The sequence below is a fragment of the Carcharhinus amblyrhynchos genome, chromosome 28, assembly GCF_965287045.1.
Source record: "Carcharhinus amblyrhynchos chromosome 28, sCarAmb.v2.hapA, whole genome shotgun sequence".
Classification (NCBI taxonomy): domain Eukaryota; kingdom Metazoa; phylum Chordata; class Chondrichthyes; order Carcharhiniformes; family Carcharhinidae; genus Carcharhinus; species Carcharhinus amblyrhynchos.
This window is the reverse complement of record NC_137351.1, coordinates 14,652,671-14,941,028: the sequence shown is the minus strand read 5'-3', so window position 1 is coordinate 14,941,028 and position 288,358 is coordinate 14,652,671. Positions and strand designations below refer to the sequence as shown.

Sequence of the window (288,358 nt, the reverse complement as noted above, 5' to 3'; positions counted from 1 at the left end):
TAGCATCAATTTACCATGGCCAATCCACCTAAACCAAACATCTTTGGACTACATGCAACTCCAGGTGGACAGCAATGACTCTCAAATGCCCTCTGAAATGGAGGGCAATTAGGGACGGACAATAAATGCTGGCCCAGCCCGCTATGCCCACATCCCTTGAGCAAATAAAACAAAATCTCCATATGGGACCTGCCATCACATGTTGTTTTGTACTGCCCCTGTGAAGCACCTTGGGGGCAGCTCATTAATTACAGAAGTATTAGTTGTTGTTGTTGGATACAGAAGCATTGGAGAAGATACAAGAAAGATTCACAAGACTGATAGCTGGAACTAACAGAAACTGCTAAACATGCTGTAACACAAAGGGCTGGTTGGTGGCCTGATAGAGGTCCTTAAAATTATGAGTTGTTTGTCAGAGTAGATGTAGAGAAGATGGGTGGGATTTTTTACAGCCTCGCTCGAGTGAGATCGGAAATTCTGCCCAAGGTTAACGGACATTTCTGTTGTCCACCCCTTGCCCAATCCAATTCCGTGGCAGGTGAGGTGGTAGAATTCCGGTGGATGCCTCCATTTGTGGGCAAGATTGGAAGTAGGATCCAAAAAGATAAAGTAATCTCAAATAAATCCAACAGGGCATTGAGGATAAAGTTCCACCACCCAGGAACTAAGGAGAAGGTGAAACTTCTTAACACACAGACTGCATTTGATTTGATTTGATTTATCATTGTCACGTGTATTGGGATACAGTGAAAAGTATTTCTTCTTGAACGCTGTACATGCAAGGCATACTGTACATGAAGTACATTGGGAGCAGGAAAGGAGACAGTGCAGAAAGTAGTGTTGTAGTTACTGATAGGGCAAAGAGAAAGATCAACTTAATATATAATAGGTCCAATGAAAAGTCTGATGGTAGCAGGGAGAATCTGTTTTTGAGTGGGTACAGTATTGGGATGAGTAACTTGGATACATTTAAGGGGAAGCTGGATATGGATATGAGTGGGTGAGGAATAGAAGGATATATTGATAGGGTGACATAAAGAGAGTGGAAGGAGGCTTAGATGGACCATAAACGAGTATGGATGGTCTGCATAGTGGCACAGTGGTTAGGACTGCTGCCTCACAGCTCCAGGCACCTGGGTTCGATTCCTCGCTTAGGTCACTGTCTGTACAGAGTCTGCATGTTCTCCCTGTATCTGTGTGGGTTTCCTCTGGGGCTATGATTTTCTCCCATAATCCGAAAGATGTGCTCGTTAGGTGCATTGGCCATGCTAAATTCTCCCTCAGTGTAACTGAATGGGGCTGGAGTGTGGCGACTAGGAGATTTTCACAGTAACTTCATTGCAGTGTTCATGAAAGCCTACTAATAAATAAATTTTTAAAATTTTAAGTGTTGGAGGACTCAATGTAACTCATCGTATATACAAATGCTTTCTTCCCCACTCCCGGCTAGTGGAGTCGGACTGCAGAATCTGTGCAGGAAGTGAGATTGCCTCTAGAGGGAACACTTGAGCTTTCTTCAGCCCAGAGAGAAAAATGGCCATCGCACCGTGCACATTTTGTGGAGGTTTTTTGTGTTAGAAATAAATTCGCAAATCTCAATGTCACCCCGGCAGGGAGCTTTCGGAGGTGGACAAGGTGCTTCTTTCTCAAGCTCAGAGTGAGCAGCTCTAACCATTCAGCAAAGTGTTGACAGCTTACACCTGACATGTGTCGTGTTGTGGAATTGACCTTGTTTATAGCTGGAGCAGATTTCATTAGCCGCAGAAAAATAAATGAGAAATTTTCACATGGTGGAACACCTCCACCTGAAATTTATTTTTTTTTTGGAAATTTATTTTTTTAATTTAAATCACTCTGTAAAAACCCCATAGTTTCAATTATTATTGACGTTTTAAGACTTACACTAAATATATCAACATTCAAATTGCTTTGACAGAAAAGACGGTGTGTGCGTACATCGCAATCTTGTTCTCAGGATATCTGGATGAAATTGCTGCCAATAAATTCATTTAAACTGCTGTTGCTTCCTGCTACAGAAGTGGATTCTTACAACTGTCTTAGAATTTACAGAACAGAGACAGGCCATTCAGCCCATCAGGTCCATGCTAGTCTTTACCTGCCACACGAGACTGCCTTTCTGTCCTTGGCAAAGGGGCAGGTTTCTTCTGAGGGTGATTATAGCCGAGGCCTGGACACTAGAATCACAGCATTTGAAATACAAAATAAACCCCAGTTTACATCCAGTTGTTGAGATCTGGGTGGTTTTTACCAACTCGGGATGAGAAATAACGGAGCAAGGGGCCTTGATCATCTACCTGGAGAGTTCTCAAATATTAAAGCAACTCAAGGGACTCTAAATAAATACTGATACAGAATGAGTCTGTCTCTAAACATTGACATATTCCTGGGCATCCCTCAAAATACACAACCCCAAGGATCCTTCGAAATGTTGACACAATCTGGGGATCTCTCTAAATATTGACAAAGTCTTGGGGATCCCTCTTAATATTGACATAATCCTTTGTATCCCTCTTAATATTGGCAATAATTCCAGGGATCCGTCGAAATATTGACATAGTGCTGGGAATCTGTCCAAATGTTAACACAATCCCTGGGATCCCTCTAAATATTGACACAATTCTCGTTATATTCCTAAACATTGTTACAATCCTGGGGATCTCTTTAAATATTGTTACAATCCTGGGAATCATGCTGAATATCGACAACATCTTGGGGTATAATTGGTGATACCACTATATGTGTTCTCAGAATCCTGAGGAATGAACTGTCCCAATTTCTACTGGATACTATTGGTAAAGTCGCCATAGTCCCAGATGACCGTAGGCTAGTGGTGTCACCTGATGAAGGGGCAGCACTCCGACAGCTCGTGCTACCAAATAAACCTGCTGGATTTTAACCTAATATTGTGAGACTTCTTACTGTACCTACCCCAGTCCAACACCGGCATCTCCACATCATGACTCCTTTAAGATGCTCCTTAAAACTTACCTTTTCATTCAAGCTTTTTGTTCACTTGTCCCAGTGTGGACACTCAGTGAAATCAGCAAAAACAAGCCTACTGCAGGCCAGAGAGTAGGAAGAGCTGGATTCCGATGTAGTCCTGGCCTGCATTACAAGTATATCTGGTCTAGCAATTTGTTTGTAACTCTCTCCATGGTCTCATTCCCTCCCTATCTCTGTCACCCCCTCCAGCCCTACAGTCCTCAAACATCTCTGTGTTCCTCAAATTCTGAGCTTTTCAACATTCCTTAATTTCCTTAATCCTAACATTGATGGCCAGGTCTCTAGTTGCCTATAAAGTTCGGGAAAACCTCTGTAAACCTCTGCCTCTCTGCCTCATATTCCTCCTTCAAGAATGCCCCTTCCAATTTACCTCTTTGACAAAGCTTTAGGTCATCTGACCTAATATTTCCTTCTCTGTCTTGCTAACATATCTTGCTTTGTAATGTTCCTGTGAAACGCTTCAGTATGTTTAAAAGTGTTGCTGTGAAATGGTGTTCTATTCTGGATAGCCAGGAAGTGAAAGATAGGACAGTAAATGGGTCTTTACACAGTTAGAAGCTTTTATTTACAGGGATAGACATTCTCCTTCAAAGTCAACAACCACCATTCCCCTCTGATCTATTTCTTGGAGCACAACTGAATTTCCAACTAATGACCACCATGTAAATACCATGAAATCCCCAATTAATATATAATTAACAGTGGAGCTTGTGCGTTTGCTCATGTAGGTAATATCTGTGCTGATCAATGGGTTTACAGGGTAGAGTCAAACTAAAGGAAGGTCCTGAAATTCTTTGAGATGTGCAGTGAAGATGTCCTCTTGAAATGAGAGCCCAACTACATAGTAAGCATCAAAACAGGCCATTTGGCCCAACTGATCCAGGCTAGTGTTTATGCATCACATGAACTTCCTGCCAATTTACCTCATCTCACCCTCTCAACATATCCTTTTATTTGTTTCTTCCTTATATACTTATTTATCCAGCTTCTCTTCCATCTGCCTCAACCATTCCTTGCAGTAGTGAGTTCCACATTCTCACCCTTCTCTGGGTAAAGAGGTTTCTCCTGAATTCTCGATTGGATTTACTCATGTCTGCCTCTTGTTTATGGCCCCCAGTTCTGGTTATTCGGAAACATTTTCTCTATATCCACCCTATCCAAGCCTCTCATACACCGGAAATTTACTGTTTGCCTGCCACAGAATCGGAGTAGGCGAGGGGCAGACAACAGAAATTGCCACTGACCTCAGGCGAGAATTTCTGGTTTTGTTCGAGCGGGGCAGTAAAATCCTGTCTATAATCTTAGAGATGATAACTGTACTTTACAGTTGCAAATGTGGATCTTAAAGATCCCATGGCATTTTATTACAAGATGTCTCACAATGATCTGTTCAATGTTCCTCCCTCAAGCATAAGCAGAAACACAGGTTCCAGTTTTTCTCAAGCGTTGTTAGTGGGATCATGCTGTGCTCAAACAGCTGTAGTTCTGGATCACCGAATAAAAGTCAATTAATTTAAAATAAGTCATTATTTGTTCATCTCTTTGAGACTTTTCTGAGAGTTGAGCAGCTTTGCATTAATTTTTTTTACTGATGCGTTGCAGATCAGCAAGTGGAGCTTTATGTAAATACAGGACTGTACAGAATGCGCCATTGTAACACTTTTAATCAGGCAATTGATGTTGGCCTGCTTAAATATTAGCTCCCTGATTAAGGGTCAAATTGATGATCCAATCAGGGAGCCCCATGCTCTGTAATTAAACAGGACTGTCAGTTCCTCTGGCCCCGGATGGAGACAGCATACCGAGAACACTGTGGATAGTGTTGTTGGAGCTTGTAAATAAAGGAATTTTGGTGAACGGACTTCTGCCTCCGGAGATTTATTACAACCATATCGACAGGAGCTGCTGCAATGGCTCCATTGTGGAAAACATTCACTTCTCTTGTGCATCTCAGGTTTGTTGGAATCAACTTAATTTATAAACTATTGGAACCAATTTCTCTTTTAATTGAGGCACCAAGATTTACAATTGAAATTTGGAAAACTCTTCATTCAGGAAATGTCTCTTTGAACAATAATAAACCAAAACACTTCTATTGTGTAGGTTAGTGACCACATTGTACTTTTCCTTAAATTACCATTTTTTTTAAGATAATTTGGGTTTCCACACAGAATGTGCCAATTTCTTAAATAAAAACCCCAAATGGCTTGGTTTCTGCATTCTAAGTGTTAAAAAAAAGACAGAATTTTCCGGATTTTGCTGAGTGTTGTCTCAGGCGGGAAAATGGTTTTGGAGCCTTCAGCTGGACTGCCAGGGTTTCCTGCTTCAATACAAAAGGTGCTGGAGGTGATGCCATGCCATCATGCTGACAGACCCTGCTCCGCTGGCAATGCCAGGCTTCCAAAGACCAGTCAATCGAACCAAACTAAATATATAAACAAATATCCACCTGAGGACATGGGAGCCCTTCCCCTGCCACTCCTCAACACAGCTAATTCCCCCTCACAGACACCCCTCCCCCCACTTCCCAACACAACTAATCCCCCCTTCACAGATAACTCTCCCCCACTCCCCAACATAGCTAATCCCCCCTTCACAGATGCCCTCCCCCATTCCCCAACACAGCTAATTCCCCTCACAGACATCCTTCCCCCCACTCCCCAACACAGCTAATCCCGCCTTCACAGCCATCCCTCCCCCACATTCCCCAACACAGCTAATCCCCCCTCACAGAGACACCCCTCCCCCCATTCCCTATCACAGCTAATCCTGCCTCACTTACATCCCTCCCCCACTCCCCAACACCGCTAATCCCCCCTCACAGACACTCCTCCCCCAGACTCCTGAACACAGCTAATCCCTCCTCACAGACACCCCCTCCCCCATACTCCCCAACGCAGCTAATCCCCCTTCACAGGCACCCCTCTTCCCACTCCCCAACCCAGCTAATCCTGCTTTCACAGAGATCCCTCACCCATACTCCCCAACACAGCTAATCCCCCTTTCACAGACACCCCTCCCCCACTTCCCAGTACAGCTGATTCCTCCCAGTGGACACAAGGAACTCCCTCCCCACTCCCCGACACAGCTAATCCCACCCTCACAGACACCACTTCCCCCTACTCCCTGACACAGCTAATCCCCCCCTTCAGAGACATAGCAACTAACTCCAAGAATACAGGAACCTCTCCACTCACTGATAAAGGGAATCCCCCACCACAGACACAGAGAAGCCCCCTTCCATGGACACAGGGAATCTCCTCCCCACACAGACACAGGGAAGCCCCCCACACGGACACAGGGAATACACACCCCACGGACAAGGGGCCCCTACCCTATGGACACAGGGAATGCCCCCCACCCCTTCCACAGACAGGGGGAACCTCCACATGCATTCTCCCAAAGAAAGCGTCCACTGGCACAGCACCATAGCAATCTGGTGGCATGTTCCTCTCCCCTCCATCCTCCCAGGGGGTCTATACCTACCTGTGAATCCCCGGCAGCCTCTCATTGCCAGGCTCATGTTGGTCCAGACCTATTGTAAACATCATTGATGTGGGGGAAATCCAAATTTGGAGACGCTCCAGTGAGGAATCCCACTAATGATATCGAAATGGATATAAATGGAGTTCCCATCGTTGCACAGCTGGAATCCCATGACACCACTGACGGGGTACGGCGGGAGGGACGTGGGTGATTACAGTGTGAGATCTCATCAGCACAAACCTCATTTTTGGGCTTTTGCCATTTTGCCCCATTGCCATTTATGCCCACGGAAAACAAGAGCGCAAAATCAGCATGTCTGGATAACACTCAGTGACTGGTGCCTGGAGATCAGTCAGGGTTGTACCTTCACAGGGTCAAGAAATGGGAATTCATCAGGAAATCCCAGTCCATCACTCACGGAGTTCTCTGCCCTCCTACCAGTGTCTCCCATTCATGTCTTTTACATCAGAGTATTGCTTTGTGTGGGCAGTGGCTGGGATGGTGAGCACCTCAATTATTGCACCAATTGTGGCAACACAGCCACAATTCTCACTTTTAACTCTGGCTGTTAGATCCTCCACCGTGACTGTCCCCAGTGCACTCCCATAAACATTCAACACCCTCCCACAAAGATGGCAGGAGGATGGAGTGATGCATAAATGACAGCATGGACTGGTTGTGTCGGGTGACCAGTTTCTGCACCATACATCCTCTGTAATCTTCTACATTCTTAGACACACACCTTTACAAACTCCTACACACATTCATTCATACAAACGGACCCATACTTATATACTCGCAGACTGTCACACTCTCTTGTTACACTTGGAGGAACGAGCATTCCCTTACCAAGAGCTGTTCATGTTCTTTAGTCATGGGTTTTAACTGGCCTTTTGATGAACTTTCAGTTCCTCCCTGATTCAGAGCACAAGTCCTCCCTATCTTGGCCAGATCTGGGAAAATAAAAGCATCAAAAGAGAAATCTTCAGATTGGACCCTGGACTCTTGTCTTCAGAATGTGAGCACAAATCCAGTCAGAACTAATGGGCAGGAGGTTTCTGATTTCTGATTGTTCTGAGTGTCTGACCTGAGGGATTGAAGCCACAACATGAAGCTACAGTCAGAACCCTCCAGGATAGGCCTGGAGTCTCCAGGAATCTCAGAACAATTTCCAAGACATTGCTAGGAGCAAAAACCTGGGGAGACAAAGCAAAGAGATGGCAAATAACTTGTGGATTTTCATGTTTTTTTGAATACTTTTGTCCATGTTTATAAATACACCATAAGCACTGGATAAATACTGAGAGTTCAGAATCATCCAATCATCTGATGGAGAATCTGTTCATTGGTTGGGGGAAGGCAGAATAATACATTGACGGACGTAGCCAATGGCACAAGAATAGAGGCGGGGCTGGCAGAGGTAGGAGGTCATGTGATGAAACCTCCAGGGGGAGACAGCCAATCAGAGTTGGGGAAGCTGCCCTGAAATGTGAGATGTATGAATGAGATGCTGGTGCAATTGGGCAATGACCCTGTGGATGAGTGGGTGAGCGGGTAGGGTGCCTGGGTGGGTGGTGGGTGAGGTGGCTGGATGGGTGGGTGAGGTAGCTGGGTGGGTGGGCATGTTTGTGGGTGGGTGATTGGGTGAGTGGGTGAGTGGGTGAGGTGTCTGGGTAGCTGGGTGGGTGTATGGGTGCGTGTGTGGGTGGGTGAGGTAGCTGGGTGAGTGTGTGGCTGGGTGGGTGGGGTGGCTGGCTGGGTTGGTAGCTGGTTGGGTGGATGGGTGAAGTAGCTGGATGGTTGGTGGACAAGTGTGTGGGTGGCTGGGTGGATGGGGGAGTTAGCTGGGTGGGTGGGTGTGTGCGTGGGTGGGTGGGTGAGGGGGTGGGTAGCTGGGTGGTGGATAAGTGGGTAGGTGGGTGAGGGGGGTGTGTAGCTGGGTGGGTGGATGTGTGCGTGGGTGGGTGGGTGAGGGGGGTGTGTAGCTGGGTGGGTGGATGTGTGGGTGGGTGAGGGGGTGGGTAGCTGAGTGGTGGATAAGTGGGTAGGTGGGTGAGGGGGGTGTGTAGCTGGGTGGGTGGATGTGTGCGTGGGTGGGTGGGTGAGGGGGGTGGGTAGCTGAGTGGTGGATAAGTGGGTAGGTGGGTGAGAGGGTGGGTAGCTGGGTGGGTGGGTGAGGTAGTTTAGTGTTTGAGGTTCAATGGGGTTGGGTAACTCCAGAGCAGCAATTAATTTCCATCTAAACAGGATGTACCTGAGCCAGGGATTTCTCGGTCTAGAAATAGAAAGCATTGGGTTTGCTCACAATCATCACACACAAAGCAGAAATGCTTATTTCAAACCTAGCCAATCCCTGACTTTTTTGTGCTTGTCTCCGTTAGAAAATGAATAATCATTTGTCATTAATTGCATCACAAAATCTATTTATTATCTGTTATATTAATGGAAAGAACTGTTACCATGGAGACCCTGAAACTGTGCAGCCTCCATTGTTCAAACTGCAATTGAATTTTACATTTTTGGCCATTTGGATCCACTTGTTATCGATCAAAGGGACTCTGTCATGTGACAGCGTTTGTGTGTACAGACTGAGATTGTAATGGGGGAAGGGGATTGTGTGGGATTTAACCTGGCACAGTAAAGGTCCATTCTCTTAGTGTTTTGGCACAGCCTCTGGTGAAATGTGGTGGCACGCCAGGTGAGAGGTGCAAGCTGTCGGTTCCTGGCCGATGATGAAGCTCTTCAAATAGAAGCTGGGAGAAAGGTAGGGAAATTAACAAGCCGTCTGGCGTGGGTCTACTGCCAGTTACACAACCTCACCTTCATCAGGACCGGTTTGAATTCCTGGAACTCTCTACATAACGCGCGTTGTGGCAACACCTTCACCAGGTGGACTGCGGCAGGTCAGGAAGAAAGCTTAGCTTTGCTTTCTCAATGGGGAATAAGGGAAGAACAATAAATGGTAACTTTGCCAACGACACCCACATCCCAAGAAGGTGTTCTTTCCATTTAAAATTAGAAAAAAAATCAGGGTTTATCTCATGGTGAGGGAGTGATGTAACTCGTCAGGAGACGGGATTCTGGAGGTGGGAGAAACAACGTTAAAAAGTATAATCGGGTGGGTGGCACAGGAGAAGATGAATATCAATAAGTTGCTTCTGAAGGATGATTTTCTTTATAGACAATGGCTGGAGGAGTTGTGAAGTGACGCAATAAGTTAAGGAGTTGGTCTTTTACCTCCTGCACAAGACTTTATTGAGGAACAAATATGTAAGGATATTACAGATAGCTTCAAAAAAAAAGGTAAGGATATTACAGATAGCTTCAAAAAAATAGGGTGGGTAATAGTAGGGGACTTTAACTTTCCTAACATTGACTGGGAACGCCATTGTTGAGTGTACTCGGAAGGAATTTGTTGAGTGTATTCAGGAAAAATTTCTCATTCAGTATGTGGATGGCCCGACTAAAGGGGGGACAAAACTTGACCTCCTCTTGGGTAATAAGGAAGGGCAGGTGACAGAAGCGTTAGTGAGGGATCACTTTGGGACCAGTGACTATAATTCCATTAGTTTTAAGATAGTTGTAGAGAATGATAGGTCTGGCCCAAAAATTAAAATTCTAAATTGGGGCAAGGCCAATTTTGATGGTATTAGACAGGAAATTTTAATAGTTAATTGGGGGAGTCTGTGGGAAGGCAAAGGGATGTCTGGTAAGTGACAGACTTTCGAAAGTCTGTTAACCAGAGTCCAGGGTAAGCACATTCCTTTTAGAGTGAAGGGCAAGATTGGTAGAAGTAGGTAACACTGAATGACTTGGGATATTGGCCCTGGCCAAGAAGAAGAAAGAGGCATATGACATGCATAGGCAGCTGGGATCAAATGGATCCCTTGAAGAGTATAGAGGTGTTGAAGTAGAGTTAAGAAAGCGATCACAAGGGCAGAAAGGGGATACAAGATTGCTTTGGCAGATAAGGCAAATGAGAATCCAAAGAGCTTCTACAAATACATAAAGGCAAAAGAGTAACTACGGAGAGAATAGGGTTTCTTAAGGATCAACAAGGTCATCTATGTGCGGATTCACAAGAGATGGGTGAAATCCTAAATGAATATTTCTCATCAATATTTACGGCTGAGAAAGACATGGATGTTAGAGAACTTGGGGAAATAAATAGTGATGTTTTGAGGAGTGTACATATTATAGAGAAGGAGGTGCTGAAAGTCTTAAAGTGCATCAAGATAAATAAATGCCTGGGACCTGATGAGATATATCACAAGATATTGTGGGAGGCTAGGGAGGAAATTGCGGGCCCCCTAGCAGAGATATTTAAATCATCGACAGCCACAGGTGAGTTGCCTAAAGATTGGAGGGTAGCAACAGTTGTGCCTTTGTTTAAGAATAGCTGCAAGGAAAAGCCTGGGAACTACAGGCTAGTGAGCCTAATGTCTGCAGTGGGTAAGTTGTTGGAAAGTATTTTGACAGACAGGATCTACAGGCATTTAGAGAGGCAAGGACTGATTAGGGACAGTCAGCATGGCTTTGTGAATGGAAAATCATGTCTCATGAATTTGATTGAGTTTTTTGAAGGGGTAACCAAGAAGGTAGATAAAGGCAGTGCAGTTGATATTGTCTACATGGACATTAGCAAGTCCTTTGACAAGGTACCACATCAGGACCCCTGATATGCTCCATCCCTACTCAACCTTCCCTTTCATAGCTCCCCCAATGACATAACACCCCCCCCTCCACAATGATAGCCCCCTCAACACAGACACCATTGACACAGCCCCCTCCGTCATAGCCCCCGCTCAGGCCCCACCCCTTTGGCATTGCCCCAGCACACTGGCAGAGTCCAACCAGCACTGCCCAGTTGGGCACTGTCCAGCCATGCCCCTTACCACCCAAAAGATTCAATGGCTTCTAAGCCCCTGGTGTGGTCATCACACCCGGTCTACATTTGTGGAGACCAGTCATTATTTGTGCCCATTTGACGTCCCTCTGGAGAGATGGGAACATTCCGGGAGTTGGGGGGAGGGAGTGATTGCATGCTGAATCCACTGATGAAACTGAAATCCAGTAAACCTTTTGCTAATCTGATTACTGGATATGGTTTGGTAGAAACGGGCCGGGAAGGTTGCAAACCATTTGGCACCGAGCTCAGAACCGCTTTTTAGGCCCACAGACTACTTACTGGGATTGACATGATCTGTACCAGGTTCGAGGAGGTCACAACATCGTCCCATTTAATGTCTCGAGTCGAATACTCAAATTGTCACAATGGGATTTAATCTCAAGTTTACCATTATTAACTTAGACCTCTGGATTACTAAAGCTCAAACGAAGGGTCATCCCAACTGGAAGCATTGGCTCTATTCTCCCTCCACAGATGCTGTCAGACCTGCTGAGATTTTCCAGCATTTTCTGTTTTTGTTTCAGATTCCTAGCTTCACGCCCATGACACAACTTATTCCTGGAAGATTGACCACCTGACCGGGCGAAAGTGGAGATCATAAAAGGCTGAAATTTAGAGAGAAAACACCTGTCAGTAATTAACCCCACAAGCCAGTGAATCTCTCTCTCCTTTTATGATGTCCAAGTGTTGGAGTCTCTGCCTCATTCCAACACCACCAAGAACAATATTCTGTCTAGGAGGTAAAAAGTCAATTCTGCTGTAATGAAATAACTATTGACAGATAACCTACACCTTGTGTTCTGTTTAATATTTCAGCAATCACCTAAACTGAAGCTCACTGTGACAAGAGACCTATGGGAGGTGGGTTTTTTCACAGAAAGATTTGACAAATGAAACGCTTTCTTACCTCATTCAGGTTGAGAGTAAAGATTAGTACTGCATGCAATAAGAGAAATATAAAGTATAGACAAAAGCAAAACATGTGGGGGGTATCGGAATTGATCAGAATAGGAGGCCTGAAGTTTCAGATGTTAACCTAGAGGACAGAAATCCTACAACTAACGCCCCAGTGAGTCTTACAGAACGGAAGGAGGCCATTTGGCTCATTGTGGGTGAAAAGAACAGCGTGTTTCTCTCCAAATCTTACCACACTCTGCCAAAACAAATCAATCAATTAGTGCGGTGATCGGGGCAGGGAATGTGTACACACAGTATACTGCGAGACCAGGCACCTGCGCAACGGCGCCCCTTAGTGCTCAGCATCCGGCTTCGCGGGCTAGCCAAGGCTCTACCCAACCCCTCCCCCACTGGTGAGCATCACATGATGGCTCCTGTTTTGTGCAGAATGCTGTAAATTCCCATTACTTACCTCTCTGAATGAACCAGCAGGCAAACCTATGTTTCTATGTTTTCTCAGCCGTTTGACACTGAATTGTTTTGAGAAAATTAAGGCCACTGTTGATCACAACTTCTCCTCAGGGGTGGGAAATGTGTTGTCATTTGCTGACCCTTCTGTGACCAAACCAGCTTCTCTTTATTTAATCTCATCAAAAACTTTTCTGATTTAAATTTATGAAGTGTATCCAGAACTTTCGCTACTGGAAGGAGAAGAATTGTCACCATCCCATGAATCCTTGTGGAAAGCCTAAGTTTGTGGACAGCAGAGTGTAATGGTATGTGTGGCTGCCCCAGTTCCTACATGTCTTCCACATGTCTCTCTGCCCAAGAGATGACCCCCACTCTCAATCCCAATTGGTCCCTCAAGCCAGGTGATCCTCTTCTGCTGCGTTGCCCTCAAAGGGACAATCACCGCACAAGGACTTGGTTCAGGTGTTGGCTTCTGTAGTCAAATAGCCTACTGCTGAGTGGATTCACACATGAAGAATGGTTACCTGGTGAGGAGAGCTAGCACACAACCCCTAAAATGTCTCTCCAGGGCTGTTATCATCCCTTTGGCATTGCCCTGGAAGACAAATATCTCCCCCATTGCTTGTTTTCCCATCTCCCATGGTGGAGTTCAGGTGAACTGAACCTAGTGGAAGGGAATAAGCTGACTCAGGCCTGGCAGGTATGATTCAACTCTCATTTCAAAGTCATACACTCTATCTTCTGTTAGAAATTCTTACATCAGGGTTTTGTGATAGAAATGGAAAGGCCTTCAGAGTTTTAATACGCCCTCCCACTAATACTGCACTGCCCCCACTGCCAGGAGGGTGCAATTACTGCATGACAAATTTGCGTTAACACATTCCAGTATAAATATTGATTTAGGAATTTATAACAGAGACTGACAGATTTTTTTGTGTATTATAGATTTTCCAGATTAATGCTAGATCTACAACTTATAATGTTTATGGTAAAATGTTTCTGTTTATCCCACTTTTGTCATTTGGAATTTGAAGCATTTAATGATTATTGTAGAGGCAGTTATAGAATCCTACAGTGCAGAAGGAAACCATTCAGCCCATCGAGTCTGCAACAACCACAATCCCTCCCAGATCCCTATTCCCATAACACCACACAATTACCCTGATAATCCCCCTGACACTAGGGTCAATTCAGCATGGCCTATCAATCTAACCCACACATCTTTGGACTGTGGGAGGAAACTGGAGCACCCGGAGGAAACCCATGCAGGCATGGGCAGAACGTGCTGACTCCACACAGACAGTGACCTGAGGCCGGAATTGAACACAGCTCCTTGGCGCTGTGAGGCAGCAGTGCTAACCACTGTGCCACCGTGCCACCCAAATGATATTGGGTGTGGCATCATTCAAACACCACATAAAGTAATTCATAGAAACTAGAAGCGGGAGTAGGCCATTCGGCCCTTCGAGCCTGCTCTGCAATTCATCTTGATCCTGGCTGATCATCGAATTTGATATCTTGATCTCTCCTATCCCCTGACTGTGATCAGTGATCTATTTCAATTCCAGCATCAAGCAGTAACATTTCTCTGCACAGGAGATCATTCTTTTGTTTCCGCACCAGACACCACACTCATATTTCCAGGTCGGGGTCATGGGTCACCGCGGACCTTCACAGCTGGTACAGCGAGGGAACATCAGCCCAGCAACCTCAGCTGGATCGAGTCTGAAACCCAGATCTCAGAACAAAACCAGTCACCCAACTTCACCCGTCAGCTTTGAGCAAACAATATGAACGGGCTTTCAGAGGATGGTTTTCTTTTAACATTGATACAATCCCCAGCTTACAGATGATGAGCTTCAAGCACCTCCTCCATCAACTTCATAGCTTGCGATGTCCTCATTGAATTCCTGTGCAGTGATCCTTGTAATTCACTGATAGATCTCAATCATTCGGATCATGTACAAAGGTTGAGAAAACATAGTATGTACTGACTAGAGATGTTTCCCACTTACCTGATGCGTGTATATAATGGCAGATTATATAACTGTATGATTTGTTTATGAATAAACCAACGTACACTTTTAATGCAAGCTGATTTAAAGGACAGCAGCATCAGATGCCCTGTGGTGTTCAAGGCTCCCCACGTGCCAGTCTTACTCAGTGTCATGATTATTGCTAAATATTGTAGTGTGCTGTAAAAAAAATGACATTCAGTTCGATTCCGTTTCAACAAATACAGTTCATTGTATTTACAGCACATCAATAGGCCATTCAGCCCAACTGGTCCATGTTGGTGTTAATGCTTCACACAGACTTCCCTTCACTCCTCCTTAATCTTATTCTATCGATATGTCCTTTTACTCCTTTGTTTCAGATTCCAGCAGTATTTTGCTTATTTTGTCCCCCTTTTTTGTTCATGTACTTATTCTCTTTTTTATTCGTTCAAGGGATGTGGGCATCGCTGGCTATGCTAAGCATTTATTTCCGATTCCTCGTTGTCTTTGAACTGAGGGGTTTTCTCAGCCCATTTCAGAGGGCAGCTGAGAGTCAACCACATTGCTGTGGCTCTGGAGTCACACGTAGGCCAGACCAGGTAGGTATAGCAGATTTCCTTCGCTAAAGGACATTAGTGAACCAGATGCATTTTTATGACAATCGACAATGGTTTCGTGGTCATCAGTAGACTTTTAATTTCAGATTTTTATTGAATTCAAATTTCTCAGTCTGCCATGGTGGGATTTGAACCCGGAGCCCCAGAACATCACCCTGGGTCTCTGGATTACTAGTCCAGCGACAATATCACTATGCCACGGCCTCCCCTAATTCGTGTAACATACAAAATTAGAGCACAAGTAGGCCATTCAGTCCCTCGAGTCTGCTGAACTGTTCAACACAATCATGGTTGATTTTCTAACTCCACCTTCCATCTCAATCCCCAAATCTCATGATTTTCTGAGTTTCCAAAAATCTATCAAATTCTGTTCTAAATCTACTCAATGACTGACTAGCCACAACTTTCTGATGTAGAGAATTGCAAAGATTTGCAGTCCTCTGAGTGAAGAAGAGTGAAACAGGTTGAAACAATGAACTTCTTGAGATGTTTATGGCAGGATAGATTCTGGGAGGATGTTTTCCAGTTGAGGAATCTAGAACACGGCATCACGGTCCAGGATAAGGTGTCAACCATTTAAGGACAGAGATGGGGAGTAATTGGGGGTGGGGGAATTCTGTGCATGGGAGAATTTCAATCTTTATTTTCTTATAAAGGGTGCTCAATCTTCACATACGCACGCACACATGTACACACACATGCACGCACATGCATGTATATAGATGTATGCATATAAGCACACAAACAAGCACATGCACACACATGTACATATACATGTGCGCACACATACATATGCGCACACACATGTACACATATGCAAGCACACACACAAATTCTCAGCTCATGGAAGTCTTTTTCACGTGGCCATGATAATTTTCAATTCTATTGAAGGCAGAAAACGCAGAATATTTTGCGTGTTGTATGGCATCAATAAAAAAAGTTCCTCCTACAACTGCCAATCAGTGTCAAATCAACTAAATGAAAACTCCGGCCAATCTGGGAGAGCAATGAGATGTTGGATGGTAAAAATACCAAGTTCCTCTGCTGTAACCATACAGAAGGACACAGATCAATGTCACAAGTACATGCTCTTTTGAAGCTCAGTTTGAAACTGCTTGATCTGTCATTTTAGAAAGGCCCTTTAACCAGTCCTAATTAACAGAGAGAATATCCAGCAGAGAAAAAGCATTTTATTATAGCTCTTAGAAACTTTGCACACTGTCTCATACCATGAATGATTTGGAGGTATGATGACTGTTATCATGTGATCAAATGTAGCAGCGATAAACACACAGCAAGATCCCATAAGTAGCAACGAAGTGATTGATTGGTTAACCTGTTCAAGTAGCTGGATGAGCAGTTTCACACAGACACATGTTTATTCTCAATATTGCATGGTACAATTTGAACATCTTGTAACCTCTCTGTGTATTACCAGAGCAAGATAGTTTTTGTTTTTTTAAAATGTATTTATTACTGGCACAGGTAGGCTGCAATGAAGTTACTATGAAAATACCCTAGTTGCCACACTCCAGCACCTGTTCGGATACACTGAGGGAGAATTTGGCATGGCCAAACCACCTTAACCAGCATGTCTTTTGGATTGTGGGAGGAAACTAGAGCACCCAAAGGAAACCCACGCAAACATGGGAAGAATGTGCAGGCTCCAGACAACCAGTGACCCAAGCCGGCAATCGAACTCTGGGCTATACACTATGCCACCGTGCTGCTCTGCAATGCTGGATATGAAGTTCAGGTGCTGGGTGTGAAGGAGATATAAATTTAAGAGAGGGCTGAGTTTCAGAGTCACTGACTCAACTGCCCAGTGCTGCAAAATTCAAATCCTTTATTGTCATTTAACTGAATATAGCTTCAGTTTCTCTGATACAGGTTCCAGCTTAAGAGAACCCAATGTAAGTGAAGCCAATTTCTACCTCAGAAGCAATGAGAACAATTTGGCCAGAGTCTTGTCATGTTGTTTGACTTTTGATCATAAATATGACATCCTCTGATGCCCACACTATCCAGCAAAGGCCAAAAGAGCAAATTAAGGTTGCTCCCCCTTGTTAACTCACAGGTAGAGAGAACGATGTTAGTGGCAATCCCATTGCCCCATTATGAGTTAATACTTCACTCCTGAGGCCCTCTATCAGCCATTTGGTAACATTTCACCACTAAAATTGTTTTGTCTGGTACACAGTTGGAAGGTCAATGTTCTTACAACCTACTGCTCAAAATAATCTAATCCCACACATTCAATGTCAGCTGTTCCAGATTCATTTAGAATGTTATATTGATTATCAATAATTTAATAAACACTTAGTAGTCACATTTTCAACAAAACTGTAATAAGTCCTCAGACGCAGAAATCCCTTCACCAAAATCCCTTTATTTACAAGATCCACTAACACCATCCACAGTGCTCTTGGTATGCTGTCTCCATTTGGGGTAAACACAGTAAGAAGTCTGACAACACCAGGTTTAAGTCCAACTGATTTAGTCTCCCAGGATGCATAGGTTGGAGGGATTAGTGGGGTAAATATACGGGGTTATCTGGATAGGGATTAAGTGGGGTAAATATGTGGGGTTATATGGATAGGGCCTAAGTGGCCTCAGTGGGTAACATGGTGGCACAGTGGTTAGCACTACTGCCCCACAGCATCAGGAACCTGGGTTCAATTCCCAGCCTGAGTCACTGTCAGTGTGGAGTTTGCATGTTCTCCCTGTGTCTGCATGGGTTTCCTCCGGGTGCTCTGGTTTCCTCCCACAGTCCAAAGATGTGCGGGTTGGGTGCATTGGTTATGCTAAATTGCCCCTTAGTGTCTCAGGATGCATTGGTTAGAGGGATTAGCAGGGTTAATATGTGGGATTATATGGATCGGACCTAAGCGGGTGGCATGGTGTCACAGTGGTTAGCACTGCTGCCCTCACAGTGCCAGGGATCTGGGTTCAATTCCAGGCTTGGGTCACTGTGTGGAGTTTGCATGTTCTCCCCATGTCTGCATGGGTTTCCTCTGGGCACTCCGGTTTCCTCCCACATTCTGAAGATGTGCTGATTAGGTGCATTGACCTGAATAGGCACTGGAGTGTGGCGACTAGGGGAATTTCTCAGTAACTTCATTGCAGTGTTAATGTAAGCCTTACTTGCGACTAATAAATAAATTTTAACCTTTGTTGTTGGTGCAGACACGATGGTCAAATTTCTGCAGTGTAGGGATTCTATGATTCTTGGAACATCCACTTTTTCCGACATTTCTTCCCAACCCTACAAATCACATTCTGCATTACCTGGTACAATTCCCACATCCCTTATCCCTGATCAATATGCTTTGTTTTTGCAGTTCTTTTTCCCATAGACTGCGACAACCCTCCCCACTCAGTTACACTCCCTTAATCAGGCATTTCTTTTTATCCTTAAGATCTTTCTTCTCATCTTGAGCAACGGGGGTTCTCTGTCGGTTCTGTGGCTGTGATAAATCCGTTTCATTTCATCCCAGTCTCCTGCTGCTCCGAGGGATGATGGGCTGCTGCTGTGAACCTTGTTTTCAACTAATTACTGGAAGGTCTTCTAATTAGATTTATTGTCCAAATTGATCATTGCTTCAAGGTCCATCATAAATTGACTGTTCAGTGCTCACTGCATCTAAATTGACTTGTAATTCCTCACTAAATCGGCAAGAGCTAAAAACCAACATTACTGCAGCATAGAGAGAAATAGCAATTAGCAGAGAGCAAGGCAGTCTGATTAACCCTCTCCGTAAAACACTGCAAATAATAAGTTGATGCGCATCTTAAATCCTATTGCTTGTGACAGCTGTCACAGTTAATATGAAGGATCTCCTTGATAATATTCGCGGCAGTGATTTCACATTGAGTGCCTACAGCTGTATGAAGAAAACATATATTGACCATGTCAGGTCAACATATTCTGGTATCAACGACTCTGATCAACAATGGTGGGCTCACAGCGCAGGCACGTACAGTGAGGGCGATCCCTGAGGAAAAAGACTGGTGGGAATCCCTACGAAATGAGCCAATAGGTAAGAACAACAAACACACTCTCTGGCTGTCAGTCATGCTTTATTCACCAGAACGGTTATTGTGGCATTTCATAGCATTCACACCTACCCCAACAATCACACCAAATACAATTCACTACCACATCACAGCTTCATCAGCAAGAACATCAGCAATGGGAAAATCATAGAATCCCTTCAATGCAGAAAGAGTCATGTGGCCCCTCAATTCTGCATTGACTCTCTGACAGACGTTATCATTCTTAATCCCCCTAACCTTCACATCTTTGGACACTAAGGGGCAATTTAGCATGGCCAACCCACCTAACCCACCCATCTTTGGACTGTGGGAGGAAAACGGAGCACCTGGAGGGAATCCATCCAGACACAGGGAGAACGTGCAAATTCCATAGTCATCCGAGGCCGGAATTGAACCCAAGTCCCTAGCATTGTGAGGCAACAGTGCCAACCAGTGTGTCTCAGAGACAGAAATCCCTTCATCAAAATCCCTTTATTTACAAGCTCCAACAACACTGTCCACAGTGCTCTTGGTATGCTGTCTCCATCCAGGGTGCTGGAGAAAGCCATTCAGCCCCTCAAGCCTGTTCAAGTATAGCATTGTCGATCTGCATCTCAATTCCATTTAGACACCTTTTCTTCACCCTTTGATGCTCTTACCAAATAGAAATATAGCATTCCAAGTAGCGAATTCTCCAATTTTTCTCCAGGTTCCACAGCTGTTGGGCAGTGATAGTTTCCATGTTCTACTGCCCAGAGACACCGACAACCCAGAGGATAAAATATAACACAATGGAACCAGCACTGCAACTGAGGATAGGGGTTTAAGAAAGAACCAGTTAAAAAGACCTTTCTGCCAGTTCAAGGCTTCAGGGCCGTATACAATATACTTCATCTCCTTGATCTCTCTGAGGAACTGAATCTGTTGGGAGAGAGAGAAAAACTAACCACCATTCTCGAGGCAAGAAAATGCTGTGAGATCTCTCCCTGAGCCCCAAAGGTAATCAATGAAAGCTCCAGGACATCAACCTAATCCTATCCATCTCTATCCCACAGAAAGCATCCATCTTGACAATACTAGAGCCACAGACACCTGGAGTTAATCATTTATCATGCAGCAGCTCCTTTTATAAAAGATACAGAATTTAAAAGTCAGATATATCAATGTCAGCAATTAGGATTTCCTGAATATATCCCCCTTGATTTTTAAAATGGGTAGTTGTTTGTTCCAGGCAAAAAGTGAGTTAGTTCACCACTAGCATTGCTTTGAAGGTACAGCAGAGAAACACACCTCTTACATCCCTGATGTTTATCCTCCTCACATGCCTCAATCTCCCACTTTACTTCATCTCACCCTATTAGCACATCTTTCTATTCCTTTCTCCTCCACGTGTTTATCTAGCTTCCCCTTAAATGTATCTGTGTTATTTGCCTCAACCACTTGCTGTGGAAACAAGTTCCACATTCCCATTACTCTCGAGGTGAAGAAGTTCCTCCTGAATTCCCTATTGGATTTATTTTGGACTATCTAATACTCAAATTCCCTTTTGAAAGTTCCTGTTGAAACTGCTTCCGCCGTCCTTCCAAACCATAACAATTCACTGGCTGAAAATACTTTATTTGATTTATTATTGTCATATGTATTAACATACAGTGAAAAATATTGTTTCTTGCACACTATACAGACAGAAGGAAAGGAGAGAGTGCAGAATATAGTGTTGCAATCATAGCTAGGGTGTGGAGAAAGATCAACTTAATGCAAGATAAGTCCATTCAAAAGCCTGACAGCAGCAGGGAAGAAGCTCTTCTTGAGTTGGTTGGTACATGACCTCAGACTTTTGTATCTTTTTCCAAACAGAAAAAGGTGGAAGAAAGAATGTCTGGGGTGCATGGGGTCCTTAATTATGCTGGCTGCTTTACTGAGGCAGTGGAAAATGTAGACAGGGTCAGTGGATTAGGATACATTCATGACCTTTTGTAGTTTCTTGCAGTCTTGCGTAGAGCAGGAGCCATACCAAGTTGTGATACAACCAGAAAGAATGCTTTCTATGGTGCATCTGTAAAAGTTGGTGAGAGTCATAGTTGACATGCCAAAGACGTTTTTGCTCTCTGCTTCCTTTTGCAGATTATCTAAGTCAGCGTTCTCTACTTACAGGCCCTCACTGGAAACAGTTTCTCTCTAATTTTGAACATTTTGATTGTTCACATTAACCTTCTCTGTTCTAAAGAGAACAATCCTAGCCTCTCTCATCTCACCATATGACTGAAGAGCCTCAGCCCTGGTACCAGTCTAGTACATCTCCCTTTAACATTGCCTGTCAGAGGGACTTCTTGCTCATGGAAAGAGATGTTTCAAAAAGGAGATTTTATTGTGCTTATTCCACGAAAAACAGATCATTCAAAAAAAAACCCATGGAGTGGTCGGAGTGCTCTCCGTACAGTGAATCACCCAGAAAACCGACTGAATAGTTCAGCACAGTGGGTGGTAATTAGCTTCAATGGTTTAAAGTTAGTTTTCTCTGCTCTGTGCTAATAGTTAGAGCCAGTATCATTCATTAAATTTCTGCCACTGTAAAATACACCAAGTTCTATTTTAATGCTGGAGGCTCTTTTTTTAATCAGCTAAATATTACGCAAGAGTTCAGCACTCTGAGTGAATGAGAGAATAACCAGCTGAGTGCCTCAAAAGTTAATTATAAGGCACTTGTCATTTCATTGTATCCTTCAAGAACTCTTCATTCCCCCAAAGCATAGATGTTTCAGATAAATCTGTGAATTATTCCTCTATTGGATTGATTTAATACCATTAATATGATCCACCCTAATACAGGGAGATGCTGGCCTGAGTTGCATGATATAGGCTGAGAAATTATTGTTAAAATTCTCACCCTTCTTTTCAAATTCCTCCACAGTCTTGCTCCCTCCCTTCTCTATAACCTCCTCCAACCCCAACGGCCCTTCAAGATAGTTGAGTTCCTCCAATACTGGTCTTCTACATGACCCCAATTTTAATCACTCCTCCATTGGAAACCATGCCTCTCAGGTTCTGAGATCCAGGACTTCCACCCTAACCCTCGCCAGATCGCATTGTCTCTCTCCCGCTTAAGAGACTTTGACCAAGATTTCGATCTCTTGTCCTAATGGTACCTCATGTGAAGCACTTTGGAATGTTTTACTGTGCTAAAGGTGCAATATGAATGAAATTCATTGTTGTTGGTTCCCATATTGAAGAAGGAATTCTTCCTATTCTTGTAGCACTACTATTTTTATTGGCAGAACTCTGAAAATAAACAAGCTAATCTCTGGTCTAAAGCAACAGAGAATATCCTGTAATATTGTTCCGACAGGGGCAGTTTAGCTCTGACCTACAGGTGACTCCAGCTGCACAATAAGTGGTTGATATTTAATGCCCTCTGAAATGCCCTCAATTGTTCAAGGACAAGGTTGGCATCTGCTTCTCGGGCAACCGGGCATGGACAATAAATCTATTAGAACGGAGCAACAGGACAAGGTCATTTCACCTTTAAAGTCTGCTCCTGAATTCGATTGGACGATGGCTGACCTCTGACCTTTGCCTCAAATCCATTCTCCTGCCTTTGATCCATTTCCTTTGATAAATTGATCTTCAAAAAAAATCTATTGCGCTAAGTAATGGAAGTTCCAATTAACACCCAGCGTGTATAGATATTTGGGGGAGAACATTTCAGATTTCCATGGCATGTTATGTGATAAAATCCTTCCTGATTCATTCCTGAGTGATCTAGATTATTCAAATATGACCTACTCTTCACAAATCCATGCCAACTTAATCTGAAAACTAATGATAAAAAAATCCAGACATCATAGAATACCTACAATGCAGAAGAAGGCCATTTGGCCCATCTAGTCTGCACTGACTCTTTGACAGAGCATCTTAGCCAGGCCCTATCCCCGTAACCCCACATATCTGCCCCAGAAATTCCCTTAACCTGCACACCTTTGGACAGGTCAATTTAGCATGGCCAATCCACCCAACCTGCTCATCTTTGGAGTATGGGAGGAAACCGGAGCACCCAGAGGAAACACACACAGACATGGGAAGAACATGCAGACTCCACACAGACAGTGACCTGAGGCTGGATTTGAACCCGGCTCCCTGGCGTTGTGAGGCAGCAGTGTCACATTCTGTATTCATTCACTAATTGTGTTGAATGTAATCCTTATTTTGGAACGGCTATGTCTTGCATGCATCATTTTTTTAATGTGCTAATGGTTGAGGGTGATATGTGAGTTGCCCTCTCTGAGTTTGTGAAAGACTCACATTAGGTCAGAATAATTCAGCGATTAAGAAAATTAATGTCATTCTGTACTGACTTTGCGCAGCTGTTTCAGCACAAATCCCATCAATTCAATCCGTGAAAACTACTTGATGACCTGCAACGCCTCTCCTCACTTTATCAATTGTAACAATAATTACAACGAGAAATCGCCACATCAATCAAACTATTTCTACTGTTCTCATCGGTTGACTGCCATATTGAGCTTCTAAAGTGAGGTGAAGCAGTCCATGGTGATTGAGGGGGCAGGGGGCTTGGGGGAGGAGGGGGGCTGGGGGTGGAATTACACACAGGATTACCAAAGGGGAGTTAAAACATAGATACAAAGGTTAACACACAGAGAACAGTAGCACACAGGGAGAAGAGGTTAACACAGGAAGCAGAGGGGGTTAACACAGGGGAGGAGAGGGTTAAGGCAGGGAGAGGTGGGTTAACATGGGGGAGGTAGGTTAATGCAGGGAAATAGAGGGTTAACACAGGGAGAGGACAAAAGGGCAGAGAGTTAATGGGGGGAAGAGAGGGTTAACACAGGTAGAGATGGGTTAACACAGGGAGAGGTGGCTTAACACAGGGGGATGTGGCTTAACACAGGGGAAAGTGGGTTAACACAGGGGAGGAGAGGGTTAACACAGGGGAGGAGGGGGTTAACACAAGGGAGGAGAGGGTTAACACAGGGGCAGGTGGGTTACCATGGGGAGGTGGGTTAACACAGTGGAGGAGGGTTAACTCAGGGAAAGAGAGGGTTAACACGGGGGGGGGGGGATTAATATAGGGAAGGAGAGGGTTAACATAGGGGAAGAGAGGGTTAACACAAGGGAGGAGACGGTTAACACAGGGGAGGAGAGAGTTAACACAGAGGGAGGTTGGTTAACACAGGAAGAGGAGGATTAACACGGAGGAGGTGTGTTAACACAGGGGAGGAGGATTAACACAAGGGGAGGAGGGTTAACAAAGGGAGACGGGAGGGTTAACATTGGGGAAGAGAGGGCCAACACAGGGGAAGGTGGGTTAACACAGGGGGAGGTGGGTTACCATGGGGAGGTGGGTTAACACAGGGGGAGGTGGGTTACCATGGGGAGGTGGGTTAACACAGTGGAGGAGGGTTAACTCAGGGGAAGGTGGGTTAACACAGGGGAGGAGAGGGTTAACACAGGGAAAGAGAGGGTTAACAGGGGGCGGGGGGTTTAACATAGGGAAGGAGAGGGTTAACACAGGGGAAGAGAGGGTTAACACAGGGAAGGAGAGGGTTAACAAAGGGAAAGAGAGGGTTAACGGGGGGAGGGGGGTTAACATAGGGAAGGAGAAGGTTAACACGGGGAAAAGAGGGTTAACACAAGGGAGGAGAGGGTTAACACGGGGAGGAGAGAGTTAACACAGGGGAGGAGAGAGTTAACACAGAGGGAGGTTGGTTAACACAGGAAGAGGAGGATTAATACGGAGGAAGTGTGTTAACACAAGGGGAGGAGGATTAACACGAGGGGAGGAGGGTTAACAAAGGGGGATGAGAGGGTTAACATGGGGGAAGAGAGGGCCAACACAGGGGGAGGTGAGTTAACACAGGGGGAGGTGGGTTAACACAAGAGGCAAAGGTTTATACATGGTTAGATTCACCTCAGTGGAAATGAAATGTTGTGGAGTGGTAAATGGGTTATCCACATGCTGTCACCTGTTAATGTGTTACTGTCTAAAGTGAATTTCAACCCCCTGAGGGCCTTTTGACTGTCACATGCTGATAAATATCAGATAGTTACTAATATATCCAGTGGGGAATTGAGGAGAAAATTCTCTCCCAAGAAAGTGTGAGAATGTGGAACTGGGAGTAAATAGCATAGATGTATTTAAAGCTGCTTAGACACATGTAGGAGCAAGGAACAGATGGATGTAGTGATGGAGTAAGATGAGATGGGAAGAGGTTCATGTGCAGCATGAGTGCAAGCACAGATTATGTGGGCTAAATGGCCTGTTTCTGTGTTGTAAATTCTATGTGTATCCAAGGGAGTAGGCAGTGATCAACGCTGACACCAGGAAAGTCAGGGTTTTTCTAAGTTATTGGTTTTTGAGTGGCATAATCAGTTAGATTGGTTTAACTCCCTGTCACCTCTGTGGATGAGATTTATAACCGTCTCAGTGTTCTGCCAGCTCTGAAGGTCATCAGAATAAATGTGTTTGAGGAATTCTCAATCTGGTGTCTAATGAGTGTCAGCTCAAGGTACAGACTATCCACAGTCCCATTCTGATTGGTGTCAAATTTTGATGCTACAATATTATTTATTGTATTTATACATTGCGGGGTTGTGGGCACCACTGCCATTGCCCAACACGTCCTGTCACTGAGGGATGTCTGAGTCCTGAGGGATGGCACTGAGGGATGGCACTGAGTCCTGGCACCGAGCGGGGCAGGCTCGAAGGGCTAGATGGCCTACTCCTGCTCCTATTTCTTATGATCTTATGTTCTTACGATGTCACTGAATTGAGTTTGTCTGCTTATTGGCTACAAGGTTTCCTGCATATGATATGAGCGTTACCCACTAAGTCACAGTTCACAGAAACTAGCCAGACCTTCCTGGCAACTAAGTACACATGTCAAGAGGCTATCCATTGAGAAGACAGACCTGAGGTGTCTGAAAGGATTTTGAGTGTGAAAATTGATCAAAGCCATGATCCCAGCTGTGTCGCTAATCCACTTCATGTCTGAGCTGTTGTCACAGGGAATGAGCAGTGGTGGCACGGTGGCACAGTGGTTAGCGCTGCTGCCTCACAGCGCCAGGGACCCGGGTTCGATTCCAGTCTTGGGTCACTGTCTGTGTGAAATCTGCGCATTCTCCTCGTGTCTGCATGGGTTTCCTCCGGTTTCGTCCCACAGTCCAAAAGATGTGCTGGTTAGGTGCAGTAGCCATCTAAATTCTCTCTGTGTACCTGAACAGGCGCTGGAGTGTGGCAACCAGGGGATTTTCATAGTAACTTCATTGCAGTGTTAATGTAAGCCTACTTGTGAAATTAATAAACAAATTTTAAATAGTTATTTTTCTAAAATTTATATTTACGGAGGATATTTAATGGATGGAACCATCCCAAGATGCTTCACGTCATGACAATGGTCCAAGCCTCACTCCAGAGCCCTCAGCACATCACTCCAGGGTATTACTAACTACGAGAGGAGTGCTGTACTCTCAGGCTGATGGCTTTCAGGTCATGTTAAACTGAGGCCCTGTCTGCCCTTTCAGGTAGATGTAAAAGATTCCATGAGATAATCCAAAGAAGAATAGGGAAGTCCTGGACAAAATATATTCCTCAATCAAAGTCACTGAAAAACAAATGATCTGGTCATTTTCACTTTGTAGCATTTGGGATCTTGCTGTGCATAGATTGACTGCCACATTTCCTACATTACAATAGTTAATGCACCTCAGAGACACTTTTGTTCATTTTGGGATACGCCGAGGCTGCAAAAGGCACTATATAAATGCAAGTTCATTCTTTCTTCTTTCTTTAATTATTTGATCAAATTGTCTTGTTTTTGGCTCAGATTCTTCACTGACTCAGCTCAATCTGGCCTGGCACAGCAGGCTTCAGAAGTCTCCATTGCAGAGGAGGGTGAAATTTGCTCGAGTTCCTGCTACTGGCCACAAAACCTGCGACCTCTGTGCAAGTGTGTACAGACTCTGAAAGATGAGAGGGCTAGGTCCTTTCCATGACTAAAAATCTGCTGACATTTTCTGTTAAACACAACCATAAGGCTGGAGGTGTGAGGTCCAGGATGGGAGGGGTACTAAAGGTTCAGGTCTTATTGGGCAAGGACATTAAAAGTAATGGAAGCTAGGCCGGTAGATGGAGTTAAGGTACATATCAACAATCGTATCATGGAATGGAGGAGTGGGCTTGAGGGGCTGAATAGCCTCCTCCCATTTCTATATTATTGTTATGTTTTTGCCCCAACTATGAATCACTGGATTAATGCCAATTAGGTTTAGAAGTTATTGAGAGTATGACTGGCAGCTTTTCGTCACACAATCCCTACAGTGCAAAAGGAGCTTGTACCATCAACAATCCCACCCAGGCCCTATCCCCAGAATCCCACATATTTACCCCACCAATCCCTCTAACCTACGCATCCCAGGTCACTAAGGGGAAATTTAGCATGACCAACCCGCACATCTTTGAACTGTGGGAGAAAACCGGGCCACCCGGAGGAAACCCATGCAGACACAGGCAGAATGTGCAGACTCTGCACAGACAGTGACCCAAGCCAGGAATTGAACCCAGGTCCCTGGAGCTGTGAGGCAGCAGGCCTAAGCACTGTGCCATCGTGCTGCCCAAATGATCTAATGATAGTAGCTGATCTGCTATCACCATTTCAACAATTGATCAAAGTTAAAAAAACCTGTATTCATCCTGAAACCCTAAAATCCCACCCGGGGTCAATGGGCCTTTCCGTGGTCTGCCCCACACCTGATCTGATTCCCATGGTAGGCAGGAGGGTAAAATTCTGGCCACTGTCTGAGCTTTAGACCAATAAGAGCAAGATTGCAGTGAGGGAAATAGCTTCATTCTTTCCAATGTTTACCCTCCAGTTCGGTGACAGGCAGGTCGTGACAATCCTCCAGAAGATAAAGCATTTGCAGATTACGATGGAGTTATCTCCTCTGATGAGGTCCAAAGTTCTTATGTCACAAAACATCGATAGACAGACCTGATATGATGGAGGTTTCATTGTGTGACAAGCAGTGGTTACAAATCCTGATCATTTGAAAGCTCACCCAATTATAACCCAGGGAAAGTAGGTGGGTAACAGGTTGCAGAGTCCAGCCAGGAAAATGGTTGAGTGTCTGGGATTTGCTGCTCTGACTGCTTCCAGGCAGCCTATCGCACCATAACTTATCACAAAGCAGAGTCTGATTCTGTCATCCAGTGTCATTCATTCATTCATTGTATTGTTATTAATATCAGCAATTGTCATATTAATTACAGATACCAAACTGATTTATTTACAAGTTCCAATATCACACTGGAGCAAAGCAAAGCAGCCACTCATCATCCTCTATTGTAACACCAACCTGCACAGCCTACCACTGCAACATCCACTTCTACAACACCGCCCTCCACAATACACACCTGAAGTACACATCTGTCCAATTCCCGCCTGTCCAATTCCCGCCTGTCCAATTCACCTGTGGAATTGCATTCCCGATGTCTTGGCATCCCCGCTTCTTGCTTCTTCTTTAAAACACCTCTTATCATCTACCTCTTTAGACAAGTTTTTGGTCACTGTTCTAACACCTCCCTAAATGGCTTAGTGTCAGATTTTGCTTGGTAGTGCACCTGTGTGATGCTTTGAGACACCTCCAGCAAATTTCTTTTCTGTCCCCTCTGCTCTAAGGAAAACAGCATCACTTTCTCCAGCCTCTCGAATCCCAGGGAACATTCTAGCAGAATTTAATTGTGAATCACTGACCAGTTCAACCCTATCATCAAACAGCAGTTTTCCTCTGAGATGAGCAGGCAATGAATTGGAGTGTGCCTGGTTGGCTTCCTGTCTCCCTGGTTCTAAGGTGCTGTGAGGTGTTGTTAATGTTTTCTACTGTTAGGGTCTGTAGCGTTTACTGGTCAAACCAGGGCCTGGTTGATCTGTTACGCCTTTACAAAAGAAATGTCCTAATGATTAATCTCCACATGCATCTTCTCATTGCTCTAAACAGATAGATTCAATCTGATCGCTATTAGTCTCAAATTTTGCCATGGTTACATCTCAATTAAAACATAAATTTGCAAGCAGGGTCCAGGAACTCTGAAATGCAAATGTCACCATGACTGCAACACACAGATATCTCCTTAACATCGAATCCGTTCCCTGTGGGAGGTTTGTGAAGAACGCAGAGTTACTTACAGGAGCTAAAAAGCACACAGTAATGATCTGAGATGAGAAAGGGGGGGAGAGAAAAGATTACAATATTGAATCTAATATTCAACCCACACCCCCCTCCCCAACCTCAGTGTCCTGCATACACACAGTATTCAGGAAGGATTTTTCTCTGCTATTTTCATTCTGACTTGCTGGAAGCTATCCAAAGCTTTATTAGAGGCAGCAGGGTATCAGGAAATATTCTGATTAAAGAATTGCTGGTGAAAGTCACGTCTGTGCATTTATTACCTCTAGACCTGACTATTCCAACAGCCACCTCCCACGATGCAACCAAATCCCATTTACTCAGCACTCACTCCTTCATTCACTTTTTTTAGTTCCCAGACCAACAACCTGATTTTAAAATTTTCACCCACCTTTTCAAATTCCTCCATGGCCTCAGCTCTCTGAAAGCTCCTCCAGTCTCACATCCCCCTGAAATTTCCCCATTCCTCTCATTCTGGCTACCAGCGTATGCCGTATTTTAAATACTTCACCACTGGTCGCCATGCTGTCAGCTGTATTGGACCTAACTCTGGAATTCCCTCCCTAAACCTCAGATTCTCTGTGCAACCTACATCTTTGATGAGGATTTTAATCATAAAATCCTGACAGGGCAGAAAGAGGCCATTTGGCCCATTGGGCCTGCCCAGACCACAATCACAGCCAGGCCCTATCTCCATAACGCCACATATTAACCCTGCTAATCCCCCTGACACTAAGGGGCAATTTAGCATGGCCAATCAACCTAACCCGCATATCTTTGGAGTGTGGGAGGAAACTGGAGCCCCAGAGGAAATCCATGCAGGCATGGGGAGAATGTGCAAACTCCACACAGACAGTGACCCAAGGCTGGAATTGAATCCGGGTCCTTGGCGCTGTGAAGCAGCAGTGCTAATCACTGTGCCACTGTGCCGCCCCATCCCTATCCTGTTGTTCAGGGTCAAACTCATATCTGGTAACACCTCTGTGAATCACCTTGGATATATCACTCTGAGAAAGGTGCTATATAAATGCCGTTTGGTGTTATTGAGGCTGGACTGATTGATTGCTCTGAATCTATTTTTGCATAAACCTTTACTCCTATCCTTTTCATTAAACTGTTTTATTAATCCATAATAACTCACTTCTCTTCAATAGCTCATTCAATATTTAGTATTGATCAGAGGCAGAATGTTTTTCTTTTCTCATTAGCAGGATGTGGGCGTCACTGGCTAGGCCTAGTTGCCCTTGATAAGGTGGTGGTGAGCTGCCTTCATAAACTACTGCAGTCCATGTGGTGTAGGTACACTCACAGTGCTGTTAGGGAGGCAGTTCCAAGATTTTAATCCAACGACAGCGAAGGAACAGCGATGGGAGGAGGCAATGGCCTAATGGCCATCACTAGACTATTAATCCAGAATCTCAGCTGTTAATATTCTGGGCACAGATTCCATCACATTCCTGACTTGCACCTTGTAGATAGTGGACAGGCTTTGGGAGTCAGGATGTGAATTACTCATCACAGGATTCCTAGCCTCTGACCTGCTCATGTAGCCACAGTATTTATATGGCTGGATTGGTTCAGTTTCTCGTCCACGGTAACACAAGGATATTGACAATGGGGGATTCAGTGATGTCAAGGGGCAGTGGTTAGATTCACTCTTGTTGGAAATGGTCATTGCCTGCCACCTCTGTGGTATGAATATTATTTGCCACTTGTCAGCCTAAGCCTGGATATTGTCCAGGTCTTGTTGCATTTGGACATGAACTGTTTCAGTATCTGAGGAGTTGCGAATGGTGCTGAACATTGTGCAGTCATCACTTCTGACCTTATGATGGAAGGAGAGTTATTGATGAAGCAGCTGAAGATGGTTGGGCCTTGGACACTACCCTGAGGAACTCCTGCAATGATGCCCTGGAGCTGAGATGGTTGAACTCCAACCACGAAAATTGTCTTCCTTTGTGCCGAGTGTGACTCCAACCAGTGGAGAGTTTTCCCTCTGATTTCCATTGACTCCAGTTTTGCTAGGGCTCCTAGTCATTCAATCAAATGCTGCATTGATGTCAAGAACAGTTACTCTCACCTCATCTCTGGCATTCAGCTCTTTTGTTCATGTTTGAACCAAAGTTGTAATGAGGTCAGGAGCTGAGTGACCCTAGTGAAACCCAAACTGGGCATCACTGAGCAGGTTATTGCTGAGCAGGTGCTGCTTGATAGGGCTGTTGATGTCCCCTTCCATCACTTTACTGATGATTGAGAGTATACCGATGGGGCGTTAATGGGCTGGGTTGGATTTGTCCTGTTTCTTGTGTACAGAACGTACCTGGGCAATTTTCCACATTGTCGGGTAAACGCCAGTGTTGTACTAGAACAGCTTGGCTAGGGGTGCATCAAGTTCTGGAACACAAGTCTTCAGTACTATTACTGAAGGCTTAAATCTGATCTGTTGGTTGTGTATTTAGCTCTGTCCATTACTTGCTGCTTATGCTGTTTGACCTGTGAGTAGTCCTGCATTGTAGCTTCAAGTGAAAGGTGATATTAATTGCCTATTATTATTCTGACTGTCAAATTTAAATAGAACTCCCATTGCCATCAGTCATTCGCTTGACATTCCAGCTCACAAAGGCTGAATATTGTTGGGTAAAGCTTAAGACTAGAGGCAGTGAATTCTTACAGCACAGATTCTGTGCATTAATTGAAATACTTATGCATGTTTTAGCCCCCTTGTTTCAATAATGATGTCAAATTCATACTCCATTCCTGAAACAATAAATTAGGTCATTTTGAACGCTGCTAACTTCTGGTTTCAGGAGGGTTACCACGCTGTTGCTATAGGATTGAATGAAGTGAGTTGTCTCCTAGGTGATTTCACTCAATATTAATAATAGAAACAAGTGTTTGATTGTAAGTTTAGCGATGGTTAAATTGGACACACTTGTGTAAACCCATCAAAAAGAGATTCCCTTTTCATTCACCTACCTGGATATTTGTTAAGTAGGTTGTGGAGATGTGGTGGAACGATAAGAGGTTTAACACTTTGTGTGTCCGAGAGCCAGCATAGGTCGGTGAACAATGGGTCATTCAGGCTTGGTGCAAGTTAGGAAATGGGCAGCAGAGTTTTGGATCTGTTCAGTTTATAAAGAATAGAAGATGGGAAGCCAGCCAGATACATCAGAATTCTTAAATCCAGTGGTAACAAAGGCATGAATGAGGGTTTCAGTCACAATTCTTTGATCGAAATATCTGCCAAGTGCCTCTATCTCCTTTCTTCTTTAACAACTCATTGGCTAGGTACCAGCAAGACAGAATGAACACAGCACAAAGAGAACCTTTATAGAACCATAAATAACCTGTGTCACCAGCACACAAAGATGAGGAGACACTTGATGCTAGATTTGATATTAGAATGTTTTCTGTCGCCAAATTCGCTGCCTTTGAGGGCAGTGGAAGTGGAGATGATTAATGATTTGAAGGATATTAGATGGGAAATTGTGAGAAATAAACTCACAGGGGAATGGGACTGACTGATTTACTGTACAAAGAGCTGACTAGACTCAACGGACCAAATGGCCACCTTTTGTGCTCTGATGGCTTTTTTTTTCATCTTAGATCAAATCCTTGCAGCAGGGTTTGAACCCACAACCACTGAACCTCGGGGGAGAGAGTGCTACCGGCTGAGCCACAACTGCTTCCTTGCCTGATACACGATGGATGGATTAGTCAGCGGGATGAACAACACCTGAGCAACTGCAGTTTGGTGCCTTCAACACGGTGGGGGAAGGAATTGGAACCTCAGAACTGGGGCTGGGGGTGGGGGGAGTGGAGAGCATTCAGTCCTCCAGCCTGTCCCACTATTCTATCAGATCATGATTGGTATTCATCTTCAATCTACCCACCCACATTGGGTCTGTAATCTTTAACATCTATGTCCAAAGAAGAGTGGAACCAGAAACAACATCAGAACCAAATCAGATAGAAACATTCAGATCTCTATATTAAAGCGGAAAATAACACAAGTCGGCTGAAACTGTGTTCACAATGGTGGTAACCACCTTGAAGCTGCAAAGCAGCCAGCGTAATCAAGGACCTCACGCACCCTGGGCATTCTCTCTTCCACCTTCTTCCGTCGGGAAAAAGATACAAGTCTGAGGTCACGCACCAACCTACTCAAGAACAGCTTCTTCCCCACTGCTGTCAGACTTTTGAATGGACCTACCTTGCATTAAGTTGATCTTTCTCTACACCCTAGCTATGATTGTAACACTAGATTCTGCATTCTCTCCTTTCCTTCTCCATGCTTTCTCTGTATAGTGCGCAAGAAACAATACTTTTCACCGTATGCTAATACATGTGACAATAATAAATCAAATCAAAAGACGCATGCTTTGCTTTCATTGTTGAGCTCAGTGCACCCATAAGTGAAAAATGTGACAAAGAAATTTATGAAAACAATTAAATTCTCCATGAAATTATATTAATGTAGGTGCTGCCATGGAGACAGAATGATCCATCCGGGCTGTCGACTACAACCAATGCTAGATTTCAAAAATGCAGTTTTGCAGAAAACAATATGTGACAAATTAGAAGGTTCCAATGGAAGTTAGTCTGCATTGCCCATGGTACAAGGTATCATTAATAACAGCCATTGCAGAATTATTTGGGTAGAATTTAAGGCAGGGATGCCTCTAGACTTTTATTCAATGCAAGAAAAGAGTAAATTAGCTTGATTTTAGGTTTCATTTATTTTTAGTTGAGAAAGATTATTGCTACAGGATGCAATACTTGACTGGTTTATTTTTAAACAAATAAATTCTGTTCTCTGTCATTAGTTAATTGTGACAAAATGCATAATTTTATATTCTTGAACCCAAAGCAAGTCATTATGGAATTGAAAGCTAAACAATGAAGGTGCAAAGCCTTTCCAATTCAGTGCCTTTGCTGTTTTGTCTCAGTTATGAATTGGGGCATGTTTCCCTGTAGATATGGGAGTGTTTGTTACTATCCTCAAACTGGAGAAACTACTGACTAAGCTTACTGTCCCAGCACCTGCGCTCCCAGAATGGCCTCAGCTCTATTATCGGCTAGGCACAGCGACTGAGGGGTAATTAACCTACTAAACCTCAACTAAACACTCAACGGCAAGAGCATTGTTTTCAGTTCAGGGCATCACACATTAGGAAGGATATCCAGGCTTCAAGAGAGGGGGGAGATTTACTGAAAGGTGCGGGGATTAGAGACGCAGGATGGAATTTTTCCATCCGAACCGCCACAGGAATCATAGCGGGCGGGATGGGGGGTGGGGGGGTAGACCACGTTGATCTCAGATGGGATTTTCTGATCTTGGGGCGATCATGACCAGAAAACCCCCTCAACAGTTAAACTGAAATACAGGAGAAGCTGAAATCCTTTTCTTTAGAATAACAGAAGTTTAAGGAGCGATTTGACAATGGTATTCAAAATCATTAAAGGCTTTGATAGAGTAAATAAAGAGCAACTGTTATCATTGACAGAAGGTTTCAGAATCAGAGGATATAGATTTAAGTTAATTGGCAAAAGAAGCACAGGCAATTTGAGGAAGCTTTTTTCTACACAGTGAGTTGGTGTGATCTGGAATGTGCTGCCTGAAAGGGCAACGGAAGAAGATTCAATAATAAACTTTCAAGGGAGAAATAGATAAATTCTATTTAGGGAGGACAACAAAAGATAAGCATTTGAGGGAATACTGGGCCATAGTGATTGCTTGGACTGGATTCCACTGCCTGGATGGATCGGGAAATCTCCCAAATGTTAAAGTAAACCTGGGACTTTTTAGCTCAAAGACTGTCAGACCATGAAACAATTGGAGCTTCCAACTTTGAGGTGGATCGATTCTGTTAGCGTGAGGGTATTAAGGAATGTGGAGCTAAGATGAGTAAATACGGATATAAAACATAGAACATGGAACAGTACAGCACAGTACAGGCCCTTCAGCCCTCGATGTTGTGCCAAGTTATGTCCAAATCCTAGATCAGTCTATCCCACTCTCTATCATTCTGGTGTGCTCCATGTGCCCATCCAATAACCGCTTGAAAGTTCCTAAAGTGTCCGACTCCACTATCACAGCAGGCAGTGCATTCCACACCCCAACGACTCTCAGAGTAAAGAATCTACCTCAGACATCCCTCCTACATCTCCCACCATGAACCTTATAGTTATGCCCCTCACCCTCCTCATTCATATCCTCCTCACTCATAGAATGGTAGAAGTGGCTTAAGGAGGTGAAAAGCCTCTTCCTCTTCCTGTGTTCCAGTGATATAGACTGTGACGTCACAAGGGGAGAGGTGCTAGCAGGACGGAATTTCCGATAATCACTCCTCCATTTTCTAGATCACGTCCATCCCACACTCAACATGGCTGCCAGCAATCCCAGAGGATTGGCAACTTTCAACCAGGGAAAACTTCCACGTTCAGCTGCAAACCCCTGGATAGATCATATATGTAGATCACCGAGCAATAGTGATGAGAGGAAACCTGAGGATGTGAGTGAGGAGGGTGTGAGTGAGGAGGGTGTTGGTGATGAGGGTGTTGGTGAGGAGGGTGTGAGGGAGGAGGGTGTGAGTGAGGAGGGTGTTAGTGAGGAGGATGTGGTGAGGAGGGTGTGAGGGAGGAGGGTGTGGCTGAGGAGGGTGTAAGGGAGGAGGGTGTGAGGGAGGAGGGTGTGAGGGAGGAAGGTGTGGGTGAGGAGGGTGTGCGTACTTAGGAGGAGGGTGTTGGTTCCCTGTGTGGATTACATGCTCTGTGCAATTTGCTCTGTACTTTGTGGATTACGAGCAGGATTGAACAAGAAATTTGTTTTGGAAGCTGGTTACGGATTGTATGGGAACCTGCCTCAGAAACCTGAGCCTTTTCCTATTTATATGACTAATGAACTTGTCTATCTGCCCTCACACGTGTAATGTAATATATTGTTTATTGAGTTGACTTGGTCTTCTGGCTGCCCACTTTGTTTTCTCTAAATCCCACCTACATCTTCACCTGATCCCTTGCAACATTAAAACACGCTCACACATGCACACGCACATGCAGGCACACACACATGTGCACATATCTACACACATATGCACGCATACGCGCGCACACACACACATGCACAAACTCACTGCACATGCACACATGCTCACATGCACACACACATACTCACACACCCATGTATGTACATTCACACATATGCATACACACACACCCACATATTCACATGCACATGCATGCACACTCACACACATGCATACACGCATGAGCACATGCATGCGCACACATACTCACACTCACATGCATACATGCACACTCGCACATACACACACAGATACTCTCACACAGAATAAAGTATTTCCGTTAAATTTATAGCATTCAAATTATTTCTTTACTGACACTCTCACAATTACATTTCCATGAATTATAATATGGAACAGATTTGTACAGAGGGTGCACTTGTTATGGTGACACACTCTTCATCCTTTTCCACACTGGCTCACCTACTCACATGAGCACAAAATACCCATTGTGTTTTATTTGTCAGTGGTGGAGTCAGGCTGGCTGTAACTGCAGGTAGTCTTCACAGTGTTGGCATCTTCCCATGCACAGCACTGCAGGTAAGGCTGAGAATGGAAGAATGAATGTGAGTAACAGAGAAACGGAACCACAGGGGAGCCTGAAAAGCAGCCACATTGCAATGTGACAGACCATCGTTAGATCATTCATGGCATCAAATGTTGTGCCAACATCACCAGTGTGTAGAGCAATATTGGCAACAAACAGTGACCCTCTACCTCTCCGTGACAGCTGACATACTCTTAGGAAACCTGAGGATGAGCCAATTAAAGGAATAATCCAGGAATGCAACCCAAGAGTCAGAGCTCTGAAGCATCTGTACGATTTCCTGCCGCTTTACTGCCTGGTTAGTAATTTACCCAGCGTTTAAACACAAAATCAACATTCAATATCCTCCCAAATGATTTCCAAAAATGTTGCAATCAGCCATTTTACAAAGAATCAGCTGGGGATTAGTGATATCAGTGACTAAAGCACTCATTTCACCCCTCTGCCCTCCTGTATAAAATACAATTTAACAAAACATGTGTAGTACAGTGCTTAGTACTGCTGCCTCACAGTGCCAGGGACCCGGTTTGATTCCTGGCTTGGATCACTGTCTGTGTGGGGTTTGCATGTTCTCTTCATGTCTGTGTGGGTTTCCTCCGGGTGCTCTGGTTTCCTCCCACAGTTCAAAGATGTGCAGGTGAGGTGAATTGGCCATGCTAAATTGACCCTTTGTGTTCCAAGATGTGTAGGTTAGGTTGATTAGCCATAGTAAATGTGCAAAGTTACAGGAATAGGACAGGAGATGGGGTGGGCCTGGATAAGATGCTCTTTTGGAGAGTTGGTGCAGACTTGATAGGCTGAATGGCCTCCATCTGCACTGTAAGATTCTATGATTCACTTCAGGTCCCCATGCTTAAAGAAGACTTATTTTAAAATATTTTAATTATTTTCTTTCCCTTTGTAACTTGGACTGAGATATAAGATTTGGATCTGATTGGAAGTTTAGGATGATCAATGTAGCAATGCTAACTTTGTTGAGTTGAGATACAGATAAATGTGAATGTTAGGTTGCAATTAACAGCAATAACAATGGCATTGTTGTTGGTGGCATCTTGCTGTGCATAGATTAGCTGCCATATTTCTTACATTATTCTTACAGGGTGGCATGGTGGCACAGTGGTTAGCGCTGCTGCCTCACAGTGCCAGGGACCTGGGTTCGATTCCTGGCTTGGATCACTGTGTGTGCAGAGTTTGCATGTTGTCTGCAGGGATTTCCTCGGATGCTCCAGTTTCCTCCCAAAGACATGCTGGTTAGGTGCATTGGCCATGCTAAATTGTCCCTCAGTGTACCGAACAGGTGCCAGAGTGTGGCGACTCGGGAATTTTCACAGTAACTTCAATACAAGTAAGCCTACTTGTAACACTAATAAATGAACTTTAAATTATAACGGCAGTAACACTCCAAAATTACTTCATTGGCTGTGAAATCTTATGGGAATTCTGAGATTGAGAAGGGTGCTATATAAATGCTATTCTTTCTTCCTTTGATCCCCACTGATTCCTTCCTGCACCCATTCCCTCGATGCCACCTGGCATTGAAAATGTGGTGTTCCTCTTTGGGTTCCTTCATCATCCCTTTCAAAACTGGGGGGTCATCACCTCAATCCTGCCTTGAACTCAGGTTGCTTGACAGAGATTAGAAACTATCGGAACACCAGTTCCAATCTCTGCAGCGCACAGTTACATCCCAACACCACTCAACAACAAGTTACACTTTATAGCACCTTAAATGCAATAAAACATTCCAAGGCGCTAAAAACTTAGAGGTAGGTTTTAAAGGACATCGTAAAGGATGAATGAGAAGTTGAGAGGGAATTCCAGAGCTTACGGCCTTGTCAGCTAATGGCACATCAGTGAACAATGGAGCAAAAAAACTCCCCAGAAATGGCAGAGCGCAAAGATTCCCTAACCACTGCTGGAATACCACAATCTCTGATTGTCCTTCTTTCATACAATATATTCAGTACAGAAGGAGGTCATTTGGTCCATCGAGTCTGTACTGAGCACAATCCCACCCAGGCCTTATTCCTGTAATCTCACATATTTACTCTGCTAGTCCTCCTGACACTAAGGTCAATTTAGCATAGTCAATCCACCTAACCCACACATCTTTGGACCATGAGAGGAAACCGGAGCACCTGGAGGAAACCCACACAGACACGGGGAGAACATGCAGACTCCACACAGACAGTCTCTGTCATGCACACTCTGTTTCTGTCTCTTTCTCTCTCTCTTTCACACACACTCTGTCTCTGCCTCTGTCTCTCTCACACACTCTCTGTCTCTGGGAATTTGAACCTGGGTCCCTGGTGCTGTGAAGCAGCAGTGCTAACCACTGTGCCACCGTGCCACCACATGGATAGGCTCTGTTTGCAGACTGTGTTACTGACCAAGAAATTCCTCCTTTTTGAGTTTAGCAGCTGTATTGCAGAAGTTCATCACACTTGTTAGCAACAGGAATTGGGCAGTAAATTGTGATCTTTAAAAACTGTTCGTTGTTTAAAATCGCCATTTGGTCTTTAATTCACCAAGAGTTGACCTGGCAGCTTGGGAGGCATTCTTTCTACATGTGTCCAGCAGTCAGCTAATTGCTTCAGATATGGTGATGGGTCATTTTTACAGCACTCTGTCAGCTTATCACTCCTGCTTAAAGAAAGCAAGGTACACTCTCAGGAATCTCACATTTCTGCACATTTTCCTGAGCTTTTTATCACTGAATTATTAATTATTTCTTTTCATGTTTTTCATTAGAAAGTCATAATCTATTCCTATATATATATCAAATCTACAGTACATATACTCTTCCTACCCCTCTATAATTGTTTCACCTTCTGGGCTGCTAATATTGATAATTCTCTCACTGGGTTCAGGATGTGTTCTGGTTGAAATTAACAATTATTTATATCTAGTAAGCAGTAACATTGTGATATTAAGGGAGCAGCGGGTTACAATATCCTGCCTAAATTATGTTGCAATTTAATATTGGTTACTAACAGGCCATTCTCTGATGTAGGGTTTGTGTCTGGTTTTGATCTTGGCATGTATATCACTGCCAACGCTGGCATTTACAGCTCATTCCTTGTTGCCCCTTGAGAAGGTGGGGGTGGATCTTCATCTTGAACTGTTGCACTCCATGTGCTGAAGGTGCCCTCACAGTGATGTTGGGTAGGAGTTCCAGGATTCTGACCCAATGACGATGAAGGGTCAGCAATACATGTCACAACCCCTCAGACACGGAGGCAGTCCATATCCAAATGCAACAGGACCTGAACACATTCAGGCTTGGGCTAATAAGTGGCAAGTAAGACTCACGCCAAGCAAGTGCCAGGCAAGGACCAACTCCAACAACAGAGAATCCAACTATGTTCCCTTGATAAAAACAAATGAATGCTGGAATCTGAAACCAGAAGAGAAAATGCTGGAAAGTCTCAGCAGGTCCGGCAGCATCCGTAAGGAGAGAAAAGAGCTGACATTCTGAGTCCAGCTGACCCTTTGTCAAAGCGGATGTTGATAAAAGATATTAAGGGATATAAAACTAAGGTGGGCAAATAGAATTGAGGTGCTTATCAACCATAATCTAATTGATTGGCAGCACAAGCTGAGGGGTCAAATGGCCTTTTCCTATTGTTCCTATTATATCATAAACAGCCAACATGCTCAAATGGCAAATGTCTGAATGGTTATTTAACAGGTGAACAATCCATGTAGATGGAATAGGAAAATGTTTATATTCCATTTAATAGCATCAATCATTTTTAGACTTGAAAGCTATAGGACTATAAGATACAGGAGCAGAATTAGGCCATTTGGCCCATCAAGTGGGCAGATGGTAGCACAGTGATTAGCTACTTCCCAGCTCCCTGGACCTGGGTTCGATTCCCAGCTTGGGTCACTGTCTGTGTGGAGTTTGCACATTCTCCTCTTGTCTGCGTGGGTTTCTTCTGGGTGCTCCAGTTTCCTCCCGCAGTCTAAAGATGTGTGGATTGGGTGGATTGGTCATGCTAAAAAATTGCCCCCTTAGTGTCCTGAGATGCATAGGTTAGAGGGATTAGCAGGTAAATATGTAAGGATGTGGGGGTAGGGCCTGGGTGGCATTGTGGTCAGTGCAGACTCGATGGACCTAATGGCCTCTCTCTGCACTGTAAGGTTTCTATGACTCTCTCTGTCACTCAATCAAGGCTGATAAGTTTCTCAAATCTATTTTCCTGCTTTTCCCCTCTGATCCCGTTACCAATCAATAACCTATCTATCTCTGTCTTAAATACACTCAGTGACCTGCCCCCCAAAGCCATCTGTGGCAATAAATTCCACAGATTCACCATTTGATTTACTATTGTCACATGTATTAACATGCAGCGAAAAGTATTGTTTCTTGCGCGCTTCACAGACAAAGCATACCGTTCATAGAGAAGGAAAGGAGAGAGTGCATAATGTAGTGTTACAGTCATAGCTAGGGTGTAGAGAAAGATCAACTTAATGCGAGGTAGGTCCACTCAAAAGTCTGACAACAGCAGGGAAGAAGCTGTTCTTGAGTCGGTTGGTACGTGACCTCAGACTTTTGTATCTTTTTCCCGACGGAAGAAGGTGGAAGAGAGAATGTCCGGGGTGCGTGGGGTCTTTAATTATGCTGGCTGCTTTGCAAAGGCAGTGGGAAGTGTAGACAGAGTCAAGCATGGGAGGCTGGTTTGTATGATGAATTGGGCTATATTCACGACCTTTTGTAGTTTCTTGCAGTCTTGGGCACAGCAGGAGACATACCAAGCTGTGATACAATCAGAAAGAATGCTTTCTATGGTGCATCTGTAAAATTGGTGAGAGTTGTAGCTGACATGCCAAATTTCCTTGGTCTTCTGAGAAAGTAGAGGCAATGGTGGGCTTTCTTCACCATAGTATTGGCGCGGAGGGAGCAGGACGGGTTGTTGGTGATCTGGATACCTAAAAACTTGAAACTCTTGATCATTTCTACTTCATCCCTGTTGATGTAGACAGGGGTATGTTCTCCACTACGCTTCCTGAAGTCGATGACAATCTCCTTTGTTTTGTTGACATTGAGGGAGAGATTATTGTCACCATGCCAGTTCACCAGATTCTCTATCTCATTCCTCAAGTCATTATTTGAGATCAGATCCACTACAGTGGTGTCATCAACAAACTTGAAAATCGATTTGGAGGAGAATTTGGCCACACAATTATAGGTATATAAGGTGTATAGTAGGGGGCTGAGAACACAGCCTTGTGAGGCACTGGTGTTGAGAGGATGATCATGGAGGAGGTGTTGTTGCCTATCCTTACTGATTGCAGTCTGTGAGTTAGAAAGTTCAGGATCCAGTCGCAGAGGGAGGAGCCGAGGCCCAGACCGCGGAATTTGGAGATGAGCTTTGCAGGAATAATGGTGTTGAAGGCTGAGCTGTAGTTGATATGATGTGGAGTAGCTGGTGTTGAACTGGGATAGGCACAGTAAGTAGTCTCACAACATCAGGTTAAAGTCCAATGGGTTTATTTGGTAGCACAAGGTTTAGGAGCACTGCCCCTTCATCAGGTGAATGCAAAGCACTCACTTGATGAAGGAGCAATGCTCCAAAAGCTTGTGCTCCCAAATAAACCTGTTGGAGTTTAATCTGGTGTTGTGAGGCTACTTTCTGTAGTTGATTAATAGGAGTATGACATAGGTGTCTTTGTTATCTAGGTATCCCACCCTCTGGCTGAAGAAATTCCTCATCTCGGTTCTAAAGATTCGTCCCTTAACTCTGAGGCTGTGCTCTCGGATCCTAGTTTCTCCTGCTAATGGAAACATCTTCCCTACATCCACTCTATCCAAGCCTTTCAGTACTCTGTAAGTTTCAATGAAGACCCGCCCCCCCTGCTCACCCTTCTAAATGCCATCGAGTTAAATGAGATAAATGAATATTAAATCATAAATTACTAAAGTTATTTAAATTTTTAGAGAATAGAATGGTTGCCTCATTTCAGACTGGCTTCTTAAAATATTGAAGTCACATCGAGTCCATATCAGAGTGAGGAGACACACCAGAAATCTGTCAAACTACCGAATTTCAAACAATAGGCTTACATTTCTGTTACCCATTCTCGGTATGTCCCAAAGTGCTCTATAGCCAATAAATTGCTTTTGTAATGTAAGAAACTCAGCAGCCAATCTGTGCACAGCAAGATCCCACACACAGTAATCTGATAGTGAACAGATGCTCTGTTTTAGTGGTGTTGTTTGAGAATACCTGTTGGTCAGGACACCAGGGGAGACCTCCCCTGTACCTCTTCAAAACGGTTGCATTGGATCTTTTACATTTAGATGACCAGTTAGGGCCTCAGTTTTTCTCATCCAAGAAGACAGCACCTCCAGTAATGCGACACTCCCTCCTGTACAGCACAGGAAGCGTCAGCCTAGATATTATGTCACCTCTGAAGCTGCATCCCTTTGACTCAGAGTGGAGTCTCTGGTACCACTGAGGCACATAGCCTGATGAGGGCCCTGCTGAGATTGGAGCCCATTGGGAGGGGAAATACTTGATGGTGTTCCTCATCACTGACAGCCCTTGCCTCAAAAAATGCAAAATTCACCAGAATCATAGAATCCCTACAGTACAGAAGGAGGCCATTAGGCCCATTGAAACTGCACTGACCACAATCCTACCCTATCGCCATGACCCCACATATTTGTCCTGCTAATCTCCCCAAAACTAGGGTCAATTTAACATGGCCAATCAACCTAACTCTAACCTAACCTAATCTTTGGACAGTGGGAGGAAACCGGTGCACCCAGAGGAAACCCATGTAGACATGGGGAGAATGTGCAAACTCCACACAGACAGTGACCCCAGCTGGGAATCAAACCCGGGTGCTTCACATTGTGAGGCAGCAGTGCTAACCACTGTGCCACCCATGTGCCACCGTGCTTGCCCAACAGAACAGGTTTCTTTTAAGTTAATGTATTGTTCAGGGCCTCTTTCCTGAGTCAGTTATTTATATTCAACTGAGGTGTTGGAGGATACATGATTATTTATAAAGGAGTTGTTGGTTGGACTGGCATAATGAATCATGAGACATAATTGATTAAAGGTTAAATAGTCTGTGCCGCTTGTTGATTGTATTATCTTAATTATTCATACTTCAGTGATCAGGTGATGCTGAAAACTGTTTCCCACTGTCTTTGGATTAACACTGAGATCTCATCTGAGGGCTGAGCAGACAGTGCTAAAAGTCAAGATATCTGTCAGGGAATTGTACTCCTCGCGAGGGAATGAGGAAGGTGATGGATTAGAAACAAGTCATGTCTTAAAAAGGAGCCATGAATTACTACAGGGATCATCAGATGTCAGTGAATCATTACGTTTCCATTACTATGGAGCTGGCTGAGTTAGCTTCATGATGAGAGGGTGAAATCTCCGTTCTTATTTAAAATAGATAGTGATAAAGATGGCAGAGAGTGGTGGTGAGGGTTGTTATCAGACTGGAGGGAGGTCTACGCTGGGGTCACTCAGGGATCACTATCCGGACCACAGCTCTTGTTGATACTTATTAATAGTCTGCAGTTGGACATATAGGCCTGAATTTGCATCCCTGAGGCCAAGTAGTGGGAGTTGGGGAGAAAGTGCCTGAAAATTAGTGCGTTGGAGTCTGAATCATTAAATGGCTTCAGGAAGGAGATAGGTAAATTTCTGATTAAAAAATGAGCTAAAGGGATACGGGGAACAGGTGGGGAGGTGGATTTGAGACCAGGGAGAGATCAGCCATGGTCTGATTGAATGGCAGAGCAGGCTCGAAGGGCTAAATTGCCTACTTCTGCTCCTAATTGCCATGTTTTTATGTTCTTCATTGGCTGCATGCCGGAGTCAGCCAGTCACTCCTGGAAAGTAAGGAGGCAGCCACAGGGGTTACCAGGTAGAGTCATAGAGGTTTACTGCACAGAAAAAGGCTCTTCAGCCCATCACGTCTGTGCTGGTCAAAAACAAACCACCTAACTAATTTACCATTTTCCGGCACTTGGTCCAAAGCCTTTGTGTGCCTCGGTATCGCAAGTGCCCATCTGAATACTTCTTAAATGTTCTGAGGTTCTCTACCTCCATCACCCTTTCAGGCAGTGAGTTCTAGATATGTTGAGGCAGCTTGTTCAAATGGTCCACCTCAGTGCTATGAAGCATCACCCTAGCTAAAATATGAACACAAAAACCCTCCTGCTGTCAGTCCCCACTCTCCCTCGCCTCCCAAACACTCCACATCTCCCATCCATGCCACATCATGCCCTTCACCCACCCCTCATATGCCAAGCTATGCCCCTCCAACCACCCCCATTCCTCAATGCCAAACTATAACACATCTATGCCCATTGATCCACTATACACTATGTAGAACTCCTGAGCCCTATAGTGACAGTAGGTGGTATTAAAAAAAAGCTTTAAAATGTAATTCATTCATAGCTTTCTGCTATGTTAAAATGAATCATTTCTCTAGAAGGTAATAATGTCAATCGTCTAGACCTTCAAAGTATCAATAACAGAAACAACAAACCCTTAAAATCACTTAACCTTGTGTAAGTAAACATTGTGAAGTTGATGTCAAGATTGGAGAGTCTGAGCTATTAATCAAGCTAAGTTTTGCAAAGCAGTTTCAATAAAAGTAATGGTTGCTTGGGCTCTCAGCTAAGTGTACATAATGAGGCTTGCCTCAATGGATTAATGGGATTGGAAAGGTTTATAGCTATGCACTGGGCATATGCGGAGCCTTGAGGTGGGTAGAAGAGGTCATGGCTTGGCATAAAGTGCATAAGGGTACATGGGGGTGGGTGGAGACATAGCTTTGCATGAGAGCTGGGTACGGGAGCATTCCTCGGCATGGGGAGGTCATGAGAGTGATATTTTGAACGTACTTTTGAAAGTCCGCTCATACAGACAATGGTTGACACCTCCTCTGAGGGGTTTTGAAAGCATGGCCTGCAGAGGAACATGACATGCCTATCTCAGTAACGGAGGCAGCCAGCTTGGGGGTGCTGGATGTGGAATATGACAGGAACCAACCCGCACCCATTAAAGGCACTCCTGAAAATCAAAAACCCTGGGAATGGGATCAGGAATCCACCATTCTTAAAAGATTCCTGAGTCACCCCAACTGAGTGAAAAATTTTTACAGATGCACCATAGAAAGCATTCTTTCTGCTCATTATCAGGGTGTCCCTTCACCAGATTCCCTTTATTTACAAACTTAATTCCACTCCTTAAGGGTGCTTCAGATACAAAGTCAGAATCTGGAGTGTCAGTAGCCCTGAAACTACTCAATATATACATAGATGAGACTCCCTGATTGGGCAGGCAATCAATACCTCAGTCAGGGAGCTCATACTCCAAGCCAACCTCATGGGCCTGATTGAGGTCACTATAAATTACCCCAGCTGGATTATCATGCAGGCAATCCACATAATTGCAATGACATGTTGCTTCCTCAGAGTAATTCCTAATGCTTTGGAGTCCATTGTTATTTGGTTGCACTACTGTGATGCACTTTGGGACAGTTTATCATTGTCAATGGTGTTCTATGAATGCAAGTTGTTGTTGTTGTAGGTGCTTTCTGGATGATTGCCTAAAATGGCCTGAATGGCCTCATCTGTTTAGGTGCCATGAATGTTGGCCAGGTCCTCAGGGAGAACCCATCTGCCCTTTTTCGAATAGTGGACATTGGAACTCTAACATCCACTGGGATTGGGCAGTCAGAGACTCAATTTAATATCCCACTCAAATTCGGTATCTCTGACTGAGCAGCACTCTGTCAGTACTGAACTAAAGCGGTAACCTGGATTTTGTGCTTAGAGTTTATTCTTAAAGTCATGCCCTTCTGACCTAGAGGCTAGATGTTACCCACTGAATGATGGCTGACAGAGAAAATTCCAAACAAATCCCTACACATCATTAAATAGTTTGCAGATGAATCTACCCGCTTGTTACAGTCAGACTAAGAACAGATTGTCCCTGTGTCTTTCCAAAAGCTACAAATTTAAATTCCCTCAGAGTCTTTTTGAAAATGATGGTAAATTCAAATAAACATTTCCATTCATTTTGTACAGAAATAAAATGTGTTGCTGCCTCTGCTAACCGTTCTTTATCAGATCAGTTCCATTCTAGTGAAAGCCTGCAATTTGCTATTCCTAGCTTCCTAATAGTGAGCTGCAATTCTGTGCAGTGTACAAATAATGACAAGAGAGAGGACAACACAGCATTCGATCATACTCACAAGGCAGCATTTCATTAACCAGGTCACAAAGAATTACTTAGAATTTTTATGACAGGAAGAGGTCACTCATCCCAATTGAATCATGTTTATTCTCGACACAAGCCTCCTTCTGCAGGACTTCATCTTGTCCCATCGACAGTCCCTTCTGTTCCTTTCTCCCTCCTATGTTTATCTAACTTCCCTCAAATAAATGAATTGATGTGAATTGCATCAGTGGAAGCGAGTTTCACATCCTCTCCGCTCAGTGGTAAAGAGGTTTTTCCTGAATTCCCTTTCTAAATTCATCAGTGCCTATGTTATACGGAGGGCCTTTGGTTTTGGAGTCCTGTCAACAGGTAGAATCATAGATTTATAGAATCCCTATTGTACAGAAGAAAGCCATTCAGCCCATCAAGTCGGTACCGACCACAATCCCGCCCAGGCCCTATTCCTGCAACCCTCATTTAGTCTGCTAATCTCCCTGACACTGGGGTCAATTTAGCGTGGCCAATCAACCTAACCCACATATCTTTGAACTGTGGGAGGAAACCGGAGCACCCGGAGGAATCCCAGGCAGACACGGGGAGAAAGTGCAAATTCCACACAGATAGGAGCTCGAGGGAAAAAGCAGGCTTAGGCTATTGAGTTGGACAATCAGCCGTGATTGTAATGAATGGGATCAGGCTCAAAGGGCCAAATGGCCTCCTCCTGCTTCCATCTTCTATGTCCCAAGGCTGGAAATTGAACCGGGTCCCTGGTGCTGTGAGGCAACACTGCTAACCACTGTTCCACCATGCCGCCCTAGCTTCCCTATGTCTGCACTACTCAAACCCTCTCATAATTTTGAAGACTTCTATCAGGCTATTGGATTTCACTTCTGCTGATTCTGGCAACTATGGGGGGAACATGTTGTTAGAGAGCTCCATTGTGAATGTCACGCCCCAGAAACTGGATTGTGCCTCAGTCAAGATGTGGCTTCAGTGTGCGCAGTATACACTGACAGGGAATAGCAACAAGGCATCAGGAAATTGTTATAGGCACGTCTCAGTCAGATCTCACTGGATTAGTTGGGAGGATAGGACATCTGAGATACTCGTCGAGGATATGAGGTGGGCTCAGGATGGGGAGGTAGTCAATTGGGAGAGGAGATTGAGGGGGTTGGCAATGGTCCAATACGGAATACACGGGCTGCCCTGCTCCTTCTGCCTCTACATAGTTTTATATATTATTTGAACACTGAAAGGGCTTGAAGCTTTTTTTAGCCAGCTGACAGAAATCTTATTGACAACCATAGAATCAAGATGACGTCAGACGTGGTCCTGACACAATTCTAGTCCGGGCAGGAGGTCCTCTTCATTGGGTACATTTTGCATCTGTTCCCTGGCTGGGAAACTGATGCAATGAGGTCCAATCCATAACACCACTTTGTCTTGGAAGATGATGATGTGGACTTGTTGGCGTTGGACTGGGGTAAGCACATTGAGGTGGGGTGAGTCACCTGATGAAGGGGCAACGCTCCAAAAGCTCGCGCTACCGAATAAACCGGTTGGACGTTAATCTGGTGTTGTGAGATTACTTACTGAAAGATGATACTTTGCCACCACAGTGGTCAATGTGTTAAGTAATCGCCTGGTGTGGCTCAGGACCCTTCTTCTGGCTTGCCACATTGATGTGGAAATGCCAGCGTTGGACTGGGGTAAACACAGTAAGAAGTCTCACAACACCAGGTTAAAGTCCAACAGGTTTATTTGATAGTAACCGCCACAAGCTTTCAGAACACTGTTCCTTCATCAGGTGAGTGGAAAGTTCTGATCAGAAACAGGTCATATAAAGGTACACGCAGTTTACAGAAAACTGATTAGAATGCGAGTCTTTACAGCTAATCTGCTATTCAAGTCTTAAAGATGCAGACAATGTGAATGGAGACAGCATTAAGCATAGGCTATAAAGATGTGTATTGTCACCAGACAGGACAATAAGTGAGACGTTGCAAGTTCAGGCAAGTCATGGGGGTTACAGATAGTATGACATGAACCCAAGATCCTGGTTGAGTCCGTCCTCATGTGTGCGAAACTTCACTATCAGTTTCTGCTTAGTGACTCTGTGCTGGCGTATGTTGTGAAGGCTGCCTCAGAGAACGTTTACCCGAAGATCAGAGGCCGAATGCCTGTGACTGCTGAAGTGGTCACCAACAGGAAGGGAACAGTCTTGCCTGGTGATTGTTGAGAGGTGTTTATTAATCTGTTGTCGCAGCGTCTGCATGGTCTCCCCAATGTACCATGCCTCAGGACATCCTAATACAGTGTATTAGGTAGACAACATTGGCTGAGTACCTGGTGGATGGTGTTCTCATGTGAGATGATGGCATCCATGCTACATTGCCACATTACAGCTCAGCATCAGCCGCTTTCCTGCATGGATTTGCCGAGTTAACAGGATGTTGGTGCTCGGAGTTCTGAGATAGTATGAGATGATGAATGGGATGGATAGGATAGAGGTGGAAAGACTCTTCCCGCTCAAAAAAGACAGTAGGACTAGGGGGCACAGCCTCAAGATAAAGGGGGGGCGGTTTAGAACGGAGTTGAGGAGGAACTTCTTCACTCAAAGGGTGGTGAATCTCTGGAATTCTCTGCCCGTTGAAGTGGTGGAGGCTGCCTCGCTAAATATTTTTAAGACGCGGGTTGATGGGTTTTTGATAGGAGAGGGGATTAAGGGTTATGGGGAGAGGGCGGGAAAGTGGAACTGAGCAGCAACAGATCAGCCATGATCTTATTGAATGGCGGGGCAGGCTCGAAGGGCTGGATGGCCTACTCCTGCTCCTATTTCTTATGTTCTTATGTTCTTATGATAGTGAAGAGCCAACATTGAGAACCTGAATACTGAAGGTTTCGATGTTGGCACAAGGGTTTTGAACACTGAAGTGATGTGATTGAGTTTGTGTCTATTGAATCGATGGATAATCAGATAAAGAAAAGCAAAGAAGGTCCTGTATTTACCTTGTGACTGCTTAATGTTCCCTGAGAGACTCCCGTTCACACCTAAGTGTGATAGGTAGAAACAATGATAGACCAGTCTTGCTAAGGGGGGGTGTGTAACACACAGTTATTGTGTGCCTCCATGCCCGAGGGTGAAAATAAGCACCAAATTCTAACACAACAACACCAATTTGCATTGATATAAAATGTCTAATGCAGTGAAATGCTCCAAGGCACCTCACAGGAGCAAAATCTGACACAATCTGATACTGAGACACAGAAGGGGATATTTGGACAAAGCTTTGGCAACGTATGTTTTAAGGAGAGGGAGTTTGAAAGAGAGGCAGAGAGGTTTAGGGAAGGAATTCCAGAGTTTAGGGCCCAGGTAGCTGAAGGCATGGCTGCCAATGAGGGAGTGATTAAACTCAGGGTTGTACACAATTGATAGAATGCAGAGATCTGGGAGGGTTGATTCTGATTGTATGATACTGCAAGACGGGTGGGAGCAAGTCAGCGTGACTGAATTTGCTGAAAATAACAATGGAAGGAGATGGGAATCAGGCTGTCAGCACATCAGCATCCACTCCACACTGTCTACACACAGTCACATCCATCTCACACTATCTCCACATAGTCAGCGCCATCCCCTCCTATCTACACACAGTCAGCGCCCATCCCCTATTATCTATACACAGTCAGCGCCCATCCCCTATTATCTATACACAGTCAGTGCCCATCCCACACTATCTACATACAGTCAGCGCTCATCCCACACGATCTACATACAGTCAGCGCTCATCCCACACTATCTACATATAGTCAGCGCTCATCCCACACTACCTACACACAGTCAGCGCCCATCCCCTATTATCTATACACAGTCAGCACCCATCTCACACTATCTACACAAAGTCAGCATCTTTCCCAAACATTGTCCAGCCAGCCCATCAGGGTAATGAGACTTTCATCATTATTTTTTCCCTAAGCATTTGTTCACTTATCCATTTGTGGGGGGAGGGGTAAGCAGACATTAATGTTAGAATTAGAGCTAGCCTGTTCAGGGTGATATTAGCAAAAACCTCTTCACACAAAGGGAGGTGGAAATCTGGAACACCCTCTGCTTCAAAATTTTATTGAGACTGAAGATGAATTATTGAAAATTTGGTGGATATTTTTTATACGTTAACAGGGACAGCAATAACAGATACCTCTTCTAGCACAGGCTGTTCATTGTGACTTGCTTCCACAGAGACACTAGTTATGTCTATAACAGGTCAATTAGCTACTTTGGTGCTTATAGGTTTGAAAATATTGCTCAGTGCTTACACCGACTACTGGACCATCTCTCTATTCCCCAGGTGACTCACACGTTTACAAGTAATATGTCTATTGGGTAAGATAGGAGCCCAGTCTCAGAAACAATGATTCCAGAGGTCTAACGTGATCCGCTATTGAAGTTTCACATTATAACACAATGTCATATTATGTCCTTAATCTGGGTTTTTTTTTACTGTTGAAGTGATGATGGCTCATTGATGAGATCTTGAGGCTCGTATTTTTAGACATAGACAGTTTTATTGGTAGGTTTTAATGATGTACAATTCCAAATATAGTCTTGCATGAAACTGCTTTTCCATTCCTGTTACCAATTCAGCAATCTTCTTCTGGTGCGTATTTTCAGTTTCTTCCTCTGTCTGCATCGCTGGTTATGCTGTTAATTTCAATGCTTTTACCTCTTCAGTTAATTTCTCATTGCCAAACTTCCCTTTTTCAAGCTCTTATTCTCCAGATTCAATTCTTCACTGGACTTGTTCTTATTTTCCAGTTGCTTTTCTCATGGCCTTTTCCACCTTATTCTCCACTGTCCTATCACGTTTTCCTTCTTAACTTTTCCAAGTTTGTTGTCAATTATTTCATCTGGCTATTTTAATGCCTTCTCCAGAGCTTTAATTTCTCTTTATGTTTAATAAGGCTTTTGAAGACTTTAATTTTTGCGTTTCCTTCAAGGTGAATCCATCACATTCTTACTGGGCATGTACATTCCACAGATGGAATCCTCATCTCTCCTTGTCTTAGCTTCAGCCAAACCCTTCTTGGTTTCACTGCTGGACGGGTCTGTCTCTGATGAAATGTTGAATTGTTTCCATTCTGCAATTCTCTCATTGCGTTTCATTTGGTTATTTAGTGTCTTTCATTGCTCTCCATCTGAGATCTTTCTGTGCCCTCTTCTATTTGCGAGGCTTATGGACTTATTTTGAGGGTTGCTCTCTACCTGGGGTCTTGTCCAAGTTTCTTGCCCATTGCTGTTTGTTCCTTCTTGTGATTGTTGCTTTAAATGCATTGCCAAATTAAACGTTATAACACATTTAATACAATTATCTCTTTAAATGCATTAATGCTTTAAGACTGCCATCCTTTTATTTTAGCAGTTTGTAGCTGCTGGTTCTAGAAAAATCAAAATAGAAACCCTACAGTGCAGAAAGAGGCCATTTGGCCCATCAAGCTTGCACCGACCACAATCCCACCCAGGCTCCATCCCCACACATTTACCTGCCAATCCCTCTAACCTACGCATCTCAGCACACTAAGGGGCAATTTTTAGCATGGCCGATCAACTTAACCCGCACATCTTTGGGCTGTGGGAGGCAGACACGAGGAGAATGTGCAAACTCAATACTTCTCTCTCTCTGTTTTTCCTTTGCTTTTGAAGTTTTGGCGGGAAGCTGATGCTTTTCTGCTGAACCCGTTTAAAATTTTTAAAACTTCACTTCTTCCTGCTGATGGAAAGCTCTCAGTGATCTCTGCAGCTTTCTTTGTCTTCTCCTGTCTGTTTGAAGAATCCGTTTACTCCCTGCTTTGTGATCGTATTTGTCGATTCAACTGGAGACTTGGTCCAAGCTTTTCTAAAACATTTTAACTTATTTTTAAACATATGGAGGTTTTTTTAACAAATGTCTGGATTTTGCTGCCCACAGTCCCTTAGTGCAGGGACCACTGCCTGGACTCCACCCCTTCTTAACCTCCCCTTCCGCCCCTGCCGCTGCCATCCCCTGTCCTCAGGCTTCACTTGGATTAGGAACACTGCAATCCCAGCTTCCTCATTTTCCCACTTTTCTGGGACAAGTCCTGTGGCCTCTCGAGGCAATTTTCCCTCTTCACTCAAAACACTGCTCTGTCTTCTCTTTGCTTTCTATCTCCAAAAAAAACTCTGCAGCAACTGACATTTTCTTTCTTAATTGAATTAAGTCTCCCATTTCTCCTCAGACACAAAATCACAAATCTTGCTTCTGTGAGTTATTTTATCTTCTTTTTTATATATATTTTTTAAACGCTCGACTATGCTGGCCAATCCAGGCTCGTTCCAAATCTGTCCTTCAGCGTCATCTCAACATCTCACTGGGTGCATTTGCCCAAAGGCAGCATTCAGGTGAGTATCTTTTCCCTTCAGACTTTAAGATTCCCTTCAGACTTCGATTAAATGTCAGTGCTTTGATTAGGTGTTGGGCCACAGGCAGTGTTCTCATAATCCATCCCATTCTCGTTGCCAATGTAATGATGCGCACTACAGACTTTATCAGCAACACAAAAGGTATTTATTAACAAGGAAAAATGGTACAGAGACCAGCACCTCCATCCCTTCCCCATCCGTACCTCCGGCCCCCCACCTACCTGCTGCACCAGTCCCTACATGTCTTCTACATGTCTTCAGAATCTCTTCGGCCCAAGAAAAGAATCCACCCCCTGGGAGGACTCCCCACTCTCAGTTCCAATTGGTCCTTCAAGCCAGTTGACTTTCTTCCGCTTTGTTGCCTTTAAAGGGACAATCACCACAGAATGAATGATGGAACAGGCTCGAGAAGCTGAATGGCCTCCACCTAATCCCATTCTCTTATCATTGCCCTGGTGTGAATTTGAACTGGATTATATCTTAACTTCACTATCCAGGCGCAAAAAACAATTGGATATATCTTAGATTGAGCTTCCTAGCAAGTGGAATTTATTCTGTTGCCTCTGTCACCAAATAATTGCTTTAAATAAGCTGTCTCTATCTCTTACAGCAATCATCTCATCATTTTAGGAAAACATATTACAAAAATGATGAACAACGTGTCAGTTTAAAAATGTTTAAAGGAGTGGTTGGTGTAATTTTGGTCCTGTCATTGTAAAATCTCTAATCCTGTGTTTCTCCCACTATCAATCTCCCAAACAGGACAAGCCATTTAAAAATGAAGCATCACTCACTCTCCCTCCTCTTCTTCCTCATTCTCCCCTCTTCCCTCTGCTATCCCCTTTCCTTCTGCTTTTCTACCCTTCTTCCATCAACCTCCCTGTCCTGTACTCACTCCTCCCTCCTCCAATGTCCTTTCTCCCTCTCCCCTTCCTCCCCCTCCATCATTCACTCTCCTCTCTCCAGCACTTTCTTCCTCTCCTCTTCTTGCTCCCTCACTCCTTCCACTTTACCACTGACTATGTCTGAGTCCATGAGTCTCGTACCCCTGTCTGTGACAACAGTCTTTATATCTTTTAACTTTACTACACTCATTCCTCACTCTGGGTGGATGTTTATCTCCAACTCTTATTTTGTAGGTTTTTCAACATGATTCTTTAAGTCTAGCCTCACCAATCAGTGCCCCCAAGGAAATGTAAAAGATCCCATGGCATTATTTCAGAGAAGGACAAGGGAGTTCTCCCTGGCGTCCTGACTGATATTTATCACGCAGAAAATGTTGTGGGATCTTGCTGGGTAAAATTTAGCTGACACCTTTCCCATATTGCAACCTTTAAAAAAAGTATTTTTCTGATTGGAAGGCACTTTGTGGGTTATCAGTTTATGAAGGGTGCTATACAAATCTAACCCTTTCTTTCTTTCATTTATCAAGAGGATTAACCACTGCTGCCTCACAGCGCCAGGGACGTGGTTTTGATTCCTGGGCTTGGGTCACTGTTTGTGTGGAGTTTGCACATTCCCCTTGAGTCTGTGTGGGCTTCCTCTGGGTACTCCAGTTTCATCCCGTAGTCCAAAGATGTGTGAATTAGGTTGATTGGCCGTGATAAATTGTCCCTTAGTGTCAGGGGGGTTAGTAGGGTAAATAAGTAGGGTTATGGGGATAGAGCCTCAGTGGGATTATTGTCGGCGCAGACTCGATGGGCCGAATGGCCTCCTTCTGCACTGTAGGGATTCCTTATATGACTGATTCTATGAGGATAATCATGGAACTGGCTCCAGATATTCCCTTCATCCTGATCTTCAATGGAGAATGTCTGATGATGAGAATTCAGATTCTTCATTCTAAAACAGCCTGGCATTCACCAATCACAGCGAAGGATACATTGTCAAATTAGGTGTACAATTCAAGAACAGCAAATGGGCAGAAGTGTTTCTTTTGTTCATTCTTGGGATATGGGCGTCACTGGCTGGCCAGCATTTATTGCCCATCCCTAGTTGTCCCTTGAGAAGGTGGTGGTGAGCTGCCTTCTTGAATCGCTGCAGTCCACGTGCTGTGGGTTGACCCACAATGCTGCTAAGGAGGGAGTTTCAGGATTTTGACCCAGTGACTGCGACAGAATGGCAATATATTTCCAAGTCAGAATGGTGAGTGGCTTGGAGGGGAACTTGCAGGTGGTAGTGTTCCCATTTATCTGCTGCCCCTGTCCCTCTAGATGGAAGTGGTTGTGGGTTTGGAAGGTGCTGTCTAAGAATCTTTAGTGAATTATTGCAGTGTGTCTCGTAGATAGTAAACACTGCTGCCACTGATGTCAGTAGTGGAGGAAATGGATGTTTGTCGATGTGGTGCCAATCAAGCAAACTGCTTTGTCCTGGATGGTGCCAAGTTTCTTGAGTGTTGTTGGAGCTGCACCCATTCAAGCAAGTGGGAGTATTCCATCACACTTGCAGATGGTGGATAGGCTTTGTGAAGTCAGGAAGTGAGTTATTTGCCACAGTATTCCTAACTTCTGACCTGCTGTTTTGTAGCCACTGTGTTTATGTAGTGAGTCCAGTTGAGTTTCTGGTCAATGGTAACCCCAAGAATGTTGACAATGGGGAAATTCAGTGATGGTAACACCACTGAATATCAAGGGGCTGGTGATGGGCATTGTCTGACATTTGTGTGGCGCGAATGTTACTTGCCACTTGTCAGCCCAACCTCAATACTGTCCTGATCTTGTTGCATTTGAACATGGGCTGCTTCAGTATCTGAGGAGTCGCAAATGGTGCTGATCATTGTGCAATCATCAGTGAACATCCCCACTACTGACCTGATGACAGAGAGAAGGTCATTGATGAAGCAGCAGAAGATGGTTGGTTCAAGTATACTACCCTGAGGGACTCCTGCAGTGATGTCCTGGAGCTGAGATGATGGACAGTCCATCTTCCTACAAAACAGGTATGACTCCACCCAGTGAAGAGTTTGTCCCTGATACCCATTAATTCCAGTTTTGCTAGGGCTCCTTGATGCCAGACTCAGTTGAAGGCAGCCTTGATGTTAAGGGCAGTCACTCTCACCTCACCTCTGGAATTCAGTTCTTTTTTGTTTGAACCAAGGCTGTAATGAGGTCAGGAGCTGAGTGACCCTGGCAAAACCTAAACTGAGCTTCCATGAGCAGGTTACTGCTGAGCAGGTGCTGCTTGATAGCACTGTTGATGACCCCTTCCATCACTTTACTGATGATTGAGAATAGACTGATTGGGCAGTAATTGGCCGGGTTGGATTTGTCCTGTTTTTTGCGTACAGGACACACCTGGGCAATTTTCCACATTGCCGGTTAGGTGCCAGTGTTGTAGCTGTACTGGAAGAGCTTGGCAAGGGGAGCAGCATGTTCTGGAGAACAAGTCCTCAGTATTAGTGCCAGGGCCCATTGCCTTTGCAGTATCCAGTGCCTCCAACTGTTTCTTTACATCACGTGGAGTGAATCAAATTGGCTGGAGACTGACATCTTAAGATGCTGGGGATCTCTAGAGGAAGCTGAGGTGGATAAACCACTCGGCAATTCTGGCTGCAGATTGTTGCGAATGCTTCAGTCTTATCTTTTGCACTGATGTGCTGGGCTCCTCCATCATTGAGGATGGGAATATTTGTGGAACCTCCTCCTCCTCCAGTGAGTTGTTTAATTGTTCACCACCATTCATGACTGAATGTAGAAAGACTGGCAGAGCTTAGATCTGATCCATTGGTTGTGAGATCGCTTAACTCTATCACTTTTGCCATTTGGAATGCAAGTAGTCCTGTTTAGTAGCTTCATCAGGTTGACACCTCATTTTTAGATATGCCTGGGCTACAACTGACATTACCTCCTACACTCTCCATTGAACAGGGTTGATCCCTTGGCTTGTTAGTAATGGTTGAGTGGGGACTATGCTGGGCCATGAGGTTGCAGATTGTGCTGGAGTACAGTTCTGTTGCTGTTGATGGCCCACAGTGTCTCATGGATGACCAGTCTTGAGTTGCTAGGTCTGTTCAAAGTCTGTCCCATTTAGCACGGTGATAGTGCCGCACAACATGAAGTTACTTGCAATGTGAAGGCGGGACTTTGTCTCCACAAGGACTGTGCGGTGGTCCCTCTTACCGATAATGTCAAGGACAGATACGTCTGCAGCTGGCAAATTGATAAGGATGAGGTCAATTATGTTTTTTCCTTTTGTTGGTTCCTTCGCCACCTGCTGCAGACCCAGTCTAGCAGTTATACCCTTTAGGGCCCGACCAGCTTGATCAGTGGTGTTGCTGCCCAGCCAGTCTTGAAATCCCCCACCCAGAGTACATTTTGCACCTTTGCCACCCTCAGTGCTTCCTCCAAGTGTTATTCAACCTGGAGGAATACTGATTCATCAGCCGAGGGAGGATGGTACGTGGTAACAAGTAAGAAGTTTCCTTGCCCACGTTTAACTAGAAGTAATGAGACTTCATGGGGTCCGGAGTTGATGTTAAGGGCTCCCACAGCAACTCCTTCCTGACTATGTATCCTGTGCCGCCACCTCTACTGGATCTGTCTTGCCAGTGGGCCAGGACATATCCAGGGATGATAATGGTGGCATTTGGGGTGTTATCTTTAAGGTATGATTCTGTGAGAATGACTATGTCAGGCTGTTGCTTGACTAGTCTGTGAGACAGCTCTCCCAATTTTAGCACTAGCCCCCCGATGTTAGTAAGGAGGAGTTTGCAGGTTCGACAGGGCTATTTATTTTGCCGTTGTCTCTTCCGGTGCTAAGGTCGATGCCAGGCGGTGCGTCTGGTTTCATTTCTTTGTTGAGACTTTGTAGCAATTGATACAACTGAGTGACTTGCTAAGCCATTTCAGAGGACAGTTGAGAATCAACCAGTACTGTGTCTTTTGAGTTACATGTAGGCCAGACCACGTGAGGATGGCAGATTTCCTTCCCTAAAGGACAGTAGTGATCCAGATGCATTTTTCCAACAATTGACAACAGTTTCACGGTCATCAGTGGACTCTTAATTCCAGATTGTTTTTGTATTAAATTTAAATTCCACCATCTGCCATGGTGGGATTCACAGAGTAAGAAGTCTCACAACACCAGGTTAAGGTCCAACAGATTTATTTGTAGCAAACGCCACTAGCTTTCGGAACTGGCTGTCCCTTTGTCATGGTGGGATTCGGACAGAGCTATGGACTGGGGCTAAGTGTGCAACTCTCCCAAAGAGCCAGCATAGACAGGATGGGCCAAATGGCGCCTTCCATGCTGCATGATTCAAATTCTGGTGAGGGGCTCGAACCCATAACCTTCTGCCCTTGAGCAAGATTTCGACTGAATGAGGTGAGTCACATAAGGCTGTCACTGGGAAATTGCTCAATTCTAGCCTTGGGCGCAGAATATAAATTAACACTAAATTATTTAGAATATAATTTATAAAATAAACATACTGAAAGGTGGTCGAGCAGAATCATTAACTCTGTTTGTATCTCCCAAATATACTGCTTGACCTGCTGAGTATTTCCAACATTTGCTGCTTTTATATCATATCTCCAGCATCTGGAGAGCGAATAAAGTCGTTCTCCGATCGTCACCACGATCAGCAACTGAGAAATCAATCACAATTTTTATACCCAACAGCATTCCGACCTCAAGCCCATAAATCCTGCAGGTGATTCTGAAAACCAATCTTATACCAGGGGTAGAAACCTGAGATTGGTGCCCACGCTGTTACTTTGGCAGCAAATAATTATTTTGTGTCGTTAAAAATGTTCGGGTTTGTATTTATCAAATGAGTTTGGAGAGTTAAGATATCAAACGATTTCACAGGCCAATCTTTACGTTTGATCTTTTGATTCAGCCTCAGATCTGCCTGTGGCCCTTTATCATGTTGTTTTGGCAAGATCCCCATTCACTGCCTTTTCTTATGTTAATTACCTTCAGCTAATCCAGGTAATTTTAACCATTCATTGCTATTCAAATTTGTAACTCAGTGAAAGCCTATCATTAGGATGGCGTATGCTCCAACTGAAACTCAATTTAATGATTATTACAGCAGCAATTGGAGAGTCCTTTGATAATATCGACTCACTGAATTGTGGGGCAGATTGTGTCAACTCCCAAATGAGGCAGACACTCAACGCAGTGGGAAAACCTCACCTCTGAGCTGGGGTCAATTCCTGCTCCAGATCACCTGGTGAGTGGGGATTCCAGCTCAGAATCTCGATTCTAGAGGAAAGCTGCTGGGGCTACTTTGTGTCAACATTGTGATCTTGTGTCTGTTAAATAATGGAAAGGAATCTTCCTGGTTCTAAATGTGTGGCACTTTAGTCACCTCAGCTGTTGCATCAGTACAGTACTGAGGGAGTGCCGCACTGTCAGAGGGCCAGTACTGAGGGAGAGCCACACTGTCAGAGGGTCAGTACTGAGGGAGCACCGCACTGTCAGAGGGTCAGTACTGAAGGAGAGCCGGACTGTCAGAGGGTCGGTACTGAGGGAGAGCCACACTGTCAGAGGGTCAGTACTAAGGGAGTGCTGCACTGTCAGAGGGTCAATACTGAAGAAGTGCTGCACAGTCAGAGGGTCAGTGCTGAGGGAGAGCCGGACTGTCAGAGGGTCAGTACTGAGGGAGAGCCGGACTGTCAGAGGGTCAGTACTGAGGGAGAGCCGGACTGTCAGAGGGTCAGTACTGAGGGAGAGCCGGACTGTCAGAGGGTCAGTGCTGAGGGAGTTTTGGTTTCCATCCACAGTCCACAAATGCACGTGTTAGGTGGATTGGCCATGGGTAATGAGTGGGGTTATGGGGATAGAGTGGGAGAAAGGGCCTGGGGAAGGTACGTTGTCAGAGACTCAGATGTGATGGGTTGAATGGCCTCCTTTTACACTGTGATGATTCTACTCTAATATTTTCTGCCACTGTGCACACTCAAGTAGGTGTGAACTCAGGAGTTACAGTTCTACAATGAGAGGTGTCTGAATAATAGCATTGGAGTTTCTGTATCGGAGTCCAGGACAGCTCAGTACCTGTCAGTCATGGGGGACAGTCGCTTGGCTCTGAGGATGCAATCCAGCTCAGCCTGCCAGAGAATTTATCTTCCTCTTGGGCACAGCAAGCAGACTATGGAATTGACTGGGGGCATTTCCTACCCTACCCCACCTGCCTGTCCATTTCACCAATCTATACTCTCCTGAGCCTGTTACTATCTTCTTTAATATTTACTACATTTCTGAGTTTCATATCATCTGCAAACTTTGAATTATGTGCTACATACCCAAGGCCAGATCTTGGTATTTATCAGATAGAGCAGTGCTTCCTAATACTGAACTCTTGGGGACACCACCCTCTCTAGTCTGAAAAACCGACTGTGCGCTTCCTTCTCTAATTTTGTATCCTTGTGGATTTATTCTTAAAGCAAAACTCCAACACGATCCAGCCACCTTCCTCGAAGGACTGAGCTCAAATTACAATCTATGGGAAGGCAATGGCTGTGGTGTCTTAATGTGGATGTGCCGGCGTTGGACTGGGGTAAACACAGTAAAAAGTCTGACAACACCAGGTTTTAGTCCAACCGATTTATTTGATAGTAAACTCACTAGCTTTCGAGGGGACTCCCTCTTCGTCAGGTGAATGGAGAGTTCTGGCCTCGGACAGAGCATATAAAGCACAGACAGTTTACAGATTACTGATTAGAATGCGAATCTTTACACCTAACCTGCTGTTCAAGTCTTAAAGTGGCCGACAATGTGTGTGGAAGGACACTTTAGGACTTGAACAGCAGGTTAGGTGTAAAGATTCGCATTCTAATCAGTAATCTGTAAACTGTCTGTGCTTTATATGCTCTGTCCGAGGCCAGAACTCTCCATTCACCTGACGAAGAGGGAGTCCCCTCGAAAGCTTGTGAGTTTACTATCAAATAAATCGGTTGGACTAAAACCTGGTGTTGTCAGACTTTTACTGTGGTGTCTTAACCAGTCACGCACCCAATTTCTGTCAGGCAGAAAATCAAAGAGCAACATCATATCTAGTCTATCAGACAGCAAGAATTAATTACCCCACCTTGTGTCAGTGTGGAGAATGCCCTCAACAGGTAGTGTTTAATCTTGGATTGTGAGGACACTTAAAAAAACCATAAACTGTATTAGCCACACATTATTGCATAAAATGGCTAACAAAATCCGATTATAATTATTACTCTATCTCCATTTGCATTGAATGTAGCCCTGAGAGTGTCATCCTGGCTGCAATACTTGCTCTGATTTAAGTTGTCCTTTAAGTGTTTATTTTTTCAATTTATGATTCACATTATGCCCTTGTTCAAAACAAGGTGTAAGGATAAACCCAGACTACTGACCAGTTTAACTTCAGTGATGGAGAAGCTTCTAGAAACAGTTGTTTGGGATAGAATTAGTAGTCACCTGAGTTGATTAGGAAGAGACACAGTAAGAAGTCTCACAACACCAGGTTAAAGTCCAACCAATTTATTTGACAGTAAACTCAGAAGCTTTCGGGGTTTGCCCCTTCATCAGAACTGAGGCCAGTACTCTCCATTCACCTGACGAAGGGGCAAACCCCGAAAGCTTGTGAGTTTACTGTCAAATAAATTGGTTGGACTTTAACCTGGTGTTGTGAGACTTCTCACTGTGTTTACCCCAGTCCAATGCCAGCATCTTCACGTCTTGATTAGGAAGAGCCAGCATGGATTTCTAAAGGAGAAATCGTGTTTGACTATCTTGCTGGAGTCTTGCTTTCCAATTGGTGTGGGACGCCGTGCGTCACAAGGATGGATGTGTTGGCCAACTAATGGCAAAAGTATGGGACAAGTCATGTGGTGAAACCTCCGGGAATATATTAAATTACAGTTGGCAACCCCAGTCAGAATAGTTTGTCTCAAAAAAGGAAATAAAGGTTATGGAGGTTTATTCATCCTGAAAGAATACAGGTTGGATAAACCTTCACCAGAGATAAAATTGACCAGGTTTTATCAAGATGTTTTACAAGTTCAAAAGCTTCTCGAAGAAACCTGCTAAAATCTCTAGGCAGCTTTTTCACAGATAAACAAGAACCACGAGACTGTGATGGACGTGGCTAAGTGGCCTCTGGTGATAAAATAGGTGCCGAAAGCAACAGCTCAGTCAATTGTGCCCAAAGATGTGTTAGGTCTTCCGGCTTAATTAAGAAATGCATTCTGGGATAAAATTGAAAAGTGAACATTTATTTTCAGTAGTTTTATAAGAAATTGAGAAAATAAATAACTGACGCAGTGGCAAATTTCAACAAGGAAGCCCTGAAAGTTAGTTTACAAAAATGTTTTCAACCACAGGGAATAGAAGGGAGAGCTGCCTGTAATATATTTAAAGGAATGTCAATTCAGCCGACTTAAGTGGTAGCGCAGCGCTTAAAGATTTAAGTTTATTTGAAAGCTGTAAGAGGTTGACACAAGCTGACATTGATTGATGATGACTGGCTTTGACTCCTTTTCAAAAGTAAAGAGATTAACTCTATAAAGAGCTGTTGTGTTTTCCTGCTCTTTCTCATGTCAGATTAACCCTTTTCTAAAATTCACGGCAATGGTCAAGGAGTCAGTGTTTTGAGGGACTCTTGTTTAATTATCTTGGTGGCCATGGATTTGTAACCCCGCAAGAAAGTGTTATGTATGTTCATGATAATGTCTAAAGACTCACCGATGGTGTAGGATGTTTAAGGAAATTTAAGGGAGGTGGACAACCTCAAAGCAAGCTTTAAACAAAAAATTCAACATACCTTTGGACATTGTAGCCTAAGGCAGATTTTGATAGGACAGTAAAGCCCTTGTCAATGGAACATCCATTCCCACCTTGGAAAGGAAAGAATAAAGATTGTTGTAAAGAGTAATTTGGCACTGCAGTCAGAATAGAGTGATTCAGTTAATCACCTGTTACTGAAAGTTCAACTCCTAAGTCACTTGACTTGGGCTGCTGTATAACTCTTAGCGAGACTCTTTGTGAGACTATTGGTGTAAATTCAAGGGTTTTGAATCTGCTTTGGTAAACTTAATACTTTAACTAGGTCCTGTGACTGAGTGTTTTATCAATATTCTTGGGTCCGACCTTAAACAAATGAGGGCTTAGGAGGGAGATCTTACATTCCTGGGGGTATTGTACTATTTCAATATTCTCTTACACTCTCACTTGAGATGAGACATATTTCCAGTTGTATCCAGCCCACTAATAATTCAGTTCTCTTAAAGAAAACATCTAATTGGGATATAGCTGAACATATGGTCCATTCAGGATGATCCCACTGCAGGTAAGAATTACCTTGATGTAACATCTTATCAGTTAGACATCTTTCCCATTTGATGAATTACCTTGAAGTCCAACCGCACACTGGTACATGTTAGGAACCACTGTGTGACCATGTAATGCAACAGATAACAATTGTTTCCATCCACTCTTGAACTCTCTTGTCTTTCCGCTGAATGGTAAGCCACTCTCATTTTCTTTATCTTTATTTAAGAAAACCGCAAATATACAAAGTAGGCAAATTCCTTTGGCATTGGACCTGATGCTGTAATGGGCAAAGCTTCCAAGGAATAAAAATGACAAATTTCCATTGGATATTATCACTCTGTCTGAAATTATTTCCTTTTCTGTGGCTGTTTTTGCAATTTAATTATCTGTTGGAGATTTGAAGGGAAAACCAGCCATCCCATCCCCAGCCAGATATTAATTCAAGTCATCTTTGAAAGTCTCTTCCCACACATCAACTAACTCTGAGAAAATATTGGATAAAAGTGAATTACTGCAGATGCTGGAATCTGAAACCAAAAGAGAAAATGCTGGAAAATCTCAGCAAGTCAGGCAGCATCTGTAAGGAGAGAAAAGAGCTGACGTTTTGAGTCCAGATGACCCTTCGTCAAAGCTTTAACAAAGGGTCATCGGGACTCGAAATGTCAGTTCTTTTCTTTCCTTACAGATGCTGTAAAAAGTCTGACAACACCAGGTTTAAGTCCAACCAATTTATTTGATAGTAAACTCACTAGCTTTCGAAGTTTCCCTCTTCGTCAGGTGAATGGAGAGTTCTGCCCTCAGACAGAAACCTCGAAAGCTCGTGAGTTTACTGTCAAATAATCGGTTGGACTTAAACCTGGTGTTGTCAGACTTTTTATTGTGTTTACCCCAGTCCAATGCCTTACAGATGCTACCAGGCCTACTGAGATTTTCCAGCATTTTCTCTTTTGATCTGAGAAAACATTGCTACTTATCTGTAAGCTGGTATGAAGCCCAATTGTTACAATGTCTTCAGCTTTCATTAAGGGCAGCACAGTGGCACAGTGGTTAGCACTGGTGCCTCACAGCGCCAGGCACCCAGATTCAATTCCCAGCTTGGGTCGCTGTCTGTGTGAGTCTGCACATTCTCCCCGTGTCTGCATGCATTTCCTCCAGCTGCTCCAGTTTCCTCCTACAGTCCAAAGATGTGCTGGTTAGGTTGATTGGCCATGCTAAATTGACCCTAGTGTCAGGGGATTAGCAGTGTAAATATGTGGGGATGAGACCTGGGTGGAATTGTGGTCGGTGCAGACTTGAAGGGCTGAATGGCCTCCCTTTGCACTGTAGGGATTCCATGATTCTAAGATTGCAGTTGAAATTAATATGTGCTTTATTATTAACAATTAGCTCAATTGTTAATTAACAGCAATTTTATAATTGTTGAAGCTCTATTTAAAGGAAAGAAAGCAATGGCATTTTCCAACTAAATAGGTAATTCAACATCAAACAGAGTTCATATCTTGTGATCAGCATGTGGGCAGGAAATGACCAGCTGCTCCATGTAACCCGCCCCACATCGCACAGAGCATTGCAATTAAATACTCTGTCCCTCCCTCCTCACACCCTTCCTTCCCTGTAATCTCCTGTGAGAAATTTATTTAAAACTGTGGATAACAAGGGAATAATAAGAAATAAGAAGAGGAAGTACCGGAAAAGCTCTGTCGGTCTGACAGCTTCTGTGGAGAAAGAAACTTTCCCCAGAGGCTGCCAGACTGACGGAACATTTGTGTTATAGTCGTGGGATGGCATGGTGGCACAGTGGTTAGCACTGCTGCCTCACAGTGTCACGTACCCGGTTCGATTCCCAGCTTGGGTCACTGTCTGCGCAGAGTTTGCACGTTCTCCCTGTGTTTGCATGGGTGCTCCGGCTTCCTCCCACATTCCAAAAGACATGCTAATTAGGTGCATCAGCCATGCTAAATTCTCTCTCTGTATACCTGAACTGGCCCGGAGTGTGGCAACTCGGGGATTTTTACAGTAATTTCATTGCAGTGTTAATGTAAGCCTACTTGTGACAGTAACAAATCAACTCAACAAGAAACAAGAGCTAATGTTTTGACTTGAATGTGATTCTTCCTCAGAGTCAGACCTGCCAAATTCCCTGGGTTTATCCAGCACTTTCTGCTTTTATTTCAGTTTTCTGCAGCATTCTGCTTTTATTTAAGGAAAAAATGTACTGAAACATTTATCAGGCAAGGAGATCACATCCAATCAGTGCAACCACTTGCCTTCTATGTTATGGTCAATTTTGTACCTTTAAGTATCTTTACCTATCAATCCCAATTTTGCAATTTCCATTTGACCTCCAGGTTTTGTTGTAGTCCATTCTACTGATAGAATACATGACAGTACACCACTGATGAAGTGTGTAGATGTTTAGTCCAGTGGATGAGGTGCTAATCAATTGGGCTCCTTTGACCTCGATAGTGTACACGTGTATAGCTGCAGCATCCAGGGATGTGAGTGCTCCATCACATCATACTTGTGTCTTCTTGGTGGAAGAGAGAATTTGGGAATGCCAGGAGGTGAATCACTCACTCTCTCGAATTCCCAGGCCCTGCCTTGTTCAAGTAGCTTCAGCATTTATGTGACTGATCCAGATGAGTTTCTGATCAATGCTATTCATCTGGCATCCTAAGGGTTGCCAAGGTACTGATTTCAGCGTTGGTAACAAGATTCAAAGAAAGCGGTCAGACTTTCTCTTATTGCAGGTGGACATTGCCTGCCACATGTGTGGATTGATGCTTAACAGCCCAAGCCTGAATGTTGCCCAGAGGCTAAGATGATTAGCCTCCAACCACAACCATCTCTTCCAGTGCCAACTGTGATTCCAAACATTGAAGATTTCTCCCTCTCTTTCCATTAATCTCAGTTTACTAGAGTTCCTTGCTGCCACATTCGATCATGTGCCGCTTTTATCATGACAACCCACATCTGGGGCATTGAATATTTATGACGAAGAAATTGAGAGCAGGAGCATGTGTCAAACAGAATATTACATAACTGAAGACACAACCATAGGAACAGAAGGAGTCCATTCAGCCAACTGGACCTGTTCCGCCATTTAATTAGATCATAGCTGATCTGCATTTTAACTTAATTTACCTGCTTTAGTTCCATAATCATTAACACACTCAGCCAACAAAAATCTACCAATCACAGTTTTTAAATTTTAAACGACCATTAACAGCCTCACCAGCTTTCTAGGGGAGAGAATTCCAGATTTCCAATATCTTTTGTGCGAGGAAGTGCTTCCTGATAACTGTCCGCAGTGTTCTGCCTCTAATTTTAAAGTTATGCCCCCCCGTTACAGATATAGCATCACCAGAAGTAATAGTTTCTCTCAGTCCACCCTATCAACTCATATAATAATCTTAAATACCTCAATTAGATCCCCATTTAATCTCCTACACTCGGGGGACACAGACTTCATCTCAACAAACACGTTTCATATCAACACCAATATTATTATGTAGTTTATTTTTCATCCATTTTTTCCGAGGTTGGTTTTTAGTTTTTCAGACTGGTTTAATTGATTTTTTTTAGTGAGCCAGAATACACTTCTGTCACATTTCATCGCCAATGTCATTTAGTTTTGTCCTTCCATCTCCATGTATTACATAGATGTTTTCTACCAAGATGCTCAGATGCCATGTGCTGTCGGACATTCCCTATCCACTTCATCTCCCCAATCAGCTGCAGGAAATGTCAATTTACTTCAAATGAACTTTAATCAGTTTGAGATTAGTTTCAGATGTTCAATTGGACATACGAACAAAAACAAAATGGTAACTTGGATTATTCCACAACATTGGAGCTTGGAAAGGAAATCAGTGACCTTAGAGAGTTCACCTGCTGTTTAGCCATCATCTTGTGCTCCATTGATTTACCATGATCTAATTTAATGCCGGAACAGGCCCAAGGGGCTGAATGGCCTCCTCCTCTTCCTGACACAAGATTTCTAATAAAACAATTTTACATTGGATTAGGGATTTCTACTGATGCCCTTCCCACTTGAATCCCCAGAGTGAAGTATGTTGTGGATTCAACATTTCTTAGGAATGGGATTTGATTTCCTAAATCCGAACAAAACCTGCATTTACATGACACTCTTAACATAGTAAAAATATCCCAAGGTATATTGCTACAGCATTATCAAACTGAATTTGACACTGAGCCACATAAGGAGATATCAAGACAAGAGGTGAAAAGCTTGGTCAGAGGTTGGTTTTAAAGGAAAGGAGCGAGACAGACAGGTTTAGGGAGGGAATTCCAGAGGGCAGGGTCCAGGCAACTTAAAGTTGGAGCAATCAAAATAGGGAATGTACAAGAGACTGGGATTGGATGAGGCAAATATCTGGGAGGAATAACCCTTCCCTCCAGGTAAGAATGCCGAATCTTCCACTGTGCTGAGTTCTGGCTTTTCTCTGTTCCTCTCTCTCAAACATTCTGTCTCTATGCAGCCCCCCCCCTCTCATTCCCATCTTCCCTCTTTCCCTCTCATCCTCTCTCTCTTGGTTCATCTCTCCCTGTCCCTCTCCTTTTATCCATCTCTCTGGCTCCTTCTTTCTCTCTGTAGCTCCCTGTCTCTCTCTGTCTGTCCCTCTCAATGTGTCTCTTTCATTCTCTATCACTTGATGCCTGCCTCTCTGTGTCTTCCTCTCCCTCCATCTGAATCCCTTCATCTCTATTCCCCTCCCTTTATATCTTTGCCCCTTCCTCTTTCTCTCCCTTTCTCTCATTGTCTCCCTCCCTCTCTCCCTCCCTTCCTCTTTCCCTTCCTCTTTCCTTCCCTTTCACTCTCCCTCTCCCCTTTCCTCTCACTGTCTCCCTCCTTCTCTCTGTCTTCCTCCCTCTCTCGGCCTCCCTCACTCTCTCTCCCTCTCTCTATCTATCCCTCCCTTTGTGTCTCTACCACTCTGTCTCTCTCTGCCCCCCTCCCTTTCTGCCTCTCTCTCTCCCTTTCTCTTCCCCTCATTCTCTCTCTCCCTCCCTCTTTCCTCTCTCTCCCTCCTTCCTTCCCTCCCCATCTTTCTCCCTCCCTCCCTCTCTCCCTCCCCTCTCTCTCTCCCTCCATTCATCCCCCTCTCTTTCTCCTTCCACTCCCCCCTCCTTCCCTTCATCCCCCTCCCTTCCTCCATTCCCCTTTCTCCCTCACTCCCTCTCCCTTCTCCATCCCTCCTTCCCCCGCTCTCTCAGTCCCTCCCTCTCCCTCTCTTTCCTTCCGTCCCCCCTCTCTTTCCCTCCCTCCCTCCTTCCCCCTCTCTCCCTCTCTCTCTTCCCCGTCTCACTCTGCCCCTTTCTCTATCGCTCCCCCTCTCTCCCCTTTTCTCCTTCTCTGTCCCCTCTCATCTCTATCTCTCTCTCCCTCTCTGTCCCTCTCTCTCCCCTTCTTTCTCTCCCTCTATCTCTCTATCTCCCCTTCCCTCTATCTCTCTCTCTCTCTCTCTATCTCTCCATCTCTCCTTCTCTCTGTCTTCCTCTCCCCTTTCCTCTCTCCCTCTCCCTCTGTCTCCCTCTCTCTTCCCCTTTCTCTCCCTTGCCCCTTCTCCCCCTCTCTTCTCTTCTTTATCTCTCTATCCCCCCTCTCCCCCACTTCCTCTCTCCCTCTCCAACACTCTATCTCCCCTTCCCTCTCCCTCTTCATCTCTGTCTCTCTCTCCCTCTATCTCAATCTCTCTCTCTCTCCCTCTACATCTCTTTCACCCTCTCCCTCTATTTCTCTCACTCCCTCTATCTCTTTGTCTCTCTCTCTCCCTCTATCTATCTATCTCTCTCCCTCTATCTCTATCTCTATCCCTTTACCTCTTGCTCCCTCTCTCTCTTCCCCCCTCCCTTTTCCTCTCTCTCTCCCTCTCCCTCTATTTCCTCCTCTCTCTCTCGCTTCCTCTCCCTCTCTCTCCCTTCATCTCTCTCCCTCTTTCTCCCTCCCTCTCTTTGTACCTCTCTTCTCTCTCTCCCACCCTCTATCTCTATATCTCTTTCTCTTCTCCCTCTATCTCTCTCTCCCTCTCTCTCTATCTCTCTCCCCCTCCCTCTATCTCTATCTCCCCTCCCTCCCTCTCTTTTTCCCCTCTATCTCTCCTTCCTTCTCACTCTACATCTCTATCTCTCTCCCTCTATCTTAATCTCTCTCTCTTCCTCTCTCTCTACCGCTATCTCTCTCTCTCCCTCTCCTTCTATTTCTCTCGCTCCATCTATCTCTAACTCTTTGACTCTCTCTATTTCTCTCCCTCTATCTATCTCTCCCTCTCTCCCCTCTCTCCCTCTCCTTCTCTCTCCCTCTCCTTGTATCTCTCTCTCCCTCTCTCTCTAACTCTCTCTCCCTCTATCTCCCCCTCTTTCCCTCTCTCCCTCTCTCTCTTTGTACCTCTCTTTCCCTCTCCCTCTCTCTCCTACTCACTCTATCTCTCTCTCTCTCCCTCTCTCTCTATCTCTCTCCCTCCCTCTATCTCTATCTCTCTCTCTCTCTCCCTATATTTCTCTCGCTCCCTCTATCTCTTTGTCTCTCTCTCTCTATCTCTTTCCCTCTATCTCTTTCTCTCTCGCTCCCTCCATCTACCGCTCTCTCTCTCTATCTCCCCTCTGTCTCTCCCTCTATCTCTCTCTCTCTTCCTCTTCCTCTATCTCTCTTTCTCTCTCCCTCTCTCTCTGTCTCTCTCCCTCTATCTCTCTCTTTGCCTCTCTCTCTAGCTCTCTCCCTCTATCTCCTCCTCCCTCTATCTCTCTCCATCTCCCTTTCCCTCCCTCTATCTCTATCTCACCCTCTCTCCCTCTCTTTCTCCCTCTCTCTCTTCTTCCCTCTATCTCTCACGCTCTCCATCTCTCTCTCCCTCCCTCCCTATCTCTGTCTCTCTCTCCCTCTCCCTCTCTATCTCTCTCCCTCTCTTTCTCCCTCTCCTCTTTCCTCTTCCCCACCTCTCTCTCCCTCCCTATATCTTTCTCCCTCTATCTCTCCCTTTCTCTCCTCTTCCCTCTCTCTCTTTCCCTATATATCTCTCTCTCTCCCTATCTCTCTCTCTCTCCCTCCCTATCTCTCTCTCCCCCTCCCTATCTGTCTCTCTTTCCCTCTCTCTCTCCCTCCTTCTCCCTCGCTCTCTCCCTCTTCCTTCTCTCTCTCCCTCTCTCTCTCTCCCTCCCTATCTCTCTCTCCCTCCTTCTCCCTCTCTCCCTCTCTCTCTCCCCCTCCCTCCCTCTCTCTCTCCCCCTCCCTATCTGTCTCTCTTTCCCTCTCTCGCTCCCTCTCTCTCTCTCCCTCTCTCTCTCCCTCCCTATCTCTCTCTCCCTCCTTCTCCCTCTCTCCCTCTCTCTCTCCCCCTCCCTCCCTCTCTCTCTCCCCCTCCCTATCTGTCTCTCTTTCCCTCTCTCTCTCCCTCCTCTCTCTCTCTCTCTCTCTCTCTGTCCATGGTGCTGAAATTAACTTGCCGGCTGCGCCACGTGATGCCGCTGCCCCGATTCTGGAGGCTGGCAATCCGGAGTTTGGAGCTGGCACGGTGAAGACAGATTATTTCCAGTTTCTCTTTAGAATTGCTCAGGGACAGGAGGTGGCACCGAGACGCTTGAAGAGAGAAGGAAGGAAATGATGTAAAGGCAGGATTTGGGGGAGCAGTGCTTGATTTGTTTGCAAGTGGCTGGGGATTTGATTGGAGTTTGGTGTCTGTAAGTTGCTGTTGCGGGTGGATCGAGCCTGGGGGAGATGTGAGGATTCTAGCTGCTGCTGCTGCGGTAAAAATGCAGAAAGGAATCCGCCTGAATGATGGGCACCTTTCACACCTGGGGGCTCTGGCCAGGAAGGATGGAACCAGGAAAGGTTACCTGAGCAAGAAGAGCTCGGACAACACCAAATGGCACAACAAGTGGTTTGCCCTGCTTCAGAATATGTTGTTTTATTTTGAGAACGATTCCACGACGAAAGCCTCCGGTCTCTACTTACTGGAGGGGTGCGTGTGCGAGAGGGCACCATCCCCAAAGCCATCGCTCTCAGCCAAGGAATCCCTGGAAAAGCAGGTAGGAGAGACAAAGTCCAGTGCTCAGGCTGCAGTGACTGATATCTAGTGTCCAGTTGCTGAAATTCAGTCTCCAGTAACTCATATTCAGTGTTCATTGACTAATATTCAGTGTCCAGTTACTGATACCCAGTGGTTAATATCCAGTGTCCAGTGACTAATACCCAGTTACTAATATCCAGTGCTCAGTGACTAATACCCAGTTACTCATATCCAGTGCTCAGTGACTAATATCCAGTGACTAATGCCCAGTATCCAGTGTGCAGTGACTGATATCAAGTGCCCAGTGACTGATATCCAGTGCTCAGCAACTGATATCCAGTGCCCAGTGATTGATATCCAGTGCCCAGTGATTGATATCCAGTGCCCAGTGACTGATTTCCAGTGCCCAGTGACTAATATCCAGTGCCTAGTGACTGATATCCAGTGCCCAGTGACTGATTTCCAGTTTCCAGTGACTGATATCCAGTGCCCAGTGATTAATCAGAGTTCAATCAGATCTCCACAGGCTGCAGGATTCTGTGTTATTCAGGAATGTGCTCAATCGCCACATGATAAATCCGAGAGCATTGTCTTTATCCATTTAGGGATTCACGCGGCTTTTTTTTTAATAATCCTAGTGCGAGAGACTGCAGAGAAATTTCGCCAAATAAACAGGAGGGGAAAATGCTGGAAAATGCAACATTGGAAATTGAGACTTAATCCATTTTGGTGCATTGGGATTGCAATGAAGTTGTTAATGTCGAATCTCAGAGCAAAACCAAGCGGTGATAAAATCGTCATTAATGTTAAAATTGGAATCAACTTTTCCTTTTTGCAAAAAAAAGAGGCATTTCTGCTGTTTTTGCTCGGATCCGCGATGTTTAAATTATTAATCGGTAGTTGGCTTTATCGAGGCGATGTGTGATTCTATTTTTAACAGTTAATCAGTCAGAACGCGAATCTTTACAAAGCAAAGCAATGTGGGGGGTGGGGGAGTGTGGGGGGGAGGTGGTGGAGAAACAGTTTTTTGCTGCTCTCTGATTTTTAACTCGTCCTGTAAAACAAAGTCCTTTCCTGCAGAGATGACTATGTTACCAATGCGCAGAACAATAAATGATGCAGCTTGCCAGATGCATTGGTTTATAAAATTAGTTAAAGTTAATTAAGCGTTACTTGAACAAAGTGCCGGGAACTAGACACAAGTGAAGCAGGAGAATCTGGGCGAGTTATTTTTGAAATATGGAAAAAGGCTGGAGGATTTTTTTTTCTGGGCTCAGTGTCTCCGCCCCACGCACCCAGAGGGAACTGCAGACACCCCCCCCCCCCAACCAGATATTTCTGGGGCATCTGTCGAATTCATTGCTTTAATTACCCACGAATCCCCAGTTGTTATCCACTCCCTCCCAATCATTTTCACAGACATCACGTAAACCAAAACCAATGGTTATTTTATTCAAGTGGGGGGGGGGGAGCAGGGGCTGAAGGGTCTGTTTATTTACACAGAGAAAAATATCTTAATGCCACAACAGCCACTGTATGGACATTGATCGACCCGCAGACATCCCTATATCCAGATCAATGTCTCTTTGTCATAGATTAAATATTAGTGATGTCCTTGCCCTGTACGAAGTGTGGAGATGATTTCCTGAAGGAACCAGCCTTTTCTCCCCGTTACCTATTCTTCTTCATTTATCCTTCTTATTTTATCCCGCAACGTTTCTGTCAATACCTGACACATTAATGTCCCGCAGTGTCAGTGCAATAGTCCAACTACCCCCTGCACCATCAGCGCTTGTTTTGGATCACTCTTCATTTCCCTACTCGTCAAAACATTTTTCTAATGGACTCAACACTTTTTGTGCTTTATTTATAAATCCAAATCGGTTTGAAGTTACGGGCATGTAAAGAGCTGTCAGCCTGAGAATTTCAGACAAATTAGAATGAGCGCAGGGACATTTCAGATCACTACAGTAATGGGCCAGTGAGCAAAACAGGGCAGGGGACATATAATACACATACACGCACACTCAGACATGTACACACACATAGACATACACACACACACACATCGGCACCTACACACATACATACACACATACACATACACACGCAGGCACCTATACACACATACATGCACACACAAATACCAACACACACATACATACACACGGATACACACATACAAACACATGCACACACACAAACATACACACAAACACATATAAACACACAGACACATCGGATTTGGACAATCCCGATCCTACAATGTGACCTGTTTTCAACCAATGAAGCTACAGATCCCAGTAGGGGATCTCTTCGGGGATCAGGGATACAGCACTGCAGGACCCTGCACCTGACTGGAGTGTTCCTGTCCTGGGAATGTCACTGGGTGTGAAAAGTAAGACATTCCCCAGTCCTAGTGATGGCAAAACGCAGCCGAGTTGTAAACATTTGGATTCCGCTGCAACAACCTGAAGGTTCAGGCACTAATCCCACCATCAGAATCTGCAAAGATTGCTGAGCTGGGAATGAGGGGACTGACAACTGGGTATGTGAAAATTAAGAGCTGGGATGGGACAGGAAGCTGGGACTGTGGGGAATGGGATCTGGGGTTGTGGGGAGTGTGGGGGCTGGGAGCTGGGATTGTGGGGAGTGTAAGGATTGGGAGCTGAGATTGTGGGGAGTGTGAGTATTGGGAGCTGGGATCGTGGGCACTGAGATTTGGGATTGTGAGGATTGTGGGGACTGAGATTTGGGATTGTGGGGATTGTGTTTAAATTGATTAAAGATGTTGACAGGGAGGATAGAGAGAAGCTGTCCCTCTGTTAGGCTAATGATGGCATAACCTCAAAATTAGAGCTAGATTGTTTAGGTTAATGCCAGGAGGCATTGCCTCACACAAAGAGCAGTGGAAATCAGGAACCCTGTCTCCAAATAGAGCTGTTGAGGCTGGGTATTAATTGAAATTTTCAGAAGAAAGTTGGATAATTTGTGTTGGGCAGAGACATTGAGGGTTATGGAACCCAGGCAGGTAAATGGAACAAACAGATAAATTAGCCATGAGTTAATGGAACAGTGTCAATGGACCGGGTGGCATCTTCTGGTTCCTGTGTTTGTTCTCTTCATTTACATTGTGGGCTAGAGTTCTGCAGAGCTCCTCCTACTCACTGTCCACCCTTCAGTCTGCTTACTATTAGCAGTCAAAAGTGAGAACCTCGGCACTTCAGTGCTTGACCTCTCACCAAGGGCATTGAAGTCAATTGCTGATGTTGGTTGACTCAGCTGAGGTCAAGAGGTCAGTCACATTTGCACCAACTGAGAGCCTGACCTGGTGATGCAATTCATCACTGAGCCAGCAGGGAGCACTCTTTCTCAGCCTTCAGGCTCTTCCACCAGGAGGAGGAGTTCTGGAGAAGTTCTCCCCAGTGTCCTGGCCATTATTTATCCCTCAACTAACTCCATGTTAACGTATCCATTAACATATTAATGTTTGTGAGATCTTGCTGTGCACATATTGATTGCTGTTCTTTCCACGTCAGTGACTAATTTCAAATAATAGGTTATTGGTTGCAAAGCATTTTAGGACATCCTGCAGTCAGGAAAGGTGCTATAGAAATACAACTTTTTCTTTGTTCTATGTAATTAAATGTGTTAAGATCATGGAGTAATAAACAACAACAAAAACTGGCATTTATATAGCAGCTTTAATACATCGCTATGCATTTACCTTACTGGGATATAGTGAGCAGAAAGTAGTGTTTGGGAAACAGGTCATGGATATGATACACTGATACACAGAGGAAGGCAATTTCTCACCACAAACCTCATATTCAATCGCAGACATTCCAAAGTAGTTGATAAAGAGATGAGCAACTATGGGCAGGATTTTCCAGCCTTGCTCACCCTGAAACCAGAAAATCCTGCCTGAGGTCAATGCACCTTTCCATGGTCTACCCCTCGCCCGCTCCAATTCCCATGGTGGGTAAGCGAGGCAGGAAAATTCCGACCTATAATACTGCCAGACACCTAGTTTCTACCCGCACTACCTATTGCTTGCAAGGCAGCAATGAGGGTTTTAATACATGTGATATGTTGGTAGATTAACTAAATTTCTAAAATAAATTGCAATGTGAAGGGTTTAGAAGGAATTTGTCCTGGATTACTAGTCAAAACATTCTGGCTTAATAAAGTTAATGAAGTATGTAGTATCTTTCTTAATGGAGGAATTGAGTCCAAGAATAAGGAAGTCATGTTGAACTTGTATAAGACACTAGTTAGGCCTCATCTGGAGACTGTACCAAATTCTGGACAGCGTGCTTGAAGAAGGATGTGAAGGTACTGGAGAGAGTACAGAGGAGAATCATAGAAACTCTACAGCACTCCTTGGAGAAAAAAAAGCTGAGAGGAGACCTGTTAGAAGTATTCAAGATCCTGAGAGGTATGGAAAGGATAAATAGTGATAAACTGTTTCCATTCAAGAGGGTCAAGAACTGGAGGGCACCGTTTCAAAAATAATTGACAAAAAGAATAAAAGTGATGGGGGAAAAGCTTTTTCACCCAGAGGGTATCTGAATGACCTTCTTGACAGGGTTACGGAGGTAGCTTTGATTGGGGCATTCAAAAAGGAATTAGATTGCTATCTGAAAAGAGAGATTGTGTAAGGATATGGGGAAAGGAAGGGGAGTGGGGACTGGGTAGAATGTGCCTTCCAGGGACCTGTTGCAAACTCTGATTCTAGTGATTATTCTCCAAGACAAAAAACAGCAGTATCTGTGGAGAGAGGAACAAGAGTTAACAGAGAGTTCAAATATGAATCTCCTTCAGAACTTCTCCAAAATACTTAGTCTTGGGGAGGAATAGATTTACTGGCAATATATGGAGAATAAGAGACTTCAGTTATCTGGAGGGACTGGAGAAATTGCCTTGTTTTCTTTCAGCAGGGAAGGCAAAGAAAAGGTTTGATAGAGATATTCAAAATCATGTAGGATGTTGATGGATTAAATAAAGAGAAACAGTTTCCAGCATCGGGAGGGTTGGTAACCAGAGGGACACAGATTTATGGTGATGAGCAAAAGACACAGAAAGGGCAGAGGAAGCAGATTCAGTTGTAATTTTCAAAGGGAATTTGGAGATACATGTTGGATTTAACCAGCAAAAGCCACACTGTGTATTCACACACTGATCGATGCAAAGGGGTATTGAGACAGGTGGAAAATATTGGATGGCTAACTTGATACCAACCATTCCATTTTATAACAAACATTTCAAATTTGTTGCCACATATTTTAATGATTTCCAGCAATGAATTAGTAAAATGTGTCTAATTCGTGAGAAAATAAATATAGGCTGAAGTTGTTTAATTTATATATATATATTGTAAATGATCAGTGGCCCTGATGTGAATTCTGTTGATGAAATTTAATGCATTAAAAATGACAGTGATTGGGTTTGGTGTGATTTTTCTGAGACAACAGGAAGTTTTTGCTCAGAATATTTCCTCTATCTGATTTCTTGTACAAAGCAATCAGAACACTAGCATCAAATGCACTGATGTTCCAGAGGATTATTTTGGCCAAGAGCTCACAGAAAGTGTTAAGGATGAAGAAGCCTCTTGAATGAAGCAATGTGGGTCTCAGACCGAGTCAAAACTCTCACAGTGAAGGAGAGACAATTACAATGTGGGACAATAGTATCTTTGATGAGAATGGAACTGGGAAGAGGTTTAAGCAGGCAGCTGATCCAATATCAAGAATCGCCCTTAGTAAACCTTTGTCATGTCCCTCCATACCTGAAGAAAATCAGCTTACATAACACCTACACAATGCATTTTTTTAATTCGTTCATGGGACACGGGCATTGCTGGCTGGCCAGCATTTATTGCCCATCCTTAGTTGCCCTTGAGAAGGTGGGGGTGAGCTGCCTTCTTGAATCGCTGCAGTTCATGTTCTGTGAGTTGACCCACAGTGCCGTTAGGGAGGGACTTCCAGGATTTTGACCCAGTGACAGGGATATAGTTCCAAGTCAGGATGGTGAGTGGCTTGGAGAGGAATTTGCAAGTGGTGCATTTAAATGCTGTCCTTGTCCTTCTAGATGGAAGTGATCGTAGGTTTGGAAGGCACTGTCTAAGGCTGTTTGGTGAATTGCTGCAGTGCATCTTGTAGATAGTACATACTGCTGTTACTGAGCCTCATACTTTCTTTATATCTGGTTCAGTCTCTCTCTCTCTCTCTCTCTGCCTGTCTATCTATATGTCAATCTGTTTTGCTCTTTCATGCTCTCTCGTACATAAAGGATATAAAATCTTCATGATCACCCTGCCTGGACTCTCCAGGATTTAAAGATTAATCTCCAGGACACAGCAGGAGGCAGTGCTGCAGCGATATTGTCACTGGACTGCTAAGAGAGCCAGGGTAATGCTTTGGGCAGCTGGGTTTGAATCCCACCACAGCAGATGGTTAAATTTGAATTTGATACAAATCTGGAATTAAAAGTCTAATGATGAAACAGTTGTTGATTGTCATAAAAGCCCATCTGGTTCACTAATGTCCTTTAGGAAGGAAATTTACCCTCACACATGAACAAATTTTTAAAAATCAGGCAATAAAAGTGCAAGGGCATGAAAATGAATTGAAATTGTGGAGGCATTCTTGTTTCATTTTCTTTGAACGATTATGTTTACGAGCTATGGAGATATTGGGGATGAGAAAGAAAAAGGCTGTTTGACCTACTGGTGTGTTGGGAAGTGGAATGTCTTATTAGAAAACCTTCAGAAATGCATCCAATAGGAGTCTGCAACCCTAATTGGTACTATCTCTTGTATATTCAAAAAACTGAAGTTTTTCTTATTAATTCCAGAACCTGAGGTTGTAATATCATTTTCATATATTAGTATAAACAACACAGCTTCCTTGTGAACTATAATTACATCTCGTATTATTTATTTGATTTATTCATTTTGATTTATTTGTTTTACTTATTGTTATTGTCACATGTGTTAGTATACCATGAGACGTATTGTTTCTTGCGTGCTATACAAAGCATATCGTTCATAGAGAAGGAAAGGAGGGTGTGCAGAATGTAGTGTTACAGTTATAGCTAAGGTATAGGGAAAGATCAACTTAATGCAAGATAAGTCTATTGAAAAGTCTGACGGCAGCAGGGAAGAAGCTGTTCTTGAGTCGGCTGGTACGTGATCTGAGACTTTTGTGTCTTTTTCCCAATGGAAGAAAGTGGAAGAGAGAATGTCTGGGGTGCCTAGGGTTCTTGATTATGCTAGCTGTTTTGCCGAGACAGTGGGAAGTGTTGACAGTGTCAATGGATGGGAGACTGGTTTGAGTGATGGGTTTAGCTGTGTAAATGACTAAATATTTATGACCATAAGACCATAAGACATAGGAGCTGAATTAGGCCACTCGACCCATCGAGTCTGTTCTGCCATTCAATCATGGCTGATATTTTTCACATCCTCATTCTCCTGCCGTTTCCCCATAACCCCTGATCCCCTCATTAATCAAGAACCTATCTATCTCTGTCTTAAAGACACTCAATGACCTGACCTCCACAGCCTTCTGCTGCAAAGAGTTCCACAGATTCACCACTCTCTGACTGAAGAAATTCCATCTCATTTCTGTTTTAAAAGATCTTCCCTTTAGTCTGGGATTTTCCTTTCTGTCTGCTTTTAGGTTGCGTCAGAGAGTGTTGTTTACAGCAATCTGGTTACAGGTTTATTTTGGAGGCTGCTGGGGGGAGGTCAATGTGATTGGCAAATCTGGAAAGAGACTCAACCAATGATGAACCACCAGTCAAAGGCATGTCACGATGGTCACTCAGCAACTAAACCTTCTAATGGGAGATATGGATACAATAGTGTGATAAACCCAGTAAGATTGCACTAATGGATACCCTGTGGACTGCTCTGCGGTAATCTGGATCATGTTCTGATGTTTTACTGCTAAGATGGACCCTGTTTAAACTGCTTAGTCCCTTAAAGGTCACTGCTGCAATATTTCCCATTGGAAAGTGACACAACTGGGCAAATCCACTCAATTTCAGTTGCTTGTGGGCTTCTGAGATCAACTAGGGTTAAGTGCAATTGCTTTGGAGAAAGGCCAACTTACAAGGGCAGAAAAGCTGAAGAAAATGACTACAGTGGTCATTTTGAAGCCTTAACATGATAGTGACTCACCCAACAGTAAAAAGCAGTTAATTTAGCGTAGAATAATATTTTTGTAATAGAAAAAGACCTTGTAAATGCATCATACTGCAATTAATATTCTCTCATCAGTGGTAGCACAGGAGCACCTCCACTGGGGTGGAAGATGTAATTACAGCATGGTAAGAAGTCTTTCAACACCAGGTTAAAGTCAACAGGTTTATCTGGTAGCAAACGCCACTCGCTCCAAAAGCTGGGAAACAGGTGGAAAAGGAGTCTCTCCAGATGTGCTAACTGTAACAAGCTTGGACTTAATAAGAATGTAAGAACACAAGAACAAGGAGCAGGAGTAGGCCATCTGGCCCCTTGAGCTTGCTCTGCCATTCAATAAGATCATGGCTGATCTTTTTGTGGACTCAGCTCCACTTACCTGCCTGCTCACCATAACCTTTAATTCCTTTACTGTTTAAAAATTTATCTATCCTTGCCTTAAAAACATTCAATGAGGTAGCCTCAACTGTTTCACTGGGCAGGGAATTCCACCGATTCACAACCCTTTGTGTGAAGAAGTTCCTCCTCAAATCAGTCCTAAAGCTGTTCCCTCTTATTTTGAGGCCATGCCCCCTAGTTCTAGTTTCACCCTCCAGTAAGGGAAAATAAGAAGAATTTGGCACCAGAAAGGAGTTCAAGCTCTGAGATTGCCTGACAAGTGAGGAGCTGTGATTATTCCATCTGAGGCCACAGGAGATAGTGAGACTGAGGTGAAGAAATGGTTGGGTTAAGTCTGGACTTGAAGTGCTTGTGAGTTGGACTTGTGAGTGTTACAACACTGACTGTGAAGAGGCAGAGGAAACAAAAGTCTAGAAAACATATCAGCGTAAGAATTTGTGGACACATCTTTATAAGAAAAGCCTGAGACTGATTTACAATCCTGTTAAAACGGCAGATGTACAAACCTCACACCAACACTTTCAGGGTTTCCGTGTTAATACTGCAATCAGTGACTGGAAAGGTGAGATTCTCAATTCTCAGAAAGGGGACCAAGAGAGAAACATAAGGGCCATCAAGAAAATGGACGTGAAACAGTGGGAATAAATAACTGATATATTAACATCCGAAAAGGAAAAAACAGTCAACATTCTAACTTAATCGGGAACTGAAACAGGTGAACCTTGCCTTGTCTCTGTTCCGATCCGGAAGTAGCTGATGTTTCTACTCAGTATTTCCCATTTGTCATTTGGTTTCTCTTTCTATTGAGTAGGAGGGTTGCTCAAAAACAAGCCACTGGAAACTAAGGAGCAGCTTGTGAAACGTGTGCTGATTATTGGTGTTTTTTTTTGCAGGTAGAGTTCCCTTTAACTGCAGGTATTGCCTGTAACTAGGTTTAATCCACAGTCTGTGCACTGTTACTCTGCTATAAATGATATGTTGTGTGATTTGCTCGCTGTGGGACCAGATGGTGTTCTCTTCAGTGCCGAATCTCACCCAATCTGTTTACTCCCCCTCCTGAAGAGGACTTGTTTTCAATTAACACATTCCTCCAACTTGTCACTGAACACAAATCTTGACTTGCTGCCTTTCTGTCCTCTGAACCTTTCCGCCCTCTGATCCTTTCCGCCCTCTGACCCTTTCCACCCTCTGACCCTTTCTGTCCTCTGACCCTTTCTGTCATCTGAACCTTTCTGTCCTCTGAACCTTTCTGTCCTCTGACACTTTCTCCCTTTCATAGTTCAAGGCTGCGATGTGGTTTCCAAGTGTTGACTGGTGTTGCCAAAGCCCTGGGAGTGCTGGAGCCCCCAGGAATTAAAGATTGACCTCCAGGGCATTGAGAAAATCACAGGGGTTTGTAGTGTCGTTTCTTTTTGAACAACTTTGTTTATTGGTTATAAAATATTGGAGATGAGTAAAAAAGACTGTTTGTCTGACAGTCAATAATTCTCTAATCAGTTAAGACAGCGTCCATTAGTTTTCTAATTGGTTGTGGGAAAGTAGATTATCACAAAGATGTGTGTGTTTGGAGGGAGGCTGTATGATAACGGCTCCAGGAATGTCCATCCTGGGTTAACAGTCAGAGTGCTAACTGTGTCCGCCTGAATATTCCTCATGGATGAATGGAGACAAAGCTCTCGGACAATGAACTCTTCAGGTGCTGACATCCAAGCGCAAACTCTCGCACATGAGTGGGAGATCCCTGTCTAACCAATCGGGAATATTTACATTAAGTATTCTCATGGTGTGGTACAAAGTGGAATTAAAACACAACTAACATCACAAAATAGATTCTCTCATCAGTATCACATGGGAGTTTCATCATTCTCAACTTGCACACTCACAAGCCCACTGCTCAATCATAAGGATCTCGCTCCGTGTCACCTTCAGGGACATGACCACTCACTCTCACACACATTTTCTCACCTCCTCATGGCCTCATCTGGCTGGAGAGGATGTGAAGCGTGGTGACAGTGAGGATCCTATTCATTTTTCACTCAACACTCCTGTGAGTGCACAGTTCTGTTTTTTATTTGGTTACCAAGTACCACTTATCTCGACTTTCTTTCATTGGCACTTTGACCAAGCACCTGAGGCCCTCAACCAGGCAAACCTTTAGCCCCAACCCCGAGGAGAGCTGAAACGTGGAAGCTGTGGATTGTATCTTTGAAGCCCTCCAGCCCCAGCACAGACCTCAGTGGCACCTAGTTCTAGAACAGCCTCTGGGTCACAGTCACCTGGTGAGCACAGTGCACAACACAATCCACAGCAGGCTGAGGAAGGGACATCCAAAGTTGCCAGAGGAATGCTGGAGGCCAGGATTCTGCTGAATCTGTGTCAGATGATGAGCCTGTGGACTTGGTCTTAAGTAAGTAGCTGGAACTGCAGCAGAAATCACAGGAACATCTGGAAGGGGCGTCTGCTCCATTCCTCAGATTGCAACGCATGATGGAGGAATCCTTTCACCTTCAGTCTGAGGTCAAAGCACAGACTTATTAGCGCTCCGAGCTCAACAGTGGCAGGATGTCAGCTTCTATGGAGACCTTGGTTCAGAACGTAAGTCCTGCACCGCTGCAGGAGCTGCTCTCCAATGCCATAGCCTTGGTGGTATCCATCAATGTCAATTCAAAAGGGATACGAGGCACCTCAATCTCACTCCAGCTGCCCCTGTCCTCAAGGCGTCAACCAGGAGTCTTTGGCACCCACAGGGAGGAGGATCAGCAGGAGGATACCCCAGAGACAGCCGCCCAGAGTCAGCCACCCAAGTGACTCTGGAAATCTCCGACCCAACCAGAATTTGTGATCCCATCACCTCCACGGCTGAGGAGGGTGCACAGCCACCACAGCAGAACACCCAAAGCAAGCCAGGTCAAATATTGCACTTCCAGATGTGTGCGCTTTTCGCATGTTATTCTCAACATCAATGACTCTCAATCTTATTGTTAAGTGCGTTTGTGGAATGAACCTCATTCACAGGCTTTGCAGTGGAAATGTGCAGTTCCTCCAGCTCACTTCATATCCATTTTATGAGATGTGGGTGTCACTGGAAGATCAGGATTTATTGCCCATCTTTAGTTGCCCTTCAGAAGGTAGTACTGAGCTGCCTTCTTGAACCACTGCAGTCCTTGAGGTGTAGGTACAACCACAGTGCTGTTAGGGACGGAATTCCAGTATTTTGACCCAGCGACAGTGAGGGGACAGTGATATATTTCCAAGTCAGGATGGTCAGGATCTGACAGTACCTGCTGCTCTTGTCCTTCTAGGTGGTAGTTGTGAGTTTGGAAGGTGTGTCTTGTAGATAATACAGACTGCTGCTACTGTTTGTCAGTGGTAGAGGAATTGAATGTTTGTGAATGGGGTGCCAATCAAGTGCACTGCGTTGTCCTGAATGGCGTTGAGTTTCTTCAGTGTTCTTGGAGCTGCATCCGTCCAGGCAAGTGAAGAATATTCTATCACAATTCTGACTTGTGCTATCTAGATGGTGGACAGACTTTGGAGGGGTGGGGTCAGCAGCTGAGTTACTCACCACAGGATTCCCAGCCTCTGATCTACTCTAGTAGCCACAGTATTTATATAGCTAATTAAGTTAAGTTTCTGATCAATGGTAACCCCCTCACAGGATGGTGATAGTGGAGGATTCAGCAACGATAATGGCATTGGATATTGGGGGGGATTAGATTATCTCTTGTCGGAGATGGTCATTGCCTGGCACTTTGTGGTGTGAACATTACTTCCCATTCATCACCTGACAAGTCTTCTCCTCTTTACAGCACCAGAACGTAGAGTGCAGTAAGTCATGATGATCCGTGAGATCCTTTGGGACTGTTTTGGGAGTGCCCCACCAGACATCAGAATCACATCTGAGGATATCAATAGCGCACTCCACCAATGCTTGGCCAGTGCCATGACCTTCTGTCTGTGGGTGTCTGAGTCTGAAGAATGGGTGTCATCAGCCATGTCCTATGCAGATACCCATTGTCACCAAGGAACCAGCCCTGCATCCTGTTTGGTTCCTCAACAATGTGTGGGATCTGGGATCTGCTCAGGATGTATGAGTCGTGGATGTTTCCTGGATATCTGCATGACCAGTTGTTCATTAAACAAGTAGTAAGTAGCCTTTCCACTTTATGTAGGCAGTGCCTGTTGCCAGGGAGCTTTAAAAGCCTCATGAATGCAGTCGATGACACTCTAAACCTGTGGGAATCCAGCAATCTCAGTAAAGCAGAGTGCTCTGGCGTGCTGGCTTGTTTGATCTCTGTTGAAGTTGACATAATTGTCGATCTTGGCAGAAACAACAGCTGTGACCTGAAAAATGTCATGTTGAGTCTTGGCTGTGTAAGATTGTGGCAGAGGTGTTCTCCAAAATCGATGGTATTCTTGAAAGGTGAAGGTGCAGTTTGGAAGGAGATGTATTCATATGTGGAGAAGGGCGATATATCGTGTCAACTCTACATCCTCTGTCTCTCAGAAGGATTTTCTTGCGATGAGCGTGTACTCGGAGCTCATGTATTCTGCTGTCAGCCAATCATTTCATCTTTCAGAGTGTACATCTGCTAAGCTTCCCAATAGGTGAAGGTAGTTACCACCTCGAGGTGATGAAGCTCAGTCCCTCTGAGCCAGATTACTGTCCTCGCTTTCAATCATTCAACCTTGTACATCTTTTGCTCTGCTGCTGTGTGTCTTGCAGGGACAAAGCTCCCATCACAAATTGGGGAATACACTGTGTGTCCCCTCACCTGCACACTCGCAGACATCCCTGAAGCTAATTCCACATAGTCATCTCTGGTGGCTAATAGAAGCTCTGAGCAGGCCCTGGAAATGATTTAGAAAATGTGTAGGGGAGCAATGGGACAGAAGTGAGGATATACTGAAGCTGAAATGTGATACTCCCGATAGGAAAAGTTCATTCAGGTCTGCACAGATTCTTCAAAACAACATTCCACCCAGGCCCTCCACTCTGCCAATCCCCGTAACTCTGCGTATTTACCAAGGCCAATCTGCCTAACCAACACATCTTTGGAGTACAGGAGGAAACCAGAGCACCCGGAGGAAACCCATGCAGACAATGGGAGAACTTGTAGATTCCACACAAACACCCAAGACTGGAATTGAACCCGGGTCCCTAGCATTGTGAAGCAGCAGTGCTAATCACTGTGCTGCCGTGCCAGCCACCCATCATGCTCCTTATTAACACTGATGCCCGGGTGCTTCCTGTTGTGTGTGTATTTTGGACCAGGGCTGGTCACAAGGGAACAATGTTTGTGTTAAAGATGAGGCATTTTAATGTCTGGTAGGCAAGTGTTTGATATTGTCATGCTCAGGTGGTCTATATTCATATCAAGCTGACGATAAATGCAGTCCAGGATCCCCAGCTGAGAGTGCTGGGTGCCAGGGTGATTTGGAAGAATGCAGCACAGCTGACTGAGTCATTTATAAATGGATTCACAGCAGTGGAACATTGTTGGCTGCCTTGTCCCAAGTGTGAATTATCTGGTTCACCATTGATGTTATACAGAGTACATAGTTCTGCTACTGTAGTGGATCTCCTTGAGGAACCCAGTCACATTGAAGACAAACAACAACAAGACCACCGAGGATCGACTGACAGCTCCTGGCTTTTGCTGGCTGTGTTATGACTGGGTTCTAGGGAGATACTTGAAGAGGCAGCACCTTCTGACATTTGATGTTGGGACTCCATCCCCAGTTAGCACATCCCCTCAGTGAGGACACATGCTCCTGAGGCTTCTTTTATGGTTCAGGGTTAGAAACTCCAATGTGTTTTATGGAACCCGCCTGAGTTAAAGTTCTGCATTTTGAATTTGGCTAGGATAAGCATAAGATGCTTCACTTCAGGTATAATTAGAGTGACCCACTAGGGAGCTTTTATCAAACAAAATTTAATTAAGAGTATAGTTACTCATTGGAATTCAGAAGAATGAGGGGAGATCTTAAAGAAACATATAAGATTATGAAGGGAATAGATAAGATAGAAGCAGGGAAGTTGTTTCCACTGGCGGGTGAAACTAGAACTAGAGGGTACGGCCTTAAAATAAAGTGGGCAGATTTAGGATTGAGTTGAGGAGGAACTTCTTCACACAAAGGGTTATGATTCTGTGGAATTCCCTGCCCAGTGAAGCAGTTGAGGCTACCTAATTGAATGTTTTTAAGGCAAGGATAGATCAATTTAACAGTAAAGGAATTAAGGGTTATGGTGAGTGGGCTGGTAATTTTTAGATGAATTAGAACATAGAACATTACAGCGCAGTACAGGCCCTTCGGCCCTCGATGTTGCACCGACCAGTGGAATTGCTGACAGTTTCTCTGGGCTCTTGATATGTGCTTGCCTTGGAAAGAAGCCTTGACTGTGCTAGGTACAGCAATCCCAAACGATCTGATCCCATGAGTCAAAGCCGTTATGACTTTGACTTCAGTGAGAGAACAGCCCAGATTCAATCTTTCCACAGAAGACACACTTTGGTAAGCGATGTCTGGCACTCTTTTAATTCCCTTTTTTATGGGATGTAGGTATTGTTGGCTATGCCAGCAGTTATTGCCCACCCCTAATTGCCCTTGAGAAGATGGTGCTGAGAAGCCTTCTTGAACTGCTGCTGTCCATGTGATGTAGGTAGATCCACTATGCTGTTAGGGAGGGAGTTCCAGGATTTTGACGCAATGACAGTGAAAGAGTGACAATATATTTCCAAGTCAAGATGGTGTGTGGCTTGGAAGGGGATATTCCCAGGTGGTGGTGTTTCCATGTTTCGACTTGACTTTGTCCTTGATGGCACTTGTCATGGGTTTGGAAGATGCTGTCTAAGGGATCTTGGTGAATTTCTGCAGTGTATCTTGTGGATGGTAAACTCAGTTGCCACTGTTTGTTGGTAGTGGAGAAATGTTTGTGAAAGCGGTGCCAATCAAGCGGGCTGTTTGTCCTGGGTGGTGTTGAGTTTCTTGAGTATTGTTGGAACTGCACCCATTCAGACAAGTGCGGAGTATTCCATCACACTCCTGACTTGTGCCTTGTAGATAGATGGTGCATAAGTTCTGGGAGGTCAGGAAGTGAATTAATTGCCTACAGTGTTCAGATGGCTTGTCCAGTTCAGTTTTTGGTCAATGGTAACCCCCAGGATGATGATAGTGGGGGATTCAGTAAAGGTAGTGCCACTGATTAGATTCTCTCTTGTTGGTGATGGTCATTGCCTGGCACTTACGTTGCGCAAATTTTATTTGTCACTTGCCAGCCCAAGTCTGGATATTGTCCAAGTCACACTGCATTTGGGCATGAACTGCTTCAGTATCTGAGGAATTATTACATTGCTACATGGCCAACCTAACTGAGTAGTGACTGTGTAAATATGCTATGGATGCTTGCCATGTCAGCATCTCAGTGTCTGGTATTCCATCCTGCCATCTGATTTTCAGGAGTTTTCGAAAGCAGATCCAGTGAAAGTGGTTGAGTTTTTTGACAGGCTACTGGAGCAGAGGCCATGTTTCACCTGTGAAGAACAGAATGGACTGAATTTTGCTTTAAAGGCTTCCAATTTGGTAGACAGACTTACTCCTCTTCTTTGCCAGACTGATGTTCAAAGTCTGCCAAAGGCTGCATTTACTTTGGCAATTCTTGCAATTGTTTCATATGGACAGCTATGGAGAATCTACTGGTGAGATACATGAACCTATCCACTGCTGACAGGTCCTGGTCATGGACTGAAATCCTGGGCTAGGGATAGGGAGATAGACTTTTTCTGGTTCATTGTTGCAGTTTTCTTTTGCTGATTGCAAGGCCAAAGCTGCCACGTGTGTTAGACCACGTTAGTCTCCATGTCCAGCTCTGAAGCAACAGCGCAGACATCAGCAAACGGAATCACAGGCATGTCTTTGGAGACTTTTGCCTGGAGTCATCTCACATTCAGCAGCAGCCCATCCATGTGATATCCGATCTTGACCAAAGGATCATCATCAGAGAAGACATTGGGATGAGAAGAAAAATGTGCTGAGGAGGGTTGGTTCTCGCACACAGCCCTGTTCAACTGCGTTAGTGACTTGGAATGGCTTGGAAGACTCACCGTGATCCAAAACATGTACACGCGTGCCTTCAGTGAATGGTCGAAGCATTGTGATTAACTTCCTGGAGAAGCCAAGTTTCCTCCTTACTTTCCAAAAGCCCCCACAGCAAAGTGTGTCAAAGGCCTTGGTCAGTCAGTAAACAAGGAGTAAAGGTCCACGTTCTGAACAATGGCATTTCTCCTGAACCCTGGTTCCTTGAGCTTTTCTGAAAGTGCACTGAATCCCTGGCAGCAGATCGTGGTCATGAGTCACTGCGATGACGTGCTGGCGAATGACTTGCCAGGCTGCTCCGAGGGGAAATTCAGGCCATTGTCGGGATTAGATCGAGCTCTGGAAGGGATCCTGGGGATGAGGGTGTTCCCATGACGTATGGTCTTCCTGAATATACAGCAGCTATAGGGGAAGGGGGGAGTGGGGTGCAGGGGGTAACCTCGCTGAGTCGCTGCAGAATAACATTGGATTGAATTAGACTGTTGCTGTGCAGGGTTCCGATACGTGTTTCACCATGGCAACCACAATGACATGGATTTCACTGCACTGGATGTAATTAAAATAAACTAGTCAGATTAACATTCTCACCACGGAGTGCTGGTTAATACTGATCTGTTAGCACAGTACTTACAAGATTTAAGTCACTGTGGGGGCAGGAATTCCAAAGTTTCTCTGTTTTTACACTGAAGCCTAATCTCAAAAATGAGAGTGAAGAGTAGAATGATACTCAGTAGAATGGAGGCCACCCAGCCCATTGTGCCTTTGCCAGCTTTCTGAAAGAGCTATCCAATGAGTCCCATTACCCTGCTCTTCACTCCATAGCCTTCTATCATAGTGGCAGCTTTTTGCAGTCCATAGGTTTATGCTCCAGTGTTACAACACAGCCTCTACCTTATTTTTTATTCATTTGTGGGACATGGGTGTCACTGGCTGGGCCAGCATTTATTGCCCATCCCTAGTTGCCCTTGAAACTGAGTGGGTAGCTAGGCCACTTCAGTAAGCACTTGAGAGTCAATCACATTCCTGGTAGCACGAGCGATTTGCTTGCTGCAGCACATGTGCAGTAATTTTACAGAATTGTGTGTGGCCTGAATGGGATTTTTTGAGTTACACAATGCCTACACAGCTTAGCGGGAACTCTGAAGGCCAGTTCACAATCCTTTCAAATAGTATTTTTTAATAATATACCACACGTCATTGAGAGAGGGTTTGGAATAATTACAATTTGACTCTGGGCTAGTTAAAGGTAAAATGATCCAGGGTTCCTGACAAACACTGCCACAAAGTGCAATTTCCAAATGAAGACAACAACAATTTGCATTTATAAAGCATCTCTAAGGTAATAAAAATGTCCCAAGGTATTTCAAAGGAGTGATTAGCTGTTTGCACTGGACCACATAGTGGGACAGGTGAACAAAAACTCAGTCAAAGATTTGCCGTTAAGGAACCCTTTAAAAGAAGAGTGAGTTGGAAAAAAGGAGGAGTTTAAAGAGGGAATTCCAGATCTTAGAGCAAAGGCAGCTGAAGCCACAGCCGCCTGTGGTGGAGTGATTAAAATCAGGGATGAGTTCAGAGATTGGATGAGCTCGGCATGTCATAGGGCTTGAGGATGTTACAGAGATAGGGAGAGGTAAGGTCACGTAGGGATTTAAACAAATGGGGAGGCGATGGCCTAGTGGTATAATCGCTAGACCATTAATCTAGAAACTCAGCTAATGTCCTGGGGATCTGGATTCAAATCTCACCAAGGCAAATGGTGGAATTTGAATTCCATAAAAATAATCGGAATTAAGAATCTACTGATGACCATGAAACCATTGTCAATTGTCAGAAAAAACCCATCTGGAAAAACCCATCTGGTTCACTAATAACCTTTAGGGAAGGAAACCTGCTGTCTAACTGGCCTATATGAGATTCCAGAGCCACAGCAATGTGGTTGGCCCTCATCTGCTCTCAAGCAATAGGGATGGGTAATAAATGCTGGCCAGCCAGTGACACCCATGTCCCACGAATGAATAAAAAAAATGACAGTTTATCAGTTGAGACATTGCTTAACTGGGAGCAAATGTAGTTCAGTGAGGTGATGTGTGAACAATAGAATTCACGTTTATGGGGAGTGGAAGATGGAAGATCAGTCAGGCGAGCATTGGAATAGTCCAATCTAGAGGGAACAAAAGCATGGAAGAGGTTTCAGCAGCAGATGATCTCAGGCAAGGTGGAGTCAGGTGATAAAATAAGCTGACAGCAGAGTGCGATGGCTGGGTGCGATGGCTCGGTGCGATGGTGCAATTCCTCCCAATTCCTCCAGCAGATGCTTGAAGTTGATGAAAAGTAATTCTAATAAATTTCCAAACACATGATGGACTTTTAAACCAAGGAAGGTACCGATTCCCCTTAGCTTATCCTAATCGGGGATAACTGTCTGTGGCGATATAAAACCAGGACTTAACTGGCAGGGATGAAATACTGATCACCAGGCAGGGGTGCACTTCTCGGCCCGTTGGTGAAGTCAAATGTCAGACCCAGTCCAAGATGGGTGCAATGCCTTATCTTGTCAGCCTGGATCTTGTTTGTCTTTCTTGAGGACGCCACAAATTGGGTTCAATTGGGATCTGGATTTTGGAGCAAGCAAGGAGGTGGATTCAGGTCTGCCCACTCCGCTCTGATCATTGGCTTTTCACTTTGAGAATTTAAAAATAAATCCAGGACAAATAAAGCATTCCGTTGAATAGAATCAAAGTAAGTGGCTAAGTTCTGGCCTCTGTGGAGATAATTGTATGAATTCAATTTCAATTGTCTGTGCATGGCTGTACAGATCAATGATTATTATCTGTGCAATATCCACACACTGCAAACTGGAAACTCTTTCACATATTGTTCTTGCGTTATTCCCTTTCTACGAAAATCAGTCATGCCTGCTCTGAATTTCACACTCTGGTTTATATGTAGCACAAGAGGCCATTCGGCCCATTGTTCTCATGCCGGTTCCATGAATAAGTCACACTCCCCTCCTCAGATCCATTCAGATTCAGATTGCAACCATTTCCAGGTAAAGTGAGTATTTGCATGAACATGGTACGGATTGCATTAATAGCCTCATGCCCGACTTTACCAAGTTTTCACGCCTGGAAATGGACGCGATGCAATGGTAAAATTGGGCCCTTAGTCTCATGATTTCAAATTTCTCTAAATCGTCTCTGCCCAGTTTGCCACTCTGTGTACATTCTCCGGTTGCTTTCCTCGTGACTGTTTACTACTTTACTGAGTTTTGGACTGCCTGTAACCTTTGACGTTATCTACTCAAGTCCAGGCCACCGGTTTATGTCAAAAAGAGCAGCAGTCCATATACTAACCCCTGGGGGGCAGCAGGGGGCGGGGGAACAGATACCTCCCTCCAGCGTGACTAAAAAATACTGCTCACCACAACTCCTTGATTTATAGAGAATTTTATTCTATTTATGAAGAATTAGCTTTGCATGATAGAACTTAAAAAAGACAGAACATTTTGTGTAAATGTCAGTTCAAATCCACAGTAATTATAGCATTTGGAATTTCTGTTGCACCGCCCCCCGCCCCCCCCACCCCCACCCCCCCACCCCCACCCCCCGCCCGACCCTGGTCCTGGCTTTGTTGCTCCTTATATAGATAAAGACAAAGAATAAAGCTTTGCATTGCAGAAGTGTATATCTAATCTTTAGAGATAGGCCTCTCAGGAGTATGTAAATCTGGAATATTCATCCCAAGAGGCTGGGGGTGGTGTCAGTCGAGGCGGAGAGGAATAGATTTCTGTTGTAAGAACATCAAGGAATATGAAGCAAAAGTGGATAAGTGGAGTTAAGATACAAATCAGCCATAATCCAATTGAATGCTGTGACCACAGGGCCCAATGGGATCTACCCCAGGCTATTGAGATTTTGATTTGACTTGATTTGCTTTGATTTATTATTGTATGGACATTCAGTGAAAAGTATTGTTTCTTGCGCACTGTACAAACAAAGCATACTGTGCATTGAGAAGGAAAGGAAAGAATGCAGAATGTAGTGTTATAGTCAAAGCTAGGGCAGAGAAAGTCCAACTTAATGCAAGGCAAGTCCATTCAAAAGTCTGACAGTAAGAGGGAAGAAGCTGTTCTTGAGTCAGTTGGTACATGACCTCAGACTTTTCTATCATTTTCCTGATGGAAGAAGGTGGAAGAGAGAATGCCCTGGGTGTGTGGGGTCCTTAATTATACTGGCTGCTTTGCCATGGCAGTAGGAAGTATAGACAGAGTCAATGGATGGGAGGCTGGTTTGACTGATGGATTGGGCTACATTCACAACCTTTTGTATTTCCTTGCGGTCTTGGGCACAGCAGGAGCCATACCAAGCTGTGGTACAATCAGAAAGAAAGCTTTCAATAGTGCACCTGTAAAAGTTGGTGAGAGTCATAGCTGACATGCCAAGGAGAGAGGCAAGAGAGAAGAGAGAAGCAAGAGAAGAGATTGCTGGGGCCTTAACAAAGATCTTTATACCCTCACTAGTCAATGGCGAGCCTCAGAGGACTGGCAAGTAGCTAATGTTGTTCCTCTGTTCAAGAAAGGAAGTAGGTATAATCCAGGAAATTTTAGACCGGTGAGTTTCACATCAGTGGTTGGGAAGCTAATGAAGAGGATTTTTAGGGATAGGTTTTACATGCATTTGGAAAAGCATGGCCTAATTAGGGAAAGTCAGCATGGTTTTGTGCAGGGCAGGTCATGTCTTACTAACTTGATTGATTTTTTTGAGGAGGTGACATTAATGATTGGTAAGGCTAAAGCAAAGGATGTTGTCTACATGACTTTTAGTAAGGCTTTCTACAAGGTCCCTCATGTAGGCTCATCTATAAGATTAAGATGCATGAGATCCAGGGTGACTTGGCCATTTGGCTTGCCCATAGAGATCAGAGGGTAGTGGTGGAAGGTTGTTTTTCTGGCTGGAGTGAGTATGGTGTTCTGCAGGAATCCATAAGGAACCAAATAATATAACTTCGGGCAGGAAGTGAGTTTGGAATCAAAGATCAGCCATGATTTTATTCATAGAATCATAGAATCCTACAGTGTAGAAGGAGGCCATTCAACCCATCAAGTCTGCACCAACCACAATTTCACCAGGCCGTTTCCCCACAACCCCATGCATTCACCCTAGGCCCTCTGACACTAGGGGGCAATTTAGCATGGCCAATCCACCTAACCTACACAGCTTTGAACACTAAGGGGCAATTTAACATGACAATCCACTTAACCTACACATCTTTGGACTGTGGGAGGAAATCAAAGCAGACACAGGTAGAGTGTGCAAACTCCGCACAGACAGTGACCCAAAGCCAGGAATCGAACCTGGGTCCCTGGCATAGTGAGGCAGCAGTGGTAACCACTGTGCCACCGTGCCACCTCTTCTTAAATGGTGGAGCAAGCTTGAAGGGCCAGATGAATTACTCCTGCTCCCACTTTTTTTATGTCCTTACGTTGATGCTGTTTTTCCCTATAATGACTTATCACAGAACTCAGCAATTCCAGTGTTCAGGAATGGAAATATTACCCACATCACCCGCTCCCTTATCATCCTGTGATAAGTCATTATAGGAAAAAACAGCATCAACATAAGGACGTTAAAAAATGGGAGCAGGAGTAGGTCATCTACCCTTCAAGCTTGCTCCACCATTCAGTAAGAGGAGGCACAGTGGCACAATAGTTAGCACTGCTGCCTCACAGTGCCAAAGGCCTCATCAGGTGAAGCATGGACTGGAATCAGAGGAAATCTCTCATGTGCCCCCAACACTTTATAACAGAAGTTCATTCTCAGGTCTTCCAGGTTCTATGACGGGTGCCAGCAGAAGTTGAACACACCTGGTCAGATGCCAGTGAACTTTGTACAGATTGATTGCATTTACAAATGAGTGAGCTGGGAAAAGTGATGGATGTTCCCAGTGTCCTAGATGGGCACATATACAGGAAGTGTCAGCAGCTGCTGAACCTGGTGCCTTGGTGTTCTGTGGCCATAGATGTGGCCCCAAGGAGGGTATGTTGCGTCTGTGGGTGTGATGGAGTGTCCGCAGGATGTTCTTCTGAGGGAGGGTGATCAGCCAGAGGTTGTGTCCACATTGCGTAAAAAGGTGGGGGTGTCACATTATTGTTTAAAGAATCATTCACAGCTGTGAGGGAGGATGATATGCTAAATAAAACATCAAATTAAGTTACAGGGGTTGAGCTCAGAAATAAAAAAGGGACAGCCACATTGCTGGGAGTGTACTATCGATTCCCAAATAGTGGAAGGGAAAATAACAGATATGAAGATAGGCAGTAATCACTGGGGGCTTCAACTATCCTAATATTAACTGGGATATAAACAACGTGAAGAGCAATGATAGAGCTAAATTCTTGAATGGCTTTCAAGAGAACTTCTTTAGTCAGCGCATAACAAACCCAATGAGAGAGGGCACAATTCCAGATTTAGTCATAGGAAATGAAGTTGGGCAAGTGGGTGAAGTAGCAGCGAAGGAGCATTGTGGCGAATTAACAAATGCTCTGAGGATCATTTTCCAATCCCCATGAGATATAGGCGAGGTACCAGAGGATTGGTAGTCGCAAATGCTGTACCATTATTTAAAAAGGGTGTGAGGGATAGGCCAGGGAACTATAGGCAGCCACTCTGACTTTGGTGGTGGGTAAACTACCGGAAACAATTCTAAGAGTCAGGATAAACTGTCACTGAGAAATGTGCAGATTGATCAGGGATAGTCAGCATGGTTTTACTGGGGGGAGATTGTGTTCTGCTACCTGAATAAAATGTTTTGAGGAAGTAAGAAGGAGGATTGATGAGGGTGGTGCAGTAGATGTTGTCTACATGGATTTTAAGGTATTTGACAAAATCCCACACGGCAGACTGGGCAGAACAGTGAGATCTCGTGGGATACAGGGGAAGGTGGCAGGGTGGATCCAAAACTGACTCACTGACAGAAAACAAAGGGTAACTGACAATAGGATGCTTTTGTGAATGGAAAACTTTGCAATGAAGCTCCCCAGGGCTCAGTGTTGGACCCTTTCCTACTTGTTGTCTATATTAATGAGTAAGACATAAATATGAAAGGCATCATTGGGAAATTTGCAGAAGGCACAAAAATTGTTGATGTAGTTGATAGTGAAGAGGATAGCTGTTGATTCCAGAATGATAGGGCGAATTTGAACCCCACTTTTCCCCAGTGGGAATGGCAGCATGGACTCAACATCTGGAGTGACTCAAAAAGCACGATTTGTGCTGGCAAGTTTCGGAGCTCTGACCTTCTAGCCCCCTCGTCAGCAGAGTGGTGTGAAACATGTCGCAGAACCCCAGAAAGCCCACTTTAATACATTAGCATGGTATTAGCATGCACTCTCTCTGGCATTTGCCCCCTCACCGGATATTCAGCGGCCACTGGTGTGATGCCACACCATGCCATTTACAACTGTGGCAAAGCCACAATTTATCAACTCATCTGAAAGACAGCACATTGAACATTGCGGCACTCCCTCAGTTCTGTCCCTTAGACAGTGCAGCACATTCTCAGTACTGACCCTCCGACTGTGCAGCACTCTCAGTGCTGACCTTCTGACAGTGCAGCACTCCCTCATACTGACCCTCTGACAGTGCAGCACTCCCTCATACTGGCTCTCTGACAGTGTAGCACTCCCCCAGTACTGACCCAGTGATAGTGCAGCACTCCCTCAGTATTGACCGGCTGACAGTGATGCACTCACTCATTACTGACCCTCTGACAGTGCAGCACTCCCTCAGTGCTGACCCTCTGACAGTGCATCACTCCCTTAGTACTGAGCCTCTGACAGTGCATCACTCCCTTAGTACTGAGCCTCTGACAGTGCAGCACTCCCTCATTCTGACCCTCTGACAGTGTGGCACTTTCTCAGTACTGACCTCTGGCAGTACAGCACTCTCTCAGTATTGACCCTCTGACAGTGCAGCACTCCCTCATCCTGACCCAGTGACAGTGCAGTGCTCCCTCAGTACTGACTCTCTGACAGTGCATCACTCCCTCAGTACTGACCTTTGGCAGTGCAGCACTCCCTCAGAACTGAGTCTCTGACAATGCGGCACTCCCTCAGAACTGACCTCTGACAGTGCAACACTCCCTCAGTACTGACCCTCTGACACTGTGGCACTCCCTCAGTACTGACCCTCTGACAGTGCAGTGCTCCCTCAGCACCGACCCTCTGACAGTGCAGTTCTCCCTCAATACTGACCCTCTGACAGAGCGGCACTTTCTTAGTACTGGCCCTCTGACAATGCAGCGCTCCCTCAGTCCTGACCCTCTGACAGTGCAGCGCTCCATCAGCATTGACCCTCTGACAGTGCGGCACTCCCTCAGTACTAACCCTCTGACAGTGCAGCACTCCCTCAGTCCTGACCCTCTGACAGTGCAGCACTCCCTCAGCACTGACCCTCTGACAGTGCAGCACTCCCTCAGCACTGACCCTCTGACAGTGCAGTTCTCCCTCAATACTGACCCTCTGACAGAGCGGCACTTTCTCAGTACTGGCCCTCTGACAATGCAGCGCTCCCTCAGTCCTGACCCTCTGACAGTGCAGCGCTCCGTCAGCATTGACCCTCTGACAGTGCGGCACTCCCTCAGTACTAACCCTCTGACAGTGCAGCACTCCCTCAGTCCTGACCCTCTGACAGTGCATCACTCCCTCAGTACTGTTCCTCTGACAGTGTAGCACTCCCTCAGTCCTGGACCTCTAACAGTGCGGCACTCCCTCAGTACAGACCCTCTGACAGTACGGCATTCCCTCAGTCCTGACCCCCTGACAGTGCAGCACTCCGTCAGTACTGACCCTCTGACAGTGCAGTGCTCCCTCAGTACTGTCTCTCTGACAGTGTGGCACTCCCTCAGTGCTGCTGAGAAGTGTCTGCCTGAATTACGCACTCAGTTCCAGCTTTGTTATCTACATTCTGATTTAGTGGCCAAGCAGACATTATAAATGAAACAAATCAAATTAAAGTTGAACTGTTGACAAGCAGATGCTTTTATTCAGCAAACACTAAATTTATAAATGCTAAATATAAATATTAGGCAAGGTGTGTCCAAAATAACTTCATGTATCTCCCTTACTGTCTGAAGCAAAGCCAAATGAATATGAAATTAGCTCAGGACGAGTCAGTTTAGTTAGGGAATTTGGTTCTAATCTATCCCATCCCCATCAGTGTAAACACACCAGTATTATCTGCTTTCCATGGAACATTCTATCAATATTATTCAATTAATAGGGCCCAGAAGAAAACACTCCATTACGAAAAAGTACATTTGAAATCTTTAATTGGTTACCTTGGAAACCAACCATCAGGCTCTATAATTAACTAGAACATCCTGTAACTGAAATAAATAACTTGTTTTTAACCAACTCACTCAATAATATTTCCTGAGTTACAGTAAATAATCTCCTAAATATTTAAAACAAAGTGAAATCATGCAAACTATTTGCAATTTGGGCTCACCAGTGTTTTCGTGTTTGACTCACAGCCATCTGATATTCATTTTATGGGCGGCACAGTGGCACAATGGTTAGCACTGCTGCCCCACTGTGCCAGGAACCCGGGTTCAATTCCCGGCCTGGGTCACTGTCTGTTCTCCCTGTGCCTGCGTGGATTTCCGCCGGGTGCTCTGGTTTCCTCTCACAGTCTGAAAGACATGCTGGTTCGATGCATTTGTCGTGCTAAATTCTCATTCAGTGTACGCAAACAGACGCCAGAGTGTGGTGACTAGGGGATTTTTACGGTAACTTCATTGCAGCATGAATGTAAGCCTCCTTGTGACTAATAATAAATAAACTTTAACTTTCTCTGTGCCTGTTTGGGGAATAGCAGGTTGGGGATGTCGAAATGCCAGTCCAGCTTGGTTCCTGGCACTTCCAGGAGCTGTGTGATTAAATGTCATATTGAGGGCATTTCTGGGGGAGAGCTGCATTGTCAAAGGTGCCAGTAGACCAATGTCTGGTCTACTTGTTCGGGTCAATGTTAAAAGTCTGTCTTGGAAAGTCAGGGACACTGATATCAAATAATACAGAATTATTCATCCAATCTCATAAGTTACATAGCGACCAAAGACAGCAGAGTTTGCACTGGGCTATATTAGACAAGTTAAATTCAGTGAGAACTGATACATTGCCTTTCTTCAATACTGACACTCAGATATTCACAGAACACACACACAAAATATCACACAATATGTGACAGGACAGTGTTAGAGACCCATCTGAAATGAAGATACAATTAACTTATTCTAATCCATTCAACTAAGCTCTGCCATCTTCATCAATGACCTTCCTTCCATCATAAGGTCAGAAGTGGGGATGTTCACCAATGATTATACAATGTTCAGCACCATTTCAGATACTAAACCAGTCCCTGTCCAAATGTAGCAAGACCTGGACAACATCCAGGCTTGGGTTGACAAATAACAAGTAACACTCATGGCAGGTAAGTGCCAGACAATGACTATTGCCAAAAGAGAGAATCTAACTCTAACTCCTTGGCATTACTTATGCTGAATGGCCTCCCTATCAACACCATGGGGGTCACCATTGACAAGAAACTGAACTGGACTAGCCATATAAATACTGTAGCTACAAGAGCAGATCAGAGGCTAGGAATCCTGTAAGGTGTAACTCACCTCCTGACTCCCCAGAGCCTCTCCACTATCTACAAGGCATAAGTAAGGAATGTGATGGAACACTCTTCACCTGCCTGGATGGGTGCAGCTCAACACCATCCAGGACAAAGCAACATGCTTGATTGGCACCCCGTCCACAAACAGTCACTGCCTCCACTATGATGCACAGTGGCAGTCGTGTGTACCATCTACAAGATGCAGCAACTCATCAATAATATCGAAAGCTTCTATGTGTAATTCAGCAACTTTTGATACTGAACTATGAAATCGGGTTACTTAAGGTAAAGACCACCCTTGGGAACAAATCCACTTTTCACTAATGTCCATTGTCTTTGTTTCTCTCTGTTGATTGGATGTTTTGGTTCACAGAACGATTAAAACTGGTACAGATCAGTCCGCATACCAAACCAGCCTATAGTAGTGTGAGCAAATGGATGGTGAATAAGATCAATGCTCTTAAGGAGAAGCTGGATTAACACATAAGGGAGATGGGAATAGAAGGATATTCCTGATAGGGTGAAATGAAGAGGTGTGGAGGAAGGCTAGTGTGAAGCATAAATACCAGCATTGATCAGTTGGGTTGAAAGGCCTGTTTCTGTGTTCTAATTACTTTATAATTTGTAAAACCAGTACTATTTATGAAGTGTAATCCCTGTTGTAATGTAGGGTTGACCTGACACACAATGTATGCACAGGAAGATCACAAACGGAATGATGAGGTTAAATGACCAGTTACTTTTGACAGTGATGGGTGAAGGGGGAACAATGCCCACGATCGGATTTGATTTGTGTCACAGGATCTCCTACATCCACCTGAATGGCAAACAGATCCCTCATTTAGTATCTCATTCAAAGGTTCATTCCCAGAGAACAATGGCAGGTGGCATTAGTGTACTTTCCAAATATTTTTGGACACTAAGGAATCAGGGATATCGCATTGTGCTGGGGAGCAAAGTTGAGGTTGAAGATCAGCTATGACCTTAAATGGTGAAGAAGGCCCAAGGATCATACTGCTTATTCCTGTTCTTACTTCTAATGTTCCTGTGTTGAATATTCAACAAGTGGCTATTGTCAAATTACAGTAATGGGTTGCAAAGGTGCAAGACTGATATCAGCTGCTCCTGATGAGAACATAGGAAATGGCAGCTCAGTGGCTAAAGCAGCAATCACTTCACCCAGTCATGATTTCCTTCCTTTGGTAGGTTTCTAGCTCACAAAGCATGCAGCCTTGTGCTATAAATATTATCTGCCCTGACTGAGATCTGTTATTATGCCTTTCTGTAAAAAAAACCCTTCAGCATTTTTAGTTCCACTCTGAATCAGTGCATATTCTATTGTCTAGAAAATAGCACACTTCAGAACAGAAGATCTGCATTTAACCCACATGTTTAATCCCAAATGTTCTTTTCCAGCTAACAACACCAGTCTCCTTCCTCATCGTTCTAATTTCCATTCCTCTCTGCTTCTCTGCCAACGTTCCTGGAGGAAAAATTCTTCTGGTGGAATTTTTTGCAGCCAAATTAAATCTACAAATTCCTGATGGTTGAGAGGAAAGAAATGATTTTACATTGCACAGGAAGGAGCTCTTTCAAGCTGTGCTATTTCCTAGGATAACTATTGGGAAACCTCAAACTCCAGAAGCAATTTTAAACCAGGAATGAAAAGAATCATAGAGTCACAGGGATTTACAGCATGGAATCAGGCCCTTCGGCCCAACTTGTCCACACCGCCATTTTTTTAAACCCTTAAGCGAGTCCCAATTGCCTGCATTTGGCCCATATCCCTCCATACCCATCGTACCCATGTAATTGTCTAAACGCTTTTTAAAAGATAAAATTGTACCCGCCTCTACTATTATCTCTGGCAGCTTGTTCCAGACACTCTGAACCCTCTGTGAAAAAATTGCCCCTCTGGATACTTCTGTACCTCTCCCCTCTCACCTTAAACCTATGCCCTCTAGTTTTAGACTCCCCTATCTTTGGGGAAAAGATATTGACTATCCAGCTGATCTGTGCCCCTCGTTATTTTATAGATCTCTATAAGATCACCCATCAGCCTTCTACGCTCCAGAGAAAAAAGTCCCAGTCCAGCTGCTCCCTATAACTCAAACCATCAAGTCCCGGTAGCATCCTAGTAAATCTTTTCTGCATTCTTTCTTGTTTAATAATATCATTTCTACCCTGGGTCATTTTTATCTCCCTATCATTGCAGCCTCCTCCAGCCACACAACTCTTTACAAACTTTCCATTCCTCCAAATTAACGTTCTCCCCTCCCCCCGTTGATCTCTTCACCATTGTCTTAAACGCTGGAATTCCCTCCCTAAGCCTTTCTACCTCTTGCTTCTCCTTTAAGACTTTCCTTAGAACCTGACTTTTTGACCAAGCTTATGGTCACCTATCTGAATATCTTCCGGGGTTCAGTGTTAGAACATAGAACATTACAGCGCAGAACAGGCCCTTCGGCCCACGATGTTGCGCCGACCAGCTTTTAAAAAAAAACAACACTAACCCACTAATCTAAACCAATCCCATTTCGTCCATAAACCTATCCACAGATCTCTTAAACACCCCCAAACTAGGCGCATTTACAACTGCAGCTGGCAGGGCATTCCAGTCCCTCACCACCCTCTGGGTAAAGAACCTACCCCTGACATCAGTCCTATAACTACCCCCCCTTAATTTAAAGTCGTGCCCCCTCGTGCTAGCTCTCTCCATCCTAGGAAAAAGGCTATCACTATCTACCCTGTCTAAACCTCTAATCATCTTATATGTTTCAATAAGGTCCCCTCTTAGCCGCCTTCTTTCCAGCGAAAACAACCCCAAATCTCTCAGTCTCTCCTCATAGGATCTCCCTTCCATACCAGGCAACATCCTGGTAAACCTCCTCTGCACCCTCTCCAAAGCCTCTACATCCTTCCTGTAATGTGGGGACCAGAACTGCACACAATACTCCAAGTGCGGCCGCACCAGAGTTGTGTACAGTTGCATCATGACGCTGCGACTCCTAAATTCAATCCCCCTACCAATAAACGCCAAGACACCGTATGCCTTCTTAACAACCTTATCTACTTGATTCCCAACTTTCAGGGATCTATGTACACATACACCTAGATCCCTCTGCTCCTCCACACTATTCAAAGTCCTCCCGTTAGCCCTATACTCAACACATCTGTTATTCCTACCGAAATGAATTACCTCACACTTCTCTTGAATTTGTTCCTGCAACTCTTGAGTTTTTTTTATGGAAAAGGTGCTGTATGAATGCAGGTGTTGTTGTTTTTCCCTTCCTTTGGATGATACAATTGCCAACAATGAAGGCGACATAATCTCATGGGTGGTGAGGTCAACATGTGACAGACACAGTCATCCACACAAACCCTCCCATAACTACCTTCCCGAGATGTAAAGATTCTCCTGTTGATTCCTCCAGGAACAGATTAATCTGAACTGATGTTGAATATAAAATAAACAAGCATGGACAACTCTGCTCCCATTGGCTCAAATTATAGAAAAATATTTCCTGTCAGACAGGGTAGATTCAGAAAGAACGTTCCCGATGGTTGGTGGGTGGGTTGGGGTGGGGTGGGGGGGGGGGGGGGGGGGGGGGAGATAAGGGGTAAACCTTTTAGAACTGAGGTGAGGAGAAATTTCTTCACCCAGAGGATGATGAATGTGTGGAATTCACTACCACAGAGTGTAGTTGAGGCCAAAACATTGCCTGATTTCAAAAACAAATTAGATATAGCTCTTGGGGGGGCTAAAGGGATCAAGGGATATGGGAGGAAGTGGGGATCAGGATATTGAATTCAATTAGCCATGTCAAAATGAATGGTGGAGCAGTCTCAAAGGGCCGAATGGCCTACTCCCGCTTCTAGTTTCTACATTTCTATGTCATGTGATGTCCCAAACAACATGTTCAAAATGACTGCCACTGTTTCCAGTTCTTTTGCTATACCACTGACTCCAGTAGGTGACCTCTAATCCTTGGTTTAATTTTATCATTAATTCAATAATACTTACAACACTGATGTTTTTCCTTCATACTTTGCAGGTAAACTAGAGTTGCTCTCTAAATGATTTAATACAGTCACTTTCTCCCTGTCTGAGTGATGTTATGTAGTTCTGCTAAGTACATTTGTAAGGGGATATTACTGCTATGGCCTTGCAGCTGTTATCCGTCTCTGGTGGGATTGAACGGGTTAATGAAAGTGGGAAATGGAACCCTTTATCCATGAACTGCCTTGTGTCAGGAAGAGAATATTTTGGTGTGGAATAGTCATTTCTGTGCACTGCTCCCACTGTTCACTTTCTCCTCAATATAGAAAAACCATCTGAACAAATCCAGCATCAACTTTCATTTCCCAGTTATCTTCCTTCCCTAGTTGGTGTTTTAATATAAAATTATATCTGGATTGTATATTGGTGATGTATATTCACACCTGTTGTCTGTGTCTGTTCAGAACTGTGATTACCCCCACGAGGTCCACGGAGAATCATTGATCAATCTTCCTGTGGGGCTTGTAGTATATGAGTTGCCTTGGTAACAGGCTGTGACCTGCCCCGCTGGAACTCATTACTTGAGACTTTTATAGGGCAGGCCCAGGACTGGTTTTACTTTGCATTCTGTAATAAACTATGTTCCTTTTCAATCAAACTTCCTGAGTCATTACATTGGCGATGAGGAACAAGAAAAGTTGTGGGGCCCTGACTTTCAGCATCACAAAAAGTTTAACCTGCCCGGCAGCCCTGGATACAAAATCTTTTGACAAATTGATAGATATGATATCAGGCCACTCCGACCCTAAACCACTCATTATGTTGCAATGTGACAGGTTTAACACGGCAAACAAACTCCCTGGGGACCAGTCACTGAATTCTTGACAAGACTGTAGAAATTGCTGGAACACTGTGAGTACAGATCAACACTTCTGGAAATGTTAAGAAATCATTTAGTATGTGGAATTAATAATATTTGTAACCCAAAGGAAAAGACTGACTGAACCCAACTCTGGACTTCAAGAAAGCTGTGGAACTGGCTCTTTCCCACAAAAACGTGGAAAAAAAGGGCCCAGGGACTTCCAGGGTCCATAGACGGTACTGTCCTCAGTCTTGCACGACCCCCACACCAAAGAACCAAGTCCCCAGTGGAAAACACTCGCGTCTCCCATTTGCTGCCTAGAAAGGGTGATTGGAGTCGGAGGCCAGGAGATTCCAGAACTGGATGGGAAATCTCTCCACAATATAGTGAGGAGTGATCACATCCGTGCTGCACTTATGGTCAATGTATCTGATCCAGGCTACCAAAACAGGCAAAATTCGCACCGCCCAGGCCGAAGCCAGATCAGGGCAGAGCTTTGTAAATAAACCAGCCCGACAGTGAGGAATGGATGCAGGTCAATTGCATCATTGCATCCAAAGTGTCTCCAATCCAGATTAAACTCCAGGTAAATGGCTGCCCCCTAACATGGAGGTAGACACAGGAGCTGCTGGATCTATTATTGGGGAGCAAACTTTTAGACGACTCCAATTGGGCATCTTGCATTTAAGCTGTGGGACACCAAGGCTCGACTGGCTACAAACACTGGGGAGACGTTACATTTTGTCAGAACCACTGTAACCTCAGTTACACAAGGCCAACAGACAATTCAACTCCCCCTAATAGTGATGCAAGGACCAGGGCCCGGTCTTCTGGAAAGGGACTGGCTGCAGACAATCTGCCTGGATTGGCAACAAATCTTCAAAATGGGCGCTGACAATTTATACAAAGGCATTGGGAAATATCCCAAAGTGTTCCAAGAAGGCCTCGGGAAGGTTAGAAGTGCCAGGGCCAAGATCTACATAGTCCCAGAGGCCCAATCTAAATATTTCACAGCACAACCTGTCCCCTATGCCCTGTGTGCCAAAGTAAAGGCCTAATTGGAACATCCAGAGGAACTTGACACTATATACCCAGTACAATTTGTGGAAGGGGCTGCCCCATTAATCCCAGTTTTAAAACCTGACAATTTGGTCCATTTCAGTGGAGATGATAGTTGATGGTTAAAAGAGCCTCCCGCTTAGATAGATAACCTATGCCATGCATCAAAGACCTATGTGCAAAGCTGAGTGGGGGTCACGTATTTTCCAAGGTAGGTATGAGCCACACCTCTAACTGGAGCTTGAAGTGTCATCCAGGAAGTATATCAGCATAAATACTCACAAAGGACTGTACGAGTATACTCACTAGCCTTTGGGATGTCTTCAGATCACACCTTTCTTCAAACGGTGATGGAGAACATCCTTTAAGGGGTGTCCAGTGTGGCAGTCTACCTGGATGGCCTCCTAATCTCAGTAGCTACTGCAATGGAGCATTTGGAGGAGGACTTCTGGCTTTTTTATGATTCTGGCGCCAATTAAAAAGGGAAAATGTGTGTTCCAGGTAAATGAGGTGATGTACCTTGGGTACAGAGTTGACAAGGATTGATTACATCCTGTTGAAGTGAAGGTGATGACTATAAAAGGGCTCCGACTCCAAGGGACACAACAGCATTGAAGTCTTTACTAGGTCTGATAAATGACGATGAAAATCTCATACTGAACTTGGTGACCCTGCTGGAACCCTGCCACGTACTGTTAAAAAATCAGAAATGGGCATGGCAAATGCCACGAGAGAAAGCCTGTGCAAACATCAAATAACAATTGCTGTCAGCAAATATACTAGCCCACTGTGACCCCCAAGACCCCCATTGTAACCTGCGATGCCTCCCTATGGGTTAGGAGCGGTAATATCGCACCGTTGTGATGAAAGGACAGACTGTCTAATCTTGTGCACATCATGAACTGTGGCGGATGCAAAGAGGAAGTATGCCCAGATTGAAAAAGAAGGTTTGTCCATGGTGTTTGTGCTGAAAATGTTCTACTAGTATGTCCACGGTTAACATTTCGCCACAGTAACAGACCACAAACCACTGTTGAGCCTCCTCAAGAAAGACAAGAGAATTCCTCCCATCATATCAGCCCAGATCCAACGTTGCTATTCGGTGCCTATGAATATATCATAAAACATTGCCCAGGGAGACATATAGCCAACATGAATGCCTTGAGCTGCCTACCACTATCCACCAGCCTACCTTCTTCTCCAAAGATGGATGAATTGTCATGACTCTGAACTTCATGGACACGCTGGAAGTATCTGCCAAGCCAATCCAGGCTTGGACCCCAAAGGACTTCACACTGACGAAACTCTGTCACATCATCCTAAGCAATGAACCACATAGGTGTCCTACAGAGGATTTGAATCTTTATCTCTCTAAATATCAGGAGTTGAGTATAGAAAATGGCATCATCTTGTGGGGAGCCCAGGTGGTTTTCCCACAGGCCAGTGACCAATACATCAAGAATTGCACATTGACCACCCAGGAATTTCTAAGATGGAAATTCTCACAAGGAGCTATGTCTGATAGCCTGGCACAGACAGTGATATCAAAAACCTGGCCAAGTGGTGCAAGGCATGCTGGGAAAGCCAGAAAGCCTCACTGCACCCTTGGAGAGGCCCTGGGTGCGAGTACACGCAGACTTTGTGGGGTTGTTTATGGGTTCCATATGGCTAATTCTCATCGATGCTCATTCAGAAAGGGTACCAGATGGTCTCTTCTGCCACTTACAATACCAGAGGGAAACCCCATCAATCTTTTCATACGCATTGTACATCTGAGGTTCTCATGACAGCCAATGGGATCCCATTTACCAGCAGGGAGTTTCAGACCTTCGTGAGTACAAATGGAGTAAGGCACCTCCGCCCGACACCTTACCACCCATCCTCAAACCGCCTGGCTGAGCAGGGGGTCTAGATATTCAGAAGTGGCATGAAGAAACAAAACTCACACGTTTCCTCTTTAACTATCGGATTGTGCTGCATATGACAGCTGAGATATTGATGGGCCGAAGCTTTCCGACTAGGTTTAGCCGGATGCCCCAAATTTGGCTGGTACTATCGAGTTAAAACAAGAAGCCCAGAAAAGGGACCATGATGGTCAGAGACCAGATAGAGGCATCAAACTGGGAGATACGGTCCACATGAGAACTTCGGCTCTCTGCAGATTCTGGGAGTTATTCCTGAGAAAACGGGACCAGTGCCTTAAATGGCAAAAACCAGGGAGAAGACCTTAAAGAAGCAGGTAGATCTCCCCGTTCACAAGGAACTTTTGGCAGAGGCAACTGTTTCCACTGACGCACCATCTTCAGAGTCCTTCACACTAGCCAGTAGACAGGAGACACTGTCCTCTAAAAACATAAGAGCCAGTAACCTGGATGAAGAGGATTTTGGCTCAGACATGGAGACAGAGGCATTGTACACCCAATCAGAGGTCACCACCAAGGATGAACCCCCTGTAGTGGGTTTTCATGGAAGAGCCTACAAGCGATGGAGATCAGGCCACAGACTAAGAGATGGAGAAGACCCCATCATCATGGGAGTGAGGAGGAACCCCCTGACTTGAGGGGGGAGGAGTGTGATAACCCCCATGAGGTACATGGGGAATCACTGATTGATCTCGTTGTGAGGCTCATTGAAAATGAGTTCCCCTGGTAACAGGCAGCGGCCTGCCCAGATGGAACTCATGACCTGATTCTTTTATAAAGCAGGCCCAGGACTGGGTGTGCTGAACTGTAGTGCCAGTCAGGGACTAATGTGTGTACACCACAGTAGTGGTTTTACTTTGCATTCTATAATAAACTATGTTCCTTTTGAGTCGGACTTCCTGAGTCATTACATCAACACATTTTACTCTGAGGATAGATCCAGGGGTGGGAGAGGGAGAAGGAGCAGAATAGATTTCACTCAATATCATTCAGCCAGTACAGCTTTTATCAGATTTTGCTTTCAAACTGGTTCAAAGTAGTACTTCCATTAAAGACGATGGAGCCATACTGGGATACAAGGTTAATTTAGCAATAGACTTTGTCTCTCACTATATCCAGAGGCTGCAATCGTTTCCTGAACCTATTTATACTGCACACTTCAATGGTTTTCTGTTGTAATTTATTTCGCAGTTCTACTTCTTTGTGAATGCCACAAAAATTCTCTTTTAATTCCTAACCTGCTTACTTTGATTTCCCCACTGATCCTTCCAGGGGGCACCACTCCTCGGGGATTGTCCTGGAGTTTCCAGAAGTTAAAGATTAATCTCCAGGACACTATTGCAAACAATAGCCCAGGGAGAGAAGTCACATGAGCATTTTTTAAAAATCGCAAGTGTTTTATTTTTCACTTTCAATGAACATTTTTGTGGGCGAATTGTAAAGATATTGGAGGTGAGGGAAGGAGAATCCCAGCCTTGTGCAGAATCTCTCCACTTTCTGATTGGTGGTGGGTAAGATTGAGGTATCAGGTGACAGGTGTTGGGAGTGCGGAGGTCGAATGATTTTGGTGGGAAGTCATAGGATGAAACTTCTTTGAACGTTTCCCACAAGAGTTCTAGATGATTGCCTGATTGAGATATTTTATGATGTTTTTTCTCTTTCCACAGTATTACTTCACAATTAACTTTGGCCATGATGCTCAGAAAACCCTGGAGCTGAGGACAGAGGATGTGAAGGATTGTGATGACTGGGTGGCAGCAATTAGTCATGCAAGGTAGGGCTAGGCTTGACTATTCCAATACAATGTGGCCAATCTCACACCTTTCACCCTCTGTAAATTTGAGTTTTTACTGTCCACATCCTAACTCACATTGAGTATTCTTCACTCTTCACTCTGTTGGCTCAATGACCCTCATAGGCTCCCAGTCCAGCAATGCTTCCATTTCAAATTACCATCCTTGCTTTCACATCATTCCATGGCTTTGCTTCTCCCTATCTGTTATCTCCTCCAGCCCTATGACCCTCTGAGATAATATACTCTCCTCCAATTTCACCTTTCTGCACATCTGATTCAGTCTACCATTGACCCCTGTGACTTCAGCTGCTTAGACTCCCTCCCTCAGCCTCTCCTCATCCCCCTTTAAGATGTTTCTTATAACCTACCACTTTGACCAAGCCTTTGGTTCCCCTATTTTGTTATTTCGTTGCAAAAGCAGAAGTAACAGTCATGTTAGATTTTGAGACAAGGGGTGGAATTTTCCCATCCCAGTCACCACAGGAATCGTAGTGGGCGGGCGCAAAGGTCCGTTAACCTTGGACGGGATCTTGGGGTGAACGCAGACGGAAAATCCCACCCAAGCAAATCATCGCTTTGATGGACAAATGTCTGTCAACTCTCACTTTCAAAAGGTTTCAGAGTGGCCTAGATGTGAAGCACAGGAGAGTTCTTCTAATAAAGAAGCAATGAGGTTGGCAGGAGTACAAATTGCCTTGAGGGGGCCAACTGTGGACATGGGACAGACCTGAAGAGGTTATTAGTGCATCTCTGCCCTGCACTTAACTAATCTGAAGGTGCTTGATATTCTCAAAAAAAATACAAAGAGGACTTAAAGTCGTTAGGCCCAAACACATCAATTAAACTTTTACCAAATTTACTTCAACAGTTCAACAACTCAACCCTGCCTCTCAAAAGATATTAAACACTCTAGAAAACTGTCACAACAATTGGCTCTCCAGCTGTGTTGGTTTAGACAAAAAGGCTCTTGACTTGTTTGTGAAACCATGTGGGCCTACCTTCCGGACCTGACCTCCATGCTCTTTGGTTTCTATGGCTACTAAAAGCGATTTTGGATATTGTTACTCATGTCTGTCAAATAATTGGCCACTTGATGAAACAGAGTACACTCCAGAAGGAGAAGCAGGCACTGACCGTAAGGAATGACTTTAACCCCATGTCTCAGTTGACCCTCTGAGTGATTTATCAGACTTTGCCTGAAGCTGCTGACCTCTCACTGGCCACCTGTGAGTAAACAAATTTCTTAAATGTTTGGAAAATGAAAGGTTGAGATAAACTGCTGGGATGTGGGCATCATTGGCAAGGCTGGCATTTAGTGCCCACCACCTAGTTAACCTGAGGAGATGGTGACGGCTGCTCCTTTGAACCAGTCGTGAGCATTCTGGGTCAACTCAGATGATCAGTTAAGAGTCAGCCACATATGTGTTGGACTAAAGTGACACATGGCCTTGGACCGTGTAAGGATGGCAGATTTCTTTCATTAGTGCTGTAGCTTTTAGGTCCCCAGGAGAGGTGTCGGTGTGGGGGAGGGAGACGGGGGAGCAGTGGTTATCCAGGCTGACTGAAGCTCCATCAGGAGGGGATAAAAATTCTAAAATAAATTTGGAGAATGGAGAGAGGAGAGTATTGAGAGTCAGTGAGAGCAATCGGCAGGTGGCGTGATGATTGCAACATATGGGTGGTTAATGTGCCAATACTGTCTGTATGAGGTTTATAATTAGCACGATTAATATTTGTGTGAATTTGATTACTAGCCTGAGAGCAGCTATGAATGCAGCTACCAGTAGGTGTAAATTAGATGAGAGTGTGAGGATGGCAGTGTTATAATGAGGTGATGTGTTGCTTTACACATCTCTGCCTGGTTGTTCGTACCCTGCCGTAGAAAGTAATTGCTGATTTAACACAACATAGGAATGGCTGTAAAAGAAAAGCCAAGGTCCATCAATCAGCTAATTGGACAGCTGTTTTACAGAGACAGCACAGGGGCAGCAAGTGGAATGGCCTCCTTCTCTGCTGCATCGTTCAATGATTCTATTCTGGTTGCCCCAACAATAATGGAGTCATTGACTAATTGCGGTGGTTAATCTCTTATCAATGAGTTTGCAGCAGACCACAGGCGAGGTTAGGGAAAACCCCCAGTTCTGGAGAGTTTTAGGTGCCACGGGCAGGAATTTCTGCGCAACCTGTCACATGTTTGTGATGGTGGGGATGGCCTGCAGTGAGAATTTCTGGTCCCACTGTTGTCCGTGGGGGTGGAACAGCCGGTCATGGTCCACGTTACTCAGTCCCTTTAAAATACTAAAAACAGCAATCAGATCACCTCCCAAGCTTCCTTTTATTTTGAACAAGAACGAGGGAGATATCCCTGATGCCGTTGCCAATATTTATTCTTCAATCATATTGCTGCTTGTGGGAACTTGCTATGCACAACTTGGCTGCTGTGTTTCCTACATTATACAGGGCAGCAGAGTGACACAGGGCAGCACGGTGACACAGGGGTTAGCACTGCCAGGGTCCCGGGTTTGATTTCCGGCTTGGGTCACTGTCTGTGTGGAGTTTGCATGTTCTCCCTGTGTCTGTGTGGGTTTCCTCCGGGTGCTCCGGTTTTCTCAAATAGTCAAAAGATGTGCAAGTTAGATGGATGGGCCATGTTAAGTTGTCCCTTAGTGTTGGGGGGGAGTGGTGGGAAGCTAACTAGGTTGAATGCATGGGATTATGGGGGCAAGGCCTGGATGGGATTGTAGTCGGTGTATAATTGATGGGCCGAATGGCCTCCTTCTACACTGTAAGAATACTATGATTACAACAGTGACTACACTTCAAAAGCATTTCATTAGCTGTAAAGTGCTTTGGAGCGTCCTGAGGTCATGAAATGCAATTCTTTCCAACTTCCATGCCATTTCCAGGATCATCAATGATAAACTAATTGGGTCTCGGATTCTTCCCATTTGGCAAAATCGCTTTGGTCCAAAGTATCCGTTCAGTTTGAGCTCAGAAACCCCAAGCTCTAGCCTCATTTTTATTCGATGTCTTAACGGTTGTATTCTTGGAACAGTTACAGGAACCTTGCGACGGAACATGAATCCCTGATGCAGAAATACCTGCACCTACTGCAGATCGTAGAGACTGAGAAAACAGTGGCGAAGCGACTCCGACACCAAATCGAAGACCAGGAAATTGAAGTGGAGCGATTAAAATCTGAGGTAGGGCAGCAAACTTCCCTCCTTTCGTGTTCATTTTTTAAGAGGATGTCACTTCTGGGAGGTGCAGTGTGGACATTTCCCAGGGCTGTTAAATGAGGTACTTAGTCGGATATGGAAATAGCTGCTTTATTTACCAAGATTCCTCCACAATCTCTGTAGGGAATGGTTTAAATCAAGAGTTAAATCAGGAATCTCCCTCTGGATTTCCAACCAGTGAACCCTGTTGGGGAACACGCTTGTGGGAATGTGCGATGGGACAGTATTGGTCTCAACTCTGATGCCCCCAAAGTCAATTAGTCCAACAACTCTTAACTCGCAAACAAAGGATCATTAGTTGGTGGAGGTGATGGAAGAAGATCCTTCGTAATGGATAAGGGGAATATAATAAATGATCTCACGCCACACTGGTGAAATCCATCTGGAGTGCAGATGACGCTAACTCACTCTGATGTTTATTCTCAATTCCTCTTTAACTGCGGCTCCCAACTGAGAGCCTGGGAGCAATGAATGGATCCCAGTGTTGTGATGTAAATCAACACAATGGCACAGTGGTTAGCACTGTTGCCTCACAGCGCCAGGGACCCGGGTTCGATTCCCAGCTTGGGTCACTGCCTGTGTGGAGTTTGCACGTTCTCCCTGTGTCTGCGTGGGTTTCTTCTGGGTGCTCCAGTTTCCTCTCACAGTCTGAAAGACATGCTGGTTAGGTTGATTGGCCATGCTAAATTCTCCCTCAGTGTACCTGAAAAGGCGCTGGAGTGTGCTAACTAAGGGATTTTCATAATAACTTCATTGCAATGTTAATGTAAGCCTACTTGTGACACTATTAAATAAACTTTCAAAAACATCTTCAGGCGAGGAGTGGAGACATTATAAAGGGATGTAAACTGCAAAGAAACATTCTAGTTTATCTTTACTCGTTAATATTGATAAGAAAACAGGAAAGTCTGGACCAGGAAATGCCATCTGGCTCCTCAAATCCATCCTGATGATAATTATTCTGGAATGGGTTTCTCCAAACCCCACCCATGGATTCCCCAGTTTGGGGAACACTGCGTTGTAAATGCCTCCACTATTGTGTGAATGCACATCCCCCCTCTGCATGATGTTCCTCAGGAGTGAAATGGTTATAGTTTTTGATGACTTTGTCGCCATCCTTCCTTACATGAGAGCTGATGGACTCACAGCAAAGAGTCCACTTAGATGGGATGTCTTCATTTAGTGAACCTTTGCCAATGGTGGCGAAGACCAACCCTTGAGAAAGGGGTTCTACCACAAATGCCATACATAAAGCTGCTGTAGGTTGTTTTCACTTTTGGTGCTTGCTACTAAGTTGCTGTAGTCACTGGCCAGCATGGTAATGCACGCCAGCCCATGGGAGGTGGAGCCATTTCCCTCTTTCACTAGCTAGTGACTCCCAGGTACCACAGTCAATGTTTACAGCTTTCATATCACACTTGTACACATCCTTGAAGGGGAGCATTGTGCCCCTTCCCTCCCCCCACATTGGTCACCTGGCGCTGGCTACCTCACCCCAGACAGATGGTACTTGGCCATGTGACCATTTTCCATACTGTGGACATGTCCAACTCACCAAAGTCACCTCTGTTTGATTTGCACCAGCACACTTGGGAGTTCTCTGCCTTTGAGAGGAATGAGACACCCACGTGGTCCGACCTGGATGAACCCATCCTGTGCCACAGACAGCGATTATGGAAACTGATCAGCTTTTTTTCTTGATCGCTGTAAGTCAACCATGTATCACAGCTCTATAACAAAATGATGAGAGCACAGGCCTCATAAACCAGCAGCTTGGCCTAAGATTCAGCTTGGTGTTATCTCAAGCGAGTCAGCCAAAGGTGTTTCGGATGAGCAACTCAAAGGCTGTGAATTCACATCCTAACATTTCACGATGTGAAATTGAAAGCTTTCCCTGAAAGCTATGGAATTGATATTAAAACCAACTGCTTCTAATGTCCCTCAGGGAAGGGAAGCTGTTGGCCTTACCCTGCCTAACCTGCGTGTGACTTCAGTCAGTGTAAAGCTCCATAACTTTGTCTTTCCTGGTCCACATTTTCCCTGAGTGCAGCTCAATGTCTGCAGAATGGGAGAACTGAATTTATTCCTCTTTATTTTAAACAGATTGCTTCTCTGCTTAAAAACAATGAACGCATCCAATTAACACAGCCCGTGGCACAGAACGACGAAGATGTTGACATAAGGAAGATCAAAAAGGTAAAACAGACATGTGGATGAGCCAATAGCAGCACCAAGACATCCTGGCCTGGAGTTTCTGCACTGTTGTGTTGGTCTTTTGCCGCAGTTTGGCCTTAATTGTCTGAACTGGCACAAAAAGTGGAGGAAATTTCAATCCAATTTGTTTCCAAATGCAAATTGTCTTCAGAGCAACTTGAGTTTCTGTAATTCTTCGTGCAAGTTTATGTGCTGGAAACAGGTCACATACATAAACCTTGTGTACCCCCCCCACCCCATGGCCCACATCTCACAGCCCCCCCACCTCACCCCCTCCCACCCCCATGGCCCCCCTTCTGAATTAATCAACATTAAGAATTTCCACAGATTGCTCTCGTTTGCAGCATTCAGGGAGAATCCATCTGCCAAATTGCTTCTTCTGGACACTAAAAGGTACAGAATGTTTTAAGAACATAAGAACATAAGAAATAGGAGCAGGAGTAGGCCATCTAGCCCTTCGAGCCTGCCCTGCCATTCAGTAAGATCATGGCTGATCTGTCGTGGCTCAGTTCCACTTTCCCGCCCTCTCCCCATAACCCTTAATCCCCTCTCTTATCAAAAACCCATCAACCCGTGTCTTAAAAATATTTAGCGAGGCAGCCTCCACCACTTCAACGGGCAGAGAATTCCTGAGATTCACCACCCTTTGAGTGAAGAAGTTCCTCCTCAACTCCGTTCTAAACCGCCCCCCCTTTATCTTGAGGCTGTGCCCCCTAGTCCTACTATCTTTTTTGAGCGGGAAGAGTCTCTCCACCTCTATCCTATCCATCCCATTCATCATCTTATACGTCTCAATGAGATCTCCCCTCATTCTTCTAAACTCTAACGAGTACAAGCCTAGTTTATTCAGCCTCTCCTCATAGCTCAACCCCCTCAACTCCGGTATCAGCCTAGTAAACCTCCTCTGCACTCCCTCCAAGGCCAAAATATCCTTGCGCAGGTGCGGCGCCCAAAAATGCACACAGTACTCCAGCTGCGGCCTCACCAATGCCCTATTCAGCTGCAGCAAGACCTCCCTACTTTTATATTCAATCCCTCTCGCTATGAAGGCCAGCATCCCATTCGCCTTCCTGACCACCTGCAAGCTGGGTTTTTGCGACTCATGCACAAGGACCCCCAGGTCCCTCTGCACCGTCGCCTGCTGCAGTTTTTCGCCACGTAAGTAATAATCCTTCCTACCATTATTCCTACCGAAGTGGACCACCTCACACTTGCCAACATTAAATTCCATTTGCCATTTCCTGGCCCATTCGCCCAGCCTATCTTTTAAATATGGGTGGCATGGTGGCACAGTGGTTAGCACTGCTACCGCACAGCTTCAGGGACCTGGGTTCGATTCCCAGCTTGGGTCACTGTCTGTGTGGAATCTGCACATTCTCTCCGTATCTGTGTGGGTTTTCTCCGGGTGCTCCGGTTTCCTCCCACAGTCCAAAGATGTGCAGGTTAGGTACATTGGCCGTGCTAAATTTCCCCTCAGTGTCCCAGGTTGTGTAGGTTAGAGGGATTAGTGGGGTAAGTATGTGGAGTTATGGGGCTAGGGCCTGGGGGGATTGTTGTCAGTGCAGACTCGATGGGCTGAATGGCTTCCTTCTGCGCTAAAGAGTTTCTATGATTCTAAAAGAGTTTCTATGATTTTTGCTGTAACTTATTAGTAAACTGGTAACCCATTTTCTACAAACGTAGAAATGACTGTAGTTAAAAGAATATTTAATTGCTTGTAAGGTGCTTTAGGATGTCCTGATGGTTTGAATGGTGCTGTACAAGTGCACGGCCTTCTCTCTGAAAATGGACCTGACCACAAATGCAGCGCCACGTTCCGCTGCAGGAATGGGTTCCGTGTGCCACTGTCACACAGGGTTTTGGGAGGGTGGCTGACTGTGTGCTTTTTGCCCCCCAACAGGTGCAGAGCTTCTTGCGGGGTTGGCTCTGCAGAAGGAAGTGGAAGACGATCATCCAGGACTACATCCGCTCACCGCATGCAGAGAGCATGAGGAAGAGGAACCAGGTGGTGTTCAGCATGCTGGAGGCTGAGGCTGAGTATGTGCAGCAGTTGCACATCCTGGTTAACTGCTTCCTGCGACCTCTCAGGATGGCTGCCAGCTCTAAAAAACCCCCAGTCGCCCATGATGATGTCAGCAGCATCTTCCTAAATAGGTATACGGCTAAATATTTGTGAAAGCTCTATGTAAAACTGAAAAATTCTGTAAAGGTGTTGACCACACTTTACAGTAACTGTGAATTTTCAGGGTATTTCTGAGATGCATATGTATCAGACCTCAGTTAGACAACAGATGGAATGTTGCATACAGCTTTGGGCACCTGTTATATTTCTTATATTCATATTTATTTCTTTGGTATTTATTCAGTTCTTGAGTATCTTCATTTGGGTACAAAGGATATTAAGAGATTTGGGCATAGTGCAGGCAGGTAGATAGGTTTAAGATCGTGATCCTGCAGAAGGATGAAGCAGGCCTTCTGGGATAAATGTCTTTTCCCAGAAACTATTTCTTATATTTGCATTAAAGGAAACTTGTGAAAATAATGAAAAAATTCACAAGGATGGCATGGTGGGGCAGCATGGTGGCACAGTGGTTAGCACTGCTGCATCATAGCACCAAGGATTCCCAGCTTGGGTCACTGTCTGTGTAGAGTTTGCACATTCTCCCCATGTCTGCGTGGGTTTCCTTCCACAGTCCAAAGATGCGCGGGTTAGGTGGATTGGCCATGCTAAATTGCCCCTTAGTGTCAGGGGGACTAATTAGGGTAAATGCATGGGATTATGAGGATAGGCCCTGGGTGGGATTGTGGTTTGTGCAGACTCATGGGCCCAATGGCCTCCTTCTGCACTATAGGGTTCAATGATAATTCTATGATATTCCCAGGATGAAGGGTTACAGTTATAAAGATACATTTGGGAAGTGAGGGATTTGCTCACTGATGTTGAAGAGATTTAAGCAGTGACCAGATAGAGGTCTTTGGGATTATAAAAGCTGATGTAAGGTAGACATAGAATCATAGAATCATAAAATCTATGGCACAGAGACAGGTCCTACAGCCTAAACTGGTCCATGCCAACCAAAATACCTATCTAAGGTAACCACATTTGCCTGCATTTGGTCCATATCCCTCTAAGCCTTCCCTATCCATGTGTCTGTCCAAATGTATTTTAAATGTTGTCAATGTCCCTGCCTCAATTACTTCCTCTGGCAGCTCATTTCACATACATACCATCCTCTGTGTAAAAAAGTTGCTCCTCAGGTTCCCATTAATTCTTTCCCCTTTTAATTTAAACCTATGCCCTCTAGTTCTCGATTCCCCAACCCTGGGAAAAAGACTAAGTGCATTCATCCTATCCATGCCTCTCATGACCTTATACAGGTCAATACATCATGATCGATAAGATCACCCCTCAGTCTCCTACACTCCAAAGAAAAAAGTCCTACAAAGTCCAATCTCCCCCTATAACTCAGTCCCTTGAGTCCTGGCAACATTCTTGTAAATCTCTTATGCACTCTCTTCAGTTTAACAACATCTTTCCTCTTGCAAGGTGATCAAACTAGAACGCAATACTCCAGGTGCAGCCTCACCAACGTCCTGTACAACTGCAACATAGCTTCCCAACTTCTATACTCAATGCCCTGACTGATGAAGGCCAGCATGCCTAAAGCCTTCTTCACTGCCCTATCTACCTGTGACTCCACCTTTAGAGAACCATGCACCTGAACTTCAAGATCCCTTTGTTCATCAATACTCCCTAAGGTCCTACCATTCATTGTACATTTCCTACCATGATTTGACTTTCCAAGATGCAATGCCTCACACTTACTGTATTGAACTCCATTTGCCATTTCTTGGCCCACTTCCCCAACTGATCAAGGTCCTGCTGCAATTTTTGATAACCTTCCTCACTGCCTACAATACCACCTATTTTAGTGTCATCAGCAAACTTACTGATTATGCCTTGTACATTCTCATCCAAATCATTGATATAGCTAACAAACGGTAATGGGCCCAGCACTGAACCCTGAATCACACCATTTTTCATAGGCCTCCAACAAGCATTACCCTCTGCTTCCTACCATCAACCCAGTTGTATATCCAATTTGCCAGCTCTCCCCAGATTCCATGTGATTTAACCTTCCAGAGCAGCCTACCATGTGGAACTTTATCGCTGAAGTCCATATAGACTATATCTACCACGCTGCCCTCATCAATCTTCTTGGTCACTTCATCAAAGAACTCTAACAAATTGTAAGGCCTGATCTCCCATGCACAAAGCCATGCCGACTACCCCTAATCAAACCCTGTCTTTCCAAACGCCCGTATACCTTATCTGTCAAAATCCTCAGAAACAGTGACAGATTGAGTTGGTTGAGAGGAGCCCAACAAGGGGGAACAAATTGTATGAATACAAATTCTATTTTATTTTATTTTTCTCCTCTTACAGTGAAACAATCATGTTTTTGCACCAAATATTTTACCAAGGACTCAAAGCTCGTGTATCCAGCTGGCCTACATTAGTATTAGGTAAGATATGAAGCCTACATCATTAATTTCTGCACAGCCAGAGGATTGCCAGTGAGAAGCTGAGTAACGGCATCCTTTGCAATGATGTGAAATGATAACAATATTTTGTTTTGCTGCAAAAGTGGAGCCATGTTGTTTTAAGAGCAGAAATTCAAGTTGCTGTCATGTGAACAGAATTTGATTTGGTTTGATTTGATTTATTATTGTCACATATATTAACATATAATGAAAAGTATCTTTTTTTGCGCGCTATACAGACAAAGCATATCGTTCATAGAGAAGGAAATAAGAGAATGCAGAATGTAATGTTACAGTCATAGCTAGGGTGCAGAGAAAGATTAACTTAGTGCAAGGTAAGTCCATCCAAAAGTCTGACAGCAGCAGGGAAGAAGCTGTTCTTGAGTCAGTTGGTACATGACCTCAGACTTTTGTATCCTTTTCTGACAGAAGAAGGTGGAAGAGAGAACGCCTGGAGTGTGTGGGGTCCATAATTATGCTGGCTGCTTTGCTAAGACAGTGGGAAGTGTAGACAGAGTCAATGGATGGGAGGCTGGTTTCACTTCAGTCAGGGTTCAGATGTTCTTTGAGCTGTAAGGTCGCACCCAGGATGAAATTCTTTCTGTCTGATTGTTTCACTCTTTGTTGAGGTACCAACAAAGAAACTTGTAGCAATTATAACCTCGCAGAGAACAGAAAGGAATGGGGCCAGACGGATAGAAGGGCTGAATTTTGGAAAGAAATTAAGGGTGGAATTTTCCAGTTGTTTTCGATGTGTTGTTTCGAGTGGGAAGAGGGGAGGACAGCCCGCCCACTGCCTTGCTGGGTTTTGACATCATATTTTTAAACACTTTGAAAAAAAGATGAAGAGGCAGGTTCCACAACATCATGCTGACAAGTCCAGCTCAGCAACGTTGACGGACAGGAGAGCAGGGAAATTTCCCCAGAGTCTTGAGACTGATATTAACCCTGAACAATAAGGCAGATAATCTGGTACCCTGTTTGTGGGATCTTGTACACAAATTGGCTGCCACAGTCCCTACATTACACTAGTAACTACATCCCAAAAGTACTTCAGTGGCATTAAAGAGCTTTGTGATGCCGTGCGGTCATGATAGGTGTTATATAAATGCAAGCATTTCTTTTCCTTACTAGTTCAATTGTAGCAACTTTCATCCGATTTGTATATAGGTGTGTGATTTTGTGTTTGTGAGAGAGAGAGAGAGGAGCTAGAGAGAGTATGAGTGTGTGTGTGTGAGAGAGTGTGTGTCTGTGTGAGAGTGTATGTGTCTGTGTGTGTGTCTATGTGTGTGTATGTGAGTGTGTGTGTATGAGTGTGTGTGGGAGTGTGTGTGTATGCGTGTGTGTGTGTGTGAGATGGTGTATGTGTGAGAACATGTGTATGTGTGGGAGTGTGTGTGTATGTGTGTGTGTATATGAGTGTATGCGTGAGTATGTGTGTGAGTGTTTGTATGTGTGAGTCTGTGTGGGAGTGTGTGTGTGTATGTGTGTGTATGAGAGTGCGTATGTGAGAGTGTGCGCGAGAGAGCGTATGAAAATGTATGAGAGTATGTGTGTGTGTGTGTGCATGTGAGAGTGTGTGTGCGTGTGTGTTTGTGTGAGAGTATGTGTGTGTGTGTGAGACGGTGTGTGCATGTGAGAGTGTGTGTGTGTATGTATGTGTGAGAGTGTGTGTGTGTGTGTGTAATCCATAATGTAACTTCTAACCCCTTCGCACCCCCTCTACCGCACTCTGTTCTCTTGTGCAAATGGGAGTTGTAGTTGGTGCCTAAACCAAGTTGTTGACTCTGCTTGTTGTGAACCTTTTTCCAGCTGACCTGTTCGACATTCTCCTTCCAATGCTGAACATCTACCAGGAGTTTGTGAGGAATCACCAGTACAGCCTACAGATCCTAGCCAGCTGCAAACAGAACAGAGACTTTGATAAACTGCTGAAACAATACGAAGCAAAGCCGGACTGTGAAGAGAGGACATTGGAGACATTCCTGACCTACCCAATGTTTCAGGTGAAGCAGCAGGACTCAGGGAAGGGTCTGGGCTGTAAGGTCACTGTAATGTATAGGGATGGGAGCAGAAGTTGGCAATTCAGCCCTTTGAGCCTGCTCTGCTATTCAATCAGGTCATGGCTGATCTCTCCCTGGTCTCAAGTCCACCTCCCACTTGTTCCCTGTATCTCTTAAACAAATTTTTAAATCAGAAATATCCCTCTCTTCTTGAAACTGATTCAGACAATGGAACAGCGAGTTCTACCCTCTGTGAGAAGTAGTTCCTCCTCAACTCATTTTTAAATCTACCACTTCTCAACTTATACCTGTGGCCTCTTGTTCTAGATTGCCCCATAAGGGGAAACATTTGGCCTACGTTTCCTTTAGTATGTTGTATACTTCAATCAGATCCCCTCTCGTCCTTTTAAACTCCAGCGAGTACAAACCCAAACTGTTTAATCTCTCCTCATACGTCAACCCTTTCATCCTTGGAATCAATCGGGTCAATCTCCTCTGAACTGCCTCCAATGCCACCACATCCTTCCTCAAATAAGGAGACCAAAACTGAAAACAACACTCCAGATGTGGTCTCACCGACACCCTGTAAAATTGCAACAATGCTCCTCTACTTTTATACTCCAGTACAGGAAAGCATTTATATTCTAATGCTCCTTTCCTGATTGGTGGCAGTCAGCTGCTGGGTTGGATCTGCTAAGTACGACCTTCATTGTTAATGTCTAACTGAGGCGAAGCAGAAATCTGATCTTCTAGCTGCTCATCAGTTGTAACTTGGTCAAATCTCGGCTCAACCCTGTTGCTGGGGACAGTTTGTCTTTAGATTCACATCCGTTTGTGAATCGTGGACTGGCTGCTTGTGGAGAAGCCAGATTATCAGAATCAGAAAACAACAAAAAGAAATGTCTGGCGTTCTGGAAATGTTTTAAGATGCTACGTGGGGATTGGTTTCAATCTCACTATTTTATCAAAATGACGGATAATTTGCATTTCAAGCTCTCCTGTGTATGACAAGAGTCTGATGTAAAGATTAGACAACATTATTATGTTTAAATCTGACATGATGATGGTGGTGAAATGGCACCACTGGGAGCCCCACAGCGAGCTGTGCCAATAATACATAGAATAGGAGAATCCCTACAGTGCATAAGGAGGTTATTCAGCCCATCGAGTCTGCATTGACCACAATCCCACCCAGGCCCTATCCCCTTAACACCATGTAGTTACCCTGCTAGTCCCACTGACACTAAGGGGTAATTTACCATGGCCAATCAATGTGACCCACACATCTTTGGACTGCGGGAGGAAACCGGAGCACCCGGAGGAAACCCACGCAGACACGGGGAGGATGTGCAGACTCACACAGACAGCAGCCCAAGCTGGGAATTGAACCCAAGTCCCTGATGCTGTGAGGCATCACTGCTAACCACTGGGCCACTGCTGTATGGGAAGCTTAAAGGTCCAGTCTTTGAATGTTAGTGAATGACGAGTGAATGGGTGGGTGAGGAGGTGAACAGATAGGTTAAGTAGTCAGGTTGGGGTGGTCAGGTTGGGAAGAGTATCCACATTTAGGGGCAGTTAGGTGGTTGGGAGGGTAATCGGTTCAGGTCAGGGGTAGCCAGGTCAAGGCATGAGGATCAGATTAGGTCCGATGGTGAAGACATTTGTTCTTCAGATTGGTAGATCTTGTTGCAATCTCTCACAGCTACAGTTTAATGTCTCAGGCATTTCCCCCTCACTTTAGTTCTGATGAAGACTCAAACGGACTCGTAACATTAGCTCTGTTTTCTCTTCCTACAGATGCTACCACATCTGCTGAGTTTTTCCAGTATTCTCTATTCTTGTTTCAGTTAGTGAGGGCAGTTGGCTCAGGTCAGGGAGGTGGGCTAGTATAGTCAGGTCTGATCAGGAACATAGTCGGGTAGGGAGGATCATCGTGTTAGGTCAGGAAGGTAGTCAGGTCAAGTTGGGGGAGTGGTCAGGTTGGATTGTAAGGGTAGTTGGGTCCAGTCAGGGGGTTGTTGACTGATCTGGGAAGGTTGTTTGGGGGCAGTTAGGGGGTTGGGGGAGTAATTGGGGGCTCAGTTTTGGAGTAACCAACTTGTTAGACTCGGTTTTGTTCAACGTTCCTGGGTCATTATTCAGGTAATTATTCAAGTACCACTGAACTGTCAGAGTCTCTGACTCCAGCTCATTTGTGCAGTGCCCAGGGAACTGTGGAATTGTCAATTCAAAGTTTAAACCTCCAAGGCAATTCCCATGTAGATCCATGTGTCAGGGCTTCCACTGGGAGACTGGAAGGTTTGACAAACTCTTGAAACAGTTATGGTCAACCTGCAAAACAGGGAAAAGCTCAACCCAAGCCTGCATGGCCACCCGGAAAACGTGGTTAATCTACTGGAATATTAACTTGTGTTTTTCTAAATCAATTCCTGATCAGGTTTCTCTCCTTTTTCCTGTCAGATTCCCAGGTACATCCTGACCCTGCATGAACTGCTGGCCCACACACCTCACGAACATGTGGAGAGGAAGAGCCTGGAATACGCAAAGTCAAAGCTAGAGGAACTCTCACGGTTAGTTGGCTCAGGTCGGAGTGGGAGCTGGGGAAGGGGGTTGTGGGGATGGGGTTGTAGTCAGGTCTGGTCAGGGAGAGTAAATCAAATAGGGAGGGCGGTCGGGTTGTTTTGGGAGGTGGTTAGGGGGAGTAATTAGGCACTCAGTTGTGGAGTTAGCGAGGTTTTGGACTCGGTTTTGTCTAACATTCCCTGGGTAATTATTCAGATAAGTACCATGGAACTGTCAGAGTCTCTGACTCTTCCTCAAAGTCAGGGACATAAAGCAGCAGGGGGCAACCTTACTGCTGGCAGGAGCTGGAGTTTGTTGCAAATCTTTATGGTTCAAATTAAGGTTCTTGGTCTTTCTGATCTAGATTCTCAGAACTGCTCTGATTCTGCAGTCACGGTCTTCTCTCTGGAACATCTATTAAGTATATGTCATCCATATGGCATGTTACTCCTTCCATGCCTTCTAGAGTGTGAGACATTATTCTTTGGAAAATTTCTGGAGCAGATGTTATGCCAAAAAAAGTTAAAATTTATTTATTAGTGTCACAAGTATGCTACATTAACACTGCAATGAAGTTATTTGAAAATCCCCTAGTCACCACACTCTGGTGCCTGTTTGGGTACACTGAGGGAAAATTTAGCATGGCCAATGCACCTAACCAGCACATCTTTTGGATTCTGGAAGAAAACCAGGGCACCCGGAGGAAACCCATGCAGACATAGGAAGAACATACAAGCTCTGCACAGATAGTCATCCAAGCCGGGAATCAAACCCAGGTCCCGGGTGCTGTGAGGCAGCAGTGTTAACCACTGTGCCATCTATGCACAATCTATTGCAACAATAATGACCAAATTACATTATAAATGTGGTCAGTACTCGAGATTCTTTGTCCATTGTCAACCAAAATTCACTTTTCAGATCCAGTTTAGTGAATACAGAACTCCTGGCTAGTTTAACACAGCTCCCATCCACTGAGGTAATTGGGTGGATCTCACATCCCACTGATTTGTTTAGTTGAGTAATCCATGCAGATTTTTATAGAGCCATTGTCCTTAGGACTATAACCCTTCCTGAACATCATTTTGTTGGCATGGTGACAAGTGAGATAACCCCTTTACTGCTGCACCTTTACAAGTTCACCCTTGATTGTGTTCAAGAGTGGCTGAGGGACATTCCTCAGTGTAAAGAGGCAAATGGTTAATCATTAGTTTGTCGGGTGATAGAGTTCTCAGTCTTAAACATCCCTACAATATTAGTTGAGACCAACAGAAAGAGGTGCAATAATTGAAAAAACCCCATAACCAAGATTGTACAGGACTGAGACAGAGCAGGGAGAAACCACAGCACCTTAATATCCTTGGTGAGAAAGCCAATAAAAATTTGGGTTTACTACTCAAATCCTGATGAAGAAGAATCATAAAAACAAGAAGTAAGACTTACAGTCGCTCAGGAGAATGACATTAACACTGACAGAATATCCTTCACTTCAGAAGGAGTTCAGGACAAGATCAGGGACGTTGGCTAATCCTGTGAAGTTTGATTTTGGGGGGAGAGGTAGAAGGATGAAAGTATGAAAGGGGTAAAGATGTGGGGGGAGATGTGGAGTAAGTTAACATCAGAAGCGTACATGATACTGATATAATAATAATGTCACATCACATTATGAAAAAGAACAAGCGATCTGAGAAGAGAAGTTCCAAGCTCATGTAGAGATTCCAATATGTAAATGACCATAACCCTAAGTAAACAAAGAATAATGGCCTTGTGAGACTACAAACTAGAGCAGCATACCATGAGAAAACAGAAAATCTTCAAAGCCCTCCCATCCAGACCCGAGCTTACAACAAAATAGTTCATTGCTGTGCCGATTGTAGTATTTATTGTAAGAGTTATAAAGATCTCTTCAACTGCTTCATTTTTATAATGGCTTCAGGAGGCTCCATCTATTTCCCACCCAACATCATCCCTCCTCACGTCTCCTTTCCCCAAGCCTCCGCTCCACTCTGAAGCAGTTCTTATTTAACGCTGGTTGCCATGCCTCCAAGCCTGATGCCATTATCATGTGACATTGAACGCTGATGGACTACTCCACTGCAAGGAGCTGGCAAGCTGAGCCCAGTTATAAGAAATCTCCTGTTCTACACCCACATTTCAAGCAGGGGTCAATGATAATGTTCAGATTGAGGAACCCCAAACCATTTCCCCTTTCTCAGTCTAGCAATGCTGTGTCCACTTGTAATGCCCTGCCCTGGTGCTGAATGAGATTAACTAACAGCACAATTTGGGGATCAGTCTGAGACCATCTAAAGCAGCTTGGTCAACTGTCAGTGGATTGTTGGAGATCTAGCTCCATTGGGTTGAGAAGTTGTGTTATGTGTGCGGGCACGTCAGTGAGGAATTCACCCTATTTACATTCTCAGAATAATGCATGATGAAGTCAGCGAAACAGAAAACATTCGGAAGAACCTCGCCATCGAACGGATGATTGTGGAAGGATGTGAGATCCTCCTGGACACCAGCCAGACTTTTGTACGACAAGGTACAGAGGCATCACAATCGGCAGAATTTATTCTGAGGTCTCAGTGTCTCAGTTTGATTCAATGACTGGCTGATCCTTCAGTCCACGTTCACCATATGCCAGCTGATGGCTTTATGCCAGTTTATGGTGAATGCTGAATGCCATTGGCACAATACCACTTGTTGAACTTGTCTAGACGGACTGAATGTTGAAACATCTAACCCAACAGATGATGCAACATTCAGTTTACACTCTGATTGTCAAGAAACTGGATTCAGTTACAACCTGTTGGCTGAAAGTGTCTCAACTTAGATCAGTCACTTTACAACCAAACAAGTCCAAAACTCTGAAGTGCAGTCCCTGTTTTAATGCAGCAAATTTGCACAATGTAAGATCCCACAAACAGAGGCACGATCAATGAGTTTTATCAATGGTTCAGGGATAAATATTGACCAGGAGATGGACAGAATACTCATGCTCATCTTTGAAAGAGTAGCTATTGGATCTTTTACATCTGCCTGGGAGGCCAGATGGAGCCTTGATTTAATTTTTCATCCAAAAGATGGCATCTGGAATCAAAGAATCATAGAACGGTTACGGCACAGAAGGAGGCCATTCAGCCCATTGTGTGTGTGCCAGAGCTCTGCAAGAACAACTCCCCTAATCCCATCCCTAACCTTTGCCCCATAGCTGGAATATAATTGAATTATTTTGAAAGTAGTGTCTGAATCTGCTTCAACCGTACTGCCAGGGCATTCCAGAGCCTCGCCACGCCTTGAGTAAAATGTTTTCCCTCATGTTGTTATTACTCCTTTTGCCAATGAGCTCAAAGTATTGTCCTCTGGTTTTCTAACAGAATCACAGAATTTCTGCAGTGCAGAAAGGAGCTATTTGGCCCATCGAGTCTGCGCTGATTCTCCAAAAGGGCATCTTATCCAGGCCCACTTTCCCAACCTATCCCTGTTTACCATGGCCAATCCACCTAGCCTACACATCTTTTGGATGCTAAAAGGCAATTTAGCATGGCCAATCCACACAATCTGCATAACTTTGAAGTGCGGGAGGAAACCAGAGCACCTGGTGGAAACCCACACAAACATGGGGATGACACAGTGATATAGTGGTTAGCATTGCTACCTCACAGCACCAGGGACCCGGGGTTCAATTCCAGCCTTGGGTGACTGTGTGGATTTTGCACATTCTCCCCATGTCTGTGTGGATTTCCTCTGGGTGCTCCAGTTTTCTCCCACACTCCAAAGATGCGAAGGTTAGGTGGAATGGCCCTGCTAAATTGCCCCTTAGTGTTCAAAGGTGTGTAGGTTAGGCTGATTAGTCATAGTAAATATGCAGGGTAATGGGAGATGGGGGATGGATGGTGGGTTGCGATGGGCCTGGGTAGGATGTTCTTTCAGAGAGTTGGTTCAGACCTGATAGGCCAAATGGCCTCCTCCTGCACTGTAGGGATTCTATGATTCTCTGAACATGCAATTCTGCATAAACAGACACCCAAGGCTGAAATCAAACCAGGGTCCCTGGTGCTGTGAGACAGCAGTGCTGACCACTGTGCCAACTCTTAAACAGGAACCATTTTTCTATCCACTCCATCCAGACCCTTCATGATTTTGAACACGTCCATCAAATATTTTAATCACCTCTTAGCTAAGGAGAACCCCAGCTTCTCCAATATATCCGCTTAACTGCAGTTCTTCATCCCTGGAACTATTCTCAAGAATCTTTCCTGCCCCCTCTACAATGCCTTCACATCCACCCTAAAAGAACTGGCCATGTATTACCGGATAAAAGCAAATTACTGCAGATGCTGGAATCTGAAACCAAAAGAGAAAATGCTGGAAAATCTCAGCAGGTCTGGCAGAATCTGTAAGGAGAGAGAAGAACTGACGTTTCGAGTCCAGATGACCCTTTGTCAAAACTGGTCAGATGCTGCAGGACCCGTTGAGATTTTCCAGCATTTTCTCTTTTAGCCATGTGTTACTCTCCTGGTACAATTTTGCCTCCCACTCGATGAAGGAGTCAGACATCACAAGAGGTGACATTCTTGAAGAGAAATAGTGAGCTAAAAGTCCCATCTGCTTATTCCAATGAACATTAAAGAAGCAATGAGATTATTTGGGGGGAAAAAAGATATCCTGGTGTCTTCAATGAATTCCTTTCCCAGTAATATTACCAAACACTGAATAACATAGGTTGGCTATTTTTAGGATCTAGCTGATGAATTTGCCTATATAACAGTTACTACATCTTGACAGCAATTTGATTTATGAAGTAATTGGGAGATGTTGAGGTGAAAGGCCTGTACTCTTATTCTTTTTATAGAGTTTAATTCACATATTGAAGATCCAATGTCACAACAAGACTGTCCATCTGAGATGTTTTATTAACTTACCAGTGGATATCTGCAGTGGTCTCAGTGTATGGAGATCCCAGCAGGCGATCCCTGCTGCATCAATGATTCACCTGATGTTAAAAGCTTTTGACTGAGTTCCTCCTGTGCTAGAATTAGAAGCTTGTGAGGGAAGCTAGAGCAAGTGACAAGATGCTGCCTCAGACGGTATCTCTCCTTGACAGTGATGTGCTTCTCTGTTTTTTTTTTGACCAGGGTCGCTTATCCAAGTACCAATGACTGAAAAAGGGAAAATCACACGAGGCCGGTTGGGATCACTATCCTTGAAAAAGGAAGGAGAGAAACAGTGCTTTCTATTCTCCAAACATCTGATAATATGCACCAGAGGATCAGGTGGAAAACTCCACTTAACAAAAGTAGGTGTCCCATTGTATCACCAAACTGATTTTCAGATATTCAATAAAAATGATTGAGGCCTTTCAACTTTGGAATAACAGACAAGTTCAAAAAAGGATAAGAGGCCATTCAGCCCATCTTCATTGAAACCTTCCATTCCCTTAATATCAGACTCAGAGAACAACAGAATAATCTGCCCATTATGTCCCCATCCCTCTGCAAATCATTCTTTCTCAACTGTTTATCCAATTCCCTTCTGAAAGTTATGACTCAATTTATTTCCATCATCCTTTCAGGCAGCACATTCCACATCACAATAACTTGCTGCATAAAAAAAATCATTTTCCTCATCTTGCCCCTGGCTCTTTTGCTAATTGTCTTAAACCTGAATCCTCTGGTAACCAAATTCTCTCAATTTCTAATGTTTCTGTGAGCAGAACACTCAGTGGAGCCATTCTGAGATCTGTCTGCCATTCCCTGATTCACCTTGTGATATTCACAGTGATTTTGTTTTATTTTCAGATGCTGTTTGACAGTAAACGTGTGAGTATATCAGAAGCTGCTAAGAACATCTAGCTCTCCCAGGGTGAAGTGTCTCTGATCATTGGGGATGCAGGTTGAGGGGTTTAAGAGGAAATGAGAGTCTGTAACTGAGGTCCTTGCCCAGTAATTTTCGCGAGATGTAGTTGTTTTGTGTTAGATTATCCTTCAAAGGATTGCATCTCCAAATGAGCATCATGACTTAGTGCCATTCTCCTGCCTCTTCCCCATGCTACTGCACATTGTTTCTGTTCAAATAATCATCTAAGGCCCCCTTGAAAGGCTCAATTGAACCTGTCTCCACCACACACCCAGCTAGTGTATTCCAGACCCCAAGATCCTGTGTGAAAAGGATTTTTCTCAAAACACTTTAAATTTCTTGTTCTTGATCCTTTGACAAGCAGGAACAGTTGGCGTCTTGTGACAGTCGAATATTGCTCCTTCCCTAGTTTCTGTGCCTTAGCTCCATATCAGACAAAGTATTTACCCACCTAGGGAGGTGAACTTGCCCCAACACCTTCAATGGTAAATGTACATGAACCCGAAGGTCTCTCTTTGCTCCTGCACCTCTTTTAAAATTGCATCTCTTTTAAAATTGCACTGTTTGGTTTCTATTGTATCTCTTCATCCTTACCCCTGAAATGTATCATTTTACAGCTCATGGGGTTAAATTGCCATCTATCTGTACATTATGCCCATGTATCCGTTTGAAAGATTAACTCAGGTGAGAGAAGGAGCATAATAATTGTTTAAAAAGAACTTTTGTTCCCTTATAATGTGTCTGTTGCTGCCTTTCAGAATGGAGTATTATCACTGATTGATTGCACCTTGATGGAAGACACAGAAACCACAGAAGATGAATGTACGTCGAAAATGCTGAACTATTTACAAAGTTGTATGAGTGGCTAGGTGTATGTGTGTGCTAAGTGAGTGTGTAAGTGAGTGTGTAAGCGAGTGTGTAAGTGAGTGTGTAAGTGAGTGTGTATGTGATTCTTACCTCTCAGTCACAAGGTTTTGGGTTCAAGTCCTACTCTAAGGCTTAAGCACATAAATCAAGGTGACACTCCAGTGCAGCGCTGAGGGAATGCTGCACTGTCAGAGGTACTGTCTTTCAGATGAGACATTAAACCAAGGTCTCTGGTGGATGTAAAGAATCCATGGCACTATTTTGAAGAAGTGTAGGGAGATTATCCCTGATTCTGACCAATATCTATCCTTCAATGAATATCATAAACATGAACATTATGGGTGGCACGGTGAAACAGTGGCTAGCACTGCTGCCTCACAGCACCAGGGACCTGGGTTCAATTGCAGCTTTGAGTGACTGTGTGGAGTTTGCATGTTCTCCCCATGACTGCGTGCGTTTCCTCAGGGTGCTCTGGTTTTCTGCCACAGTACAAGATGTGTGGGTTAGGTGGATTGGCCATGCTAAATTGCCTCTTAGTGTCCAAAGATGTGTAGGTTTGGTGGATTAGCAGGGAAAATGAATGGGGTTATGAGGATGGTGCAGGGTTGGGCCTGGGTAAAATGCTCTGTTGGAGAGTTGTTGAAGACTTGATGGTCCAAATGGAATCCTTTTGCACCATGGGGGTTCTATGATAAAAGATTAACTGGTCATTATGTTATTGTTAATCACATTTATTAAAATATGGATGTTAGTCTGTAATACTGACACAACCAAAGTAGACCTGTGTGTGTTGGTGTGAATGTGTTGGTGTGTGTGTGTGTTGAGGGTGTGAGTGTGTGCATTGAGGGTGTGAGTGTGTGTTGGTGTGAGTGTGCATGTTGGTGTGTGTGTGCATGTTGGGCTGAGTGTGTGTTGAGGGTGTGAGTGTTGGTGTGAGTGTGTGTTGAGGGTGTGAATGCGTACGTTGAGGGTGTGAGTGTGTGTGTTGGTATGAGTGTGTGTGTTGGTGTGAGTGTGTGTGTTGGGCTGAGTGTGTGTTGAGGGTATGAGTGTGTGTGTTGGTGTGAGTATAGATGTTGAGGGTGTGAGTGTAAATGTTGAGGTGTGAGTGTGTGTGTTGAGGGTGTGAGTGAGTGTGTTGGTGTGAATGTATGTGTTGAGGGTGTGTGTGTGTGTTAGTGTGAGTGTGTGTGTTGAGGGTGTGAGTGAGTGTGTTGGTGTGAGTGTATGTTGTATGAGTGTATGTTGAGGGTGTGAGTGAGTGTGTTGGTGTAAGTGTATGTGTTGAGGGTGTGTGTGTGTGTTGGTGTGAGTGTATGTTGTGTGAGTGTATGTTGAGGGTGTGAGTGAGTGTGTTGGGGTGAATGTATGTTGTATGAGTGTGTGTTGAGGGTGTGAGTGTCTGTGTTGGTGTGAGTTTGTGCATTGGTGTGAGTGTTTGTGTTGATGCAAGTGTGTGTTGAGGGTGTGTATGTGTGTGTTGGTATGAGTGTATGTGTTGATGTGAGTGTGTAAAAATGTGTGTGTTGAGGGTGTGAGTGTGTGTGTATGTTGGTGTGAGTGTGTTTGAGGGTGTGAGTGTGTGTGTTGGTGTAAGAGTGTTTGAGGGTATGTATGTGTGTGCCTGTCAGTGTTGGTGTGAGTGTGGAACCATCAGGAAGCCCAGGCAGTAGTGATGGCAATAGCTGCTTCATCGTTCCTTAGAATGGCGCATGACTGGGGCCGATTTCAAAAGTAAAGAGTGGAGTGACTGAATGGCCAATTCTTTGTTGTAAAGTTTCTCTCGTTTCAATCTGTCAGCTCGGGGATTGGGACAGGACATGGAACACCTTGACTTCAAAATCGTTGTGGAACCAAAAGATTCCCCTTCCTTCACTGTGATCCTGGTGGCCTCGTCGCGTCAGGAGAAAGCAGCATGGACAAGTGACATCAGTCAGGCAAGTGAACCTTCCTCAAATCTTATAGCACAGCAAGAGGCAAGTCTGTGGCCATCTGAACTGTGGCAGCACAATGAATAAACTACCCACATGGACTCAATCCTCTTGCTCTTTTTCACTCAAGTTTGTATCCAATTCTCAGATTTACTCTTTCTTTCATGTGTGATTGTCAACTCAGGAACCCTTCATCACATGGAGTCAGATCAAATAGGGATTGCCAGTGGGTTGCTGCTCTTGTCAACATTGCCCTCATCCTGAGAATGAAGAATAAAAAATCTGGTTGCGAACTTCTCCCACTAAGAGTTGATGAAATGAGCAATCAGTTCATTGGTATTGGTTGAGCAGTGGTTAGCGTTGCTGCCTCACACGTCACTAATATAAGATAGAGAAGAGTTTGTCCCGATGTGTAGGTGCTGGCCCATAGGAACAGCAGTAGTCTGTTCGGCCCCTCAAACATGTTCCACTGTGCTAAATGATAATATTAGCTAACAGTCATTTTAATTCTTACCTCTGTAGAGTGCTTTGCAGTGTCAGGGACCCGGGTTCAATTGGGATCACTGTTTGTGTGGAGTTTGCACATTCTCTCTTTGTCTAGGGAGATTAGTGGGGTAAATGCATGTGGATAGGGCAAGGGTTGGGCCTGGGTAAAATGCTCTGTCTGAGAATCACTGCAGACTCAATGAGCTGAATGGCCTCCTTCTGTACTGTAGAGATTCTATAAAGACCATGTTGGACAATGCCTCCCTGCTCTCCTTGACATCGCTATGGGATCTTGTATGTCTGCTGAACTTGATTTAGCATCATGTCCAAAAGATGGCATTTCTGACAATGCTGCACTCCATCAGTACAGCATGGATGCAGCAACAGGGTGAAAAATGAGGATATTTTCCCCTTAATTATTTTTTAACTGAGAAACTTAGGTGAAGGTATTATATGTCACAGATCTTAATCAATTATTACATTAACATCACCACTAACATAACATACAGAAGAATTTGTTTTAATGCGTAGGTGCTGGCCCAAAGGAACAGGAGTAGTCCATTTGGCCCCTCAAGCCTGTTCCACTGTATTCAGACGATAACATTAGCTAACAATCATTTCAAATCTTAAACCTCAGTAAAATTCTAGACATCTTATTGAATTCTTTCACCGTTCTAGTGCATAGATAACATTCGATGCAATGGTCTTATGATGAATGCGTTTGAAGAGAATTCAAAAGTCACAGTTCCGCAAATGATTAAGTAAGTACATTTAATGCTAACATTTTCACAGTTGTGCCACTCACCTTGTTAAACACTGGGAAGAGTATAGTGCCCCTTCTCTTCACGGGCTAAAAATATTCTGTCCCAAAAAACACCCCACAGGCCCCACAAACTCTCTCTGGCATACCAGCTTGGGTTCTCTGTCTGTGTGGGGTTTGTACGTTCTCCCCACGTCTGCACGGGTTTCCTCCAGGTGCTCCGGTTTCCTCCCACGGTCCAAAGGTGTGTGGGGTAGGTTGATTGGTCATGCTAAATTGCCTCTTGGTGTCCCGGGATGTGTCGGTTAGAGGGATTAGCAGGGTAAATGTGTGGGGTTGTGGGGGATAGGGCATGGGGTGGGATTATTGTTGGTGCAGATTTGATGGGCCAAATGGCCTCTGTCTGTACTGTAGGGTTTCTATGATTTTATGAAGTGGAATGATGTCCAATGTCTACATTTGATAAACAATGGGATGTACTTTTGCCTGTGAAATCCTAGATTATTTTCCTCCTTGCCCTGGGCATTGAGCATTCCCAGGTGTCACAAAAGGTAGATTTATGCGAGACTGTTCCTAGTTCCGGCGATCTGACAGAAACCCTGCCATCCTGAGAATTACACAGGTGAACACATTGTGCCCGTGCTATGCAATTAATCTCATTCTCCTGTACTTTCCCCATAGCCCTGTAATTTTTTTTCCCTTCAAGTATTTATCTGAATGCTTTTTGAAAGTTACAATTCAATTTGCATCTACCACTCTTTAAGATGCTACATTCCAGATCACAACTCAGTGTCTAAAAACGTGTAAATTACTGCCTCCTGCTGCATCAGTATGTTGTTTCCCTTTCTTCCAGCTATCCTCTGTGAGCTATCAGAACGATCAAACTGCAAACTGGGCAGTGACGACAGGCACAGATACAAAAAAGACTTGGGGTGGAGGTCATCAGAGGCAATTCTGGTTATTTGGGGAATGCGGGGAACAGGGCATAATCATTGCAGAAACCAGGACAGTTTCCTCCCACCCTCCAAGGATTAGGTGGATTTCCCATGCTCAATTTCCTCTTAGTGTCTCAAGACGCATAGATTACGGGGATTGGTGGGGTGAATGTGTGTGGATAGGATAGGGGCAAACCTCATCTGATTAGGCATGCTGCAGCCCTTGGGACTCAACACTGTGTTTGACAGCTTTAGATTGTGACCATTCTCTTCCGTCTTAAACCCCCGTTTTTTAAATATGATGGTTGAGGAATGCTGAGATGACCTCTGCCCCATGCCACGCAGACTAGTTCTACACGTAGGCTTATAATGCACATTAGGCTCTTAAATTCAGAAAAGTACCTAGTATATCCCTGCATGAGTTTGCATCGATGGACAATGACCAATCTAGGCTTCAGTTGGAACCAAGGCCTAGAACATAAAGAGAGATGCTTTAACCACCCACTGCTCATATCTTTAATATTAACATGAAACAGAAATGTAGGAATCAGAGGCCATTCAGCCCTTCAATCCTGTTCTGCCATTCAATAAGATGATAGCTGGTCTATATCTAAACTCTATTCCCTGTCTTGCCTCTGATACTTAATATTTTCCAAACAAAAATCGTTCTGGTCCCACCCAAGGGTGTACACTACATGATCAAAGTCTTTGTAATCTTACCATGTTTACCCCAATGCATTACTGATTCTGTTTCCGCTGTGATTGGCAGGTCTGACACCAGTCTGTACTGTGATGATGTTGATATACGGTTCAGCAAAACCCTCAATTCCTGCAAAGTTCTCCAGATTCGCTATGCAAGTGTGGAACGTTTGTTGGAACGTCTAACTGATCTGCGATTCTTGAGTATAGATTTCCTCAACACGTTCCTGCATTCATATCGAGTTTTCACAACAGCTGATGTTGTACTGGACAAACTCATCACCATCTACAAGAAGCCAATAAGCGCAATACCTGCGAGGTGCACTGTCCATTTTGTCAACATTTGCCTGTTCATATGTAACACAGTTAAGACGCATTTACATTTAAGGTGTGAATGTGTATATCTATGTATGAGAATGTGTGTTTATCATGTGTGAGAGTATGTGTTTGTATGTGTGAGAGAGTGTGAGTGTGCGTGTATGTGTTTGTGTGTGTGAGAAAGCGTGAGTGTGCAAGAATGTGTGTGACTGTATGTTTATGTGTAAGAGTGTGAGTGTGTGTTTGTGTGTGTGAGAGTGTATGTGTATGTTTGTATCTGTGAAAGAGTGTGTGAGAGTGTGTGTGTCTATGTAGATGTGTGAGTGTGTACCATTCAGTGAATGAAGTGATAAAGAGGCAGAATTACTCTGTGTGCAGTAACCCCATCAATTCTTTCATGAAGATTTCTTTCAATCAATTTCACCTAACAAAATCATTGAATTCCTGTTTTAATTTGGCATTTATTAATATTTTTGTTAAATCTGCCAACAGTATAATTTAAATGTCAAAGGATTCTTTACACTGAGTAATCATAGGGAGTGAAGAAGCTGAGTGAATATTAGAGATATGGATGACAATCATTTCACTCATTTCGCTGAAGGCCTGTAACCATTATTATCCTGGTGTTCACAAGCTCTGTTCACAAGCATGAAACCAACCTTCCTGTTGCTGCCATTTTAGCTCAAGCTCTCATGCCCACGTGTCTGTCCTTGGCCTGCTGCAGTGCTCCAGTGAAGCCCTACTCAAACTGGAGGAACTACGCTTCATCTTCTGATTAGACATGCTGCAGCCCTTGGGACTCAAAATTGAGTTTGGCAGCTTTAGATTGTGACCATTCTCCTCCATTTTAAACCCTCTCTTTAAAAATATGATGGTTGAGGAATGCTGAGATGAACAATCCTGACCCCTGCCCCATGCTACGCAAGTTAGTTCCACACGGAGGCTTATAATACACATTAGGCTCTTAAATTCAGAAACAGAAAATGATAAAGCACAGAAGGAAGTCATTTAAACTAATGTGCCTGTGCTGACTGAAAAGGATCTATTGAACTTAATTGTACCTTCCAGTTTTTGGTTCATAGTCTCAGAGGTTATTGCATCTCAGATGTAAATCCAAGGTTTTTCAAACGCGATAAGAATTTTTGCTTCTGCCACTCTTTCAGTCAGTGAGTTCCAGGCCCTCACCATCCTCTGAGAGAAAAAAATATTCTCTTTAACTCTAATCCTTTTGTCAACTACTTTAAATCTTTGCCCCCTGCCCCTCCGATCGCACCCCCCCCCTCCGAGTTATAGACCGCTCTGCTAGTGGAGACGGGTCTCTCCTATCCACTCTATCTCGGCCCCTTATAACTTTGCACACCTCAATTAAATCTTCCCTTTATCCTCCTCTGTTCCAAAGAACACAATCCCAGCCGATCCTGTCTTTCCTCATAACTAAAGTTTTTCATTCCTAACAAAATCCTAATTAAATCCAATCAAAATCCTGATACAATCTCCTTTATACCCACGACCCCTTAGTGACAGAGGAGCGTAACAGCTGTACATAGTGGCCTGCAAAATGATTCAATCCAATTTTGAATGTGTTGTTTTTCAGTGCTCCTCAAAATATTGCTCCCCAGTAACTGTGTCTCATCTTCTCCCAGTTAATGTCCATAAATCAGATGCAACAATGCCCAATTTCTGTTACTAGTCCGAAAATGCCCAATTTTGACTGCACTTGGAAACTCAGGAGACATGTTAATATTTGGATGGGAGATAGTCTGGGAGTAGGCTTTTGGGTTCTTCCTGCGACAGATCACTGAACCGGTAAACCATAAACCTAGAGCAATGCTCTGGAGTTCTTGGCTTGGATCCCAGTGCAGTGGATGGTAAATCATCCTGAAAAATTCTTTCAACCAACTTCCCAAAGTGAACAAAAAATAAATGAGGGATGTTCATTGTCACGAGAACAGAGTATGCTGGAAAAACACAGCAGCAGTTACCTATCAGGAGAGAAACAGGGTTAACATTTTGAGTCATAGACCCTTCAGCAAAACTGAAAGGGGGGGGAATGTTCGAGTGAAAGAAAATGCAACAAAAAGCAACAACTTTAAGAACAAGTGACAGACGACCTGGTGTGAGGGGGTGGGGGTGCGTTGCATTGCGTTCTGAAAGCTGCAACGTGCCCAACTGGAAGATGAGGTGCTGCAATGCTCCAGTTTGCGTTGGGCTTCACGGGAGCATTGCAGCAAGTCAAGGACAGATATGTAGGCATGGCGGCAAGGTACTGAGTTAAAATGGAAAGCAACAGGAAGGTCAGGGTCATGTTGCAGACTGAGCGGAAGTATTCTGCAAAGCGGTCACCCAGTCTGGGTTTAATCTCGTCAGTTTAGAGGACAGGACATTGGAAACAGCAAATACAATAAACCAAACTGAAAGAGGTGCAAGTGCTTCCCCCGGAAGGAGTGTCTGGGGCCTCGAATGCAATGGAGGGAAGAGGTGAAGGGTCGGCTGTAACACCTTCTGAGATTACAAGGATGGGAAGGGTGTAATAACTCCACGGAGGTGAAACTCACCAAGTTACTTTATTCACACCATACATTTGTACACAGCCAGCTCTCTGGTTGCTCCCAGCTGAATGCAGGCTGGGAGTCTGACACACCTGCTTTAAAATAAGGAGCATGAGGCTCCCTGATTTAACCATCAATTAGGATTCATCAGGTAGTTCATACTCGAGCAAGCCAACCTCATTAGCCTGGCTGAAGTCATCACAAAGGGGATAGGGAGTTGGATATGATGGAGGAAGGTGTGGTCCCTGCAGAATGCTGACAGCAAGTAAGGGAAAGATGTGTTGGATGGTGACACCACGCTGGGGTTGGTGGAAATAGCATCCTTTCAATGTAGAGGTTGGTGGCATGAAAAGTGAGACAAAGTGAACCTTACCGTGGTTCTGCGAGAGAGGGGAAGGGGTGAGGGCAGAGCTGTGGGAGATGGGGCAAACCTGGGAGGGAGAACCTGGATTAAGGAGAAAGGAGGACATGTCGGAAGCACCATTCTCAAAGGTGGCATCATCACAACAGAGGTGATGGAGGTGGAGAAACTGGGAGAATGGGATGGAAGCGTTACAGGAAGCAGGATGTGAAGAGTTTGTAATCGAGGTAGCTGTGGGAAGCGGTGAGTTTATAATAAATATTGGTGGTCAGTCTATCACTGGAAATAGAGACAGAGAGGTCAAAGAAGTGAAGTGTTGGAGGTGGACTGTATGAAGGTGAGAGGGGTAGAAATTGGAAGCAAAATTGGTAAGTTTATTCCGGTCTAGATGAGACCACAAGGCATCTCTGATACAGTCGTGTTAATTATCATCCTGCCTGAAAAGGGGGAATCCTGTCTGGAATTTTCTAAGGAAAGTAGGTTTCATTTCACTTTGCAACATATTTATGTAATGATACTTTCAGTTAAATAAAATGGAGCAATGAGACTTTAGCAATCTTATTAATATTTGATTTCCTCTCAAAATCAGGTCACTCGAACTGTTTCTTGCAAGCAGTCAAAATAACAAGCTTCTGTACAGGGAGCCCCCGAAATCTCCCCGAGCCAGTCGGAAATTTTCCTCCCCGCCACCTCTATCTATTTCCAAGTCATCCTCGCCAATTCGGAGAAGGAAGCTTTCCCTAAACATTCCCATTATCACAGGGGGAAAAGCTCTGGATTTAGCTACGATGACCTGCTCAGCCAATGGCTATGCGAGCATGTACTCTTCCTCATCACCCTTCAGCAAGACTTCCCTGGACATCAATAAACTGTACGTGTCGAGCACTTATTCTAATAAACTCCCGGATGAGCAAGAAACCAAACTGGATAAAGCTGAAGATGTTGGACCCAGCAAAGGAGGTAAGCTGTTAGCATGTTTATGGAGTGACTTGATGAGTACAAATCAGGAAAGAGGATAATGCTACAAGATGGTGTCAGGTATTGAATTTTTGATTTGATTTATTATTGTCACATGTATTGGGATACAGTGAAAAGTATTGTTTCTTGCCCACCATACAAAGCTTACGTTTCATAGAGAAGCAAAGGCGTGTAGAATGTAGTGTCACAGTCATAGCTAGGGTGTAGAGAAAGAGTTAATGCAAAAAGAGTTAGAATAAAGTTTTAGCAGCATAGAACGAGAGTAAAAGATAGAATTCAAGGGTATGCTGGGGGCAGCTTGCAAGAAGTTGCCACACTCTGGCGCTATCTTACAAAGAGCAAAAACCAAAGAAAATTACAGCACAGGAACTTCAGCCCTCCAAGCCTGCACCGACCATGCTGCCCGACTGAACTAAACCCCTCTACCCTTCTGGGAACTGTATCCTTCTATTCCCATCCTATTCATGTATTTGTCGAGGCACCCTTTAAATGCCACTATCATATCTTCTTCCAATACATCCCCTGGCAGCGAGTTCCAGGCACCCACCACCCTCTGTGTAAAAAACTTGCCTCGTACATTTCCTTTATTTTGGATAAAAAGAATTTCATTCTGATTTGTTCTTACGATGTGAGTGTTGTTGGCTAGGCCATCATTTATTGCCCCATCTATAACTCCCTACGAGTAGATGGCTATGAGCTGCCTTCATGAATTGCTGCAGTCCATGTGCTGTAGGTCCACCTATAGTGCAGTGAGATCAGGGATTCCAGGATTTTGACCCAGCGACAATGAAGGGATGCTGATATAGTTCCAAGCAGGATAGTGCGTGGCTTGGAGAGGAACTAACAGATGGTGGTGTTTCTATGCACTTGATCTACAGTAAACACCAGGTGAGGAAATAATTAATTTCAGTCTTTTAGGTGTTAGTAATTGTAGGTTATTTGCAGATAGATGACCAAACATCCCAGATTATCTGGGACGGTCCCATGTTTGAGACCACTTAAAGGTGATCACATGAGTGAGATCATTGATGACAAATGATTCCTCATTTTTCATTTTCATAATTAATAAGTGCATTTATTGCAAAATATATCCCAATTGCTGGACACTGAGGTGAGGTGACATTAGTTAAAGGATCCCAGTGAACCCCTGGTCCAGTGTCTGGCAACTGGAGGGAGGATCAGACATGTAAATTGTCTCACAGAGACATGTATATGAATAATTAAGATATTGTCTAAAATTCCCCTCTAGGCAAACTCAGTTGAAATTCTGGAGCCTTTGCTTAGAAAGTAATGGGCAATTGCTTTCCATTACTTCTTCTTTCTCATTTACACTGATTTATTTCCGTTAACCTATCTCTGCATTTTATGGCAATACCAATATGGCATTGTATTACCATATGTCAGTGTACTTCCAAGTGGTAATAAGTCTTTCCTGTCCGCCATATGTGAGGCTTAGGATGTTATTTAGTGTCCAAGCAACAGGCCAATGTGTTAATGCTGCAAGAATTTTCCCACAAGTGCAAGACTCTTGACTTTTATCTGTAAGCTGTTAGACAGCAAGGGTGGCAAAAAGGACATCTCACCAACTCACCCAAAAAATGTATTTATGATAAAATGATTGTATTTATAGCCAACCTTTCGCACCAGGCATATTTATGGACCGTAAAATTAGTTTCGCTCTGAAAAATGTTGACAATGAGAGGCCAATTATTCTAGCATGCCTCGCGGTGAAAAGATAATTATTTAATTCCACTGGTTTGAGTAGGTGACAGGTCCAAAGAGCTGAAAGGAGAGTAACCATCTGATCCATCTCTTGTTATAATCAGGTGCAGGCAAGACAGTCAAGGAGGATTCGGAGAGTGAGCAGGCTCTTAGTGATGAGGCGGAGACAGAAACATCACCAACAAAATCTCCAACCACACCAAAAAAACTGAAAGGCAAGACTGCCTCAGGTAAGGAGCTCAGGTATGGTGCCAACTCACCAGGGCACAACTCCAGTTCAATAACCCTCCTTATCTCTATCCCCCATGCCAGTCCTGCAACCCTCAGAGATCTCTGCATTATTCCAATTCTGGCCTCTTGCGCTCCCTGATTTTAATCACTCCACCATTGTCAAACCTTCAGCTGCCTGTGCTCTAAGTCCTGGAATGTGCTCCTCTCTGACTCACTACTTCTCTCTCTGCTGGTGTTCAGGTTGGTGGGGTCATATGATCCCAACGGCGTAGGGCGTGTTCAAAGGTAAATCCCGTTGATAATGGTGGAACAATGAGATCCCAACATCAGTGAGCAGCGCACCACTTCCTGCTAACACAAAATTGTCTGGCCAAAGTTTTGGTCACCAGCCTGAATATCTCCTTACATGGCTGAGCATCAAACTTCAAGGATGTGCTGGCCTTGGAAAAGGTCCAGAGGAGGTTCACAAGAATGATCCCTGGAATTAAGAGCTTGTCACATGAGGAATGGTTGAGGAATCTGGTCTGTACTCGTTGGAATTTAGAAGGATGAGGGGGGATCTTATTGAAACTTATAGAATACCGCGAGGCCTGGATAGAGTGGACGTGGAGAGGATGTTTCCACTAGTAGGAAAAATCAGAACCAGAGGGCACAACCTCAGACAAAAGGGACAATCCTTTAAAACAGAGATGAGGAGGAATTTCTTCAGTCAGAGAGTGGTGAATCTGTGGAACTCTTAACTGCAGAACACTGTGCAGGCCAGGTCATTGAGTGTCTTTCAGACAGAAATAGAGAGGTTCTTGATTAATAAGGGGATCAGGAGTTATGGGGAAAAGGCAGGAGAATGGGGAAGAAAGAAAAATCAGCCAGGATTGAATGGCGAAGCAGACTCGATGGGCTGAGTGGATTAATTCTGCTCCGATGTCTTATGGATTTATAGTCTTTGTTTGAACACACTTCTATGCAGCACCTTGGGCCATTACAGTACAAGTGCTATATAAACACAAGCATTATTGTTATTTTCCTCAAAAATATTCAGATATTATTTATTCTTCTCAGAAAATTGGAAAGTTTTTCCGATCCTCCTGCGATGGAAATTGCAGTGGGCGGGTCAGGAGCATACCAGGCCTCAGGCAGGATTTTCCTATTTTGGGGTGAGCGCAGCCAGAAAATCCTACCTACCCAATACCTTTGTACATCTCCTTAACCCTTTTTTAGAACAATAGACTTCTTTCTAAGCTTTACCAATCCAGTCTGTAGGGGTAGAATGGAGGCCTTCGTTTTTGATGTTTTCTGCATTTTATGTTTAAGTAATAAAAGGCCTTGACATGTACATGGGAACACTAATTCAACTGAATAAAACCATTATTCCAATGAAGACATAACTTTTTAAAGTGATCAAGTTACTTTAACAGGTGGCAGGGAGGCACAGTGGTTAGCACTGCTGCCTCACAGCGCCAGGGACCCAGGTTCAATTCCTGGCTCAGCTCACTGTCTGTGTGGAGTTTGTACATTCTCCCTGTGTCAGTGTGGGTTTCGTCCGGGTGCTCCAGTTTCCTCCCATTGTCTGAAAGACGTGATGCTTAGGGTGCATTGACCCGAACAGGTGCTGGCATGTGGCAACTAGGGGCATTTCACAGTAACTTCATTGCAGTGTTAATTAAACCTTCCTTGTGATTAATAAATTAACTTTAAGTTAATAATGGCCTTAAAATCACAGGCAAGGGCATCTTAAAATATGCAATAAGCAGCTTAAAATATGCAATAATTATTTATAAACCATCATTTCAGAACTCAAATCTCAGGTTAGGGAAATCAGAGGATGAGAAGCAGGAAGGATAATTGATCTATTTCTTTGTTTCAATTTATTTCTTCTAATCCCTTCCCACAGGTTTTTTAAAATCACAGTCACTGTCGTAGACAGACAATGTGGCAATGTCTAATAATCATACTGTCACTATGGGCAGAATTTTCCCAGTTTGAGAGTCCCAAGATGAGGAAGGGAATATGGAATGTTTCCCACTACAAAAGGCGACTGGAAAATGCACCAAATTTTCCATCCACGACCTGATTAATTACGTACTCTGCTGCTTAGCCCTGTGTTCCATGGCGGGGCAGGTCTGAGTGGCACAATGAGTGCCATCCAGGTGCCATGTTGTAAAGGTGTCATTTGGGGCAGCATGGTGGCACAGTGGTTAGCACTGCCACCTCACAGCGCCTGGGACCCGGGTTCAATTCCCAGCTTGGGTAATTGTCTGTGTGGAGTTTGCACATTCACCCCGTGTCTGTGTGGGTTTCCTCTGAGTGCTCCAGTTTCCTCCCACAGTCCAAAGATGTGCAAATTGGATGGATTGGCCATGCTAAATAGTCCCTTAGTGTCAGAGGGACTAGTTAGTGTAAATGCATGGGATTATGGGGATGGGGCCTGGGTGGGATTGTGGTCAGTGCAGACTCGATGGGCTGAATGGCCTCTGTCTGCGCTGTAGGGATTCTATGATTCTATGAATCACTGACCCATTATTGAAGTAAGACTGCAGACCACCTGAAAATGAAGATCGTTCTTCAGGAGCACACTGAAACCGGAAAATAAAAGTCTTGAGAACAAAGATAGATCTCCAGGAACATTTTGAGGCTGGAAGGTGGATCAAATCTGGAAGGTTTTCTGGTGCACCCCATCCACATACATTGCTGTGGTGTTCCAGGCTCCAGGATTGCCGACTGACTCCAACTCAAACTCCGGAGGCAGCCCTAGGCATTGTTCAGGTGAATCCCAACATCCACACGCCACGTTGTTCCAAACATATTTCACGCCAGTGTATTCTCCTGCTAGTGTCGCAGAGAACCCGGCGTAGGGGTTGTGCGTTCACCTATATCTTTTTATCGGGATGCTAGTTTGGGTCAGGCCAGCTTCTGGCAGGTTTTCTGACCTGCCATGACAGACATCAGCAGAAGACTATGCTGACATGAAACCAATTTCTGGTTCCCCTGCTACGTCCTCCCCCCACGTCCACTATCGCACCCTCCGACAGAAATTTGGGAGAATTCCTCACAATAATTAAAAACGATTGATAAAACCATGAGTACTCAGAATGACAGTTACTGTATAATTCTAGGATTGCTGTATTGTGTGGAATAACGTAATAAAAATGATACTGTTGTTGTGCCATTTGGAGAATGACTGTCTCTATATTACATAGAAAATATTACAGATACTATGTGATACATAATGGATGAGAATGACCAGGCCTTGTGGAATTGGCATCACTTTAATGATCTGTTGTGACTCCACAGAATTCTCCTTGTTTTCCTACAATAATGGAGTGGTGGTCACATCCAGCCGCGAGATGGACAACAACCGCAGCGCAGTTTCAGCAACCTCAGCCTTTGCCATTGCCACAGCTGGAGCCAATGAAGGAACTCCCACCAAGGAGAAGTTCAGGAGGATGTCCTTGGCTAGTGCAGGTACATTTTACACCTTGGCACAGGGGAGCCAATCTCTTTGGAAGCTAGGTTTCTACCAATAATAACTCTTAATACAATATCAAGCGTGGGCAGATGGTGGCACAGTGTTTAACAATGTTGTCTCACAGCACCATGGACCCAGGTTCAATTCTGGTCTCGGGTCACTGTCTGTATGGAGTTTGCACATTCTGCCCATGTCTGTGCGGGTTTCCTCCGGGTGCTCCGGTTTCTTCCCAGTCCAAAGAAATGCAGGTTAGATTGACTTACAACAATCTGTGCCCAAACTTGGACTGCTTGTTGATTTTGACAGAATCCTAGGAAATTTGGTGAGGGATGTTTTGGTATTCAAAGAGAGAGGAGGTAATGTATCATTATAAGATGTGTCTAGCTCATTGATATCATTCTGTTTACCTACTTCTGAGTTAACTTTCTCCTTTTGGTTCTACAGGTTTCCCTGCTGATCAGAGAATCTGTGACAAGGAGTTTGTCATTCGCAGAGCAGCAACGAATCGGGTGCTCAATGTTTTGAGGCATTGGGTCTCAAAGCATTCCCAGGTAGAGTTTTAACTGTGAACATTAGCCAAGCTAATGGCTCTCGTTCTAAGATCAGTTTGTCTCTGCTTTTTTTGGAGCTTCTAATGGAAGTGTGCACCCACACTGATAGGAATTGGCTGGTCCCATTAATGCAGTAATCACTGAGGCAGCAAAATGGCACATGGAAATGAAGGTGTTACTCTACATTTCAGTAAAGAATTATAAATATGGCTATTTAAGCAGTTATTTCATTAAAGTGATTGATGGAGTAAAGAGAAACTATTTCCTCAGGTGAGACAATTTCTGAATAAGGGGCATAATCTTAAAATTAGAGCGAAGTTACATTGGGGTGATACTGGAAGCAATTCTTTATACAATGGCAACTCAAGAAGAAAAGTTACTGCCACCTTACTGGCATTGATAGAGATGGGTAATAAATGTGATCTCTTCCACTTCACCCACATTCCAAAAATACACATAGAATATTACTTTAGAATGATTAGCATGAGCATAAATGGTTTTCTTTGTCTGTATTTATTTCATGACTTTTCTCTCGGAAGCTGTAGTTCGGGGTTATTGACAATCCTGAGTGTGAAAGATTAAGGGTGAGCTTGAAGTTGAAACAGGGAATTTGGACAGAAGCCCAAGGTGACGTTGCGGAGAGTACAGAACTCACATTAAAAAGTTGCTCTAAGGCTTCAAACAAGAATTCCCTTTTCATGTTTCAGTGCAGCTGTCAGAATGAATTGCTTTTGGAATTCCAATTACTGCTCCAAGTATATTGCTGACAGCAGATTCTGGCCATTGAAGCATTCTTCCCACAACAGGAGGATGATGTAGAAACAGAGCCAGTGGCTTTTCTAATCTAATGTTGATGGTAACCTATTTAATGGAATCATTTATTATTGCTATGCTAATTGGAACATTTAGGCTATTATTTGGACTGTTAGAGAAAGAATGATTGAGAGAAAGAAAGTTTGATGAATTGATTGTTTGATGGAATGGATGACAGATTAACTTCCTCCAGAATAGACACAACTGGGAGCTGGACGTGGCCCCTGTGGCTAAAGGGATGGAAAGAAGGATACGGAGAGAAAGTGGAAGTGGGATACTGAAAGTGCATGCTCAGCCATTATCATGGTGATGCAAGCTTGAAGAGCCAAATGGCCTACTCCTGCACCTATTTTCTATGTTTTTATGAGTTGATGAGGTAATTTTAGCTCCACCTTGGTTATCCATGGTGATTATGTTGGAGATCACAGAATTAACTACAGGTGAATGAGGTTTTACTTCATATTGGTCCAGGATCCCTGAGAAAATGATGACCTTTTCCCTTTACTGCAACTTGAACAGTCCCACAGTGTGTTTACCATACATTGAGGAAACAGCTTTCTAGGAACTTTTAAGTATTTATTAACTATTTGCAACTATGTACAGAGATAGAAAAGCACAAGTCTGCGTCCAGAACCATCTCTCTCTGAGCTCCAGTCACATAGAATCCCTACAGTGCAGGAAAGGGCTTTCAGTCCATCCAATCTGCAATGATTCTCTGACAGAGCTCACATCTTGAAGCTTAACTCAGCATCAAATTGACATCAAGTTTGCAAACGCCCTGGTTTATTGAAGTCCTGTCCTTGGAATGAGACTCCATTTTAATATTTGGTTCTCCTGGAGCATTGGGAACTTTACCAGGGTTTATGGGCAATGCTAATTGTTATCCATCCCTCCTCCCCACAGGATTTTGAATCAAACACTGAACTGAAAACCAAAGTGATTGGTTTTCTGGAGGAGGTCATTCACGACCCTGAGCTGCTGACACAGGAGAGGAAAGCGGCTGCGAACATCATCAGGCAAGTCTTCCTGAGAAACCGCCAACAAAAACATACACAAACTCTTAACCACAGGTCCATGTTCAGAATGATCTTCTGTGGCTTTTCATAGAATGTACAGCACAGAAAGAGACCATATTTCCCAGTTAATCAATGCTGGTGATTATGATCCGTCCTAACCTTCTCCTGCTCCTCTCCATTTCACCCTATCACTACTTTCTCCCTCATGCGTTTCACTGGCTGGCCCTGAAATGCATCCACACCATTCTCCTTAATCACTCCCTGTGGTAGCAAGCCCTACATTCTCACCACTCTCTGTACAAATAGGTTTTTCCACAATTTCCTATCAGCTTTATAGAATCCTACAGTGCAGAAGGAGGTCATTCAGCCCATCAAATCTGACCAACTATAAACCACCCAGGCCCTAACCCTATAACCCCATGCATTTACCCTAGCTAGTCTCCCTGACACTAAGGAGCAACTTAGCAAGGCCAATCAAGCTAACCCGCACATCTTTGGAGTGTGGGAGGAAACTGGAGCACCCGGAAGAAACCTACAAAGATACGGGGAGAACGTGCAGACTCTGCACAGACAGTGACCTGAGCTGGGAATTGAACCCAGATCCCTGGCACTGTGAGGCAGCAATGCTAACCATTGTGCCACCCCATGCCAATTTTGTATCAATGCACCCTAATTTTGGGCTCTGTTGTAAGTATAAATATCTTCTCTGAGTTTAGCTTGTCAAACCTTCGCATGATGTTAAAGACCCCAATCAGGTCATCTCTGAGCCACCTCTCTTCAAGAAAAATGAACTCTAGCCTGTTCAATATGGAATGTGGAGCTTGGTGACGATATTTTGTTTCTTAAGGGTCTGTACCTTTAGGGCCACAGTTCTAGTATTATCTATCCATGGGAACCAAGTAAGTGAGGCTGCTTGGCAATCGCCAAAGTGACTATCAGGTCAGTAAATTATTTATATATCACAAACGTTTTTTAAATCATCTCTAACTTTGCTAATGGTCTGTGAATCTTGTACCTGTGCGCTCTAATCCTGAGCTTTATGTCTGAGATGACTAGTTTAATTACGTTAATGTTATCCACAGTTTTTGAAGTCTTTTGTCATATCTCCTGTCAGTATCATGTGTTTAATAGTACAGCATGTTTCCAACCTCTAGGACTCTGAGCCAAGAAGACTCAGTGGACCATCAAACAACTCTGGATGAGATCATGAACATGGTTAGTTTTTTTTATGTGAAGCTTTTATTTGAGATGTGGCTTGAGAAGTTTTCTTTCTAAAGACCCATTTTCTTTCCTCTTCTTTGGAAAGACGGAGGAAGAGACATTTGAAAATCTTTCTGCCCTGGAAATAGCTGAGGAGTTGACATTATTGGATCATCTTATCTTTGGGTGTATTCCATATGAGTAAGTCATGTTTAATCCACCAGGAGCTAAATACCTTCTGCAGAACTACATAGAATGCATGTCACAAAAACAGAGCAACTCAAGGTTCCTCCCATCCTTACTTCATCTCATCCAGTCATTCTGTACTTCCATTCGTTTCTCCCATATGTTCTTGCTTTTAAATGTATCTATACGATTTGCTGCAATGACTCTGTGCTGGAAGTTCCACATCCGAGCCACTCACTGGGTAAGGGAGATTTTCTTGAATTCTTTGCTGGTTTATTAGTGACTATCAGGAATAGCAGCACTGTGTTTAAGGACAGGACTAGTAAGTGAGAGGCGGGACTCATGAGTTCAATTCCCACAATGATAGCTGAGGTTGTTAAATTCAGTGAATTGAATAAAGTCTCTGTCATAGTGACCATGAAGCTGTTGGATTGTCATAAAAACCCAACTGGCCCATGAGTGTTCTTCAGGGAAGGAAATCTGCCATCCTTACCTGGTCTGACCTAAGTGTAACTCCAGACATTTAGCTCTTAACTATTTTTTGAAGTAGCTTAATAGTTGACTCTGTTGTCATTCCACCTTCCCTTGGGCATTTAGGGATGGGAAATAAAGAACATAAGAACATAAGAAATAGGAGCAGGAGTAGGCCATCTAGCCCTTCGAGCCTGCCCCGCCATTCAATAAGATCATGGCTGATCTGTCGTGTCTCAGTTCCACATTCCCGCCCTCTCCCCATAACCCTTAATCCCCCTGCCTATCAAAAACCTATCAACCCGCGTCTTAAATATATTTAGCGAGGCAGCCTCCACCACTTCAACGGGCAGAGAATTCCAGAGATTCACCACCCTTTGAGTGAAGAAGTTTCTCCTCAACTCTGTTCTAAACCGCCCCCCCCTTTATCTTGAGGCTGTGCCCTCTAGTCCTACTGTCCTTTCTGAGCGGGAAGGGCCTCTCCACCTCTATCCTATTCATCCCATTCATCATCTTATATGTCTCAATGAGATCTCCCCTCATTCTTCTAAACTCTAACGAGTACAAGCCTAGTTTATTCAGCCTTTCCTCATAGTTCAACCCCCTCAACTCAACAATAAATGCTGGATGTTCAGATTCTGTGAATAAATAGAAAAAGTCATTTATTTATGTCCCCTAATTTTAGGAAGGGATTTTCCAGCCTCGCTTATCCCAAAACTGGAAAATCCTGCCCAAGGTCAACAGAGTTTAGCATGATCCACTTCCAACCCACCCTGCACCTGCTACGATTCCTATAGCAGGCAGGATGGCAAAATTCCCTCCTTAGTTTCCATCACAAGTGAAATATCTTCTCCATACCTGATCTATTGAAATCCTTTATATTTTTAAATAAATATAGTTTGTCACCCTTCAGACTTCTCTCTTCAAGAGAAAAGAATCCCAGCCTGAACTGTTTTACCATGTCACAGGAGGCTAGATGAAACCAGTAAGCAATATTTTCGCTTGGTTAAATGTTAACGGTTTTGCTCTTCCCATAGGGAGTTTTTTGGTCAGGGCTGGATGAAACCTGAGAAAAATGAGAGAGCCCCATACATTATGAAAACCACCAAACACTTCAATGATGTGAGTACAAACTGTCTGGGATGTTAGGCAGATGATAGAATCCCTACAGTGCAGAGGGAGGTTTCTATAACAGTGGAGAAGTAAGAGTTTCTGGATCCATTCTGCACCACATCTTTAATGTTACTTTCCACTAACATGCTTTATCTATAGTTCCCCAGTCTCACTTGGCGATACAGAGGCACAGTGATTAGCACTACTGTCTCACAGTGCTAGGGACCTGGGTTCAATACCCGGCTTGGATCACTGTCTGGGTAGAAGTTGCATAGTTTCCCTGTGTCTGTGTGGTTTCCTCTGGGTGCTCCAGTTCCCTCCCACTGTCAAAAGATGTGCGGGTTAGATGGATTGGCTGTGCTAAATTGCTCCTTAGCGTCAGGGGGACTAGCTAGGGTAAATGCATGGAATTATGGGGATAGGGCCTGGGTGGGATTGTGGTCTGTGTAGACTCCTTCTGCACTGTAGAATTCTATGATTCTATGAAAATAAGTCATTGTGTATCAGCTTGGATCAGTCAACACCAATTTTTGTCTCTGTGACTGAATACCAAACCCAGCACCTGCCTAATGTACACCCCATGTGAAAATCAACTATTTGATCTCTCTGGATGTTTTTTGGCTATTTTGATGCAGACATTAACCAACTTAAAGTAAAGGTTAAATTTTGACCTTTATTGGGTGGAGGATAGTGGGAATGGGAAATTGATCGTGAGTCAGGGACTATTCTTGCTCTTCAGGCTCCGTTGGAAAGATTTGATTTGGGAGCCACAGCGAGTGCTGGAGACTCCTGAACATGACAGAATTTCAGGAGATTCCAGAAGATTCTCAGAAATTGATCCTTCAATTTATAATTTCAAAGGGACATCACGCCTGATTCAGGCTTCCACAAGAGTGAGATGAGCCTCAAGAGTTTAGCAATGGAATCGGAGCCTGGAGAGATTGTGCAAGGCATCATTCCACTGCTAAATGCTCTGCCCAGCATCCATTTTACACACACTGCCCCGTACCAGTTCCTGATCCTCAGCATTGGATAGCTGGCAATAGCCTACACACAGCAGTGGATTCTGCTCCTCAGTCTCCTCTCCATCCTTGTTTTTCAATCTTCCTCCTTCCGAACAACCCAGAAAATCATGGAGTTCCAACTGTTTTCCACTGGAATGCTCAGCCACTTGAGATAGAAATGGGATAACCTATTTCATAGAATTATAGAATCTTACAGTATAAGAGACCATTCGGCCCAGCCTGTCTGTACTACTCTTCGAAAAAGCAATCCAGTTCATCCTTCTGAACTTTCCCATAGCCCTGCAAATTTCACCTTTTCAAGTATTTATCCAATTCCCTTTTGAAATCAGCTTCCACCATCCTTTCAGGCAGTATAATCCCGATCATAAGAACTTGGTAAATAAAGTTTACCAAATAAAAGTAAATACTTTCCTTCAATCTGCATTCTCTGGTCACCACTCTCCCCCACCACTGAAACCACTTCTTCCTATCTACTCAGTCAAAATCCCTCATCATTTTGAATATCTTTATGAAACCTGAATCTTCTCTGGTCTGGGGAGAACAATTGCTGCTTCTCCAGTCTCCCCATGACCCCAGTACATTTCTAGTAAATCTCCTCTGGACCCTCTTCCAAACCTTGATTTCCTTTCTAAAGTGCGGCGTCCAGAGTGGGACACAATAGCTGGAGGATGAAGTGACAATTTCTTTCAATCTCTCTCAGATCAGCAATTTAATAGCTTCAGAGATTTTGAAGAGTGATGATGTTAATGCTAGAACGGCAGCCATCGAGAAATGGGTGGCAGTGGCAGACATCTGCAAGTGTCTACATAACTACAACGCTGTGCTGGTGATAACCTCCGCACTGAACAGAAGCGCCATCTTCCGCTTGAAGAAGACGTGGCTGAAGGTATCAAAACAGGTGGGTGTAGCGGGCAGCCATTATTGGAGTAACTTCTTCAGCCTCCTTCAGGTGGAGTTGGTCTGTGTTCAACTCACTTTCTCTTGCTCTGTTTCAGACAAAGGCATTAATTGACAAGTTGCAAAAGCTGGTGTCTTCTGAAGGACGATTCAAAAACCTCAGAGAGGCTTTGAAAAAGTAGGTTTCAATTTCCTTAAAAGAAGCTGTGTTGACTATAGGGATCGAAATAAGACTTGAGCAGTTGTGTTAAACAGGTGCCAGCTCTGGGTTGCCTATTGCATGTCTCTCCTGATATTGCGAGCAATATAATTGACACAAAGATCGGCAGAAATACAGGTGGCCAGTTTGATTCTGCCATTTAGACAGAGTCCAAGATCTATCCTACTGAATCTTGGGAAACAGGACTGAACAGTAACCATAGGCAACAGAGCCAGCGATGACCGTGGCTTCTGCCATGTCTTGTTTTGGCATTGGCCACTGCCTCATGCTAAATGGTTGCTGTCAAGGCCAGACCTGCCCAGACTTCTGCCCACCATCACTAGCACAAACTGTACTGGGGTACACCTCCAGAATAGCTCACTCACCAGACTTTTCCATAAGGTTGCTTCAGATGAAGAAGAACCCTGAATCCATCTAACTTTGTCCATAAAATCACAGCCATACAGCATAGTAGGAGGCCATTCATCTCATCATGCCTGTGCTAGCCCTTTGAAAGAGTTATCCACTTCAGGTTAGAGGGATTAGCGGGGTAAATGTGTGAGGTTATGGGGATAGGGCCTGGATGGGATCGTTGTCAGTGCAGATCTGATGGGCCCAGTGGCCTCCTTCTGCACTGTAGGGATTCTATGTTCTCTTACATTCCCCAAAAGCCCTGCAATTCTTTTCCTGTATTTATGCAAATCCCTTTTGAAAATTATTGTTGAATCTACTCTGCCACCTTTTCATGCAGTGCATTCCAGATCATAACATCTCATTACATCGAATAATGTGTGCATTCCCTCTATGGTTCATTTAACAATCATCTTAATCTGTCTCCTCAGCTAATCAGTTTTTCTGCCAATGGGAACAACTTATCCTTATTTACCTTATTAAACCTTTGCACAATTTTGAACATCTCAATTATATCTCCTCACGATCTTTGCTGTTCTAAGGAGAACTCTCTGATCACTCCAAATAACTGAAGGCCCTCATCTCTGGCAGCATTCGAGTTAAACCTCCCCTACATCTTCACTACGATCTGGACATCTTTCCTAAAGTGTGGTGACACATTTCTGTCATTTGAATATCAATCCAAAATGATCTACAACCAAAGTATTGTGCAGGGTGTAAGAGTTCTCCAACCCATTTTCCAGCCACCAGCTCTGTTGAGGCGTAGCAGATACAGGGTAGACACTCCCAGTTGTGGTGTAAAAGTCATAAGCCGGAATTTTACCGTCCCACTCACCATGGGAATTGGAGCGGGTGACAGGCGGACAATGAAAATGTCTGTTGACCTCAGGTGGGAGTTTACAGTTTTGGGATGAGCGAGGCCATAAAGTCCCCCCATAAAGCTTCATGCTTAATGGATAATTTCTCTTTTTTGTCTGAAGTTGTGACCCTCCATGTGTTCCCTATTTGGGGATGTACCTAACAGACCTGGCATTCATTGAGGAGGGAACACCAAATTATACTGAAGATGGTTTAGTCAACTTCTCCAAGATGAGAATGGTAGGTCCATAGAGATTGGATTTGTTCATTCTCTCTTTGTTCAACCACATTTCCTCCTCTGATTTAATTTGATTTATTATTGTCACATGTCTTCGTTTTCAGTGCAAAGTATTGTTTCTTGCATGCTATACAGACAAAGTATACCATTCATAGAGAAGGAAAGGAGAGAGTGCAGAATGAAGTGTTACAGTCATAGCTAGGGTGTCACATACGAATCTCTGACAGAAAGTTTGAGATGCGCCTTACTGATAAGGGACCTATCGTGTAGATCCAGGGCATGGCCACTCATCCAAGAACAAAACAAAATAGCTGTTCCACATTTTCCGAAGCTTTTATTTCCATGATATAGCAGGAGAGAAATTTGGTTCAGACAGACACAAAATGGGTGTATTGTATCTGTCAACAGCTATACTCCCTTCTCCTGAAGGCATAGAGCCTGATGGGCAATAACTATTCTCTAGCACCTCATCCCAAATGGATATGCTTCCTGTGTGAGATAGGTCAGTGTACGGTCAAGACTATTTGACACTCAGGGCATCACACTAAAGCCTGATCTTGTCCTCACCTGATAAAACTTTCACTTCTAGTAGTGGTCCCTCGATAGTGGTCTTGATCAGGATATTGAGATACTGTATTTCCCCGTGTACAGTTCTGGTCACCCTTTAATAGAAAGGATATTACAAAGCTAGAAAGAGTGCAGAAAAGATTTACTAAGATGCTACCAGGATTTGATGATTTGAGTTATAAAGAGAGGCTGGATAGACTGGGACTTTTTTCTCTGGAGCATAGGAGGCTGTGGGATGATTTTATAGAGGTCTATAAAATAATGAGGGGCATAGATCAGCTAGATAGTCAATATCTAGGGGAGTCTAAATAGGTTTAAGGTGAGAGGGGAGAGATACAGAAGTGTCCAGAGGGGCAATTTTTTCACACAGAGGGTGGTGTCTGGAACAAGCTGCCAGAGGTAGTAGTAGAGGGGGTACAATTTGGTCTTTTAAAAAGCATTTAGATAGTTACATGGTAAGATGAATATAGAGGGATATTGGCCAAATGCGGGCAACTGGGACTAGCTTAGGAGTTAAAAAAAAAGGGCGGCATGGACAAGTTGGGCCAAAGAGCTTGTTTCCATGCTGTAAACCTTTATGACTCTGACACCTTGCCTAGCCAATCCCTGATACATCTTCATTGCTGTTGATACTGACTGGGTCCATCAAACTTTATGTAAATGTTAAAGGGCTTCTATTCATTTTTAAGAGCTGCAGAAGCAACATCTTTATGGAAAACTTTTATTAAAATCTCAGGAATTTAAGCATAAGCTCCTAAACTGAGCATTAATTGTTCGATTGTAGGAAAGCGTTAAATATAGATCATAAATTGTATACAACAGGAATGAAAGAACATAGTTTCATTGGAATTCCATGCAATGGGAAAAATGAAATATGGATAAGATTCAGTTGAGTTTTACATAATGAATCTGAAATAGGGAATGAACTGGGATACATAATGGGAGCTTTATGAGTTACACAGAGATTTCAAGAAGTAGGATAAGCAGGTAACAGTTGAGGAACCTCCAAACGCACAGGGAACTCCAAACTGAGAGCAGTTGACTCTCAAATAGAACACCATGGGCAGCACAGCGGCACAGTGGTTAGCTCTGCTGCCTCACAGCGCCAGGAACACAGGCTCAGTTTCAGCCTTGGGTCTTTGTCGGTGTAGAGTTTGCAAGTTCTCCCCATGTCTGCTTGGGTTTCCTCCAGATGCTCCAGTTTTGTCCCACAGTCCAAAGATGTGTAGGTTAGGTTGACTGACCATGTTAAATTGTCCCTTAGTGTCCCAAGGTGTATGGGTTAGGGGGATTGGCCATGGTAGCTGTGGTGGGGTTGCAGGGAAAGGATCTGGATAAGATGCTCTGTCAGTCAGTGCAGACTCAATGGGCTGAATGGCCTCTTCTGCACTGTAGGGATTCTCTGAAACATTCAGATCCAGGAGCACAATCAAAACGTTAACTCAGTAGGACAGTAGATACAATGAAGGCAGTTGTTATATCGGGGTAAAATCACAGACGATCAGATAGCCCTTTCTCATGTGGCTGTGTTATTTTATACAAGGACGTTAAAATAGTCTTACATTGATGTGTTTGTTCAACTGTATCTGTGTTTGGCTAGTGGCTGGAAAGCTCCAGCAATGCAATAGATTGCTGTGCCTGTCTTCATGCTGCATTTATATCAACAGATATCTCACATAATTCGAGAAATCAGACAATTCCAGCAGACTGCCTATAAGATAGAGCAACAAACCAAGGTTGGTTCATTTTAAGTTCTGTGTAAATTAAAAAGCTTTGCCATGTCTTTTCCTGAGTGGACAATATGCAAGTAGTTTTTGATGGATTTACTTGGAAGAGGAAGGTTGGCCAGGACATCAGGAGAACTCCCCCTTTGGTCTTGAGTAGCACCATGAAATCCTTGACACCGATTTGAACAGCAGACATAACTTTGGTTTAAAATGATCTGACAGTGCAGCACCCACAATAATTGAGTGATAGTCTTTAATATATCTTTATTTTAACTCAATTTTAGATTTAATTTTAAGCTCATTTCCTTCCAACTTATCTCCCATTTTTTCAGCCCTGCCTGACTCCACCCACTGCTGCAGAAAGGGTGAATACGCAGACTGCTTTCACAGTTAAACTAGTGCTTTCCCTCTGAGTTCACTCGCTATCCAAACTTGGACATATTTCCTTCATCACCGCTGATCAGGATACTGGAATTCAGTCCCCCTCTGTTGGTTTTCCTTCACTACATGCTCTACAGCAATTCAAGAAGGCAATTCGATATCACCTTCTCAAGAGGCAACTACAGATGAACAATTACCAGTAATGCCCATCTCCAGAGATTTTATTTTAAATTAGAATCATAGAATCCCAACAGTACAGAAGGAGGCCATTCAGCCCATTGAGTCTGTACCGAAAACAATCCCACACAGGCCCGAAGCCCGTAACCCCACACATTAACCCTGCAAATCCCCCTGAAACTATGGTCAAAGTGAAACAGCAGCATTGAGAAATCTTCAAACAAGCGGTACAGCAGATTGTCTGATAATGCTCCCAATTAATTCTGCTAAATTCCAGACCCCACCAGAGTGATGGATTTATTTGGATGGATTTATTTTTTAAACTGGCTACAAGGCTTTAGTTTCAGTTGAATCTCCTGCAGCTATCCAACTTGCAGCCAACATTCAGGACACAGAGCAGCTCCAGATAGCCAATATAATGGGCAGTGATAAAAGCTAGTGAACTGCATGCAAGGTTAGGGTACTGGACTAACAAAGAAGAGGCAATGAGTTCAAATTCTATGGTTCCAAGATAGGAGATTGAATTCAATGCACCCTGGATGGAAATATATTACTGTTCCTTCACTGTCACTGGATCAAAACGCTCCCTAATAGCACTGTGGTGTACCTAAATCATATGGCTCACCACAGGGCAATTAAGGATGGGCAATAAATGCCAGTGACGTCCACATCCTGTGAAAGAATTAAAAAAAACCTGCTAACTTGTCGGGTGACGCAATGACTGAGAAGCTGCTGGGATCATGAAGTCCTTACATGACAGCAAAAGGCCATTTAGCCCATTGGGGCCATGCTGCCTCTCTGTCAAGTACCGAATCAGAACTATTCCCCTGCTCTATCATAATAACACTGCAAGTTTATTTCCATCAAGTGCCCAGCCAATTTCCCTTTGAAATCATAACTTGTCTCTACTTCCACCATCCTCATAGGCAGCGAGTCCAGGTTAGTATCGCTCGCTGTATAAACACTATCCTCTGCACCTCTGGTTCAAAACCTTAGACTTGTTCCCCTGGATCTTGTACAATCAATTAATGGGAACAGCGTCTTTCTGTCACCCTTATCCTTACCATATCTTTCTGTCTACCTTACCATAATCTTGCACATTTCTATCAAATGGAGCACTGCTTCCTCACAGCGTCAGGGACCTGGGTTCAATTCCCAGCTTGGGTCACTGTCAGTATGGAGTTTGCACATTCACCTCGTGTCTGTATGGGCTTCCTCCAGGTGCTCCGGTTTCCTCCCACAGTCCAAAGATACACTGGTTAGTTGGATTGGCCATGCTAAATTGACCCTTAGTGTCAGGGGGACTTGATAGGCTGAATAGCCTCCTTCTTTACTGTCGGATTCTATGATTAAACCCCTCAATCTTCTTTGCTCCAAGGAGAACAACCTCAGCTGCCTGACCCAATCATTAGTTAAAATCCCTCATGATTGCTGTTAAAAACCCGAGTGTTTCACTGATGTCCCTCAGGGAAGGATACCTGTCACCCTTCTCAGTTGCACCTAGATGCTACTCTAGTCTCATAATAGCTTGCCAATAACATCAACTCCGAATAAATAAGCAGCGGAAAGTAAACTGCAGATTTCTAAGTATGTGTGCTTTCCAACTGAAGAGGCAACAATATTGAGTTACCTACTCCATTTATCAGCTGGAAATGAAATTGAGATTTAGGTTGTAAATTGGACATGCTGCATATTTTCAGCTATATAATCAAAAAGTAATTCTGAACTTTACTCTGATCAGTTTGTAGACTATAGACATATACATCCTTGTAGACTGCTATGACCAACTCCACTCCATTTCAAAATCACCAAGTCCTCATAGAATTCTTTTTTTGCTTTAATCAGGTGGCCCGATATTTGCTGGTCCAGTCGAACGTCATGGATGAAGAAAGTCTTTATGAAGCATCCCTGAGGATAGAACCAAAGCTTCTGACCTGAATCCCAACCATCCCTTGCATCAGAAACCTTGCATCAATGATGATATCACTGCTCTCCTCCAACCTGCTGTGCATGGGGCCTTCGCTGACAAGTAGACACAAAAATAGCCGAGGAGTGCACCAACCATCTGTCTGCTCAGCAGGGGAACCTGACAATAACCGGCTGCTGTACTCTTTCTCTAGAGCAAACCTTTTCCAAATGAAAAACACTGCAGCGGTAGTAGGTTTTTGTGATACCAATTGAATCATTTCAGCAATCTTAGAAAACCTAAGAGAAACGTCTTTAAAATGTCTTGGAATGGATGGCATACTGGGCCAGAACATTGTCCTTTCTGGTTTCCAATCCAGCCCAGAATACTGGGATTAAAAGCCTCTCCTCTCTGTTGAAGGGTTGTGTGATTTAGATGGTCAGCAGACTCTCTTCACCACTGGGAGCCGAGTTCATGCCCCAGAATGATGACGCCAATGTCTCACCTCCCTGATGAAGGGGGTTTTTGCACTATCCTCTCACCTCTGGGACCTGCTTCTAATCCAGCTCAGCTCGATGGGATGAAGGCCCCTTCTTAATGATGAAGGATCGTGACATCTACACACTCTCTAATTATCATTGGGTTAAAAAGGTTGAAACCTGGTTGTTTTCCCTGATTGGTGGTGTGAAAGTTCCCTCACACTGTTGAAGGGCAATCTGATAATCATTGATCAACACAACATCCTTTCCTGAGAGGATCAGAGTTCATATCCCACAATGTGCAGGTGACGGTTTTCTCTCTCTCTCAGTGTTTAACTCACCAAACTTCCATTTCTGGGTCCAAATTAAGTTCAAACTGATTGGTCAAACAATTCCTTTCTTTGGTAAGGGCCTTGCTTTGGATCCCACTCATGCTTACCCCTTTTCTGGATGTTAAGTATCTTAAGTAAAATGAATCTGGGTAGTCTCAATCCAATTTTAACAGACACTATAAAAGTCCTCGAGACTTGACATTTATGACCGTTTAGCATCAATAATTAGTGTGGGAGCTGGAGATGTCACACTGATGCAATAGGAATCCCTTCTGAGGTTAAGTTACATCATTAAAGTGGTGTAGAGTCGCCATTTACCTGCACCTACCTCCTGCTGTACCTAATTGGAAAACACCGAAAATAACAATTCCTCAGTTTTATTGATCCTCATTTTTATGAGCTTTCTACCCTGTCCCAAATTTAAATTCTTAAGAAACAATTCTGAAATCAAAATTCTGCTGAAGCTCATCCTCAGGCCAATGCTTCTCTATACATCTCAAAGCTGCTTAAAGTTTTGCGGGAGTCATTTTGACTGGACTGCGTTCCCAATATGTAGGATGAGATATGTTGTGTTAACTCCGCGGAGGTTTTGGTTCACCTGTTAGAAATCCCTGGGCAGAGATGAGAATCATGAAGCTTAGGCTACGTGTATCTAACATTATTTTATGAGTAAAGGCATTTTTCACAAATCTGTTAACACTTTCTTGGAAATTGTTTTATTTTAACCTTTCACATAGCGACCAGCTAGTAAAGTATACACGCAAGATTCAGTTAGATGTCCACTCTGCAGGCAATCAAAATCAGAAGGTTTTGAGTAGGATTACCTGCTATAATCACCCAGAGCACCCACAACTCTCCAAAAAGGCCTATGCATTGAGTTGTAGGCACAGCTGTCTAATACAAGGTAATACCAGTGCTGCATTTCGATTTGCCTTTCCAGATTGTGATTCACCCCCACACACCACCCCCCCCCCCCACCCCCCCACCCCCCCACCCCACAACGCCAATGGGAAATCATTGATAGATCTTCCTGTGCAGCTGGTTGAGTATGAGCTGGTAACAGGTAATAGCCTGTCCAGCTGGAACTCATTACCCAAGCCTTTTTTCAGGTAGGCCTAGGACTGGGCCTGCTGAACTGTAATCCCAGGCAGACACTTGTGTGTGTACATTGCAGTAGTGGCATTATTTTGCATTCTGTAGTAAACCACATTCCTTTCCAATCGGGCTTCCTGAGTTATTATACTGGTGACAAGAAAAGTTTCAGACAACCTTGCTTTTCAATGAAGCTGGTAACACAGTGATGGGGAGATATTGAAAATGTTACGGTTTGGGAAGCTGGAACCTTACGATGCAAATATGGAGGATTAGCCCTAGTAGGCCGAAAGAATGAGATATTTCTTCGGAGCAAATAGGATAGCAGGAAACAACCAGAAAAAGTCACCCTCCTGAACACTTGTGGGACCCCAACTCTCGGCATCATAAAATGTTTAACCTGTGCAGCAGCTCTGGATTCAATATCTTTTGACAAATTGGTAGATATGAAATCAGACCCTAAACTATCTGTTATATTGCAGCACCACAGGTTTAACATGGCAAACAGACTCCCTGGGGAACCAGTCACTGAAATCTTGATGAAACTGCTGGAATTGATGAAATTGCTGGAATAGTGTGAGTACGGATCAACACTTCTGGAAATGTTAAGAAATCATTTAGTATGTGGAATTAATAATATTTGCAACCCAAAGGAAGAGACTGACTGAACCCAACTCTGGACTTCAAGAAAGCCGTGGAACTGGCCCTTTCCCATAAAAACACAGAAGAAAGGGGCCCAGGAAGTTCCGGCGTCCATAGACAGTACCGTCCTCAGCCTTGCACAACCCCCACACCGCAGAACCAAGTCCCCAGCAGATAACACTCGCGTCTCCCATTTGCTGCCAAGAAAAGGCGATTGGAATTGGAGGCCGTGAGATTCCAGACTGGATGGGAAATCTCTCCACAATATAGTGAGGAGTGAGCACATCTGTGCTGCACTTGTAGTCAATGTATCTGAGCCAGGCTACCGAAACAGGCAAAATGCGTACCACCCAGGCCGAAGCCAGATCAGGGCAGGGCTTTGTAAATAAAGCAGCCCGACAGTGAGGAATGGATACAGTTCAACTGCATTCCTGCATTTAAAGTGTCTCCAATCCAGATTAAACTCCAGGTGAACGGCCGTCCCCTAACATGGAGGTAGACACAGGAGCTGCTGGATCTACTACTGGGGAGCAAACTTTTAGACGACTCCAATGGGAATCTTGCATTTAAGCTGTGGAACACCAAGGCTTGATTGGCCACATACACACAGGAGCCCCTGCATATTGTGGGACCACGGTAACTCCCAGTTACACAGGGGCAACAGGCAGCCCAACTCCTCCCAATTGGACCAAGGCCCAGTCTTTTGGGATGGGACTGGCTATAATGATTCTGCCTCGATTGGCAACAGATTGTTAAAATGGGCACTGGTGATTTATACAAAGGCATTGGGAAGTATCCCAAAGTGTTCCAAGAAGGCCTCAGGATGATTAGAGGTGTTAGGCCGAAGATCTACGGGCACCCAGAGGCCAGAATAAGTACTTCAAGACAAGACCTGTCCCCTATATCCTACATGCTAAAGTAGAGGCCGAACTGAAATCTCTAGAGGAACTGGGTATTATATGCCCAGTACAATTTGCGGAAGGGGTCGCCCTGTCAGTCCCAGTTTTAAAACCTGACAATTTGGTCCATTTCAGTGGAGATGGTAGTTGATGGTTAAAAGAGCCTCCCGCTTAGACAGATAACCTATTCCACACATCAAAGACTTGTGTGCGAAGCTGACTGGGGGTCACATATTTTCCAAATTAGGTATGAACCACGCCTCTAACTGGGGCTTAGAGTGTCATCCAGGAAGTATGTCATCATAAATACTCACAAAGGGCTGTACGAGTGTACTCGCTTGCCTTTGGGGTATCTTCAGATTGCACTTTTCTTCAAACAGTGATGGAGAACATCCTTTAAGGGTGTCCAGTGTGGCAGTCTACTTGGATGACCTTTTAATCTCAGTAGCTACTGCAATGGAGCATTTGGAGGAAGACTTCCAACTTTTTCATGATTCTGGCACCAATTAAAAAGGGAAAATGTGTGTTTCAGGTAAATGAGGTGACATACCTCGGGTACAGAGTTGACAAGGATTGATTACATCCTGTTGAAGTGAAGGTGATGACTATAAAAGGGCTCCGACTCCAAGGGACACAACAGCATTGAAGTCTTTCCTAGGTCTGATAAATGACGATGAAAATCTCATACTGAACTTGGTGACCCTGCTGGAACCCTGCCACGTACTGTTAAAAAATCAGAAACGGATGTGGCAAATGCCACGAGAGAAAGCCTGTGCAAACATCAAACAACAATTGCTGTCAGCAAATATACTAGCCCACTGTGATCCCCGAGACCACTCATTGTAACCTGCGATGCCTCCCTATGGGTTAGGAGCAGTAATATCACACCGTTGTGATGACTGGACAGAATGCCTAATCTTGTGCACATCGTGAACTATGGTGGGTGCAAAGAGAACGTATGCCCAGATTGAAAAAGAAGGTTTGGCCAGTGACCAATACTTCAAGAATTGCACATTGACCGCCCAGGAATTTCTAAGATGGAAATTCTTGCAAGGATCTATGGCTGGTGACCTGGCACAGACAGTGATATCAAAGACCTGGCTGAGTGGTGTAAAGCGTGCTGGGAAAGCCAGAAAGCCCCACCAGCAGCCTCACTGCACCTTTGGGAATAACCGAAGAGACCCTGGGTGTGAGAACATGCAGACTTCGCTGAGTCATTTATGGGCTCCATGTTGTTAATTCTCATCCTTGCCCATTCAGAATCGATCAACAGGCACTGGATGGTCTCTTCTGCCTCTCACAATACCAGAGGGAAACTCCATCAATCTTTTCATATGCATTGTATACCTGAGTTTCAGAGGAGTTTCAGACCTTCCAGAGTACAAACGGAATAAGGCACCTCCGCCCGACACCTTACCACCCATCCTCAAACCACCTGGCTGAGTGGGCGGTCCAGTTAGTCAGAAGTGGCATGAAGAAACAAACCGCAGGTTCTCTAGAAACAAAGTTCACACACCAGACACCCAGTCAGAGGTCATACCTGAGGCCATGCTCTCTGTAATGGTTCTGTAGTGGCTCTTCAATGCTCTTCATGGATCAGGCATTTCCCTATCTGCCACCTACCCCCACCTGAGATGAGACCAGGGACAAAGAGACAGCAAAGGTCCCATCATTACTGAAATGTGAGGGAACTCTTGGACTCAGGTCAGGGGTTTTGGGGGGGAGAGGTGGGTGTTGTGTGATAACCCCCATGAGATCCATGGGGAATTGCTCATTGAACTTCCTGTGCGGCCCATTGAGTGTGAGTTCCCGCAATAACAAATAGTGGCCTGCCCAGTTGGGACTCACAATCAGCTGGATTCTTTGATAAGGCAGGCCCAGGACTGGGCCTGCTGAACTGTAATCCTGGGCAGGGATTAGCGTGTGTACACCACAGTAATGGTATTACTTTGCATTCTGTAATAAACTGTGTTCCTTTCCAATGGAACTTCCTGAGACATTACACAGATGGATGTTTAATCCCGTATGAGATGAATCCAGAAGATGAGAGTTAAAGTTAGGCTGTTCAGGGCTGATGTCAGAAAGCACTTCTTCATCAAAGGGTGGTGGAAATCTAGAACATTCTCAACCAAAAAGTTGAGACTGGGGGGGGCGGGGGCGGGGGGGGGGGGGGGCCATCAATGGAACATTTCAAACCTCAGATTGATACATTGTTTTTAGGCAAGGGAGTTCAGAGTTAACATTGCGTTCCAGCAGTTCAGGAGATTACAAGCATTCAGTTCATGCTACCGTATGCATGCGTTGGTTGTTTTATCACATTAAAGGTGCCATATAAATGCAAGTTGTCATTGTTATGGTCCACATGAGCCTCTTCCGATCTCTCTTCATCTCATCCTATCAACATATCCTTACACTTGTTTCTCCCTCATATACATATCCAGTTTACCTGTAAACATATTTATACCATTCACCTTAACCAATGCATGTGGCATTCTCACCCCTTTGGGTTAAGAAGTTCCTCCTGAAATTCCCTATTTGATTTATTTGTGACTGTCGTAAATTTATGGCCATTTGTTTTTCTAAATCTTCTAGAAGTGGAAACATCATTACTACACTGACCCTATCAAATTCCCTCATCATTTTAAAGATTGCTGCCAGGTCACCCCTCAACCTTCTCCTATCAAGGGTTACAAAGAAAAAGTGAATAAATAGAGTTAAGATACAGGTTAGTCATGATCTAAATGAATGATGGAACAGACTTGAAGGACGGGACAATGGCACAGTGGTTAGCATTGCTGCCTCACAGCACCAGAGACCTGAGTTCAATTCTGGCCTTGGGTCACTATCTGTGTGGAGTTTGCACATTCTCTCTGTGTCTGCATGGGCTTCCTCCACGTGCTCTGGTTTCCGCCCACAGTTCGAAAGATGTGTGGGTTAGGTTGATTGGCCATGCAAAATTGACCCTAGTGTCAGGGCGATTGATAAGAGTGAATATATGGGATTACAGGAATAGGGCCTGGGTGGGATTGTTGTCAGTGCAGACTCAATGGACTCCACTCTTCAGTGGAGAAGAAGTGCATCCTTCTGCACTGGAGGGATTTTATGGTTCTATAGCTCAATGACTTCCTGGTCCTCCCATATTTCCATGTTCCTAAGGCTGTTAAAATGTGATCACTATTGTCAATTCCACCATCTTAAAATTTGATTGGAGTGATGGAAGAAGCCATAATTTAAAAAGAAAGTTGTCTTTGGTGCCTGTGCTTTTTTATAGTGTTGATGGAGATAGTCATAGAAGACAGGGGCAGGTGGACGCCATTTGGCCCTTCGAGCCAGTTGATATTCATTAACTTATTGCCCTCTTGTTATCATTCTTGCTATTTTCCACCAAATATTGTTTAAACCTTCCAGGAAATCCAATGAACCAGTGCCAGCAGAATCACAAAGAAACAAACAACATTTTTTTATGAATCTTTTATGGGACGTGGATGTCACTGGCCTAGACCAGCATTCATTGCTCATAACCAGATCAGCCATTTTGCTGTGAGGCACGTGTGGGCCAGATAGCTGCCCTTCCATAAAGGGCATTAGTGAATCTTTTGACAGCATTAGATGATGACATCAAGAATCAGTAAACTCTTAATTCGTCACTGAATTTCAAATTCCACCATGTGGCATGGTGGTACTTCAATCCATGTCCCATAGCATTACCCTGGTCCAGTAACAATACCCCTACACCACTGCCTTCCCCCGAGAAACAGGGATCAGTTTTTGTAGTCTGCTATTAGATATTTTACAGCATCAAAATCCATTTTCTAAAACACAGTCATGGCTTGAGGGACTGAATGGCATCATCCTATTTCTATGTTCCATATGGTATTTATTCTATATTGCTCCTGTGAAAGACAGCAGGAAAGAGCTTAAACAAGGACTATGAAGGAATAAAAGGAGCCATGGAATGTCCTTGGCAAGCAGGATTAAGGAGAGTCCTAAGGCTTTTTATGCGTATATAAGGAGGAAAAGGGTAGCTAAGGAAAGGGTAGGTACACTCAAGGGCAGCAGAGGGAATTTTTTGGCTGATTATTTGGGGGTGACAGGCTCCAAGGCAGCAATGGCACCTGTAGGCGGAGACTCTGACCAGGACATGGATTTATTTTTCCTGAACGGTTTGTCAATGGGGGAGCTTTGCACTGCCCTGGTTGATTGTTCTTTTAGAGCCCTGATTAATCAATCATAGAGTTCAGTGCACTGATTAATTAATCAGGGACTTCCTTGGCCATGCTCATAATGGGTGAGGTCCTTAATGAGTACTTAGCAACAGTATTCACAAAGAAAAAGGATGTGGTGGATGGAGAGTGTAGAAAGCAGGATGTTGACATTTGAGACCATGTTGAGGTAAAAAAGATATTGAGGGTTTTGAAAAACATTAAAGTGGTCCAGTCCCCAGGGCCACATAGGGTCTATCCCAGAATACTGAGAGAGGCAAGGGAAGAAATTGCTGAGATCTTGACCAAAATCTTTGTATCCTCTTTAGCCATGGGCGAAATACCAGTGGATTGAAGAGTAGCTAACATTGTTCCTCAGTTTAAGAGGCAATCGGGAAATTACAGGCCTGTGAGCCTTACATCAGTGGGATGGGGAGGGATGAGGGGAACAGAATTATTGGAAAAGATTCTTAGGGACAGGATGTACTAACATCTGGAAGAGAATAGACTTGTTAGCCATAGGCAGCATGGTTTTGTGAAGTGGAGGTCTTGTCTCACAAACTTAATTGAGTTCTTTGAGGAAGTGACAAAAAGGATTGACCAGGGCAGGGCACTGCATGTTGTAACCATGGACTTTCTGTGACAAGCGGTGTTCCACAAGCATCAGTGCTGGGGCCTCTGTTGTTTGTAATTTATATAAATGATTTGGAGGAAAATGTAAGTGGTCTGATTAGTAAATTTGCAGATGATACAAAAATTGGGGGAGTAGTGGATAGTGAGGAGGATTGTCAGAGGATACAGCAGGATATAAATCAGCTGGAGACCTGGGCTGAAAGACGGTAGATGGAATTTAACCTGGACAAATGTGAGGTCATATGATTTGGAATGTCAACTGCAGAAGGAAAGTATACAATAAATCATGGAGTCCTTGGAAATATTAGCATACAGAAGGATCTAGACATGCAGATCCACAGTTCCCTGAAGGTGGCAACTCAGGTGGACAGGGTGGTCAAGAAGGCATATGACATGCTGGCCTTCATCAGTCAGAAAATCATGTTGCAGCTTTATAAGACTTTGGTTAGGCCATATTTGGAGTATTGTGTACAATTCTGGTCGCCACACTGCTGGAAGGATGTTAATGCATTGGAAAGGGTGCAGAAGAGATTTACCAGGATGTTGCCTGGTTTGGAGGATATAGACTATGAGGAGAGGTTGAACAAACTTGGATTGTTTTCATTGGAGGATGAGAGAGGATCTGATAGAGATTTACAAGATTATGACAGGCTTGGATAGAGTGGATAGTCAGAGTCTTTTTCCCAGAGTTGAAGGGTCAATTACTTGAGGGGCATAGGTTGAAAGTGAGAGGGGAAAGTTTAAAAGAGATGTAAGGGTAGGTTTTTCACACAGAGGGTGGTGAATGCCTGGAATGCACAGCTGGAAGAGGTGGTGGAAGCAGATTTTATAATAGCATTCAAGAGGCATCTGGATTGATACATGAATAGGCAGGGAATAGAGGGATATGGACCACGTAGAGGCAAGAAAATATTAGATTAGAGAGGACCTGTGTCAGCACAGACTTGGTGGGCCGAGGGGCCTGTTCCTGTGCTGTACTGATCTTTGTAAAGATGCCATATTAATACAAATTGTTGTGAATATAAGAGGACAACAGTCAGGTTATGTTGGATAGACAGTTGACTGGTTCTCAAGATTCTTTGATTGGAAGGGTTGCTTTTCCATCAAATCAATAATCACAGAAACCCCATCCAAATAATAATACTGTTTGTTAACTATAATAGGAAAGTTGTTATTATGTAACAGGGATTCCCAAACCAATGAGTCATGATCCCCCATTGGGGCTGTCAACTGATCATTTGAGGTCATAGACTCCAAGGCACCAATGGCACCTGCTAGGCAGAGACTCTGACCAGGACATTAATTTATTCTTCCTGAACGGTTTGTCAATGGGACAGCTTTGCACTAATTGATTGTTCTTTCAGAGCCCTGATTACTCATACAGTTTAGTGGTCTGATTGGTTAATCAGAGTCTTCCTTGGATGTGCTGATAATGGAGGAAGTATTTTAAATGCACACGGTGGCAAATAGTGGGGCAGACCTAGCAAGGCTCCATTCCATGTGTGCTTATGTGTCCTTAGCTCCAAGGCCCCATCAGGGTCCCACACAATTGCGGACAAACCCATTTGTCTCTGTTCAGCAACTGCCACCCACTCAAAATACGTCCCACACCCCAGGCTGCTCTCACTCTGCAGGCACACCCATTTTCAAGTATTAAAACGGGGTCACATCATTGAGGGAAAGTTTGGGAAACATTGGCCTTTAAGAAAACAGGTATTTGCTTACAGCAATCTTTGTGCTGCTGTCAATGCTTTTCCATTCCTCTAGATCAGATGGCCAGTGCATCCTGCACTGCACATGTGACAGCCACATTCTGTCCCCTGCTCACACCCTATCTGCCTCCAGCCATCAATCTCACCACCCGTAAAGCCAGCCCTATTTAGTAAGTAACTTTGCATTATTTCATGGAACCCCTATAACGTCTGTATGGACCCCAAGATCACCATGGGTTCCAGTTTGACATCCATTGGACTAGTTGACACAGCACAAGAGATGGGAAATCTAGTTGGAACATGTATATCTTCTGTAGTACATCAATGGCCTCATCATTATTCTGCAACTTCGTACCATGTTCGTACCAGGAGTTGAAGGATCTTGGTTTGTTTGTATGACCTTACTTTTTTCTGTAACCAAGAGACTTGTATCATCACCCTTCTAAGGAGCCTCAGTGCAAGAGCTCAGATGTCAGATCAGTAATGAAGCAAAACAATCTCAAGTAAGACAATATACATTCCGTTCCCCTCACCCCTCCCCATTCATTTTTTTAGCAGCACCTTTCTACCCACATTCATGATCTTTGAATGCCTGATGCAGAGGGCTAGGGGGTAAGTTCTCAATGGTTTATAACTAAACCTGGCCAAGGTGGCAATGCTTATCTACATTGGATAAGGCCAATGCGCATGGTCACACCGACTCCCTGCCTCCCTTCTATGGATTGCAAAACTGGAGTGTGTAAGTAACACGGGAGATAACATTCTAATTTATTGTGTTTTTTTTGCAATGTCAGATTTCGGGACCTCTTACTCTGCCCTTCTGAAAGGGGGGCAAGTTTGTTAGATTAGTTTTATTTAGGTTCATGACATTGAACAAGAGTTGGAATTCCCTGGCCTCATAGGCCCTACCCCCACTGCCAGCGAGAACGGAAAATTTGGCACTTAGCCAAAACTCCATTCACTGCAGCATAACTGGAGAATCCCAGCCAGGAGAAATTGGAGAATTGCAGCCAATGTATTTTCCCAAGTCCCAACAATCTATTGTTTTACGAACCATTTGAATTGGCAACATTTTCTCCTTACCCTGACACTAATGTCAGTTCAAAATAAATACTGTTTAGAATTTTTTTGATCATTAAGGTGACAACCGATTATGAAATCTTGGCTAAACAGCAAAGTGTTAAAAAATTCAACCATAGAATCTGAAGCAAGCTTTCAGCGTGTTAAATAATGCAGTGGGGCTTGTGGTGAAGATTTAAATGCAAAGTATTGCTCCCAACCACTGCAGTTAGAGTTCAGTGTCAATCTCCAGCTGTGAAAACACCGCAGAGTCCAATGCAATTCTTGACGGCTGTTTGTACATTATTTACTGATCTGAATTTTGCAACCAATCCTCGACTGCCCTCTATCTCACTAAACACATACATGAGATAAAAGCAGGAATGCAGTAAATTGAGTACCAGGGCTACATTCCTTGACGTAATAAGCTTTCCCAGGTTTAGAATGACAAACTCTGCAATAACGTCAGCTGACTCCACAGATATGTCCCTCGCTTCAACTCAACATCCCAAAACCACAATCGTCAGTTGTTATGGCAACAGAATGGTTCCATCTTGTATCTGAACTTTACAGATATCAAGCAAGCTCAATGATACAGCAAAAAGTCTAGATTATCTTTGTCTGATCCTTGACTGCAAAATACTTCAAACAAGTGCTCTTTGCTAGCTCCATATATTTATAGTTGGTGCAAATATTTCTCATAAAACATTTCCAAATGAATACTCCTTTCTAATGTTAGAAATGAAGTGTGATGTCCCTACTTTATCCTTCCTTCTCCCAAGACTTCCACCCACAATATTCACATCTTGGGGACTGATTACTCGAGAGTCCACCTACCAGTTCTCCCATCAACACCAACTCTATAACCTAAACACAATCTTGATGCAACACTGACCTCACTTACAATCTCTCTGTGTGTTAGCATTGTGTGATGGGTTAGCGACAGTCCAACTGAGAGGAGAAAGATGGCTGGGGGCAGTGAAGTAACCGAAAACATAGGTGAGGGGAGGAATGTTTGAGGCTTTGTAAAGAAGCATAGGCGTGGAAAAAGTAGTTATTTATGCTTCCAAAGTGCAGCAAATTAGGATACCGGACTGGAGTGAGGGAATTTGAGCAGTAATGCACTGGAGATTAGGGGAGATAATGGCCTAGTGGTATTATCGCTAGACTATTAATCCAGAAACTCAGCTAATGTTCTCGGGATCTGGGTTCGGCCATCACCATGGCAGATGATGGAATTTGAATTCAAAAAGAAAAATCTGAAATTAAGTATCTACTGATAACCATGAAACCATTGTCGATTATCACAAAAACCCACCTGGTTCACTAATGTCCTTTAGGGAAGGAAATCTGCCATCCTTATCCAGTCTGGCCTACATGTGATTCCAGAGCCATAGCAATGTGGTTGACTCTCAACTGCCCTCCAAGGGATGGGCAATAAATGCGGGCCAGCCAGCAATACCCATGTCCCACAAATAAATAAAAAAGTGTCACAAGGTAAGGCTGAGACAACGAGAGACAGTCTCTCAAACAGCACAAGGCCGAGTGGACAGCGACCATGCTGAGCTTGGCACATCACCACCACTCAGACATGGGAGGCTGTGATTTCAACATGCACTGCCAAGAGAGGCAACAAGAGAGAGTTGTGGGTTGCTGACTGTCACACAGTGATCACTGCTTGCAGTGAAACACAAGCTGAACATATGTATTAAATGCTAATAATGGGTGGTTGGTATTTAGTGAAAATTAAAAACTAGAGTAGATCAAAATGGGAAGCATTTCTCCATAATATGTAGGCACGCTTAAATATTTTATACAGGAGTGTGAAATTTAGTGCAAATCATATGAATATATTAACAATAGTATTAATTTTTGTACATCAGAATCATTGTAAAGTACTTAAGATTCAGTTATATTCAAAGTGGCAGATATGGAGAGTAAAAGGATCATTCAGAAAATTCCAAGCTTTCAGCTGAACACAATACCTTGTGATGTAGTGGTGACACTTTAAGCCTGAATATTTCCAGTGATTTTTTTGAAGTTTACCCATTTTGTATCAATACGCATTTCCTGATTACCTCTTGACAATAAATCTCTTTTATCTCAGGGTGATATACATGGTTGTCAGTGTTGTTCAGAGTTTGACTGATCTCTGGAAGGATATGGATGGATATACCGATTCAGGAATTGTTCTAAATTGCGTCCATAGATTCCGGCAACTCAAGGGCCAGCAATTGGTCCTCAGCTGCAAAGTGACAGCGATCAAGTTTGGCATCAAGAAATGCTGTGCTGACAGACTGAGCAACCTTTGGAGCAAGAATGTAACCGTTCTTGATGCATAATTGAGTGAAATGCTGAACAGAATTCTCCCTTTATAAATGTGGTGGTGGGCATGTCCCAGTGGGGACAGAATGTCAGGATCTCGCAACAGATTCTGCGCTCGGAACCTCACTAATTACATACAGGCAAGTTCCCTTCCGAGTCACCTGATTCGTCAGATGCCCTCAGGTTCGAATGTCACGGTGACATATTTAAAAGCCACTCCTCTCACTCTCTCCAGCCCCCCCGTCTACACCAGACTGTGCAAGATGTCAGCAACCCAGAGAGAAAAGGCTAGCAGCTTCAAGAAGAACTCTTGACTCAACCACTCTCCCTCCGAGCCCATCACCTGTGAGGCACCCATGTCTCATTTAGGCCTCTACCCATTGCCTCTGGAGCCTTCACCATCCCCTTCCTATAAACGATGCGGTATCCCTTTAACCTTCTTGTCTGTAAACTTTTGATGCAGCCTTGTTGGGATCCAGCTTCCCTTCCCTCAGTCTTCCCTCTGCCTTTCATTGTTGGTCTTCTTCATCCAGTTCCTTTCCTCTGTCTGCCAGAGTGAGCCCTTGCCCTTCCCTCCAACTCCTTGCAGTTCTATATTGCCCCCACTCCCCTCGTCTTCATCAGGCCAGCCTAACCCCACCAACCCTCACCACTACACCCAGCTTCACCTCGCACTCCATCCCTGGTAGAATTTCAGATCTTTGTGGCAGTGACTACAAGAGTCCCTCAGCATGGTGCTATCCAGATAGACACAGGTGTGTGTCACCGGGGAAAGGAGACCCCTGTACTCCCCAGCTCCAGTGCTGTACTGATCTGACTCAGTGAGACAGGAGGGTCAATGGCTCCAGCAGCTTGGTGCTGTGCATGAAGACCAGCTCAGCATGGAAATGGAGGCAAGAATTGGTCAGCCTCGGCAGAGTGAACCGTGCATCAAGCGCAGTGCAGCAGAAAGGTCCTTCACTCACCTTGAGGACTCTTGCAAGCTGAGGACCACCTTGTGTACGCCACTTTTTAGCAATCGGGTTTCAAACCAATGTAATTTCACACTGGCGTGGTATCAGATTAAAATCCTGACGGGATGCTGGCGGACAGCTGTTTTATTGAGCATTCACAAGATGCAAATGAATGCAAATAGTGTGACACAGTTAAATAAATATTAAACTTTACCCATCCTGCTGCCAGTGAGAATGAAGAATTTGCCAAACAAGCCAAACTCTGTCCATTGGCGCAGCGCTGGAGAATTCCAGCCGGGACAAGGTCAGAGGTTTTCAGCATTTGCCATTTTTTGAGGAAGATTGCACCTGTGTTGAGTAGCAGTGATATCATCAAGCTGTCCGATCAGCCAATCATATTAAAGAATGCTCACAGACAACAAAAGAAAAGCATTATAATCAGCCCACTGTGTAAAAGTTTTAAACAGAGGAAAATATAGGGCCAAAAAATGGGGTTAAGGTAGAAGCTAAAATATCATGAACAGAATTTAAAAAAACAATTATTTACAGAATCTTTTTAAAAAAAAGTAGGTAATCATAATGGAAACATTTGACATATTCTATAATTTTTTTCTGGGCAGTTGTGCAGCTGTGACTATTACTAAGATTGCCATAAAAAACACTGTTACACCTCATTAAAAAGGCTTGCATTTTTATGAGTTTCGAATAATGCTATGGGAATGGAAGAGGGGAAGTTTTTTGCCAGGTGAATGGATTTCAGCGAATACTGGTGTTAGACGATGATAGTCATGATGTGGATATGCCAGCGTTGGACTGGGGTAAACACAGTAAAAAGTCTGACAACACCAGGTTTCAGTCCAACTGATTTATTTGATAGTAAATTCACTAGCTTTCAGGTTAGCCCCTTCGTCAGGTGAATAGAGAGTTCTGGCCTCAGACAGAGCATATAAAGCACAGACAGTTTACAGATTACTGATTAGATTGCGAATCTTTACACATCCCCACACTCCCCCTTCTTGCCTTCAAACAACCACGCAACCTCAAACAGACCATTGTTCGCAGCAAACTACCCAGCTTTCAGGAGAACAGTGACCACAATACCACACAACCCTGCCACAGCAACCTTTGCAAGACATGCCGGATCATCAACATGGATGCCATCATCACACGTGAGAATACCATCCACCAGGTACACGGTAAATACTCTTGCAACTCGGCCAACATTGTCTACCTGATACGTTGCAGGAAAGGATGTCCCGAAGCATGGTACATTGGGGAGACCATGCAGACGCTACGACAACGGATGAATGAACATCGCTCGACAATCACCAGGCAAGACTGTTCCCTTCCTGTTGGCGAGCACTTCAGTGGTCATGGACATTCAGCCTCTGACCTTCGGATAAGCATTCTCCAAAGCGGCCTTCACGACACACGACAGCGCAGAGTCGCTGAGCAGAGACTGATAGCCAAGTTCCGCACACATGAGGACAGTCTCAACAGGGATCTTGGGTTCATGTTGCACTATCTGTAACCCCCGTGACTTGCCTGGGTTTGCAAAACCTCACTCACTGTACTGTCTGGAGACAATACACATCTCTTTAACCTGTGATCAGTGCTCCTTCCACACACATTGTTAGCCACTTTAAGACTTGAACAGCAGGTTAGGTGTAAAGATTCGTATTCTAATCAGTAATCTGTAAACTGTCTGTGCTTTATATGCTCTGTCTGAGGCCAGAACTCTCCATTCACCTGACGAAGGGGCTAACCCAAAAGCTAGTGAATTTACTATCAAATAAATCGGTTGGACTGAAACCTGGTGTTGTCAGACTTTTTACTGTGTTAGACGATGACACAGGGGAACAATGCAGTCTGCACCAGCGAACAGTCGCCTCAAGATTTCCACATTAATTTGACCCTGCGCTAATCCTGACAATGCAGTCAGAATCAGAGCTGCAATAATGGTGAATTTTAAAAGTAAAGTTTATTTATTAGTCACAAGTAGGCTTACGTTAACATTGCAATTAAGTTATTGTGAAAATCTCCTGGTTGCCACACTCTGTTGACTATTCGGGTACACTGAGGGAGAATTTAGCATGGCCAATTCACCTAACCAGCACGTCTTTGGACTGTGAGAGGAAACCAGAGCACCCGGAGGAAACCCATGCAGACACGGGGAGAATGTGCAGAATCCACAAAGACAGTGACCCAAGCCGAGAATCGAACCCATGTCCCTGGCGCTGTGAGGCAGCAGCGCTTAACCACGGTGCCACTGATCACAAGATGCTCTCCATATTCTGGGTCAATGTATTGCTGGCTCAGTGAGTAGCACTCTTTCCTCAGAATCAGAAATCACGTGTTCAAGCTCCAATGCAGTGATTCACAATAACATAAGAATTAGAAACAGCGGCAGGTCATTCAGTCCTTCAAGCTTGCTGTCATTCAATAAGCCAGGATGTGGAGATGCCAGCGTTGAACTGGGGTAAACACAGTAAGAAGTCTCACAACACCAGGTTAAAGTCCAACAGGTTTATTTGGTAGCAAAAGCCACTAGCTTTCGGAGCACTGCTCCTTCGTTAGGTAAGTGGGAATTCGGTTCACAAACAGGTCATATAATGACACAAACTAAATTTACAAAATAATGGTTGGAATGCGAGTCTTTATAGGTAATCAAGTCTTAAAAGATACAGACAATATGAGTGGAGAGAGGGTCAAGCACAGGTTAAAGAGATGTGTCTTGTCTCCAGCCGGGACAGTTAGTGAGATTTTGCAAGCCCAGGCACATCTTGGGTTCATGTCACATTATCTGTAACCCCTATGACTTTAACCTGGTGTTGTGAGACTTCTTACTACTAAAGACCTGAGTCAGCACCTTGATGTGGTTTGCTCTGGAAATTTTTATAAATAGTTACTTGAATACTCCGGGAGGATTGTGATTTTTTAAACCCAGCTAAAGACAGGCAAAAGCCAAGATGCAACAAATTTGCGACTTTAACCATAAGCATCGAGCAGGAAAACGCTGCAGAGAGCCATTTCAGGCAGTCATTGTTGAGAAAAAATTATTCAAACTGAGCACGATCACCATTGTAGTGGAACCTAAAAAAAAGGCAAGCATGGGAAGTCCCTTTGTCTCTGAGGGAATGAAGGTGCAGGTCAGCTGTGGAGGCCAGTGATCACGGGGGCAAGTGAGGCGACCGTTTTCCAGGGGGTACAGGTGACTGACCTCTCGGTTCTGTTGCACAAAACAGAGAAATATGCGCATGCGCAATTATACCCTCTACTGTGAGCTGCCGGCTTGCTGGTGAGCTTAGGCCCTGCCCCTCCCCCTACTGACGGGAAACACTGGGGGGGGCGGCACAGTGGCACAGTGGTTAAGAACTACTGCCTCACAGCACCAGAGACCCTGGGTTCGATTCTTGGCTTGGGTCACTGTCTGTGTGGAGTTTGCATGTTCTCCCCGTGTCTGTGTGGGTTTCCTCCAGGTGCTCCGGTTTCCTCCTACGGTCTGAAAGGTGTGCAAGTTAGGTGCATTGGCCCGAACTGGTGCCAGCATGTGGCGACTAGGGGAATTTCACAGCCTTAATGTAAGCCTTACTTGTGACAAACGAATAAACTTAGAAAAAACATGTTTAGCATTATTTTTTGCATAGAGTAGCTTAAGATTAGACTGGTGGCCTCCCCAAGAAAATGCATATGAAACTCTCCCATTTTCATGCTCATTCAGGACTGAGATACATTTGGTAAGATTGCCCCCTTAAAATTTTAAAAATAGCCCCATCAGTGCAATGGGAGTGTGGGAAGAACAAAGAAAGAACAACTACGGTTACTGTGGAGCTCTCTTGGAAAAAAAAGTAAATGAAAAAGGCATTCAACTGTTATAAAAACCAGCCATAGATAATAAATTGAAGCCACCAGATCAATTTAAGCTAGAGCACGGGTCAAACTGGACCCAAAACTGGGCGTCTTGTCGAGGAGAACTTTTAGATTACAAGAGTACATCAAAATTAAATCAGAAATTAGAAAAACTATATGTTAATACGTATTTATACTTGTGCGGTATATTTGCATAAGGAGCAATCCTAATACAAAGCATTGATGAATCCTCAATCAACTTCGATTAAACATTAAAAGCCTTTGATGAACATTTTCATTATCAAGTCGTAGAGTTCACAGAGCTTAAAAAGGGGAATAGATGTACAGTGTCAGTGTTCCTCCATGTATCCTCCCCACCAAGGCGAATCACACAGTCCACTCAAAACTCCACATATGGTGGCCACACTCTGCTTTCACCTCACACCAAATCTGCCTTCAGCACTCAGTGTCACCCATCTCTTCGCTAAGCAATTTCACCTTATTTTGGAAAAACTGAAGCGTCTCTGAAGAGCTGATGCCCTTGCAGTATAATCACTAGACTATGAATCCAGAAACTCAGCTAATGTTCTGGGGACTTGGGTTCAAATCCCACCAAGGCAGATGGTGGAATCTGAATTCATTAAAAAGAAATCTGGAATTAAGAATTCACTGATAACCATGACTATATTGTCGATTGTCAGGAAAACCCACCTGGTTCTCTGAAGTCCTTCAGGGAAGGAAATCTGCTGTCGTCACCTGGTCTGACTGACATGTGACTCCAGAGTCACAGCAATGTGATTAACTCTCAACTGCCCTTTGAAATGGCCGAGTGAGACACTCATTTCAAGGGTGACTAACGTTGGGCAATGAATCTTGGCCAGCCTGCGACACCCATGTCCCACAAACGAATTAAATAAAAACCCAGTTGTCCATAGATCCCAGTTTGAGAACCAAAGAACAAGCTGTCACATCACAAGAGATGGAGAAATGTATTGGGATATCTCTACCATGTATAACAGCATCAGAGTACCAGCTTATCAAAAGTTCAACTTCATCATTTTACCATGTCTGCATGGAAGCTGAGAAATCTTGGGTTGTTTGTATGACTTTTTAACTTGCCGGAACTAAGAAAACTTGCCCAGTTCAACAGCCCCCCTGCATGAACTCTAATGGTGAATCCTTCAATGAAGAAAGGTTTCTCACAAAAATCAAAGTCAACACTCCAGTGCAATACCGAGGGAGCACTGTACTGCACCATCTTTCAGATGAGATGTTAATCCAAGGCCCCATTTGCCTGCTCAGCTGGATATAAAAGATCTCCTGGCACTATTGTCCAGAAAGACAAGGAAGTTATTCCCAGTATCCTGGCCAATATTTAGCCCACAATCAACATTACAAACAACAGTCGCTGGTCATGATCAAATTGCTGTTTGTAGCAGTTAGTTAAGCATTTATTACCTATGACATTTTCAACATTACATCAGTGACCACACTTCAAAAAGTTCATCACTGGCTGTAAAGTGCTTTGAGAAGTCCCGGTGGCTGTGAAAAGCACTGTATAAATGCAAGTCTTTTTTAGAATTCAAATTTTGAAGGCAACATCTTCAGTCCCCGCATTCCTGATCTTTGGATGCGGAGAACAGAGGGCTGAGCAGACAAGTTGGAGGACCTCATAAAATTCCTACAGTGCAGAAGGAGGCCATTCAGCCCATCAAGTCTGCACTAACCACAATCCCACCCAAGCCCTATCCCCGTAACCCCATGCAGTCACCCTAGTTAGTCACCCTGGCACAAAGGGGCAATTTAGTGTGGTCAATCCACCAAACCCACACATCTTTGAAGTGTGGGAAGAAACCATTGTATCCAGAGGAAACATAAGAACATAAGACTTCCTGCTCAGAAAGGTCAGTAGGATTAGGGGGCACAGCCTCAAGATAAAGGGGGGGGCGGTTTAGAACGGAGTTGAGGAGGAACTTCTTCACTCAAAGGGTGGTGAATCTCTGGAATTCTCTGCCCGTTGAAGTGGTGGAGGCTGCCTCACTAAATATTTTTAAGACGCGGGTTGATGGGTTTTTGACAAGCGAGGGGATTAAGGGTTATGGGGAGAGGGCGGGAATGTGGAACTGAGCCACGACAGATCAGCCATGATCTTATTGAATGCCCACACAGACACAGGGAGAACATGCAAACTCCACAAAGACAGTTACCCAAGTCAGGAGTGAAACCTGGGTCCCTGGCACTGTGAGACAGCAGTGCTAACCATTGGGCCACTGTGCCGTCCGTTATGGGTGTGTTCCTAAATCTGTCCAAGGCAGCCATACTCTGGGGCAAATTGGACAAGGCCCATCAGGGTGTCTTAATTGTGTGCCTCTCATCTGTAACGGTGAGGCAGGGGGGGGGGGGGGAACAAACACTGGAGTGTGTTATCTTTCCCTTTGTATGACTTGCTTTGTGTATTTATTAGTTGTGCTCCTCTGAAATCTTTATTTGGGTTGGTGATGATGGAAAACAGATGCATTTTCCCAAATCCAAACAATCTCTTGTTTCCTGAGCTATTTAAATTGGCAACATTTTGCATCATTTTCTCCTAAGTCTGACAATGATGTCAATTAAAATAAATACTGTTTAGAAATGTTTTAAATCACTAAAGTACCAACCAATTAGTAAATCTTGGATAAACAGCAAAAGGCTAAGAAATTCAACCATAGAATCTGAAGCAAGCTTTCAGCGTGTTAAATAATGCAGTGGGGCTTGTGGTGAAGATTTAAATGCAAAGTATTGCTCCCAACCACTGCAGTTAGAGTTCAGTGTCAATCCCCAGCTGTGAAAACACCGCAGAGTCCAATGCAATTCTTGACGGCTATTTGTACATTATTTACTGATCTGAATTTTGCAACCAATCCTCGACTGCCCTCTATCTCACTAAACACATACGTGATACAAAAGCAGGGATGCAGTAAATCGAGTACCAGGACTACATTCTTCAGTGTAATAAGCTTTCCTAGGTTTAAAATGACAAATTCTGCAATAACGTCAGCTGACTCCACAGATGTGTCCCTTGCTTCAACTCAACATCCCAAAACAGGGTGGTTCTGCCTTTGTGGTATCTGAGCTTTCCAGATATCAGACAAGTTGAATGAAACAGCAAGAAGTGTAGATTATTTTTGTCTTATCTATGACAGTACTTGTCCTTGTATTTATAACTGGTACAAATATGTCCTATTAAAGCATTTCCAAATTAATACATTTTCCTAATATCGGAAGTCAGGTCTGATATCCCTACTTTATCCTTCCTTCTCCCAAAACCTTCATCCACATGATTCACATCTTGATTCCAGTCCCCACCCAGCCACAGCTGAGAGTTCCAATGCTCTATTATCATGTTGCACAATGCTGGGGTTAATCTTCTCCTGCTGTTAGCTCCCAGTCATCACCCATCACTCCTCCATTTGCAGGTTACTGCTCATCTTGCTCTACCCTTTTATCAGATGCCAATCTTTCAGCAGCATCAAAATACAGATTAGTAATAATCTAACAGTTGATAGAAAGGCCTCGAGCGGCCAAAAAGCCTGTTCTTCTGTTCATAAGTAAGTGAAAAACACATATTGTTATTGATTAAATTTTTGGCACAAAACAACACTAGAATCAGAATTGATCCATTACTCCAAGTGTCAGTAGCACCAGTCGGTCAGAGGATATACAGTAAAGAGGATCAGTGGAGGCATTGTAAGGCCACAGAAAGCAGAGGAGAGGAAAGGTTCCTAAGAGGTTTTGAAAAGAAGCAAGGGGAGGTGTAGCAGAGGCATTAGTGTTGGAAGAGAGTTCCAAGGTGCAGCAGAATAGGATCCTGGCCAGCAGGATTGCATCTGAGCAGCAATAACTGGATCAGACATTATGGCTTGAGACAGTAGAAACAGTCTCTCAAACAGAAAGGGTCAGCTTTGAAAAGGAGAACAAGGCTGGATGGGTAGCTACTATGCTGAACCTGGAATATTATTGCCTCTCAAGTCACAGAAGCCTGTGATTTCAACTCGCACTGCCTGGTGAGGCAATGAAAGGGAGTTGTGTGTTGCTCACACAGTGATCACTGATAGCGATGAAACACAAGTTCAACAAGTTGAAGTATAAAATAGGAAAGTTTTGTTTCAGCTGGACAGGACATAGGTGAGACACACCTGGAGTGCTAGCACAGTTTTGGTCTCCTTATTCATGAAAGGATTACGGTCGTTCAGCACAACGGCAGGTTCCTGCCACCGACACCCAAAGGAAAGGTCAGTGACTGCAGCTTACAGTTGGGTAGTCTCCATCTCGGGACCTCAACAATGGTCCGGATAGAGTAACGGTGTAAGTACGCCCGCTGACCACTTCCTTTTGGGTGAGCCTCCACTCACTCAGTAAGACAGCTCACACTCCAAAAAGCCCACAGGCAGATCGATTGATGCCCCCCCCCCCCCCCGTGACATTTATGGCCATCATAACATCCCTCCCCCTTAGCTCCGCGTTTCGCCCAGCACCCCCACTGCAAGGAGGTCCTTTCCATCCTTTGCTGCTCGTTCGGAGGTCTGTCGAAGGCGGGGTTGGAGCAGGCAGTATAAAGCGAACAGGCGACCTTCTCTTCCAGAGCAAGTGCCGCAGGGTTACCGATGCGAGTTGCTCCGCAGGTTCCTTTTCAGCCAGTGGCCCACTACTTCAGACTTCATCCCTGAGTCTGTCCCTTCACTACCCGGAGAGGCTAATGCGGAGTCAGCTACGAGCCGAGGGCTGGCACCAACAGCAGCTAATTCCATGGATCGGGGTGGGGCCTGCTCTAGATTGGACTCCCTGGTTCTGAGATGGTTTTATTTAGAGTTTCACCCTGAACATTGTCCTTACAAGGTACTGGCTCCATTTTCTCAATAACAATCTAAGGGACCCATCAGTGACCATCCCTGAAGTTCCTTACATAGAAGCAGATTACCCGTTGCAAAAGTTCTTTCTGTTCTCGTAGACTTGTAGTTTTATTTTTGGTTTTTCTGTTGAGACGCCACCCCGCCCCCCACCGCCAAGTTTGGGAGTAGCAAACTCAATCTGGTATGAAGCCATTGTCCCATTAACAGCTGCACCAGAGCGACATCTGCTGTTGAGTGCGTTGTGGTCCTGTAATCGAAGAATAATCGTGCCAGTTTGTGATTATTTCTTCATGCCATTTTAGAAGGTGTGAACCACCCGTTCTGCCAGTCTATTTGATGATGAGTGATAAGGTGCAGTTTGGATGTGTTGGATACCATTGGAGGACATAAAGTTCTGGGAATCACCACCAGAAAAAGCCATGCCATTATTGGAAACCAGGACTTCCAGTATTCCTTGTATACTGAAGGAAGCTACATCATCATTTCTCAACTGTAGCCAGAGAAGTCATGGAGCCCATATGGCACACCCCCAACCACTTGGAGTGTGCGTCCACTATGATTGTAAAGGTGGAACCCATAAAGGGACTTGCAAAGTCCACGTTCACGCACACATGGCCTTCCAGGCCACCCCCACCCCCGGGGTGTAGGATGTGGGTGGGAGATTTTGATGTTCCTGGCACAGGTCACATTGCTTCGCCAAGTCTGCGATGTCAGAGTCAAGGATCACCAGATGTAATTCTTAGCAAGCCTCTTTACTCTTGACATTCAAGGGTAGCCATTGTGTTCTGTTAATATTGGATATTATCCTGAGGGGGGGAAAACAATTACTTGGGACCCACAAAGAATGATTCCACCCTCAACACTAAATTCAGCCTTCTTAACGAGGTCGGGTTTCACTTCTTTGGAAGGTCATCCTTGGAATCCACCATATGGGATCAGGTGCATTATTTTGGATAAGGTTGGGTCCAGGTTTTAATCTGCGTGCCTGCTGCTGGCAAGATCTCCAAAAGTTCAGTGTCATCACAACCTCTTTAGATGCTGGTAAAGGAGCCAGGCTTGTGGGCAACAGGAGGTGATTCATTAGCTATCCGAGTTCCAGAAGATAGTTGAAGGCCAACCAATTAAAAGACCCAATGTTGTATCTGAGTGGAAACGATGGGGGAAATTGCCTTGCCCTCTTTAAAAAGGCTCAGTAAGGATTTATAGTCAATAACCATAAAAAAGCAAGTAACCACAGACATATTGGTGGAATTTCTTCACACCAAAGATGATTGCCAACCCTTCTCAATTTGAGAAGGTCTTTGCTCCGCATCCATTAGGGTCCTGGAAGCATACACAATGGGATTTTCCATTCCGAGCTTCCAGTGATGTGAAAGAACCACAACAACCCCGAATGGGGAAGTATCACAAGTTAATTTATGTTCTTTCTTTGGGTCAAAATAGGCCAATAGGTTAGAGGACAGTAATGGAGGTTTAACTTTAGAAAGCGCCTCTGCCTGCAGAGCTTTCCAGGATCACCTCTAATACTTTTGTGGTAGGGTGTGCATGGGGCAGCATGGAAACCAAATTTGGAATGAATCTTCCACAATAATTCATTAGCCTCAGAAAGGATTTTAATTCTGGTGTTCCTTGGGGATGGTACTTCCTTGATGGCTTTTACCTTATCTTCTACTGGATGTAATTCCTTGCTGGTAGCTTAAATAGATCACTTCAGCTTCTTGGAAAATGCATTTCTTCCTCTTCAAGTGAACTCCTGTCCTGGAAAATCTCTACAAAACTTCTAGGTTGGCCAGGTGTTCCTGTTCTGAAGGCCCCATGACCAAAACATCATCTAAATATAATGTTATTTTGGGTAGGCCTTGAAGGACATTCTCCATAACTCTTTGGAAGATGGCACACACTGAGGAGACCGTAAAAGGCAAACAGGTATACTTGTAGAGTCCCTTATGTGTCTTGATCATTACATATATCCAGAGGACTTGTCCAATTTAAGCTGAATATAGGCATGGCTCATATCCAACTTGGTGACCACCTTGCCACCTGTTAACTTACTGTACAAATCTTCAATCAGAATGTGGGGTTTGGGACCCAATTAACTGTTGTTTATTGTCCTCACAAAGACAAACTGATTTGTCAGGTTTACGATTAGAGACTGCAGGCACGGCCCATTCTGTACATTGCACTTACCTTAATATATTCAAGTTTTCAAGGCACCCTAGTTCAGATTCCACCTTGTCCAGCATGGATTAAGTGGCTGGCTCTGAATTCCGTTGGTGTAGCATCAGGGTCAACATAGATCTTGACCTTGGCTCCTTCTATTTTTCCCAGGCCCTCTTGAAAACCTCGAGGGTATCTATTAATAACTTTGAACAGTCTCCCCACAGCTGGATTTGTTGCAGCCAATCTCTCCCCATAAGGCTTGGTCCATGCCCCCATACAACAATGAGTGGAAGATGGGCTGATTGTTGCCTATAAGTTACTGGGGCCATTGTGGTACCTTGTATTTATAAAGATTCGCCCATGCAGGTGGTTAGCCTGGCCTTCGTGTCTTCCAACCTCAGAAGTTGGATACCCAATTCGAGGTGCTTATAGATCTGTTCTCCGATAACGGAGACTGCAGCTTCGGTGTCCATCTCCATCTTCAAGGTGAGGCAGTTTACTAATAATTCCACCACTATCAGGTGAAATTTCCTGAGTTGTAGTGTCCCTGTTTCTGGAAAAAGGGGATACCTGCGTGGTATGCTCAGGTACTGGCCTCAGCATTCTTCATAGGCAGCACCTGTTTTGCCTGTTTCAGAAGCATCACCGAGGCTTGCAATAATCCATCATCTGGCAACTACACCTTTCTGGAGTATGTTCTCTAATACTCTTGGGTTCATCACTGCCTTTCCTTGACTGCCTGGTAGTGACACTAAGTTTCCTATATTGAAGGGGGCCCTTTAACCCCCGATATACACAGGCATTCTCCATTAAGAGCTGATTGCATGAAGTCCCTTCCCCTAACTGGACATTGCTGCCTGATGCCCTTTGTAGTTCCTGAGTCCCCTTTTTCTATGTTCTCAAATGATAACGCTATTTCAACAGCTTTTTAAAGTCCACATTGAGTTTTGCCAACAGCGTATTTTGGGTGGTTAGGTCATTTATGTCACAATCTGTCCCACAACATTTCATTAAGAGGCATCCAAATTCACAATATTCAGCTAATTTCCAAATCTAGCCATGAACTCAGTGACAGATTCCCCAGGAGTTCTCCCAGTCGTGTTGAAGGGATATCACTGGGGAATTACAGGGGGCTCAAGATTGCAGTGGTTTTTTTACAACAGGTTTACTAGTAAAGTTTTTGAGTCAGGGCGCCCAGATAGATTAGACTTCTTATTACACTGGGAGCCAGGGCGCCGCATGCTGTTAGCAATATCACTTCCTGTTTTTTGTTTTCTTCCATGTTATTAGCACAGAAGAAGTAATGCCTGTGCTCAGCATATCAGGCCCAATCTTCCCCATTGATATCACAGGCCTCCAGTTTTCCAAAAAGAGGCACATAGTTTGTCGTTACTGGAGAAGATTCTTGACTTTTGAGGTTATCCAGAGGGAAAACGGAGAAAAACATTTCTCCTCATTCCCAATATAGTAACTCAGCCAAACACCAATTTTCCATCACCAAGACCCTATATTGTGCACCAAAGGAAAGGGCTGTGACTGCGGCTTACAGTCAGGTAGTCTCCATCTCTGGACCTCCAACAACCATCTGGATGGAATATCGGGTTTGAATACCCGCTTTCCATTATCTGCTCAATATGAAAACTCGTACTCCTCAAAGCCTACAGGAAGATCTATCCATGATACCCCATGGCTTTTGTGCCATCGTAACAAGGATATAATTGCATTAGAGGCAGAGCAGCAAATGTGCATTCGACTAACTCCTGGACTGAAGAAGTTGTCTTATCAAAGAATCATAGAATCTCTACAGTGAGTAAAGAGGTCATTTGGCCCATTAAGCCTGCACCGACAACAATCCCACCTTGGCCTTATCCCCATTTGCCCACGTATTTCCCTGCTAATCTACTGACACTATGGGGCAATTAAGCAAGGCCAATCAACCTAATCCCCACATCTTTGGACTGTGGGGGGAAACCAGAGCACTTAGAGAAAGTACACGCAGACACAGGGATAATGTGTGGACTCCACACATTCAGTTACCCGAAGCTGGAATTGAACTCGGATCCCTGGCACTGTAAGACAGCAGTGCTAACCACTTGCCACCATGTCGCCTACAAATCAGGAAAGGCTGGGGAGGTTTGGCCTGTATTCTTTGGAGTGTAGAAGAATGGGAAATGATCTTATTATGAAGGACACAGTTTAAAAAATAAGAAGGCTCCAATTTCTGATGGAGAAGTTGTTTTTTCAGATGATCGTTATCTGCAGAATTCTCTTCCCCAGAGAGCAGTGGAGGCAGTGTCATTGAATATTTTTCAGGCTGAGTTTAATAAATTCTTGATTAGCAAGAGGGTTGAGTCAAAGGCTCATAGGGGGTTGACAGGAAATTAGAGTGGAGACCATGATCAGATCAGCCATGATCTTATAAGAACATAAGAACATAAGAAATAGGAGCAGGAGTAGGCCATCTAGCCCTTCGAGCCTGCCCCGCCATTCAATAAGATCATGGCTGATCTGTCGTGGCTCAGTTCCACTTTCCCGCCCTCTCCCCATAACCCTTAATCCCCTCTCTTATCAAGAACCCATCAACCCGCTTTTTAAAAATATTTAGCGAGGCAGCCTCCACCACTTCAACGGGCAGAGAATTCCAGAGATCGACTAAGTCGGTTAGGATCGTATTCACTGGAGTTTAGAAGAATGGGAGGGGTTCTCATTGAAACTTAGACAGTTTAGTTTAACTTAACTTAAAGGGTTAAAGTTAGACAGGGTAGATTCAGAAAGAATGTTCTCAGTGTTGGGGAAATCCAGAATTAGGGGTCATAGTTTGAGGATAAGGGGTAAGCCTTTTAGAATTGAAGTGAGGAGAAATTTCTTCACGGGGGGGGGGGGGGGGCTGGATTTAAATCTGGTGACGAATCGTAGTGGAGAAATGTGACAGTATTCCATTAATTTTTCAGAGCCAGATCCAGTTACTCAGCAGTCGTTATTATTCAGATTACCTGTTTAAAACCCAGTTACACTCTGTGAACAAGACTTAACTTTTCATGGCATCTTGCAACAGATGAGGGGAACAGAAGAGAGGAAGTCCATCTTATCTTGTTCTCATTGGCAGTTGAACGATTATTTATATTTTTAACGTTTCCAGCTCTCCTCTTACGATTCTTTTGTTGGTGCAACATCAAAAGGTCTGAAAGAGCACATGTCTTTTCCCAGCTTTATACAATAAAGGTCACCCTTTCTCTACTTTCAAAATGTCTACAAAAACCCCCACCAATCATCCTGCCTCAATTGCCTTCTTGTCTCTCTCTGTATTTAATGGGATGCAGTTTACACACAAGTGAGATATGTTGATGGTGTGTGATGAAGCAGGACGGAAGGAGGCTTGTGTGAAAAGTTGGGCCGAAGGGCCTGTTTGTGTGCCGCAAGTTCTATCGGCGGAATTTTACAATCATATAAGTTAATGGACTTTTGCACAGCTTGCTGCATTGTCTGGCCCTGCCCCCGTCTCGACAGGGCTGTAAAATCCTGCCCTGTCCCATTAACTTGTTGCTGTTTTTCCTCATTCAGGGACGAAATGACTTGGACACTGTTTCTGCCTGACCCTCGTTCTTGGGATTACTGGATCCCAGATCATAATAAACTTGCTGGTACTTTCTTTCTGTATTTGCTGTGCTTATATCACACACCTCTACACTGTCCTTTCGATTGCTCCAGGTGACGTTACCTTGCAAAGCAGCCAGGAATATAATACAGCAATGTGTCTTTCACACCACATGGTGGCACCGACAGCAGAGGGGAGGGAAAACTCATACTAATTCCAAACTAGCAAAGTTTCTAATGTTACTTCAAACACAGCGCAGCACGACGCTTGCTGCATTAATCGCAATTTATTAATCTCCTTTGCTGATTGCACTGCCTCCTCCCCCTCTTGTCACAAATGTTCTCCAATTAGAAAAGAGGCTGTTACTAAGCTTCCATGCTTACAGCACCCTGCCCAGTTTCACATCTGAATGTCATTTTGAAGCTGCCCGGCTGTTAGGAGGAAGTGGAAATATTTGATCTGCACAAAGGGGAAATTCCAGCTTTTGCTTTATTAAAAGGTCTCGCTGAAGATGGGACTATTGAAGGCGCTTATCCCAGTCTTCCTGCTCTCTCACACAGTGTGCTCTCTGCCAGAGTTTTCTTTCAGAGGTAGGCAGATCTCTTTTTTTTTGAAACACAGGAAACTGATATCTGTTTGTTTCACTCAACCCCGGGGAAAGCCGATTATACTGGTGTAACAGGAGAGATTTTGATCAGAAGAACCTTCTGAAAGTGACTTGTTAAGATCTGGAGTGCTCTGCCTGTTGCTGAAACCAGGCTGGGTAATAACTTTCTCAAAGTGAATTAGATATATATTTGAAAAGGAAACGTTTGTGGGTCCTTCAGGAAAGAGACTGGGGGGGGGGGGGTGATTTTTAAACTCAGATTGACGCAGCCGTGTAGACATCTGGCTTTGATTCAAGTATGCAAAACACTAAGAATTTACATAAGTCTCAATGGTCTCTAGCTTTTGCTTTTGAAGAGGTTGACTGGTTCTGGCGCAATTTTGGCAGCCAGACACCAATCCAGGGTTTATAATACACCGGATCTCCTGCCACCACTCCATTTTTCCATGTTGTTTCAGGCAACAATTCAAAACTACAGACTGTGTTGGTTAGAATTCAGAGTGTTAGCATTTTTTATTTTTTGCATTAGGAGGTCAGGGGCTCAGGTTTCATTCTACAAATCAGAGCACAATATTGAGGCTGACAATCCCAGTGAGGTACTGAGCTACTTCTTGCTGCACTGTCAGAGGTGCCAGTTTTTGGATAAGATGTTAAACCAAAGTTTTGCCTGCCCTCTTGGGTAAATGATCCCATGACATGAGGGTGGGGTTGTGACAGGGGATGGTGGGGGGAGACTTGCCAATGGACTCATTGGCCCAGTGACCTGTGTTTGGGGGGGGGGAGGTGACAATGCCGATGATGTGTGGGGAGATGTCTAATAAAAAACAAAGCAGTTTGGCAATCAGAACAGACCCTTCAGTCCACGAAGCCTGCACTGATCATGTTGTCCTATCTAGACCAACTGCCTGTACCCCCCCCCCCCCCCCCCGCGCCATTCATGTGTCTATCCAGATAAGTTTTAAACGTCATTTCACGTGTCTACCTCAAGCTCACTTGGCAGTGCATTCTGGGCCCCGAACACTCTGTCTAAAACAAACTTACCTCACACATCTCCACTGAACCTCCCTGCCCCCCCCACCTTGAACTTGTGCCCCCTTGTAATTGTCATTTCTGCCTGGGGAAAAAGCTTCCAACTGTTCACCTTATCTATGCCCCTCCAAAATTTTATGAATTTCTATTGGGTTGCCCCTCAGCCCCGGTCTTTCCCGGGAGAACGATCCCAGTTTATTCAATCTCTCCTCATAGCTAACACCTTCCACACCAGACAACATCCTGGTAAACCTTTTCTGTACTCCCTCCAAAGCCTCCACGTCCTTCTGATAGTGTGGAGACCAGAATTGTACACAGCATTCCAGATGTGGCCTAACCAATGTTTTATTTAATTGTAACATAATTTGCCAACTTTTATACTTAATGCCCCATCCAATGAAGGCAAGCATGCCGTATGCTTTCTTCACCACCATTTCCACCAACGCTGCCACTCTTAAGGATCTGTGGACCTGTACTCCCACATACCTGTTTGTCTGTGCTCCTAATGGTTCTGTCATTTATTTTATAGTGCCCACCTGAATTGGATCTACCAAAATGCATCACCTTGCATTTGTCTGGATTAACAAGAGGTCCCAGCACTGATCCCTGCTGGCCTCCATTCAGGAAAACACCCTTCCACCACTTCTGTCTTCTATGGCCAAAACACAGTAAAAAGTCTGACAACACCAGGTTTTAGTCCAACCGATTCTATGGCCAAGCCAGTTCTGAATCCATCTACTAGTTCACCCTTGATCCCATGTAAACTATCCTTTTGCACCTGCCTGTCATGAGGGACCTTGTTAAATGCTTTAATAAAGTGTATATAGACAACATCCATGGCCTTTCCCCATATCAATCATTTTTGTCACCCCCTCAAAAGATTCAATCAAATTAGTGAGATATGACCTCCCACTTACAAAATCATGCTGTCTGTCACTAATAAGACCATTCAGTTCTAAATGTGTAATAGATTCTAACCCTGAGGATCATCTCCAACAATTCCACTATCACTGATGTCAAGCTCACTGGCCTATAATTACCCAGATTATCCTTGCTACCCTTCTTAAATAATGGGACAACGTTGGTTATCCTTCAATCCTCTGGGACCTCACCTGTTGTCAACACGGAAACAAAGATTTCTGTTAGAGGCACACAGCAATGTCTGCATGGGGTGGGTGGGGGGGGTGTTGTTTGAAGCCAGTTCACAGATGTACCTAGGCTCTGCCCCCACCCTTGCCTCACTGGCATAAGGTTCCCAGCTGTCAGAAATTGACAATGCAGGAACACTGCAGTGTCGCCCAAAGTACCAGCGTGAAGGAGTCCCGTTTTCATGCTGTTCTGACACTTAGGCCGTGATCTTATGAAAAAAAATTCTAAATGCTGAATGAGCAAGAAAACGGGTAAGTTTCAGACCTGTTTTTTGGGTGAGTTTGAAATTGCAATCTTATGCCACTCTACCTCCATATTGGAGAGAAGTGAGATTCTCACCAGTTCAGGGGGAAGGAGTTGGAGTGGAGTCTCAGCCAGTTTTAGAGTGCTTGGGGTGGTAGCATTTGGCACCGTCCCAATGTGTTCCTTGTCACACTCCCTCCGTGTCCCTGCCTACACTCCCACCCCCCACCCCTCCCAAACTGCCAATTACCCCCTGTGCTAGATTTTCCTGAGCATCCCTTGTGCTAGTCTCTCTCTCTTCTGTCCTCCCCTTGATTTTTACCTCTTTTTCTGACTGTTGCAACTGCTCAGAAGTGTGGGTAAGTTTTTCACTCACTTCTTTCAATCCCTCAACTAGTTGACCTCAGTGCATGACTCTGCTGATGATATTTCTCTCCGACCTAGCTGGGGACTGTTTGACCTTCACAATCTGCCTTCCTGTTATGACAGAGCATCAATCTGAAACTGCACATGTGGGAGATGGTGAGGAGTAATGAATGGAGTGCCATGGGGGTCAGTACTGGGGTCTCAACTATTTACGGACTATATCAATGACTTAGATGAAGGGACCAAAGGTACCATGGCTAAATTCGATGATGACAAAGGACAGGTAGAAGAGTATGCTGAGAAGAGAACATTAGGAGTCTTCAGAGGGATATTGACAAGTGAAGCAAATGAGCATAATATGGGAAAATTATTGTGAGTTAACCCACAGCACATGGGCTGCAGTGATTCAAGAAGGCAGCTCACCAATACCTTAAGAGCAACTAGGGATGGGCAATAAATGCTGGCCAGCCAGCAACACCCATGTCCCACAAATGAATTTTAAAAATGGGAACTTGCTTTTGGTAACATAATATCTTGGAAAGGGTGGTGACCACCAAGTGGAGTAACTGAAGAACTATTCGTTCATAGGAATAACTAGAGAGAGTGATAAAAATGCTACCGATTGCTTCAACTCCAGCCCCCTCAGCTAGTCCGTTTGAGGAGGGGTGGTAATGTGCAGTATGTATATGCTTAATGTCATTTAATGACATGAGATGCTGAAACTTCTTGCTGGTAAATGCTGTCAATTTGTCAGAAACCAACACTTTGAGTAAATCATGGGTGGCAAATGTTTGCCTTGATGTTTCCACTGTTGCAAAAGGAATCAGGGACTTTATTTCATAGTTATCTAGCCGTTTAGAGTACGCATCCACGATAAGTCCCCAAAAATGGGCCTACAAAATCAACATGGAGTCTCGCTCATTGCCAACCTGGCCACTCCCAAGGGACTGCAAACAGTTGTGCCTGGCATTAAGCATGTTGTTTCTCCTGCCCAGACAGCAGTGAAGGAAGGGTCATAGAATATTTTTAGGGTCTAGTTAGGTAGAATTTTGACTAGTAAGGAAATCAAAGGGTACGTGGAGGCAGACAACTGAGGCCTCGATCAAATCACCCATGAAAGGTGGAACTGGCTCAAGGGGCAAAATGGTCATCTCCTGCTCCTAATCGTATGTTCATACATTTTGTATAAGTCAACCACAGATGAATATTGAAGCCCTCTACTTATCTCATCACTCAGAGATTAACAACACTCGCCAATGCAGCAACAGGGAGACTGCATCCTGGGGTTAAGGATGCCTTGAGATGCAGGACAAAATCAGACAGTATTGTGACAACCCTCATAATTGAATAGTCTCCTTACACCATATGTTGGGAGGTCCATACATGTTAGGTGGCCAGTTGGAAGAGTATAGACTGGGAGAATATTGATCCTTGATTTATTATTGTCACCTGTATTGGGATGCAGTGACAAGTATTGTTTCTTGCACGCTGTACAGACAAAACATACCATTCGTAGAGTACATAGGGGAGAAGGAAAAGATAGGGGACCGAACACAGCATTGCATTTACAGGTAGTAAGCTGATTTTTCTCTGCACCCTATGTGATCGGACCATTCAGTGTCTGATGGCAGCAGGGAAGAAACCGTTTTTGAGTCGGTTGTTATGTGCCCTCAGACTTTTGTATCATTTCACCAATGGGAGAAGGTGGAAGAGAGAATGTCCAGGGTCCGTGGGGTCCTTAATTACGCTGGCTGCTTTTCCAAGGCACTGGGAAGTGGAAATGGAGTTGATGAATGGGAGGCTGGTCTGCATGATGCATCGGGCTACATTCCCAACTCTTTGTAGTTTCTTAGTCTTGGACAGAGTAGGAGCCATTCCAAGCTCTGATACAACCGGAAAAGGATGCTTTTTCTATGGTGCAACAAGAAAAGTTGGTGAGAGTCGCAGTGGACATGAGACAGTATGAGTGGAACAACCAAGAGTTAGTGCCTACAGAACGAGAAGGAAATGGTTAATATGTATTCACAATCTTCTTTTCTTGTTTATTTTTCAGAAATAAGTCTGTTCAAAGAATGGATGATCACGGTAAATATTTCTTCCTTCAAACAATGTGCCTCTCCCTTGGTATCCGACATGTTCAGTCTGACTGCAGTAGGACAGTGCTTATGCTTGATAACTAAGTCTTCTGGACTCCAAGACTTGAAATCAAAATCCTTTATTCTGAAAGAATAAGGCAGTTCCACTGGAGGTCGATGTGAAATATGCCAGAGCAATAATGGAAGGAAGGGGCATTCTCCCAGTCACTTGGCCATTGTTTTCTCCTCCATCACACCAAAAAGTAGATCATTGCTAGTTCAAGGACCTTCATGTGCACAAAATATTTGACATATTTGCCTACAAAACAAGTCACTGAACCACAAAGCATGCCCTTGTGTGTTAGAGTTGTACCTGGAGATACAATTTATCTGTATTGCAAAAGAAACTGTTTCCACTGAGTCAATATGCAGAGAACACAGATTTAATATAATTGACAAAAGAAACAGAGGGGACTGAGCATTGTTCTTGTACAGAAGGTTATTGTGAACTAGAATGCACTGCTTGAAAAGGCAGTGGGAACACATGCAAAAGTAACTTGCAAAAGTGAATTGAATAATTCAAGAGAAACACTGGATAAAAGCAAATCATTGCAGATGCCGGAATATGAAACCAAAAGAGAAACTGCTGGAAAATCTCAGCAGGTCTGGCAGCATCTGTAAGAAGAGAAAAGAGCTGACGTTTTGAGTCCAGATGACCCTCTGTCAAAGCTAAAATACATAGAAAGTGAGAGATATTTCTCCTGCAGTGTGAGGGAATGAAAGATGAGTCAGACCCACAAAACCAGGAGAGATTCACCCATCACTCATGGCACCTTCCCATGCAGTTGCAGAAGGTGTAACACCTTCCCCTTTACCTTTTCCATGCTTGCCATCTAAGGTCCAAAACATTCATTCCAGATTAAGCACCATTTCACTTGCACTTCTTTCAATTGGTGTATTGCATTTGCTGCTCCCAGTGTGGTCTCTATCGGAGAAACCAGGCGTAGACTGGGTGATCATTTTGCTGACCTCCTTTGGTCTGTGCACAATCAGGACCCTGACCTTCCAGTTGCTTGCCATTTTAACACATGGTCCTTCTCCTATGCCCAAATGTCTGTCCTTGGCCTGCTGCAATGCTCTAGTGAAGCTCAACGCAAACTGGAGAAACAATATCTCATCTTCTGGCTAGGCGCTTTACGGCCTTCTGGTCTCAGATGATCAGCATTACCCCACCTCCACCCCTTAATTTTCATTTTATTTAATTTTTTACTGTTCTCTACTCTTTTTTATTTCTTCTTTGTCTTTCTTCATTTTTCTTCCCTCCCTACTCTGTTCCCCTTTTTCCTTACCTTCCCCCCACTTTGCTTCCCATTTCCCACCCCTCCCGCCCCTGCCCCCTCACACATCTTCATCTGTCACATCTTACCCTCTGATTTTAGCTTCTCTGCTGTTTAGCAAGTCACATCCTTTATTCTCTCTGTGGGCAGCCACGAGCAATCTTTTCGCCTGGTTTCTGTGGCTGTGACTCATTCATTCTCTCACCCTGCAGTATAAATATCTCCCATTTCCTATGCCTTTTAGCTTTGACAAAGGGTCATCTGGACTCAACGTCAGCTCTTTTCTCTCCTTACAGATGCTGCCAGACCTACTGAGATTTTCCAGCATTTTCCCTTTTGAATTCAAGGGAAACAATTTACAGGAATATGGGGAAAGAGCAGGGGATTGAGACTAACTGGGTTTCTCTTTCAAAGAGCTGACACAGGCATGATGGCTGTGCTGTCCTCCTGTGTTGTAACATTGTCAACTCTGGAATTGCCTTCCTACCCCTCTTTTTTTCTTCCAACTTCTTTTTCCTCCTTTAACATGCTCCTTAAAACCTCTGTTATTATGGTCTCAGGTCTTAGATGTGGTAATCGGGATTTGGACTTTCAGATGATGCCGGTGGCAAGGCAGTTAGTAAATTCTATCTTTTATTAAACTCTAACTGTACAATACAAATTTTTGGCACAAGGTTCTGTAGAGAACTATCTCCATGCCCTGTTTTGTCATGTGATCTTGCATGGTGATGATGGGCAGGATTTTCCAGCCCTTCCTGCCAGCAGGATCTTCCAGTCCTGCTAAATGTGACCTCTGCTGTAGATTCTTTGGGGTGGGACAGGTAAACTATGCAAATTGTCATTGACTTCAGCGGGACTTGGAGATCCCAGCGCAGCCAATGATTACCCATCTCCGGCATAGGAAAACCCACTGAGGGGGTTGGAAAATCCAACTTAATATTTACATATTTAGCATTAACCCTTAATGCTACAAAACTGCCTGTTTGACCATACTCTTGGTCATGTGTCTTAATATCTCCATATTTATTTTGATTGTACATTTTATTTGATGATCACTCCTGTGAAGCACCTTGGGACAATTTACCACATTAACAGTGAAATATAAATGTACATTGCTGGTGATTCCAAATGATAATTCACTTATTTCTAAACTTTGCAAACAGCACAACAAAGACTATAACACAGAAGAGTATGAGCACAGGCTACGGATCTTTATCCAGAACAAAAGAAAGATTGAAGCTCACAACAGTGGTAAACACTCTTTCCAAAGTAAGTTCACTCAAGAAGGCTCACAGCTACTTTTTGGCATTTCCTCCTGCAGAAGCTGTGTTTTGTCCAATGAGGCAGAGTTCAGAATGAGAGAAAATAAATTTCTAGCTAAACTGCTCAGGGAGCAATGCCAAGAATCACTTTGTCACCAAAAAGGAAGTGGAAATTACTCCCCAAAAGCAGTTGAGGCTGAGATCCATAGATTCCTGTTAAGTAAGGGTATGAAGGGTTACAGAATCGATGGTTATGCATGGAGTTAAGATACAAGTCAGCCATGATTTAATGAATGGTGGAACAGACTTGAGGGGCTGAATTGCCTCTTCTTGTTTCTATGGTTCCAAATAGCCCGGAGAATATGAGATTAAATAAGAGAAAAAAGGTGAACGTAAAAGGTTGAGGTGTTAAGAAAAATAGGAAAGGAGCCAGCAATTTAGCCCTTCAAGCCAATTCAGTCATTCAAAGAGATCATGGCTGATATGTGATTTAACTCCATTTACCTGACCTTGCCCCATGTCCTTTTAATTCCTTTGGTTAACAAATATCTATCTACCTGCGATTTAGTTTACAATAAACATTGTATCATAGAATAGAGTGCAGAAAGAGATCATTTCAGTCCATCGAGTCTGCATCGACCACAATCCCACCCAGGCCCCACCCCCACAACTCCATACGTTTACTCTAGTTAGTCCCCTGACACTAACAGGCAATTTAGTATGGTCAGTCCACCTCACCCACACATCTTTAGACTGTGGGAGGAAACCAGAGCACCCAGAGGAAACCCACACAGACACGGGGAGAATGTGCAGAGTCTGCACAGATAGTGACCCAAGCTGGGAATCAAACCCAGGTCTCTGGTGCTGAGGCAGCAGTGCTAAACACTGAGCCACCATTATCAATTTCTGGTGAAAGAGAGATCTAAACTTTTATCACCCTTTGTGAAGAGAAATGTTTCTGAATTTCTCTTTCGTTTTTAGATGCTGTTCCTAGTTTTAGACTCCCAGCCAGAAAAATAGTTTCTTACAGCAGACTGGAAGTAAATGACCTAATTGTATTTATTTGAGTATATAAAACATCAGATGTAGTTGCTTTTGTGTAATCGTATTCCTGTTCAATTGATGCTTTCACTGGAACACGAATTTTACAGCACAGTAACATGATCAACAATATATGATCTAATGTCTTCTTAAGTGACTTGATGTTCTAATTTGTTTTATAATGCTCCTGTGAAGTGCTTTGGAATTTTTTTAATATTAAAAGCACAGATAAATGAATTTGCGATATGGGGTGGGGGGGTCGTGTACAATGGGTGTTGATTGTACCATAAAATATAAAAGAGTGCAGTGACATACAATCACCCAGAGAGGCATTTACGCATTTCAATGTATTATTTTTGTTAATTCTGTCAATACAGTGGGACTCAACCAGTTTTCTGACTTGACCTTCAGTGAATTTAAGTCATTATACTTGCTGCAAGAACCACAGGTAACAGCTGGTCTTCTGCTCGTCTCCCCCTTGCTTTGTGCTGGACCTCTGCATATTCTGTTTGACCTCTGTCTCCCTCACCTGTGGTTTCCATCCAAATTCTGTCACAAAAGTACAAGGTCAAGGCTGATCGTGTACAGATCTCCAAGGATAGAAAAAGCCGAATAGAAATAAGGCAGAGAGGGAAGGAACACCGGGGGGAGGTTTGGCAGTGTAAATTACCCTGTTCACACCTTATCCCAGCTCCTTCTGTGTCCACGCTCTGTTCTATATTCTTTCAAAGTGCTATCTCAGGAAAATGCTTTGTTGAAATGGCGGCACGGGCTTGTTGGGCCGAAGGGCCTGTTTCCCGTGCTGGGTTGTTCTTTGACATCTTTGACATCTTCTCAGCCAGATGTTTGTGGGTTCAAGTTCCACTCCAGAGACATGAGCACATCATCTATGTCAAGGTTCCTGGTGCCAATACTAAGGTAATGCTGCATTGTCAAGAAGGTGCTGCCTTTCTGGTAAGGGCATGAGGCGTTACGGAGGCCTTGTCCACCATCTCAGGTGGATGTAAAAAAAATCCCACAGCACAATGTTGAAAAAGAGCTGAATAGTTTTGTGCAACTAAAAGAGAAAATGCTGGAAGATCTGTCGATATGAGAGCATCTATGGGGAGGGAATAGCGCCAATGTTTCGAGTCTAAATGAACCTTAGTCATGTGTTCTGGCCAATATTTATCCCTCAACCAACATCACAAAAAAAAGTTTATTTGCTTGCTGTCACATTGAATTATAATGCTGTGGAAGTTTGCACAGATTAGTTGCCACATTTTCCAACATTACAACAGTAATTACACATCAAATGTACTTATTTGGCTGTAGACTTTAGGGAATTTTGAGGCTTGTGGAAGGCAGTATATAAATGGATGTCTTTCTTTTCTTCTTTCCTTACCCTGTGCCTGGCTTTGTGTTCTGTGCCTTATTATTAGCAATGCTTGCTCTACAGTGTAATATTCTGTACAATTTACTAGAGTTTAGTTTTATTCTTAGTTCTTTCCTTAAGTCTGGTTAGTTATTGCAATGTTTTGATTTGTTCCAGCTATAACTAACCAGCCAGGTTGATCAAATCCTTGAAGCTTGGCAATGGTATACAGTATTTAACACCAGTAAAATGATCTCTCAAGCTTTGTTTCTGGAACAAGCTCTTTAAAACTAACAGGATTATCTAAGGAAACGTAGGAGCTGATGGGTCAGTGAATCCTGTCGAGTAAATAATACAATGAGATAATGATAAAACCATTGTTTTGATTTCAAGAAAGTAAATTAACAATTTAGTGTCCTATTAAACAGTTCACTTCGATTTCAGCTTTGGGCAACTGTGCAAACTCACAAACATTCTCCTCATGTCTGTGAGGGTTTCCACCGGGTGCTCTGGTTTCCCCTCAGTCCAAAAGATGTGTAGGTTAGATGGATTAGCCATGGTAGCGTGGGGTTACGGGAATATGGGATGGTGGTGGTTGGGGATGGGGGAGTGCCTGAGTAAACTGCCCTTTCGTAGAGTCGGTACAGACATGATGGGCTGAATGACCTCCTTCTGCACTGTAGAAATTCTATGGTGCTTAAACTGTAATATTAAGTTCACAGGTTGGGGGGAAAAAAATCAATTTCCAAAATGAAAATCCATTGTGTGTGTTCATTGTTCCATTTTAGATTGTGAAATTACACAGACAGCATCACTGCCAATGGAGAATTTCCATGTGTTGAGCCATACACAAAGACACCAGAAATAGGGAGGCATGTGGCTGAAACCAAGCCTGCCTGCATCCCCAATACTGGCGCACACATGGCACAAGGTGTCTGTGTGGCTAATCTTGGTGCTGCTCTACCCACTTCCCTTCCAGTGCTGCCAGTCTGACATTTTGTGCACTGGCACTTGCTTCACAAAGAATGGCATTGGAAAAGCCACCAACCAGCAATCACTGCTGCTGCCTGAAATGGAATTGTGGTCAATACGGAGTTTGAGACAGGATTGATGGAGTGCTGGAGGTGGCAGAGCCAAATGGAGGAGCCCCCCTGTACTGGGAGAAATGTCATGTTGATGAGCCTGCTGTAACAGGGCACTTGCCCTCACTACCCATGCCCCCCACCCCCCACCCCCACCACTTAACCTGTACCCACCCTCCCTTGGGGAGTGGGATGGACGAGCTCAGATTGGATACAGAGCAAGGACGAGCAGTGCCCAAATGTGGCTGTGCGCTGATAAGAGCAAAAGGGAAGGTGTGTGGCCAGGTGGCAGGCAGGAGTGATTAAATGACAAAAGGAAATAGGAGATAATGATGTGACAAGCACAGGAAGATTGGTCTGGAAGAGTTGAACAGACAACAGCAGAACGATTGCCAGCACCTGCTCGCCAATAAATTGGGAACAGTGGCTCTGATGTGAATTTATTGAAGCTGATGTTTGAAGGCCTCATTTGAAAGATGAAAGTTGATCTTTGACCTTCACTGGAACAGTGCAAGAGGCCAAGGACAGAGTTTGAAGTTTGTTTCTTTGTGTCACAAGTAGACTTGCATTAATACTACAATGAAGTTACTGTGAAAATCCCCTAGTCACCACATTCTGGCACCTGTTCGGGTACACTGAGGGAGAGTTTAGCATGACCAATGTCCCTACCCAGCACATCTTTTGGACTGTGGGAGGAAACAGGAGCACCTGGAGAAAACCCACATGGGCATGGGGAGAACGTGCAAACTCCACACAGATAGTGACCCAAGCCAGGAACCAGGAATGGTGCTGTGAGGTAGCAGTGCTAACCACTGTGCCACTATATGAGAGGGTCTAAGACACAGAATTAAAATGGCAAATGACCAGAAGGTTAGAGTCACACTTGCACACTGAATAGAGATGTTCAACTAAATGAACAACCAATGTAGAAGAAACCATTTTATGTGGAGTTGCCAGTGTTAAACTGGGGTAGGCACAGTAAGTAATCTCTCAACATTAGGTTAAAGTCCAACAGGTTTATTTGTTAGCACGAGCTTTTAGAGTGCCACTCCTCACCTGATGAAGGAGCAGCCCTGCAAAAGCTCATGCTAACAAACCTGTTGGATTTTAACCTGATGTGAAACCACTTACAATGTAGAGGAAGGCACATCGTGAGCAGAGAATATTCAACTGAAAGAAGTAACAGTAAATTGTTGTTTTATTTCACCTGGAAGAACTTTTTTGGGCACTGGACAGTGGGAAGGAAGCAACAGCAGGTATTACATGGGAAGTGTTGTGGAAATGGAGGTGGTGCTGGGGAGATGGTAGAGTGGACCAAATGTTATGGAGGGTCCCTCCCAGGCATCTCTACACTTGCCACATGTCACATCTCACATTATTCATCTGGTGTATTCCAACCATAAATGGAGTTGGACAATTTATAGCTAGCTTCTATGCTTGGGGGGGGGGGGGGGAGGAAGCAGGATCTAGACCAAAGTGGTTTGGGGTTAAACTTTTTTTACTTCCTCTAACCTTCCCCAACAGAACTGCTCAGCTACACGAGGGAACCATTACAGCAGTGAGAATTTGCTCCCTGAGTCTGTAGACTGGAGAAAAAAAGGAAACTATGTCACTGCTGTGAAGAATCAGGTAAAGCTCATTTCTTTGTGCTCGAATCGAATGAAAAAACTGAGATGCTGGAAGTCCAAAATAAAACTGGAAAATGCTCAATAGATCTGGCAACATTTGTGACAGAGAAATTGAGTTAATAAGCCTGATTTTAACTCGCTCAAAACCTATTCCCTTACACTGAGACAAAATTGGGCCCAAAGTTAGAGATTTCAATAGTTTTTAAACAGTGCAGAGGCAGAGAACAGTACAGATGAAACTGCATTAGCAGCCAATGAGTTGGAGGGGGTTGGGGCATATGGCAGAACTCACAACAATCTAATTTACAACAGGTCAAGTTTATTTACTCAGAAAACAGACTTTATTTAAATAGCCCACTACAGCAAACAGTCTACAGAGTCTATTTAAAAAGAGTCTCTATGAACTACAACAAATAGAACTCCCAATTGAAATCAATGCATTGTCTTCTGATAAATGCAGAATTATTTTCTGGTAAATTGCAGTGAATGAAGGAAAGTGATACAATACAAATACTGTACGTAAAATCAATCCCAGTCACTGCAGCAGTGTGGACTTTAGGTGTACTGACAAGAGAATTAACCAATTATCCTTGTCATGAATAGCATTGTAACTCCAGGCAGCTGGAAAAGCAGGGGAGTGAGTGAAAGGGAGAGGGTTAGAAGGGTGAAGGGAAAAAGTAATTCGATGTCAAAAGAGAGGATATGCAAGGGAGGTGATGACGAAACAATAGCAATCGATACTGAGCCACAAAGATCAGGAGGCCAGGCTGTCAGTCAGGGCTAGATTAGTCACTCGCTTGAGAACCACTATGGTTGAACCAAGAAACTCTGGGCAGGGAAAGTGAAAAGCATCTGTTTCCAGTTGCCGTCCAGTGGCTGAGTCAGGAGCACTTGGTCATTGGCCAGGGACTGGATCATTCTTGATTGTGATGCCTTCTACTGAAATATAGCGAGCAACCCTCGCCTTACAGGGGCTAATAATATGAAATAAGCAAAGGTGGGAAAATAAGAAATAAATAATTAGACTAGCCAGCAAAACACAGCACTGTAATTAGCTGTTTAGATAGTTGGGAAGTTTTTTGGAAAATGAAGGAGCAGAAGGAGGCCATTCAGCTCCTTGAGTCTGTTCTGTCATTCAATTACTTTACGGTGGATCTACATGCACTTGCCACAGTTGCATAACCCTTAATATCCTCTTCCAACTTAAGTCTATGGTAAAGATACTGAATATGAACTTTTCCTCAATTTTCAAAGTACCTGTGAGAGTTAGTTCTGAGTGTGCTGGGTCACTGAACTCCCTTCATATTTGTTCGTCTGACTGAGCAGTATACCCATAGAGGATGTAGTTATTTTGTCCCCGTCTGACCTGGTCCATAGACTGAATGCCAAATGCTTCATTTAGCCTGCCACGTGTGGCTGGAAATGCATTGACACAAACCCACTTGAGACACATTAACAGGTATCAGTGTACTAATTATCTGTTATCTGTGGGCGCAAGAAGAGGGGGCGGCCATTCAGCCGTATAGCCTGTTATTCCAATTCATGGCTGATCAAAAACTGGAGTAACTCTTGACCTGTTTCACGCCCATTCTATGAGCAGAAACTGCATTCAGGAGTTGATTTCAGTCAGTATTTACCCAGACTTACGAATATCTTATACATACAAAACTCTACTAAATTCATGCTGGCTAGAGCATTGTGATTAAACACTTCCTGTCTCCCACAGCCATTTCCCAGGACAGGCAAAAATGCAGGGTCAAAAAGGAAAAATCCACTGGTGAATTCTTTCTTATTCCTCTAAGAGACCAAAATCCAGGAGATCACACTGACCTACCTGTGATGTGTCCCAGTCAAGAATCGATTCCGCTTCCTTTGGAACAACCAGTAACACTTTCCAGAGACTCGCTATTCCCTGGGGAAAACAAGAGATGTCCAATATCTTATCCTTACTCTTCCATAGTTTAAACTCAATGTCTCCTGCTCTTTCGCATTCTATTCAACTGTAATTATCTAGAAACAGGGGCTTTATCGAACCCTTCTATTATATAGACCTGTCGCAAGCAGCATCCTGTTCAACTTTTTTTATGGAGTGAGCAGCTAACTTAAGTGCATGGCCTCTAATTTTTATGCACAGCTGCACACATGCAGTGAAGGGGCTGACTTGTGTGCAGTCTGCAAGGGGACTTTCGAATTGCTGTAGCTACGAGGTTTAAAGGAACATTGGCAGCAGTTCATTGCTTAGTCAACTATGTTCTGTCAACACTATTTATGTTGTCTTTAACACAGTAAAATGTCACAAGGTGCTTCTCAGCATTGTGACCAGATAGAAAGATGACATTAAATCACAGAAGGAGATTGACAGTTGGTCAAAATCTTGGTCAAAGAAGTAAGTTAATCAGAAAGGTGCAAGTAAATGGACCCAGCACCATAATCTTGTCTGAGTAGCTTTAAGCTTGAAATTGCACACAATTGTCCACTTTGCCCCTGTTTTCAGTCTGAGTTTGTATTCTACTCAGGGCGAGTGTGGAAGCTGCTGGACCTTTTCCACCACTGGCTGCTTGGAATCTGTCATTGCAATAAAGTCAGGGAAACTTGTTCCACTGGTAAGTGTTATACAAAATTTTGTTAGTCTTTGGAATGATATGATACATCCGTCCTCATACTGGAGTAGATTTTGATATCTTAAATCTTTCCATAGGCGGAACAACAACTTGTAGACTGTGCTCAGAACTTTAAAAACCATGGGTGCTCAGGGTAAGTGAATCAGTGGCACATTGAGTTTCCAATTTTGTCTTTTTGAACATCAGAAAAAGACGTGACCATTAGGGAGTCATTTCTTCAAAATGAATGCTCAATCCTGCACACTTTACCCTCTCGTCACAACCTCCGGGTGGGTGAAACATTAGCAATTGAGTGGACACCATCCATTGAAATGTAATTCTGCCCTTAAACAATACCATGCTCTTACATGTATTAGTGTACAATGAAAAGTATTGTTTCTTGCGTGCTATACAGACAAAGCATACCATTCATATTAGAAGGAAAGGAGAGAGCAGAATGTAGTGTTACAGTCATAGCTAGGGTATAGAGAAAGATTAACTTAGTGCAAAGTAAGTCCATTCAAAAGTCTGGCAGCAGGGAAGAAGCTATTCTTGAGACAGTTGGTACGTGACCTCTGGCTTTTGTATCCTTTTCCCTGACGGAAGAAGGTGAAAGAGAGAATGTCCAGGATGCATGGAGTCCTTAATTATGCTGGCTACTTTGCCAAGTCGCTGCTTGGGAGGCTGGTTTGTGTGATGGATTGGGCTTCATTCGTGACCCTTTGTAGTTTCTTGTGGTCTTGGACAGAGAAGGAGCCATACCAAGCTGTGATACAATCAGAGAGAATGCTTTCTATGGTGCATCTGTAAAAGCTGGTGAGAGTTGTAGCAGACATGCCAAATTTCCTTAGTCTCCTGAGAAAGTTGAGGCGTTGGGTTAGTATTTTACAAGTTTAACAGTACTGTATCTATTTCATGTTTACACTATTGTTTTTAATGTTTTTTCAGGGGACTGCCAAGTCAAGCTTTTGAATATATTAAATACAACAATGGGCTGGAAAGGGAACAGGATTATCCTTATGAAGGAAAGGTCTGACTTTACATTTTCTTAAACTGTCCAATATTGGTAGAATGTGCCTCACTTAATAGGCGTGCAGTGTTTTTATCACGTCTTTCTGCAAATGAATCAATAACAAATACATTTCAAAATGGCAGGCTGTCGGGGAACACAGTGAACTGTACTCTGCCCTATATGGAGTTATTTACTAGCATCCAAATGCCAATAGAAGTAGCTCCATTGTAGAGGATGGGTAATATGCACATAAACTCAAAACATTGAAAAATGTATGTGCATAAGTAGTTTGGGCAAATAGGTGTTTTAAGATTAACTCTGCTCCAATGGGTAAGACGCCTCGGGCAGGAATCATACCAATGGTATCTTAAGAGACAATTTATGAGCAGTCTTTTGGTACCAGTTTGGATTGGTGTGTAGTTTCATGCAGGCAGCTGACAGAGAACATTGGCAGTACCCCATTTTACATACCTTACTTTTATTTCCATTGACTTCCAATTCACTGTGATCATTTCACACAATCACATGCAGTCTCCTTGTCCTTCTCTCACAACTTAGTTTAATATTCCAGATTTCCATCACAATCTTGAGACTGAGACTTAGAAAGTCAGCACCATTTCAGGACTGACCTCTCCAATAAGCAGAGAATGTCAAACCAGCAAGATACTGAAACAATTAATTGTTCTGTTGTGATTATCTCAGGATGGACCTTGTCGGTTCCAGCCCAGCAAAGCTGCTGCATTTGTCAAGGAAATAGTCAACATCACTGAGGTAGGTTGCAGTCTTCCAATAACCATATTATGACACTAAGTGTGTTAGTGCTCCCTCAATAATTACAACCACTTGTGTATTTTTCTGAGCTAAATCCAGAAACCAGTTTAATAAAAAAAACTCAGCTGATTCCCAATAGGATTAAAACTCTTGATTTTATTTGAAATTAATAGAACCAGTTGAATTGCAATTCTGAACCTCAAGTACATTATTACTCCTCACCCCTGACAAAAAGCATTGATTTAAATCTCAATTTGTTTTCTAGTATGATGAAGCTGGAATGATGGATGCTGTGGCAAGGCTGAACCCAGTCAGTTTTGCCTTTGAAGTGACCAGTGACTTTTTGAGTTACACCAAAGGTGTTTATTCCAAGTAAGTTCTTTGACTTTCAAGAAGATGGCTCAACACCACCCTCGAGGGCACCCAGCAACAGGCAAATAAACGCTGGCCTTACCAAAAGCATCAATAACATTTTAATTGTAGGACTTGGTTTCAAAAAAGTCTGTGTGGCATGGCAAGGCAATTGTGCTTCTCTGAACTACTCCATGTTGGAGGGAAGGAGGGAGAAAAGGAGGGCACTCAAGCTTTACAAACAGTTATGTATTTTTGATGTATAATCAATATAGCCCCCACAAACTGTAATTATTAATATTAGTTGGCCAGGATATTGGGAGGTCTCCAATATTCTTCATCAGAACACTGGTCACAGGATTTATGCCCACCTTGGAGGATAGAAATAAAGACTTTTGCTTAACATTTCATCTGAAAGGTATTCTCAATGAATCATTTCTACAAGACACCATGGGAAACCCCTTCCACAGATTTACAGCATGCAGATTGTGTGCTGAATTATTTCCATAACTCAGTCCCAATTTATGAGGATATAGCTTGACTCAAAACTCCCTTATAAGATATTGAGCTTGGAGTGCTTACCATTTCATTCACATCAGGCACTTTTTACTACCACCACCCCCGACACCACCCAGTATTCAGTCATCAGAGCACTTGTCTCCACTCATGGGTGGGGCCCAAACCCATACAACTCAGAGTTGGGAGGGTAATACTGCATCTCAGCTCAGTCCACTAATGGATCACAATCAGGACTAGATAATGCTTTGATACAAAATCTCATTATTACAATGATTCCTCCTGAAAATGATTAGAAAGATAAAAGTTGCAGGACCAGAACACCAGGGGACACAGTCCCACTGAAAGGGACTCATGGTTGCCCAAAGTGAAGGCTGATGACTCCATCCCAAGTTGCAAATAAGAGTTGTTAACACAATATTGTCTAGTGCATCTATACTCACACTTGCTGAACCTTGGAAATCAAAGAATCATGGTGTCAGCCATGATTAATTGGATAGGACCCTTGATTCTGAGGTCAGAAAGTTACAGGTTCAAGCCCCACTCCAGAGACTTCAGCATATAATTTACACTGACACTCCTGGTGCAGTGCTGAGGGAATGCTGGATATGCCACTTTCAGATGAAACATTTAAACTGAGGCCTAATCTGTCCTCCCAGGTAGATATAAAGATCTTGGGGCAACATTTGTAAAAAAAAGCAGGGGAAATTGTCTTGGCTAATATTTATGACTTAACCATTATCACTAACATGGGTTGTCTGGTCGTCATCAGATTGTTAATTGTAGAAGCTTGATGTTGGCATATTGCTGGCTGTATTTCCTCTACCACAACTGTGACCATACTTCAAAAGAACTTGATTGGTTGTAAAGTGTTTTGGGACATTGAGATTGTGAAAAGTGTTATCAATAGCAAATATTTAAAAATCTCCTTTTGCCCCATGTAGCAGATGCAATTCAAGATCAGCCTCAAGCACAGACGGGCTGGAAACTTGGCAGCGCCTGAGGGGTCTGCCAGGCTGTCCATTATTGTTACTGATCTTCTCCAAGGTTGATAAACTGGATTTTTGATCTGGTTCAGTGCAGAGCCTGAAGCCCGTGCCTGTGTGTTCTCAGCTCGCAGCAGGTTCAGGCTCAATCAGGTGCCTACTGCATTGAATTTCCTGAGAGATCCCATGAGTCTGTCACCCTCACCCCTTCAATATGGGAGATGCAGGTGGGGAGTCATGGGAATAGAAGTCAGATGTTTAATCCGTCAAGTATGTTCCAACATTCAATAGCTGATCTCCTGACCCAACTTCACATACCCACCTCTACCCCTTATCTTAATTACTTTGCTTAAGAAAAATCTATCCATCAGTTATAAATTTAACAATTGATCCAGCATCAATTTCCACTTGTGGAAGAGAATTCTAAGCTTCTGCCACACTCAGATTGTAGGAGCGTTTCTTAGTTTCATTCCTGAAGGCCTGGCTTTAATCTCACACTATGCCCTTAGTCTTAGATTCCCCAACCAGTTGAAAAGGTTTCTCTCTATTCGCCTGACCTATTCCCCTTAATAACTTGCAAATTTCAATCAAATTGCCCATTAACTTCCTAACTTGCACAGAACAGGACCCTAGTTGGGGTAATCATTCCTAAATGAACATTTTGGAGTTCAATAATCATTCTGGTAAATCAGCACTGCATTCTGTCCACAGCCAGTATGTCCTCCCTAAGGTGCAGTACCCAGGACTTCTCAATGATTCAAGATCTGGTTTAACCAGGACTTTAGATAACTGAAGCCTGACTTCTACCCTCTTGTCTTCCTACCCTCTAGACATGGGCCAGCTTTTTGTTTATTTTCTGTATCTCTGCATGACAATTTTAAGACCTATGCTTTGAATCCCAAATCTGTGTATCCCCACTGTCTCTAGCTTTTTACTATTTGGAAAGTATATTGTTCTATCCTTCTAGGTCTAAAATGGATAAACTCGTTTTGAATTCCACTAATGTTTCTATTCTCAGTCCTGTTCAAACCCTGTCTCTCCTCATTGAATTGTCTGCAAGACAAACTGTTCAATTCAAACATCTTCCCCCAATATTTGATTCCATAACTCTACTACTCACCGGATAAAATGATTCTGCATCACAAGCATATAACACTGTTTTAAATCTTAACCTGCAAATTTCTGAATCCTTGAAGGTGTTTGAGATATTTCTGGTAGACCTGCTTTTCTTCAGAGTTTCTTGTTGGAAAGTAGAGTTGATTTCTCAATGGTGCTGCACACCAGGAGGTAGGATCAAGTCAGTGTTATAATGACAAAGTGGTTAGCACTGCTGCCTCTCAGTGCCAGGAACCTGGGTTCAATTTGGCTTTGGGTGACTGTGGAGTTTGCACATTCTCCCCCTGTCTGCATGGGTTTCCTCCAGTGCTCCGGTTTCCTCCATGCTCCAGGTTAGGTGCACTGGCCATGCTAAATTGCTCCTTAAACCCCATGACACTAACAGGGCAAATATATGGGGATAGGGCCTGAGTGGATTGTTGTCAGTGCAGGTTTGATGGGACGAATGGCCTCTTTCTGTACTATAGGGATTCTATGCTGCTTGAGGTGAAGTGGGTTAGAAATATGTGAATGATTTGAACCAGGCCAGAGACCTTAATTCAGTCCCTGTTTCAAAATCATACATTATAAATTCTAGTGGCTATATTTATGGCAACTGCCCATGTCAACTTGCCTTGCACCACTGATGGTGCTGTAATTGCAGCATGACAAGTTTACATTGGCAGCTCTCATTATAAATACCAATGGGAAAAGTTGAATGGAATTGTGCATGAATATCAGAATTTTGATGTATTGAATAGAAAGTGGAACTAATGATTTTTAAAACTTAAATCTTCAACAGCCCAAACTGCAGTTCAACCCCAGATAAAGTGAATCATGCTGTCCTGGCTGTGGGATACGGGGTGTCCAATGGAACCAAGTACTGGATTGTGAAGAATTCCTGGGGCCCCAAATGGGGAATTGATGGGTCTGTATATTTTCTTAAGTAGTAAAATAAGATTTTATTCTTTTAACAGCAAATATGGGAATTGCAGAGAGTATCTTATAAAGATTGATATTGTGAATTGTCCCAGTGGCTCAACTGGTTAAGATATTTCGAGCGGAGAGAGGTTCCAGGCTCAATATTTGAAGTGTGTTGAGGTATCCTTTCATTCCCACCCTTATGCTGAACACTTGAGTAAAAACATAGTACTGATAAAGGTGTAAATTTTCATGGTTTATTTAACCACTAAAAAAAAGAAAAGTGGATAACAGCAGCAGCCAGAGCAGTGGCATCATAGCTGGCTCTGGGACAAAGCACCCCACAGCAATAGTTATAGGGGACTCTGTAGTTAGGGGTACAGATATGTGCTTCTGTAGATGTGGAAAGACTGTAGGATGGTGTGTTGCCTCCCTGGTGCCAGGGTCCAGGAAGTCTCTGAATGGGCAGAAAGCATTCTGAAGGGAGAGTGTGAAGTGCCAGAGGTCATGGTACATATTGGTACTAAAGACTTGGGTAGAAAGAGTGATGAGATCCTGCAGCAGCAGTTTAGGGAGTTAGGTAGAAAGTTAAAAAGCAGGACCTTAGGGTTATAAACTTAGGATTACACCCTGTGCCACGTGCCGGTGAGGCTAGAAATAGAAAGATAGTACAGCTCAACATGTGGCTAAGCAGCTGGTGTAGGAGGGAGAGTTTCAGATGTCTAGACGATTGGGATCTCATCTGGGGCTGGTGGTCCTTGTACAAGGACAGGTTGCATCTAAACTGGAGGGGCATAAATATTCTGGCCGGGAGGTTTGCTAATAGAGGATTTAAACTAGTTTGGCAGGGGGTGGGAATTAAAGCAAAGGTGAATTAACTAAAAGGGAGCCAGAAAGTAGGGCCACTAAGACTCGGAACAGGCAGGGTGTAGTTACTAATCAGAGGGTCTGTTGGACTGAAGTGCATTTGTTTCCATGTGAGAAGTGTAACGAGGCAGATGAACTTGGAGCTTGGATTAGTTCTTGCAACTATGATGATGTTGAAATTACATGGACTTGGTTAAGGGAAGGACAGGATCGGCAATTTAATATTCCAGGATACAAATGTTTCAGGTGGGATAGAGGGGGATGTATAAGGGATGTGGAGTTGCATGACAAGGAGAATATCACAGCTGTACTGCAGGAGGATACCTCGGAGGGCTCACAGAGTGGCAACACAGGTAGAGCTTAGGAATAGAAAGGGTGTAGTCACAATGTTGGGGGTTTATTATAGACCTCCCAACAGGCAGTGGGAGATAGAGGAACAGATATGTAGGCAGATTTTGGCAAGGTGAAAAAGTAATAGGCTTGTTGTGATGGGAGATTTTATCTTCCCCTATATTGACTGGGACTCACTTAGTGCTGATTGGAGCAGAGTTTGTAAGGAGCATCAAGGAGGGCTTCTTGAAACAGTATGTAGATAGTCCAACTAGGGAAGGGACCATACTGGATCTAGTATTGGGGAATGAGCCCAGCCAGGTAGTCGACATTTCAGTCGGGGAGCATTTCAGGAACAGTGACCACAATTCAGTAAGTTTTAAGCTACTGATGGATAAGAGATAATCCTCAAATGAAGTTGCTAAATTGGGGGAAGGCTAATTACACCAATATTAGGCAGGAGCTTAAGAATGTAGATTGGGGACAGATGTTTAAGGACTGATGTGACACAAGGGAAACATTTATAATGCATTTACAATTTACAGTTCAAAAAATACTAATCTACCTGCTTTCCAAACTGTTTCTTAATATGAATTGCATCAAGTTCAAATTACACTGACTGTATTTCTGATTTTTCTGGGCACAAGATGATCTCTGATCAGTTTTAAATGCTCACTACGTTAAATCCAGTCAAGGGTAGGAGTGCGTGAAGGTGACTTAGAAAGTTATTTGTCAAGACTGAATGTGTAATACACTCAAAGCAGTGTGTGATCAGTTTCAAGTGAGCCTATTTGGGGTACTTAATAACTAACTTAATTATAACTTAAATAAATTTATTAAGTAAGAGATGAACTATCTTTTGGTTGACTGAATTGCAAGGACCCATAATGGTGGTACAAGTGCTGGCCATCCTGAGACAAGAGCCACTTGATCACGTAACATAGCTACTCAACTACCAGAAATAGCCTCGTCACTGTACATTTAACCCTGAAATACACTTACTCAAAACTTTTTATAACTGCTGCATCTCCAACTTGCTGTTTGTGGGTCAAAAACAGGAAAATGCTGGAAAATCTCAGCAGGTTTGACAGCCTGTGGAGAGACCAGTGTGTTCTCTCTCCACAGATGCTGTCGGATCAGCTGAAATTTTCCAACAGTTGCTGTTTTTGTTTCAGATTCCAGCATTCGCTGTAATTTGCTTTCATCTTACTGTTTGTGGGAACTTGTGTAAGATTGATGTATTTCCTGCAATACAGCAGTGACTACATTTCAAAAAATGTAATTGACTGTAAAGCATTTTGTCATCCTGTGTTTGAAAAAGTTGCGATAGAAATTCTTTCTTTCTCTTTCTTTTTTTTAGATATTTCTACATTGAACGGGGGAAGAACATGTGTGGCTTGGCTGCGTGTGCTTCCTACCCCATCCCACTGCTCTGAGATACTGTGGAATCCCAGCCCAGACCTTATTAAATTGCAAGGCTGATGTAACAAGGGAAACATTTACAATGCTGATAATTCAAAAAATACTAATAATCTACCTTTTTTCCAAACTCTCTCAATATGAATTGCATCAAGTTCAAATTACACAGACTATTTCTGGGCATAAGATGATCTCTGATCAGTTTTAAATGCTCATTACATTAAATCCAGCCAATGTCAAACTACAACTAAAGGCAAATGTCCATTTTTATAAAGAACCTTTTGTGACAAATGAACTTTTAAATAAAAGTGCTGATTGTATTCCTAGATAAATGATAAATCTGTTGTAATGAAATACAAATGATCAATTTTTATCTCGAGCTCGAGACCAAAACAAAATTTTTCTGTCAATGAGTTTCACACACTTTATCAGAATTCCATAGTTAAACTTTAATAAATAGACTTGAAACAAAAGCAAAATACGTTTTGACATTCAGGGAAATCTCCTCAACATCTGAAAGAACAAAGGCAGGTTAATGCTTCAGATTCAGACCTGTCATTGTGACTGGATAAAAAAGGCAGGTCATCACCTGTATAAGAGTAACCAACATTGAGTGGGCAGGAATTGACAAGAATGGGAGTCAAGTGCAGACTTGCCAACCATAGATTTGTCATCTGCTAAAAACAAGAGGCAGCAATTTCAATTTTAATCTGTATTTTTCCAGTTCCCTTTTTTTTGTTTAATGACAGTGTCACTTTTTTAATCAAACAAACAAAGCTTCCCTGCAATGAATAATGAACTTAATTATAAAAGTAAAGGAAACATTATAAACCTAAATAAAAACACTGGTAACATATTAATTAGACATTCCAGACCCCTTGGTCCTCACCTGTTGCACAAGAGCTCAAGTATGCTGGAGGACATTGCACACGTCCTTTTCATAACTACCAGGACATGGACAATGCCAAGAAAGAGAGGCAAGCAGAATGACAACCAGCCTCCATGGGCCGTGTTCAATCTGGACCTGCACAACAGGTGCTTTGGACAGTCTGAGGAACAGGACTTTCATCAGGTGCTGATTGACCTGCTTGGATTTTCTGTAGCTGCAGCTTTTATCCTAAATATATAAAAAGTCAAATTTATACTGTGAATCATTTTGAAAACACTTTTGCTGTATGTTGCAATGTGAATAGGGCTGGTAGGCTTACATCTGCTGTAATTTGGTATTTAAAATAAGTTCACTCTTTGGTTTCAATTTCAACCTCATCAATCAGGCAGGATGTCTTTACGTCTGATAGATGTTGGTTAGGCTGGTGATATTATTACAGGCTGGAAACTTAAATCCGTGGTGCTTTCGTACAAATACCTAGGATCACTGGAACAAGGAGGCCATTCAGCCCCTCAATGCTGTTCTGTCATTCAGTTAGATTGTGGCTGATCTATACCTTAACTCTATCTATCCACCTAGGTTCTGTAGTCTTTAATTATCATACCTAACAACAACCCATCACTCAGTTTTGAAATTTCCAGTTGACCTCCAACTTCAAGAATCTTTTGGGGGAGAGAATTCCAGATTTCAAGATCTATTTAATATGCTGAAACTCCAAGTGCAATTTTCACACATTTGAAATAATTGAAACTATTATGATTCACGCTATTTTTGTGCAAATGCTTAATTTCTACTCTTGTATTTCATTTTTGTTAAGCTTTTTACTGCAATAAAGTTTCTACCCTTTTGCGATCAAGTATTTATATTGATATGTATGTTAAATTCTCAGCACCACCGGCATCAGGTTATTTTCACATTTTATTTATATTTTTGTGTTGTCAGGGGATGGGAACATTTATCCACCTCTCAACAGCATTGAGCTCCCTCCATTCCATCCAACAACTTACCTTAATTCCAATCACCGAAGATAAACACTGCCTATTCCCTTCCTATTTCCTGCACATCTGCTCTTGTGTTCTAAGTCTGTTGCTGATTGTGACAAACTGAATGAGGTGACAAAAAAAGTCTTATTTATAGAGAAGCGATCCCAATATCCAACAATGATTTTAACTTGCAATCAGAACAGTACGGAACAAAAACATATTACTGTCAACTTATTAATTTTGTTAGTAGTCAGCTTATTTCATATGAATGTAGAAAACTTACAGAACAGGAGGAAGTCCTGGTTTAAAAAAAAACTATCCACCCTAATGCCACTCTCCAACTCTTAGTTTGTAACCATGTAGACTATGGCATTTCAAGTACATATCCAAGTTTTTGTTTTAATGTGATGAGGGTTTCTTCCTTTAACACCCTCTCAGGCACTGAGTTCCAGATCCTTACCACTCTGAGTGAAAACAGTTCATCTCAACTCCCTAGCTCTAATCTTTCCATTGGTTATTGACCTCTCTACTGAGGGGAAATAGAGCAAACAAGGCTGTATCTCACTCCTTCAAAGGCTCAGAGGTCTTACTCTGAGTCAGTTGCAGAATACATACCCTCGTAGGAAATCCCAATAAGATTAATGCTGACTAACCCATTCCCAGACCTTTGGCTTTAAACTATTGAGATTTACCACCGTGCCTTTCGGTAACTTTGCTTGACAAATATGAACAATACATTTAAAATATCAGCATATATGTTTTAGATTCATAACTATTTGTTCAATGCATTCAGATATGTGTAAACTGTTTGTGTTAGCTTGCCTAATGATCATTTAACTCCTTACTGATCCTTTGTCCTCTTAAGGACTGCATTCGCTATGAACCTTATTGGTTAGGAATCGCCTTCTTTGTCTGCTAATCCCCCTGACATTAAGGAACAATTTAGCCTAGTTAATCAACCTAACCTGCACATCTTTGGACTGTGGGAGGAAACTGGAGCAACCGGGGGAAACACGCACAGGCAAAGAGAGACCGTGCAAACTCTACACAGGCAGTCACCCGAGGCTGGAACTGAACCTGGGTCCCTGGCACTGAGGCAGCAGTGCCAACCACTGCCACTCTGGAGAGATGTATTGCTGGGACTGTGGAATTTTGCAACAGACAGTAAATGGGGATCTGTTTTTGTGAGTACAAAAGATAATATAGCACTACTGAAAAATATGTAGCAGAGAAATTCTCCTGCCCTGATCAACATTTTATCCTTCAAGTAACATTGTTAATGTGGGTCATCCAAGCTCAAAACGCTGGCTCTATTCTTTCTCCATAGATGCTGTCAGACCTGCTGAGATTTTCCAGCATTTTCTGTTTTTGTTTCATTATTTGGTTGCTTTTTATAAACTTGCAAATGGCTATGACATTTAACTACAGAACAACAGCAACATTTCAAGAAATAGTTGAAGCACTGTGACAGCCTTGCGATTGGAAGTATCTTCCCCACCCATGCCCCTTCTGAGCCGCAGAGTTTGTGCCAAAGACAAAGGGATTTTCTTGCAACATGATAAACATTACAATTTAAAAATTTTTTTTTTGTTTACTTTATTCCAACCCAATCAAGTCAAATTAAAGCCAATTCAGAGTCCCAACAAGTTGGGACATTCCCGATCCAAGTTGACAAGACAGGGCTCTCACCTCCCGTCTTGGCCTTGATCTACATGATCCAAGCTGATTGGAGTAGGTGTAGCTCCTCCTTCAAGGCTTGATCTAATTTGCATCTTAGCCAAAAGGCCGAAATGCCGCTTGAAAAAATTGCTTCAAATGAAGCTGAAATGTAACCTAATGATTTCAACCAAGTGCAGCACGTTGATACGACACTTGATCTTAGCCAAAAGGCTGAGAAGCAATCCCTAAGAGTATAATTTAAAAAAAAAATACATTTTACGGGATGAGGGTGTCGCTGGCTGGCCCAGCATTTATTGCCCATTCCTAAATGCCTTCCATATCAGAATCAACCACATTACTGTGGATTTGGAGTCACGTATAGGCCAGACCAGTTAAGACTGCAGATTGTCTTCCCGCAAGAATATTAGCGAACCAGATAGTTTGATTATTGCCATAAGCAAGAGTGTTAAAGTATTGTCACATGTACAGCGAAAAGTATCGTTCCTTGCATGCTATACAGAAAAAGCGCACCGTACATAGAGGAGGAGGGTACAGAATGCAGTGTTAGACATATCAGAAAAAGATCAGATGGCAGCAGGGAAGAAGCTGTTCTTAAGTTGGTTGGTACGTGACCGCCGACTTTTGTATCTTTTTCCCGGACCGACGAAGGTGGAAGAGAGAATGTCTGGAGTGCACGGGGTCCTTGATTATGCTGGTTGCTTTTCCAAGGCAGCGGGAAGTGTAAGCAGAGTTAATGGATGGGAGGATGGTTTGTGCAATGGACTGAGCTTTGTTAAAGACCCTTTGTAGTTAGTTTTTTGCCTTATTGATCAGAGCAGGAGCAGGACCAAGGTGTGATACAACCAGAATGGGTACTTTCTATGGTGGGTTTTTAATGACAATTGACAATGGTTTCTTGGTGATCATTAGACTTTTTAACTGCATTTTTTTTAAACTGAATTTAAATTTCACCATCTGCCGTAGTGGGTTTCGTACATGGGGGTCTCCAGAACATTAGTTTTAAAGTTTATTTATTAGTGTCAGAAGTAGGCTTACATTAACACTGCAATGAAGTCACTGTGAAAATCTGAGTCGCCACACTCTGGCACCTGTTTGGTTACACTGAGGGAGAATTTCGCACAGCCAATGCACCTAACCAGCGCGTCTTTTGGAATGTGGGTGCAAACTGGAGTGCTCAGAGGAATCCCACACAGACACAGGGAGAACATGCAGCCTCCACACAGACGGTGACCCAAGCTGGGAGTCTTTCCTGGATCCCTAGTGCTGTGAGGCAACAGTGTTAACCACTGTGAAACCGTACTACCCACAGGATTAGCAGGGTAAATGCATGAGGTTATGGGGATTGGGCCTGGGTGGAATTGTTGTCAGTGCAGACTTGATGGGCTGAATGGCTTCCTTCTGCACCATAGGGATTCTATGTCTGAGAATTGAACCCAGGTCCCTGGTACTGTGAGGCAGCTGTGCTAACCACCATGCCCCCCATTACTGAGTTTCTGGATTAAGAACATAAGAACTAGGAGCAGGAGTAGGCCAGCTGGCCCCTCGAGCCTGCTCTGCCATTCAATAAGATCATGACTGATCTTTTTGTGGACTCAGCTCCACTTACCCACTCGCTCACCATAACCCTTAATTCCTTTACTGTTCAAAAATTTATCTAGCCCTGCCTTAAAAATATTCAAATGAGGTAGCCTCAACTGCTTCACTGGGCAGGGAATTCCACAAATTCATAACCCTTTGTGTGAAGTTCCTCCTCAACTCAGTCCTAAATCTGCTTCCCCTCATTTTGAGGCTATGCCCCCTAGTTCTAGTTTCACCCACCAGTGGAAACAACTTCCCTACTTCTAACTGATCTATTCCCTTCATAATCTTATACATTTCTATAAGATCTCCCCTCATTCTTCTGAATTACATTAAGTATAGCCCCAGTTTACTCAATCTCTCCTCATAAGCCAACCCTCTCAACTCCGGAATCAACCTGGTGAATCTCCTCTGCACCCCCTCCAGTGCCAGTATATCCTTTCTTGAGTAAGGAGACCAAAACTATACACAGTACTCCAGATGTGACCTCACCAGCACCTTATACAACTGCATCATAACTTAACTGTTTTTAAACTCCATTCCATTTGCCTTCTTAATTACCTGCTGCAAACCAACTCTTGAGATTCCTGCACAAGGACACCCAGATCCCTCGGCACAGCTGTATGCTGCAATTTTTTACTATTTAAATAATAGTCCATTTTGCTGTTATTCCTACCAAAATGGATGACGTCACATTTATCAACATTGTACTTCATCTGCCAAACCCTTGCCCACTCACTTAGACTATCTATATCCCTTTGCAGATTTTCAGCATCCTCTGCACACTTTGCTTTGCCACCCATCTTAGTGTCATCTGCGAATTTTAACACACTACACTTAGTCCCCAACTCAAAATCATGTATGTAAGTTGTAAACAATTGTGGTCCCAATACTGATCCCCGAGGCACACCACTAGCCACTGATCGCCAACCAGAAGAACACCCATTCACCCCCCCACTCTTTGCTTTCTGTTAGTTAACCAATCCTCGGTCCATACTAATACATTACCCATAACACTGTGCACCTTTATCTTCTTTGGTGCGGCACCTTGTCAAATGCCTTCTGGAAATCCAGATACACCACATCCACATGTTCCCATTGTCCACTGCTCATGTAATGTTCTCAAAGAATTCCACCAAATTAGTCAAACATGGTCTGCCCTTCATAAACCCATGCTGCGTCTTACTAATGGGACAATTTATATCCAGATGTCTCACAATTTCTTCCTTGATTACTAGTCTAGTGAAAATACCACCGCCTCCCAAGCAGATCCAGCAATGCACAGGGGTGTGGGGGTGGGATTTATAAATCCGACCCCGGGACAATGTCTGTAACTATTCACTAATATTGGTACCAACCTGTCGCATTGCTCGGGCCCCAGCACTAGTCCTGGCTTTGGGCCCTGGATCTGGGATGTGGTTGTGGCTCTGAGCCCTGGGCTCTGGATTTGGACTCTGGGATCTGGCTCTGAGCCCGGCCCTATGGAACTGCGCCGTGTTGCCGCGGCTTCTGACTGAGTGGCATGGCGGCAGTTCCCATAGGAACCGGCGGCGGAAGTGAATCTTTGACCCCGGGAGTACTTCCTGGAGACGCTGGCGGGATTTGCGCGGTAACTTGGAGCGGGTAAGCGAAGCCTGGGTTATATCCCCTCAATGCGGCCAGCATTGGGTTGCCGCGGCCACTGCCCTCTTAATGCGACTGGGCCGGTTTGCAATGGTTCTCTTTAAGACCGCTTAAAGTGACCACCTCTAGTTGGAATTGGTGCAGTCCCCTTTAAAGGGGTCCTGGACTGGTTTGCAATGGCCACTGTCCCCTTCAGAAGGTTGGGATTGGTTTGTAATGGCTACAGTTCCCTTAAAGGGACGGAGACTGGTCTGTAATGCTTGCTGTCCCTTTCATCAGGCAGAGTCAGGTTTGCAATGATTACAGTTCCATTACAAGGACTTGGGTTGGTCTATATTGGCCACTGTCCCCTTAAAGGGACTGAGACATGACTGCAATCATTGCCCTCCCTTTGAAGGGCACAGTTTGGTTTAGCATGATTACAGGCTTCTTAAAGGGACTGTAGCAGCCTCTAATCGTAGACTCGTGCAACGCAAAAAAGACCCTTCAGCCCATTGAGACTGCACTGACAACTACAACTAAAGGTGTGCTAACCCTGCACATTTCCCACATCCTTGAATGTTATGATATTTCAAGTGCTCATCCAAATACTTTTAAAGGTTGTCAGGTTTCCAGCCTCCACTACCTCCCTAGGCAGCACATTCCAGATTTTCACCACCCTCTGAGTTATTTATTTTCTTAAATCTCCTGCTCTTTAATCTACAAATATGAACACTCAAGCAAGGGGAGCAGCTGCTTACTATTTACCCTGTCCATATTCCTCATAATCTTATACAGTTCAGACGTGCCCCTGCCCCCCCCCACCAGTCTTCTCTGCTCTAAAGAAAACAATCCAAGCCTATCCAGCCTCTCCTTATAGCTCAAATGTTCCATCTCAGGCAACATCCTGGCGAATCTCCTCTGTACCCACTATAGTGCAATCACATCCTTCCAATAGTGAGGTGACCAGAACTGCACACAGTACTCCAGCTTGGCCTCACCAATGTTGTGTACAACTCCAATGTAATCTCCTTGTTCTTATATTTTATGCCACAACTAATAAAAGCATGTGTCTCATATACCTTCTTAACCGCCCTATTGACCTGCTCTGCTGCCTTCAGGGATCTGTGAGTAAGTACCCTAAGATCCACATGTTCCTATGAGCTCTCTAGTGTCCTGTCATTCATTAAATACTCCCTTTTCTTGTTACTTCATCCAAACTGTATCACCTCACAGTTATCAGGGTTAAATAACATTTGCTGCTGCTCTGTCCAATTGCCCAACCCATCTATATCTTCTTGTAACCTATGACCTTTTTCAGTAACCACCCTACCAATCTTGGTTCATCTGCAAACTTATCATTCTTCCCATGTTATCATTTATATCATTTATATATATATAACATCTATATCATTTATGTATATAACAAACAATAAGGGACCCAGCACTGAACCTTGTGGTATGCCACTAGACACCAGCTTCCAGTCACTCAGCCTTCTACCACCACCTTTGTTTCCTATTACTTAAGCCAGTTTTGGATACAATGCGCCAGGTTTCTCTGAATTCCATATGCTTCAACCTTCTCAATCAGTCTCCTATGTGGATCCTTGTCAAAGGCTTTGCTAAAATCCACATAAACTGCATCATCTGTAATTCCTTATCCACACACTTGATCACTTTTTCAAAAAATTCTAATAAATTTGTTAGGCATGGCCTCCCTCCGCCAAAACCATGCTGATTATCCCTAATCAACCCATGTCTTTCCAAGTGGAGATTAATTCTCTCCTTCAGAATTTTCACCCTGGGATTCAGTTCATCTGGTCCTGAGGATTTGTCCATTTTTAAGTCTTGTCAAAGCTTCCAATAGCTCCTTCCTAGGTAAAACTGCTCAAGGTTATTACGGTTCTTTTTCCTGAATTCTGTCCCTATGTTTTCCTGAGTGATGACCAATGAGAAGTATTCATCCAATGTCCTGCAGCTTCACAAACAGATTGCCCCCTTGGTCTCTAATGGGTCCTACTCTTTCCCTGGTTAACCTCTTCCCCTTAATGTATTTATAGAACATCTTAAGATTCTCCCTGGTCTTGTTTGCAAGTCCTTTCTCATGTTCCCTTTTTGTTCTTGTAACTGCTAACTTAAGCTCCCACTTGCACTTCCTACATTCCTCTCAGGCCACAGCTGAATTGCTTCATTTGGACTTGCTGAAAGCCATTCTCTTCCTCCTTATCCAGTCCCGAATTGTCCCAGACAATTCCAGGGTTCCCTGAACTTATTGCTCCTACATTTCTCCCTATAGAGATCACGTTGGACTTGTACTCTCCCAGTTCCTTTTTGAATGCCCCCACTGCTCTGCTGCAGATTTTTCATGGAGTAGAACTTGAACCCACAACCTCCTGACTTAATGATTTGATTTTGATTTGATTCGATTTACTATTGTCACATGTATTAACATACAGTGAAAAGTATTGTTTCTTGTGTGCTAAACAGACAAAACATATCACTCATAGAAATGGAAATGAGAGAGTGTAGAATGTAGTGTTATAGCCATTGCTAGGTTGTAGAGAAAGGTCAACTTAATGTAAGGTAAGTCCAGTCAAAAGTCTGACAGCAGCAGGGAAGAAGCTGTTCTTGAGTCGGTTGGTACATGACCTCAGACTTTTGCATCTTTTTCTTGAAGGAAGAAGATGGAAGAGAGAATGTCCGGGGTGCATGAGGTCCTTAATTGTGCTGGCTGCTTTGCCGGGGCAGCGGGATGTGTAGACAGAGTCAATGAAGGGAGGCTGGTTTGCATGATGGATTGGGCTACATTCACGAACTTTTGTAGTTCCCTGCTGTCTTGGGCAGAGCAGGAGCCTTACCAAGCTGTGATACAGCCAGAAAGAGTGCTTTCTATGGTGCATCTGTAAAAGTTGGTGAAAGTCGTAGCTGACATGCCAAATTTATTTAGTCTTCTGAGAAAGTAGAGGCATTGATGGGCTTTCTTAACTATAGTGTTGGTTGTTGGTGATCTGGACACCTAAAAACTTAAGCTCTCAACCCTTTCTACTTCGTCCCCATTGATGTAGATAGGGGTATGTTCTCCTTTATGCTTCCTGAAGTCGATGACAATTTCCTTCGTTTTGTTGACATTGAGGGAGAGATTATTGTTGTTGCACCAGTTCACCAGATTCTCTATCTCATTCCTGTACTCTGTCTCGTCGTTGTTTGATGTGAACAAAACAAAGGACATATGACTTTTGGAGATTGAAAGAAAAGCAGATTTGGAGTTGTCTTAGCTCATGTTGTGCTATTCCGCATAGACCATTGTACCACAGCATTGACAGAAGTCTGGGAGAAGGCTGTCTGACCAGGGAGGAGTGGTGCAGAGAGAAAGTAAAACGCTTCTTTTTGAAAGAAGAAATATAAATTCAGCCATCACTGGACATTTACGTAAACATAGATAAAGCTTATTTTAAATTGGTTATTCTACAGAATGACGTGTTTACCACAGAACAACCTCCAGAAACATCTGGAGCTTCACTCAGAGAAGGGAGTCCACAACAAGCTCTCCCTTGGGAAACACAAGCAAGGGTATGTATTAAACATCTGGTCAATGTGAGGTAATGCAATTCTATGTGATGGATATGTGCTGTGTCTATATCCAGTACATTGACTTTTGTGGCTGTGTTACCAGTAGATATATAATTAAAATGTATATTTGTGATGCACTTCTTTTTTATAAAAAATTATATTTGAAGCCGTATGTGCATCTAACTGTGTTTGCTTACACATCTATCTTGAATGTTCTATCCAACACAATCGCTGGGTTTTATGTGAAATACTATCAACTCGCTAGCTGGCATCTGCTGACTATGAATCAGTGGTCTCTTGTTAAAGAGATCATGATCGTCAAATCTGGCAATATGATGAAAAAAAATACGCGGTGAGCTGTAAACTAAATGCACTGCCTGAAAATATAGTGGTAGCAGATTCAATAATAAACTTCAAAAGAGAAGTTGCTTTTTTTTAATCCATTCATGGGATGTGGACCTCACTGGCTAAGTCATCATTTATTGCCCATTCCTATCTAAATGCTCTTGCAAAGATGGTGGTCATTCACCTTCTTGGACCACTGCAATCTATCTGGGGTAGGTACACCTACAATGCTGTTAGGGAGGGAGTTCCAGGGTTTTGACCCAGTGACAGTGAAGAAGCAGCAATATATTTCCAAGTCAGCATAGTGTGTGGCTTGGAGGGGTGCTTCCAAGTTCCTATGTATCTGCTGCCTTTCTCCTTTTAGGTTGTAGGGGTTACAGTTTTACATAGGCCATTCGGGCCTGCTCTGCTATTCGTTATGATCATGGCCGATCATCCAACTCAATAACCTGTTCCTGCTTTTCCCCACATGCCCTTTGATCCCTTTAGCCCCAAGCTATATCTAACTCCTTGAAAACATATAATGTTTTGGCCTCAGCTGCTTTCTGTGGTAGGGAATGGCTTACTACTGGAGAAAGAAATTTTTCCTCATCTCAGTCCTAAATGGTTTGCCCCGTATCCTCAGACTATGACCCCTGGTCTGGACTCGTCCACTATTTGGAATGTCCTTTCTGCATCTACCATATTTAGTCCTGTTAAAATTTTATAGGTTTTTATGAGATCCCTTCTCAATCTTGTAAACTACAAACGTAAATCTAACCGACTCGATCTCTCCTCGTACTTCAGTCCTGCCATCCCAAGAAGCAGCCTGGTAAATCTTCACTGTATCCCTTCCATAGCAAAACATCCTTCCTCAGATAAGTAGACCAAAACTACACACAATATTCCAGGCATAGCCTCACCAAAGCTCTGTATAACTGCAGCAAGATGTCCCTGCTCCTGTACTCGGAATCCTCTTGTTATGAAGGCCAACATATTATTTGCCTTCTTCACTGCCTGCTGCACCTGCGTGCTTTAGAAGGTGCTGTTGAAGGAACCTCGGTAAGTTACTGCAGTGTTTGTTGTACATGATGCACACTGCTGCCATTGGGCATCAGTGGTGGAGGATGTGAATGTTTAAGGTGGTGAACACGGCGCTGATCTAGCGGGTTATGGTGTCGAGCTTAAGTATTGCTAGAGCCACGCTCATCCAGGGAAGAGACAAAAGTTCCATTGCACTCCTGGGTTGTTGTTAGTAAATGGACAGGCTTTAGGGAGTGAGAAGGTGACATATTCGACTTAGAATTCTCATTTTCTCATTTTCTGAACTGCCGTTGTAGCCATAGTATTTATATAGCTGGTCCAGTTCAATTTCTGGTTAGTGGTAGGCCCATGAATGTTGATAGTGGGGGATTCAGCAATGGGAATGCCATTGAATGTTAAGGGGAGATGGTTAGTTGCTTTAATTGCCTTGGCAACTCTGGATGGGATGTAAATAGCAGCTTGCCAGCAATACCTGCATCCTGCAAATTATTAACTTTTTTTTAGAAAGAGAAAGGAATGTCAAATGAAAGCAATGTCTTTTCTGACCCTGTTAAGTATGCCTAGAATTAATACCATGTACCATCAGCACATCTCCAAACAAGGTTTACATTTGAATCTAATTCATTATTGATAGGACATTCACATTTAAGAAGATTCTCCCAGGCACTGTTGGAACATCCAGTATCCAAAGAGTAACTGGCACCTGTGCTCTGAGGGACAGGAATGTGAATGCTTTTCAGAATGTCGCCGTGAATAAACCACAATCAACCCTGTGCTCGACAAAACGTAACGAGCAGCAGCCAAAAATCAATAACTTCCTGAAAGAAACTGCCAGGCAATCGGAATCAACATTACAAACGGCTCCTGCTTTGTTACCTGGTTCTCCTCTGAGGCAGGCTGCAATAACGAACCCTGTTTCCAAGAAGCTTGACCCTGATCAGTCACTTGCCTCTGTTATTAGCCTGGATGACTGGGATGATCTGGATGATTTTGAAACGCCTTGGAGTGAAAGTAATAGTTTGAAAGTAAATTCACCTTCAAGCACAGAGCAGCCAGTGCATAAACCTAATAAACCGAAGAATATAAATAGCAGCAGACGGATTTCTCCCAAACACCCAACTGGGAACGATTTTCCTTTGAAAAATGCTGATGGTGAAGAGACCAAGGACAATACGGCTCCAAGTGAGCCCAGCACAGAGTTAAAGGATGCGAATGATGTTGTCATCTGCCTGGACAGCTCCCAGAAGGAGTTCCCACACAGTGACGATGAAGACTGCGTGGAGTTTCCCCCCCTGAGGAAGAAAAGTTCTTCGTCGGCAAGGATCATCTTGAGCGACAATGAATCAGATGGCAGTGGGAAGGACGATGAAGAAGAGAAAAGTAAGATAAATTTTACTCTATTGTTCTGAGTTGTTGAAAATTAATAAACTGCTTTAAGGAGATTCCAGTATTGAATTAAACAGCTGGGTGCTTATTTCATCACAAATCCATCCATAATCATGAGGCAAAATTCCTGCAAACTGCCCTTGCTATGAAATCTCACCTGCTCTTGCCTAAGTTTCACTGAGATTTTGCATTTAGTTTTAAAAATTAAAATGATACAGGTTTCCCAGAATAAGAAGTTGCCCCAAACCTGTAATTGACAGACAGTCCCAAGTGTCTAGATTGTAAAGGTGAATTCTGCTATTCATTGATTTTTACTGAGCTTGTTCAATAGTCTGTTGATGGCCCAGAGAATGTGATAAATCTGCTGTTTGCCTGATTCCTGTTCATGCAAATGCGTCCCAGAGATTCCCCTCCCCAGAGCCACCAAGTTTCTACCTAGGTCCCCATCCTTGAGTTCTGTCCCTGACATCTCCATGTTTTTTCCTCTAAGGTGTCGCCTTAAAATTCTTCTCTCTGACTAAGCCACTCGTTGCCTCTTCTAATTTTTGTCTGTTGACTGTTCCAGTGTTCACTTCGCTGGCCTCCCATCTTTGCACCCTCTTTTCAATTGAAGCTCATCAAAAACTGTACTATCTCTTTAACCAAGCTTTTGGTTGAAAGTCCTCATAATTGTCTATGTGACTTAGTTCAAATTTAATCCTATTCTTGTGAAGCATTTTAGGATGTTTTTACTATGTTGAAGTGGTATATAAATACAAGTTGTCATTGTCTCAGTGCCTCTATAAAATGGACATCCAATGCACTTCTCATTAAAGTTGTTTTATAAATGTATAGCTATTATTGTGTGCCATATAAGATTAAGAGCTGCTCCATTATTAGATAAGATCCTGACCGATCTGTGACCTCAACTCCACTTTCCTGCCCTGTCCTGTTAACCCTTCATCCCCTTAGTGCCCAACAATGCATTGATCCCAATCTTGCATCTACTCTGGCTAAGCATCTACGTTCTCCAGGTTGAGAATTCCAAAAATTCACAACCTCCTATGTGAAGAAATTTCTCCTCATCTCAATCTTAGATAACCAACTCCTTACCCTGAGGCTGTCCCTGTGCTTTAGATGCCTTTCAGCATCTACCCTGTCAAAATCTCTAAGAATCCTATAAGCTTAAATGAGATCATCTCTTATTCTTCTAAACTCTGGAGAATATAGGCCCTTCAACTCAATCTCCCCAATAGGCAACCTTTCCAGGAACGAGCCTTCTGAACCTTTGTTGTACTTCCTCTAAGGCACAACTGTCCTTCCATGAGTAAGGAGGCCAAAACTCCACAGTTCTCCACATGTGGTCTCATCTGCAATTGCAGCAAGGTTTTCTTACTCTTGTACTCCATCTCCCTCCAATAACAGTCACCATACAATGCACTTTTTTTCATTTACAAGATGTGGACTTCGCTGGCTAGGCCACATTTATTGCCCATCCCGAGTTGTCCTTGAGAACATGTTGGTGAACTACTTTCTTGAACCACTGCAGCCTCTGTGTTGTAGGTACACCCACAGTGCTGTTAAGGAGGGAGTTCCGGGATTGTGACTCCACACAGTGAAGGAACAGTGATACATTTCCAAGTCAGGATGATATATGAGTTGGAGGGGAATTTCTCGGTGGAGATGTTCCCATGTGTCTGCTGCTTTTGTCCTTCTGGATGGTAATGGTTGTGGGTTTGGAAGGTGCTGCCAAAGGAGCCTCTTGCAGTGATGAACTGGAACTTAGATGATTGACCTCCAGCCATCACAACCATCTTCCTATGTGCCAGGTATGATTCTAACCAACACAGAGTTTTCCCCGTAATTCTCCCTGATTCCAGTTTTACTCAAGATCTTGATGCCATATTGGTGAAATGCTGGCTTAATATCACTCTCGCCTCACCCCTGGCCTTCAGTTCTTTCGACCATGTTTGAACAAAGGCTGTAAAGAGGTCATAAGTTGAGTGACTCCAAGCGTCAGTGAGAGGTTGTTGCTTGATAACACTGTTGATGACCCTTTCCATTGTTTTACTAATGATTGAGAGTAGACTGATGGGCTGATAATTGGCCAGGTTGGATTTGTCCTGTTATTTTGTCTACAGGACATTTCTGGAGAATTTTCCACATTGCTGGGTAGATGTTTGCGTTGTAGCTGTATTAGAATAGCTCAGCTGGAGCTGTCACACGTTCTGGATTTCAAGTCTTTGGTTCCAATGCCAGAATGTTGTTAGGATTCATTGCCTTTGCAGCATCCAGTGCCTTCAGCCATTTCTTGATATCCAGCAGCCTGAATCAAAATGTCTGAAGGCTGAGGCCGAGTTGCATCATCCACTAGGCACTTCAGGCTGAAGATTATTGCTGACTGTATCTGCATTTTAACTTTCTGTGATACATTTAGTTAACCAAACAGGTGCCATCAGCTGCCCTAACAGTAAGCCACCACTGAAGTCCATGTCAGTGGACTGTGCACCAACCAGAGACCTGGAGAATGAGGATTCCGAGTTAGATTGCATTCCGCCATCTCCTGAAAGTGATCAACTGTCTCTGCCATCGTTCCTGAAATGTCTCAGGTTTGTCCTATATAAACAATTGCTTTTACAGCAGATTTGAAGGAAAGAGATTGGTGTTGTCCCCTAGTTGGGATTGTAATATTCTGACTCTCTTCTCTAAGACACTTTCTTGAGTTATAGAATGTAGAATTTGCTGCCAGTGTAACACTGAGCGTAATGGCAAGTGCTGTTGTTAGTGTGTAAATCATGCAGCATCTCGTAGTGGGGAGGAAATACCCCGTGAACTAGATATGATCACAAGTTGTTCGCCAATTTCTTCTGCCACTTGCCCTCAATTTGCCTGTGAGTCTCAAAGCATTGCTGAATTTGTGCATTCATTATCTATGAAACTTGTGACTGAAAGTCAGGGCTGGTACTTAACAAGGTAAATAATTGTGTTCCTGCAAAGCCACTGAACCTCACTGACCCAGACAGGGAACAATTTAAACCATGGAGTCTCACTCCTGCAGCTAGTAAACTGTTCTTAGAGATTTTTAAACTTTTTCTTTATTTTTGCGTCTGTTTTTCACTGTGAGCCGATCTTTTTGTCTCTCTTTATTTCTCCTTCTGAACCTGTTTTTAACTCTAATCCACTCAAATTCTCCCTCTGTTGTTTCCCTGTTTCTTTATCCATCCTTAAATCTCATTGATCAAAGAAATAAAGTATTATTTCTGTCATGCACCAAGGTCCCCAATGTCTCGCTGTCCCCTCCGCGCTGTTACCAAATTTCCTGTAAATTGTGATGCAACAATATTCAAATCGAAGGTTGGAGGTTGATTGGTCACCACTGCAGCAAAGTCTGGGCCAACATTTGCCCCCAGTGTTTTTGTTCTCAATGTTATATTGTCAGCCAAGTTATCATGGGTTGTATAACCGTGCTGTCAAGAGTTATGTATGGCTTTATTATTCCTGTTTTTCCATCTTTCACTTGTATTGTCTGTTGTATTGCATCTAACTGGCTCAGGTTAATGATCTCACTGAGGAATCCCATTGGGAGGAGTTACCAAGCCAAGTAGAAAGCAGTATTGATCGTGTTAAAAATAAAATTTATACAGTGCCATATTATTTCTCACAAATGCTTCATTGTGCAAAGAATTACTTTGGGAGCATTATCACCACAGAGCATAATCTGGTTTAAAGAATAACTCAGGGCAGCCTGCACTTGGCAATAAATGGAGTCTTGTTTACGTTGCCTACACTGGTAGATAAGTACAGTAACCTTCACACAAGATTGCACAAACAGTGATGCTGTTTCAGGTAGAAATGCAGAGTTGGGCATTGCAAGAAACTTCCTGCAATTTTGTGTCATGTCCATGATCACACTGAATGACGGAACAGGCTTGAGAGGATGATGGCCTTGACTTGTTCGCACATAAGGTCATGCACTGGAGGTGGTGGGGTTGCAGGGATTGGAGTGAGGTACGAGGATTGGCGGTCGGGGATTTGGATGGTGTGGGTGGGTTATGTCCACTTGTAATCCCTAAACCCCATCCTCCTGCCCCTGTTGACCTCCTGCTGGTTCACAGTCCGTGTGCTATGAGGTTACTGGATATTTAGGATCCCAGAAAAAGTGTTAAATTTGTTACAATCCTACATTTGCTGCTTGTTGCTGGCTCTCTGACATGGGTCAGAGAACCCATTATAGAACTAGGAAAGCTTGTGGAAGAGAAACTAACAGTTGTATTTTTAAATGTAACCCTTTATTGATGCAATCTCCGTCTACAGTGACTCTGCAGAAACTGTGCAGTCCAAAGAAAAATCTATCTCCTCAACTTGTTCACAGCCATGTGAAAGGGAACCCAGCAAAGGACCCGAATGCACATCAGATAATAGAACTGGTAAGGGTAAGAGCTGTAACCTATTGATAGACAAGTTGAGACTTCCTCCTTTTATAGGCTGAGAAAATGGTTAAGGAGACATTCAGGAGTTTGGGCTTTATAAATTGGGGCGTGAAAACACCAAAACCTTTACAAAATACTGGCTTGATCCTAACTTAGAGTATTATGTACAATTCTTTAGGAAATGATACAGAGCACGATCAAGAAGCTTGGTTTCCTCTTGGAGAAGAGTAGATTGAGAGGAAATTTGATAGAGGTGTTCAAAATCATGAGGGATCTGGTCAAAAAATAGAGAGAGACTATTCTCATTGGTTGAGGATTGAGAACCAGTGGACACTAATTTAAGATATTGGCAAAAGAACCAATGGTGACATGAGGAAAAGCTTTTTTATGCAGCCAGTGGTTTGGATCTGAAATGTGCTGTCTGAGAATGTGGTGGAGATAGATTCACAGTGAGTGGTTAGGATCTGGAATACATTGCCTATGAATGTGGTGGAAATAGATTCACATAGCGAGTGGTTAGGACCTGGAATCTCACAAACCAGGTTAAAGTCCAACAGGTTTATTTGGTAGCAGAAGCCACTAGCTTTCAGAGCACTGCTCCTTCATCAGGTAAGTGGGCGTTCTGTCCACAAACAGGGCATATAAAGATACAAACTCAATTTACAAAATAATGATTGGAATGAGTCTTTACAGGTAACTTGAATCTACTACTCAGTGAGTGGTCAGGATCTAGAATACACTAAGCATGTGGTGGAGGGATGTTTAGCCGTGGCTCAAAAATTTGCAGAACTATGAGGAAAGGGCAGGGGAGTGAGATTGTACGAATTGCTCTTGCAAAAGCTAGCATAGGACGTGATGGATTGAAAGGTTTCCTCTGTGCTCTAACTATTCTAAAGTTCTAACTGGCCTACTCCTGCTCCTAGTTAGTGTGTTTGTACATTAAAATATCTTCATACCGACACTCATGTGCTTTAACTTTTGTATTATCAATTCCTATGTCCATGTGTTGAATGTGAATTGTCATTGGAGGGAGTGTGTAATTATATAAATCTAGGATTATATGCTGATAGAGTGAGGTGAAAAGTCTTTGATTTGATTTATTATTATCACATGTATTAGTGTACAGTGAAAAGCATTGTTTCTTCTGTGTATTTAGACAAAGCATACCATTCATAGAGAAGGAAAGGAGAGAGTGCAGAGTGCTATAATCATAGCTAAGGTGTGGAGAAAACTCTACTGAGTACAAAGCAAGTCCATTCGAAAGTCTGATGGCAGCAGGGAAGAAGCTGTTCTTGAGTCATATACTTACCCTTACCTGCTGTTTATCCCTGGCGGTTTCAGTGTATTATTAATCTTTGATCAGACTTGTCCAGCATGTTAAAAATTATCCTTTTTAACTTGGTGATAGTCTTTCAGTGCATTGGCTGCATTTCTGAATATTTAAACTTGAGAGAATTTATGTAGATTAGGATGCCAACTTTGTCTGTTTTGGTATGGAACAGTTGCACCAATTGGCTACAGCGAACAGCTGATCCAAGTCATGGAAGATATCTGTAGAATTGTTGACCGGATTCCTGAGCGTGAACTACAGCTTTTGTCCTGTGCAAGCCAGCTTCTTCAGCAGAGGGAGATCCGGTAGGTGCTAGCTCTCACTCCATTGTATTGATGACTCTTTGAACCAAAATAGTGAGATCCTTAAACGTGTATTCTTTAATTATTTCCAACTATTCCAATGCTGTCCTGGCTGGCCTGCCTCTTATCTCAGTCTGTGACTGTCTGTAGGTGCTCAATGAATCCCCAGTTAGTGCCCAGCACCTGCTGACTCTAAACACAATTAACATCTAATTTATTCTCCCAATTACTGCAACCTCCGAGATCATTGTTTTTCTCCAGTATGCCCTTTTTCACCATGCTCAATAACTGGATCTCCCTCCAGTGTTACAAAGTGGTGATGCAGAGGTTCTCTTTATTAGCTGCTCTGATCCCCTGTAGAATAACTAGGAACTACTGGGCACTGTGTTTAGCAACTGTCTGCCTACAGATATTCCAGATATGGGCGGCACTGTGGCACAGTGGTTAGCACTGCTGCCTCACAGCACCAGGGACCTTGGTTCGATTCCCGGCTTGGGTCACTATCTGTGCGGAGTTTGCACATTCTCCCTTGTCTGCGTGGGTTTCCTCTGGGTGCTCCGGTTTCCACCCACAGTCTGAAAAACATGTTGCTTAGGTGCATTGACCCAAACAGCCTAGAAAACTGTGAAATTATTGTGAAATTCCCTAGTATTTCACAGTAACTCCATTGCAGTGTTAATGTAAGCCTTACTTGTGACACTAATAAATAAACTTTAAAAACTTAGTGCTTTACAGCTCATTTACAGAAAGTCTGATGGAGGACGTAACCAAAAAAAAATGGTATTTTCTCTTCTAGGAAGAAGCTTCTAGCTGATCAGAATGATGCACAGAATGCACTAAATGGAGGTATCTCGAGGACTGTTACATTGCCCAAACTGAACACTGTGAAGAGTAATATTTCCACAGGTGCATCACCCGTTCCGATCTCTCTCAATTCAACCCAGGGACTGAGTTCCCCTAAACCATTTACGTTCAAGAAATCTTCTTTGAATGCCACAGCTGTACTGGGGGATAGTTTTTTCAGTATTACAGATTTTGCAATGGATGAAAGCTCCACACAAGCCGGAAGGAACAGTGCTGTATCTGCTGCCAAGAGCTGGCAGAATAAGTCATGTCATCTTCCAAGAGGAGGGAATGAGGCCTCGCCACCAAGTGCCTCTCGATCCAAGTATTCTTCACTTAATCATATCCCACATGAGCCCCCTAGTGCCAGGCGAACAAGTGACCTAGACAAACCTTCATGTGTATCTGCTGCAAGAACAGGTTCCAGCAGCAACGGTAAGAGGTGTGGAATTGAAGAGGAATCCACTTTTGATGATAGCTTTGACATTGATAATTTTGACATCGATGATTTGGAGGAAGAGGAGGTGCCAGAGTGTTTTCTGAATTCGCCAAGTCGCCCTGCAGTCAACTTGTCATCGTACGATGCAGTTCAGCCAATCCGAGAGGGAGGAACCAAGACGACCTGGGAAAAGAGAACTCCAGTACGAGGTGACAGTGAATACACATCATGTCCCTCGACAACAGCTAGTGTCAAAAAATCTCAAACTGTGCTGGGCTCCACAGGTAATCAGTGTTCCAAATGAGGGTAGATAATAGAACTGATGACCAGGTTAATAAATAAATATTCTGCTGAGTAAGATGACAGTATGGTGGTTAGTACTGCAGCTTCACAGCACCAGGGACTGGGTTCGATTCTGTCCTTGGGTCATTGTGTGGAGCCTGAAGTTATGTAGCTTTTTAGTGAAGGAAGAGATCAGTACTATAGTGAGAAATGATATTGGCACTGGAGATCAAGATGTCAGTCTAAGTAGAAATGAGGGAAAGACGGAATAAACGAGGAACTGTTGGAGGCTGTGAGAAAGGTATGGCAATAATCATGCATGTATTTAATATACACTGGACTAATCAAATTGAGATGGATAGCCTCAAGGGAGAGTTCGTTGAATGTATTCGGGATTGCTTCTTGGAGCAACATATTGTGGAACCAACCAGGGAGTAGGCTTTTCTAGATTTGGTGTTGTATGATGAGGGATTAATTAGTGATCTCATAGTTAAGGATCCTCTAGGGAAGAGTGATCATAGTATGAAAGAATTCAAAATTCAGTTTGAGGATGACAAATTGGAGTCCCACACTCTCATTCTGGAGTTAAACAAAGGTGATTATATAGGCATGAAGACAGATTTGGCCCCAGTTGACTGGGCAGGAAGACTTAACGGTAGGACAGTTGAAAGGCAGTGGCAGATGTTTAAGGAGATATTCAATTCCTGCCAACAAAAATATATTCAAGAAAGGAAGAAAGATTGTCAGAGGGACAAGAAAATCCAAGGCTAAGCTAGGGAACTTAAAGATAACATGAAGACAAAAACTAAGACATGCCATATCCCAAAGACGAGTGACAGGCTGGAAGATTGGGAAATTTTTGGAGATCAATAAAGAGTTACTAAAAAGTAATACAAGCAAAGGTAAATTATGAAAGAAAATTAGCACATAACAAAAAGGATAGCCAAAGTTTATATAAATATATGAGAGGGAAGAGAGTGGCTAAAATGAGTGTTGGTCCTTGGAGGGTGAGACCAGGAGTTAATAGTGGGAAACACGAAAATGGTGGAGATGCTAAATCAATATTTTGTCTCAGCTTTGACGGTGGAGCACACTGTACCATCACGATAGTAACAGGTAATTCAGAGGTAGTAGAAAGGAAGGAACTTAAAACAATCATCGTCAATAGGGAAAAACTGCTGAGCAAACTATTGAGATTGAAGGCAGACAACTCCCCAGGGCCTGATGGCCTACATGCTAGGGTCTTAAAAGAAGTGGCAGCAGAGATGGTAGTCCATTGGTTACAATATTCCAAAATTCCATGGATGCGGGAAAGGTTCCAATAATTGGAAAAATGCCAATATAACACCCTAATTTACAAAGGGAGGGAAACTATAGACCAGTTAGTTTGACATCTGTTGCTGAGAAATTGTTAGAATCCATTATTAAGGAAGCAGTAATAGGACATTTGGAAAGTCAAAAGGCAATCCATCAGTCAGCATGCTTTTATGAAGGGTAAATTGACTAATTTGCTAGAGTTCTTTAAATATTTAACGAGTTAAGTGGATAATGGGGATCCTGTAGATGTAATATATCTGGACATCCAGAAGGTGTTTGGTAAGATGCCACACCAAAGATGACACAAGGTAATGTCTCATGGGATATGGGGTAATTCATTAGCTTGGATAGAAGTTTAGTTATGGAGAACGGGCAGGAAAGTGGAGTGGAAGTCGAGACAAGATCAGCCATGATCATATTGAATGGCAGAGCAGACTCAAGGGCCGCATTGGAATATTCCCAGTTCTCGTGTGCTTAGCATGATTTCCTTGTTTATGTATTCAGTGTCCCTAATTACAATGTCAAATGCACTTTCTTAACTGCTTTATCACTGTGCCTACCACGTTAAGAATTTGTGACTATCCACAAAATAGTAGCATTCAGGTTATTCAAAAGGCCTGTCTTCTTTGTTTCTCTCAAAATGCAACAGTTCACATTATTCTCCATTAAATTACATCTGCTCATTTCATCAGCCTGCTTGTGCCCTCCTGAAATCTGTTATTGTCATGTTTTGTGTTTACTACACTGCCAAGCAGACCACTTCATGGTTTCAGGAACGCAGACACTAACAGCACCAGGACATAACGCAGACACTAACAGCACCAGGACATGTAAAACAGCAGTGAGGTGACTTTACAAAATGAACAGTCTGAAAGTGTGTTCATGTTTTTATCAGAACAAAGGCATCCAAACAATCCTGTGCTGGAACAATTCCGTGGCTTCCATTTTTCCCATTCTAAGGACATGATGTGTATTTTTCACAAGAAGTTTGGGCTGCACCAGTTTCGAACAAACCAACTGGAAGCAATCAATGCTGCTCTTTTGGGTGAAGACTGCTTCATCTTGATGCCCACAGGTATGTATTCATGACATATTGGAACATATACCTCAAATAATTTGGGTAGTTATTTGATATTAAGTGTGCTTTTTACATACAAGTTAATTGTATTGTGTTTCTGATTACCAATTTTAAATGACTTGATGGATGGCAGTTTTTTTCTATCTCCTATTTTCTTTATCTATCTCCCTTTCTTTCTCCCTCGCCCTCCCTCTCGCTCAGCCTCTCTTCTCTCCCTTTGCCTGCCCTGCTCTTCCTCTTGCCGTCACCCTCTTTCTCGCCCTCTCACACTCCCTCGCTATCTCACTTGCCCTCTTGCGCTCCCTCTCCCTCTCCTACCTACCTTGTGCTGGCTGCACACCCCTCATGCCCACTCTCGATCTTCTTCACACCCACTCATCCTCATGACTTCACGATGTCCCAATGTACTTCATGGCCAAGTAAATATATTTGAAGTGTAATCACAGTTGTCTGCTGCTTTTACTCCATTAGAATTTGTATATAGAAAGCTCCCACAAACAAGTGTGTGGTAGTAACCAAGTGTCTGTTTTAGTAATGCTAGTTGAAGGATAAATATTGCTCAGACGTTGGAGAGTGGATAAACAGGGCCTCAGATTTCATATCTGATCCAAAAGACTGATTGCCAAATCAAATGTTCAGTTAGTTGATTGCGTTTAAAAATTGCTTATGTTGTCGAACGTACAAGGCTCCTAGTTATAACGGTAACTGTACCATGACAACATATCACTGCTACCTGGGCTGCTCGCAATCACTTGTCTTACCTGGTGTATTATACAGCTAAATAAGGCAGATATCAGTGCCGTCCTTTCCAGTGAGTGCTGGTGTTTTCCCTCTTTAGTGTATTTATTTTTCTGTGATATCTCTAAAATAATTATTAGTTAAGTATAGCTCTATCGAAAGTGTTGTTGATAAAGGTGGAGGAGCTGATGTTTTCAAAGCAAGAACGCCTCATGACACCTTTGGGATATCCCAAAAAACTTCACAACCAATCAATTACTTTACAAGAGTAATTATTATTATATGGCCATGTACAGCAGCAAGTTTATGCTCAACAGCATCTTACAAACAGCAGGTAAGGTGATGATAGGGTAATCAGTATTTTTAGTAGAACAGAATCATAGAATCCCTACAGTGTAGAAGGGGCCACTTGGTCCATAGTGTCTGCACCGTCTCTCCAAAAGAGCATCTTACCCAGACAATCACCGCCCCCCCGCCCCCCCCATCCCACTGTATCCCCATAACCCAGTGCATTTACCATGGCTAATCCACCAAACCTTCATGTCTTTGGACTGTGGGAGGAAACTGGAGCACCCAGAGGAAACCCATGCAGACACGGAGAATGTGCAAAGTCAACACAGTCACCCAAGGCCAAAATTGAACCCAGCAAGGCCGAAATTGAACCCAGGTCCTTGGCACTGAGAGACAGCGTTGCTAACCGCTGTGCCTCTGTGTCGCCCAGGGGACTGAATGTCAGTAAAGTCAGTGGGAACAATCCTTTTCCACTTGCAGTCATGTACAGGAAGGTAAACATGGGGGCGAAAGAGGAAGTCACTAAATTACAGAGCATGTAGTATAGATTATTCTCTGGTTCTGCTTCAGCCTACATTTCTCTGTTGTGATTTGTCCTCTGTCTGTTTCAGGTGGTGGTAAAAGCCTGTGTTACCAGCTGCCAGCCTGTCTCACTCCAGGAGTCACTGTAGTGATTTCCCCTCTCAAGTCACTGATCCTGGATCAGGTGCAGAAACTGACCTTGTTTGGCGTGAGTTTAAACATCACTTTGCTTGCTTCAGTGATCAAAGTGCATTCCTGTTTCTCTGGAGTGCTGTAACAATATGACTACAGAACAAGCAGGACTCTTTCAACATAGGTATTTGCATGTGACACTCAAGTTCATCTTTGAGCAGAGACGGTTGAGTGGAGATTCAATAGAGGTGTTCAGTATTAAGGAGTTTTGATGGAATAAACAAGGAGAAACTTTCTGGCCAAAGGGCTATTAACAGAGACTCAAATTTAACATAATTGGCAAAAGAACTAGTCAGGAGATGAAGATATTTTTTAACCACAGCAAGTTATAATCTGGAATGTACTCTCTGAAAGGCAATGGAAACAGATTCAATAGTAACTTTCAAAAGGGAATTGGATAAATATTTTAAGGGGGAACATTTGCAGGGTTATGAAGGGAAATAGTGGGACTAATTGAATAGGTTTTTCAAACAGCCAGCACAGACCAGATGGGCATAATGGCCTCCATCTGTGCTTTATCAAGCAATAGTTTATATTACGGGGAAAGGTAACAAATGGGAGCAGCACAGTGATTAACATTGCCATCTCACAGCGCCAGGGACCCCAGTTCGGTTCCCAGCTTGGGTCACTGTCCGTGTGGAGCCTGCATATTTTCCCCGTGTCAACATGCGTTTCCTCTGGGTGCTCTGGTTTCCTCCTATAGTCCAAAAGATATGCAGGTTAGATGTGTTGGCCGTGCTAAATTGTCCCTCAGTGTAGCCGAACAGGCATCGGAATGTGGCAACTAGGGGATTCTTACAGTAACTTCATTGTAGTGTTAATGTAAGCTTACTTGTCTCACTGATAAATAAAACTGCTTGTGGGGGGAGATGTAAATCTTTAATGACATTGACCGATGTGGAAAGATCAGAAGGTTACACTGTTTAATATGTATTACACAGGTGAGAGGGAATGGGGCCCCTTCACTTTAGCACACTGACACAATTTAGTTTGGTTGTAAGAAATAGGTTTGAACCCTGTGACTACCGACATAGTGTGTTCCCGGTCAAAGCTAAATTCCAAATACAATGGTGGGAAGAGGCCGGTCTCAATCCACAATGGAAGGGAAGTCAGGGCCAGATTCAGAGGGCGAATGAGTGTGGAAACATTCCAACACCCACCTAAAACCCGAGAGACAGAAATGGAGAGCTGTGAATAGATCCAGTGAGCAGGAGCAAACTATTGAGAATCTTGCATGGAGGAAGGGAAGGGCTGCGAAAATGTTTAAAATGTGTCCTTCATGCTTCAATAACAGATCCCAGCAACGCACCTAACTGGGAATAAGAGTGACTCTGAAGCTGCCGATACGTACATGCAACTGTCCATGAAAACTCCTGCTGTGAAGCTACTTTACTGCACACCTGAGAAGGTAAGCCTCTTTCGGTCAGATTAGTAAATGATCTCTCATCATCCTGATTATCTGCTTAAAGTTGTTCTCTCTCTCTCTCTCTCTGTCGTAGATATAAGATTGTGCGTTGTATGTGAAGGGCCCATGCTATACCATACTATAAATCCGCTTCCTAGTGACATGCACCCCTCTCAATGCAATTGTAAATTGGGATTGTTGTAGGAATATAACTCTTCAGTGAAATTAGGGCTCAGGGGGTATGTGACTCTCCTGTGGTTTTAGTGCCCTGGTGTCACTCATTGCAACATTGCTGCAGTTCTCTCTCTATATTGCAGCGACCTGACCACAAAATATGAAGAGCTGGTAGGAAATATGTATGAACTGAAGTTTTCTAATTTTATTGATGTGGTAGAGATTGCTTTGTTGCGCACAACTTTTTTTTTTAACCATGTTTTTTTCCTTTCAGAATGTTTGACTCTATTTCCCCTGATATTTATCAGTTTTAAAAAGTTCAACATAAACCCTGAACATATTCCCTTTGAAAATAAAAGCTGAATGTCCAACTCTAATATCATAACTGAGCAGTTTATAACTGCTCACGATTAGAGCAAAGGTTTAACATAAAAGAAAACACTCATAAAATGGGAGGAGGAAAAGTAGATGCACCTCAGGTGAGCAATACCATCACACATCATAAATGCAAAAAGAGTTGGAACTGTATATTGCGGCATATTGTAATGACCTTGGTTCCATCGTTTTGGAAATATTGAGAATTCTTTTAGTACCAAAAACACAAGCAGATTTGTAACTTCGCTGTGGTTGACTCTTAACTGTACTCCAAAGTGGACCAGACAGCCAGTCTTTGTACCAAAAAGATATTGCAGTAGAATCATAGAATCCCACAGTGCAGAAGGAGGCCATTCAGCCCATCGATTCTGCACTGACTACAATTCCACCCAGGCCCTAACCCCATAACCCCATGCATTTACCCTAGCTCTGTCCCCTTGACACTAAGGGACATTTTACCATGGCCAATCAACCTAACCCGCACGTCTTTGGACTGTGGGAGGAAACTGGAACACCTGGAGGAAACCCACACAAACACAGGGAGAATGTGCAAACTCCACACAGATAGTCATCCACACTGGGAATCAAACCTGGGTCCATGGCGCTGTCCGACCACCATCTTCTCAGTGAACTAGAGACCTGAATGTGCCCTTACTCTCAGGATGAACTTTTAGGAACCATTTTCCTGGGTCCAGTAACTTTGATTTTCCTCTTTAATCCAGGTCAGTGCCAGTAACCGACTGATTGCAGCGCTGGTAAATTTGTACGAGAGGAAGCTTTTGGCTCGTTTCATTATTGATGAGGCTCACTGCGTCAGCCAGGTAACTGGCTTCATTATTTCTATTTCTATTTCTATTTCTAGATTTCAGCCTCAACTCAGTGATAGCACTCTCTGAATCACAAGTTATCCAATTCAAAGCCCACTCCAGAGAGTTAAGTCCATGAACTATATGACACTGTAGTGTCAGTACTGAGAGAGTGTCATAGTATCTAACATCACCAAAGGTTATGGATGAAGCTTTAAATCAAGCTCCCAACTGGCTTTTGAAGTAGATGGAAAAAGTATCTAGTGAGTCTTTGAAAAAGTGCAGGGAAGTTCTGCCTGGTGGCTTGGCAATATTTACACCTAAACCAATGTCACTAACACAAATTAGATTCTTGTTTTTCGCATTGCTGTTTGTGGGACCTTGTTGTGTGGCTACACCTCATTAGCTTTGAACTGCTCTGGGGTCTTTAAAGGTTTATATAAATGCATTTGTGTATTGTTTGTACATCAGAAAGGTGGGTGTGGGGAGCATCACCTGTCCAATGCAAACTGGTATGTGAAATAAGGGCTCTGTCTATCCTACCTGCCACTGATTGATTATTTACCCTTCCTTTTACTGAGTGATAAGCAAATCTGATGCTGCTTGCAGCCAATGCCCATGTCTCTGTTTCTCAGTGGGGTATCACTGAATGAGGATTAAGGAGAGAAATGCTGGCTGGTTCGTTCCACCTTCCCTTTTCCACGGGCGTTGAAGCTGATTGTAACACCCTGGCTGAGAGGAGGTAATTCAGCACCAATTGGGAACCAGACCCAGAATGTGCTGCTTCACTGGTGGTGACGGGCGAGCTTCCTGTTGTTTTTCAACAGTCACCAGGAGGAGTATGTTTTGAGTGGGTGGATGCACTCAGCTGACAAACACCCTCAGGAATAGCAGAGAGCGATATCTTTTTCAATATTTTACCTGCTGCTCAAAGCCATGATTCATCTTGTAAATTATTACCAAATGAGCGTAGGCTGCGGTTTGCGACGCATATCACAGCTCGCAGCGGCTTGTACAAACAAAAGATCTCCTCCTTTGAGATGTTTCCCATTAAGATCTCAGTGGTGGCAACAGTTGAAGAGAATCCTGTGTTACAAAATGTCATTCTGTGTTGTCACTGTTTGCGTGCTAAGGCTTGATAGAACAAGATAGCAGAGATATGGAACTTGTGGAGAAGAAAGTTGTTTGGCCTATTGGCAGGCACAGAAGGATGGGGGACCCTCTGTAATTAATCTGCACGTGAAAGAATCCGTTTTAGCTGCACACCAGTTGAGTCCCCAGCCTGCTGTCTTTGCTGTAACAGGTCCAAATGACTGCTCAATCTTGGTTTTCTTGCCCACTTTAATTCTCACCCTTCTTCCTTCCCAACTGGGAGCTATTACTTCTTTCATTATTTCCCTGCCATGTTCCAGGAGCACTTTGTTTTGCCACCTTTCTCCCGACCATAAAATCAATTTTGTTAACAGTACTCTGTGATTTGCTGTTTTTGTAAAGAAACCTTGCCAATGTGAACAATACTGACTAATGTATTGTAAGAAGCATGCTGTTGGCTGCAGCTGATTGCACCCCCCGTGCACCCTTAGTCTTACTAAAGGTTTCTGCAAGAAGATATGTTTTTGTCAGTTCCTTGTGCTCATTCCTCACTCACATCTGACGTCTGTGAGAAATTAACTCTTTTTGTTTCTATCCCTATTCAGTGGGGTCATGATTTCCGCCCAGATTACAAGAGATTGAATGAGCTCCGGACCAAGTTTCCCTCAATCCCAATGATGGCTCTGACAGCCACAGCCACACCACGAGTCCAGAAAGATATTCTCAACCAGCTCAAGATGCTGAACCCTCAAGTGTATGTAGCTTTGCCTCTTGTGGGAGGGGTGGGACGAGTTTCGGTTAACAAAACAATGATTACAAATATTCATCTGCCTATCTTACAAGATGTGTCACATTTCATCTGTCACACTGGTTTTTTTTAAGGGAAAAGAGAGCCAGTTATTGCCTGATGGTTTCTTCTGACTGGGGAGGAGCCAGGGATTTAAAAGCCACTGCCAGTCTATGAACAAATCTCCCCAGCAATTGGATCTGTGGCCTTGGAGATACTGCACACAGCTCCATCTTAGCCACAGACTAATACCATCCTGCAGAATAATACTCCTGTGCATCTGAACCTCTATCTTCAGACACCCTGTGAGCAATACCATGGGATCATTATAAATTCATTATATTTTTTAAATTATAGGTGCATCTTTCTTGTTATAATTTTTCAGTTGAGAAGTGGTTATCAGCAAGGCCAATCTTTAGTACCTAATTCTGGATCAAAATTTAGTCTATTTTCTCCTCTGTACTTTTATAAAATAAATCTTATAAAGAAGGAAAGGTTTGAATTTATATAGCACCTCTTTTGACCCCAGGGCATACTTAAGCACCTTTACACCCAATGAATCCCTTTTTGAAGTGTAATCATGAGCATAATGTAGGAGCTGTGGCAATCAGTTTGTACACTGCAAACATCAATGTGATAATGATAATTCCCAGATCTTTTTGGAAATGGTACCATGGGATCTTTAGCATCCACCTAAGAGGGCAGACGAACCCTCAGCTTCGTGTCTCTTTGAAATTGTGTCATCTTTGAAGGTGTAGCCTCCCTCAGTACTACAAAGCAGACCCCCAGAAGTGCCAGTCGTTGAGATTACAGTCAGTATACTCGTTGTATAATTGCTGTGGTGCACTGTGCACCGTTATTACATAATTCAAGCATTGAGATACAGCACTATATCTGTTACAGTCATTTGATAATACAGAACTTGAGTATTGCTGAAAAAGAGGCATACTGTCAAAATGTTTCATCTTGCACTCATCAGGATAGATATTACCATGGGGAATGAACAAGGGAATGGCTGTCCCTCAAGCTTTTGTTTGGTTGAAAAATATGTGGACATGTTCTGTTTGTTTGCAAAGAACAGGGACTATATATGAACATATGTAGCTTCTGGAATCATAGACTCCCTACAGTGCAGAAGTTTCTCATTCCTGGAACTGTTCTTGTTATCATTCTTGTTGTGTGATGTGAAGTGGGCAAAGATCTGATCAGGGTAGCCACTATCCTAAAGGATAGAAGTTGCAATAAGGCCAATCTTATGGTTATAGGTTAATACCTATATTGTCCAATGAAAGTAGGCTTATCTACTTCATTCCCCTTGTCAATTCCTTGTCCTATCAGAGTCGATCTGCCTGGTTTGAATTTGAACAAAACTTTGGCAGTCAACTATTTCCTAGCCCATTGTCCATGGCAATGCCCTTACCAGCCAGAATCCACTTGCCAACCAATCAGCATCATTTTTTTATGCAGTATAAATTGTTGTTTCCATTGAGATTTGGTATTCTTGCAAATCTGTCCTGATGAGTGCAAGAAGCAAAGTTTCAACAGCATGTCTCTTTTTCAGCAACATTTCTATCTGTTAGATTAATGTATTCTTCCTTAAAGCAAGGTTTATTCTTTTGACAAAGTTATGTGGTTTGTCTCCTTTAAGTGGCTCTTAGTGATGGCATTTGTGCCTCTGAGTTAGAAAGTTGTGGCTTCCCGCTCCACACCAGAGCTTGATTACAAAATGTAGGCTAATATTGAGGAGCATTGCACTGACTGAGATGCTGTCCCTGAGCATCGTTATTAAACCAAAATCTTGGCTGCCTTTGCTAGGGAACGTTAAAGATCCCATGATAATATTGGAAGAGGAGAAAGTAGTTTCCCCCATTGCCCTGAACAATATTTATCCCTCAACCAATTCTGCTAAAAACAGATTAAAATGTATCCAAATTAACCGCTGTTTTTACCAGCATAACTACACTAAATAATGAATTGACAATGAAATGTTTCTGGAGATCCAGAGGACATCAACAGTACCACATAAGCTCCTTCTTTTCTCTTACACCTCCCTTGTCCCTGATCACCCTGCTCTGTACGGTCTGTCAGTATAACTGACTGCTCACAAACATCAGCGATTAGCCAAAGTAATGCAAACCTCCAGTTTTCCCTTCTCATTTTGATGCAGGAAGTTCTCTGCTTCTGCTCTGCATTCCCACAATGGGTTTGAGAAGTGAGCTGCATAGGGAAGTCTTCAATTTGCAGTATTTGTATAGCGCTGTTGTGTTAGTATAGGGTAGCGACCGAGAGACAGCTGTTGCTTCTTGTTGTATGAAGTCCTAGTATTAAGGCTTCGTGCTGATATTCTGCAGATTCACCATGAGCTTCAACAGACACAATCTCAAGTATGAGGTCCTGCCAAAAAAGCCCAAGAAGATTGCTGAAGATTGCATGGAATGGATCCAGAGAAACTATCCACGTAAGTATCAACTGGGTGGCATGCAGGTGGCAATCACCGCCTGTATGGAACCAATCCATTTCTGTACAGAACCCAATGACTCTTGACAGTTAGAGCTAAATATTTACATGGACTGTATGACAAATCCAATGTATTTTGGGCTTAAATGACCTCATGAATCAAATAGATCATCATTGGACCTTGTGACTGGTCACATTTCAAGGAGAGGGAAGTGGGAGGTTGTATAAAGCAACTGGGAACCTGTCAACCTTCGTGTAGTTAATTATTCCCAATCTTTGTATAGGTACCTATCCCCACCCTTTGCGTGTGGGTAACTGCCCCCATCCTTTGCGTGTGGGTAACTGCCCCCATCCTTTGCATGTGGGTAACTGCCCCCACCCTTTGCGTGTGGGTAACTGCCCCCACCCTTTGCGTGTGGGTAACTGCCCCCACCCTTTGCGTGTGGGTAACTGCCCCCACCCTTTGCGTGGGATCTGGCCTGTAAACAAAATATTTTATTGACTAAGATAGTGACTATCTGTACGTGCCCCTGAATTTACACCAAAGCAGATGATTTTACTTTGATCAGTGAAATGAAAGTCAGTAGCAATGTCGGCCAGAATTTTACATTGTTCAGGCAGGCGTGAATTCCAATGCCATCATGCACTTGCAGAATATTTTGATTGGAGGGTGTGTGCCAGAGTTGGCAATGTCCTTGCTGACTATCGAGCAGGAAATTTAGCTCATCAAGGGGCCAATTGGATATAATTTTATGTGGCCTATCTGCTTTTACAGTTGTCAGGTGGACCGCTTGGCCAGGCGGCCTTTACATTTTAGCTTCAACCTTGACCGAGGGTGAAATGAAAAGCCAGGAATGAAATAGAATTTAAATAAGCCTTCCCCAACATGAGTTTCATGCTGGCTGCCCATTAATTAGCTGACCAGCACAAAATCGCATTCCGGGGTCAGCCCATAGCCAGAAGCGCACTTTGCGCTTGCTGCCTGACCCCCCAAGTGCATCCGCCTGATGGATGAAACATTCAGGCTGTATTCTAGGCTACATAGCATCTGCTGTTGTGGAAGCGAAACCCATTTCACTTTGATTGCAGGTTTGTAAGTAAGAATGTTTTGTTGAATTGAGGGGTGTGTTTTTGGTCAGTAACGCAATTATGAACCAAATGAGTTTCTCACCAGTGACACCCGTGAGTTCCTTTGAAGCACAATCATTGTTGTGCTGTAAGGAAACGTGGTTCATTCTATTCTTCCCCTTCCTGTGTATTGCAGTGTATTGACATTGAAGTGCAATGTGCGATCACAAAGCTCGGGCGGCCTAATCCAACCTTTATTCCCTCAGGTACCAAGTTTTTAAAACTCCAACTCTTTTTATCAAATCTCCTTTACCTGCCTCAGCCACCCTTCCTCAAGTTCTTCTCATGATCACCTAACATGTCCATCCTCGTCATGCCTTCCCCCATATACCCTTCATTGATCGCTATTTTTATAAAGCTTGCCCTCTCAAAGCAATCGGAAAACAAACAAGACTCCTTGTTACCTGATTCTAATCTTAATCAAATAGCCTTTTACCAATCTCCAATATTATTATAGCTAATAAACAGAAAATGGAATAAAACCACAATTTTTTGATTAATACCTCCATGCTTTTTCTCCCAGGTTTGTGTGTATCAATGTCCTGGGGTTAAACAGTTTCTCGAGACTACAGGCCAAACTTGGAGGTTGGCAATGCTAAGCACCAGCCAAATTTGTGGCACGGCAGCTTAATGTAGAAACCATCTAGTCTCCGACTACACAGAAAGGTTACAGTAAGAAGCCTAACAGGTTTATTTGGAATCACAAACTTTTGGAGTGCTGCTCTTTTATCAAGGAAGTAGAGGTAAGTTCACAAACATGACATACAGAGACACAATTGCAAGATAATTACAGGTTGGAATGCGAGTCTTTACAAGTAAAACAATGTGAATGGAGGGGGATAAGCACAAGTTAAAGAGATGTGAATTGTCTCAAGCCAGGACAGTTAGTGAGATTTTGCAAATCCAGGCAGTATGATGGGGGTTGCATGTAGTGTGACATGAACCCAAGATCCCACTTGAGACCATCCTCATGTGTGCGGACCTTGCCTATCAATTTCTGTTTGGCAATTCTGCATTGTTGTGTGTCTTGAAGGCAGCCTTGGAGAATGCTTGCCTGAAGATTGGAGGCTTGAGACAATTCACACCTTTTTAACTTGTGATTGTCCCTCTGTCCACTCGCACTGTTCGTATCCGTTCGTACAGACTGCATTCCAACCATTCTTCACATTCCAATCTGTAATTATCTTGTAATTGTGTCTATGTCTATATATGCTGTGTTAGTGAACCCACCTTCACTCACCTGATGAAGGAGCAGCGCTCTGAAAGCTCATGATTCCAAATAAACCTGTTGGACTTTAATGAAAAGAGAAAACATTGGAAAATCTCGGCAGGTCTGGCAGCATCTGTAAGGAGAGAAAAGAGCTGACGTTTTGAATCCAGGTAACCCTTTGTCAAAGCTAAAAGGCATAGAAAGTGAGAGATATTTATACTGCAGCATTAGGGAATGGATGATGAGTCATTGCCATAGAAACCAGGGGAAAAGATGCTAATAGCTGTTCACAGAGAGAATAAAGGGTATGAATAAAAGATGTGAAGGATGTAACAGTCTCTCATTTCCTTCTCTATGAATGGTATGTTTTGTCTGTTTAGCATGCAAGAAACAACATTTTTCACTGTATGTTAATACATGTGACAATAATAAATCAAATCAGAATGGCTGACTTTAACCTGGCGTTGTGAGACTTCTTACTGTACCCAACCCAGTCCAACACCAGCATCTCCACATCACAGAAATACCTTACAAGCACAGTCAGACAGGAATATTTCCATTCAGATGCTTGAGTGGCATTCCCACTCAGAACCTTGGCTTCTTAATCAGACATTTAGGCAAAAGAATGTAAATCTTCAAGTTCTGGAGACTCCGGGTCAAATCCTGTAGGATTGTCAATGCTGACATCCATCTAAGTTTAATTGCTGATTTATCTTAGCTCTCTATCTTGTTTTAGCTTTGATAGTGCTTAGCACACAAAGGGACTGTGTCCTTTAAAAGTAATAATTCTATGCAACTCTAATTCCCTTATTTGTCCCATTAACAGGTGACTCTGGCATTATATACTGTCTGTCTCGGTATGAATGTGACACGGTGTCTAAAACGCTGAAGAGAAATGGAATAGCTGCTTTGGCCTATCATGCTGGCCTCCAGGACTCTGACAGAGAACTGGTACAAAACAAATGGATTAACCAAGACGGCTGCCAGGTTAGGAGCCCTAGAATCCAGGGCACGATTATCATCCCTGATTGGTGGGTTTGGTTCTTCTTGTACACCTCTTAGTGACTGACTAAAGAACAATCTACAACCTACTCCCTCAGCCAGTGACAGTGCTCAAAGTCATAAAGTGGTTGAAGTACAAGAAGCCATTTAGCCCATTGAATCCATTTTGGCTCCCTGCAAGAGCAACTCTCCTGCTTCCACTCATCTCATCTCTTCCCTGTAGCCCTGCAAACATTTCTCCAGATCCAAATCTCTTTTGAAAGTGGAATCTGCTCCATCTCACTTTCAGGCAGTGCATTCCAGATCGTAACCACATGCTGAGTAAAAATATTTTCCCTCATGTCATCTTTGGTTCTTTTGCCAATCAGCTAAAGTCAATGTCCTCTGATTCTCAATCCTTCCATCGTTGGGTACAGCTTGTCTCTGTCTACTCTGTACGGACCTCTCATGATTTTGAACGTTATCGACTCTTCTCTCAAGCTTTGTTTCTCTAACTTCGTAGAATGATACAGCATCAAAGGAGGCCATTCAGCCTATTGTGTCCATGCCAGCCCTTTGAAAGAGTTTTCTAATTAATTCTACTCCCCTGTTGGCTTTTATTTACAATTCCCTGCTGTGTAAAATAATTCTCCTCATCTCCCCTCTGGATCTTTTGCCATTTATCTCCAGCCTATGACCTTTGGTTATTGACCCTTCAGCCAAGAAACAGTTTCTACTAATTTACTCCGTTAAAATCCTTCATGTTTTTAAACACTTCTATTAAATCTTCCCTTAACCTTCTCTGCTCTAAAGAGAGCAACCACTGTTTCTCCAGATAACTGAAGTCTCTCATCTCTGGTACCATTCTATTTAATTTAAATTGCCAGTAAAAATATTTATTGAAGAAGCAAGCTAATCTTGTGCAATTTCTTCTTGCAGAGGCAAAGGACATACCTTTGAAACCTGGTGCAAAACTTGCCCCCTCATATTCGCTGTTGACATTTTAGCAACATTTGCAAATAAGCCTAATAATATGTAAAAGGGAAGTGATGATCTGTGTTGTACAGGGAGGATGATGGTGAGGTATTGAAGGCTGACAGAATGGCTCACCTTTGGTATGTGTTCCACCAGGTGATTTGTGCCACCATTGCCTTTGGTATGGGAATTGATAAGCCAGATGTTCGTTATGTGATCCATGCAACACTACCCAAGTCTATGGAAGGATACTACCAGGAGTCGGGCCGTGCAGGGAGGGATGGAGAGACATCTCATTGTATTCTTTTCTACAGTTACAGTGATGTCACCAGGATCAGGCGCCTTATCCAAAGTGAGTGAGCAGCCAGTATGAATGTAGCTAAGAGCATCGTGGAATTAGAATAAAGTCTCTGGAGTAGGAGCAAATCAGCAAGCTGTCAAATATTCCAGCGTTGTTCTGGGATTCCTCCGGGTGCTTCGGCTACCTCTCAAACACCAAAGGGTGTGGGTTAGGCGGATTGGCCATGTTAAATTGCCGCTTAGTGTCCCAAGATGTCTGGTAAAGGGGATTAGTGGGATAAATATGTGGAGTTACAGGAATAGGACCAGGGTAAGATGCTCTTTCGGAAAGTCGGTGCAGACTCGATGGGCCAAATGGCCGCCTCCTGCACTGTAGAGCTTTTACAATTCTATGAAATTGCATTGGCCTCGAGAAACTCGTGCACAAACCCCAAGTCCTTTGTATCATAAATAAAACTAAACTCGAGAGTGACGGCTGGCATTTCACAATTTAAGAACCATTTTAATGATGGGATTTATGTTTTTGCTCAACTTTGCAGGCCCAGAAAGGGAACAGTTGAAACAGTGCTGTCCCATCCCTGCAGCGAGTAAATTGTTCTTCAAAGTTTTTAAAATTCAGAATCTTAACAAAAAAATTATGATTTTCTTTTCTTTTCCTTTTCTCTCTCTCTCTCATGATCCAATTTTTCTTTCCCTTTTTATTTCTTTATTTGATTTGATTTGACATCTCTGGGTTTCTGTGCGACCTGTCGTTTTAATCTCATTTGTTTACGGAGATGGTCTTCACTGAGGTTCTGTTGACCTTATCTGACCTCGCCCCTTGCACTTCCAGCAATTTGTGGCACAAAAATGGTTTGAGCTGAAGGGTGAGGGAAAGATTTCTAACAAACGGGGCAGGCTGTGAGTTGCAGCGCCCCATCAAGTTCCGAGCCGTTGTCTCTGATGCATGTTATGATCTCCATTAACCTGACCTAACAAGCGAGACGTGTGTTCTACAGTGGAGAAGGACGGGAACCACTTCACCAAACAGACCCACTTCAACAACCTGTTCAACATGGTCCATTACTGTGAGAATTTGGTGGAGTGCCGCAGGACTCAGCTGCTGGCCTACTTTGGGGAAAATGACTTTAATCCCCAGTTTTGCAAGGAACACCCAGAAGTAACTTGTGACAACTGCCTCAGGAAGAAAGTAAGTTCAGCTGAATTACTGGCAGTTTACTGTTACTAGTCCTGAAATGTTAAGTGAGTTACTTTTTTTAACCTCATCCCTCCTTGTAGAATTACAGGACCAGAAATGTCACAGATGAAGTGAAAAACATTGTGAGATTTGCTCAGGAGCATTGTGCTAGCGTCAATGGAAGAAAGTACAATACAAACCAGCCCTCCAGCAGGCTAACCCTGAACATGCTAGTCGATATCTTCCTCGGTGAGTGCAGATTACTTACAGGAAGTTGTCTGTTTCTAGGTTATCTGGGGAGGACAGGGTGGGGAAAATAGGTATGTGAACACGAAATGATAAGTGAATGTGGCGCCGTATAGAGTTTGTGAAATGTTAATTAGGGAAGGACTTTCCTTTCATCTTAAAGTCATATGGATTTGTACGTGGTGGATTTCTCTTCATTTTGCCTGCTTGTTCTCATTTCTTACCTCACGCTTGCACTATCTCCCACTAAAGCATCTTATCATCACCTCGTGATGTCCCAAAGCACTTCGGACTGATGGATTGCTTTGGGGCAGAGTTCATGTTATTACAGGCGTAAATACTGTAGCTAGTTGTCCACACAAGGTTTCCAATACTAGTGCAAAAATAAATAACCCAGCAATCTTTTTTTGAGGGATCGTTGGTCGGATACTCCCTGCACTCTTCAAATAGTGGAGCAAGAAATCAGTACCGTGAAACAGAATGATCTGGTCATTACGCCCATTAAGAAGTCTCACAACACCGGGTTAAAGTCCAACAGATTTATTTGGCAGCATGAGCTTTTGGAATCTCAGGAGACTGAGACTTTGAAAGCTTGTGCTGCCGAATAAACGTGTTGAACTTTAACCTGGTGTTGTGAGACTTCTTACTGTGCTTACACCAGACCAACGCCGGCAACTCCACATTATGCTCATTGACATGTGGGAGCTTGCAAAACATATTGGCTTCCATCTTTTCTACATTACAGCAGTTACTTTAAACTTACGTCGTTGATTGGAAAAGGCTTTGGTATGTCCTGAGGTGGTGAAAGGCAACATCTGGACAAGATCAGGCTAAATGAATGAAAGAGGATAAAATGTTAACCATTCAATCGCCTTTATCAAAACCTCAACATGGGGCTATAGTTGGGAATTTTGATGGCACACATGTGTTCTCTTACGTTGTTGCACACTTGGGGAATGTAAGACCCTTTTGAGAGGCATGATCAAATGCATCTCCTTTATCCAAAGTTCAGTTTGGGAATTTATTCTCAGAACACCTAATAAGCCTGAACACTAACTGAACTTCCCCACCAGGTTGTAAAAATGCCAGGATCCAATCCGGTATATTCGGGGCAGGCGCCGCCTATTCTCGTCACAACGTGGAGCGATTGTTTCGAAAGCTGGTGCTGGATAGGATTCTGTGTGAGGATTTGTACATCACGGCCAATGATCAAGCAGTTGCTTATGTGACAGCTGGAGAAAGAGCACAGCAAGTTCTGATGGGTTTCCTACAGGTCTGTCCATTTTTATCTGATCAATCTCCAGTATTGATACTTGCAATCTAATTTATATTGATCCTGCTAATTGTGTACCAATGGTTGGAAGAGTTTTGAGATGTTTAAACATGATGTAACACTGGAGCATTTTACTCTTTGACCCTAGGTGGAATTTCAGGAGACGGATAATGCCAGCAGCATCAGGAAGCAGAGGAATTCAGTGACAAAGAACGTTTCCAAACGGGAAGAGATGGTTAAGCAGTGTCTTGCTGAGCTCACTGAGCTCTGCAAGCGCCTGGGAAAAGTCTACGGTGTCCATTACTTCAACATTTTTAGCACTGCCACCATCAAAAGGATTGCAGGTATATATAAAAAAGACTGGAATGGGGGTGTGGGGGGGAATGTTATCTGTCTCATTGGGGAAAAATGTTGCTCTTTTGCAGTCACAATAATTTAGACCAGCAGTTTGTTGCCATTTGGAAGTATATTGGGTGCTATTATATGACCTCACTTGGGCGAATCTTGTAAGATACTGCTCAAGGCCAACAGAGAATTCCGTTCTGCGAGCCTCTGGGGCAGGCAAGGTGGTAAAATTCCAACAGTTGTACCTGTTAATCTCTCATTATGTGATGAAATTCCTGATAAGGATTATGCTGAAAGAATTAAATTTGTGTTTGTACAGTCTATTTCACCACCTCAGTGCCAAAGTCCTTTAGAGCAAATGAAGAATGTTGTGAAGTTGTGGGAAACGTGGCAGCTGATTTATACACAGCAAACTCCCACAGGAAGGGATGTGATAATGACCAGTTCCAATGCCATTGGATGAGGAAATAAATATTAGCGAAAATCTCCCCTGCTTATCTTCAAAATAGTGTTTTAGGATCCTTTGCATCGCTGTGACCAAGCATATGTCAGCTGTGGTTCAGGCAGCAGCATTCTCACCTTGGAATCAGAAAGCTGCAGGTTCAAGTCCCTCTCCAGCATTGGGAGACAAAGTCAAGGCTGATACTGTAGTGTACTGAGTGTGTGTTGCACTGTCAGAGGTGGCCATATCTCTGATGAGCTGCTAAAACAAGGCCCAGAGTTTGCTTATGTGACAGCTGAAGAGAGAGCACAGCAAGTTCTGACGGATTTTCTACAGGTGTGTCCATTTTAATGTCATCAATCTCCTGTATTGATACTTGCTGTCTCAAGTGGAAGTAAAAAATCCCACGGCACTATTTTGAAGGTGAGCAGGGAGAGTTATCCCTGCTGTCCTCTAATTCTTCACTCAACATCACAAAAACTGATCACCTGGATATTATTGTGGAGCAGTTTATGGGAGCTTGCTGTGCATGAATCAGCTGTCATGTTTCCTACATCACAATGGTGAATACATCTCAAAAGTACATTTATTGGCTGTAATATCATCTGATATTCATGCAAGGTGCTATATCATTGTAAGTCTTTTTTCAGTACTGCAATCTGAGTAACAACCTGGATTTTGTGGTCAGCCCCTCAGATATTTTCTCCACCACAATAATCAGTGTTTTAAGAGATAATGAGACCGTGCTAACATCTAGCAGATTGGCTGAATCCTTGAGTCTTTCATATTTCTCCCAATGCCGGGTTGAATGTTCTGGATAAATTGTAACTGGGTTTAGATTGCAGAGCAGGGGCTGTCCTTAGCATTCACTTTACTCTTACAGAGTAGCAGCCAAGCTTCCTGTCAGCCTTACAACAACAGAAAAGTGCTGGAAAATCTCAGCATGTCTAACAGTACCTGAGGAGAGATAATAGAGCCAACGTTTTGAGTCTAGATGAGTCTTTGTCAGAGCACGGTCATCTAGACTCAAAATGTTGGCTGTACTTACTCTCGACAGAGGCTGTCAGATCTGCTGAGATTTTCCAGCACTTATCTGTTTTTGTTTCAGATTCCAGCATCTGCAATATTTTGCATTTATCTTCCTGTTAATCTATTTTTACAAAAGTAAATGAAAACTGCAACTAAAACAAAGTGAAAAGTTGGGACAAAACAAATAATATTCAGGTGAATTCAGATTATTGCAGAAAAACGTGCAGTTCCCACTTGCAGAACAACTGGGTCAGCACAGGCGTCCAAGTTGTCTCTCGAAGGATGTTAATGAGCCGAATGTGTCTGCCGCAGAGTCGCTGTCACCGGATCCGGAGCTCCTTCTGCAGATTGACGGAGTCACCGAGGATAAGTTGGATAAATATGGAGGTGAACTCATCGATGTTCTCCAGAAGTACTCTGAATGGCAGTTGCCAGGTAACGGAAGTCTCACCCGTTTGCGATGTGTAAAGTATCTCCAGCAGGCAGAACAATCCCTATCAGCCTCTCACCCAGGGGTACTTAGGAGCCTTAGGAGCTATTAGGATACCAGCTCAGCAGGGCCTTGTCCATATGGCCATTTCATCGAATCTTGCAGTGCAAAAGGAGGCCATTCGGCCCATCAAGTTTGTACCAAACACAGTCCCATCCCGGCCCTATCCCCAGTATCACATACATTTACCCGAGCTAAGCCCCTGAGACCAAGGGCAATTTAGTGTGGCCAATCCACCTAACCTGCGCATATTTGGAATGTGGGAGGAAAACCACACAGACATGGGGAGAACATGCAGACTCCACACAGACAGTACCCAAGCAGGGAATCAAACCTGGGTCCTTAGTGCTGTGAGGCAACAGTGTTAACCACTATGCCACCGTGCCAACCCTCACGTGGAGTCAAAGGAAGACAGCAACAAGACACAATAAGATGTTAATAAATTTGCAGAATGTGTGTGTGATTGCCAAATTAACCTCAGTATTGATTGTGGGTTTTGGTAGGAGTAATAGTGAAGCCATGTGCTTAGGTAACCAGACAGTGAGTGGGGTAGAGGCACAGAGGAATGTAAGATTGCTAACACTCAAATCATTACAAGTAGTAATGCAGATTGGTACGGCCATGTTTAAAAAAGCAAACCAAACACTGGAGTTTATCCTTAGAGGGATAGGATTGAAAAGCAGGGAAGTTAAACTTGTGATAAGTCTTGATTAGAACACATTTCTAGTCTCAATGCTATGAAAAAGAGTATAGGACATTGGGGAAGATGTAAAGAGATTTCATAAGGATGATGCCAAAACTGAAAAGTTATAACCACCAGGAAAGGCTGAACAGGTTGGGTCATTTCTCAGGTGAACCTGATGGAGGTCTTTGAATATTATGGAAGGCTTGAGATGCAGAGAAATCATCTCCACTTGTGGGGGTGTCAACATTCAAGGGTCTTACATAAAAGATCACCTCTAATAAACCCAATAAATTATTTGTGCAAAATGTATTAAACCAGAGTGTGATGAAAATGTGGAAGTAAGCACCACGTGCAGTAATTGAAGTAAATAGTGTAAATAAATTGTAGAGGAAGCTGGCTGAACATTTGAGGGAGAAAGGAATACAGAGGATATGTTGAAGGGTTTAGCTGTTCTCTCTCAGCTCACTTTCCAACAGGAATCGCAGCATTGTATTGTAAGGGTGGCACAATGGTTAGCATTGCTGCCTCATAGCACTAGGGACCCAGGTTCAATTCCAACCTTTGATCACTGTCTGTATGGAGTTTGCACGTTCTGCCCATGTCTGTGTGGGTTACCTCCAGGTGCTCCGGTTTCCTCCCACACTCCAAAAATATGTGGGTTAGGTGGATTGGCCACGCTAAATTGCCCCTTAGTGCCAGGGGGATTAGCAGGGTAAATACGTGGGGTTATGGAGACAGGGCCTGGGTGATATTGTTGTCGGTGCAGGTTCAATGGGCTGAATGGCCTCCTTCTGCACTGTAGACATTCTGTATGTATATATTATATGATTCTATTCTGTGCATTTATGTAGCACCTTTTAACATAGTATAATGCCACTAGGCACTTCTTGGGAGGATAATCTGACAACATTTGATGAGATATTACAAAGGGTGACTGCCCGTGTGAACAGATTCAAATTGGGGATGTGTGAGCGGCCAGAATTGGAGGTGTGCAGAAATCTTGGAGGATTGTAGGACTGGAAGATACTATAAAGATAGGGGGAAGCTGGTGGAGGGATGATTCGAAAATAAGGATTAGAATTTTAATGTTGAGGCTTCTTGGATCAGGAGCCAGTGTAGGTTAGTGAGCACAGGGTGTTGGCTCAATGAGAGTTGGTCAATTTAACCGAGTGTCTGCATAGGTATCCTCTGGGTGCTCCGGTTTCCCCCCACAGTCTGAAAGACATGCTGGTTAGGTACATTGGCCATGCTAAATTCTCCCTCAGTAAAGTTTGAAGTTAAAGTTTATTTATTAGTCACAAGTAAGGCTTACATTAACACTGCAATGAAGTTACTGTGAAATACCCCTAATCGCCACAGTCCACGCTTGTTCAGGTCAATGCCCCCTAATCAGTATGTCTTTCAGAATGTGGGAGGAAATGGGAGCGCCCAGAGGAAACCCGTGCAAGCACCACACAGACAGTGGCCCAAGACCAGGAATCGAACCTGAATCCCTGGCGCTGTGAAGCAGCAGTGCTAACCACTGTACTACCGTGAACAGGCGCTGGAGTATAGTGAAATTTTCACAGTCACTTCATTGCAGTGTTAATATAAGCCTGCTTGTGACACTAATAAATAAATTTAAACTGAAACTTAGGACACAGGCAGAGTTTGGATGAGCTTATGTTTATGCAAGGTGAGAGGAGTCTGTTTCTAAGACAAAGTTGGTGACATTGACTCATTGTAAAAAGAGAAGAAGTTTATAATGCCTTCTTTACAATAACAGAGGAGGAAACTGCTCAAGACGGGGCTTCCAACAGCTGGATAGACTGTGGAAAATCTCGGGATGAGGAGGAACAGTATGAGGAAACCTCAATATATTTCAATAGGAACAAAAACACAGGCAACAGAAAACGCAAAAAAGGATCGTATTACAAAAAGACAAAGAAAAGGAAAACTGGATACAGCAACCAGCAATCTTCAAAAAGGTACATGACCTCTCCCAGATCATCCACACACACACATATACACACACACACACACACCCCCCACCCCCACATTGATACAATATACCTTCACAGTTGTATCAAGGATAGCGCCTCTGTTTGACATAATCTGTTTGGAAATACATTGACTGTTGTAGCAAATGTGCCACTCATTATGTGCATTGTAGATTCCAGAAACAGGACAGAGTGAGATATCAGGAATCGCATAAAGGTTTACAGCATGGAAACAGGCCCTTCAGCCCAACTTGTCCATGCCGCCTTTTTTTTAAACCCCTAAACTCATCCCAGTTGCCCGCATTTGGCCCATGTCCCACTATACCCAAATTACCCATATAACTGTCACGTTTTTTAAAAGACAAAATTGTACCCACCTCTACTAATGCCTCTGGCAGCTCATTCCAGACACTCACCATCCTCTGTGAAAAAATTGCCCCTCTGGACACTTGTGTCTCCCCCCCACTTACCTTAAACCTATGCCCTCTAGTTTTAGACTCCCCTACTTTGGGAAAAGATATTGACTATCTAGCTGATTTATGCCCCTCATTATTTTGTAGACCCTATAAGATCACCCCTCAGCCTTCTACGCTCCAGAGAAAAAAGTCCCAGAGTATCCAGCCTCTCCTTATAAATCAAACCATCAAGTCCTGGTAGCATCCTAGTGAATCTCTTCTGCACTCTTTCTAGTTTAATAATATCCTTTCTATAATATGGTGACCAGAATTGTACACAGTATTCCAAGCACAATCCTTATTTCTTACATTTCCCTTCATTCTGACTCCAGATTTATCTCTGCACTGTTGAGATAAGTAAGTGAAGTAGCACGAACATAACACATTTTGCAAGCAGATATTAGGATTGCAGTCACATTTTTCTTCTTTGCTGCCCCAGGGTAAGGGTACTGAGGCTAACTATGTGGCATCTCTGCTATTCTAAGCTGACTGATTCAAACCTGGGACCTGCGCTTCTTTTGCACACTGATCTGTATGTATCCAAATTGGCCACTGGAGGGTGCAATTTCACAACATTTTGAACTTGAAGTATCACCTACAGGAATAATTGCACCTTATACATCCACATTGTGCACCATCATTGCAACTTTAAATAATTCACTTAGGAATTGGGCATCACTGGATAGACCAGCACTTGCTGCCCATCCCTAATTGCCCTTCAGAAGGCGCTGGTGAGCTGTCGTCTTGAATCGCCATGAAGTGGCGATGCTGGCATTGGACTGGGATTGGCACAGTAAAAAGTCTCACAAAACTAGATTCAAGTCCAACAGGTTTGTTTGGTAGCACGAGCTTTCAGAGCACTGCTCCTTCACCAGGTGAGTGGGATAGACTTCTTCAGCTCACCTGAGGAAGGAGCAGCGCTCTGAAAGCTCTTGCTACCAAATAAACCTGTTGGACTTTAACCTGGTGTTGTGAGACTTCTTACTGTTCCTGAGTCACTGCAGTCCATGAGGTGTAGGTAGACCCATAGTACTGTTAGGGAGAAAGTTCCAGGAATTTGATCCATTGACAGTGAAGGAATAGAGATATGTAACTTGGAGGGGAATCTCCAGGTGATGCTGTCCCCAGGTGTCTGCTGCCCTTGTCCTTCTAGATGTCAGTGTTGTAGCTGAACTTGAACAGTTTGGCTAGGGATGCAGCAAGTTCCTGAGCACAAGTCTCCAGGATTATAGCTGGAATGTTGTCAGAGCCCAAGCCTTTGCTATATCCAGGGTCTTCAGTCATTAATTGCTATCTTGGGGAGTGAATTGATTGGCTGAAGGCTGACACCTGTGATGCTGGGGACCTCTGAAGGAAGTCGAGATGGATCATCCACTCGGCAACTCTGGCTGAAGATTGTTGCAAATGCTTCAGCCTTTTGCACTGATGTGCTGGGCTCCTCCATCATTAAGAATGTGGATATTTATGGAGCCGCCGCCTCCAGTAAGTTGTTTAATTGTCCACCACCAATCACGGCTGCATGTGACAGGACTGCAGAGATTAGATCTGATCTATTGATTGTGGAATTGCTTAGGCCTGTGTTAGGGTGCTGGACCAGAACCCCAAGTTACATTAGGAAGTTAGACTAGACCCTAGCAATATTTCTATTTTAATATAAATGTGAGGATAGACTTTGATCCAGAGTAATTCTGCTGACAAACTAGGGATCTTTTACAGTAGAATAAACTTTATTTAATAATAGTTTAAATATAAATTTAACAAATGAAGCAGCTTAACTGTTAAACATTCCCCTTAAACAAAAAGCAAAATATATGTTTATGTTGGTTGCACTGCTATCATCACACCTGCCTATCACTTACTGTTTATGGTGTTTAGCATGCAAGTATTCTTGTGTTGTAGCTTCACCAGGTTGACACCTCATTATTAGGGATGCCTGGTGTTGCTCCTGGTATGCCCTCCTGAACTCTTCATTGAACCAGGATTGATCCCCTGGCTTGGTGGTAATGGGAGAATGGGGGATTTGCCAGGCCATGAGGTTACAGATTGTGTTTGGGTACAATCCTGCTGCTGTTGATGACCCATAGCACCTCATGGATGGTCAGTCTCAAGTTGCTAGACCTGTTTGAAGTTTATCCCATTTAGCGCGGCGTCACACAACACAATGGAAGGTATCCTTAATGTGAGGATGGGACTTGGTCATAGACAGATGCATCTACGACAGGCAGGTTGATGAGGATGAGGTCCAGTATGTTTCTCCCTCTTGTTGGTTCCCTCACTACCTGCCGCAGTCCCAGTCTAACAGCAAAGGCCAGCTCAGCTGTGGTGTACACTGAGCTACTCTTGTTGATGGACACTGAAACTCTCACCCAGTGCATCCTTGCTACCCTCAGTGCTTCCTCCAAAAGGTGTTCAATATAGAACAGTAGTGATTCATCTGCTGAGGGGGACGGAATGTGGTAATCAAGAGGAAGTTTCCCTGCCTGTGTTTGACCCGGTGACATGAGACTTCATGGGGTCCAGAGCTGATGTTGAGGACTTGCAGCACATCTCTCTCCTGACTGTTACCACTGTCTGCTGGTCTGCCCTGCTGGTGTGACATGACATATCCAGGATTGGTGATAGTGCTATCTGGGACATTATCTGTAAAATATGATTCCATAAGAATGACTGTCACTACATCTGGGCATTACATGTCAGGAAAACATATTGCCTTGGATGAAGTGAAGGGCAGATTCATCTGAATGGTAGCGGAGTTTAAAGGATTAAATTTGACGGTAGGCTTGTATTCTCTTCAGTATGACAAAGCGAAAGCTAACCTAATCAAGGTGTTTAAGGTGATTGATGAGAGAAACTGATTCCTCTTGTGGGGGTGTGCAGAATAGGAGGGCATTGGCTTACAACAGCTCAGGGGGTCAGGTAGCATCTCCTCACACACACAGGAGTGGAAATCTCACCCAGAATAGTGGTGGTGTAATGGTAACATCACTGCATCCAGAAATCCAGAGGCCTAGGCTAATGCCCTGACTTTGAGGGTTCAAATCCCACTGCAGCAGCTGATTAAATTCAAATAATAAATCTGGAATGTGAAGCTGGTTTCCATAATGATGACATGAAATTATCATTGACTGTTGTAAAAACCCACCTGGTTCACTAATGTCCTTTAGGGAAGGAAATCTGCTATCCTTACCCGGTCTGGCCTACAAATGATCCCAGATCCACAACAACATGGTTCGCTCTTAACTGCCCTCTGAAATGGTCAGGCGAGACACTCAGTTAAGGGTGATTTCAAGCAAGCGACGCCCATATCCTATGAAAGAATTGGAAAAAAAGGTGATTCAAGGTTAGGATTGGTTGAAAATGTTAAGAGTTTAACAAATTTTTTCTAGGCAAGTGTATTAAGGATGAATATATGGGAGTTGGAATCTAATCTAATTGAATGGTCATACTGGGCCTCAAGGGGCTGAATGGCCTCACATCATTATGTAGGCAAACCCAGTAAGTTCCACAACCAGCAATGGATATGAAGGGCCAGTTAATCTACACTCATTTGATGAAGAGGCAGCGCTCCAAAAGCTCGTGATTCCAAATAAACCTGTTGGACTTTAATCTGATGTTGTGAGACTTCTAACTGAATTAATCTACATTTAGTGATGTTGCTGAAGGATCAAATGTTCTCTGGAGACAGAGAAGAATTCGCTGCTCCTCTTGGAACAATGCCCTAGGATCTTTTACATCAATCTGAATGAACAGATATTCCATCAGTTTAATGCCATTTAGACAATGGTGTGTGCTGCTCGATTGAGGGGTAACGTTCCTTGGTAAATATTTAACTGTTACACCGGTGTAATACAATCTGGTCAATCTGATAATTGTTTTCTTATTGTCTTTCATAGCAGTTCTAACACAAAGGGCGCAACAAATGCAAAACATTTCAGCCCCAGACCCGCAATGGGCAGCCGACGACCAGGGGTAATGCCGCTACCGATTCCTCGCAGCAACACCAATCAACGGCCCTTCCTCAAGCCCTCGTTCTCATTTAGCTAAGCATTGCTCAGACTTGCGCAGTCCCCATGACACAGCTGTGACATGAACAGATGGATGCTGCTTGGGCTGTGTTTAAAAATGAAATAGAATCCCAAGCATATTTCTGAATTTGAGTTCCAGGGCTGCTGAACTCGGAGGTGAACAGAGGCTGCTGATTGAAGCTATTATTTTCAGCTGATCCCAAAGTGCGCCGTTTGACTGATGAGAATCGTACGGCACTCTCCGGGAATCTGAACCAGGGCATCAGCAGCTACCTGGAGCAGTCCTGCCCCTCCAGCCTTGATAGCTTTGCTCAGGAATCTCCCAAATTATACTGCAACTTGCATTGTTCAGATTCCAAAGCTACTTTCCACTGACACCGAAGTGGTCAAGGTTTGGCATTTGAATTTGGGAAAGGAATTAAATTTGTATGATAAGTTGTGCCTGAGGAATATTTGGCTTTTTGGGATCAGGGTCTTGTACAATAATTTTTTTTTTTGCATTCACTCAGTATTTGATCCCAATCGAGTTGTTTATTTAACAGACCTGTTCTTCTCATGGGCTATAATTACGAGTTAAATTTAGCAATTAGCTTTGCTAAGTTTGCTGCTAACCTGTTTTATTTAAACACTGCGTGTAACGTCTGTATTTCTGATTAAATATACATAAATTATACACAAATTAAATTTTAATCTTGAGGCCTGGTTTGCATATTTAGAAATATTATTTCTGCTGCAAAACTCAATGGGATGTGTGTGTGCTTATTTCCTCTGGTGGTCAACCCTCACCTTGCTGAATACCCAGGCATGTCGCCCTAAGTGTTTCATTCTGGGAGGTCACCCTGACCCCTGGCTGAAAGATTCAGTGGCCCTAAGTGATCCATTTTTGGCTCCTCATCTCTTCCCTCTCTTATCTTCGCACTCCCCCCTTCTCTCCTCTCTGCACTAACTTTACTCCCCCAGAAAATTACATAATTTTGCAACCCCCCCCACCCCACTTCCCTCAGTAAATCCGCGCCCCCCCCCCCCCCCCCCCCCCCCCAATATCTCCCATTACCTCCCTGGCCGTGAAGGACATAGAATTATAGAATCCCAACAGCGCAGAAGAAGGCCATTTGGCCCATCGAGTCCGCACCAACCACAGTCCCACCCAGGTTCTATCCCCATAACCTGACTTATTTACCCTGCTAAACCCCTGACAATTTTTCAATTTGGCATGGCCAATCCACCTAACCCACACATCTTTGGAGTGTGGGAGGAAACCGGAGCATCTGGAGGAAACCCACACAGACATGGGGAGAACATGCAAACTTCACACAGACAGTGATCCAATCCAGGAATCGAACCCAGGTCCCTGGAGCTGTGAGGCAGCAGCGATATGGGGTTGGGCAACCCCTTGAAGATAACACACCCTCTTTCCTTTCTGTCCTAATAAAAGGGTTTTTTTTAATGATCTATCAATTTCTGCCAGCCTGTCCTTGCCAGTTGCTTTAGGGCAGGCTGTTATCAGGGACGAGCTCAATTGATCCTTGATTATTTATTTCAGTTTGGTTGGCAGGTGGCTGATTTTGCCACCTGCACATCTACTCTTATGGGGGTGAGCTTGAGTTTGAGCATGTAGGTGGTGGTACCCCAAAACTCATAAAACCTAGCCCCCAGTCTTTGATCTGTCATTCCGTACAATACCAAGGTGTACAATGCTGAAGTTTACCTCTTCATTAATGCAGAATATAGAAATAAATTTTGATTTTTTTTTAAACTGTCCAATAAATATATGGTTTCACTTAGCAGGGGACAACTGAACCCTGTGACTTGTTGTGAAATTGAATTAAGTACATTTTTGCACACACCCTGCTACAGATATCCTGCTTGTGTCAATATACAGTAATACATATACAGTAGTGGTGGCACAGTGCCTTTTAGTGTCAGGGGATTGGCAGGGTAAATACGTGGGATTATGAGGATAGGGCCTGAATGGGATTGTGGTTGCTGCAGGCTCGATGGGTCGAATGGCACTGGGGAATTCTATGAATAGCTGATACATGCATCTTTAATGTGCCTCACATATTCTGTACAGAATGTCAAACACAAAATGACAACTGAACAATAAAGGGATGGCCCAGGTGGTGCAATGAGTTGGAACAGTGAGCCTTGAGGCTGTTGTTTAAGGTTCTTATTATTGCACCTTATCCATAAACTCGGTTAACAAATTTTAAGTACTCCGATAAATTGGATTTCATTTACAGCAGTGACAAGTAACCTAAACAAGTGAGCGGGCTGCACGGGTGGCCCTGCTTCAGTTTTAAATTGGGTTTGTTCATTAACCATGATCCCATGAGTAAGATTAAATACATTTAAAGCATGCCAAATATTTCGTAAGTTGTAGAAAATACTTAATCGTTCCTGTATTAATAGAACAATCATCAGCTTCAAATGATAAAAACAAAAGTAATATTTATACTTACCTTATTTGCATCACACCCAGTGTGACTTCTGGTTGGATCTGTTCTCCAGGTAATTATAGGCCAGTGAGCTTGGCGTCAGTGACATTGAAACTGTTGGAGAAGATTCTTAGGAAGAGTATCTATAGGCATTTAGAACTGAATGGTCTTGTTAGCGACAGACAGCATGGTTTTGTATGTGGGAGATCATGTCTCACTAATTTAATTGAGTTTTTGAGGAGGTGACAAAAATGATTGATGAAGGAAGGGCTGTGGATGTTGTCTACGTGCACTTCACTAAGGCATTTGACATGGGAGGCTGGTGCAAAAGATGAAATCTCACCGGATCAGTGGTGAACTAGCTAGATGATTCAGAACTGGCTTGGCCATAGAAGATAGAGGGTTGTGGTGGAAGGGTGTTTTCCTGAATGGAGGTCTGTAACTAGCAGTGTTCTGCAGGATCAGTGCTGGGACTTCTGCTGTTTGCAATATATATAAATGGTTTGGAAGAAAACGTAGCTGGTTTGATTAGCAAGTTTGCAGATGATACTAAGATTGCTGGAGTTGCGGGTCATGATGCAGGTTGTCAGGGAATACAACAGGATATAGATAGACTGGAAGATTGGGCGGAGAAATGGCAGGTGGAATTTAATCCAGACAAATGCAAGATGATACATTTTAGTAAATCCCATTCAGATGGGAGCTATAAAATTATTGGCAGAACTATCAAGAGCATAGACACACAGAGATCTGGAAGAACATAAGAAATAGGAGCAGGAGTAGGCCATCCAGCCCTTCGAGCCTGTCCTGCCATTCAATAAGATCATGGCTGATCTGAAGTGGATCACACAAATGAGGAGAATGTGCAAACTCCACACAAATAGTGACCCAAGACTGCAATTGAGTCTGGGTCTCTGGCACTGTGAAGCAGCAGTGCTGCCTTGGAAATATATTGCCATTCCTTCACTGTTGCTGGATCAAAATCCTGAGATATCCTCCCTGACGGTCAATGCCCAAATTCCATTTGAAAGTTGCTTTTCTGAACCTGCTTCCCTCCAGTTTACCAGGCAGTAATCCAGATGACAATTACTGGTTAGTTTGAGTGAGTCTAATGATTCCAGTGAACCTTTGCAAAGAAATGTTACCTAGCCCATATGCCTGGGGAATTTAGAAGATGTTAATATGGTGGCATAGTGGTTAACACTGTTGCCTCTCTACACCAAGGACCCAGGTTCAAATCCGTCCTTGGGTGACTATCTGTGTGGAGTCTGCACGTTCTTTCCGAGTCTGTGTGGGTTTCCTCCAGGTTCTCCAGTTTCCACTCCCAGTTGGAAAGACATGCTAGTTAGATGCATTGGCCATGCTAAATTCTCCCTCAGTGTATCCAAACAGGCGCCAGAGGGTGGCGACTAGAGGGTTTTCACAGCAACTTCACTGCAGTGTTAATGTAAGCCTGTTTGTGACACTAATAAACAAAACTTAAAATTTTAACGTTGATATCTTCAGGCTTTTGACGTGTTTAATCCCCTCCTCCTGAGTGGGCGGGGTTTCCAGGTTTCCCAGCAGGCTTTGCGGTTCCAAGATGGCGGGTGTGAAAGTTCTCTATCTCAGCCGCTAGCGGAGCGCGGGAAAGCAGCGGCTTTAACCGGACCCGCCAACACCTCACTGCCGCTGCCCTGGTTAAAATCGCGCGCTATCGGCGCCGGCTGAGCCTTGTGGATGAAGCCGATGGGGAATCGGCGCCTGCTGAGCGCCTCGGGGAGGCCGCAGCGGGGCGGCCGGAGCCGAAAGCGGCCGAGTGGCCGCGAGGCACCGGTTTCCTCGTCCCGGAGGCTGAAGAGGAGAATGACCGGGTCTGGCACTGAGCAGCAGGGGGATATCCCTCCTGTGCCAACAACCCCCATAGAGACAGACAGCCTTTCCTCAAACCAAAGTGACTCTGCTTCCAGCGGCGACGAGGAGCTTCCTTTGGCGGTAAGAAATTTGTTAAACCTCAACTCGGCTTTTCCCCTTTCACTTTAAGGAATATTATTCATTTAATCTTTGGAATTCACTCCCTAAAGCCCTTCACTGCTCTTTCCTCTTCTAAGACCGTTTCTAACCTTTTCTTTGACCAGGCTTGTGGTTCCCTGTGCCAGTTATGTAAGCCCTGTCTCAGCCAAAGTATCTCTCTCTGAGTAATCAACCCTGCTCGTTGCATAACTTTGTCAGAGAGCCATTGCAGTGGGTGGAATAACCGCCTACGCTGTTAGATTCTACGATTCCACTCTATTTAGTCACGAGTTTTACAGCACAGAGGGCCTTTGGCCTATCATGCCTGCACCAGCCATCAAGCACCTATCTATTTTAATCCCACCCTTTCAGGCAATGAGTTCCAGATCCCCACCACCCTCTGGGTGAAGAAGCTTTTCCTTAAATCACCTCTAAATCTATGCCCCCAGTTATTGACCCCTTTACTAAGAGGAAAAGTTTATTCCTATCTATGTCCCTCATAAATTTGTACATCTCAATCCCACCCCCGACCCAAGCCTTGGTTCAATTAGAGATAAATCAGCAAAGGTTTTAAATTGTTCTTATTTTAGTTTCATCATTAAAATATGAAGTTTGAATCTCTCACCCTGCACAATTCCACATTGGGTTAATTGTCTACAGGCATTCTGCATAGTGTTTCTAGAGCTTGTTTAACCTTTCATTTGAGCATAACTCATTTTATACCCAATGGAAGTCAAACTTTCCAGTGATTCTCTGTTTGCCCTCTCCCACAGCTGCAGCAAAAGTTGCTACTTACAGTGCCTTGGCCAAGTGTATGGAGGAAGTGAGTGTAGCAGGACTCTGTTTACTGTAGGAGCTCCCACCCTCTAATTTTAATATATTTTGTCTTGCTTTCATTAGCAATCTGAACAGCTCTCGGCATATGAGAAGAAGCGATTGAAAAACATTCAGGAAAATGCCCAGTTCTTTGAATCTTTGAGCATGCTAGAGGTAAGAAGGACCATGGAATCGCAACTGTGTAGAAGGAGGCCATTTGGCTCATCGGATCTACAATGACTCTGCAACAGAGCAATCTACCCAGGCTCTGTTCCCATAACCCTACTAATTCCCTTAACCTACAATTCTATGAACGCTAAGGGCAATTTAGCATGGCCAATCCACCTAACCTGCACATCTTTGGATTGTGGGAGGAAACCAGAGCACCCAGTGGAAACCCACACAGGTGGGGAATGTGCAGACTTCACACAGACAATGACCCATGGCCGGATTGAACCCAGGTCTCTGGCGCTGTGACGCAACAGTGCTAACCACTGCCACCAGGATTTTGTTGGTTCTGCAGACCAAGTCATGACTGACGTGTTGCTATACAGTGAAAAATATTGTTTCTTGTGCATACCATTCATAGAGAAGGAAAGGAGAGAGTACAGAATGTAGTACAGTCATAGCTAGGATGTAGAGAAAGGTCAACTTAATACAAGATAAGTCCATTCAAAAGTCTGACAGCAGCAGGGAAGAAGCTATTCTTGAATCGGTTGGTACGTGACCTCAGACTTTTGTATCTTTTTCCTGAAGGTGGAAGAGAGAATGTCCGGGGTGCGTGGGGCCCTTAATTATGCTGGCTGTGCTATTTACCATTTATATAGATGATCTGGAGGAGGGAACCGAGTGTAGGGTGTCGAAATTTGCTGATGACACCAAGATTGGGGGAAAGGCAAATTGTGCGGAGGGTGTGGAGAGTCTGCAGAAGGATCTAGATAGGCTGGGCGAATGGGCCAGGAAATGGCAAATGGAATTTAATGTTGGCAAGTGTGAGGTGGTCCACTTTGGTAGGAAGAATGGTAGGAAGGACTATTACTTACGTGGCGAAAAACTGCAGCAGGCGACGGTGCAGAGGGACCTCGGGGTCCTTGTGCATGAGTCGCAAAAACCCAGCCTGCAGGTGCAGCAGGTGGTCAGGAAGGCGAATGGGATGCTGGCCTTCATAGCGAGGGGGATTGAATATAAAAGTAGGGAGGTCTTGCTGCAGCTGTATAGGGCATTGGTGAGGCCGCAGCTGGAGTACTGTGTGCAGTTTTGGGCGCCGCACCTGCGCAAGGATATTTTGGCCTTGGAGGGAGTGCAGAGGAGGTTTACTAGGCTGATACCGGAGTTGAGGGGGTTGAGCTATGAGGAGAGGCTGAATAAACTAGGCTTGTACTCGTTAGAGTTTAGAAGAATGAGGGGAGATCTCATTGAGACGTATAAGATGATGAATGGGATGGATAGGATAGAGGTGGAAAGACTCTTCCCGCTCAAAAAAGACAGTAGGACTAGGAGGCACAGCCTCAAGATAAAGGGGGGGCAGTTCAGAACGGAGTTGAGGAGGAACTTCTTCACTCAAAGGGTGGTGAATCTCTGGAATTCTCTGCCCGTTGAAGTGGTGGAGGCTGCCTCGCTAAATATTTTTAAGAAGCGGGTTGATGGGTTTTTGATAAGAGAGGGGATTAAGGGTTATGGGGAGAGGGCGGGAAAGTGGAACTGAGCCACGACAGATCAGCCATGATCTTATTGAATGGCGGGGCAGGCTCGAAGGGCCAGATGGCCTACTCCTGCTCCTATTTCTTATGTTCTTATGTTCTTATGTTTTGCCGAGGTAGTGGGAAGCATAGACAGAGTCAAGGGCTAGGAGGCTAGTTTGTGTGATGGATTGGGCTACATTCATGACCTTTTATAGTTTATTGCCGTCTTGGGCAGAGCAGGAGCCATATCAAGCTGTGATACAAGCAGAAAGAATGCTTTCTATGGTTCATCTGTAAAAGTTGATGAGAGTCATAGCTGACAACTAGAGGTGTTAACTATAGTGTCAGCATGGCGGGGGGGTGCGGTGGTATGAGAACAGGTTGTTGGTGATCTAAGCACCTAAAAACTTGAATCTCTCGACCCTTTCTACTTCGTCTCCATTGATGAAATCAGGGGCATGTCCTCTACTACGCTTCCTGAAATCGATGACCATTTCCTTCATTTTATTGACATTGAGGGAGAGATTATTGTTGCCGCACCAGTTCACCAGATTCTGTATCTCATTCCTGTACTCTGTCTCGTCATTGCTTGAGATCAGACTTACTACGGTGGTGTCGTCAGCAAACTTGAAAATCGAATTCTGCACTCTGTCGTTTCCTTCTCTATGAATGGTATGCTTTGTCTGTGTAGCGCACAAGAAACAATATTTTTCACTGTATAGTAATACATGTGACAATAATAAATCAAATCAAAAGACACGTCAGTCATGACTTGGTCTGCAGAATCAACAAAATCCTGGTGGCAGTGGTTAGCACTGTTGCCTCAAACTGCCAGAGACCTGCGGTCAATCTGGCCATAGATCACTGTGTGTGTGAAATCTGCTCATTCTCCATCTGTGCGGGTTTCCACCAAGTGCTCTGGTTTCCTCCTACAGTCATAGGGATACAAGTATAGTAGGGGCCTGAGAACACTGCCTTGTGGGGCACCAGGGTCGAGGATGATCGTGGAGGAGCTGTTGTTGCCTATCCTTGCTGATTGTGGTCTGAGTTAGGAAAGTCTAGAGAGTCTTGTCTATAGTCAACCTGCTTAATATAATTGTTTAACATCCAGTCTCTGGATTGAACTCCTGCCAGGAACACTTTGCAGTATCATCTCCTCAATGTAAAGTTCAGTTTTGATTTATTTTCAACACTAAATAGACAGTTTTGATATTCCAAATCTGTAACTTGGTGTTAGGTAATGAAGTTTGGTAAGTGATCATTTCCAGCATTAGAACTGAGTCACTCCTGCTTGTGATTTAACTGAGTTGAACACACAATATTCATTCATTTTTAAGAGGCAGAGCAACTTGTATTGCAGACATTTGAAACGTTTTCTTTCAGATGAAAGCCATGTTTAGGCAGCCAATGGCTTTCTCCAATTGCAAGCATGGAAATCAATGAAAGAAGAGGAGCTTTAACAGCGGCACTCATCTTAAAGGATTTTAGAATCATAGAATCCCTACAGTACAGAAGGAGGGCATTTGGCCCATCGAGTCTGCACTGACCACAATCCCACACAGGGCCCATCCCTGTAACACCACATATTTACTCCGCTAATCCCCTGACACCAGGGTCAATTTAGCGTGGCCAGTCAATCTCACCTGCACATCTTTGGGCTGTGGGAGGAAACTGGAGCACCCGGACAAAATCCACACAGGCACAAGGAGAATGTGTAAACTCCATACAGACAGTGACTCAACGCTGGAATTGAACCCTGGTCCTTAGCACTGTGAGGCAGCAGTGCTAGCTGCCGTGTCACCGTGCTGCCCCAAAAGAAGCGACTGAGAAGCGACTAATGGAATAAATGAAGGGCAATTGTTTCCAGTGGCAGATGTCTCAGTAAACAGATTATAAGATACTTGGGAAAGGAATTAGAGGTAACATGAGGAAACATTTTTCTTTACACAGTGAGCTATAGTCAAGAATACACTGTTTGAGAGGGTAATAGAAGCAGATTCAATAGTAACTGGCAAGAGGGAATAGAATAAGAACATGAAGAGCAAGAGGATGCCATTCAGTCCCTCAGGTCTGCTCCACCATTGAGAGGGCAGAGGAGATTTACAAAAATGTTGCCAGTTTTTAAAAAATGCAGCTATGGGGAGAGATTGGATAGGCTTGGGTTGTTTACCTTAGAACAAGAGGGCTAAGGAGTGACTTAATTGAGGTGCATAAAATTGTGAGGGGCCCGGATAGGGTAGACAGGAAAGATTTGTTTCCCCTAGCTGAGGGATCAGTTAGCAGGGGGCATAAATTTTAGGTGATGGATAGAAGGGTGGTGGATATCTGGAATTCACTGTCTAAGTTGGTGGTTGAGGCCAAAGCACTCAACTCGTTTAAAAAGTACTTGGATTTGCACCTGAAACCTGCAAAGATATGGATCAGGTGCTGGAAAATGAGATTAAAATGAGTGCTAGATTATTTTCTTCTCTATTTTGGCCAGTGCATACATGATGGGCTGAGTGGCCTCTCCACACGATAAGATTCAATTCAATATGAATTCATTCCACTGTTCTGCTTGCTCCCCATACCATCAATTCCCTCAATCAGAAGATACTTGAAGGGAAAATGAATGGGAATTAACTAAATTGTTCTGCCAAAGAGCCAGCGGAAGCATGATGGGCCCAACGGCCTCACCCTGTGCTGTACCATATCATGATTCTTTGATGTGGCACATGACAACTCGCCATATGCTGCAAATCGCTGACTGTTTGCAATACACAGCTCTGTTCAACTACCTGTAGGCTGTTTCTCCAGACACCACAGGATCACACTGCTGGATCTGTCACTGCAGCTTCACCAGGACTGAGCTCAGACAGGGTGCTAGGGTTATGCTAGGCCACGGCAAGTGTTGCTGTTGTTTTAGTTTACTGCTCATTTAAGGGAGTTGACCCAGTCTTCACGAATCCTTGGTACAATTCTTTCTGTCACGTGTCTTGTCTTTGGCAAAGCTTGAGCTGTTTTGAGTGTTTTGGATATCAAATTGAAATGCTAACTGCTGATCTGCAAAGAGATTTGTTCCTCTTGTTTTACAGACTGCTCAAAGACTCAGAGAACTGGGTAAAAGGCGGCCAATAAAGAGACGGATTGCATCCAGAAGGTATGCTTTTGGATATGCTGTGATTAGAGGATCTGGAAGTTGAACGCAAAGTATTTTTGAATTGTACAGCACCTGATTCCCAACTTGGCCACTGAGTGGAGTTTGCACATTCTCCCCGTGTTTGCATGGGTTTCCTCCAGGTGCTCCGGTTTCCTCCCCCAGTCCAGAGATGCGCAGATTAGGTTGATTGGTCCTTAGTGCCGGTGATGAGCAGGATAAAATAAGTGGGGTGCTACGATAACCTTGTAAAAGGCATCAACATAAGTGTAGGAGTAGCCCGCATAGCCACTTTTGAGCATGTTCTGCTATTACAGAAGATCATGGCTGATCTTCACTTTCCTGTTCTATCCACATATCCCTTAACTATATCAATTTGGAATTAAAGAGTGACTAAAGTGAATAAACCAATGCAGGAACTTCTGAAATTCACAAGGAGGAAATAAATGGTTCACAAATGTTGGAGTTCATTGTAAATCTTGACTCAGTAGATCAAAAAGCTGCTTATTAAAGGAGTTATTGTAATGAGATGTGGTGAGGAAGTATCACAGCAATCATAGAACCCCAACATTGCAGGAGGAAACCATTCAGCCCATTGAGCCTGTATCCACAACATTCCTAGGCCCTATCCCAGCAAACCCATTCTTTTTACCTTGCTCATCACCCTGACACTAAAAGGCTATTTAGCATGGCCAATCAACCTAACCCACACATCTTTGGACTGTGCGAGGAAACTGGAGCGCCCGGAGGAAACTCAGAGACACGGGGAGAAATGTGCAAACTCCACACAGACAGTGACCCAAGCTGAGAATCAAACCCAGGTCCCTGGCACAGTGAGGCAGCAGTGCTAACCACTGTGCCAACCAGTCAGCATTGGAGCTGATAGGCCAGTATTAGAGTTCATAAATGGATGAAATTGCAGATGATAACCAAGGAAGAAAATTAATTGTTAGGAGCCAGTTCAAGGGGATATAAAATAAATCTGACATGGAAGTGGCAGAAAGTTCACAAGAAAAGTTAATTGCTGTTCTGCTGGTATTAACTGTGTTTTTGTTTTGTTTTATTTTTATCACCCTGTCACATGCAGCTTACTTACAAGCCTGACACTTTTTTTTGTATTTTAGAGAGAAGGTTAAAAGCTCTGGAAAGCAACCTATAATCCGACGCTCAATGCGCCTACTGAGAATGGACCCAAAAGGCATTCCACTGCCGGAAATACCAATCGAAACACCGGAGGAGCCAGAAGAGAGGGTGTGTTTCACTGTCATTGTACAGCAGTCATGTTGTCACATTGCATTGTTTGAAGACAGGTAAAAAGCACTGGCTCAACAATGTAATTGTTGCACAATGTGATCACTGTTCTTCTATCTGTGAATCCAGGATTTGCAGCAAGTTGATCACTGAACATTTCCTTTGTGCTTGCCCGATTTTGATAGGGATGGGGTTGGTGCTGTAGGATATTTCAATGCCATGTAGGTAGGTGCAGGGTCGTGACCACTCTGCTTTGTCCCAGCAGTACACTGTAACCAGGTCTGTGGTACAATACGCCAGCCTACAGTGCGATACTTCCATTTCCCACACCATCTGAGCCTTGTGTGTGTGAATTCTTGTTTGTGCTGGCCACAGCTCTCCATTTGGAACTGAACTGATTTTACTTTAACGGGATAAAAGACAATTTTACATTTCATCCATCTATCTCCTTCCCCCCCACATCTTCATCTGTCACAGTTTACCCTCTGATTTCAGCTTCTGTGCCGTTTGGCCATTCGTACCTTCTATTCTCCCTATGGGCTGCCATTAGCAGCCTTTCCCCTTGTTTCTGTGACTATGACTCATCTTTCATTCCCTCATCCTACGGTGTAAATATCTCCCACTTTCTCTGCCTTTTAGTTTTGATAAAAGGTCACCTGGACTCGATGCTGCCAGACCTGCTGAGATTTTCCAGCATTTTCTCTTTTGCCTTAATGGGGACATGATTTCACTGGGAAGGAGAATTTGGCAAACCTATGACACGAACAGCCACTTTCAAACTGCATCCTGTGTTATTACCAGAAATCATCAAAGCAAGCAGCAGTAACTTCATCAAGGACTTCCTATGAAGAGAAAATCCAGCTTAATATTTGAGTTGCAGAAGTCATCAGAACAGTCAGGTCCCTACCTAAGCTGCTAATCTCTACATAAAAGTAATATTATTTGGAAAATATCTTTTTAAAAATATGAAAAATTTACTAATGTTTTCACTGTCACTGTAGCGTCTGCTGGCTAGGTGATAGGTTTGCAAATTGTCTGTTTTTACTGATTGGATAGTCAAATAAAATTCCTACGTAAAACACAATGTATTATCACTGAATTTCAAGACTAGTGATGCTTGAGAAGGGTAGTTATTTATTGCATAACCAACTATCTAAACTGGTACACGCAAAGCACAAAGAACAGTACAGCACAGGAACAGGCCCTTCAGCCCACCAAGCCTGTGCTGACGCACAATTTGATTCATTATTGTCACATGTATTAGTATACAGTGAAAAAATGTTGTTTCTTGCATGCTATATAGACGAAGCATACCGTTCATAGGGATGTCTGGTAGGTGGAATGCTTTCAGAAATGTGTTAACCAGGGTTCAGGGTAAACATATTCCTCTTAGAACGAGGGGCAAGGCTGGCAGAAGTCGGGAACCCTGGATGACTCAGGATATTGAGGTCCTGGTCAAGAAGAAGAAAGAGAGGCACATGACGTGCATAGGCAGCTGGGATCAAGTGAATTTCTTGAAGAGTATGACAGGTGTAGGAGTAGAGTAAAGAGAGAAATCAGGAGGGCAAAAAGGGGACACAAAATTGTTTTGGCAGATAAGGCAACGGAGAATCCAAATAGCTTCTACAAATACGTAAAGGGCAAACAAGGGAGAGAGTAGGGCCTCTTAAGGATCAACAAGGTCATCTATGTGCAGATCCACAAGAGATGGGTGAGATCCTAAATGAATATTTCTCAGTATTTACTGTTGAGAAAAGCATGGATGTTAGGGAACTTGGGCAATGAAATATTGATGCCTTGAGGAGTGTATATATTGCAGAGAAGGAGATGCTGGAAGTCTTAAAGCGCATCAAGGTAGATAAATCTGCAGGACCTGATGAAGTGTGTAGACATTGTGGAAGGCTAGGGAGGAAATTGCGGGTCCCCTAGCCAAGATATTTGAATCACCGCTAGTCACAGGTGAGGTGCCTGAAGATTGAAGAATGGCAAATGTTGTGCCTTTGTTTAAAAAGGGCTGCAGGGAAAAGCCTGGGAACTACAGGCCAGTTAGCCTCACATATGTGGTGGGTAAATTGTTGGAAGGTATTTTGAGAGACTGGATCTACAAGCATTTGGGGACAGTCAGCATGGCTTTGTGAGTGGAAAATCATGTCTCACAAATTTAATTGAGTTTTTTTGAAGGGGTAACCAAGAAGGTAGATGTGGGCAGTGCAGTTGATGTTGTCTACATGGACTTCAGCAAGGCCTTTGACAAGGTACAGCATGATAGGTTGTTGCATAAAGTTAAATCTTATGGGATTCAGGGTGGAGGTATCTAGCTGGATACAAAATTGGCTACTTGACGGAGAATTGTTTTTCAAACTGGAGGCCTGGGACGAGCGATGTGCCTCAGGGATCGGTGCTGGGCCCGTTGTTATTTGTCATTTGTGTTAATGATTTGGATAAGAATATAGGAGGCATGTTTATATAGGAGGCAAGAATATAGGAGGCATGTAAGTTTGCAGATGACACCAAGATTGCCCGAGGTAGATTCTTCACTCAGAGAGTGGTTGGGGTGTGGAATACACTGCCTGCTGTGATAGTGGAGTCGGACACTTTAGGAACTTTTAAGCAGTTATTGGATAGGCACATGGAGCACACCAGAATGATAGGGAGTGCTTGATCTTGGGTTTGGATGTAGCTCGGCACAACATTGAGAGCTGAAAAGCCTGTACTATGCTGTACTGTTCTATATTTCTATGTAGAGGGCATAGGTTTAAGGTGAGAGGGGAGAGATACAAAAGTGTCCAGAAGGGCAATTTTTTTCACACACAGGATGGTGAGTGTCTGGAACAAGCTGCCAGAGGTAGTTTGGAGGCGGGTACAATTTTGTCTTTTAAAAAGTGTTTAGATGGTTACATGGGTACAATGGGTATAAAGGGATATAGGCCAAATGCAGGCAATTGGGATTAGTTTAGGGGTTTTTTTTAAAAAATAAAAGCAGCATGGACAAGTTGGGCCTGTTTCCATGCTGTAAACCTCTATGACTCTAAAGAAATGAGACAATGCAGAATATAGTGTTACAATCATAGCTAGGATGTAAAGAAAGATCAACTTAATGCGTGATGAATTGGGATTCATTTACAACCTTTTGTAGTTTCTTGCAGTCTTGGTCAGAGCAGGTGCCACACCAAACTGATACAACCAGAAAGAATGCTTTCTATGTGCAACTGTAAAATTTGATAGTTGACATGCCAAATTTCCTTAGTCTTCTGAGAAAGTAGAGGCATTGGTGGGCTTTCTTAACTATAGTGTCAGTGTGGGAGGACAAGGACAAGTTGTTGATGATCTGGACACCTAAAATCCTGAAGCTTTTGACTATTTCTACTTCGTCCCTCTTAATGTGAACAGGGGTTGAAGTAGAAATTTGCTGTCCTGACATTTAATACCTGATGCTAAAATGCCACCCCTACTACCTTCCGTGGGTGTTAACCTCCGCTACCCTGATAGCAGCTTACATCCCACCCCACAGTTGTGAAGATCGCGTTGGACAAAATATACACCGCGTGAGGCCTTCCGAAAGACCTTTTGTCTCTATGTGGCCCATAGCTCTGTATTCCCTGTCAATTCATGTGTGTAAATCAAAATTGAGAATGTGGGCATCAATCCAACTATCTCTCATGTGCTAAGCTGATGATCTACCATTTGAGCTAATTCCCCCAACTTGACTATAGCTTATGGAAAGAAATGTTACACTAATATTGAAAGTGAGAGTTTGGAATTTGTTATTACAGGAAGTAGTTGAAGCAAGTGGTATCGATACATTTAATGGGAAGCTGGATATACAGGACAGTCAAGGGAAAAGAGAATAATGCTGATAGTGAGAAGATAGAAGAATGCTCAAATGCTAGGATGGGCTGGTTGGGCCGAATGACCTGTTTCTTTGCTGAATATTCTGTGTAATTCTACATTGATTATATTATCTTCCACAGATTTCTGGGCCAGTGAAAATGATTGCAAATGAAGAACAGGACAACAAAGTAACTGAGAATCTGGTGAACACATGGCTGGGGATTAGTCAGGTATTCCACTACAGTTGAACTGAGACGTATGTGTACTGGCAAGGTTAACTCAAATTTAGTTGTTGAGAGTAACCCAGCTGTTTGAAGGGTTCCAGGCTCACTACGGACATACTGATCCTTGCACAACAATTTAAAAACTTTGCCAATAGTTCTCAGTCAATATTCATAGAGCAGCTGGGTAAGTGCTTTCCAAAGTCACGTTCAACTGCCATTTGCCATATATTTCTAACTATATGAAATATATAGATATATGTAAAAGCTGATTGTTAACTGCAGTTGTTTTTTTTAGGAGATTTTATGATTAGCCAATACTTTTTCAGTATCTTAACCTTTTTAAATTTAAATCTTGTCTTTTTTCCTGACCTCACCCTGAGTCATCTCCAACTCAAAATAACATTAACATTAAAAATTTAATTTTGGTGTTCAGTCAAAATAAAGCAGAAAATGTTGGCAACATGAACTGAATTGCAAAACAAAGGACTCTTAATTTTGTCACTAATTTAACACTTAGTGCACTCTTCTTCCAGGGTGAGATGCGCATTAAAGAAAAGCAACCAGCAGAATTGAAAAAGTAAGTTTCTTCAGTTTGAGATTGATTTTTAAATAAAAAAGATTATTTCCAGTTTTTTATAAGTTTTATTTTCAATAAACCCATTCCTTCACCATTATCCCTCTGACTAGGTACAAGACCAGTTTGAACAAGATGACCATCCAGGAAGGCTTTGTTGCAAAAGTGACAACAAACCGAGTCTGCTCACTGGCTTTTCATCCGTCTCAGCACAAGTTCCTGGTGGCTGCAGGGAGCACTTATGGATACGTCGGACTTTGGAATCTGGTCAGTGTACTCTTTGTTTTTACCATTTGGGATTCAGGAAAGGAAGATTTTGAATCCTGTAGAGGCTTTTGTGATCTTGGGACATCCCAGAGTACTTTATGGGCAGTGACTTTTTTTAAAGCATTGTCACTGGGGCAATCATTTTCTGCTTCACAAACTCCCACCAATCGCAGATATTCTCTTTATGATTAAAAATTAACCAAGGGAGAACACCCCATCACTTTGAATAAAACCAGGCACACTCGCGTTCACCGGATGTGACTACTTTCGTTTGGAAATGCTGCTTGTTTCTGTAGTGTAGTGGTTATCACATTCGCCACACACGCAAATGTTCACCAGTTCAAAACACAGCAGAAACATCCAATATGTCTGGGAGTGGCATGGTGGCACAGTGGTTAGCACTGATGCCTCACAGCACCAGGGACTCAGCTTCAATTTCTGGCTTGGGTCACTGTCTGTGTAGAGTCTGCATGTTCTCCCCATGTGTGTGAGGGTTTCCTCCGGGTGCTCAGATTTCCTCCCACAGTCCGAAAGATGTGCTGGTTAGGTGCGTTGACTCAAACAGGTGCCGGAGCATGGCAACTGGGGGAATTTCACGGTAACTTCATTGCAGCGTTACTGTAAGCCTTACCTGTGACAAATAAACTTCAAGCCTTTCTCTCTTTTGAGCTTGCTGGTTGTTAGCTGTTTTGAAAAGTAGGGACCAAAATGAGTTACATCCAGAAAAATGAAGAGGAAGTTTGCATTTCATTATTAATACGTTGATCGGACGAATTGCTCCTAATCCACATGCGTTTGCTACTGTATAAATAGTTATAATTCTATAGAAATGGCCCTTTTTGTTACCACCAACTTGTGTTGTGGAATGATTGAGATGAACTTGTGCCTGTGACCTTCTACAGGGTGGAATTCTGAGCAGTTGGGGAAGCTGCTTTAAATGAGGGTAGGCAGTTTTCCGGAGAGAGGGTTGAAGAGAGTAACAAATGCTAGTGACTCCGGGTTCATTCCACACCGAGAATGTTTGCATTTGCAGTGCAGTGATGTGTCAGCTGTGACTAAAAGGGTATCTTGCCTCATGGATTCAAATCTTATTCCTAAGACTTGGCACAAAATCTAGGCAGACTACCCAGCGCAATAGTGAGAGAGTGCTGCACTGTCTGAGGTGCTGTCTTTCGTGTGAGTGCTACGCTGAGGTCTGTCTGCTCCTTTAGGATGTAAAAGACCCTGTAAAACTTGAAGATGAGCAGGGGATTTATTCCTGGTGTTCTAACCAATATGTATCTCTCAACCAACATCAGTAAAAGATTTTCTGTCCATTATCACACTGCTGTGTATAGGAGAATCATAGAAATCCTACAGGAGGTCATTCAGCCCATCGAGTCTGCATCAATGGCAGTCCCACCCAGGTCCTATCCCCGTTGTCCCACCCATTTACCCTACTATTCCCTCTAAGCTACGCATCCTGGGACACTAAGGGGCATTTGAGCGTGGTCAATGCACCTAACCCGCACATCCTTGGACTTTGGGAGGAAAACGGAGCACCCAGAGGAAACCCATGCAGACACAGGGAGAACATGTAAACTCCACATAGACAGATGCATGTTGTCTATAAACTTTCGGTTTGATTTGATTTATTATTGTCACACGTATTAACATACGGTGAAAAGTATTGTTTCTTGCGTGCTGTACAGACAAAGCATACCGTTCGTAGACAAGGAAATGAGAGAGCGCAGAATGTCGTGTTACAGTCATGGAGAAGGAGAGTAAAAAGAATTAGCAGATATGCTGAGCACAGCTTGCAAGAAGTCACCTCATTCTGGCTGTATCTTTGGACTGCCTACCTGTTTCCTACATTACAATAGTAACTATCTTTCAGAAAGAACTTTATTGGCTTTAAAGGGAACATCCTGTTTGAGAATAAACTTGGACAAGCTTCACAGTGAGCTGGGAGCAGGTGATGCTCATTGAAGCCTGTACTTAAGAGCTGGGTTATTCCTCGGTTTCCGCTGAGCAGGGAGAGGATCCAGGTGGGAAGAGTGGAAACCAGTGTTGGTGCCAAACTATAATGTAATGGTGAATTACAGAATGTCTTCCACTGCCTGATTGAGCACAGGGATATATGCACCTGTTAAACACTGAAGTTTGGGCAGGCACTATAGAAATGTTTTTTTGTATAATCTAACTCTGATGGGGCTCGCTTGTTGTGTGTGTTTTATTTGTAGAGTTCCGAGGCTGATGCCATCCATCAGTTCAGGCTTCACATTGGCGCTGTTAACTGTTTGCATTTTTCACCTTCTAACTCGGCTGAGCTGCTGTCACTGAGCAATGATGGGACCGTTCGCTGTGGCAACGTAGCTGCTGCTGTCTTCGATGAGGTAAAATGGACCACAGCTCTTTGAACTGTCTCACTCCCTGTGAGGTTTATATGAATAGGCAGGCTGGAATGTGTTGCATTGGTGTTTGGAGACAGAAAAACATGCTGTTTGATTCCCCGTTCAAGCCCTGTTGTTTTGGGCACCTTCAGTACATGGAAGAATATCACACGGGGGAGTAGAAATTCTCCAATTAGAGTCACACTTGGAATTCAAATACTACTTTGGCTGGAGTGTTGCTTCCAGCGAAATGGGTATCTTGTTGTGTTTGGCGCTCAGGGAGTTTAGAGGACTGTTGATCAGAAGCATGATTTTCAAGGAGGCATCTTGGAAAATGTGGAGTTAAAGTGATCGCTGAAGGGGGATGCAACTGTACTACTTTCTTATTCATTCACAGCATCTTTTATAGATTTCAGAAGGCATCAATTGGGGTAGGGAGAGCTGCAAGACAAGAAGAATGTTCGATAGGAATTTAAATCACCTGTACGTCCCGAATAACGTGTACTCTTATCAGTTTATGTGGCATCTTGGGCTTATCGATAAGGGCATGGCAGACAAAGGTTATGTTAAGCTTGTATAAAACAACCAAAGGTATTGTGTTCAGTTCTGGACACCATGTTTTAGGAAGGATGGAAAGACATTAGAGAGGATGCAGGAAATATTCCAGGTTAGGACATCATGGTGGTACAGTGGTTAGCACTGCTGCCTCCAGCGCCAGTTGACCCAGGTTCAATTCTGGCCTCGGGTCACTGTCATTATGGAGTTTGCACATTCTCCTCGTGTCTGTATGGGTTTCCTCCAGAATCTCCAGTCTAAAGACGTGCGGGTTAGGTTGATTGGCCATGCTAAATTGACCCTAGTGTCAGGGGATTAGCAGGGTAAATATGTGAAGTTATGGAAATAAGGTCTGGATGGGACTGTGATCAGTGCAGATTCAATGGGCTGAATGGTCTCCTGCACTGTAGGGATTTATGATTCCAAGCATGAGGAACTTAAGTAATTTAGATTGAAGAAGTTGGGACTGTTCACCCTGGAGAAGAGATCTGATTGAGGTGCTCAAAATCATCTGTACAGGGGTCTGTACAGAGCAGCTATGAAGTAACTATTTCCATTTGTGAAGCGTTTGAGCACCACGGAACACCGGTTTATGGTGATTGGCAGAAAAGCAATGGCAAATCTTTCTCACACAGTGAGTGGTTGGGATCTACTGAATGATGGAAGTGGTTAGGCTGCCTGAGTGGTGGAAGCAGGGTCAGTTGAGGCATTCAAAAGGGAATTGGATCATAATCTAAAGAGCAAATACGTGCAGGGTTGCAGGGAAAAGGGAGGGGAGTGGCAGTAAATGAACGCTTTCACACATCGAGCACAAACACAATGGCAGCTCGTGGGCTATAGTCATTCTATGTTCATTCCAATGATTTAAAATTAATAGAAGAATATACACCCAATAGAAATCAGCACTACACCAGCTCCTCCTCTCTCCTGTTACAAACTTTTTGCTGTCTTCACAGGGAACATTTCTGGTATCATCTTTCCTTTGGTTAGAACTGAATAAGAAATTCCAGTTAATTTCAGTTTGCTTTTACCTTGTGGCTCAAATGTGTCTGAACTTTGTTCAGCATTGATCGTTAGAGACTTCTCAAGTAGAAGTGCCATCCAAGGAAACTTGTGCATCTTTCTAACTTGATCGGGTGCTTTTCCTTTTCTAGTAGTTAGTTACATTTAACGTTACCCCTTGCACTTAACCTGTTTCCTAGGTGTATACATCCAACACGTGGAATTGCTCTGCTTTTGACTTCTTGAGTGAGGATGGTTCCACATTGATTGTCAGTCACTGGGATGGAGATGTTGCTGTAGTGGACAGGCGGACCCCAAGGTAGGCACTTGTTAGTAAAAGTGTGTTCACAATTTATAAACCCTTAGGTGAACAATTTGAGCCCTTTGACTAACACCACTAATTTAACAACGTTCATGGTAACTTAGTGATGTTAGTCAGTGTTAACGGTATGCTAATGAGATTGTTATGATGGAAGGGTGAAGAGCATTGTTTAATTAAGTACTTATAAATTTGCCCCCCCCCCAAAATGACACTTTAATTTGATGTAATAAAGAACAAAGAAAAGTACAACACAGGAACAGGCCCTTCAACCCTCCAAGCCTGTGTCGATCATGATGCCCAAACTACACTAAAAGCAAAACCTTCTGCCCTTACTAGGTCCATATCCCTCTATTCCCTCCCTGTTCATGTACCCATTCAGATGCCTCTTAAATGTTTCTAATGGTCCTGCTTCTACCACCTCCTCTGGCAGCGCATTCCAAGCACCCACCACTCGCTGCGTAAACCAGCCCCCCCCACCACCGCACATCTCCCTTAAGCATTCCCCCGTCACCTTGAACTTATGCCCCCTTGTAATTTCCACCCTGGAGAAAAGCCTCTGACTATCCACCCTGTCTATGCCTCTCATAATTTCGTAAGTCTCTATCAGGTCTCCCCCTCAGCCTCCGTCTTTCCGGTGAAAACAAACCTAGTTTATTCAACCTCTCCTCATAGCCAACATCCTTGAGACCAGTATAACAGGCCCAATAACTTAACGCAAAGCAAACTCCTGCCAATGTTAGAAATCTGAAATAGAAACAGAAAATGCAGGATAAGCTCCGCAGCATCCGTGGAGAGAAAAAGAGTTAATGTTTTAAGTCAATTGACCTTCTACAGAACCTTCTACAACCTTTAAATAGTATTTGGGTGAGGACTTGAAATACCGTGACATTCAAGAACATGGAGCAAGTGTAGGAAAATGGGATTCATGCGACTTTAGTGGTAATTGTTGTTGGTGCAGACTCGATGGGCCAAAGGGGCCTTTTCTGCACTGTGTGACTCTACAAATTGATCACATTTTCAATCGATAAGGTGTGAAGCACTTTGAGTGTGAAAGGTGCTAAATAAATGCACCTTCACTGAGTGGAATTCTTTTTGCATTTGCATCCTGGTTTGGGAAAGGAGTTCTCTGCAATTGGTTTCACTGCAGAGGTGAGACACACATACATACAGATGTGCACATAAAAGTGTACACTGTACATGCTGAAATCCCCAGTTAGCACCATGTATGTTACATTAGCTGTTTGTCCCAATCCCAGACTTGGTGAGGTTGAAGTCTGAGTGAAGGTAAAGATTCAAAATACTCATGTTATTGCAAAATATGGAATTTAAATATTTTCATTTTGTTTAAAAGGTTATCATGGGTGTGTGAAATACAGCAGAAAATGGACAAAGGCACTCGCATACTTTTTCCAAAAGATTTATCAGCTTCCCTGATACCTCTGATTTACCCATCTGGTTCACTAATGTCCTTTAGGGAAGGAAATCTGCCGTCCTTACCCGGTCTGGCCTACATGTGACTCCAGAGCCACAGCAATGTGATTGACTCTCAACTGCCCTCCAAGAGCAACTAAGGATGGGCAATAAATGGTGGCCAGCCAGTGATACCCGTGTCCCATGAATGAATAATTTAAAAAAAAATTTTTTTCATTAATCTAAAGTGTTATTGAACTATTGTTGACTCCAGGTGCACTATCAGGACTAGCGCAGGCACTGTTAATGCTTGTTTCTGTTGCAGCGAAAGATTTAAGGTGTGCACGTTACCAATTCAAATGACATTTTTGTTTTCCTTCCACAGCACTTCAGCAGAATCGGATGCATATCTGGGCATAAACCATTTGCGGACAGTTAGTGTTCACCCAGTACATCGGCAATACTTTGTTACTGCTGGAGACAAGTAAGCTTACTTAGAAAACATTGTTACTGGCATTGCTGTTTTTTTTGCACATCAGAGGGTGGAAGAAAGCTTTTTTCAAAACGTTCATCAACTTGTCTGATGTCAGATTTTTTTTTTCATGAATCTGAGTTGCAACTAAATTATAGTTAACTCCAGGTGAACAAGCTAGACTGGGAGGGGGATGGGAAAACAGAGACTGAGAGGAGAAACTTATTCATTCAGAGTGGTAAACCTCTGGAATTCTCTACCACAGAAGACTGGAGGCCAAATCACTGAATATCTTTAAGCAGGAGGTAGATAGATAGAGTGGCACAGTGGTTAGCACTGCTGCCTCACAGCATCATGGACCTGGGTTCAATTCCAATCTTGGGTGACGTCTGTGTGGAGTCTGCACATTCTCCCCGTGTCTGTGTGGGTTTCCTCTGGGTGCTCTGGTTTCCTCCCAAAGATGTGCAGGTTAGGTGGATAGACCACGCTAAATTGCCCCTTGGTAAGGTGTGCAGATTAGGAAGATTAGCGGGATAAATGTGCAGGAGTTATAAGGTGGGGTTGGACCTGGGTAAGATGCTCTTCTGGAGAGGAAGTGCAGACCCAGTGGGCCGAATGGCCTCCTGCACTATGCGGTTGCTATAGGTATAAAGGATCAGTCATGATCACACTGAATGCTGGAGTGAAGGGCCAAATGACTTCCTCCCGTTTTCTATGTCAGAGGAACTGTTCTTTCTATAACATGGCATTCCGTTTGATATAAAATAAACTTTTAATTCTATTCTCATACAAGAATACAAATGTGAAACTTCTCCAAACAACGGATCAGGCTGGGGGTCTGTTGAATTTTGTTCATTGGGGTTATTGAGGGTAGGAAGCAAAGAAAAGTAGATGGAGTTAAGAAACAAATCAGCTGTGGTCTAACCAAATGGGACTGCCATTTTCAGGACTGAAATTGGGAAACATTTCAATGTATCTCTCTTCCCTGAATGGTAATTTCTGCTAGATTAATTGTTAATTTTAGATCTGTCATTGGTAGTTTCTTACTTGCCAAAGATATGAAGGATATGGGGCAAGGTGGGTATATAGACTTAGCTTACAGATCAGCCCTGATCTCATCGAATGTTAAAATGGGCTTAAGGGGTTAAATAGCCTTTTCCTGGTACAGTGAATAGCCTATTCCTGATCCAAAGGTCACTGATTTGAAATTTCTACTCCAGTGCCATTAATTAATGAGCTACTGGTTGAGAGACAGAAACTGACCTTATTCCTTTGGTTTTTGCAAGGTGTGCAACTATCTTTGATGTTCGGAATCTAAAAAAATCGCACAATAAAGCTGTAGCTCACATGAATGGACACACAAAGAAAGTAAACTCTGCCGCCTTTTCACCAATTACTGGTAATCGAGTGGTGACAATCAGCATGGATGATAGAATCAGGTAATAAGTTGCAAAGTGAACATATCTGAATAGTTAATTCAAAAGTTCAGTTATACCAGTGAACCAAAGGCCAAAGTTTGCTTTTTTTAATTTGATGTGATTTCTCTTACTGATCCTCCCATGTCAGTGCTAGTATTAGATATAGTGGGAAGGTTCCTTACATTCTTTAGTCTGCCTTGAGAGCGTTACCTCCATCCAACGCATTTCCATTAGCTGCCACTATTCCGAAGCTGATTCGGGAGGGTGCTGTACACTCGTAGCGATGCCATTTTGAGGGACCAGAACCAGAGGTTGTACAGTTTAGATTTTGCAGTCATTACCTTGTCTGACAATAGGCAATCTCGGTGCGCTACAACATTGAAACACAAATAACTAGTGAACTGTTGGCTGTTTGGAACAATGTGAATGGATTTGGTTGTGATTCTTTACAGTAAGAGTGAGGATGAATGAAATAGAAAGTAGGCCATTCAGCACGACTGAGGGGTATAGATAGGGTGAACACTTGAAGATTTTTCCCAGGGCAGAAATGACAATTACAAGGGGGCATAAGTTCAAGATAAAGGGGGAAAAGTTTGGTAGATATGTGTGGAGGAAGTTCTTTTTTACACAGTGGATGGTGGGGGCCTGGAATGCACTGCCAAGTGAGGTGGTTGAGGCGGACACATTAGGGACATTTAAGACTTATCTGGATAGACACATGAACAGGCGCGGTATACAGGTCGTTGGTCTAGATAGGACAATGTGATCAGTGCAGGTTTGGTGGGCCGAAGGGCCTGTTCCTGTGCGTTGTTCCTCTTTGTTCTTTGAGCATTACATTCTGGTGTTTATCCTGCACTCCATGGAGAATGGAATTGGATGTATGCTGCGCTGATTTGATGAACAATTAATTTACCAGCAACTCTCCGTTTTAAGGAGGGAATTGATTTTGTTCATTTAAAATAAAATTTAATCATTTCCAGAAAAAAACTACCCTTTAGTTTTATTAGTTTTTATATTTAACACTCGGATTTTCATTGGATTAAATCTTTTTAAATATCTTTAATAATTTGTTGCAGAATATTTGACACAAGTGCCATAATTCCTGAGATTCCTGTTGTGGCGTCGATAGCGTAAGTGACCATTTTTTTGAAATGACAAATTAATCTGTGATATGTCAGAGGTGTTAAAGTTGAAATAAGCTCCTTCGGAAAGTACTCAAATTCCTAACACTTCACTTTGTTCACCCACCCCAACCCCGATTTAATACTGGGGTCCCATTCCAAAGCTGCTTAAGTCCAGACAGTGAGTGCTAACAGACTGTTTTGATTCTGCTCTATCCTGCAGTCAGTTCTGTTTTTTTTTACCGAGTACCAATTTGCTTCCAATATCCAACAGGTGTCATGGGTTCGGACTTGGGAGTGTGAACCCAGGGTTCAGTTTTCGCTCTTTGCTTGGATGGGCAGAACGTCCAATGTTGGAGAGTGGAAACAGGCGCAGAACATTATTAATTTTTCCTGGAGACTGGTATAAAGGCTTAAAAAGGAAGAAGTCAGTGGACAAACCGGTTAGTCCACCCAATGGTGAACACCTGAAATAAAGCAGGCACAAGTCCTGGCTTCTTTGAGGAGTGGTTTTATTTTAATTTTTTTTTTATTCATTCATGAGACACCAGCATTGCTGGCTGGCCAACATTTATTGCCCGTTGCTGGTTGCCCGAAGGCAGTTGAAAGTCCACCACTTTGCTGAGAGGCTGGAGCCAGACCATGTAAGGACGGCAGATTTCCTTCCCTAAAGGACATAAATGAACCGGATGGGTTTTTTAAGACAATTGACAATGGCCATCTTTAGATTTTTAACTTCAGATTTTTATTTAATTCAAATTTCACCATCTGCCATGGTGGGATTTGAACCAGGGTCTCCAGAGCATTACCCTGGGTCTCTGAATTACTAGTCTAATGATAACAGCACTACTCCACCACCTCCCCTGATGGATAGGTATTATAGATCAGGGGCTGGGAGGGGGGGGTGAACAAAGCAAGAGGTTGTTGGTCATGTGCGCAACTTCCAAAATAGTCACTAGAGTCATATGATTTTATCTGGAAAACAGAATATAAAAGAGAACCTTGGTTCCAGAGGTGAAGGAATTATTATCTAACTAGACATGTTTTGATTCTAGCTGCTAATATCATGGATCTATTGAAGGGGAAGCTTTATAAACACAGAGAGGAGGAGAAGGAAATGGAAAGATAAGAGGGTGAAATGAGGAGACTGGTGTACAGCAGTAATGCCAGCATGGAGCAGTTGCTGTAAATATTTAGTAAACCTGTGTCGATGGATTATTAACCTTTTCTTGTTATTTTAAACAGGCACAACAATTTCACTGGGCGCTGGCTGACTAAGTTCCGAGCTGTATGGGACCCGAAAAGAGACGATTGTTTTGTTGTGGGTAGTATGGCCAGACCGAGGCAAATAGAAGTGTTCCACGACACCGGCTCCAAAGTGCATGAATTCAGGGACGCGGAGTGGCTGGGTTCGGTGTGCTCCATCAATGTGATGCACCCAACAAAGAACATCCTGGTTGGTGGAAACTCCAGTGGACGCCTTCATGTCTTCACGGACAGTTCACTAAGTGGACGATAGTGGGATTTCCTACTGAATGTGTGGGCTAAGGCTCACAGTCATTGTGAGGGTGAAGGGGGCATGTTGTCAGGCTATGCACTATATGATTCAGGAGAAAGATCCTTTTGGAATTTGAGTTTTATATCTGCCCTATTAAATTATAATTGATAGACGGGCAGCTTTCAGTACACAGTTAATGAAATGGCATGTACAGACTAGCAATCACAACAAAACTCATGCGTCCAGGCAAACGGGGACAGGCAGGTGGAATAAGGAGGTATTTTTAATCTGCCTCGTTTCTCAAAAATCACCATTGGATGGGCAGGAATGACCTTATTCCACTTGACTTTAGGAGAGAAACTTTTCACAATGAGAAAAAAGTGACAGGGATCAAATTAGAAAAGCATTCAGCTCTGATGAAATGGCATTGAGTAATTAGATGGAAAATGTGGGTCAAACAGAACAGGCTGCAATTTCCAGTACTCTTGATGAACTGCAGTCTGCTGGGGGCTGATAGCATTGGCGACCCTGTCTTGAACAGAGCTGCTTGAGGATGGTTTAAAACGTTTTTAACTTCTTTATTGTCAAGTGTTGCCTTTATCCCAGCCTCAACAAGCTGATATTTTCCATTGTATCTGAATTGCAAAGTCAAAGAGTTCCATTCAAAAACTTGAGTTTTTGGGCTTCAGTTTGCCTGTCTGTTGCATTTTATGTGGAGATTCTATAGTTACCATAGTGAAGTTTAAATATTACGTTTCAATATTACTGTTACGTTTGGCATTCTCCTGAGTCTCCCATTGGTGTGGCACCACTCCCCTCACCCCAAACTGTGCTGTATTCTTACATAAACTACATGTATTCTACATTCTTAGATGCTGCCAGACCTGCTGAGTTTATCCAGCATTTTCCGTTTTTATTTTAGATTTGCTGAATCCACAATCTTTTGCATTTACATTATTCTGTATTCTTCACTGGAACCTGAAGGTTAGCTACACATTTGTGAGTGTTGATTTAAAATGTAGTGATCAGCAGGTGAACCGAGCTTTCTAAAGGTCTGGAAACTAAGTACAGGCAGGGATTGAAACATATTCTCATTGCAGAGCCAGTGTGGAATGCTAGGCTTCATTCTCTTGAGCAATTTAAAAGTCTTAAAAACCCTGTGGAGGTGGTGCAATCTCCAAGACCTTTTCTGAATTTAGGAGCAATTTCAAGTGTCTTACGCAGAGATGGACGAGCAGTTCCTGTTTTGTTTTGGAAGATTAGCAGAAATATTAAACAATTTTAAAAATGTGGTACAATTAAACATTCCTTTTCTAAAATCCTGCTGTTTTGTGCCTGTTTTATAAGGTAACTGTCACAGCAATATAGTTTATGTATTAGTCATACATCAACTTACATTAACACTACAATGAAGTCACTATAATGTAGTGCTTATGTTGCTGAATTAATTTCAGAGAGCAAAAGCTGGTATTTTTGAACATTCATGTGGAGATGTCAGTGTCGGATTGGGTTAAGCATGGTAAGAAGTCTCACAACACGTTAAAATCCAGCAGGTTTATTTGGTAGCACAAGTTTTTGGAGTCTCACTCCTTCTTGAGATGACTGAGGACTTGTGTTCACAAACAGGGCACATAAAGACACAAACTCAATTTACAAGATAATGGTTGGAATGCAAGTCTTAAAAAGTATCGACAATGTGAGCGGAGAGAGCATTAAGCACAGGTTAAAGAGGTGCGTATTGTTCCCAGCTAGGACAGTGAAGTCATTTGGTTGGGGGGGGTGTGGTGTTGTTACAGATAGTATGACATGAACCCAAGATTCTGGTTAA

The 288,358-nt window shown here is 43.7% G+C and overlaps 4 protein-coding genes across 7 annotated transcripts; all 4 read left to right on the top strand.

Moving 5' to 3' along the window:
* Positions 1-71,602: 71,602 nt before the first annotated feature.
* rasgrf1 (Ras protein specific guanine nucleotide releasing factor 1) lies at positions 71,603-160,374 on the top strand. The gene is made up of 28 exons (XM_080214199.1): positions 71,603-72,200; positions 109,067-109,173; positions 112,250-112,397; positions 114,537-114,629; positions 116,548-116,801; positions 119,095-119,174; positions 121,005-121,198; positions 123,656-123,765; positions 126,178-126,296; positions 128,893-129,053; positions 129,556-129,576; positions 130,372-130,435; positions 132,281-132,417; positions 133,576-133,658; positions 135,362-135,610; positions 139,109-139,479; positions 141,324-141,449; positions 144,742-144,912; positions 145,361-145,467; positions 147,184-147,296; positions 148,451-148,511; positions 148,603-148,697; positions 150,191-150,275; positions 151,992-152,189; positions 152,287-152,366; positions 153,779-153,896; positions 156,129-156,197; positions 158,592-160,374. Exons 1-28 carry the CDS (start codon positions 71,925-71,927, stop codon positions 158,682-158,684), a joined length of 3,783 nt encoding a protein of 1,260 aa, XP_080070325.1. The 5' UTR covers positions 71,603-71,924; the 3' UTR covers positions 158,685-160,374.
* A 27,408-nt stretch (positions 160,375-187,782) lies between these two features.
* On the top strand, positions 187,783-213,262 carry ctsh (cathepsin H). Its single transcript, XM_080214184.1, has 12 exons — positions 187,783-188,063; positions 192,921-192,952; positions 195,443-195,548; positions 196,960-197,030; positions 200,543-200,647; positions 203,163-203,249; positions 203,345-203,400; positions 204,195-204,276; positions 204,961-205,029; positions 205,295-205,401; positions 208,780-208,905; positions 211,456-213,262. The coding sequence occupies exons 1-12, from the start codon at positions 187,985-187,987 to the stop codon at positions 211,529-211,531; spliced, it is 996 nt and encodes a 331-aa protein (XP_080070310.1). The 5' UTR covers positions 187,783-187,984; the 3' UTR covers positions 211,532-213,262.
* Positions 213,263-218,227: 4,965 nt separating this feature from the next.
* Positions 218,228-260,838, top strand: blm (BLM RecQ like helicase). 4 transcript variants are annotated; one of them, XM_080214061.1, is made up of 22 exons: positions 218,228-218,267; positions 221,718-221,816; positions 223,819-224,564; positions 226,987-227,158; positions 228,864-228,976; positions 230,482-230,614; positions 231,408-232,177; positions 234,388-234,567; positions 236,211-236,329; positions 237,608-237,721; positions 238,990-239,088; positions 240,771-240,919; positions 243,304-243,410; positions 246,574-246,734; positions 247,860-248,055; positions 249,002-249,192; positions 249,282-249,429; positions 250,500-250,699; positions 250,848-251,043; positions 252,828-252,950; positions 255,456-255,657; positions 260,021-260,838. In XM_080214061.1, the coding sequence occupies exons 2-22, from the start codon at positions 221,719-221,721 to the stop codon at positions 260,166-260,168; spliced, it is 4,365 nt and encodes a 1,454-aa protein (XP_080070187.1). In that variant the 5' UTR covers positions 218,228-218,267; position 221,718; the 3' UTR covers positions 260,169-260,838. The 4 variants fall into 4 exon arrangements, with proteins under 4 accessions (XP_080070187.1, XP_080070186.1, XP_080070185.1 ...); XM_080214060.1 differs by having other exon boundaries at positions 260,018-260,838; XM_080214059.1 differs by having other exon boundaries at positions 228,864-228,982.
* Positions 260,839-264,160: 3,322 nt separating this feature from the next.
* Positions 264,161-287,849, top strand: wdr76 (WD repeat domain 76). Its single transcript, XM_080214285.1, has 13 exons — positions 264,161-264,561; positions 265,480-265,569; positions 270,152-270,216; positions 271,338-271,464; positions 275,436-275,525; positions 276,053-276,096; positions 276,207-276,360; positions 278,583-278,735; positions 280,490-280,608; positions 282,407-282,505; positions 283,780-283,932; positions 284,988-285,041; positions 286,278-287,849. The coding sequence occupies exons 1-13, from the start codon at positions 264,307-264,309 to the stop codon at positions 286,549-286,551; spliced, it is 1,677 nt and encodes a 558-aa protein (XP_080070411.1). The 5' UTR covers positions 264,161-264,306; the 3' UTR covers positions 286,552-287,849.
* The last annotated feature ends 509 nt before the right edge of the window (positions 287,850-288,358 follow it).

What these genes read in the sequence shown, in the direction of transcription:
- ctsh (XM_080214184.1), top strand. Translation starts at nt 187,985, where the DNA reads ATGGGACTATTGAAGGCGCTTATCCCAGTCTTCCTGCTCTCTCACACA. An exon ending in TGGTAAACACTCTTTCCAAA is followed by an intron (nt 195,549 to 196,959) that starts GTAAGTTCACTC and finishes CTGTCAATACAG; the next exon opens with TGGGACTCAACCAGTTTTCT. An exon ending in CCCAAATGGGGAATTGATGG is followed by an intron (nt 208,906 to 211,455) that starts GTCTGTATATTT and finishes TCTTTTTTTTAG; the next exon opens with ATATTTCTACATTGAACGGG.
- blm (XM_080214058.1), top strand. Translation starts at nt 221,719, where the DNA reads ATGACGTGTTTACCACAGAACAACCTCCAGAAACATCTGGAGCTTCAC. An exon ending in ACAACTGCCTCAGGAAGAAA is followed by an intron (nt 249,193 to 249,281) that starts GTAAGTTCAGCT and finishes CCCTCCTTGTAG; the next exon opens with AATTACAGGACCAGAAATGT. An exon ending in CACCATCAAAAGGATTGCAG is followed by an intron (nt 251,044 to 252,827) that starts GTATATATAAAA and finishes TGTCTGCCGCAG; the next exon opens with AGTCGCTGTCACCGGATCCG.
- rasgrf1 (XM_080214199.1), top strand. Translation starts at nt 71,925, where the DNA reads ATGCAGAAAGGAATCCGCCTGAATGATGGGCACCTTTCACACCTGGGG. An exon ending in AGCAGCATCTTCCTAAATAG is followed by an intron (nt 116,802 to 119,094) that starts GTATACGGCTAA and finishes CTCCTCTTACAG; the next exon opens with TGAAACAATCATGTTTTTGC. An exon ending in ACAGTTCCGCAAATGATTAA is followed by an intron (nt 133,659 to 135,361) that starts GTAAGTACATTT and finishes TGTGATTGGCAG; the next exon opens with GTCTGACACCAGTCTGTACT.
- wdr76 (XM_080214285.1), top strand. Translation starts at nt 264,307, where the DNA reads ATGAAGCCGATGGGGAATCGGCGCCTGCTGAGCGCCTCGGGGAGGCCG. An exon ending in CATGGCTGGGGATTAGTCAG is followed by an intron (nt 275,526 to 276,052) that starts GTATTCCACTAC and finishes CTCTTCTTCCAG; the next exon opens with GGTGAGATGCGCATTAAAGA. An exon ending in CCTGTTGTGGCGTCGATAGC is followed by an intron (nt 285,042 to 286,277) that starts GTAAGTGACCAT and finishes TATTTTAAACAG; the next exon opens with GCACAACAATTTCACTGGGC.